This window comes from Gymnoscopelus braueri, assembly GCF_963280865.1.
Source record: "Gymnoscopelus braueri genome assembly, chromosome: 1".
NCBI classification, from domain to species: domain Eukaryota; kingdom Metazoa; phylum Chordata; class Actinopteri; order Myctophiformes; family Myctophidae; genus Gymnoscopelus; species Gymnoscopelus braueri.
Genome location: NC_137603.1, coordinates 7,067,408 through 7,355,765, shown reverse-complemented (window position 1 = coordinate 7,355,765; position 288,358 = coordinate 7,067,408). Strand labels below are relative to the sequence as shown.

The 288,358-nt window shown below is 40.9% G+C and overlaps 5 protein-coding genes across 6 annotated transcripts in view; 2 read left to right on the top strand and 3 right to left on the bottom strand.

Moving 5' to 3' along the window:
- tspan4a (tetraspanin 4a) overlaps nucleotides 1–43,189 on the top strand; it is a gene marked incomplete at its 5' end in the record, with an annotated part of 303,305 nt that extends 260,116 nt beyond the window's left edge. Inside the window, 4 exons of the mRNA XM_080434691.1 lie at nucleotides 10,778–10,879; nucleotides 21,286–21,417; nucleotides 40,736–40,819; nucleotides 42,994–43,189. Of these exons, the coding sequence (XP_080290817.1) occupies nucleotides 10,778–10,879; nucleotides 21,286–21,417; nucleotides 40,736–40,819; nucleotides 42,994–43,062 (387 nt within the window). The 3' untranslated portion in view covers nucleotides 43,063–43,189. The remainder of the gene's footprint in view (nucleotides 1–10,777; nucleotides 10,880–21,285; nucleotides 21,418–40,735; nucleotides 40,820–42,993) is intronic.
- A 15,337-nt stretch (nucleotides 43,190–58,526) lies between these two features.
- LOC308082352 (myosin heavy chain, fast skeletal muscle-like) lies at nucleotides 58,527–81,998 on the bottom strand (the record flags this gene model as incomplete). The annotated part of the gene is made up of 40 exons (XM_080424073.1): nucleotides 81,970–81,998; nucleotides 81,625–81,843; nucleotides 81,381–81,524; nucleotides 80,675–80,831; nucleotides 80,556–80,583; nucleotides 80,346–80,466; nucleotides 80,135–80,227; nucleotides 79,983–80,046; nucleotides 79,740–79,838; nucleotides 79,545–79,648; nucleotides 78,754–78,892; nucleotides 78,540–78,658; nucleotides 77,431–77,580; nucleotides 76,847–77,017; nucleotides 75,510–75,822; nucleotides 73,856–73,908; nucleotides 73,469–73,556; nucleotides 72,577–72,694; nucleotides 72,371–72,494; nucleotides 72,133–72,269; nucleotides 71,788–72,043; nucleotides 71,096–71,338; nucleotides 70,308–70,484; nucleotides 70,072–70,217; nucleotides 69,845–69,935; nucleotides 69,157–69,546; nucleotides 68,906–69,032; nucleotides 68,630–68,748; nucleotides 68,340–68,536; nucleotides 67,977–68,160; nucleotides 67,716–67,881; nucleotides 67,233–67,357; nucleotides 66,816–67,124; nucleotides 66,506–66,709; nucleotides 66,296–66,421; nucleotides 65,915–66,085; nucleotides 65,590–65,694; nucleotides 65,408–65,503; nucleotides 63,962–64,090; nucleotides 58,527–58,559 (listed from the first exon to the last, which is right to left on the bottom strand). Exons 2-40 carry the CDS (start codon nucleotides 81,829–81,831, stop codon nucleotides 58,527–58,529), a joined length of 5,823 nt encoding a protein of 1,940 aa, XP_080280199.1. The 5' UTR covers nucleotides 81,832–81,843; nucleotides 81,970–81,998.
- Nucleotides 81,999–110,538: 28,540 nt separating this feature from the next.
- ddb1 (damage-specific DNA binding protein 1) lies at nucleotides 110,539–229,804 on the bottom strand. Of its 2 annotated transcripts, XR_013933526.1 has the most exons (28): nucleotides 229,619–229,804; nucleotides 226,810–226,958; nucleotides 225,042–225,158; nucleotides 219,427–219,648; nucleotides 216,436–216,550; nucleotides 215,413–215,510; nucleotides 206,943–207,101; nucleotides 200,193–200,276; nucleotides 195,264–195,380; nucleotides 187,330–187,432; nucleotides 181,812–181,887; nucleotides 181,608–181,716; nucleotides 172,233–172,411; nucleotides 170,060–170,223; nucleotides 164,749–164,856; nucleotides 161,849–162,056; nucleotides 158,944–159,039; nucleotides 154,921–155,032; nucleotides 152,144–152,267; nucleotides 146,504–146,668; nucleotides 145,413–145,507; nucleotides 142,658–142,828; nucleotides 133,917–134,026; nucleotides 128,426–128,595; nucleotides 118,440–118,542; nucleotides 115,719–115,842; nucleotides 111,744–112,042; nucleotides 110,539–111,691 (listed from the first exon to the last, which is right to left on the bottom strand). XR_013933526.1 is itself a non-coding variant. In XM_080434512.1 (27 exons), exons 1-27 carry the CDS (start codon nucleotides 229,677–229,679, stop codon nucleotides 111,959–111,961), a joined length of 3,423 nt encoding a protein of 1,140 aa, XP_080290638.1. In that variant the 5' UTR covers nucleotides 229,680–229,804; the 3' UTR covers nucleotides 110,539–111,958. The 2 variants fall into 2 exon arrangements, 1 of the variants encoding a protein (XP_080290638.1); XM_080434512.1 differs by having other exon boundaries at nucleotides 110,539–112,042.
- Nucleotides 229,805–234,242: 4,438 nt separating this feature from the next.
- On the bottom strand, nucleotides 234,243–239,718 carry LOC308082342 (transmembrane protein 138-like; the record flags this gene model as incomplete). The annotated part of the gene is made up of 4 exons (XM_080424062.1): nucleotides 234,243–234,367; nucleotides 238,007–238,082; nucleotides 238,658–238,829; nucleotides 239,519–239,718. Coding segments are annotated over 4 exons (573 nt in total), but the record flags the coding sequence as incomplete, so codon positions are not given.
- An 8,567-nt stretch (nucleotides 239,719–248,285) lies between these two features.
- Nucleotides 248,286–283,791, top strand: LOC308089792 (CD151 antigen-like). The gene is made up of 8 exons (XM_080434717.1): nucleotides 248,286–248,468; nucleotides 262,454–262,544; nucleotides 268,727–268,918; nucleotides 275,733–275,807; nucleotides 279,985–280,089; nucleotides 281,120–281,278; nucleotides 281,855–281,941; nucleotides 283,538–283,791. The coding sequence occupies exons 2-8, from the start codon at nucleotides 262,461–262,463 to the stop codon at nucleotides 283,595–283,597; spliced, it is 762 nt and encodes a 253-aa protein (XP_080290843.1). The 5' UTR covers nucleotides 248,286–248,468; nucleotides 262,454–262,460; the 3' UTR covers nucleotides 283,598–283,791.
- Nucleotides 283,792–288,358: the final 4,567 nt, after the last annotated feature.

The following is a 288,358-nucleotide window of genomic DNA, read 5'->3' as shown; positions in this document are numbered from 1 at the left end:
CTTCCTGATCTGAATGCGCACAAGTTATGACGAACCTCCCCGACAGATTCCAACGCAGCGCAGAATCTGTTCTTGAGAGATTATATCGTACTAGCCTGAAAGAGCGAGCCCTATCGATGGTCTTGAAGGGCGGATCCAAACCCAGGCGGTTGGATTCCAGCGCCGCTTCCTATTGCTTCACCAATCTATATCCCCGCCTCTCCTCTCCTCCCCTCCGCCCCCCCCCCCCCCCCCCGGCCTGTGTACGGAACACGCTGACGTCACCAAATTTAGAGTGACGCCCCTCTGCACTCTGATTGGTTAGGAGATAACAAGGTTTAGAAACCACTGTTCCTGCATGGTTCTCCCAGGCTTTTTTCTTTTGAAACAAAAAAAAAAGGCATGGGTTTCCGAGGCTATATCGTACTGACTCACCTGCCAGTGAGGAGCCCCCACCAGGAGGACGTAGAGCCTTCGTCCTACTCCTCCCGCCCAACACTCCCCGCTGACAGATGCCGCCCAGCCTGTAGGAGTACATGCAATTACCAATATCACCCTCCTCCCCGCCCAGCTTCCCTCCCCCCGAACACGGCCCAATTGTGTTCGTTGTAGACGCCGACAAAGTTGGATGCATCACGATGGATTCGAACCCACAACCTCCGTGGTGGTGGGCAGTGACTTTACCACTGCGCCGCCCGAGCGCGAGATAAGAGGTTTCTGCCTGACAACAACAAAATAGTAAAGTAGTAAAGGAAGTTCTTTTGAACGCCTACTTAGTAGGACAGGTGCGTATAGAGGTGATATCTGATAACTGATGAAGGTCAGGTTGAACCAAAAATGTTGTTCTCTTCAGTAAACTCTGCTGTATAAGTGAAGGCAGTGTGCAGGATTTATCTTCTCTTCCAGAATAATGCTGCTGTGTTTTGTGAAGTAATGAGGACACAGGACTGCATACAGGACACTTGAATTATACTCCTGAGAGAGAGAGAGAGTTGTTTTGGAGTTTGTAAACGCAGATTTGATATAGATTTGCTGTTCTCTAATCTTGGGACCCGACCCTTGTTTTCTTTAATTCATCAAGTATTCTCTTGGTTTTTGAATTGTTCATTCAGCGTAGGAAGGAACGCCACGCATACAAACATTCTCCGAGAACTCACAGACAAGGTGACTAACCGATAAGAAATAAAGTAATTTTAGGGCGTGAGCAATTCCTTTTAAATCTTGCTTTTAGTTGCATGTGCAGTGTCACGCACCGTAAATAGCCGATCTACAAGCTCATAATGCTTCACAGCATGACGTTGTGTGAGCTTGTAGATCGGATATTTTCGGTGCGCGACACCCCAGCCGCGGAATGAAGTCTAAACTTGGACTGTATGGTGTGATTGATTGATTGATTGATTGATTGATTGATTGATTGGATACTTTATTAGCAGTTTGCAAAAAAAAGCACAGGAAAGTACAGTTCAATACCAGGTCAGCTAAGAGAATTTTAAACCCAAGAAAGCCTATCGCTTGTTTCCATTGGGGTCCTTTGTACTCAATTCATCGAAAGATTTAATGACAGAAAAATACACAATACTATGCAAAACATCATATAAACAATTAGAAATCAAAAAGAAACATGTACAGTAAACAGTTCGGGGGGTGGGTAGGCATTGACTTTTTACAGGGGCCAGTTTCGAATTGCAGCCAGCTGTAAGTGCTCTTTTAGAGCGGTTTTGGAGGAGAGTAGGGATTTACACTCCTTCACGAAAGTTGGTAGGGTGTTCCACATTTTTGTTGCATAGCATGATACATGTGATTGAACGGATCTGTGGAACGGAGCCGGATGTGAGGGTAGGCTGAAACCGGGGATGGTTTTCACAGTGCTTATTACAGCCAAACTAGAGGGTGCTATGTTTTACCATGTTGATATCAGTAATGTTACATAACATCAGCATCATTTCTACCTGGGTATTTGTTTTAAGACATCAAAGACATTGATGTGAGATGAGATTTTGTATTTTTTTTAGGTGTCGGAGTAACTTTTTATTTTGGTGTTGGTTTTGTAATAAAAGTGTGTAGGATATTAGACATTTAAAAACAAATCGCTTGTTAGGAAGAGGAAGTCAATAGCTTCATTTTGATGCCATGTGTCATTGGCTAGCTACAGCCATGTGACAGCTAGCATTGAAAGTTTGTCACATGGTCAGGTGGGGTTAGTTGTCTACATTTTTCTGGGGCTGGTTGTCACATCCTGATGTGACAACTAATTAAAACTAATAATGGTTTACAACTATAAAGGGCCTTGGGTATTGGGGATGGTGTTTCTAGTCATTTAAAAACGTATATTTGTGTGTCTCTAGATTAAAAAACTAAAAAGTTAAATCACATCCCCATTGATTAACTATAGGGACAAACAACCCTGTGCATTGTGACAAGCTGCCCCGGTATGGGGTTGGTTGTCACACCCAGTGAGCCATAGTCGTCTATTAGACCTCCGCCTAAAACTGGGTTATAATTGGTCTAAAAGTGAAAGTTTTTTCAACGTCTATTCTTAGCCTAGACGTTGATTAGCTGTTTTTTAAGCGTCTATATTTAGACCGTTTATATTATAGACGTCATTTCAACGGCTATGATATAGACGGTCTATATATAGACGCTTAAAAAGCCCTTAGATGTATTTTAGACGTCTAATAGCCCCAAAAATGCTCAGTGGTCAATGTGTCAAAGTGACTTTGATGGCTAATAACTTCCTGATTCTTCCTGATTCTGAAGTTATGCGGAAAAAGGTTATACCCATTTCAAGCCAAGACCTTAAGCTTCCTTCTAACGTAGGAGTGATTATCATCAGATGTGTTGTTGATGAGCAATTCAAGTCAGAGTAAAAAGGTGTGACAACCATACCCCGGTCTACCCTATGAACTGGATGGATGTAATGTGTGGAACGGACCCGGGCTGTGAGGGTGTATATATGATCAGGATGGATGGATATCCACCTTTTTAACAATTGGAAAATAAATCAGGGAGATGAAGACTTGGCTTTGAGCCTCCGGTGGAAATGTCTCCCCGCTCCACATCAGATTGGATCACTTTTTATTACCGTCGCTGTCAGGCACAAACCTTGTATCTCCATTTTCCCCCCCAAAAAATGTAAGGTTCCACTTGAACCCCAGCGTCCATATTCTAGGGGGAACATTAGACAAAAATAGCCGATCTGCAAGCTCACAGTGCGTCGCTTTGCAACGCATTGTGAGCTTGTAGATCTGCTGCTTAAGTGACTAAATAATGTCTACACAGGATCCAATCGGAGCACAGCTAGGTTCGTTTTTTTCCATTTCCTGAAAAATAATGTTTTTTTGGACATAAGAGGTTTCCTCCCGGCAGAGACTATTAATGGTTTTCAGCGCTGAAGCCATCTTCCTCTTTCATTGGTGACAGAGTGGATAATGTAGTGTAAAGTGCAATGAGGGGGCGGCCACGCTTTCTGTCATCTCCTTCTGCAATCTCTTCCCTGTGTTCCTTGGAAATACAACCTCTCACTATCCAGCTTTTACAAATGCACTGATGGAAGACGTAGTAAATTGTTTTACTTATTTACTTTTAAGTAAAAGTATCAATACCCTATTGTAGAAATAGTCGGGTACAAGTTCGGGTATTAAAGATGTACTTGAGTAAAAGTACAAAAGTACTGGCATCAAAATGTACTTAAAAGTATCAACAATAAAAGTACTCAATATGCAGAATGTCCCATACAAGTTTTCAAAATGTATTTTTTTTTTCTTTTTGAAAATAGCAGATCTACAAGCTCACAACGTGTCGCAAAGCGAAGCGTTGAGAGCTTGTAGATCTGAAGTTGTTAATGCATGTTTTATACTAATAATCTGAGTCTACAAAGTAACTAGTCACTAAAAGTTTCAAATAACTGTAGTGGAGTAGTACAATATTTTATATTTGCGTCTGAGATAATAGTGGAAAGTATTGAAAATACTCCAGTTAAGAAAAACATCTTCAGATTTTTACTTAAGTACAGTACTTGAGTAAATGTACTTAGTTAACTTTCCACCACTGTCTCTTTGTGCAATTTCTTCTCCGAGTTCCTTGGAAATACAACCCCTCTCTCCAGCTTTTACAAATGCATGCTATAGTTTTCTGAGGTGATGTACAATAGTTCATGGTTATGTACTTACATAGAGCCATGTGTAAGACCATTGATTTCCATAGAACATTTAATGTTGAACAAAGTGTGGTACAAGTGAAGGCAATTCAAAACCCAAGTAGCAAAACACTTAAGCCTCTAAATACTTTGTCGAGCAATGAATAGGGAAAATAGCAGATACAAGCTTACAAAGTATCTCAAGGTGACGCATTGTGAGCCTGTAGATCTGTTATTTACGAAGATTTAGAATATTGGAAATGTATAAAAAAAATCGACAAGTGGTTAAAAACAAATTGCATAAAATAAATATTTAAAGTAAAAACACAACACATTAAAACACAATAAGTGTTTGGGGGGAAAAAAACATCTTAAGATAGGATTTAAAAAGTGCCAATAGAAGTCGGCAGTATATGGGCCAACTTCAACTTTAATTGGAAGCTTGGCCTGTAGAGAGACATTATAAACCACATTTAGCATGCCCTTCATTTGTTTTTGAATATTCTCCCGGATCTCTTGTTATGCTGTTTACTTACATTCCCCGTGACGTTCTCCACTTTATCTCTCCGTGCGATCGATACTTCTCTCTCTCTCTCTCTCTCTCTCTCTCTCTCTCTCTCTCTCTCTCTCTCTCTCTCTCTCTCTCTCTCTCTCCATTTAGTCTTTCCTCTCTCTCTCTCCATTTAGTCTTTCCTCCATCCATTCATCGTCTGGTGTCTGTCTCCTCTCTTCTTCTTCTCTTGTATCCCTCCATATAAATAATTGATAGCCCCGTCTCTGACCGGGCCGGGTGTAGTTAAAGGGTGACTTAAGTCCCGGGGATAACATCAATACAAGGCTAAAAGTATAGCCGTCAGCCTTACTGCCTTCACACCATTCTCTCCCTTATTATTAATGAGCACACTTAGTTTGGAATGACTTTCTGTTTCTCTATAGGACTGGAGGAGGAAACTTTACTCCATCTCTACATGTATAGAGTCTGCTCTAAACATTAGATTATTAACGGGAGACTTTTGCGTAGGGTCGCTGTCGGGGCGGGAAACTTTCAGTGGTGTAAAGTAACTAAGTACATTTACTTAACTACTGTACTTAAGTACAATTTTGAGGAATTTATACTTTAGTATTTCCAATTTCCAATACTTTTACTTCTACTCCACTACATCTCGGATCCAAATATTGTACTTTTACTCCACTACAATTATTTGAAAACTTTAGTTACTAGTTACTTTGTAGATTTCGATTATTATTACATTATTACTTCAGCCCTACATACATTTGTGTCGCATTGTGAGCTTGTAGATCTGCTATTTTCAAAATATTTGTATACATTTCATACATTTGAAAACTTCATAATGAGTACTTTCTACTTTTGGTACTTTAAGTACATTTTCATACCAATACTTTTGTACTTTTATTCAAGTATTTCTACATTGCCGTATGAATCGGTGTTCCAATGTAGTTATTATTTATTCAAAAGTTCTCATTAATACTTTTCATTGGTTCAATATTTATAAAACGCACAGACACACTTAACCACTTACGACCAGGTGTGTCCATATTTTATATTTATATTTTTTATAAATGAACTCTACGTTCAGTGGTTAATGCACGAACAAGGAATGTTTTACTGTTCTTAATCTTTACTTTACTTTATGTATTTATTTATTTCCTTGACAGTGCAATATTACTGAGCAGCAGTGACAACACACAAAATGTGTGTGAGGAGGAATTAATTGGTATAACGAAAAAATTAGGGAGGAAAAAAGGGGTAAAAAAAAAAGGATAAATGTTTGCAAATAGCAGATCTAAAACCTCACGACATGTGCCATTGCGATGCATCGTAAGCTTGTAGATCTGCTATTCTTGCTACTTTTGCACTGTGTAGACTGTCGTACAAACAAAGTATGAGGTGGAACATTCACTTATGAAAAAAATATGACATTTGGAGTCTGAGATACAAGGTTTCTGCCCAATATAGTGACAATAAATAATATCTTGCATAGCGGTAACAATCTCATTGCTTACAGCACCGTTTCAGGTCAAAATGAAAGCTCTGCTGAAACCTAACACTAGCTTTGGAAGAGTATTACAAGACTTTATCCTGCATTTGTGTGACTGTGAGTTATGTTGTTGTGTTTTGATTATGCCTCTTCAAATTACCCAAATGATTCACCACCGGCTGTTTTTGGCTCTTGAAACACAGACATAGAGTCCACACAGTGGCTGAGGCTGCCAGGGGTAATTTATTGAATTAACACCTAGGTGATGTTTTTTGAGCGTCCTATCGTCATCTGAAGGAACAGCCAGACGCACGAAAAACATCTTGTCGGTGTTAATACGTTAAATTACCCGTGGAGCATGATTCAGTGTGCCAGGCTCTTATATTCTATTTTAACCCATTAATACCCGGAACGCACCTTTGTTTCATTTTTAGATTTCCTTTGGATATTAAAAAATAGCAGATATACAAGCTCATAGCGTGGCACCGAGTGCGGCGCTATGAGCTTGTAGATCTGCTATTTATTGAAAAATCTTGAAAATGTGTGCAAATCTTTGAATATATGTATTTCTTAAAGCTTTTTTTTATACCTATGTTGCTATAATATCATACTGTATATAATATAACTATTTCATGTCATAGACAACCCAAAGTGATATGTATTTGGCCGCTGACCCCCCCCCCCACATCTCAAAAATTGTGTTCCAGGGACCCCCCAGAAGCAAAGATTTGAGTTAAAATGAATATATTCAAAGATTTGCACATATTTTCATGATTTAAAGAAAAATAATTAGCAGATCTACAAGCTCATAGCGAGGCACTCGGTGCCGCGCTATGAGCTTGTATATCTGAGATTAATAGTAGTAGATGAGATTGAATAGCCCAAAAGAAATCTTAAAGTGACACAGATGCGTTCCCGGTCTTAATGGGTTAAAATGTTCTTCTCTTCAGAATGTTCAGGTAGTTTATATCGCTTGTACGTGCCTTTTGTAAACTTTCTGAATGTTCCCGGCCGTTGAGTCATCGCTGAAAGCGCAATCATGTTTCATTAACAATAATGACAGTACAATGACGGGGGTCATGGAGAGAAATAATGGAACCATTATTTATAACACTGCGATATTCACTTCTCTACGTAATACCTCGCTTAGGGGCACGGTCACACCGCACTTTTGTTCTACCTTTGGGGTGGAATCTGCCAATGCTTTTTCAATGAGTCACGGTTTGACGCAGTGAATCAGTTCCAGAAGTTTCTTTAAACGTTTTTTTTTTTTAAAGGGCACATAATGTGAGCAATGGTGGAAAGTAACTAAGTACATTTACTCAAGTATTGCACTTAAGTACATATTTTAGGTATTTTTTACTTTACTGGAGTATTCTATTTTACTACATCTCAGAGGCAAATATTGTACTCTTAAGGCGGTTACACACCGGCGAATATGTGAATATACGCAAAATTCGGACTCGTTCCGAATAATTAAAAGACGCTTTTTTTGCTCCGCGAAACTGGTGTGGAAGCTTGCATTGACTTTATAAGGTTTTAAAAAAAAACGTATTATTCGCATGAAAAAAAATCGCCCCGGTGTGTAAGGACCTTTACTCCGCTATAATTATTTGAAACTTTAGATTATTACAAAACATACATTAACTACTTCAGTTCTTCAGCTATTCAAAAAAATAGACGGTTTTGGCCTCTAGGTACAGACTGAGAAGATGTTCTGAATTCAAGGTTGTGTTGAATAATGAACAGTCAGGTTCATTATAGTTCATAATTTGGACAGCAACCTGGATGGTAGAAATATGGCCATGAAAGATTTAACCTCTTCTCTTTTTGTCCTTCTTTTTTTTTTGGCTTTGTTGTTGTGCTCAACCTTGCTCTATGCAGCACGTTGAAACTTTGTTTGGAAAGGTGCTATACAAATAAAATTCATTATCATTAGATTTTTAGACGGGGCCACTATGGTACTTGTACAGTAGTTAACTGGTTGATTTTAAGCCAGTGGTTCTCACACTTTTTCATGTCAAGGACCCCCAAATTGACACTTATTATCCCCCCATTTGAAAAGATATGCCAGGGACCCCCATAAGAGAAGATTTGTATGGCTCTAGCAGTGATTCTCAACCATTTTAATTTCAAGGACCCCCAGTTTGACATGCATTAGGCTACGGAACCCCATTTAATGGCATTTCTATCTCTGGGACCCCAAACTATACTGTAAAATCAATCTTAATTTAACTCTGAGAGTGTACAAATGGAACCGAATGGACCCCGTTAGGGTCCATTCGGTTCCATTTGTACACTCTGAGAGTTACAGACCCATAAGGGTCCATTTGGTTCCTAACTATCCATCATTTAGCTGGGGACCCCCTGGAACTCCCTCAAGGTATAGTTACAAATAGGGGTTTCCCGCCCAAAATGGGTTAGATGTTTGCGTGCGCTACATGGTTTGAGAGTTTCACTAAACTCATCAAAGGTAGACTTCAAACAGCCCAGAACATACTGATCAGAGTAATCCTATAGGTTTGGGCCATCGATCAGACCCATATTGGATCATATTATTTGATAGCTCACCTGACCTCCAGTTGAATGGCCACTCAGGCTGATCACGGTGCATTTTTAAGGTATTTGTACAAACTCCTGAGCAGTGTTGATTTTGACAGCAAACTTTGATTTAGTTTTAGTCTTTTGAATAAAATTCCATTTAGTTTTAGTCATATTTTAGTCATCTGAAATGCTTTAGTTTTTGTCTAGTTTTAGTCGACTAAATCTACAGTTGATTTAGTCGACTAAAATGTAATTTGGCGGTGCCTTGATGGCGTCGTAATGCCTGATTTTACACTTGGTTCAATGCTGAAAATAGCCGATCTACAAGCTGCGACGCGTTGTGAGCTTGTAGATCTGCTATTTTCAGAGCGCGACACCCGAGCGCAACCAAACATAAAATTGTCTTTTAGTTCTACTGGATCTCTTCTCCACTATAGTCCTTCCATAACAAATTAGTCTAGTTTTTATTTGTTGACGAAATTGCCAATATATTTAGTCATAGTTTTAGTCATCATAGCTTAGTTTTTATTTGGTTTTTGTCAGTGAATAAAGGTAGTCGACCAACATTTTTCGTCATAGTTTTAGTCGACAAACTCAACACCTCCAGCTCATGCATGAGTCAAAAGTTCATACATTGTGGTTTCCCAGATTGTTGGGTTTGCCCCTGGGGGCACCACCTCCTTTTTTGTGTAGAAACAGGAACTTGGTTTGGCTCCTCCCCTTTCTTAGTCCACTTCCTCCCGGGTTTGATTGATTGATTGAATACTTTATTAACAGACACAAGCACGGTGAAGTACGGTTCAATACAAGGTCTGTTAAGAGGATTTTAAACCCAAGAAAGCACTATGGCTTGTTTCCATTGATTCTGTGTTTATTCCTACTAACAACAACACTACATGTTTAAGGCAGTGGTGCTGACAGATTCTGCTGTTAGCACGATCTGTCTTGAGAGATTAGTCTTGGACCAATCAGAGTCACTGGACATAATTGATTATGGCCTCTGTCGACTGGAAACCTCATGTTCAAAACTGTTACTTTTCAGAATTCAAATTCAACAACAGCAAAAGTAGCAGATCTACAAGCTCCAAACGTATCGCTTCACGCCGTGTTTCAAGCTTGTAGATCTGCTACTCTTGATGCTGTAGTGTAGTATGATCAAGTGTGCCATTAATTTATGAAGAAAAAAAACACAAAACGTTTGAATATGGAGACAAGAGGTTTCTGCCCGACAGCAACGATATAGGGATGAAGCGTCAGGTTAAGAATTCAGAATGTCAACAAAAGGCTCTGGAGTCTAAAAAACCGTATTGATAGTTGAGAAGCAGAGGAGAAAAAGGCTAAATAACCTGGGGCAGCTGTGGGGCAGGTTATCAAGGCCACTACTGTGGCCCCAGGGCAGATCATTTTTTTGAGGGGCAGGGGGCCAAAGCGAAGGGCCACGGTGGCCCTTCATGGCCTTCATGGCTTCCATGAAATTCCTGTCCTGTTATTGCCTCTCTTATCCGGGCTTATTCCTGTGACAGCCCAGACTTTTAGGGTCACAAAGTTCTGTACTTTACACATTCACTGCCAGGTGTTATTTAATCAATTCATCCAATGCTGCCAGCGTTTTTTTTGGAGAGCCGCAGAAGCCACGATGTGCATGCCAATGTAAACAAAGAGTGTCTGGGGGGGTGGGGGAGGGTCTCGTCCATCCACTGGAACAATTTATTTTTTACCACAATCGGCCATTTTGTTGCTATTGCCCGTTGAAAATGGCTCGTTTACACCTACAAAAAAATAATCAGAGCTAGAAGCAATTTTTGTGTTTTTCTACAAATCCTAATATAGGATTGGACGGAAGGGATGTTTTTTGGAATGCCGTCACATCCGTCCATTCCTTCTATCAGCGTCGAGGGATCATTCCTAAGTTGCGTTAGAGCACCCTCTTGTGGATTTAAAAAAAAAAAAATGTAAAGACAGAGATCTCCTTCTATGGCGGTGAACGGTTGGATTTGAAATGAGGGAGATCTTCGTCCATGACAGGGAATGTGTTAATATGGATGCTGCAGGTTCAAATCTATTATGTGTACCATCATGGAGGAACTCTATCATGATATAATGCGTGTGTTTTCCTCAGATTGACTACTACGCCCAGAGGGATCTGAAACAGGGTCTGCAGCTGTTTGGCACCGAGGGCAACGTGGGTCTGACCAACGCCTGGATGATCGTCCAAACCGACGTAAGATTCCTTCTGTTGAAGAACCATGAACTATAGAGCAGGGGTCTTCAACGTTTTCAGGCCAAGGACCCCCTAGTTGAGAGAGAGATGAAGCAGGGACCCCCTCTATATTGTATAAAATTGTGCTTCAGATAAACTTTTGCTGCTCTTTTTTCCCTCCACACCTATAACTCTTTGACAAAAATAGCCGATCTACAAGCTCTCAACGCCTCGCAGCGCGAGGCGTTGTGAGCTTGTAGATCTGCCATTTTTGGCTAAAGTTCTCCTCAGAAAAGGGATGCTAGGGTTCAAGTGGTTAATGTAAAAAGAAAAATCCTATCCCACAAAGATTTGCGGACCCCCTGTAGTAACTCTGAGGACCCCCTAGGGGTCCCGGACCCCCTGTTGAAGACCCCTGCTATAGAGGAACAGTGTTAATATACTAACTGTTTCATTCATCACATCCAGGTGTAGCATACTGTATACTGAAATGTTTAATTAACTTCAGGGTAGGGAACATCTGTTAGTGGTGGTGGGGTGGGGTGGGGGGGGGGACATCAAACCACAAATCAAGCCTCACTTGACTGCAGTTTTAGATAACCAAAGGTCTAATGGTTGGATTACGAAAACCTTCACTCAAATATACTAAACTGAGATTAAACAAATAATAAGAACCACCCCCTCCCCAATGACCCCTTTAAAAACGATTGCTTCCAACTCTTCTCTGAATGCCCCCTTGAGGGTGGTGGTACTGCCTCAGTTGAGAAACACTATTCTACGTATATGCATACAAATGAATCAGAAATGATGCTGAGCACACATCTTTCTTATGAAAAGGAGACGTGATGTACACTGTGCAGGTGGTGGCGGATGCAGATTTTCATTCAGTGTGGTTTTTTTTGCAACAGAGATCATGCAGGGACAGTTATAATAGGCTGTGCACTGACTGACTCCACTAACAATCCCATAGCACATTAGTTGTGTTTACTTTTAAATTGGTGTATTCTGCGGAAGATCAGAGAAGAATTCACTACTGTGGCATTCTAATAATGATGCATTTAGAATACTAGATCTGTGTCTGTCTGTCTGTCTGTCTGTCTGCCTGCCTGCCTGCCTGCCTGCCTGCCTGCCTGCCTGCCTGCCTGCCTGGCTGCCTGCCTGCCTGCCTGCCTGCCTGCCTGCCTGCCTGCCTGTCTGTCTGTCTGTCTGTCTGTCTGTCTGTCTGTCTGTCTGTCTGCCTGCCTGCCTGCCTGCCTGTCTGCCTGTCTGTCTGTCTGTCTGTTATGCCCATACTGCCATACAGTATGTATATGGAAATATCTATATATGTCCTTGTCCCTTTTATGCCGATATATGGAGATCCCTGATGTTATCGGTATATGGTCTTATATGGGTATGTCCATATATGGGCATATGGGGGCTGAGGGGGTGTTGGCAGTTCTGTAAAGTCCTTGTGGAATTTGACAGTTGCCATGGCAATCAATTGTCTCATTTGGGCCACGGCCAGAGCCTTTTTTGGCGGTTCTGGACAACCACCTGTCCGACCGACTCGACACCATGGCACTGCACTCCCTCGGGTCGTCTGTGACGTGTGTGGCGAATTTGAGGTCGGGCGGTTGAACGGTTCTCGAGATACGTGGATTACAGAGTTTCGGTGCATTTATTGTAAGATTGCTGAAACTCCCAAGATGGACTTAATGTTTGTGATCAGATTTTTACCCACCTTTCATGGTGTATGGCGGAATTTTATGCATAGATTTATGTGTAGACTAATGGAGTCGGAGACTGTTTTAATAATAGGCCTTAACAAGGATCGCACAGAGTGATACAAGGTATTCCTCCTGCTTCTGGAAACACTGGAGGCAATGTTTAAGTTTTTTACTGATCTGGGCTTAATTGGAATGAAAACAGTCTGGTACTTGAGGCTATCTCTGTGATGTTGTTTTTTTTTTTTTATATGTGTCCGGGTAGCTCAGTCGGTAGAGCTCTCGCCTTCAGACCACAAGGTCATGGGTTCGATCCTGGGCACCGCCAACTCAGCGCATGAGTAGCACGGCTTGGGTGCGGTAAGTCGTGCGGTAAGTACTGGGAGCTGAGGATAGGTGTGGCGCTCCACCTCAGCAATCCATCTCCCAGGGGTCTAGCGCATTGTAACGGGGACAGACTCCCGCGTGTTACTCGGCTGATACCGACAATAAGCCATCTCCCGACCTACTTACTTACTTACTTACTTATATGGACCTATTGTGTCTGAAATTACACGTTCTAATTCTAATTCTACTTTATTCCCCATTATATTTGCATGAAACGAGAACGTTATCTTTGGTTCAGTGCACCTTTTCCCTGCTGGTACAAACCCTTATGAATGAATGGACTCGACTGTTACATTTATCAAATAAAACCTCTGGGCATGGCTGACTCTTGATGATGATGTCATTGACAGATGTCTGGCCTGTAGAACTCGTCTATTCACTGGTCCAGTGGAGACAACACTGCTGTCTCCTCTCTCTCCTCCACTGGATCATGTGGATTACCTTGTGGCCACCAGTGGTGGAATAAAATACTTTTCTTTTTTTACTTAAGTAAAAGTATCAATACTGCAATGTAGAAATACTCTGTTGCAAGTAAAAGTCAGGAATTAAACATTTACTTGAGTAAAAGTACAAAGGTACTGGTATCAAAATGTACTTAAAGCACCAAAAGTAAAAGTACTCATTATAAAGAATGTACCCTTTCACGTTTTCAAATGTATACAAATGTTTTGAAAATAGCCGATCTACAAGCTCACAATGCGTCGCATCGTGACGCATTGTGAGCTTGTAGATCGGCTATTTTCAAACGGCCGAAATGTATATAGGGCTGAAGTGGTGAATGTGTGTTTTGTAATAATAATCAAATTCTACAACGTAACTAGTAACTCAAGTTTTCAAATAATTGTAGTGGAGTAAAAGTATAATATTTTCCTCTGAGATGTAGTGGAGTAGAAGTAAAAATACAGAAATTTTGAAATACTCCAGTAAAGTTAAAAATACCTCAAAATTGTACTTAAGTACAGTACTTGAGTAAATGTACTCAAGTAAATCTTTGAAGTTCAAACACATTTTCTTTTTAATTTCTCCCTCACTTGCGTATTTCTGTCTGCTTGTTAAAATCTTCCTTCACCTTCTGCACCTTTCTTTCTTCAACACCACTTTCAAACGTTCTGGTGTTTTAGCCTCAATTAAAGCTGCAGTCCTTAACCTTTTTTTTTTAACCCCAGTATCTCTATAGGGCTCATCTGGTGAGATTCCAGAAGTGAACGACCCATTAATTTTCTCCATAGAGAATCGTATTGTCAGCTATAATGTCATAACAATCCAATATAGATTTACCCCAAGGCAATCTTTATTTAAGGATTTTCTGAAACGTCTAAGGAGTAAATGAATGGGAAATTCTCTAAGCTCACAACGCATCGCACAGCAGCAGAAATTTGAGCGCTCATACGGTGGACCAGGGTTCGATTCCCAGGGTAGCTCCTGAAAGTTACAGATACTTTAACTGCACACCCTGAATAGCACTCACTGCCTCATATACACAGTGATGTAAATAAATTGTGAACCCATCTAGTTAATAACCAGCATGTTCATTATTTATATCCAACCTCGCAGACCTTGGGACTTCAAAGTAAATGAACCGTCTCATGCTTTTAATTAAGACACATAGGAAAGGGAAGCTCACAAAAACAGCCTGTTTACACAGGGCATTAAAATGCGTATTACTTGCGTCTTTAATGCTGAGCGTAAACAGTTGTCTTTCAAGGGGTTGCAAACAATTAATGTTTTTCAGTCCACTAAGCCTTTAACCGACCAAGCACGGCTTAAAACATCCCCATTAGTTGGAAAAACTACCTAAATTCCAGGTGTAATTAAAACGTCGGTCCATGTGCCATAAAGAACATGTCATAAAATGGCAGCAAATAGCACAGAGTACATTAAATAGGCACATGTGAAATAGGCACATGTGCCTATTTCCCAGTGGTGGAAAAAGTACTCAAAGTTGTACTTGAGTAAAAGTATCAATACTGCAATATGAAAATACTCTGTTACAAGCAAAAGTATTGGTATCAAAATGTACTTAAAGTACCACAAGTAGATAGTACTCATTATGTCCCTTTCACAAGTGTTCAAATGTATCAAATCTTTTGAAAATAGCAGATCTACAAGCTCACAGCTTGTAGACCGGCTATTTTCAAATGGCCGAAATCTATCTAAAGCTGAAGTGGTATAGGCTATAATCAGAATCTAAGTAACTAGTAACTAAAGTTTTCAAATAATTGTAGTGGAGTAAAAGTATAATATTTGCCTCTGAGATGTAGTGGAGTAGAAGTAAAATTACTGAAAATTGCTTATACTTAAGTAAAGTAAAAATACCTCAAAATTGTACTTAAGTACAGTACTTGAGTAAATGTTACTTTACACCACTGCTATTTCATCAGTATGTTAAAAAAATGTGACGGGTCATAATCCAGAGCTAGTCTTCTCGTGGTTGTGATTGTTCAGCAGAGGGGAAAATCCTCCGTTGATTTATTTATTTGTTCATCTAAAATGTGCTAAAGCCACGGCAGCAATCCGGTAATGCCAGGCTACAATTCACTTAAATGTCAGAGCTTAAGTCGGCGTGTAAATATGACACGAACGCATTAATGTGTAACTGAAATCGAACATCTGTCCCGGTCCGCCTGGAGTTGAACAAATGTGGCTAATACTAAGCTAATGTCATTGCACTTACTATCTGTTTGCAGTCAATCACGGAACTGTCCGTGCGCTACTTAGCGACGTGAGTCACGTTAATATTACTGTAATCTTCGTGTCAAGTACATCCCAAAGAAACAATTACTAACCCACGTTATCGTGTCATAATGACTGGATTTTTATAATTATCATTATTTGTCAAAACCTTTAAAAAATTTGTCGATAAGCTCTACTACAAGCTCACGAGGTTCAACTATCCACCCTCCCCCCTCCCTCAAATTGAACCCTGACAGCATAGGCTGTGTATCCCTTTATAGTAAGGACATGTTTGAAGTGCTATAAGCTATTTTTTAGAGCGTGACAGTCAGCTATTATTCCACATTGACCTTGTGGCGTCCCTGTTTTGGGCACATTTTCTATACATTTGTCAAAATGAATAAAAAAAATCTTCCCACCCAAACATATTTTAAAAATAGCAACAATAAGTAGACCAAGCTATTCACGATGTGTCGCATTTTGAGCTTGTAGATCTGCTATTTGTTGTTATTTTTTCCACAAATTGAACCCTGATAACACGGGCTGTGTACATGCCTGCAAATAAATATACAGTAAGGACATGTTTGAAGTGCTATAAACTATATTTGTGAGAGCGTGGCAGGCAGATTTCATAAGCTTACAGTAGTAAACGGCTGCAGACTCTGCTGCTGCACTGACAGGCCAGAGAGCTGAAATATTCCTGTGTGTTGTGGATTTGAGCTGAGAGGCAAAAACCCCAAAGTACACTTTTTGTCAGTAATGTGCAGTACTTTGTGTGAGAATACAAAAATGCCATAATCTGACATGATTCTAATAAGCTGCAGAAGCGTGGCTCTGTAACCCATTCAATCCGGGAAGGCATCATGTCGTGTCATTTTGTAGATTTCTTTGGCTATTCAAAAATAGCAGATCTACAAGCTCATGAGCTTGTAGATCTGCTATTTTAGAAAAGTCTTGATTTTTTTTGCAAATCTCTGAATGTATATCTATTTTTAAAGCGAACATTTGTACCTCAAATCTTTGCTTCTGGGGGGTTCCTGGAACAACATTTTTGAGATAGGGTTCCGCGGCCAAATTCTAAAAATATTTAGTATTTGGCCAAATTCTAAAAATGTTTAGTATTTGGCCAAATTCTAAAAATGTTTAGTATTTGGCCAAATTCTAAAAATGTTTAGTATTTGGCCAAATTCTAAAAATGTTTTCTAAATCCTGTTTTCTAAAAAAAACAGTATGTTGCTATCAGTGGTGCTCCAACTTTTCCATGTGAAGGACCCCCAAAATGATATGTATTTGGCCGCGGACCCCCATCTCAATAATATGTTGTACCAGGGACCACCAGAAGCACAGATCGGAGTTTAAAATGTTTTGCTTTAAAACATATTCAAAGATTTACACAAATTGTCCCATGATCAAAAAAAAAAAATCAGATCTACAAGCTGATAGAGCTCTATGAGCTTGTATATCTGCTATTTTTGAATAGCCAAATAAATCTTAAAATGACACAGATGTGTTCCCGGTCTTAATGGATTAAGTAGGGCTGCAGAACGCTGTGGACCAGAGATTAATGCAGGACCGTCCCTCAGTCCTTTAGGTCGGCTTCTCACCCGGCAGACATCAGTAACATGTTCTTCATTTTTAAAGTTGCAATCCAAAACGTATTTTATATAAATAAAATATCATTCTAACCCTATAGCGTCCGTCCCTATTCTGGGCCTGCCATAATCAGCAAACATAATATGGCAAAAATTAACGGGCAAACATTCGGCAAAAGAAAAGAAGATCTACAAGCTCCTAACGTGTCGAAACATCAGCTATTCATTAGAGATCTGGTGTAGTGGAGGGGGGAAAAAAGATAGATAGACCCCTGGTCATTAACCCATTCAATCCGGGAACACATCTGTGTAATTTTACATTTCTTTGGCTATTCAAAAATAGCAGATCTACAAGCTCATAGCGCGGAACGAGTGCCTTGCTATGAGCTTGTAGATCTGCTATTTTTGAAAAATCGTGAAAAATGGGGGAAATCTTTGAATAAATATATTATAAAGCTAACATTTGTAACTCAAATCTTTGCCTCTGGGGGTCCCTGGAATTAAATATTTTGAGATGAGGGTCCGCGGCCAAATACATATCATTTTGGGGGTCCTTGACATTGAACCACTGATATGACATTTGTAGAATATATATATTCAAAGATTTGCATGCTATGATCTTGTATATCTGCTATTTTTGAATAGCCAAATAAAAAATGGATTGAATGGGTTAAAGTATGTATAGCGTAGGTGGTCCCCCTTCTCTTCCATTGAGGCGTTTAGACCCTGGTGCCAGGTAGTAGTAGGACACCTACTGGTTGATTAGTAGTACTGCCTGAAGCTCTTAAGCCTAATATCTCCCCCTGCAGGCCAAGCGGCGACTTCCCTGTTGAATGTGCGGTGGCCAAGGACCCCCAAAATTGATATATATTTGGCCATCTGAAAAGGTTTTGTGTCAGAGACCCCCCAGAAGAGAAGAGTTGTGTTTTTAATTTTTCAAAATTAGCACATGTACAAGATTGTGATGCTTTTGCTGGGGACCCCCTGGAATCCCATCAAGGACCCCTTTGGGTCCCCGGAACCCACTTTGAGAACCACTGCCCCACGCAGTGTTATACAGTTCCAGTCCATTGGGAGAGGACATAAACGTTATGGAATGCAGCTTTAATTGGTTGATTCTATTTTAAAATCCACATCAAACACTGATGTGTCATGCTGTGAGAGACAGAGATGTGAGGAATTATTAACCACACACAGTGTCCCTTATATGGGCATGTTGTTGTGATATAGGTGAACATTCTGCTAAATTAGCAGATCTATAGAACAAGCTCCTTATTTCCCTCCCTCTCCTTTGTTCTCCGTCCGTCCGTCCGTCCGTCCGTCCGTCCGTCCGTCCGTCCGTCCGTCCGTCCGTCTGTCTGTCGCTGCATTCATGTGACTACAATCTGGGAACATATTCGGTAAAAAAAAAAAATCCACCTTTGTTTTTGCCTCTGGGGCCACCATGCACCTAGGTGTGGCTCCTCCTCTTTCTTAGTCCACTTCCTCCCGGGTGCTTCTGTGTTCATGTTTTAGGCAGTGGTGCTGCTGTTAGCTGAATCTGTCTTGAGAGATTAATGTGTCTATGATGTGTGGAAGACGTGTGGTAGTGTGTGTGTGTGTGTGTGTGTGTGTGTGTGTCTGTGTGTGTGTGTGTGTGTGTGTGTGTGTGTGTGTGTGTGTGTGTGTGTGTGTGTGTGTGTGTCGTGTGTGTGTGTGTGTGTGTGTGTGTGTGTGTGTGTGTGTGTGTGTGTGTGTGTGTCTGTCTGTCTGTGTGTGTGTGTGTGTGTGTGTGTGTGTGATTTTCTTTCTGTCACATAAGACTACATTCAAAACAGAACCATTCAGCTTTATACCATGCAAAAAGCACTTTATATGCGGCGGCGGCGGCGTGCGTGCGTGCGTGCGTGCGTGCGTGCGTGCGTGCGTGCGTGCGTGCGTGCGTGCGTGCGTGCGTGCGTGCGTGCGTGCATGACAACTTGCAAGCGTGGAGAAAGAGTTGGTTGTGTGCTTTAGGAGAATCTGTACGTTTCACTCTCTGAGATCATTTATGATTTGAGTGTGTGTACATGTAAGCGTAGGTATTTGCATATGATTTGCATATGTATGGTAACATGGATTCCCACAATTATTAGGTGCATTTCTGCACTGTCGACAGAAACCTTGTATCTCAATATTGTATCTCTTTTTATGTTGTTTTTTTCTCGCTATTTAATGCTGTACCTCATCGTGGTAGAGTGAAGCTTGGTGTGAGGATCAGCTCACACCAAGTTTGCAACGCGCCACATGGTGTGAGCGTATTATAGATCTGCTATTTTCGTGTATGACGAACTGAAAGTGAAAGTGGTCTGTGGACTTATTGTGATTGCTTGTGACTGAAATAATAACCACATTGATGTTTTACCATTTCCTTTAAAAGTAACAGTTTTGAACATACAAGTTTTCCACCTGACAGCGACTATAATATTTATGTATCGTTGTCGTCGGGCAGAAACCTCTCCATCTCCATATTCTAACTTGTCGTGTTTTTTTCCCTGTAAATTAACGCCCTACTTGATCACACTACAGCGTCACACAAAAGCATCAAAAGTAGCAGATCTGCAAGCTTGAAACGCGGCGCGTTTTGAGCTTGTAGATCTGCTACTTTTGCTGTTTTTGAATTTAAATCCTGAAAAGTAACAGTTTTGGAGATGTGAGGTTTCCACCCGACAGAGACGAAATATATAAATTGAAGGAAGGGCTCGGCATAAATCTACACCTGCTGGAGATCAAGAATGATAATAAATTGTCAGCTGTGATGCCTGCACTCGTACCGTAGGGTATTACCGTAGCATATTAGCGTGTAGGCTACACCTCTCTGCTCATGAATGCTAAGTCAGTGGAATCCATCTCACAGAGGATTCCCCCAAGCAAAGTTCCTATGAACTATTATTAATGGCCATTTATGAGAAAAGATGAAGAATGTGCATGAATAAATGATGGTGATGGAGACACATCGTCGTATACACTGTATGTCAGATGAGATCATAATGTTTTATTAATCATGCATGAGGAGCAGACAGACTGTGCGTGTGTCGCTAAAATGCTCAGTTTGTTCCTGACACACTGAAGGTGTATTGTTTGAGGCAGGGGTTCAACCTGTGGGCCGCGGCCCCACGCCCACGTGGGCCCTGAAATAATTTAGCGAAACACCAAGATTGTAATGACAATAGTATTATTATTATATTAAAAAATGACACAGTAGGCTTTTCCCCCCTCTTTAAAACAGTGACAAATGAGTTTTCATTGTAATACTGATAAATAGGAACTTAAAGTATAGGCCCTACTATTGTCACCTTCCTAAAATAATGGCATTAAAGTAAAAAAAAGAAAGAAAAAAAAAGACGTTTGCATAAATCAGCTCTTCATTCACCGCTGGTAAAATCATCTATATATCCTTATTGAAAAGATCATGCTGTTCCCACCCCAGTAGTATAATGGCCTTTTATGTTGCCTAAGTCAAAGACCATGTGGACATAGGGCAGTCTGGAGACACTGGATTCACTTATTACAGAAATAATTCAAAACATAATTCAAGTCAAAACACAAATTGACTGACAAAGTGATTCAATCCTCTTATGTTACATAACTGACAGACAGTATTGTAGCAAGGTGACGATATGTTAGTTCCATTGATCGAAGCCAGAACACAATCCAATGATTGATCATTAAATTAAACATGCTCACATTTGCAAACAAATTAAAAATCTTGGGCTTATTCAGTCCTGAACAAGGACATGGCACAAAAAACAGACTGGTTCATGTTGTGTTTGTTTATGTGTTGTAGTTCCGTTGCTGTGGGGTGACCAACCACACACACTGGTTTGATGTTGTGTTTGTTTATGTGTTGTAGTTCCGTTGCTGTGGGGTGACCAACCACGCAGACTGGTTTCATGTTGTGTTTGTTTATGTGTTGTAGTTCCGTTGCTGTGGGGTGACCAATCACACAGACTGGTTTCATGTTGTGTTTGTTTATGTGTTGTAGTTCCGTTGCTGCGGGGTGACCAACCACACAGACTGGTTTGATGTTGTGTTTGTTTATGTGTTGTAGTTCCGTTGCTGTGGGGTGACCAACCACACAGACTGGTTCGAGGTGTACAACGCCACACGTGTGCCAGACTCCTGCTGCCTGGAGTACAGTGACAACTGCGGTCTGGACAACCCAGGAACATGGTGGACAGCGGTAAGAAACACTCTTTGATACCCAGTAACTATCAGTAAATTATAATTCGCTCAAGTACTGTACTTGTGTACTTAAGTGCAAATATGAGCTACCTTTACTTTACTTGAGTTTCCATTTTTCAATACATTATACTTATACTTCACTACATCTCTTACTTTTTACCCCACTACAATTATTTGATTGATTGATTGATTCACTAATTGAATACTTTATTAGTCAGAAATGTAAACAGCATACGGTACAGTAAGACATTAAAACTAAAAGGTTAACACAAAAAGTCCTTTAACTTAAACTTTTGCTGCAAGTTACTACTTGCAGATTTAGATTACTATTACAAAACTTAGCAAAACTTGAAAATAGCTGATCTACAAGCTCACGGCGTGTCGAGATGCGATGCATTGTGTGCTTGTACATCGGTGATTTAAAAAAAAAGTTTGGCAAATTTTTAAAGATTTTTTAAGAATTTGTGAAATGGCCCATTCATTCATAAGGAGTACTTTTGTATTTTGATCCTAATTCATTTGTACTTTTAACTCCAAGTAACATTTGATTACAGGAGTTATAACTTTTAACCAAGTATTTCTTTACTTTTACTTAAGTAAAAAATCGGAGTAAATTGGTGTTGTTATGCAACGGTTTCTGTTGTGTCCAATCAGTGCATGTTATGCACAGTGACGCCCACCTCTCCATATATGGGCATGTTACATTTATTACACCGTCCACCAACCCACAAGGGAATATTTATAATAGAAGAGGAAAGGATTATGCCAGTGAAAGATTACATCAAAGATAACTTTTGTTTAATTAAAATAAAGTTACACAGTATGACTTGAACAGTTAACTTCAAAGTGTCAGTTCAATATGTTAGGTGATGGCAGTGAGAGTTCTGATAATTAGCTGTTGTAAGAAACTCACCACAGGTGATCTTTCTCAACTTTAGGTTCAAAGATAATCATGTCCAATTAAAGCACTTTATTCTTGCTCTGTAAAGCACTTTGAGCTGCATTTCATGTCATGAAAGGTGCTATGCAAGTACAGTTTATTATTATTATTAATTAATTAATTCACACACCTACATGGGAAAATACAACGAAAGCACTTCATCTTCTATTTCAACTTAATTGTCACATCAAGTTTACAGGTGTAAGAAAGAAATATTTCTATGGCGTGACTCTGTAGTAGTCTAGTCGTCTGTAAGAGGGTCCTCACATCTAGAGCTCACACCTGCGTCGCACCGCCGATCCGACTGTCAGTTCATGTTGGGTGATGGCAGTGAGAGTTCTGATAATTAGTTGTTATAAGAATCGCACCACAGGTGATTTGTTGGCAGCTTGTCCAATTAATGAATCCACACATACATGTAAAAATACAGCAGAAGCACTTCATCTTCAACTTCAACTTTATTGTCACATCACAAGTTTACAGGTGTAAGGAAGTGGGTGAAATTATTTTTATGGTGTGATTCTGCAGGAGTTTAATTTTCGGAGCTAATTTCACAAACATGATGTTAAAAAACTATAATTTAATAATGGAAACGAAAGAGGCCAAATTTGTGCTGAAACCTTGCCCAAATTTGGATCATATGTCATAGATATAATAAAACAATATTATTGTCGCTGTTGGGTGGAAACCTTGTATGTCCAAAACCATTATTTCTCTGAAAAGAAAAAAAAAACTTTGCTCCACGTTCCCTTTCCATTGCAAAAAGAGCCGCGACACGTTGTGAGCTTGTAGATCAGCTGTTTTTGCTATACCTTTATGCAAAACTGACAAATTAGGGCATTCATTCACGGAAAAAACATTTGAAACATGGAGATCCTGTACAAGGTTTCTGCCCGACAGCAACGATATGTCATAGAAGAGGACCGACATCACAGACATGAACCCTGAGATCCACATTGTTTGTACAAACCTCCCAGCATTCTGCAGTTTCAAGAACAGAGTTTTAAGGGCAAAGATTAGAGAAACAAAGAAAACAAACACTTTTCACTGGGCTGTTTTCTGGCCAATCTCTCCCTTGATGTCTATCCAACTGAAATCTAATGTGAAAGAGCACTTTGTGTTTCCAGAGCATGATGACTTGTTTATGTCTTTGCCATTCCCTAGACAATGGAATGAGATGCTGGTGATAAGTGGCAGCCAGGCATGTCACCCCACTCCAGTAGCCTCAAATTAAATGGATTGAAAGGACAAAACATAACAATGCAATTATGCTTCGCAACAATGGTCAAATAAAAAACTATTGGAGAAAGACAACACCACTCAAGGACCCTTTAATTAAATGAATTGAAAGGACAGAAACAATAACAATATTACTAGCAACAATGGTCATATAAAAACAAGTGGGAAAAGATCATTTATTTACCAGGTTTTCTGCAGAAATACAGTTATGCTCAGGTATGTTCCCTATTCTGGGCATTTCATAAAATGGGCAAACATTCAGCAAAGGATTCCGCGAAAATAGCTGATCTACAAGCTCGCAGCGTGTGAACTTGAGAGAGAAAGAGATTTAGTGTGAACGGAAAACAAATAAGGGACCAAGTACAGACCCCTGGGGTACCCTGGTCAACAATGTATATAGAGTATGAGTAAATCCTTTCAACAAAAAAACGTTTGTTTTAACCAACGAATATCACTTACCCTACCAAATTCAAAAGCATCAAAAGTAGCAGATCTACAAGCTCGAAACACGGCGCGATTGTAGATCTGCTACTCTTGATGCTTTTGTGTAACCCCGGAGTATGATCAAGTAGGGCGTTAATTTACAAAAAACACAAACAAATAGATAAGAAGTTTCTGCCCGACAGTAACAACATATTTATTTATTCATTTTTTTATTTTTTTATTGCGCGCAAAACAATAAGTCAGGTAGGTGTCTTAGAGATTGACGGTGGCCCTGTGATCTCCAGGCAAAATCCAGGCAAAATCAAGCCCCCAGAGCCGCGGTAGAACAGTGAAGCCGCCGTCGCCTGCTGGTCAAATCTGAGAATGCAACACTTCCGTATTTAAAACGCCACTGCACATGCTTCTACTGTTTGAAACCCTAGTGCGCCTGCTCGGTGCTCAAGACTTCCGCAAGTGTGGTGCCCAAATGCGGAAGTATAGAGGTACTTCCGGGTGCTTCAAACGCCAGTGAGCAACTTTCATTGAAATGAATAGCTGGGGGGCGGGGCAGTCCGCCCTCCAGATATATTATAACTCTATGGGCAAAACACAGTTAATGGGCCATAGGTTCATAGGTTCACATAGGTTCATAGGTTCACAGATTCGGGATTTGTAGTGCGCCCCCCATCCAGTTATTACATTGGCCCCGGGGGTCAGTCCGAAGAAAGAGACAAGAAAGAGAAAAACCCAAAGGACAAGACAAAGAAGACTAGACTAGGACAACAAGCATTCAGTCACACTATCACTCAGTCACAACAGGAGGGAGTAGAAAACTAAACACACAACCCACAAAACAACAAGTGAACCTAGGAGTGCTCTACAGTGAAAAGGTGGTACAGAGGCTTCTATTTTTGTACGCAAGATCAATGATTCAGATAGATCTTACAAATGTTAATTTCGCAGATGTTCACTTGCACATTCCAATCAAACGATTATGTCTGGTGTAACGGTAAGCCATAATTTATGCTCCGTTGCGCAACAGTGTTGCTTGCTTGACAAAAACAATAACAAATCTACAAGGTTCTCAACACGTTGCATTGCGACACAATGATACCTTGTAGATCTGTTATTTTTGGGAAGGTGATGCAGTCTATGGAGTGATGTTGCAGGACTCTGTTTTTTGTGTGTCTTCGGCAAATGATAATCCTGATTGATGTTGGTTTGCTTCAATTCAACCACTTAAGAGACTCTATGCATCCACATATAATAACAGTATACGAAGGTTGGCAAGGAATATCACTTCAAACACTAGCCATGTTTTGAATGTGGAATATAGGATTGCTGCCTTCAGGAATAGGAGATACGGCGTTCCAACATACAATAAGGTCAGACTAATACCACTGATAATACCAGGGACAAGTGACTTGACTTTTTTTCTTTGCTCTTCCTCATGGATGTACTCGCGGATTATACCAGTGTCAGTCTACCTTATGTGGATTATGCGGTCGACACGCACAACACGTCCAACGCACTGACTTGTCTTTTTATCGTGTTATTTTAGCACCATAACTACCGTCTATAAGTATATCATGCACAGTACACATCTGCTGCTATGCTCACGCACCTTTTATCTTATCTCAGGTAGCATGTGTAAATATGTAGATAACTTGTTTGATCTCCTTTCCCCCTTGCCCCCCCCCCCTCTTGTTTTCTATGGAAATAACGATACGAAGGGAACTATGCACCAAAACCAATTTCACCCACTTTTTTTTTACTTCTGTAAACTTGTGGTGTGACAAAAATTCTGATTCTGACTCTAAAGAAGTCCTTTGTCCATCAGTCCAATTTGAGGCTTACATTTAGAGTCTGGCCCGCGGTAGTAGGCAGAGCGGTGGACATTGCTCTTGTCTTCATGTTTTTATGTATGTAATTCATTTTGTTTTGTTTCTGTGGTGTTGTGAGACAAATGTGTGTGTTGTGTGTTTCATACATGGCTGCTGGGTCGCCCGAGACAGATTTCAGCGAGAGCTTATGATAAAGTAATATCATATCGTATCGTAATCTACCCCATGCAGTGCTTGTTGTAACTTGATTTAATACGCTGAGATGATCAGGCGAGCGCTTTGACCTGAATATGAAACAGTAAGCCTCTCTGCAGCGCAAATAGACTGATCCTCAGAGCGAGAGAGAGAGAGAGAGAGAGAGAGAGTACACCCCATAGACGTTCTACATTTCGACAGCCGTTAACGGTAACAGGTTTTGAAACATCCAAGGTTTCCACCCGAAAGCGATGATGTTCATATTCCTAGTTCTCCCTGGTGTTTCTCACACTGTTTCTCCTCTTTGACTTTGACTTTGTACCTGTCCCTGGCAGTGGTGTAAAGTAACTAAAGTACATTTACTCAAGTACTGACTTAGGCACACTTTTGAGGTACTTTTACTTTACTGGAGTATTTCCACATTTCTGTACTTTTGCTTCTACTCCACTACATCTCAGAGGCAAATATTGTACTTTTTACTCCACTACAATTATTTGAAAAATTTAATTTCTAGTTACTTTGTAGATTATTATTACAAAAAATACATTACCTACTTCAGACCTATATACATTTTGGCCATTTGAAAATAGCAAGCTCACAATGCGTCGTGATGCGACGCATTGTGAACTTGTAGATCTGCTATTTTCAAAAGATTTGTATACATTTGAAAACTTGTGAAATTACATTCTGCATAATGAGTACTTTCTACTTTTGGTACTATAAGTACATTTTGATAACAATACTTTTGAACTTTAGTCAATTGTGAATTCCTGACTTTTACTTGTAACAGAGTATCTCAACATTGCAGTATTGATACTTTTACTTAAGTAAGAAATGTGAGTACTTTTTCCACCACTGGCTCTCCTGGTGTTCCTCAGACTGTTTCTCCTCGCTCTGACTTTGACTTTGTCTCTGGATTTAGTGGGTTTAGTGGGTCACCTCCTGCTCCCTGTTGTTTGTCTATTTGACAAATTGCTGTACGGTATTATTATCTACTCTGTCAGACTGTCTGTCTGTCGACTGGCGTTTGGCTCCAATACACGCCTGAAGGACTCGTGAAACACTGTAGGCGTTTCCAAATCACTACAACACATAAACAAGAATCAGTAAAAATACTTAAAAGTTGGTCAAATGAGTGAAAATACTTAAAAGTATATAAATTGAGAAGAAATATTTAAAGTAAATACATTGAGTGAAAAATATTTTATATTTATTCTGTTGCTGCTCCAGATGCAACAGCAGTGTTGCTGTATTTGAGTAAAAGTACTTACAAGTAATCAAAGGGAGTAAAGAGCCTGCGAGCGGCATGCAGGCACACTTAAAATGTCTTAGACATTTATTTTCTAGTTATCGTTGTTGTCGTCGGGCAGAAACCTCTTATCTCCGTATTCTGACTTTTAGTGTTTTTTCGTAAACTAACGCCCTACTTGATCATACTACAGCGTCACACAAAAGCATCAAAAGTAGCAGATCTACAAGCTGGAAACGCGGCGCGAAGCGACGCGTTTTGAGCTTGTAGATCTGCTACTTTTGCCGCTTTTGAATTTGAATCCTGAAAAGTAACAGTTTTGGACATATGAGGTTTCCACCCGACAGAGACGAGGTGGATAGCGATCAGTAATTACACACACACACACACACACACACACACACACACACACACACACACACACACACACACACACACACACGTTCAAATGTAATCAAATAGCGGAGACCTGGATCTAAAAGAAAACATTTAACACTGTGTGAGTGGTGTTTAGAAAAGGTGCATTCTGTGCCTTTTGTGTCTGTAGATGGATATATTATTGTATGTGTGATAGTTCAGATTGTGTACCAACACGCACGCACGCACACACACACACACTCTTGTAGGATGAAGTACTAAATGCTTTAATGAAGCGTTAAATTAAGAAAAGAAAAAAAACATAATTAAAAGTACAATATGGAGATACAAGGTTTCTGCCGACAGTACAGAAATGCACCTAATAACTGTGGGAAAATGTTACCATACATATGCAAATCATATGCAAATACCTACGCTTACATGCACACACATTCAATCACAAATGATCTCAGAGAGTGAAACGTACAGATTCTCCTAAAGCACACGACTCTTTCTCCACGCACGCACGCACGCACGCACGCACGCACGCACGCACGCACGCACGCACGCACGCACGCACGCACGCACGCACGCACGCACGCACGCACGCACGCACGCACGCACGCACGCACGCACGCACGCACATATAAAGTGCTGTTTGCATGGTATAAAGTTCTACTTTGTATTTGAATGTAGTCTTTGGTGACAGAAAGAAAATCTCTCACACACACACACACACACACACACACACACACACACACACACACACACACACACACACACACACACACACACACACACATGTGTGTAATGTGTAAATATTCTAACAGTAAAAGTAGAAGCACACTCTGCTGTTATGTTTGATGCATCAACAACAGAACACACCGCCTGCATGCATTTTTCACACAAACTGGGTGATCTGAGGCAGTGGCTCTCAACCTTCTTTTGGATCAGGGCCCAGATGAACATCTTGAAAGCGTTCGCTTTTCGCTTTTTAATGATCAATCAAATCCATTGTGTTCCGGCTTGGATCAATGAAACTAATGTAATATACTAAGTTCCTACAGTACTTGTCGGTATTACAATGACAACACAATGTTCAAGCTTTTAATGAGTAAAACAAGTTACCTGTACTGCCAACCTGCACGGTAGACATGAATATTTATTTCAGCAACATTTCGGTCTCACACGACCTTCCTCTTGCCTGAGGAAGGTCTTTTAATCTAGTTGGGCCAATTTTTTTAATTTATATTAATGTTATATTATCATTAACCCATTCAATCCGGGAACGCATTTGTGTCATTTTAGATTTAAGCTATAACTATTATTTTATACTTTGGCTATTCAAAAATAGCAGATCTACAAGCTCATAGTGCGGCACCGAGTGCCGCGTTATGAGCTTGTAGATCTATTTTTGAAAAAACAGTTGTGCAAATCTTTTAATATATATATTATTTTTTAAAGTGAAAATGTTTAACTCAAATCTTTGCTTCTGGAGGTCCCTGGAACAAAATATTTTACAAATGTTCACTTTAAAAAATATAGAGATTTGCTAAAATGTTCCACGATATTTCAGTAATAGCAGAGCTATGAGCTTATAGATCTGCTATTTTTGAATAGCCAAGTAAATCAAAAATGACAGAGATGCTTTCCCGGATTGAATGGGTTAATCTAAGTGTGCCAAAGTTTCTTATCGTTTTTTTCTTAAAGTGTTTTCTTTTACATATTAATGTTTCAATGTATTATCATTAAAGTCTTAGTGTTTGGCCAATTATTTGGGGGCCCACGTGCAATATCCTCACGGCCCACCAGTAGGCCCCCGGGCCACAGGTTGGGAACATCTGGATAACAACATAACAACATCAGTAATTAAGATGTACCAACCCACTGAAGACGCCTGTTTACGTCTCACATGAGCACACATTCAAATTAAAACATCGTGAAGACCTGAATCTAAAACTAAACATTTAACACTGTGTGGTTTTGAGAAAAGGTACATCCTGTGCCTGTCTGTAAATATGTATTGTGTATGTGTGATATTCTGCAAATCTTTTGACAATGTTTAATTTGTTGGGGGGAAATGTTGGCTCAAAATAGGGAGGCCTGTTTGAAAGGAGTTTAGTCAGTGTGTGTGGGTTTTTATAAATATTGAGCTAATGGTAACACTTGCTCATAAGGTTCCCGTGATTAACACTTAAAGGGAAATACCACTAATTTTCAACATTGAACTATGTGTTTAATACGCCTTAGAACTGTTGTGTGTCTGTGTGGAGTTTGCATGTTCTCCCCGTGTCTCCTAGGGTAGTTAATACCCTCACAAAAACATGTAGTAATCCTGGTCGCTATACCGCCTCCCCCATGACAGCCGGGGCGCCTGATGGAGGGGAAGGGAACTGGTTGGAATAACGTGTTCCTTCCACGCGCTTACGTCCAACCAGGGAAACTCCCCCCTGTCAGGTGACAAGAAGGTCAGTTGGCTCTCATGAATTGAAGGAAGCATGAGCTCGGCCCTGGCCTCCCTACTGTGGGGGACTGGTGTAGTGCTGGTGTAGGGCTGGTGTAGCGCCCAGGATCACTTAGGAAATTGGCACCGGGTGAAAAAATTGGGTTACAAAAATCGCGGGATAAAAAAAAAAAAGAAAAGAAAAAAAGAACTGTTGTGTGGAAATAAGAAAAAAGCCCCACCCCCCCCCCCTTCTATGTTGCCTAGAACTGGATAATTGATTGAGGTCATGTGATCAGTGACATACGCAGGGTGTACTTTTGGCTCCGCCCCTTCAGCCAAAAGTACACCCTGATCACATGACCTCAATCAATTATCCAGTTCTAGGCATTATCTAATACATTATTTAAATGTTAATTAAGAGTTAATTAAGAGTTAATTAAGAGTTAATTAAGAATTAATTAAGCATTAATGTTCAAGGTCCCCACCCAACAGAGACTATGTCTGCCAATAGTGTCGGTTGACAGTGGTGGAAAGTGCATGTACTCAAGTACTGTACTTAAGTATACTTTATACTTACAGGTATTTGTACTTTACCTGAGTGTTTCCATTTTTTTAATACTTCTTATACTTCTACTCTACTACATCTCAGATCCAAATATTGTACTTTTACTTTTGGTACTTTAAGTACAGTACATATTGATGCCAATACTTTTGTACTTTTACTCAAGTAAATTTTTAACATCAAACTTTTACTCGTAGCAGAGCATTTTTACATTGTGGTATTGATACTTTTACTTAAGTAAAAGAAATTGAGTACTTCTTCCATCACTGTCGGTTGACAAAGAAAGTTTTCACGACGGAAAGTTTTCACTTCCATTCAGACACTGTCGCTCAACAGTGTATATAAATAAAACACTTTTAGAGAGTGCTCCTGGCAGAGTCTTGAACGGGTCCAATTTTGAGAACCCGCGCCCGCCCCGCCTGTCAATAATCAGATCCGTAGACCGACCCGTCCCCGTGATTATTTCAAAATACGAACCAGAACCGCCCCGCCCATCAAATAATGGACCCGTTGCCAATACTTTTGTACTTTTACTCAAGTACATTTTGAACAACGAACTTGTACTTGTAACAGACTATTTCTACAATATGGTATTGATACTTTTACTTAAATAAAAAGTGTGAGACCTTCTCCCATCACTGCTCCATGGGAAAGCAGCATTTTGCCAACTGTCCTCAAGACAAATGTCACAGCCGTCACTTCTGCCGTCCCTTCAATCCATTACTGTAACAACTGCCGCGTGTGGAATTGATTTACCTCTCACACGCTTGTCTCACAATCCCAGGAAAAAGAGACTGATATTGTCAAAGTGTTCATTTCTCTTAATAATAATCTTTTGGGTCTCTTTATCCATCTTAGGGACAGTTTGGAGGGGTTTTTAGATGAATATAACAGGAGACAAAGCTGTGTGAGCGAGCGTACATCATTGTTTGTCTCTTAAGAATACGTTCACACAGAGTCGGACATGAAAAATTCAACCCGCTCCCTTTGTCTGAAACGTATCTTCTGTGTGTGTGTGTGTGTGTGTGTGTGTGTGTGTGTGTGTGTGTGTGTGTGTGTGTGTGTGTGTGTGTGTGTGTGTGTGTGTGTGTGTGTGTGTGTGTGTGTGTGTGTGTGTGTGTGCGTGCGTGCGTGCGTGCGTGCGTGCGTGCGTGCGTGCGTGCGTGCGTGCGTGCGTGCGTGCGTGCGTGTGTTCAGCTCCATGCTTAGCCTGTAGAGCAACAAGGGCATTGGGGACATGAATTTAGAGCACGTCAAAGAAAGACGTTCTCAAACAAACAGTACACAGTAAGGTGCCCCGTTTGACCCAGTTTGATAAGAAAGTGTTTGAGAAACAAGATGCTCGGTTGGTACCAAGGGGCCCGAAGTGTGCCAAGAAAATAAATACCCCACACCCTACTGTACTGTATATACTGTATATGTTACAGTCAGTGTTGATTTTGACAGCAAATTTAGATTTGATTTTGTGTAGTCATAGTCTTTTTATAAAATTCCATTTAGTTTTAGTCATATTTTAGTCATCTGAAATGTTTTAGTTTTCGTCTACTTTTAGTCGACTAAATATCATAAGATTTTAGTCGACTAAATCTACAGTTGATTTAGTCGACTAAAATGTATTTTGGCGGTGCCTTGATGGCGTTGTAATGACTGATTTTACACCTGGTTGCATGCGGAAAATAGCCGATCTAAGCTCGTTGTGAGCTTCTAGATCTGCTATTTTCAGAGTGCAACACCCGAGCACAACCAAACATAAAACGACCCCTCCCCCCCGGCCCGCGCCGACTCGCGGCCAAACTCAAGCGCTCGTCGTTCCACTTTTCACAATGTACTAGTTTATGTACTGTATCATACAGTATATAAACTCTATGTGTGTGTGAGTGTGTACCAGAGACGTCCACGAGTCTCTGAGCTTGGGTCGAGTCTCGAGTCTTTGGCCTCGAGTCCGAGTCGAGTCTTGGGTCTCTGAGCTGGAGTCCAAGTCGAGTCTCGAGTCTTTAGCCACGAGTCCGAGTCAAGTCTCGAGTCTCTTAAAAAAAAGTGTTGTTTTTTTCCAGGTTTTTTTCTTCTTAGTTTATTTAATTATTTATTTAAACAATGTAGCCTAAGGCTGAAATACAGTTATGATGGTCCTCAAACCCAACCCGAAATCCAAAAAGCACAGAATGAATGTTTATCATAATATTATTAGGCTATATTCATTTAGGCTCCTTTGCGTCTTATAGTGCAGCTCAACTGCAGAAGGCACAGGCTCACACACAGCCTGACCAAGGCTACTGCTGCTAGTTAGTCTACATAATGTTTTATTAAGGAAGATTGACATATCAATGTGTTTGGGTATACATCTAGTGCGCACTGCTGTGCTGTCTCTTGTTGAGCGTAACGAGAACGCTCCAACAGCCACGGAGATCGCCCGACCGACCCCTGGGCGGTACACAGTCACATACAGTAGCATATGGCTTAATGGCTATTAAGTCATGCCATAAGTTAGCCAGTTTCAGGAAAAAGCACTCAAGTTGACTGTTAATGTTCCATTTCCACCATTCTAATGGATTCCAGGGGTGTATAAACATCTCTGAAGTAGCTCCATTTAGTTTCCTCTGAAGTGACACAGTTATATCCAAGTATTGTCCCTGTTAGCAAAGTGCAACTTTTTCATCATCCACCTTTGTGCAATAATCCCAAACAGATCGAGCTACAATATTGTGCCAATGCCAACTTAGGCTATAATCTAGTAGGCTACTGTAAGTTTACATAAATCATATAGCCTCTCAAACCCAGATACATTGCTACGGCACGTAATGTGTGTCCCCTACCCAAAAGAACAGACATACAAGCTATCAACGCACCGCGTCATGGCGTGTCGGCAGCTTACAGATCTGTTCTTTTGGGCACATAAACAATTCAACTCAAACAGAGTATATAATACTGAGCCTTTTGGAAACCAAATAAGCCTGTAAAGCCTGTAACATATCACATGGTCAACGTAGACATGTAACTTGCTTGTAGCTTACGTTGATGCAGTGAACATGAACGCAGTGTCTACCGGTGAAGTTGGATTCAGGTTGTATATTCACCCAGGGTTTAACGAGACAGCAGTTCAACATGAAAATCCGACATTTCAAAAACGTGCTATCACGGATGATCCGAACATCTTATAGCGTGCGTGTTCACCTCTATGTTTAGCCTGTAGAGCAACAAAGGGCATTGGGGACATGAATTTAGAACACGTTGTCAAAGAAAGACATTCTCAAACAAACAGTACACAGAAAGGTGCCCCGTTTGACCCAGTTTGATAAAGAAAGTGTTTGAGAAACAAGATGCTCAGTTTTTACGAAGGGGCCCAAAGTGTGCCAAGAAAATAAATACCCTCCACACCATACTGTATATATACTGTACATGTTACAGTTCATGTGGGAAAAGCGGAACGGGGGGCACCTCGCTTTTCTGGCACGGGAGACCGGGGCCGCGGACGAGTCTCTTTGAGGCTATAGACCGTCAGCATCCCGTTTGTCACCGTTATGTTTTTTTTTTCTTTTTAATTCACGGACCGCCCGTGCTTGACCGGCGCCCTGGTTTCGTCTCTTCCCGTTCGCCACGACGACCCCTCCCCCCGGCCCAAAAACGAGCGATCCTCGTTCCTCTTTTCAGAATGTACTGGTTTCCCACATGTACTGTATATAAATTCTATGAGTGTGTGTGTGTGTGTGTGTACCAGAGATGCCCACGAGTCTCTGAGGTCGAATCGAGTCTCGAGTCTTTGACCTCGAGTCCGAGTCGAGTCTCGAGTCTTTGAGGGTCGAGGCCGAGCTGAGTCTCGAGTCTTTGAGGGTTGAGTCCGAGTCGAGTCTCAAGTCTTTAGCCACGAGTCTGAGTCAAGTCTACGGGCTGAAATACAGTTATGATGGTCCACAAACCCAACCCGAAATGAAAAAAGCACAGAATGAATGTCTATCAGAATAGTATAAGGCTACGTTCATTTAGGCTCCTTTGCGTCTGGTGCGCACTGCTGTGCTGTCTCTTGTTGAGAGTAACGAGAATGATCCAACAGCTACGGAGATCCCCCGACCGACCCCCGGGCGGTACACAGTCACATACAGAAGCATATGGCTTAATGGCTATGAGTCACGCTATAAGTTAGCCAGTTTCAGGAAAAGCACGATGTACTCACGTTGGCTTTTAACGTTCCATTTCCACCATTCTAATGGATTCCAGGGGTGTGTAAACATCTCTGAAGTAGCTCCATTTAGTTTCCTCTGAAGTGACGCAGTTATGTCCAAGTATTGTCCCCGTTCGCAAAGTCCAACTTTTTAGTCTTCCACCTTTGTGCAATAATCCCGAACAAGTATTGTGACAAATGCCAATTTAGGCTATAATCTAGTAGGCTGCTGTAAGTTTACATCAATCATAGCCTCTTAAACCCAAAAACATTGCTAACCATTACATGGTCAACATAGACTTGTAACTTGCTTGTCCATCCATCCATCTTCAACCGCTTATCCGGAGTCGGGTCGCGGGGGCAACAGTTCCAGCAGAGAGCTCCAGACCTTCCTCTCCTGAGCAACATTAGCAACTTCCTCCTGGGGGATCCCGAGGCGTTCCCAGGCCAGTGTGGAGATGTAATCCGCCCATCTGGTCCTTGGTCTGCCCCGGGGTCTCCTCCCAGTGGGACGTGCAGCGAGGACCTCCCTAGGGAGACGCTCGGGAGGCATCCGTACTAGATGCCCGAACCACCTAAGCTGGCTCCTTTCCAAGCGAAGGAGCAGCGACTCTACTCCGAGTCTCTCCCGGGTGACCGAACTTCTCACCCTATCTCTAAGGGAGATGCCAGCCACCCGTCTGAGAAAACTCATTTCGGCCGCTTGTACCCGCGACCTTATTCTTTCGGTCATGACCCACACTTCATGACCATAGGTGAGAGTAGGAACGAAGATTGCTCGGAAGACCGAGAGCTTTGCCTTCTGGCTCAGCTCTCTTTTCGTCACCACAGTGCGGTACAGCGACTGCAATACCGCTCCTGCTGCTCCGATTCTCCGGCTGATCTCCTGCTCCGTCCTCCCCTCACTCGTGAACAAGACCCCGAGATACTTAAACTCCTTCACCTGGGGCAAAGCCTCATTCCCTACCCGGACTGCACAATCCACCGGTTTCCTGCTGAGAACCATGGCCTCAGATTTGGAGATGCTGATTTTCATCCCAGCCGACGCACACTCGACTGCGAACCGATCCAGTGAGAGCTGAAGGTCCCGGACCGATGGTGCCATCAGGACCACATCATCCGCAAAAAGCAGTGACGCAACCCTTAGCTCACCGAACCGTATACCCTCTCCGCCACGACTTCGCCTCGAGATCCTGTCCATGAAAATCACAAACAGGATAGGTGACAGACTTGCTTGTAGCTTACTTTAATGCAGTGAACATGAACGTACTAGCGTTTACCGTGGTGAATTTGGAAAGGACAACATTGATGTCGGGCATGTCATTTATTAATGCGTCAAATAAAACATAACATAAAGATTGATTGTTCACGAGTCTTTGAGCTCGCGTCCGAGTCGAGTCTCGAGTATTTGAGGTGCGAATCGGAGTCAAGTCTTGACTCGAGTGCGACTCGAGTGCCCATCTCTGGTGTGTAGGCTACTGATCAGAAGCGTGTACTTCAAACAATACTGTACATCACTATTAAGTGCTGTCTCTCCCCAGACATTCCTGTCACTTTCTAAAGTGATGTTGGAAGTCTTTAATCTTACATGTCTGAAGCTCTGCTGCCTATTCTGGATGGGTGGAATGTCATCACATTCATCTTTCTGTTGCGTCATTGTGATGGTTGGGGACATAAAGGCAGCACACAGGGTGAGACGGGGTTAGAGATACCACAGCAGGGTTAGTATATCTCTGCTGTCTGGGCAGAAACCAACTATGTCCAAAATATAAACTTTTCAGGAAATGAAAAAAAACAAAACAAGTAGTATTGTGTTTTTAGAACAAAGTTGGTATGGTGACTTAAATACATTGTCAGATACTTGAATGTGTCCTTTTATTATCATCACTTTACCCAAATACAGCTCAAGTGGAGTTTGGAGGTTTTTGACCATTAACACATTGCGTGCCAATCGCGTAGATCTACGCAAACCTAAATAATTGCGCAGCGTGCCAGTCGCGTAGTTCTACGCAAAGTGGTCTTTTTTGGTTTTTTATGTGTGTTTACACAACTAATACAATTAACTAAAATCATAGAGAAAATGTCCTTTAGTCTCGTTATGAGCTTGTAGATCTGCATTTTTTTGTGCAAATTTTCTGACCTGAATCTTGCCCCTGATTATTCATTAAAGGAGTAGTTCACCCAGAGAAAATCTTATGTTCTATCAATTACACACCATGAAGCATTGAATTCATGGAGATTGTTTAGTTTTTGTTGCATTCCAATAATTTGATTACCGGCGGAAAGATGCTAATGTATCCGGTAGGAGACTCAAAGGAATTTATTTGAGTCTCCTACCGGAAATACACCCGGTCATCAAATTATTGGCTTAGGAATGCGTCAAAAACAAAAGAATCCCCATGAATTCAATGCTTCATGGGGTGTGTATTTGATAAAAAAATAAGATTTTTTTTGGTGAACTACTCCTTTTATATATATATATATATTTTAAAAAAAGTCCTTTTGAAAAAATGTAAACTTAAAAACAAGTGAAAGTGAAATTGAAAACAAAAAGTCAAAATGAATACGTCGTAAACTCAAATAACCTTGTTGTTGGGAACACACAGGGTGAGATGGGGTCAGTGGTACGGATGGTTGTGAGATCTCAGGAATGGGTTTTCGCTGCCAAACCTTGTTGAATGGAGACGGCAGCGTGTGTGAAGGAGTGTTATCGCCGAACAGAAACCAATTCCCCACTGCAAACAGCCATGCTCTCTGTCTGCCTAACTTTATCTGTCAGTGGAACTGAGAGCTCTTTTATAAAAAGGCCCCGACTGACTGTTTGACCGCGGTGGAAAGTACCTAAGTACTTTTACTCAAGTAGAAGTACTTTCACTCAAGTAGGCTACCGCAGGTTTTAAGAGAAGAGGTGCAAGCCTTATTCACTACTGTGTTGATTTTGTCGACTAAAACTATGACACAAAATGTTGGTCGACTACCTTTTTTCACTGACGAAAACTAAATAAAAACTAAGCTATGATGACTAAAACTAAGACTAAATATATTGACAATTTCGTCAACAAATAAAAACTAGACAAAAATGTTATGGAGGGACGAGTGGAGACAGAGTGGAGAAGAGTGGAGAAGAGGGACTAGTGGAGAAGAGATCCAGTAAAAGACAAGTCATTTTATGTTTGGTTGCGCTCGGTTGTTGCGCCCTGAAAATAGCAGATCTACAAGTCTGCGACGCGTTGTGAGCTTGTAGATCGGCTATTTTCAGCATGCAACCAAGTGTAAAATCAAACATTAAGACACCATCAAGGCACCGACAAATTACATTTCAGTCGACTAAATCAACTGTAGATTTAGTCGACTAAAATCGTATTATATTTAGTCGACTAAAACTAGACAAAAACTAAAACATTTCAGATGACTAAAATATGATTAAAACTAAACTGAATTCTATTCAAAAGACTATAACTAAAACTAAATCAAAATTTGCTGTCAAAAATTAACACAGATTTGTATAGGTTGTTATAGGTCCAAAGGTCCAAAGGTGGTGGACAATTCCTTAGAATAATCACATCGGTCATCATGAGTCAGGACTTTCCACTTCATTCTAGGTGGGTCTGGGGGATTCATTCAACCCGTTTAACCCATTCAATCCCGGAAAGCATCTCTGTCATAACTTTGGCTATTCAAAAATAGCAGATATACAAGCTTGTAGATCTGCTATTTTTTGAAAAGTAATTAAATGTTCTGCAAATCTTTGAATAATATATTTTTAAAGCGATTTTTTTTAATCAAATCCTTGCTTCTGGGGGGTCCCTGGAACAAAAATATTTTTGAGATTGGGGTCCGTGGCCAAAGACATATCCACCCATTTTGGGTGGTCCTTGACTTGAAAAAGTTTGAGAACCTCTGATTATAGCAACATGTGTTTTTTCAACAACAAAAAAACCTGATTTAGAGGACATTTGTAAAATCCCCAGAAGCAAAGATTTGAGTTACAAATGTTCGCTTTAAAAAAGATATATATATATATTCAAAGATTTGCACACATTTTCCACGGTTTTTCAAAAAGAAATGCAGATCTACAAGCTCATAGCGAGGCACTCGGTGCCACCCTATGAGCTTGTACATCTGCTATTTTCTAATGGTTGTTTATATCTAACCTTTGATATTTAACATTCACTTACAGTCATACGTTATGATATGATATTCTGTAGCTCGTAGGAGCTAAGATGTCTCTGCTACAGGCCTGATGGCTGTTTTTTTGTGAAAGCTTGTCTTGTTATGTTTCAGCTTGTCCTTGTAGCAGCTCTACCCTGTAGGGCAGTGGTTTTCATCCTTTTTCATATCAAGGTCCATTATTTATTCAGCATTTGAGCCACATACCACCATTTGATGAGATTTAGACTCTCAGACCCAAGACATAAAATATTTTGTTTTCGTTGGAGGAAATTTTGTTCACAATTCCACGCTGTATTGATGTTGGTACCATAGGAGAGATAACAATAGGAGAAAAAACTCAAAATGACATAAATTTCTTACATACGGCTAGAGTAAGACATCAGCTGATTCCACTGCAACATAGTAATTCTTATGTCTCTGAACAAATAACACAACCGGCCAAAGAATGCAAATATTCATCATACTTACTGAAGTATGATATAGCCCTGAATGTAATTTATAGGACTTTTAACAAAAGCTGAAAATCAACATAAAATTCTCCCTAAAGTAAGTATTGATCAAAATAACAATTCTTTAATTAAGTAATGCAGATGTTTAACAATGATTTAACTCTTGAGAGCCTAAAATGAAACCAAATGGACCCGTAAGGGTCCATTTGGTTTCATTTTACGCCCCCAAGAGTTAAAGATCTACCTACTGTAACAAGGGTCCATTTGGTTACCAACCCTCCATCATTTAGCTGGGGACCACCTGGAACCCCGTCAAGGACCACTGGTTGAGAAGCACTGTTGTAGAGTATAACTATGGTCTGATCCCTGTGCTTGTTGGTAGAACTACACCATCATATTTGGCTGATGAAGACCTACAAGGTCAAAACGTTGCGCCATTAATATAATTGTGTGGGAGCTTTAAACCCGGTGTGCGGATGTTTGAACCTTTTTTCTCGTTGTCAGAACTACCGTATATCATCGATCTGTGTCTGTGTGTCTGAAATACTTCTCCCCATGATATCGACTACATGAAAGTATTACCATGACCACCTAGAATATTGTCTCCCACTCCTCTTGCCTCATCGATTTACTGATTGATCCGGAATTCCTCGACACATCCCTCCATCCAGTGTATGAGTTACCAGGCAGCGGTTCCGGTAGGAGACACAAAGGAGACTCTTTGTGTCTCCTATACCGGAACCTAATCGATAGAAACAACGTCATTTTGGGGGTGAACTGTGTGTGTGTGCGTGTGCGTGTGCGTGTGTGTGTGTGTGTGTGTGTGTGTGTGTGTGCGCGTGTGCGTGTGCGTGTGCGTGCGTGTGTGTGTGTGTGTACCAAAAGTAGAAAGTACTCATTATGCAGATTTTCAAATGTATAAAATCTTTTGAAAATAGCAGATCAAAAAAGATCATAAATGGCAGAAATGTATATAGGGCTGAAGTGGTTAATGTATGTTTTGTAATAATAATCAAAATCTACAAAGTAACTAGTAACTCAAATAATTGTAGTGGAGTAAAAAGTACAATATTTGCCTCTGAGATGTAGTGGGGTAGAAGTAAAAGTATTGAAAATTGGAAATACAGTAAAAGTGCCTCAAAATTGTACTTATGTACAGTACTTGAGTAAATGTACTTTCCACCACTGCATTTCCATAATTCAACGTGTTATGTTTTTTGTGTGTGTGTGTGTGCGTGTGCGTGTGTGTGTGTGTGTGTGTGTGTGTCTCTCTCTCTCCACAGCCCTGCTACGAGCGAGTGAAAGACTGGCTTAATGAGAACCTGGTGGCTCTTTGGATCTTCGCCCTGTGCACTGCGCTCACTCAGGTAATTAAAAAAAATGTGCACGGTTGTTTTTTTTTGCTAACTTTACCACTTAAATAAACCCTATACCTGGTGTACCAGAGTCCCTCAGGACTATATACTAGTGACTTTTCTGTTTTCGCTCGACACTACATTGTCTTCCGCTGAAAACAACCTACAAGCTCACAAACAATGCGTCGCGTATAGATCTGCTATTTTTGAATAGCCAACTTATAAATGGATGAAGTGGTTTAACCCTTAAGACCTGAAGCCGATTCTACTAATGTCTTCTAAATCCCAACAGCTTTCTGGAAAACGTATGTTTCTATATCAGTGGTGCTCAAACTTTTTCATGTCAAGGACCCCCAAAATGATATGAATTTGGCAGAAAAAAAGACTTGAGTTAAACATGTTGGCTTTGAAAATATATTCAAAGATTTGCACATATTTTCTCGACTTTTCAAAAATAGCAGAAATACAAGCTCATAGCGCGGCACTCGGTGCCACGCTATGAGCTTGTATATCTGCTATTTTTGAATAGCCAAAAGCATAAAATATGTATTTTTAGCTCAAATCTAAAAATGACACAGATTCCAGGTCTTAATGGGTTAAATGATTGCGATGTTATATTGCCTTAAGGACCCCTGGGGGTCCCCAGACCTCACTTTGGAGAACCACAGCCCCTAGACTGTGGAACAGCGGATCCCCTCACTATCAGATCCCCTTCTCCACTCAGTCCTTTAGGTCCTCGACACTCTGTTATGTTCTCACCGGCCATTAGAATCCCTCCAAGTGTTGCTGGTATTTATCATCGCTTTGATTTCATTGCTTTTAACGGTTTATTTATGTTCTTACTGTGTTTATTGCTGATTGCTTTTTCTGTGCCTTTGAGCTGCCCCTGTATGTCTTTGTTTACGTCGATGGTCGGTGTAATGTGTGATTTAGCTAAACCTCCTGCTCTGTGCAGCACTCTGGGTCAACAACGGTTGTTTTTTGGTCGGAGATCCGTCTCCGTCCCGATAAACAGCCCGCGGAAAAGGGGGCGTGCACTTCCTTTCATACCCCTACCCCGGAAAGGGGGCGTGGCTGTAGAAAAGGGGCGCGCCTGGAAAAATGGGTCAGAGGGTGCTATATTTTTGTAACGCCACTAGATAGAGGCATTATTCCATGAGTGAGTGGTGTTCCATATCACGTCACTCTATGAAACAATTTGTCAGAAATATTTTTCTTTCCTTTTCTTTTTGCTTAACCTTTTACCCCTTTTTTCTTCTCATTTTTGTCATTATGCCAATTAATTCCGCCCCCACACACATTTTCGTGTGTGTTGTCACTGTCTGCTGTTGTATCCCACTGGCTCACCTGCCAGTGAGGAGCCCCCGCCGGGAGGAGGGGCAGGACGGAGTCTCCGTCCTACTCCTCCCGCCCAACACTCCCTGCTGACAGGCTCCGCCCCCAGCCCGTAGGATTAGTTTGTAAACAACAACAGCAGTTTCAGTTAGTGACCGTTTTCAAGCCTCTGTAAAAAAGAAAAGTTCATTCTAGTATTCGTTATTTCGTCTTAGTTAACTATACTAACCTAAAAAACGCTATCAGAAGTTCTGAATGACGTCAAAATTTAGTTCTCTCACCTCCCTTTCCGAAAGAAATGTTCGGACGTCAGAAGCACCATGTATTGCATGCGTTTAAATGTTTTTTTTTACCGTTTTTGGGGGGAGGGGGTTTTTGACCTCAATTACACCAAAACAAAACTGAACTTTGAACATTCAGTGGATTTTCTGTGATCTGGGGTTTTCTGAATAATTGTAATAATTGTAATTGTGAAAGCATGCTCTAATTTGCCCGTGGACATTGATGTCATAGTCCATTAATCCGGCCCCCTCTCCTCCCCGCCCCTCCCCTTCCCTATCCTTCTCCTTTGGGAGGGCTGGGCAGAGGCGATGATCGACAGGCAAAATCCCTCAACAGCGACACCCGCAGGCTAATCGTTTTTTTTTTAAAGGCCTCAGAACACATAGAGAAGAAAATCCTGCCAAGGCTCACTGGAGTGGATTTTTCTGTTAAAACCTTTAATACACGTTTGAAGGACCATGATAAAGACTTTTAATGCTTTGTAAACCAGCTCGTTATGAAACCTTTAATTACTTGAATATTCTATTTGTCACATTTGTTTGTTTGTTTGTTTGTTTGTTTTTGTGCAGATCCTGGGCCTGGTGTTCTCCATGACCATGTTCTGTCAGTCAGTCAAAGTAGAGACGTTCTATGCCTAGCGGAACCTACACGGAACGGAAACCTCCCGTTTTTGTCCCTTCGACAACAGACTATGTAATGTTTGTTCATTATAGAGGGACAAGATGAAGGGTGACAAGACCTTCACAGACTCTTTGGTTCACCCCACGAGGAGGAGGAGGAGGAGGAGGAGGAGGAGGGGAGGGAGGAGGGAGGACGGAGGAGGAGGGAGGGAGGGGGACACTGCAGGGTCCTGGTCACCCAGCAGGGGGCAGACTGACTGACTGACTGACTGACTGACTGACCATCATGATGTAACCAGTTCACAGTATTACCTTAACTATCTACAGAGCACACAGTGTAATAACTATGTAATAACACCACCGCCACTTTCTATGGTTCTGCTCTTATATCATTGGCTGGTCTGGTCTGGTCTGGTCGGGGCAGAAACCTCGTATTTCCATACAATATATCTACAATTGTAGATATGCTATTTTTAACTAGTTTAAATGTATACAAAAATATATATATAATAAAAAAAGGAACGGTTTTGGACATACAAGGTTTCCACCCAACAGCTGACGATATACCACTGTTTCTCCACCAGGGGACCAAATAATGGACCCTTCCGGGTCTGTAAATGAATGAGAGTGTACAAATGGAACTCATTATTATTATTGATCTTTTTGGGATCCTAATCTACCTTGTAAACTTCTCGGTGTTACTGTAACTCTGAGAGTGTAAAGAATTGGGTCCATTTGATTCCATTTGTACACTCTCAGAGTTACAGACCCGGAGGGCTCCATTTGGAACCCCCCTTGGGTGTCCCTGGAGCTGGACCAGTGTTCTATACAGCAGTGGTTCTCAAACTGTGGGGTCGGGACCCCCAGGGGGGTCTCCAGATGACAAACCACCAACAGTAAACAAACCAACATACAGTATAAGTGTAAACAAGTGACAATTCAAGGACTTTTAAGCCCCCTTTAATACCTCTAAAATTAAAATAATAAACTAATAACAAGTATATTAACACATTGGGTGCCAGCATTTTATAATAACAGATTACGTTCGGTGCCGAAATCTCACCGCTGAGCTGCGCAGCGCTGTTTAAACTGTAGACTCCACGACGTGCATTCCATGTGAAAAAAAAGCATGCCTCCATTTTGCCCGATGGTCCTGGCTAACGCCTGGAACGATAACATCTCTCACGCGAGTGGCGGAGCGATCGTGCATGCAAAATGAGTCGTTTTCCCCAGCGTAAAAGGTTTCGGAGTTATAGGGGTTTTAGAGAAGGAGATAGAACGGAAGCGGATTGGAGCCATGTTTTTTGACACGGTGATCCATCTGTCCTCTCCTTCTCAGGATCACCACGGGTGATTCCAGAGCTGCTCCAGCCCCTCCCGTGTGGAAAAAAACTAAAAGACACCAAGCACGGTTCAGACCGTGTTCGGCACCAAAGCGCTACTCTGTGCAAACACGGTTCATACCGTGTTTGGCACCCGATGTGTTAACTATATTATTTTAAAAAAATGTTGGCCAAATTGTCAAATTTTACCCAAGAAAGAGGCAAACATTTTGAAAATATTTTCACAATTTTCACAATATTTATCTGTTGAACCGAGTCAAAGAAAATGTAATGCCTCTACTCCTACAATTCCAAGTTCACATGTGATTATTCTGGGGGGTCTGAAAGGGCCTTAAAAGGTTGAGAACCACTGCTATACAGTATATGACCAACTGTCATCTTTGTGATAATCATACAGTATTATAAGGTATAGGGCTGGGCCGTATGGACAAAATATCTAATGTCACAATGTGTGTGACTAAATACCTCCATTTCCATATAGGTTGTGATGATAAAATCCTATTGTGACAATAATATACATGTTTGAAAATGTAAAAAAAAAACTAGATATATACATAAGGCTTATAGGTAGGGTCTGATATTTTTCGGGGTTAAATTAAGTGTTAAATAGCTCTGTATTCAGTACTCATTGTTATAGAGTGTTTGTTCAGTAACAGGTGTCTCTCTGTCTCTCCAGCTCTTTAATAAATAGAAAATGCATTTTCAGGTCGGGATACCAATTTAATCCAATCAGGAGAGAGAACTCACACAGGATACAGATTAAACATGTGAAATTGGAAGTGATGACACAAAGAAATGAGCAGACACAATTGGAACAGTGAGTGACACTATACATTTAAAGCTGATAAATGAGGACTCTCTCTCTTGAGTTGGAGAGACAGAGAGACTCCTGTTACTGAACCAACACTCTGGCAAATGCTTCAGAATATAGTGCTTCAACCTTCTACCAATTTTTTGTTTTTTGTTTTAACCAAAGAATATCACGTACCCTACCTTTTAATTGATTAAATCCAGGAAAAGACAACACTTCATATCACGATATCGATATAATATCAATATATTGCCCAGCTCTATTATGAACATAATATGGGGGGGGGGGTGAAATCTTTTTTTTTTCTTAAAATAAAATACAGGATCATCTAAAAGATGATGAATTGTTTTTTTCCCCCTGTAACATAATTAAAAAAGTGAAACTGTCATATAGGCCTATTCTAGATTCATTGCACATAAAGTGAAATATTCCAAACCTTTTTTTCTTTCTTTTTTTTTATCTTGATGATTACAGTATATACTGTAGTTGATTACTGTATATGACGTTTTCCACAATATTCTATTTTTTTGTAGATGATCCTGTATGTTATAAGTTTTAAATTATTTGGAATCATTTGATGCTTATTTGTAAAGGAGTTTTTTCCAATGGGAGCTGTATGGAATGTGGTTGTTGGGCGAACTTGCAGGTGTTTTATTTGGTTCAGTGCATGGCTCTTGCAGTGGTGTGTGTATTAAATGTTTTTTGGCTCATGTAAACCAAACGTGTGTCATTCTTTGAATGAGGAAAGACAAAGACTTGATTTAATTCTTGAGGGTTATATTTAAAACATTATAAACAAATAGCCCACCCAGTTAAGCAGCCCTGTCCAATACTGACACAAAGTGGCTGTATTCCTGGGTATTAGTTACTCTCTGCTGTTGTTTACTGGTGGCAGCATAGAAATAAGTGGTACCACAAAAATAGGTGTTACCACAGGACTACCACGGCGGGGTACCACCCCAGGCACTATCAAGGTACCACAACTGTAATATGTGATCCAGTGGCATTTTTCATGTCAAGGACGCCAGCTTTGTAAGTGTGCTGCGTTTGTGTACCGGAAGTTGAGAGCTGGTTAAGTCCCGGGAAAGACGCACTGTGATTGGCCAGTAGTCACTTTGAGTGGCAGTTGGGGCAAACGCAGTCCCCACCAATATTATTTACGATTCTGTGCCTATCGGTACATAACTCGGACGGCGCTTAGTCGACTAGCAGACCATCGGCCGGTCGTCGCGGGCACTCGCGCCTGGAGGCGCTCGGGCGCGACACCTCGGCCTCAAGGTCTGCTGAGTCGGCGCGCCTCCGTCATGGTCCAAAACTATACTTTATCGGCGAAAAAAAGTAGTTGAGGATTGAAAAAGTTTAGACTCCCAGCAGTAGTGGATTGGGAGTATAATGATTAGCGAGGTGCACCACTGAGGCCGATGCTGAAATTAGGTATCTGGGCTGTATTAGAATGTGACGTCCTAACTCTTCTATTGTAGAAGAAAGAAGTCCCCGCCCGCGCCCCTGCCCAAAAGACCGTGCACTTACATATATCGCCTGGACACCCCAAATAAGCTCTATGCACAGCAGCCATATTGGAAAGAAATTGGGCCTCTTCCTTACTTCCTTCACAGGTGTTACCAATGGAAATATGTGCTCCTTTAAGTCCGTCTAACATGCAGTCAGCTGAGTGTGAATGAACACAAATGAAACATTGTGACAGACCTAACAGCTGTGACGGGTCATTATTGTGTGTGACATCACAGCGACATCACAGTGACATCATACGGTCACATCAAACCAGCCTTATCCCTTTATGAGAGTCTATCCTATCAGGTCACTGTAATAAGAGCCTTTTACACAGCTTGGCAGAAGGAGCGAGTGCATTCTCCGGCAGCGGCAACAGCCGCGGAACGTCCGCGGAACTTCCGGTGGAGGAGCGGCAGCTCCCGGCAGTGACTGCCGGCGGTGGAGCGTCAGCTGCCGGCGGAGCAGCGGAACTGCCGCGGAAACTGCCGGTGGAGGAGCGGCAGTCGCGGAACTGCCGGTGGAGGAGCGGCAGTCAACTTCTTTTTCCGCCGATAAAGTATAGTTTTGGACCATGACGGAGCCGCGCCGAATCAGCAGACCTTGAGGCCAAGGAGTCGCGCCCGAGCGCCTCCAGGCGCGAGTGCCCGCGACGACCGGCCGATGGTCTGCTATTCGACTAAGCGGCGTCCGAGTTATGTACCGATAGGCACAGAATCGTAAATAATATTAGTGGGGACTGCGTTACACAAACGCAGCACACTCCCAAAGCTGACGCCACCGGCAGCTCCAGCCGCCGCCGCCACCGGCAGCAGCCGCTGCCGGAAAATGCACTCGCTGTCCCTCCAGCTTGGAGCATGTCTGTCTGTCAGTGTTGCCAGATTTTGTGAGAGAAATAAGCAACCAGGTCTAGGAAAACAAGCCCAAAGGCACTTTAGACCAATATACTGTATACATCGGCTTCTTGAAAATAGCTGATCTACAAGCTCACAACACGTTACAATGCTACGTGTTGTGACCTTGTAGATCGGCTATTTAAAAAAATATATTGAAATAAAATGTGGATAATTTTTTTTTTACATTCTAACAACACAAATCTGGCACGTGGGTCCCTGGCAAAAAAACGTTTTCAGATGAGGGTTATACTAGGGACAAATACATGTTAATTTGGGGGTCCATGACATGAACATATTTGAGAACCGTTGGTTTAAATAATAAATTAAAAAGAATTGGAAGCAAGCACACATAAACGCAACCCGCAACTGCCAATATTTACAAGCAACTTTTCATAAAAAGAAGCCCAAAGTTGCTTATAATAAGCGTACATGGCAACACTGCTGTCTGTCTGTCTGTCTGTCTGTCTGCCTGTCTGTCTGCCTGTCTCTCTCCCCTGACTCTCTCTCTCTTCATCCTCCCTCTCTCTCCCCCATTCTCTCTCCCTCCCCTATCTGTCCCCCCCCCCCACAGTGTTTCACAGAGAGATTAATCTTACAGTCTTTGTTTGACGTTTCCCGTGACCTCTGTGTGAACCATGAGGTCACTCCCACTTCCTCCATTCTATCATTATTATTGTCTGTATACTGTACACTTGTGTACAGAGACAGAGTGTTATTATTGTCTATATACTGTACACAGAGACAGAGATAACATGAGGTGTTGCTATGGTTCCACAGAGACACACTGTAGCGTTCACTGTTTGCAGTGGTGGAAAAAGTACTCCCAATTTATACTTAAGTAAAAGTATCAATACTGCAATGCAGAAATACTCTGTTACATAAAGTCCGGAATTTAAAATTTGATTGAGAAAAGGTAGGCTAAAAAACGTATTGGTATCAAAATGTACTTAAGAGTACCAAACGTAGAAAGTACTCATTGTGCAGAATGTCCCATTTCTCAAGTTTTCAAATGTATAAAAAATCTTTTGAAAATAGCCGATCTACAAGCTCACAATGCGTCGCGATGCGACGCATTGTGAGCTTGTAGATCGGCTATTTTCAAATGGCCAAAATGTATGTACGGCTGAAGTGGTTAATGTATGTTTTGAAATTATAATCAACATCTATAAAGCAACTAGTAACTACAGTTTTCAAATAATTGTAGTGAAGTTTAAGTACAATATTTGCCTCTAAGATGTAGTGGAGTAGAAGTAAAAGTACAGAAAATTGGAAACTTTATAAAATACCTAAAAATTGTACAAAAAAATACAGTACAGAGTAAATGTACTAAGTTACTTTCCACCACTGCCTATAATGTACACAGAGACAGAGACATTTGGTGTTGCTATGGTTTCCACAGGGACACACTGTAGCGTTATCACTGTTTGTATTTCTCAACACATAACCTTGTGATCAGGTTGTTTGCTTGTTTTCTCGCAGAAAATCGGGGGCAAATACCAGCAGCGTGTGTTATTAGCCTGATATTGTCTATTGATTTGCCGTTGAATGTGTTGACTCTGTATTTCAGTCCCCACTGGACTCATTTACTGTAGATCGATATTTGCCAATACACATGGATGTGAATACAATTATCCCTTGAAAGCTCTGCACAATATGCTCCTCACAAGTACACGACCCTGAGGGTTCATTATTTTAACCACATTAACCAGTTAAACCGCTGTTAGTCTCAGAGAACTGGACTTGAGTTACAACCATGTGACGGGGCATCCGCTTTTTAAAATGAGGCCAATAAGGAAGAGCCGTTAACCCCTGCAGTTCTCGTTAATGGCCCAGCAGATGTCGCTATTCCCCCGCTCCATTCAAGTAAATGAGGTTTTGGCGCATTTTTTATGTGCAACACCATTGTAGTTTTTTTTTTTTTAAGGCTTCAGTGGTTCATCATCAAACTAATCGATTCAGTCAATCATAGCAAAGTTGATTCGAATATTATATATTTATAGAGTCAATATGTAAAAAACACACTTCTCAATTATTCAGTTATTAATTGATTATTCAATCAATTAGCTCAATCAATTCAATCTCGATCAATTATTATCAATCTATTATTGATTGAGTAATCTCTAAAAACATAATCGATAGTCAGATGCAGTCCTTAACTGGATAACACTGAAAGTGTCACAAATTTGCACCATTAAGGGTCAACACTCAGTGGCGTAACGGAGGGGTAGCAAGTGATGCGGTGCGGGGGGGCCACCAGCAGGGGGGGGGGGGGGGCCCACCTGCGCTGATACAAATATTTTTACAGCAAAGAAAAAGAAAGAAGTTTATTTATATTGGTCAAATAGAACCGAATTAGACCCGAATTAGACCGAATTAGACCCGAAAAATTTCGCGCAGGTTGTGCATGTACGTGAAAGGTAGTCGACACAATGTTTTGTCATCGTTTAAGTCGACAAAATGAACACTTCTCAGATAAACAGGCATTGTTCCTCCAAAACGCTCGTTTGGTACAACAGAGAGGTCTTTTTCTTTTATAGGAAAGCATTACAATGTCACCATTATTGTCTCTAAAGGTCAGATTGAATGTTAGAGTGAAAAATTAAATGGGAGTCAATTAAAGCCATGAAGATAAAACAAACTGTTGAGCTTAATGATGCAGTTATTAAAGAGCAGCTCAAAAGACTCATAATGCTGTGTTAGTGGAGGTGAGATTCACAATGAAACCTTTATTCAAAAGGTTGAGGGAAAAGGGGGTGGTGGGCAGTGGTGTAAAGTAACTAAGTACATTTATTCAAATTCTGTACTTAAGTACAATTTTGAGGTACTTTTACTTTACTGGAGATTTCCAATTGTCAGTACTTTTACTTCTACTCCACTACAGGCAAATATTGTACTTTTACTCCTCTACAATTATTTGAAAACATTAGATGCAAGTTACTTCGTAGATTTTGATTATTTTTACAAAACATTATCCATTGCATCGCGACGCATTGTGAGCTTGTAGATTGGCTATTTTCAAATGGCCGAAATGTATATAGGGCTGAAGTGGTTAATGTGTGTTTTGTAATAATAATCAAAATCTACAAAGTAACTAGTAACTAAAGTTTTCAAATAAATGTAGTGGAGTAAAAGTATCATATTTGCCTCTGAGATGTAGTGGAGTAGAAGTAAAAGTACTGAAAATTGGAAATACTTCAGTAAAGTAAAAAATACTTCAAAATTTTACTTAAGCACAGTACTTACGTAAATACTTAGTTACTTTCCACCACTGTCCAATAGCGTTCCATATGGTTCAGAATAATGAAAACTCACTTGCACAGACGTCCTTCCTTCTCACTTGTGACACAAAGTGTGTTGTCTGTTTGCTGTCTGCCTCCAACTGACTAACCAGCTGCTTGGAAGGTGCTGAGTTAAAGGAGTATAGTTCACCCAACAAAATGTGTTATTTTCTATCAATTACACACCCCATGAAGCAATGAATTCATGGAGATGTTTTGGTTTTTGTCCAATAATTTGATGACCGGCGGAAAGATGCTAATGTATCCGGTAGGAGAGACCGCCGGTCATCAAATTATTGGCTTATATGCGACAAAAACTAAAACAAATCTCCATGAATTCAATGCTTCATGGGGTGTGTAATTGAAAGAAAATAAGTAATTCTTGGGGTGAACTACTCCTTTAAGTGTACTCAACTGGCTGATCGTCGAATGGGTTGCAGGATGACCACAGGATGACCACATGATGACCACAGCCTAGCGGCAGCTAAATCTGGACAGGATAGTACACTCCTTCCATCACCTCCTCCAGTCTGAGCTTGACTGACATCTGAGGCTGAGCTTCCCCAATGGTTTGCCACAATGGACTGCTGCTCCAGTGTAAACAGCATCAGCATCAGCATGCACTGTTGATGGAAGAAGTACTCACATGTTTTACTTAAGTAAAAGTATCAATACTGCAATGTAGAAATACTGTGTGAAAAGTGAAAGTCCCGAATTCAAAAGTATTGGCATCAAAATATACTTAAAGGACCAAAAGTAAAAGTAGGCCTAGTCAATATGCAGAATGTCCCATTTTCACAAGTTTTCAAAACTTTTGAAAATGGCAGATCTACAAGCTCACGCCGCATCACGCCGTGAGGCGTTGTGAGCTTGTAGATCGTCTGTAGCTGAAGTGGTTAATGTATGTTTTGTAATAATAATCCAAATCTACAAATGAGCGTGTAGATCGGCTATATTTCGCTGAGTGTCACCGTCATAAATCTATGAAATATACATAAAGTATAAAATATGGAAAAAATATCACTTAACTGCGCCTTCAAATAGAGAAGTGCTGACAATGGTTACAGTAGGTTAAATAAGGACGTGCCGCGGTCATTTCAATGGGTTTTGAAATGCAACCGTTTTGAAGAGAGTCGTCTCATTTCTTTGACAGGCGTATAAAAAGAAAGAGCCCTCAGCCTCTGCATAAAGGTAGAATATCATGTCTATTCTTTCTGGTGTCAGCATTTCAACACACAATCCCACCAGTACATGTTCAGAGGAATGATGATGACACTATCCCCTATGATTGAACATCCTCCCTCACACTGTGGGAGCGCTGCACAGTCAAAAAAAATCTACATTCATTTACAGTCAAAAAATGGAAAGAAAAACAGATTTTGCTGCATGGGTGAGAATTGTCAGCCTTGTAATAAAAGGCCTTACATCATTTTTTCATTTCAAGGACCCCCTGGTTTCATATTCACTAATAGGCCAAGGGTTCCCAAACTTTTCAGGCCGTGAAACCCAAAAGTTGTCGTATTATTTGAACTGGGGACCCCTGGGGATGACAGATGACAGATGAATATTGTGAAACTAGCCGATCTACAAGCTCACAACCAACGCCTCGCGCTGCGTGATTGGCTATTTCACAATGTTTGCCTATTTCTTAGGTAATATTTGACAATATGGCCAATGTTTGACAATTTTTTATATTGTAGTTTGTTGGTTACGTTTGACGTAATGGCCTTATTGTTAGTAAATTCTTTACATTTTAGGAGGTATTAAAAAGGTCTTAAAAGTCATTAAATTGTAACTTTAGAAATGTGCAGATGCTGCCCACACAGTATGTTGGTTTGTTTACTGTTGACTGAGAGAAAGGACTGCACAGCAGAATGCCCGCAACACTCCAGATTAAATAAAAGTCTTTTAAGGTGCACAGCTCCATTATATCATAAAAGTGAGGGAATAGCCAGCACACAATGAATGTCCTTTTCACATGGTTTTATTTGCGGTTGCGGCCGTTGTTTCTGTCTGTGAGAGGCAAACAAAACCATGTGAAAAGGACATTCATTGTGTGCTGGCTATTTCCTCACTTTTACCGTTGAGTGAGAAAACAATGTTGCACATTAAGCTATTCACCTGGGGACCCCCCCCCCCCCAGCCCAAAATCATTTGGGGACCCCACAGTTTGGAAATCACTGCACTTAAGCCACACGGACCCCCATTTGATACCATTTTGTTTATCTCTGTGACCTTACGGGTCCATTTGGTTCCATTTGTACACTCTCAGAGATACGGACCCTTTAAGGGTCCACTTATTGGACCCCTGGTGGTCCCCGGACCCGACCTTCGATCAGAAACAGCGCGTTACATAATTATTATCAGCATGAAAATCTAAATTCCCCACAGAAAAATAATAACCCACGCTGTGTGGAGCGTCACCATAATGTAGCGCTGATCAAAGTCTGTCAGACACAAGTTCAGAATTAACTAGAAAAAGTGCTCCTCGGAGCACAGGGGCCTGTTCCTCAAAAGGTGAATTAGAGCTAAAGCCTGGCTTTTCCACCTATCCTGGCTTAATTTAGCCAGGATTAGAGCTGAGTCGGTTCCTCAAAAGGTGAATTATCTTGAAGATTAGTTTAGCCAGTTCACCCTGGCTAAGTTTAGCCTTATCCGATTCCTCAAAAGAGAATTGAAGCAAGCCTAGCTTAGTTACCATGGCAATTTAGCTGTGAAGTTAGCCTGGTCAGGAGCAGGCTAACAGCCAAGCTTACTTAATCTAGTGCCTTGTTCTTCAAGTTTTTCCACAGTTAATTCAAAACATGTGTTTGTATATGGACTCATTTTAATGACCCTGCATTCAAATAAAATGAAATAAATACAATAAGATATAATCAAATTAATTACTGAAATAGTGTGTGACCATGAATCATAATCATAATTGTTTCACAATGACTCATGTGATATGTAATTGTCACTCTGTTATAGTTAACACTATAGTTCATCTTGTTGTTAGATGTTTGATAATATATTACATTTTTTTTTTAATATTATAAAAAATGTCTGACACATACATACACACACATTTACCCGTAACTTATAATTTATATATATATATATATATATATATATATATATATATATATATATATATATATATATATATATATATATATATATATATATATATATATAAAGTATTAGTTAAGGGTTTAAAGGAGCCTCTTTGTAAGTCAATGAGGAGCATATTTTAAATTATCAATTTCTAGTCAATGGAGAAATTATTTTTTATTTCTTGTCCACCTTTGGAGTTAAATCATGATGGCAAGGTAACTACACAACCCAAACCTCTACCAAAGTGGTCTTGCAAATGTGGTGTTATTTATTGCGTGTCTCGTCCCATCCCGTCCCCCCCGCTCATCCCGTCACGGCCCCCTGTCGCGGTCAACCCCCCCCCGTCCCGTCCAGTCCCGTCCTGTCCCGTTGTGGCCCCCGTCGCAGTACACCCTACCCCCCCCGTCCCGTCCCGTTCCCGTTCCCGTTCGTCCCGTTCGTCACGTTGCCCGTCCGTCTCAACACACACACACACACACACACACACACACACACACACACTCACACACACACACACACACACACACACACACACACACACACACACACACACACACACACACACACACACACACACTGTGTGTGCTTTCAATACTTTGCCATGCTTTCTCCCTGGATCTATTTATTGCGGTCGCGTTTCCTTTCTTGCTTAAATACATTTTACTTCCTTGTATGATTTCATGAGCTGCTGCAGTGCTGCTATTCAGCCACAGAGAAGAACGCCGCTCTGGTTTTGGACTCCGTGATTGGTCAAGTTCAAGGAATCTGCGCTCGAGTTCATGGTCTTTTATAGAAATACGTCGCCGGCGAATCCCCGCCCATTCAGCCTGGCTTCATTATCCTGGCTGGACACAGCCTGTCTTGACAAGGTCTAGCTCGACAAAGTTGCTCCTTTTCAGCCTGGCTTGGCGTCTGAGGAACGGAACAAACGAGGCTTTTCGGACCCGACTTTGTCAAGCCTTGATTTGGCTTAAGGCCAGGCTTTGTTAATTCACCTTTTGAGGAACAGGCCCCTGGTCTCCGCCAGGTCAGGTAGGTTATCGTGGGGTAGCAATGTTCAGAATTTGCCAATCAGGATGGAATATAAAAAATCGGACGGAACCATCTTGATCACTTGACTATAGAGATAATGTGTACTGATTTGCATGATGTTTGGACAAAATGTGTAGGAGTAATATAAAAAATAAGAATCGGCCTCCTGGTGGCGCTATAATAGGGCAATGTGAAAAGGGTGGCGTTTGTTCTTCAACGTAGTGCGAATGTGCGTGCAAAGTTCCACCACAATCGGACGCTGCGTTCATGATTTGCGGCATTTTGTTCAAAACGGGCCACTCCTGCAAACTTTAGATGTCAATGTTAGCCAATCAGGATGGAATATGAAAAATAAAATAGACCCATCTTGATCACGTGTCTATAGAGATCATGTGTACCGATTTGCGTGAAATTTGGATAAAATATGAAAGCTTAATCTCAAAATATGTGTTTTACATAAGTCGGCCTCCTGGTGGCGCTATAAAAGGCTAATGTAAAAAATGCAGGGCAGATGTTTTTCCTTGGCCTCTAGGGAGTATGCGTGCAAAGTTTCACGCAGATCGGTGCAGTTACAGTTAAAAATGCAAATTGGCCTTTTATAGCGCCACCATGAGGCTGATTTGAAAACGTTCAAGTGGCATTTGTTCCTCGGCCTAGTGGGAATGTGCGTGTGAAATTTCACGGAAATCGCAAGCTGCGTTCATGATTTGAGGCATTTTGTTCAAAATGGACCAATCCTGCAAACTTTGGAAGCCCCAACCTTAGCCAATCAGGATGGAATGTGGAAAATCAGACAGATCCGTGTTGATCACATGACTATAGAGATACTGTGTACCGATTTGTGTGATGTTTGGATAAAATCTGTAGGAGTAATATTAAAAAATGGGTTTTGCACAAATCGGTCTCCTGGTGGCGCTATAACAGGCCCATGTGAAGAGGTTCTGAATTGGCATCCAGGGAGTGTGTGTGCACAGTTTCGCAGCGACCGGGCCAACGGTGCCTGAGATTAGCTGTTCACAGACAGATGGACGGACGGACACACGGACACACAAACGGACACACAAACGGATACACAAACGGACGGACAGGGGGTAAAACATACTCTCTCGCCATGCCTTTCGGCCTGGCGGAGACAATGACAGCTATTCTATTTGCGTTGTGTCTCCCTTCACACACTGCCATCAAAATAAAACATATTATCCCCCAAAATATCATCTTGAAAACATAATGTCAGACACTTCTTTTCACTTACACACTTCACTCCTCCTCGCCTTCTGCTGTAGTGTTACTACTGTATGTGTCCCGTTGTCATCTCATCATAACGTGGAAATTAATTAGCGCCTTAGTTGGTGCCAGTCATTTCAAAACTGGTAATTTATTCACATCAAGATCGACTCTTACTGTCGATTTATTTGGCTTGTGTATTTCTTTCATGTTCCTCTGTCTGCCATGTTGTTGCTGGCTGCCAAAAATGAGTTGGAAATATTTCAATTTAAACTCCATAAACAGCATTAATGACACCTGGACCTGGAGTGGATAGCAGCACTGGGTAACTTTTTTTATTGAATAAAATGTAATTTGGTCCAATCTGTATTTATAAATTATACAATTGGGGTGGTTGTATTGTTGTCTCCCTGCTCTTCTATTGAGACATTTAGATCGTGTCAAAGGTCATGTCTCACCTTGACTCATGATCTGACACGAATTTTGACCTGAAGGTTAAGATTACATTTATCCCCTGAGCAAGCAGGCAGGCTCTATTAGCTCAATGGTAAAACATGTCAGCAGTTGCGCAGGAAACCGGGTTCAAATCCAGGGTAGAAGAGGAAAGTCACATAGTGCAGGGGGTTATATAACAATATCAACCGTTTTAAAGGCACTTTAATTAATTAAGCCCTACTGTGTATATACTTTGTTGACCGGAGTCCCCCAAGGCTCCATCCATAGCCCACTCCCTTTGTCCCCCTCTATACCAAATATCTTTGCCAAAATAGCTGATGTACAATCTCTTGCGAACATTAAAGGACGACTTCACCCATTTTCATCCTATCTTTGTATAATTGGTCCTCACTGATGATTATGATGAAATGGTAAAAAAAAAAATCCTACTTGGTCTGTGCCTCAGAGGAGGGCTGTGGACAGTTCAGAAACCTGTCTACCAGTGACATCATCGATGGGGAAGCCAGGCTAATAGAAACTGCAGTCTTTCTATTAAAGTTAGTATGCTATAATGAAAGCCATTGTTATTGCGTTAATACACATCTAAATTTAAAACCTTGAAATCATGTTAAAAACTAAACCTGCTTAACGATGATGTCACTGGTAGGCGGGTTCCTGCAGTGTCCACAGCCCTCCGCTGAGACACAGACCAAGTAGGAAAGAAATTGTACCATTTTATTATGAGCAATAGAGAGGACCAATTATATGAAGATAGGTTGAAAATGGGTGAAGTCGTCCTTTAAGTCTCAGTGAGGAACTGACAACGATTTAAAAAGCAGAGGGCTGGCAGCATGGGTGGCCTTGTCATCTCCAGTTTTTTAATCTAGACATCACAACACCCAGGAGGTTCCTTCTCCTGGCTGGTGTGTCTAATAAGGGGATTAAAGATCTTAAGATTGCTAAAATCCAGACCCAAGTGGAGTCTTGTAAAATGATCACTTTTGAGGCTTGGTGGCGAGGCACACAAATCTAATTAAAAACACCACCAGTGTTGCCATGTCCACCTATTTTTATAAGCAACTTTGGGCTTGTTTTTCTGTAAAGTTGCTTGTAAATATTGGGAGTTGAGGGTTGCGTTTTTTGGGGCTTGTTTCTGCAGTGTAGTAGTAGTTGCTTATTTGGGCTTGCTTCCTAATGTTGTTTAAACCAGTGGTTCTCAAACATTTTCATGTCAAGGACCCCTAAAATGTATATGTATATGTATTTGTCCATGTATCCCTATCTGAAAACATGTTGTGCCAGGGGCCCCTGTACCAGATTTGTGTTAAAATGTTTAAAAAATATTTAAACATTTTCACTTTTCCCCCCAAGATTCTTTTGAAAATAGCAGATCTCCCTAGGGTAGGTACCCTCACAAAAACATGCAGTAATCCTGGTCTCTATACTTCCTCCCCCTGGTCAGCCGGGGCGCCTGATGGAGGGGAAAGGGCACTGGTTGGAATAACGTGTTCCTTTCACGCGCTACGTCCTACCGGGGAAACTCCCCCCTGTCGGGTGATAAGAAGGCTTGTTAGCTCTCACGCATTGAAAGAGGCATGAGCTCGGCTCTGGGCTCTCCCTAGGCTGGAAGAGGGAGTGTAGCGCCCAGGATTACTTAGACAATTGGCACTGGGTGAAAAAAATGGGGTTGCAAAATCGTGGGATAAAAAAATTCAAAAAAAAAATAGGAGATCTACAAGCTCTGCTATTTTTAAAAAGCCGATGCGTATAGGTTTAAAGTGGTCATGTGGCCAATATAATCTGGCAACACTGGACACCACAGATGCAGCAGCAGGCAGAAGCTGGAATAGGAGCAATCTCACAGGGTGTGAGGCTTGCTCCTGTCGAGAACCTGGCAGCACAAAACAGCAGAGTCTGACAGAGAATTATTCACCTCTCTAGCAGTGTCTGCACTTGTAATTACTGCAAAGTCTGGGCTTGTACTGGACAAGCCCCAGGTGTGAGTGTGTACAGATTTACTGTTGTCGCTGTCGGGCAGAAACCGGCCCAATATTTCATATTTCTCTGTTACATATATATAATAGTTTTGACACTTCTTCCTATGAGTGTCGTGCGAAAAATAGCAAAAATAGCTGATCTATGATGCGATGCATTGTGAGCTTGTAGATCGTCTATTGTATCTGTTTGATAATGTTTTAATCTTTGCATATCTAGGCCTATAATGACATGCCCAAAATAAGGAGGTCAGGTTGAAAGCACAGGTCAAGTGTGTCTGTGGGTGTTATGAATATTGAACCGATGAGATTGTGACTAAATAATGAACTACATTGGATCCATAGGAACAGGTTATTTTGTTCCCATTTCCTGAAAAGTAACAGATTCTGGACATACAAGATTTCCATCCGACAGCAACAGTATGTTTCCTTCCCAGGTTGTTTTGTTGTTGTTGTTAAAACACGTGTTAAATAGCTCTATATTGTGCTAGTAATCATTGCTATAGCGTGTTTGTTCAGTAACAGGAGTCTCCATGTCTCTCCAGCTCTTTATTAAACAGAAAATGCATTTTCAGGTCAGGATACCAATTTAATCCAACCAGGATAAAGACAGACAGGATACAGATTAAACAAGTGAAATTTGAAGTGATGACACAAAGTTTTGTTTTAACCCAAATATCAACTTTTGACTAAATAACATTGGATTGAGAAGTAACAGATTCTGGACATACAAGATTTCCATCCAACAGTGACAATATGCTTTCTTTCCAGACTTGTAATGTTAATAAGAGTAGATCTGATCAAATAAAATGTACACATACCAACACTTAGTGTCTGGCTTTGAGATCTGCTATGCGTATTTCTCCCTGATCAGTGGAGAAGTCTGCCTCTCCATTCAAAGCACTTTCACTACTGTATTTCTGGTAGTTCTGTTGGTGGCATGACACCCAGAGAATAAATTAAAGATCATAATCTCTACAATGAATAATTATAAGTGACTCCAGCTTTAGGCCTTAAGGTCAGTTACCCAGAGCTATTCATTTCACAGTGTTTAAATGGATCGCTTCAGAATTGGAGTGGGACAACTGAATTAACATCTCTCCTTTTCTCGCATCAAATTATGTACTCTACGTCGTGCATATAGACAACATGTAAATCTAGTGCTCTTTGCTGAGAAGGGTTTATGGAAATTTATATTTTCCGGCAGACTTTCAATTAAATTGCTGCGTTAATACCCTCTATGGAATGAATGAATGAAATGTAATTGTTGAGAGTAGAATCATTTTTAACCTTGGGGTTGGTGTCCCTATTCTGGGGGGAACAATCAGCGAAAAATTGCCGATCTACAAGCTCACAACGCACTGTGTCGTGAGCTTGTAGATTTTGTGTTGAGGGAAAGACTAGTGGGCCTAGTATAGAGCCCTGGGGGACTCCGGTTCAGCTAAGCATATACTGTAGGGGCTTCCCATTTAGGCTAGTGGATAAGACGTTTTGCTTTTTAGTCTACAGTACCTTGCCTCGCAGGAGAGCAAGGTTCGAATCCTGAGCGTCACATATACCGTATACTGTATGTATTTATACAGTATATTGTTGTTGTCAACACGTTTCAAGCTTGTAGATCTGCTACTTTTGAATTTCCACCTGTATTTGGCTGCGGACCCACCCCATAAACAAATATTTTGTGCCAGGGACCTTCAGAAGCAAAGATTTGAGTTTAAAAATGTTTATTTAATTTGAGTAAAAAATACAGTATATATTCAAAGATTTGCACAAATGTTCCCAATCTTAAAAAAATATCTACAATAGGCCACATGAGCACTTTAACCCTATCGGTGGCTATTTGAAAATAGCTGATGTACAAGCTCACAACGCGCCGCACGTTGTGAGCTTGCAGATCTGCTATTTTCGGAAAATCTTGAAAAGAAAAAGTCAAATGTTTGGAATATATTTGATTTTTTTTCCCCAGATGTGGTCGTCCATGACATGCAAATATTTGAGACTGGTTTAGACAATAAAAAAAAGATTGGAAGCAAGACCAAATAAATAAATAAAAATAAACCAAATTTAAAAACAAGTCCAAAAAAATCGCAACCCGCAAAAACCAAAATTTACAAGCAACTTTTCTGTAAAACAAACCAGCTTATAATAAGCAGACATGGCAACACTGTCCATGAGGAATGACATGAACAGTGATTCTCAACCTGTGGGTCGGGACCCCCAGGGGGGTCCCCACATTATTTGTATCTTTTTTTTGGGGGGGGGGTCCCCAGATGACAGTGAAGTAACAATTTAATGACTTTTAAGACCTTTTTAATACCTCAAAAGACCATTACTGCATCAAAAGTAACCAACAAACTACTAGACTATGCAAAATTGTCAAATAATATAAGTTCAGTCAGACAACTCTTTTTAGAGATTTTAGAATATATTTTTATTGAGCATAATTGAGCATAGATATATGAAGCATAGGTTGGCGTCAGGGCTCTGTATCTATTCATTCCCTGTAAGCATGACCATTTTAATTAATGTTACATGACAAATAGAATTACAGAGAATGAATTAAGACCCCCAAGGGGAATCTATAGAAACAGAGCTTACAGGATGCCGGGGAGGCGGTGGGATTGCAAACTTGATGGTCAGCAGCAGACAGCGAGGCAAGGCAACAGACAGCAGAGGAGACGGCAGAGAGGCAGCAACACCAGCACAGCCAGGAGAGAAGCCAGAATGACAGGTAGGCAGAGAAGATTAAATAGCCGCCCAGATCAGGAGAAGAGAGCATGTGACTGGTCACCTGATCAGGGGCCTATTTCACGAAAGCAGAATTAGGGGTTAAGCCTGGATTTAACAGCTATCGTGGCTTACTTTATCCAGGATTAGCCATGAATTGGTTTCATGAAAGCTGAATTATCTTGCCAGATTAGCTTAGCCAGTTCACCCTGGATAAGTTTATCCATGACTCGGTTTCACGAAAGAAAATTGAAGCAATCCTACCTTAGTTACCATGGAAATGTAGCTGTGAAGTTAGCCTGGTCCGGACCAGGCTAACTGCCAGGTTTAACTAATCCTATTGCCTTTACTGTTCATTAAAGGTATCATGACATTCATTTTCACTTTTTTTATTTTCAATGTTTTATTTGGGGTTTTATGACCTCAATTACACCCAAAAAACCTGAACTTAAAACATTCAGTGGATTTTCTGTGGTCTGGGGTTTTCTGAATAATTAGGCTGAAAAGTAATCTGAGCTTGGCCCTTCGACAGTGAGGTCACTGTCGAATAATCCCGCCCACTCTCCTCCTCGCCCCTCCCCTCCCCTATCCTTTCCTTTGGGGGGGGCGGAGCAGAGGCGATGATTGACAGGCAAAATCCCTCACCAGCGACACCCGCAGGCAAAGATTTATTTTTTCATTGCAGTTGAAAAGGCTTTAGAAATGTGAGAGAAAAACACCTGCCATTGATCACTGGAATGGAATTTTCACTTAAAACTTTTTGTACACTTTTGAAGGACCAGGACAAAGACTTTGAATGTGGTGTAAAAGTGAATGTCATTAAACCTTTAAGCAGTCAATGTGATCACAAACCAATGAGTTTTTCCACACTTATTCAATTCTTATGTGAAAATTGAAGATCTACAAGCCTGAAAAAAGATTGTCTTATGGCGGCCGGGGGTCCACGGGGGTCCACATGGCGGCCGGGGGTCCACGGGGGTCCACGGGGGTCCCCGTCAACACGGAGACCCCCGGCCCCCCGTGGACCCCCGTGGACCCCCGGACCCCTGTGTACCCCCAGACCCCCCGTGTACCCCCGGACCCCCGTTGACCCCCGTGGACCGGGGACCCCCGGCCGCCAAAAGGCAAGCTTTTCACTTGTAGATCTTCAATTTTAGAAATTAGAAATGAGAAAATTATTCTAAGTGTTTATAATTATAATTCCAATATTCACTTAAACTCCTCATGTTTAAGCCTAACTGAATTATATATTTATGGACTTGTATATCAATTAATTGTATATTTTTGGACGACTTGTGCATTTCATTTGTCGGCAATACTTTGCCACGCTTTCTCCCTGGATATATATTTATTGCGGCCGTGTTTCCTTTCTTACTCATTATACATTTTACTTCCTTGTATGATTCCATGAGCTGCTGCAGTGCTGCTGTTCAGCCACAGAGAAGAACGCCGCTCTGGTTTTGGGCTCCATGATTGGTCAAGTTATTTATTTATTTTGGTCAAGGATTCTGCTATCGACTTTCATGGTCTTTTACAGGAATACGTGAAGCCTGGCTTTACCATCCTGGCTCGACACAGTCTGGTTTGACAAAGTCTAGCTCGACAAAGTAGCTCCTTCTCAGCCTGGCTTGGCGTTCGTGGAACGGAATAAACCAGGCTGTACGGAGCAGACTTTGTCAAAACTGGATTTGGCTTAAATCCAGGCTTATTCTGCTTTCGTGAAATAGGCCCCAGGTTGGCATGCTGCCTTGAGTTGCCTGTCTGAACTAGCTCCGCAGGCTTCGCATCATCTGGGAGGGAATATGTGCAATCTTGAAAATGATGCCTTTCCAGAAGTTTGATTTTCTAATATGATATGATATGTTATTTAGCATACCCAATAGTAACAGAATCCATTGAAAATCTCTTCTAGCAATTATTTGGGGCTTCAACCATATACTGAAATATCTAATATTGGAATCATTGCAAACAGACCACTAGGGGGCGATCCCAACTTGCTTGCGATAGTTTTTGAAAACCTTATGCCCATACCTAACACCATGCCATAAATCAAAAACTTGTCACCAAGTGCACGATCTTGATGATTTTGGCCGAATTCCTAAAGCTCATTCAGTGCCCAGCTTATTTATGGAATTTTGGCTCTGAGTGCCAAAATTCATTGTTGTTGTTTTTTGACGTTTTAGACGTCCAGTGGCACTCAGGGCTTATATCAACGGACGTTTTAGACGTCCAGTGGCACTGAATGAGTTGTTAATTTCCAGCTATTTGGCCTGGCAGAGATAATGAAAACAACAAGTGACAAAATATGTATATTTATAATGCTTTATTGAAAATATAGGCTTTATACATCATATTTTATGACATTTTATAATGCTTTATTGAATATAGCCCTAATGCGTCATATTTTATGACGTTTTAGGGTGAATTCTTGGATTGAAGAAACTATTCAGCATCTTTTCCCTGTGAAAAGATGAATACATTAGACAAATATATTCAACACAAATCTTTAGTTTAATCTCAGTTAATGATAACCAACACAATTGGCCTTGTTCATATTGCATTACATATTTACCTTGGAGTCACGTGTTTTAGCTCTCATCTTGTTGACCTGGGATTCAGCAATGTCAGCACGCTCTTCAGCCTCCTCCAGCTCATTCTGAACCTTTCTGCACTTGGACAGGTGAGTGTTGGCTTGTTCCTCCTACAATATGATAGAGATGGTTCAAAGTCTCAATATTTGAAAAGAGCATCTTGCGATAACAGTTTAAAGAAGACAATATCAGGAAAATTGTAAAGTGTGGTTGCAGCTAATGCAGTGTTGCATGTTCATGAGTGTCTTGGGTCCAGCCCTGGCATGGTGTCATCATTCAGCATGATCAGCCAAGACAAAAAGAAAAGAAAAACAGACATGCCGGTTTACTTCCAGTATCTGCGTAAAGTAGGTGGCCGCCTTTTTAGGAGACCGAGTCTATTATTTCCAATGGAAGAGAAAACGTGAACACGATTCTTTAGCCCCATGGTTACTGAACTAAATATTGGACCCAATCGTCACAAGCCACACAATCTTCCCAAGATTTTCATCCTAAAATGGCTTTTTTCAGAGAGACAAATCAGGAGACAATCAACCTTTCTCCTTCCCAGCAACACACTCTCGCGGGATTTAGCACCAGTAAACATAGGATGTTCACGAGAGCTGCCATCAGCAGCACTTACAGTGGGAGACCATTTGTAGGATTTGTGTACCATTTCACCTCTACTGATTCCAATTGGGACGGTCTATCTTTCTAAATCAATCAACCATCTTTGTGATCATGGCGGCACAGCTTGCTCGGCATCCAGGCAGACATTTCTCAATGGCAGCTGGGTAATGTAGTTTTATCATGATGCCTGAAACACACTGCATGCGTGTGCATCGCATGGCGTTGTGGACTCATGGAAGCTCAGCATCCATACGTTAACAGGCCATAGCATCCATCCACACATAACCCGCATGTGCAGCGTGGCACTATGGTGTGGCTGCCGTGCCACGCCAATCTTTGAGATTTGTGTGGAGACTATTTCTATTGTGCTGCTCACAGAAAGCACCTAAATAGACAGTGAAGAACACGCTGTTGATGGTCATATTCACATCATACCAGCATTATACATAACTGACTCCTATGATTCCATAGTGTGAACTTGAACCCTAGCATCCCTTATCTGGGTATGTTATAATATGCAACCCTTCTGTGAAAACAGACTAATATTCTGCGTAAATGAAGCAGATCTACAAACTTACAATGCGTCATGATGAGCTTGTAGATGTTTTCAGCTGAGATATTTGGTTTAGAGGGAAAAAAGGAGTGAACCTATAGAGCCCTGGGACCCCAGTAGTAGTACTAGTAGTAGTAATATTCTGGTCATCATTGATTATGGCATCTATATTGCAACCACACTAATTAAGAAAACATGATTCATATGATTCCTTAGTGTGGTTGCACACACACGGAAATTATAAAAAACATCATATTTTTCTTACCGCTTCCTCAGCCTGTCTCTTGTAGCCCTTGACCTTCATCTGCAGTTTGTCTACCAGATCCTGAAGCCTGGCAAGATTTTTCTTGTCCTCTTCAGTCTGAAGTAACAGTTAATTTATGCATTAGTTGTATGTTCATGCAATCTATTGATTTTGTCACTGAAGTGAACATGGTATTACAGTACCTGGTATGTCAGCTCCTTCACTCTCCTCTCGTATTTGCGGACACCTTTAACAGCATCCGCTCCACGTCTCACTTCAGCTTCAGTCTCTCCCTCCAGTTCACGCACCTTCAGAATTGAATTATGCACTATGAAATTATTTCTTCTTATTTCATTGTCTATGACTATAACACCTTCAGAATTGAATTATGCACAATGAAGTTATTTCTTCTTATTTCATTGTCTATGACTATAACACCGTCAGAATTGAATTATGCAATATGAAGTTAATTCTTCTTATTTCATTGTCTATGACTATAACCTGTGTTGGTATTAAACCACATCTTACCCTAGACTCCAGTTTCTGGAGCTGCTTCTTGCCTCCTTTCATTGCCAGGTTCTCAGCCTCATCGAGGCGGTGCTGCAGGTCCTTGACTGTGACCTCCAGGTTCTTCTTCATCCTCTCCAGGTGAGAACTGGTGTCCTGCTCCTTCTTCAGCTCCTCGGCCATCATAGCCGCCTGGAATGTCATTGTTGCATTGTATTGTATGTTAATATGAAGCATGACATGAGGATATGTAACAGATGAGAGTAGGACATCCCAACTTACATCAGTGATGGCTATAAGGATATCTAATAGATGAGGGTAGGACAGGACATCCTAACTTACATCAGTGATGGCTATAAGAATATCTAATAGATGAGGGTAGGACAGGACATCCTAACTTACATCAGTGATGGCCTTCTTGGCCTTCTCCTCAGCATTCCTTGCTTCTTGAACACTATCATCCACTTCACCTTGGACCTGGGTCAGGTCAGCCTCCAGTTTCTTCTTGGTGTTCAAAAGGCTTGTGTTCTAAAATAAACAATGTTGAACAATGTAAGTATGCATGCCTTGTATGTTAAACATTTGGTGTTGAGAGTTTTTCATTGACTTGACCTGGGAGTGCAACAGTCCAGCACGTTCACTAGTATCCACTAGTTCTTGTTCAGCCACTTTGCGGCCTCTCTCTGTCTGTTCCAGAGCCGATCTCAGCTCCTCAATCTCTGCCATCATGAGGCCGTTCCTACGCTCCACCATGGCAGCTTGTTCCTTCACATCCTCTTGACCTCTGACAGCATCATCCAGGTGCAGTTGGGCATCCTAAGATAGATCAAATTTGAAGTGGTGAAGAGAAACAACAGACTGTGACTCATTGTTCAGAGCAGTTTCACTGTTTGGATATGTGTCTAACTATCTACGTTTGCACCTTAAGCATTGCCTGGACATTCCTCAGCTGCTTCTGGGACTCAGCAGCCTGGCGGTTGGCATGACTCAGCTGAACCTCCATCTCGTTCAGGTCTCCCTCCATCTTCTTCTTGATCCTCAGGGCATCGTTTCTGCTCCTGACCTCAGAGTCCAGAGTGCTCTGCATGGAGTCAATCACCCTCTGGCTGTTCCTCTTGATCTGCTCCATCTCTTCATCCTTCTCTGCCAGCTTCCTGTCCACCTCACCCTTGATCTGGTTGAGCTCCAGCTGGACACGAAGAATCTTGGACTCCTCGTGCTCCAGAGTACCCTAATATGTAACACAGGATCAAAAGGTAGAATGGACCTACGAATGTAATATGTATAACTCCGCACTTTTTGACAATTGCCTTCTTCATCTACAACCTAAAAGTCTTACCTCAGCTTCCTCTAGGGCTGTCTGGATCTCTAACTTCTCTGTCTCCACCTGTTTCTTGGTCTTCTCCAGCTCATGGATATTCTTTCCAGTCTCACCAATCTGTTCAGTTAGTTCTGAGATCTCCTCTGCATTGATTGAAAACCATCAATCAGAAATTAGAAATGCATTTGAATAAACTGGGTGTAGCCTCTAAATATATTGATTGATCCCACTTCTGACACCAATTGTAACATTTCGTTTCTAAACAAAGTACTCAATTGACAATTGAGAGAAATGTGTAGAATATTGACTTTAAAAACGTTTAATGGTATATTTATATTTACTTTGAATATTAAACACACATGAACCCAACTTTGAGATAAACTGATTAAAATGAGGACCCATTTTGACCCGTTAACAAACACCAGCCTTGGCTCAAAACAAGTTGGCAAAAAACATTGAAGCGAAACTGATATTGAAAGAAGTATGTAGAGAAAGTCTTACGTTGCAGGTTCTTGTTTTCACGCTTCATGGTCTCCAGTTGGTCCAGAGACTCCTCGTAGGAATTCTTCATCTTAAACACCTCAGTGCTGAGAGAACGAGACTCTTTCTGAGCTCCCTCCAGCTCTGCCTGCCCCTCTTCGTATTTCTGCTTCCATTCTGCTAGGACCTGCACACCATTTGTAATGACATGTGTCATTTACACCCACTTTATGGAGGCTAAAATCAATCCGTTTTAAAATAATCTACTGTATGTCAAAGCACCTTATCGAAGTTCCTCTGTTTCTTGTCAAGGTTGGCAGCCAAACCATTGGCCCTCTCCACATCAATCATGAGGTCTTCCACTTCACCCTGGAGTCTATGTTTGGTTTTATCCAGAGAGCTGCACTTGGAATTCACAGCCTCAATTTGCTCCTCAGCTTCCTGAAGACGCTGGGCTAGCTTCTTCCTGTTGGTCAGTTTAGAATGAAATCAAATCATTGTGAATAACATTTAGTATAAAGAGTGGTACCTGATAGTGTAAAAGACTGATCACTTACTTTGTATAGAGAGTGGTACCTGATAGTGTAAAGCATTGATCACTGTATAGAGAGTGGTACCTGATTGTGTGAAACACTAATCACTTACTTAGCTTCCTCCAGCTCCTCAGTGCGTTGGACAGCATCAGTCTCATACTTGCTCCTCCATTGAGCCACCTCAGTGTTGGCCTTGGACATTCCACGCTGCAGTTCAGCCTTGGCCTCCTGTTCCTCCTCAAACTGCTCCCTCAGAAGGTCACAGTCATGGCGAGCTGATTGCACACCATGGGCAAGGGCATTCTTTGCCTGACAAAAGAAAATTGCCAAAATAATGTCAACTGAATATAATAACACAAAAATATAATACAAGGCCTCTTTGTAAAAGAAAATGCTCCTCACCTTGACCTCCTCTTCAACGTGTCTCTTCAACTCCTCAATCTGCTGGGTGAAGGCCTGCTTGCCTCTGGTGAGCTGTGAGACAAGAGCGTCTTTCTCCTCAACTTGACGAGTAAACTCACCTAGTTAGAAATTGAAATATCCGTTTGAAAAGGTTGTATCATCTTTGTTGGATATATATTCGTAAAAGGCCTGGGAAACTGTTAATCATCATCTCTAAATATGGAATTTGGTGATATTGACAAACCATGTCAAATAGACTTTACAAAGAACATTTACCATTTTCCATCAATAGTCTTGCTCTCTGAGCTCCAATATCATTTAACTGGCGAACATTCTCATCACACTTGGACTTGAGTTCACTGAGTTGGTCCTCAAGGGTGCGGCACATCTTCTCAAGATTTCCCTGTTAATTAACATTACACATATTCAATTAATGACTGTGTGACCTACATGTATTAGCTTTTTTTCTTTTCAGTTCATTGAACAAGTATTATCTGAAGAATTATCCACAGACATTCCATTCTTACCTTTGCCTTAGCGACAGCCTCCATGTTGCTGGACAGGTCATCGATCTCCATCTTGTATTCGCTCTTCTCCTTCTCCAGTTTCTGCTTGACACGCTGGAGGTTGTCGATCTGTTCACCCAGCTCCGCAACACTGTCAGCCTGTTTCTTACGGAGGCCAGAGGCGGTGGCCTCGTGCTGCAGGGTGGCCTCTTCGAGGTCACGACGCAGCTTCTGGAACTCAGCCTCGCGCTTCTTGTTCATCTCGATCTGAGCGGCGGTGGCTCCACCAGCCTCCTCCAGCCTCTCACTGATCTCCTCAAGTTCCCTGGAGAGATCAGCTCTCTGCTTCTCAACCTTGGCACGAGCGGCACGTTCAGCCTCGATCTCTTCCTCCAGTTCTTCAATACGAGCCTTTTCAAATTAATGATATTAGAATAACATGTGAAAATCATGATTTACTCATAATTATTATAAAAAGATTGAACCACTTGAATGAACCCTTGCATCCCTAGTTTGGGCATGTCATAATAGGCAAACATTTACAAGCTCACTACGTGTTGTGATGCGACACGTCGTGAGCTTGTGGATCAGCAGTGAAGAAGAGATTTGGTGTAAAGGGGAAAAAAGGAGGGGGCCAAGTATAGACCCATGGGGGACCCTGGTCAACTAGGGTTTAGGCGGCTTTAGATTTGAAAGAAGTGTTAAATACCTGGAGCTCTTTGATCTTCTTCTGCAGCTGAGACCCCAAAGATTGTTCATCCTCAATCTTACTCAGAAGCTGGCTTGTTTCAAACTCCTTCCTGTGAAATACAGTACATCATATTGTCATTCTGCAGGTGTTTTTTCTCCATGACATTTCATTATTATTATTATAAATTAATTAGTAATTCTTAACTTGAATTATTATTATGATTATTAGTATGTGTTCCACATTACTTCTTTATCTTCTCGTCTGACTGCTGCTTGTCGTTCTCCAGGTCCATGACGGATTCCTGGGCCAGTTTCAGATCTCCCTCAAGCTTTCTCTTGGCTCTCTCCAGGTCCATGCGGAGCTTCTTCTCTTGCTCCAGAGAACCCTCCAACTGCACAATAATAAAAACAACAATGAATAATTCAGTAACAACAATAAACATAATGTGTTCAAAACATCTTGATTCACTTGATGAACTCACATCATCAACTTGCTGTTCCAGCTTGGTCTTGGCCTTGGTCAGAGTGTTGACTTTGTCTTCCTCTGCCTGCAGGTCATCCAGGGTCTGCTGATGGGCCTCTTGGAGGGCCTTCTTTTCCTTGGTCAGCTTAGCAAGACCTTCATCCTGAGAGGCCATCTCCTCGGTCAGGTTCTTCACCTGAATAAGCACAACAGAACTCATATTATAGATTGATAAGACAACTAATAGAGTGTATAACCATGAACCTTGTTCATAGTGTATAGAGTGTATGATCATAGAGTGTATGATCATAGAGTGTATGATCATAGAGTGTATGATCATAGAGTGTATAATCATAGAGTGTATGATCATAGAGTGTATGATCATAGAGTGTATGATCACAGAGTGTATGATCATAGAGTGTATAACCATGAACCTTGTTCATAGAGTATAGAGTGTATGATCATAGAGTGTATAATCATAGAGTGTATAATCATAGAGTGTATGATCATAGAGTGTATGATCATAGAGTGTATGATCATAGAGTGTATAATCATAGAGTGTATGATCATAGAGTGTATAATCATAGAGTGTATGATCATAGAGTGTATAATCATAGAGTGTATGATCATAGAGTGTATGATCACAGAGTGTATGATCATAGAGTGTATAACCATGAACCTTGTTCATAGAGTATAGAGTGTATGATCATAGAGTGTATAATCATAGAGTGTATAATCATAGAGTGTATGATCATAGAGTGTATGATCATAGAGTGTATGATGATCATAGAGTGTATAATCATGAACCTTGTTTTCAGTGGCGTGTTTCTCCTTCTCCACTTTGGCCAAGGTCAGCTCCAGGTCATCAATGTCCTTCTTGAGCTCAGAACATTCATCCTCCAGCTTCCGCTTCTTGGCGGTCAGCTCAGCGTTGATCTCCTCCTCGTCCTCCAGTCTCTCAGTTGTCTCTTTGAGTTTTGCCTCCAACTGGATCTTACTTTTAATAAGACCCTCACATCTCTCCTCAGCATCGTTCAGACTATCTTCTCCCTTGAGGTCAAAAATAAATAAAATAAGGAAACATGTCAGTGTAGTGACCCCGGACAAGACCAGGCCTCAACATATCTCTGCCAATCGAGCTTAGCTCCATTAAAATCTGGCGGCAGGATGTGGAGCGGGAGGTCCTCACGTGAGGGACATGTGGGACGTAGTGCGTTGTGAGGGGCGTGATGCGTGAAGTCTGAAGCGTGAGGACGCTCTCCAAAAAAAAATGAGGGGGTAGATGTAGTGATCCCGGAACAAGAATAGAGCTTAGCTCTATTCTTGTTCTGCGTCTGGTTGCCGAGTTGGGGAGCGCGGTTCGATCCCAGCTCGGTGCACAAACTCACTACATCAGCATTTGTTCAGGATGAACATATGAGTTAAGATAAGAGAAAAGATTCAAGCTAAGATTACAATACGATTTGAACTACAAAACGTCCTTGCAGAAATGGACTTACTGATGCGGCTGCCATTGCCAGGTTAGTCTTCTCCACTACCAGAGACACCATCTTCTCCTCCAGTTCTTTTTTCTTGGCCAGAGCAGTAGCCAGGTCAGTTTTCATTTTGTCATAGTTCTCCTTCATATTGGCCAGCTCCTTCTCAGTCTCAGCACTCTGCAGAAGAGGCTTGATCTTGAAGAACATCAACATCCATGGCCAGTGTTTCACGTTGCAGAATGCGCGCACGTTGAACTGGATACAGAGAATGGCATCTCTGTTGGGAAAACAGTTCCGGTAATTTAAAAAGTGTACCGTAAGAAATTGTAACTAAATACTACATTAAATTATGTTGTCAAAGTATACCTTCTTTCCACCATCTTAACAAACTCTATCCTCATGAGGAAACCTCTGCAGCGAGCCTGAATCATGCCGACCAGAATAGCCAGCTTCTCATCTCGCATCTCCTCCAGCGTACCCAGCAGACCAGCTTTGAAGAACACCTGCATAGGATATTACAAACTATATTATGTAAATAATCGACTGCAAAACCAACTTTTGGTCCTCTCTCAATAACGTTAAACAAAGTTCGCAGTGTGTTTACCTTGGTGTGTCCAAACTTGTACTCATCATGAGGTATATCAATGGACCCAAGCAGCTTCTCAGAAGCTTTCTTATTGTCCATGAACTGGCCATCGGGACATGCGCTGGCATTCAGTACTTTGTACCTGTTTTGCAAAAGTTCATGGTCATTTTGCATGCCTACCGTTAATAGTTATGGAAATAAAACCTGTACTAAAGGAATTATACCTCTGCTTGAAGTCAGGATAGGGGATTCTGCTGGGGTAGCCCTTCCTACAAATCCTGATGCCCTCCAGCACACCATTACACCTCAGCTGATGTATGACCAGGAAGTTCTCCATCAGGCCTGTAAAGATGTTGCTTCATTATTATTATTCTCATTCTCATTCTCATTACTATTATTATTATTGTCTACGCCAGGCCGAAAGGCATGGCGAGAGAGTATGTTTTACCCCCTGTCCGTCCGTGTGTGTGTCCGTCCGTCCATCTGTCTGTGAACAGCTAATCTCAGGCACCGTTGGCCCGGTCGCTGCGAAACTGTGCACACACACTCCCTGGATGCCAATTCAGAACCTCTGCCCCAAATTTTTCACATGGGCCTGTTATAGCGCCACCAGGAGGCCACAATAACCTACCTAACCTGGCGGAGACCTGTGCTCCGAGGAGCACTTTTTCTAGTTATCATTATTATTAGGACAAAATAAGGACACACTGGCCTAAGTTGCATTAAATGACCACCTCACAATCATTATTTGAATTAGTATTTCCTGTGTTTACCTGGAGTCTTGGACTCGTTGGTATTCATATATATATATATATATATATATATATATATATATATATATATATATATATATATATATATATATATACACATACATACATACATAATACATATAATTATATGTATAATAATAATACATATAATGATATATACTATCTGTTTTTACCTGGAGTCTTGGATTTGTTAGGAATCATATGTGTATGTATACACATATATATATATATATATATATATATATATATATATATATATATATATATATATATATATATACATATACATATATATATATATATACACACATAATTATATGTATAATAATAATTCGGTGTTTACCTGGAGTCTTGGACTCGTTAGGAATCAGGCAACGCACAAAGTGAGGATGAGTGCTCCTCAGGTTGGTCATCAGCTTCCCCAGGTTCTCCTGTTGAGACATAATAAAGAGCCAAGTAGGTTCATTATCAGTAAAAAATTATACAATATTGTCCTTTTCCTTCACTACAATTATTTGAAAACTTTAGTTACTAGTAACTTTGCAGATTTAGAATATTATTTAAAACATCTAGGCAAAACATACAACAAGCACTATTTTATTCTATAGCTATTCAAGAATAGCTGATCTATAAGCTCACAACATTGTTTATTAATATTTACAACATGAAAATATATTGTGCCTATTTGATGCATGACTAAATAATGTTGATAATGAATAAATATTCTTACCCTGAAAGCAGCTGACACAGTCATCATGGAACCACCCTTCTTCTTCTTGCCTCCTGCCGACGCTCCTTTGGTAGAATCATGAGCAGACAGTTTATTTTGACTTTAACAAATTATTCTTCATTTGTTAAGTCAACAGATATATTGTAGGCTCTATTAGCTCAATGGTAATCTCTCAAGAACAGATTCTGCTCTGCGTTTGAATCTGTCGGTAGCCGCGTTGACAACCCGTGCGCATTGGTTACAAGTGGGCGTGCTATCAGATCAGGAAGCAGGCCACGCTTTACCCAATCAAATGTAGTCGGCGGGATTTACGTGTGTGCCGTTTCCCACTAGAAACAAGCCGAAACTCATTTAACAATAGCGTCCTCGAAGCCGACAAAACCACGGAAAGTTAGTAACTTTTAACTTGCTCTTTCATCAAACAAGTGGGCTTATAACCAAAACGATCCATGTTCTTTGGGAGAAGTGGTGTTAGTGTTCCGTGGAGAAATATTGTTAGTGGGAATGAAAACATAGTCGCACCACCGGAAGTGAAGCGCTGAAGGCAGACCAAAACCCCGGTTTCCTTGCGCACGGGTGCTCCGTTGAGCTTGTCCCAGAGCCAAGTGAATAAGTAAAAAACAGCAGAGGGCGCTGTTTTTCCTTTTTATTTGGCGATGGGTTCCCAGATTGGCTCAATGGTAAAAGATCCAGCACTTGCACAGGAAACCGGGTTCAAATCCGGGGTAGAAGAGGAAAGTTACATAGTGCAGCTTTAATATCACAAGTTGAGGATTTTACTGTCAAATAATAATGTCATTATTTTATGAACTTGGTAATTGATTTGATTAGATATATTGATTTCCCTTCATTTTTAGGGGGAGGATAGAACAAAGTCAGCAGTTTAACTGTTATACCATTCAGGCTCAGGAGGAGGATATAACACATTATATTATATTATTATATTAATAAACATACCTTCAGGCTCAGGAGGAGGATAGAACACATTATATTATATTATTGTATTAATAACATACCTTCAGGCTCAGGAGGAGGATAGAACACATTATATTATATTATTATATTAATAAACATACCTTCAGGCTCAGGAGGAGGATAGAACACATTATATTATATTATTATATTAATAAACATACATTCAGGCTCAGGAGGAGGATAGAACACATTATATGATATTGTTATATTAATAAACATACCTTCAGGCTCAGGAGGAGGATAGAACACATTATATTATATTATTATATTAATAAACATACTTTCAGGCTCAGGAGGAGGATAGAACACATTATATGATATTGTTATATTAATAAACATACCTTCAGGCTCAGGAGGAGGATAGAACACATTATATTATATTATTATATTAATAAACATACCTTCAGGCTCAGGAGGAGGATAGAACACATTATATTATATTAATAAACATACCTTCAGGCTCAGGAGGAGGATAGAACACATTATATTATATTATTATATTAATAAACATACCTTCAGGCTCAGGAGGAGGATAGAACACATTATATTATATTATATTATTATATTAATCATTTTTTGGGGGAGGATAGAACAAAGTCAGCAGTTTAACTGTTATACCATTCAGGCTCAGGAGGAGGATATAACACATTATATTATATTATTATATTAATAAACATACCTTCAGGCTCAGGAGGAGGATAGAACACAGACAGCAGCTTCACTGAAGACTTCTGGTACAGTTGCACCACAGAGTCGTTGAGGGGATCCTTGTTTTTCTCTAGCCAGCCTGCGATGCTGTAGTCCACCGTACCGGCGTAGTGAATAAGGGCGAAGTGGGGCTGCATATGCTCAGGCTTGCCTTTGACAGGCTTGGGCTTCTCAAAGGCTTTACACTTTCCAAGATGCTGATCATAGAGCTTGGCCTTGAAGGTGGTGTCTGAGGCCTTTGGGAACATGCACTCCTCTTCAAGGATGGAGAAGATGCCCAAGGGCTTTGTGAAGGAGACAAAAGACAAATCACCAAAAGCAAAAACATAATGCATTAACATAAACAATATTAAAGACGTGGTGAAATAAAAAATACGGGTTTCGCACTTTTAGAGCATACCCACGGTCATAATGAGGACATATCTATCATTAGATGCCAGAATTTTGCGGGGAAAAAATATATTTGTTGTATTCTTATGTCAAAAGTCCATGAAAATCCAATTTTAATTGCTTCCTGAAAACGCGAACGTACTGCAGAATGACATAGATGGGCCCTTATGAATATATATGAATATTGATTGAATTCACCTGCTTGAGTCCCATATCTCACGTTCTTCCACTCGCTTCTGATTTCAATTAGGGAAACACTCTTGTACTGCTATGTTCTTTATCCAACTCAAGATGATGGCCATTACTTATTTTAAACTTAAACAGTACATTAAAATATGTATCTGAAAACTTTTGAGGTGAGAATTAAGCAATGCACTACATAAACGTGACTCAGTCAGAATCAGTCAGCAGCGCTCTCTCTGTCTGCCAAATGCACAATGAGACAACAAACAGCTACGCTGCTGTGAGACGAGACCTCCTCTCTCCCATTGCTCGAGACGCCAGTAAACTTCTGACTTTTGCAAGATTTTCCATCAGACGCCCACTTAGGAGACCATTTGTAGGATTTGTGTACCATTTTCCTCTAGTGGCTCCAATTGGGATGATTTATCTTCATAAATTAGCCATCTTTGACTAAGCTTAGCAGAAAAGTTAGCAATAAAGCCATTTCATGACGTGTTTAACATCACAAAATAATAGTATACCTTCTCAATGAGCTCAATGCAGACAGTCAAGTCCATATACCTACCTTCTCAATGAGCTCAATGCAGACTGTATATTACCTTCTCAATGAGCTCAATGCAGACAGTATATTACCTTCTCAATGAGCTCAATGCAGACAGTATATTACCTTCTCAATGAGCTCAATGCAGACAGTATATTACCTTCTCAATGAGCTCAATGCAGACAGTATATTACCTTCTCAATGAGCTCAATGCAGACGGCCAGGTCCATGCCGAAGTCAATGGTATCCCAGGGAATGCCCTCTTTCTTGTACTCTTCTTGTTCCAGTACAAACATGGTGTGATTGAAAAACTGTTGCAGTTTCTCATTGGTGAAGTTGATGCACAGCTGCTCCAGGGTGTTGAACTGTAGGTGGAAATATCATTACTTTTATCTTTTAACCCATTAAGACCTGAGGCCGATTCTACAAATGTCTTCTAAATCCTAACAAGTGTTCTGAAAAAAACCTATGTTGCTACAGTATATATATCACTGTTGTCGGGCAGAAACCTCTTATCTCCAGATTTGAACTTTTAGTTTTTTCGTAAATTAATGCCGTCATTGCACAAAAACGCCTTACTTACACAAAGGAGACTCTTTGTGTCTCTTACCGGAGAGACCGCCGGTTATCAAATGATTGGCTTAGGAATGCGATAAAAACAAAAACATCTCCATGAATTCAATGCTTCATGGGTTGTGTTATTGGGTGAACTACTCCTTTAAAGTAATTGTGACAAAAAGTCATTAGTCTACAACTTAAAAAACAAGTCCATGCTTACATCAAAGATTTCAAAACCAGCGATGTCCAGCACACCAATGTAGTAGCTTCTCGGGTTCTTGGTGTCCAGCATCTCGTTGATCCTGATGACCATCCACAAGAACATCTTCTCATAGATGGACTTAGCCAAGGCACCCACTGAGTTCATTACCTGAGGAAACAGGAAAGTTATTAGTAGGGGTGTGAATTATATTACATTTCTTCCAAAGAAGTATACATCCATGCATTTTCCACCCCCATTTAGTGTGGGTATAGCACTGTGGTATAGCACGGACTGATTAACTTGAAAGGCTGAAAGACTGTCACCCACTCTGTTGAAATGAGACATTATGTGAATTGTTAAGTGATTTGTTTTGAATACAATGACTTTTTGTATTACTTTAAAATGTTGAATGTTAAAATGTGTGTGTATTTAATTGTTTATAGTTTTACCGAACCACCTAAGATGGCTCCTTTCCAAGTGAAGGAGCAGTGGTTCTACTCAGTGTGGTCTCTCATTATTTATTTGGCAGTGTATCATACTGTACATATAATATACTAGAGGTTCGGGCTGTGTGTGTGTGTGTGTGTGTGTGTGTGTGTGTGTGTGTGTGTGTGTGTGTGTGTGTGTGTGTGTGTGTGAGGTAACGGCTGTCGTCTTATTTGTGTCCACGCATGCGCTCTGTAACTGGAAAAATGTGACGCATATCGCGTAGGAGAACTAATAAATATTGCGCAATAATGTAGTTTCATACAAATACAAAGTGTACGGTAAATGAAATGAAATGTGGTTTATTGGATTTCCCATGGCATGCATTATCATTTGTGCATAGTGTGGAAGCAATTGCACTGCTGGTGTGCTAGAAGAAGACACACGGATAAACAACGTTTGTGACGTCCACCCACCCACTACACAAGTTTAATATAGGATGGCTACACAATATGTCCGACTGCAATTAAGTCTGTACACAACTCAAAAATATATTACAGTTCTAATGGTATGTTTTGTCAAGAATATAAGGTGCGAATGAATTCAGAACAATAACATACATTACAGTTCTAATGGTATGTCACGTAGAGAATATAAGGTGCGTATGAATTCAGAACAATAAAATAAAGTAACTTTCTCACCTGTCCCACAGTTTGTCCCTTAGTGACATACTCGTTTCCAACCTTCACTCTGGGGTAGCAGTAAGCCTTCAGCATCTCTCCCGAGTTCAGACCCATCAGGTAGCCAATCTTGTCAGCCACTAAAATAAGTAATAACAATTTAGAATGTATTAAAATACAATACTTATGATAAACTATTGATTGTCTTCATTCCTTGGCTGAAGATAATGCTCACCCTCTTCGCCATCAGGCTCAGCCTGTTCCTCACGCTGTTTCTGTTTGAACTTCAAGACCCCATGATGCATCACTGCACCGGTGAACTTGTAGATGTACTGCTTCTGCTCATTGTCGAAGCCCAGGATGTCAATAGCGTCCTGTCAATCAAAAGATGGAGAATAAAACATTAACAAACATCACTTTGAAGGACGTCAATAGCATCCTGTGTTCAAAAGATTTACATTAACACATTACTTTAACAAACATCCATCCATCCATACATCCATCTTCAACCGATTATTCGGAATCGGGTCGCGGGGGCAACAGTTCCAGCAGAGAGCTCCAGACTTCCCTTTACCGAGCAACATTAGCAACTTCTTCCTGGGGGATCCTGAGGTGCTCCAAGGCCAGTGTGGAGATGTAATCTGGTCCTTGGTCTGCCAGGGGGTCTCCTCCCAGTGGGACGTGAAGTGAAGACCGCCCTAGTGAGACGCTCGGGAGGCATCCGTACTAGATGCCCGAACCACCTAAGCTGGCTCCTTTCCAAGTGAAGGAGCAGAGGTTCTACTGTACTCCGAGTCTCTCGCGGATGACCGAACTTCTCACTCTATCTCGAAGTGAGAGAGAGATGGCCACCCGTCTGAGAAAACTCATTTTGGCTGCTTGTATCAGCAATCTTATTCTTTCGGTCATGACCCACACTTCATGACCATAACAAACATCACTTTTGAAAATACAAGCATTGCACTTGCAGAGCAACTGACTGTACACTGAATATTAAAAACCTATTATAAAAATATGTTTACTGACATCAGTGGCGTCCAGCTCCTCTTTGTCATTAATGCTGGCCACAGCGATCTGACCCATGCTGCACAATGGGAAGTCATAGGGATTGGTGGTGATTAGACACATGTCTGAAAAGGGATTAAAAAGAAAAAGGGTGAAAATTAGTTTTGATTAATTAATTGATGTAATCACTACATCATTAGTCCATTTTCAATTTACCAATAATGTAAGCTTTGTGACCGGTCATCATCTGATAGAAGATATGATATCCTCTCTCAGCAGCGAGCTGGTAGGTCACTCTGGACTTCTCCAGCAGATCTATAATATATATATTATATATTATTATTAGTATCATTGTTATTGTTATCGTTATTATTATTATTAATGTACAAAGTCAAAATGTATTCCTCTAAAAATGAAGGCACATATAATTTAATTATCATATGTGAATTTCATACTTACATGTCTCAATATCAGCACTGGCCAGTTTACCGCTATTGTTGAACCAGATTCGGATGAATTTACCCTGTTTCATAAAGCACAATTTGTAACAAATCCCTCTGCATTATGAAATGATTGCAGGATTTCTCATTACATAATTATTTTACACTTACAAAGCGAGAGGAGTTGTCGTTCCTCACAGTCTTGGCATTACCATAGGCCTCCAGCAAGGGATTGGCTGCAATAATCTGATCCTCCAGTGACCCCTAGATCACCAAATGTAGAATTTGGTCAGAATTCTTTTAAATTGAATTGCTATTTTGCATATACATTCTTTATGTTCAAAATGTGTAATTTGTCCAAGTTTAAAACCTATACAAATACCTTGATTTTGCCAGCACCGATATTTGGTGCTTCCTTCTTGTCTCCAGTACCAGATGCTGCTGTTGCAAAGTACTGGATGACACGCTTGGTGTTCACAGTCTTTCCAGCACCGGATTCTCCACTGGTTATAAATGCATACATTCAGAGAAACGCAGTTAGTGAATTTGATTACATTGTTCTTTTCTTATGCTTAGTTGATGAGAAACTTACGTGATCAAGACAGACTGATTCTCTCTATCTGTAAAATGTAAAATGTACTTTTAGTCATGTATACAGCACAAAACCATTATAGCTGTATATTTGTTTACATTGTCTTGACCAGTACGTACCCATCATCATGAACTGATAGGCGTTGTCAGAGACAGAGAAGATGTGGGGTGGAGCCTCCACACGCTTCTTGCCTCTGTAGGCATTTACAACCTGCTGGTCGTACACTGGGAGCCACTTGTAGGGGTTCACAGTTGCACAGAACAAGCCAGAGTAGGTCTGAAGGGGACAAGAGAGAGAACATTATAACATACAACATAGCAGCGAGCACTACACATAATCTGGGACAACGGATCACTAGGGCTGGGGGCAATGTTGGAAAGCAAGTACTCAACTGTACTTCAGTACAATTCAGTACTTCAGTACAATTGTGAGGTATTTTTACTTTACCACCAAAGTATTTCCAATTTTCAATACTTTTACTTACTCCACTACATCGCAGAGGCAACTATTGTCCTTTTACTCCACTACAATTATTTTAAAACTTTTAGCTACTAGTTACTTTGTACATTTTGATATGGGAAACAGAGTATTTCTTCATTGCAGTATTGATCATTTTACTTAAGTAAAAAATGTGAGGACTTCTTCCATCACTGGCTGGGGGATTACAGCCACCAGTTCCAAGTGGCATGAGGGAACAGCCAAGCATTATTACATCTTGTTTTCAGGATGTTACTACTCTGTACTTTTTTTTATTTTATCTTCGCTATTGACAGCTCAGAGCAGAATGCTGTACTGTTCTCAGAGTCAGCAGGTATAACATCTTACATAGATCATCCACGCTGAATAACGCTCTTTGAGGTTATACAGGACAGTGGCTTCAGAGAGGTGGGTCATCATGGCCATGTCCTCAATCTTGTCATACTTGGGAGGGTTCATGGGGGTCACATCGTCCTCTTTCACAGTTCTTTCCTAGACAATAAAAACAAGAAAACACAAAACCTCAGAATGTGTTGTGATTACAGTTGTACTGTGCCACGATTTGATTTTAGATACACCTCTACCTACGTACCTCCTTGGTGTCGTTTATTTCCACGGTGACTTTGTTACCGTCCCTACTTATAACTTTACACTTGAGATACAGCTCCTTAACATCGGCCACATATGCTGCAGTTTTGGCATCAAAGGGCGCAGTTTGAGCCTCGAGTCTCTCCCTCTCTGGCTTACGGAGGAATGCGGCGGCCCCGCCATATTGCTCCATCTCCGCGTCGGTACTCATGGTGGCGGCTTTCTGTAGACAGAAATAAAGATGGCGTTGATGCCTTTGCTGACTTGAGATCTGAACAGAGAACGGTAGGACTTTTAAGGACTATATAGTCTTGTAGGTTAGTTTAATAGAAAAAGGACAAACACTCACTTTTCCCCTCTACAGCTGGAACCTTCAAGTGCAAACCCTAAGTGTGTGTGTGTGTGTGTGTGTGTGTGTGTGTGTGTGTGTGTGTGTGTGTGTGTGTGTGTGTTCACCATTTTGAAGAGGAAGAAGAAGAAGGTTTTATTTGTCAGTACTCAACGTGCAATTTTGCGCGCTACAGCGTACTGTGCTTAAACAACAATGACAATAGTAATAGTGAATTAAATCAATATATTAAAAAAACAAGATAATATAAGAATACAAATACAATTTAAATTTTGATTTAATTAAGTATGAAAAGTCTTCAGCATAGCACAATAAGGGCAGGGAGAATAAAGGGAAAAATATATAAATGCGCAATGAGGCACGAGGCATATAAATGTACAATGAGACATAATATGTAGCTTTAGAACAACATGTGTATGCTATAACAGATACACTGATACTAAGGCAGCAAAAGTAACAGTAACTAATATTTATACTAAAATGGCTAGTAGTCACAATAGAAGCCACATACCTTGTATCTATATATTGTATACATAGTATATGTGTCACGGGGCAGCCCGTGCCTTATAGAGACATGACAGGAACAATGCACACTCACTCATCAAACGTCACAACTGCTTCTACATTTTAGCTTGGAAGTGACTGTTTGGGCGTGTTGTGTGTTTCATATTTGTATACCGGTATACAAATATATGAAACACACAACACTCCCAAACAGTCACTTCCAAGCTGGCCAGCGATGTTACATTTAGAAGCAGGCGTGTAGTTTGATGAGTGAGTGTGCATTGTCCCTGTCAAGTCTCTAGGGCAAGGGCTGCTCTGTGACAATATGTAGCCTACATTGTGAAATGTTGGGTTGATCACAGTATACGAAAAGACTACCGATTCTATGTGTTCAATATTACATTACACCACTTGATTAGAGATAAAAAGCTCAGTTTGTCAATAGTTCCACAGTTTGATCCATTTTAGCACACGTGTTAGTTATATTCATGCCATCAAATTAAATTATATTTGCTCAAATATAATTTGTGTTTAGTTTCTTATTTCTGTTATATTCTAATCTATTCTAATATCATTGTATGAATTAAGGTTACATTATTTGTTTGTCAAAGACAACTGAACAAATTGTCAGGCAGTTAGTTAGCATCTTACATTTATTTCACTATAAATGACAGCTAAACAAGTCTCACTCACCTCCCAAATGAAACTCTGAAATCGTCCTGTGCTCAAACCATCTCACAACCGCCTCTTTTATATTGAGGGTTTATTGCTTGCAACGCAGAAACTAGTAGGGACATGTCTTTAAAAGGATTTTAATCCGCGTCTGTCGACGTGCATTGTTTGTTCATGATTTTATTAGTCATTAACATCTAAATCCTATTAATATAACCGTGGTATGATATTGTAACAATACCTTCAACCTTGCCCACCAGAGTTGGTACCACTCGTATGACATTTCTGACATTGACTTCATACCAGTTGCTTGTAATAAAAATAATCAAGGTTTATTGGCAGGGTGCTGCTGGGTTTCTTGAGTTGAATTAAATGCTAAATGTGATCTTACTATTCAGAATATGTTTTATGACCCAAACGGACGCAAGCAATGAAGCAGAGGAACAAGCAGGGGCGTCAATTGGGGATTGCCACCCCTCGTGTCCTCATTTTCTTCTTTGGGTCAGTTCAGGGCAACCAATGGTTTCTAACGCTTTTGTTGAAGAGTTAGAAACCAAGTATGTTTTTGATGGTCTTTTACATCATTGGAAAGCCTTTTCATGGCCATGTTGAGATCATATAGTTTAAAATATATTGAGATTGTGTCTCTAGAACTTGAACTGAATTGTCATCCTTTGAAATGTTTTTTTAAGTGAAAAGAGTTAGAAAATACTTAAAACTTACAAGTTTGTAAGTATTTTCTGTCTTCTGATTCATTGTGTTTTTTATTATTGTTGTATATGAATGAGTATTGTGTTCTGTATTGTTACCTCAGCTACATTGAAAATGAGGGCCTGGCCCTCAACTGTTCTCCGAGTTTAAATAAAGTTTATGATGATGATGATGATGATGATGATGAACCTCAAATTCACTTCTTCTATGTATATTTGCTCCACTTCGGAATCTGACACATGAAACATGTCTGCATACATTCATTAGCCACTCTCAATGTGGTGTCAATATCCCCCGCTTAAATAGCAGATCTAAAATCTTACAACACGAAACGTTGTGACTTGTGAGCTTGTAGATCGGCTATTTTTTCCAATTTTTAAATTGGGCTTAACTGGTCACTTCTTTGTTACCCTGTCCTTTTTTTCTGAAATGTCAGCTCTGGGGACAAGGGGGAGAAGATGCAACCGTACTAATGTTCCAATCAGACCAGGAACAAACAATAATGAATATTTCTGGACTACGCCTAAGCAAAGACCCTACTAACACTATTAACTCATTTAAAGGTGGACTCATTCTAATTATTTTGTTCTTTGCATTTGAAATATCTATCTATTTCGTCTAAGTAAGTAAGTTGGAGAGGCTTATTGTCGGTATCAGCCGAGAATGCGGGAGTCTGTCCCCGTTACAATACGCTAGACCCCTGGGAGATGGAATGCTGAGGTGAAGCGCCACAACTACCATCAGCTCCCAGTACTTGCCGCACAACTTACCGCACCCGAGTCATGCTACTCATATACAGTACGCTGAGTTGACGGTGCCTGGGATCGAACCCATGTGGCCCAAAGGCAAGAGCCCAACCGATTGAGCTATAGGGACATCTAACTAAAAATGTAATAATGGTGATGTGGTGATCGGGAACTTAAAGGTAATTGTGACGATTACATGTGCCTCACCATTATCTATGGTAGTACCATAGAAACCAGTCTTCCTGCATGCATGGGGCCCACATAACAACACATGAAAACACACTGTTTGGTCAGGTTCATGTGGTTAATAATAGCTCAGTTTGTGCTCTAGGTCTCTATACTGCAGGTAACGTGATCTGTGTCTGAGTTTCCATGCTAGATCACTGTGATGCAATCACAGGTCATACAGTATGGGTAAATGGTAGCTATAATAATAATATCTCAAATATATATATAGTACCCAAAGACGCTTTACATGGGGGGAGGAGAAAACAACAAAAGAAAATCAACTTTATTAGAAAAAAAAACAGTAAACAACTAGAAAAAGTGCTCCTTGGAGCACAGGTCTCCGCCAGGTCAGGTAGGTTATTGTGGGCCAACAATGTTCGGAATTTGCCAATCAGGATGGAATATGGAAAATTGGACAGAACCATCTTGATCACTTGACTATAGAGATAATGGGTACCGATTTGCATGATGATTGGACAACATTTGTAGGAGTAATACAACAAAGAAAAGTTTTGAAAAAATCGGCCTCCTGGTGGCGCTATAATAGGGCAATGTTAAAGGGTGGCATTTGTTCTTCAACTTAGTGCGAATGTGCTTGTAAAGTGTCACCTCAATCGGATGCTGCGTTCATGATTTGTGGCATTTTGTTCAAAACGGGCCACTTCTGCAAACTTTAGATGTCATTGTTAGCCAATCAGGATGAAATATGAAAAATCAAACAGTTCCATCTTGATCACATGACTATAGAGATCATGTGTACCGATTTGTGTGAAATTTGGATAAAATGTGAAGGCTTAATATCCAAAAATGTGTTTTACATAAGTCGGCCTCCTGGTGGCGCTATAAAAGGCAAATGTGGAAAATGCAGGGCGGATGTTTTTCCTTGGCCTCTAGGGAGTGTGCGTGCAAAGTTTCACGCAGATCGGTGCAGTTATGGTTAAAAACACAAATCAGCCTTTTATAGCGCCACCATGAGGCTGATGTGAAAAATGTCAAGTAGCATTTCTTCCTCGGCCTAGTGGGAATGTGTTTGTGAAATTTCACGGAAATCACAAGCTGCGTTCATGATTTGAGGCATTTTGTTCAAAACGGACCAATCCTGCAAATTTTGGAAGGCAACCTTAGCCAATGAGAAATCGGACAGATCCGTGTTAATCACATGACTATAGAGATACTGTGTACCGATTTGCATGACGTTTGGATACAATCTGTAGGAGTAATATAAAAAAATTGGTTTTGCACAAATCGGCCTCCAGGTGGCGCTATAACAGGCCCATGTGAAAAATTTTAGTCAGAGGTTCTGAATTGGCATCCAGGGAGTGTGTGTGCACAGTTTCGCAGCGACCGGGCCAACGGTGCCGGAGATTAGCTGGTAACACACAGACAGGACGGACGGACGGACGGACGGACGGACGGACGGACGGACGGACGGACAGGGGCGAAAACATACTCTCTCGCCATGCCTTTCGGCCTGGCGGAGACAATAAAAACAGTGGAATGGTTAGACAGGGGAGAGTGCAGTTAGCTGGGCAAAGCCATATTGAAGAGGTCAGTTTTTAGAGCGGTTTTGAAGGTTTGGATATACATCCATCAGGGTAAAAATATAATGGAACATACTGTACACATAGGCCCATAGATGTGGGATTTATTTACACAATCAAGCAGAGGTGGAAGAAGTACTTAAAAGTTAATGTAGCAATACCACAATGTAGAAATACTGTTACAAGTAAAAGCCCTATATTAAAAATGTTACTAGGGTAACAGGACAAAAGTATTAAAATACAGTATACTTACAATACTTACAATACCAAATGAAAAGTACTTATTATACAGAATGTCCCATTTTGCATGTTTTTTAAATAGCGTTTTGCATGTTCTTTAAATAGCGGACTATAAGCTCTTAGTTTCAGCAACCCTTCAATTTAAATAAGGAACCGTCCCTTACTGTAAACTCTGGTCATTCAACTCATCCAGAACAGTTCTACACAAGTATAACTGTGTTTCATACACATGTGCCTCTTGACAGAGTGTGTGGACATGTCACTGAGCTGATCCTCTTCTGTAGTAGGCTAGTTATGCTGGAAATACTTGGAATTAAAGCACAAGCCTCCTCAAATGACCACTGATCATTTTGCAGCCAATGCTGTAAAAACAACAGACAAAAAGGGGCCTCAAAACGAATCAATACCTCCTCCTATCATTCTGAACAACCAGGCAGTATATGAGAGGGTGACCTGAAAAGTTCAGTTTATGCTGAAGAAGGCCCAGCCAGGGTTCAAGTGTGGCCAAACGAGCAAGCCTCCTCCTCAGACGTGTTGATGACCCAGATATACCTGACCTTCATCAGACCAGTCCTAATATGCTTCACCAGTTTGGGCAGGACTCCCAACACACTTGATCCCCGATCTGCGAAGTCAGTCAGAGACAATGGGACCACATCATTGGGATACCAACAGATTCCTTCCCTTGTCTGGAGGCGAGGAGAGAGGAGGCCACTCTAATAGAATACAGTCGACTAGACTGAGAGAAGACCAAGTCCTATGATCCAGAACCTGTCGCACAAAAACCTACCAGATGTCCTTCCTCCCAAGAGCATACAAGCTTTATCAGAAGTATTATGTTTTACTGTTTGATGTAATCTTAGAGCAGTCCTCTTTAATCTGTAGGAAACAACATCATACTACTTGAAACTTGAAATAATGTTATGTTATGTTTTTTTGTTGGACATGGACGTCACAATCACATTCAAGTGTATATAGCACGAGTGCTAATTTTCAACACCTGTCCACACAATGTGAAAATATGATGATAGTCTTTATCACACATATATACCAACAGTTGTAGATGGCCTAAGAGGTTTCTCCAAAATAAAATAAAGAATAAAGAAACATAAATTGACTGACTGTCCCTTTGACTGTCTTTAATACCAATCCCATTGATAGTTGTTTAACCCTGTCCCCGGGCCACCCCAAAGTGTGTTGGAATGGAAGAGTCCGAGAGGGTTGGATCATTTAAATAGTTGGGAGTTATATATATCATATTGTAGTGAGTGCCTAAGGCATGGGCCATTATTCACCATGGGCTCTTTGAGAGAGTGGGCCTGGGGGGGGGTTGAATAGAGACAATAAGGAACAGGTGTGTGTGTGTGTGTGTGTGTGTGTGTGTGTGTGTGTGTGTGTGTGTGTGTGTGTGTGTGTGTGTGTGTGTGTGTGTGTGTGTGTGTGCGTGCGCGCGCGCGTGCGCGCGTGCGTGTGTGTGTGTGTGTGTGCGCACGTGTTGTGTTGTCAGTATGAGTGCAGTGTGTGTAATCAATGGGACACGTCGTTCTGCGTGCCCAAAGTGAGAGGTTGCAATAAGTTCATTCTACAATATCACATCATATTTGATTCTATTGACATGGGTAGAACTTATTAAGAGAATAGAAGACAAATGTAAAAAAGTGATACATGTGATGAGGTGTTTGTCAGGTAGTTGCTCTGCACTGGTCAGGATTAGATTACGAAAGTGTGACATGTAGCAAAGACACTGAGAAAATGTAACGCTTATAGGGCGCCTTTAAAAATACAAAAATAACAAGTGCTGTAAAGGGCGCAATAAAAGATTTTTCTTCAAACAGAGCCCATCGGTGCATGCGCAAGCATTACATTGTCTTAGTTTACTGTTATTTTTTGCTCAGCACCTGCCCGACACTGTGTGTATGTGCACGTCTTTCTATTATTCCATTCTTATTCTATTTCTATCAGCAGCAGCAAAGACAGACTTAAAGAGTTCAGGCTCAAGCGTTACGTATGTAGGGAGCATTTAAAACATCTGCCCTACAGGTGGAGATGGCAGAAATGCCTATGGATTTAAGAAGGAAACAACTGATGGCCAAATACTGGGTATATCTGAAGGGACATAATGAGTATGTACAGGTGTATACAGATGGTGCTAAGACGTTTTAGGGGTAGCAGTACCAGGAAGAGAGATAGGAACTAGAAAAAGTGCTCCTCGGCGCACAGGTCTCCGCCAGGTCAGGTAGGTTATTGTGGCCTCCTGGTGGCGCTATAATAGGCCAATGTGAAAAGGGTGCCATTTCTTCTTAGGCCTTTCAATCGGACACTGCATTTCTGATTTGAGGCATTTTGTTCCAAAAATTTGTTTTGCTAAATTAGACCTGCTGTTGGCGCTATAACAGGCCAATGTGAAAAGGGTGGCATTTCTTTCTCGGCCTAGTGAGAATGTGCATGTGAAATTTCACCAACGGTGCCGGAGATTAGCTGCTAACGGACGGACAGGACACACGGACGGATGGACACACGGACACACGGACGGACGGACAGGGTGCAAAACATACTCTCTCACCATGCCTTTCGGCCTGGCGGAGACAATTAAGACGCACATACAATGATCTAGGAGTTTACACGGTGGAGATAGTGTTGGTAACACTAAGATTAGTGGAAAGAGCAAAGTTAGAGAAAGTGGTAATATGTTCAGATTCAGCATCAGTTTGAGCAAGTTGATTGATTGATTGAATATTTTATTAGACAAAAATGCGAAACAGCACGTGTACAGTCAAACACTTGGTCTAAAAGGATAACACCCAGAAAGTCCTTGCGGTCTTGTTTCCATTGGAGTCCTATGTATTCAATTCATCAACATATAAAAATAACACCAAAATGCAATATCATCACAAAACACTATATCTACAGAGTAGGGGGGAAAAGGGGGGGGGGGTATTTGCCTGTCTAAGGGAGAAGTGATAATTACCTCCCCCTTTGGCCGCCTGAAAGGTGAATTTTTCAGGGCTGTTTTAAAGGAAGCCAGTAAACCACATTTTTACATTTATGTTACTGAGGGAATGTTTGGACCCAAAAAGAATGGATTCTGTTTTGCCAAAGTGTAGTGACAGTTTCATCCAGTTTAATGATGTGCTATCAAAACCAATCGCCCTCAGCTTATTCAGTAGAATTAAATTATTTACAGTGTCGAATGCCCTTTGTAGGTCCATGACCATGACCATGCCGCAGAATTTTTCGAGTCTACCTCGCGTTTGATGTAGTCAGTCAAATACAGTAGGCATGTGTCAGTGGAGTGGGATGTTCTGAAGCCAGATTGGAATTCAAACAGCAGTTTACGCACACGCGTTCGGTAGCTGTTGATTTGTTTGTGAATTAATCTCTCTATAACCTTTTGAAACAGGCCTGTAGTTGCCAGGTTCTAATTTGCTTCCTTCTATGTACAGAGGGATTACTCTCGCCATCTTGAATTATTGTGGGACGTGACACTGACTGATGAATACATTTGTAATGTGGGCTACTATGGGAACAATAGAGACAGCTGTGTCTCTGAGGAACCTGGTGTTGATGTTGTCAAGGCCGGTGGCCTTGTTTGACTGGAGGGTGATGAGTTTATGAGTTTCAGGTCATTTCATTCAAACAGCCACCAAGATAGTCTGTATGAAGTTCTTGAGTCAGTCACCAGAATAGCAGAACAGGGAGTTCAGGTAAAATTCGTATGGGTTAGTTAGGCTACCAGCACATGTAGAGGTGGAAGGGGATGAGAAGGTGGATGAATTGACAAAGGTGGAGAAAGGAACAGTAGAAATGGAATGAAGTATTATTAAGTCAGAGATCAAGAGTGTAATATGTGTTAAATTAAATCAATTGTGGCAGGAAAGGTGAGACAGAGAAGGCAAACGGAGACATTTGCATAAAATTCAAAAGAATATAAAAGGTAATAGAGTTGGTAGTGGGCAGAGGAGAGAGGAAATGGTGATGACAGGATATTAAGGCTGGCACACTGTGGCCTAAATAAAACACTGAGGATGGTTGATACAGTAACATGATACAGGACTATGTGAGTGTGAGGAAGAGGAGTCGGTGGAACATAATTGATGAGGTGTAGAAGATATGAGACCTGTCAGTCACCTTATGTGAACTATGCGGTCGACACACTGCCGTTTTGCACCTTAATCCCATGTACCGTCTCGCACCGTGACTACATCCATAGCATATCATGTACAGTATATCTGGTGCTATGCTCACGCACCGTTACGTCTTACCTCTCAGGTATACTTACCGTACCTTATGTCTTAGCTCAGGTATATCGCCTCCAAAATCATCGGACTTCCCATACCCACACTTGCTGATATGAACAATAAGGCCATCACACGCTTAGCACTTTCAATAACAAATGACACTGATCATCCCCTGTATCGCTACTTTGACCTCATGCCATCTGGTCGAAGATACAGAACCTTAAAGTGGAAAAAGGTTATTTTTAGCAGGAGTTTTGTCCCCTCAGCCATCGCGGCATTAAACCAACTGCCCCGTCCATAGGAGGGTTTTCTGTGTACAGTGGGGACCTCATGTCTTTGTGATATGTTGTTTTTGTTGTTATGTTGTTTTGTTGTTTTTGTTGTAACGAACAGACCTTGTGAAGACAATTTTCCCCTTGGGGACAATAAACATTATTAATTATACTTACCATACCTTATGTCTAACCTCAGGTATACTTACCGTACCTATGTCTTATCTCAGGTATACTTACCGTACCTATGTCTTATCTCAGGTATACTTACCGCACCTTATGTCTAACCTCAGGTACTTACCGTACCTTATGTCTTACCTCAGGTATACTTAACGTACCTTATGTCTTACCCCAGGTATACTTAACGTACCTTATGTCTTATCCCAGGTACTTACCGTACCTTATGTCTAACCTCAGGTACTTACCGTACCTTATGTCTAACCTCAGGTATACTTACCGTACCTTATGTCTAACCTCAGGTATACTTACCGTACCATATGTCTAACCTCAGGTACTTACCGTACCTTATGTCTAACCTCAGGTATACTTACCGTACCTTATGTCTAACCTCAGGTATACTTACCATACCTTATGTCTAACCTCAGGTATACTTACCGTACCTTATGTCTAACCTCAGGTATACTTACCATACCTTATGTCTAACCTCAGGTATACTTACCGTACCTATGTCTTATCTCAGGTATACTTACCGCACCTTATGTCTAACCTCAGGTACTTACCGTACCTTATGTCTTACCTCAGGTATACTTAACGTACCTTATGTCTTACCTCAGGTATACTTAACGTACCTTATGTCTTACCTCAGGTACTTACCGTACCTTATGTCTAACCTCAGGTACTTACCGTACCTTATGTCTAACCTCAGGTATACTTACCGTACCTTATGTCTAACCTCAGGTATACTTACCGTACCATATGTCTAACCTCAGGTACTTACCGTACCTTATGTCTAACCTCAGGTATACTTACCGTACCTTATGTCTTACCTCAGGTATACTTACCGTACCTTATGTCTTACCTCAGGTACTTAACATACCTTATGTCTAACCTCAGGTATACTTACCGTACCTTATGTCTAACCTCAGGTATACTTACCGTACCTTATGTCTAACCTCAGGTATACTTACCGTACCTTATGTCTAACATGGTACCGTATAGTTATACGGTGTGTAAATATGTAGATGTGTTTGGTTTTATTGATCTCTCCATCTCTTCCCCTTGCCCCCCCCCTCTTTCTTCTTCTTCCCTTTCTCTAATGGAAATAATAAAAACCATGGTGCCTCTCACCCACTGTTACACCTGTAAACCTGTGATGTGACAATAGAGTTGATTCTGATTCTGATTTTGATTCAGGTGATGAAGGATAGTTTAACCCTGTAAGACCCGGATATATTTGTACTTTTTTTAAAAAACCTTTCAGATGGTCTTGTAGGAGTATTTTGAAGAGGAAAATATAATGTTTTTTTTTATTTTGGTTTGGTAAGTTTTTAGGCAAATGTTGACATATAGCAACGTTGGGTCTATCAGATAGCAAAATTTCCTATAGGCCATTTTTATGGATAACATGGCAAATGTGTAATTACTTCACTAAAACAACTTAATGATTCATTTATATAGTTTATTATTTGGCCTCAGATCAATTATGAATAATATTTGGCCTCAGAACACAGTATACATTATGAATAATAACACCAATAAGCCATATTTTTAAATCAATTTTATTAAAAGAACAACAATATAAGAATCAGTACAATATATGTAGTAAAGAAACCTAATAACCTGAACCATTGTCAGTGATCACACAATACTGTCTGGCCAACTCACTGATTTGCATTGATAAAAGGATTCAAACTGATCTCCACCCAATATGACCCTGCACATTCCTGACAATTCACACATGCTCTGCAAAATGAGACAGGCACCCCCAATCACTTTCTTTTCAGTTGTGATAGTCCCAGAAACAGTTTTTCTCTCCTGCAAAGCACAGGCGGACATCACACTTGTTGCAGCTCACAATGGTGTAACCTGAACAACCAGTATTCCTGCAGCGCCCTTTCTGTGTCTTCATTGGGAAGTGTCCAACTTGGTCTTTGCAAACATCTGATGGCTGATGCGGTCGTGCCACTGTCCTTGTAGTATTGAAAGAAAATTAAACATACTGAGAAATAACAAGGGAATATATTGGTTAAACTATGGTTGAATATGTATTGTTTAGGGGGAAAGAGAAACTTTGGGTGGACATTTTCTGAGGCTTACATCTCAATATATCATTATATATATATATATATATATATATATATATAGTAATGCAAAGTGGGGGAAATACACATATAACTGTTTAAATCTATTGTGAAAACTATATATAAGGCTGAACAGTAGCAGGTGAACATTAGGCCTACCCTTGTATTTTTTGCAACCAAGAGGGCCCAACGTTGACCAAAAGCAACAAGTATGAATCATGCTCTAATTTAAATTTGGGACATATATTTCACAATAATAACATATGTACATGTTCTAGACATTGTAATGTTCACCAAAACAAATATTACAGGCATATTACTTACGTTTTTGTGAGGAATATCTTCCAGAGAAAAAAGAGATTTGTTCCAACAGAGATTTTTCAAGTTGTGATGATTCCTGGCTCTGTGGGGGGTATTTATATGCAAATATCCTGGCCAATGGCATTGTAAGACTAAACAATAGGACCCAATTTATTTTATTTTATTTAACCTTTATTTAACCAGTAAAATCACATTGAGACCATTGTCTCTTTTACGAGTGTGCACTGGCCAAGAGAAGAGGCAAATAAATGTTACACAGCTCTGCCAGTAACAACGATACAGGACATAACAATGACAAACATGACATCCGCAATACCAAAAACCTACCACCAATAGCACCAAATACAGACTATTAAAAGGCTAATAACAACAATACATCATAAAACTAATAAACTAATATAAAACTAAGATCACAGCATTTGCTACTCGTCAAAGCAGGAGCAATGGCTGGAGAGTGTGCCCATGGCAATCCTCTTAAAAGACACTAGGGGGATCAGAGAAGCCAATTTTAATCTGGTCTGTAGATCGTTCCACGACCGGGGTCCAAAAAACGCAAGTTTTTTTTTCCCTGCCTCAGATTTAATATTGGGTACGATGTAGCGCATCCAGGCATTTGATCTGAGGTTAAGCGAATTTTGGACAAGTTCAAATTTTGAACAAATGTACGAAGGGGAATTTCCAAGAATGGCTTTGTATATAAAAGTGTACCAATGTAGCAACCTGCGAGATGCTAAGGAGGACCACCCTACTAAGGAGTACAAAATACAATGATGTGTCCTGTAGGTGGAGCTGGTAATGAACCTCAATGCAGCATGATAAAGGGGATCAAGTCTGCCCAATATTGAGGAACAGGCGAATCGGTACACAGTGTCGCCGTAGTCGAGTTGCGACATAAACAGGCCAGTGACCAGCCTTTTCCGTGAGGCGAAAGAAAAACAGGACTTCATTCTATAAAAGAAGCTCACTGTGAATTTTTACTTCTTAGCCAATGCTTCAATGTGATGATTGAAGTTTAGCTTATTATCCAACCAAATTCCCAGATATTTATAAAGCACCACCCATTCGATGGTTACTCCATCCAAAGTGGTGATGTTTGGGGGGATAATGTCAGTTCTATTTGGAGTAAATAACATGGCCTTGGTTTTTTTGGCCGTTTAGTAGCAATTTGCTATTTACCAGTTCATGCTGTTCCAATGAGGATTTAGAGGTGAAAAAATAACAGAAAAACAAATTATTTAAACTCCTTTCTTTATAAAATATAATTGTTGCTCTAAAGCATTGCTGGGTCTTACAGGGTTGGGACATAGAGGGGTACAGGAGGTTATTCTAGAAGGAGGAAAGGGCACAGTTTAGGGTTTTTCTAGGTTTCTTAAGCGAAACTGGATTATTTGATAGGATTTAGTGGCTTAATTAGGGTGTTGGTGAGTGTGTGAATGTGTGAGGATCTATTTAGTGTAAAGACTAAAGCAGGGGTCTTCAGTAGGGTCCTGGACCCTCAGAAATAATGTAGGGGGGCCACCAAATCAGATGGGTCCCTGCTTCATCTCTCTCTCAGTCTCAACTACTGGGTCCTTGGCGCATGATTATGAATCCCACCAACGTTATAGGATACACCCCCCTTACCTGTGTCTGATTGGCTCCCTGACAAGCATAGTTTTACTGAGGTTAGGGTTAAGGTTAGGTTTAGGCATAGTTTTACTGAGGTTAGGGTTAGGGTTAAGGTTAGGTTTAGGCATAGTTTTACTGAGGTTAGGGTTAAGGTTAGGTTTAGGCATAGTTTTACTGAGGTTAGGGTTAGGGTTAAGGTTAGGTTTAGGCATAGTTTTACTGAGGTTAGGGTTAGGGTTAAGGTTAGGTTTAGGCATAGTTTTACTGAGGTTAGGGTTAGGGTTAAGGTTAGGTTTAGGCATAGTTTTACTGAGGTTAGGGTTAGGGTTAAGGTTAGGTTTAGGCATAGTTTTACTGAGGTTAGGGTTAAGGTTAGGTTTAGGCGAGAACGAGAACTGTAAATCACAGCGACTACTGGCCAATAACAGAGGGTTTTGCCTAGAACTGCGGTGGGATCCATAATAAAGCGTCCCTGGCCTGAAAAAACCTTGAAGACCTCTGGACTAAAGAGTTCTGTCTGATCCACATGCTGGAACAGGTGGTGGTAATGCACCAATGACATGGTTGCCAACTGCCATAAAACAATAAGAAGAGAAGCCTGGACGCCAGGGGGTGTAACCTTGCGGTCTGGGAGGTTAATTCAAGCTTCCTGAAAGTTAGAAGAACTACACGAAACAGTGCATTTCAATAAACAATCACTTAGGAAGTCAGAATAAATAGTGAACATATTAGATTAGACATACACATAGAGCTCTTCACATGTTCAAAATGACGGACCCAAACCCTAATGGACCCCTGAAATTGGTTCCAAGATCTGAGTGGAGCCGACATGAAAAAAGAAAGACGCACTGGACGGCACCCATTATTTAATGGACCTGACAAACCTAAAATACAGTACTGTTCTAACACATAGGTGAGATGCCAGCTATAGCCTATTCTAAATTAAATCTAGCCCTCTGTAGCTAATAAGTGCCATTAAATTAAATTGCATGTTTTCCAGTAACAGAACCAGAACGGTCATCGCGGCGAGAGGCAAGCATGCAGCCAATACACAACGAGCGCAACACAATCGGAGCGGTGGGGTGTTAGACCAGCGCCGGTCGGGAAAAATAAATAAATAAATAGAAGTCGATCGCAACAGTGTCCCTCCAAAAGCGGGGGGAAATTCAGGCCCTTTTGACCCCCCCATCCATATGACGTTATTTTTTCATTTATTATAAGTTTCGGCCTGCTGGCCTTCATCAGAAGAATGAACAGAAATCACATCACAAAATCCAGCATAAATTTACATTCCCATGAATGCATAAACCACTTACTTGTAGCCGGATAGTTACTGTTCGCAGCACTCACCTGTTTATTCATTTTCTGTTTGCTTTCTTCTCTTGGCGGTCCTTTTTTTTTTTTAATCTGGCAGTTGATTTGTTTTTCAATTTGAGAATCTCTTTAACGATGAAGGAGAGAGAGAGAGGGTTAGATTGCCTCCGCAAACATTCTCTGAGGGGACTGAAGACGATTCTATTTGAAGCTGCTTCTTCTCTCTGCTGTCACCCTGCCAATCCGTTGGCCTCAAAGACTTGGTGATATGATCCATTTCACAGAGCTATTGTTGTTCACTCCACGTCACGGGGGAAAACTACCGTTAATGAGCTACTGTACAACGGGGGTTCCAAAAACTTTTTAGAATCGAGACCCAAAAAGCAAATTTGGCGTCTTCCTGAGACCCAAACTTACAAAAATGAGTGATGAATGAATTAGCCGCTTTAAGCCCTCTTTGTCAACTAATACCAAGTAAGTAGAGCTTATCGTTGCTGTCGGGGAGAAAACGCTTATATCTCCATAATACTTTTTGTTTTTTCGTACATTAACGCCCTACTTGAAACTACAGCGTCACGCAAAAGTATCAGATCTTCAAGCTCGAAACGCTGGCAGAAAGCCGTGGAACAAAAAAAAAATGTGGAACAAAAAACAAAAAGTAAAGATTTGAAAAATATTCTCGTTTCTTGTTGTAAAGGAGAAACAATTGATAAAAAAAAAAAAAGAGGTTCAATGGCCCAAAATAGGGTAGCGGGCCTCTGTTTGGGAAACCCGGCTGTAGAAAATGCACTGATCATTTACACAAGTAAAAGTCCGGAATTCAGAATTTACTTGAGTAAAAGTGCAAAAGTATCGGTGTCAAAATGTACTTAAAGTACCAAAAGTAGAAGTACTAAAATGTTTGAAAATAGCCGATCTACAAGCTCACAACACGTCGCATCTCGGCGCGTTGTGAGCTTGTAGATCTGCCATTTTCAAATAGCCTAGGTATAAAACAGGGCTAAACTGGTTAATGTATGTTTTATAATATAATAATTGATAATTCCAAAGTAACTAAAGTTTTCAAATAATTGTAGTGGAGTAAAAGTACAATATTTTTCCTCTGAGATGTAGTGGAGTAGAAGGAAAAGTACTGAAAATTGGAAACACTCCAGTAAAGTAAAAATACCTCATAATTGTACTTAAGTACTACGGTATTTGAGTAAATGTACTTTGTTACTTTACACCACTGCACACACACACACACACACACACACACACACTTATATCTGTTGTTCAGTATGCCTGGCAGGTGCGAACTGCAACGACCCAGCACTATATAGCTTTAGCCTGGTAACCCCCCCCCCCCCCTCCCCCATCCGGAAATCTCATTTGAGATATCCGGAGGGAGGGGTTTATACCAGGCTACTATAGCTTCCCATGTCAGTCTGTTAAGTCAGTGGTTCTCAACCTATCCCCCCCCCCCCCCCGCCCCAAGGACCCCCGCTTGATACTGTATGCATTAAGACCACAGAACCCCATTTTAGACCGTTTTTTAAAAAAAACCTCTGGGAACCAAATCTACACAATAAAATCCTCAGTGTTCATTTAACCCAGGGTTAGGTGTGAGGCTGATTCTAAAAAAAAAAATCTAAATCCTAACAGTTTTTTTTAAAATAATGTAAAAAAAAAAAAAGATATACAAGCTCATAGCGCGACACTCGGTGCCGCGCTATGAGCTATCTGCTATCTGCTATCTGCTATTTTTGAATAGCTTAAGAATTCTAAAATGACACAGATGGGTTAAGTCTGAGAGTGTACAAACGTACCCGTTTGACACGACACTTTGTGAACTTTTGCACAGCACTCTTCTACGACTAGGACGTTTATACTTTATTCATGTTGGCTCCGATGATGTTTTGAACAGACTTTTCGGTTAACCCATTCAATCCAGGAACGCATCTGTGTTATTTTTAGATTTGAGCTATATAACCATTATTTTATTCTTTGGCTATTTTTAAAAAATCGTGAAAATGTGTGCAAATTTTGAATACCGTATTTTCCGCACTATCAGGCACACCGTCAGTGCGCCTTATAGTGCGGATGCGCCTTATAATCCGATGCGCCTTATATATGTATCAATATTGGTTCCCTTGGTTTCCGCACTATAAGCCGCACCGCCAGTGCGCCTTATAGTGCGGATGCCTTATAATGCGGTGCGCCCTATATATGAAAATAATACATTTATTGAAGGTGCGCCTTATACTCAGATGCGCCTTATAGTGCGGAAAATACGGTACATATATTTTTTTTAAACACCACTTTTAACTCAAATCTTTGCTTCTTGAGGTCCCTGAAACAACATATTTGACAATTGTTCCCTTAGAAAATATACATTAAAAGATTTGCACACATTTTCACGATTTTTCAAAAATAGCTAATCTACAAGCTCATAGCTATGAGCTTGTATATCTGCTATTTTTTAATAGCCAAAGACATCTAAAAATGACACAGATGCGCTCCCGGTCTAAATGGATTAAAACTCAGGGAAGATTCTCGAATCACTTGCCATCACTGTTCAGAGCCTGGGCAAAACATGTGCGTTTTCTGGCCCCTATCCCAGGCCCCCTCAAAGAGCCCTGAACATTTTTTAGTAGACTTTTGAGCCAGCATGAATGGCAAAAGGAAAGCCTTCTCTATGGCCTTGTAACAAAGGTGCTTTATAAACAAAATGTACTAAAGTTTCTGTCTGTAGCCTCCGACTACAATTTTGCCCTGTACAGGGGTCATCGCCATAGGCTTGTGGTGGACATTTTTGCCATGGACTTACAAAATGAGTGGACAATATTACCCGAAACACATGAAGAGCTAGCCCAGAAGGACCATAGCATAACTCTGACAGACATGTATACTGTGTGTGTGCGTGCGTGTGTGCGTGCGTGCGTGCGTGCGTGCGTGCGTGCGTGCGTGCGTGCGTGCGTGTGTGCGTGCGTGCGTGCGTGCGTGCGTGCGTGTGTGATTTATTTTTTCAGGAGGGTGTGTGGTTCTGGAGTGATGGGTCTATTTTTTCAGCACTGGTCCCACGGAGAACCAAACAATGGCCGCGGACAGCACTGTTTGGCGATGAACCACGGAGGTAAATGACAGCACACAATATCTTGCAGGAAACCTCTCTCTGTGTGTGTGTGTGTGTGTGGGCGTGTGTGTGCGTGTGCTTGTGTGCGCTTGCGTGCGTGTGCGTGTGCGCGTGCGCGTGTGTGTTTGTGTGTGTGTGTGTGTGTCGTGGATAACTTGACCACCGTCCGCTTCTGTCTCTGTGCTCAACAGGGGGGCTGCGCTGGGACGACGGTTGGTGCCACTACCGCTATCCCTCCATCTGCGGATCTGAGCCCGTGTGACATCACAGTGACAGCCCGTGTGACATCATCACAGTCACAGCCTGTCAAACCAATGACATCAGTGGTGGTGATGATGTCGTTGGTTGCGAAAATCAAAGATGTTGAGATATAGACAATGAGACAACATTGTTTTGAAAAAAGAAAGGGCTCCACTAGATAACTTGTTTGACGACTAATAATCATAGGGATTTGTCAACTAATCGATGAGTTGATTTAATAAAACAAAGCTGTACAATAGTGTTTGCCAGATGCCTGTACAAGCATGTAGAGCAGCTTCAGGTCGGTGAGGTCGAGAACTGAACATTCTAAGGTTTATTTCACAATGGCCACTGGCTATTGGCCTGTAGACGGGTAGAATCAAGGACTCTATCTAGTCACGAGATGTGCTAATCTAAAATATATATGTATAAATTCAGCTAGAAAAAAACTAAACATGAATACAATTAATTAAAACTTGACAAAAAAAACTGTGATGTGAAAAATGTAAACTGATTCTGATTAATCATATGTAAAAAAATATATATATAAATAAAAAGACAATGAAATGATAATGTAAAATGTCTGATTGTTTTCATTCATGGTCCAATACAATCCCTGTCAAATTCATTGTGATGTCATCATTTGGTATAACCAGCTGCATTCCTGTAGCCTGCACCCATTTTACCTAAAAAATGATAATACTAATATTGATAATACCTACCAAAAGGTATTTCTGAGAAAAAAAAATATAATATAAATATTGAATTTAACTTTTCCAACAACTGTTAGGAATGATGTAGCATAATTGATGCAGTGCATTGCACATTAAAGCTACATGTAAACATTATTGTGTGTGGCTCTGGTGTGAATATATATGTTTTAATGCATCGTATAAAATAAAACACAGTTCAACTCTTGTCGCAGGCGGACATGTGCGTGAAACACTCCGCCTGTCAGACTGCTGGAGCTTCCCTACCTAACCGCTCGCCTCTCACTGAAAATGTATCATTAATGGCATCTGTCGCATCCGGTGCGAAAAAGCCCTTTTGTTGTGTTGGAAATATTTTAGTTGTGTGCTGGTCTTTTGAATTTTTCAAAGTTCCAATTATTATTATTTTTTAATTATTATTACTTTATTTTATTATTTATTTCCCCCTTAATAATTCAACTTCACAGAAAAATAAGCCCAAAGTCGCTTATAATAAGCAAACATGGCAACACTGGTTTCTTTCTCAGCAGTATCACTTACTTTGCGCTCTTTAGATAGCTCAATAAACATATACAGTGTACACATCGAAAAGCAACACAGCAGATAACAATGTTTGATATGTCTTCTTTTATTTTCCTGGGCCGAGTATTTCACAAAGGTTGCAGTCAGACAAAGGTTGCAGTCAGTCAGAAATAGTGTTTGTTCTAAGCTGTGTTTTGTTCCACGGCTGCAGAACAAAAAAAATGACGTAGCTGTCTGTACCTTCTTTTTATATACCTTGAGTTTCCCTCCTTTTCTGCCACCATTTTGTTCACATAATGTGACCTCCAGTCTAGTGTCATGTGATCCACCTGTGTTGATTGTGGATTGTGTTCAGCTGTGTCCTGTTGGCTCTTGTGTGTATAAAAGGCCTGTCCTCTGTCAGTCAGTTGTCTGTCTGTTGATGTCAGCCTGGCTGCTGTTTGCTGCTGTAAGTAACCTGCTCATTTATATGTTTGTATCCTGACTGTATCTGTGTCTGTGGTTTTACTCTAACTTGTAACTGGAGACGTAAAGCTTGGTTTGATAAAAGTAGTAGGTAGTATCTCTTATCTCTATCTCTTAACCCATTCAATCCGGGAAGGTGTCATTTTATATGTCTTTGGCAATAAAAAAATAGCAGATATACAAGTAGATCTGATTTTTTTTTGGGAAAATGTGTACAAATCTTTGAATATATTTATCTACAAATGTCTTCTACATCTTAACAGTTTTTATTTATTTTTTAACGTATGTTAAAATGTGGCCAGGTAGGGAGTAGTGATCCCCATATCAATGAGTTTCCTGTTTACCAGTGTTGCCATGTCTGCTTATAATAAGCAATTTAGGCCTTTTTTTTAAGTGTAGTTGCTTAATTGGGCTGTTTTTTAAACCAGTGGTTCCCATATTTTTTCATGCCAAGGATTAATGTATTTGTCCAGAGTCGCAGACCCCCATCTGAAAATATGTGGTGCCAGGGACCCCCATACAAGATTTGTGTTTCAAAAACATTCAAAATATTTTACCCCCTTTTTTTTTAAATAGCAGCTCTACAAGCTCACAACGTGTCGTGATGTGACACATTGTGAGCTGGTTGATCTGCTACAGTATTTTAAAATAGCGGATGTAAAGTGGTAAAACTGAGCCTAGTTGCTTTTTTGGGCTTATTGCGAACACAGCGGAAGGAGGCGCGCCGAGCAAGTGGAGCTTACTATGAAACCGTGCTCGGGTTGTGTCTCTGTGTCTCTGTGTGTGTCTCTGTGTGCACTGCCTGCGTGCAGCTCCTCTGAGATAAGTAAATGTCCAATTTAGACGTACCATACATAAAATGAAAGGTCTTTGAAACCTGAACACACCTGTCAAGGTTGCGTTTAAGCCCGCCCCTTCCCCCGGAAGCCACGCCCCGGAGAAGGCTCCTAAAAACTCCCCATTGAAACCCCATGTTAAATGAAGTGCCCGAATCGCTCCGAAACTTTTTCTACCCCCCCTAAGTGGGGGTCTACGAACAAATACTTCGGGCTCGGATTTTGGCTCCGCCCCCCGGAAGTGGGTGAAACAGGCACTTCAAACACTTTGTTGAATTGTTCAAAAACATTCAGTTTTTTTTTTGTGAATTTGTATTTTTCTAAGATGATCCTTTTTTTTTATTGGTTACTTTTTTTTTAAATATTTTCTTTTCATATATATTTTTTATTTTTTGCGTTTGCTTCCCGCGTTCGCACGTCTTACTTGTTTCTCTAGTATAAGAAGAGTTTGTACTTACATTTCTCCACATCATTTCAACCAGAACTGACTGTGGACTCCAGACAGAAGATGAACCCTGATGACCCCACCAGGGACAATCCTGATGAACAGGAGGAACCCAGAGAAGACCAAGACCTCAGTAAGTTACATGTTCTCCCTCCTCTCTCTGTTCCTGTTCTATCATATTTTACTGCTGTACTTTATACGTTGAAAATCGTCACCTTCCTAAACTAATGGTTAACTAAGTAATTTTTTAAGGAAACATTTATTTTTGCCTAAGACAGCTCCTCATGACACTGGCCACCTGTGGTCAAATCGCCTATCTCCTAATTGAAAAGGATCATGCTGTTCCCTTCCCTTTAGTATAATGGCCATCTCCCTATAGTGTGACTTAGGCCAAAATAGGCAATTTTTTTTGGTAAATCATTTGGCCTAAAGTCAGGTTTAATCCTATTTAAATCAATTATGCTACATAACTGACAGTGCTATTTTTATGTTAATAGTCATAATTTGTTATAAACGTTTTGGGTGAAACGATTGAGAAATATCATATAGTTTTGTTTTGGATCAGTTTTTATTTTTTTCTGAAAAACGTTATTCTCAATCCTACACTGTTAAGATCTATTTGACCAGTAGCTTAGTTGTAGGTTACATTTAGATGATCTCTGTTGTCTCTTTTAACCACTAAACCCTACATACCTCATGTCATGAGGAATAGTGAAAATAGTAGATCTACAAGCTCGCAACACATTTGCGATGAAGATCTCCTATTTTTCCTCCCTTTGAAAATAAATGTTTATTGTTTCTATATATCTTTGAATATGTTCACCTACCATGCTCAGAATAGATTTGTCAGGTTATAAGTGGTTAATGTCTCACATTTTGTTCATGCTTTATTAAAGAATCAAAGTGTCAAGTAGTATGTATTAATTCAATATGATACATGGATATAGTATGTCAGATGGATTGTCATGGTTATTTAGCAAGGTTTACTTTTTGCCAAAGAACGACTCAAAAAATGACCCCTGGACTAACTGGACTATCCCAACTACCTTCTTGTTTGTTTTTGTTTTCAATCCAGTGTTGCATCTTCCGTCTGGCTCTTCTGTCCTACCAGCAGTAAAAGAACAAAAAAGCTTGTCAAAACAAAAACGCCACTGCTGTGATCAGTGTGGAAAACACTTCACTAAAATATCCCACCTTAAAGTACACCAGAGAATTCACACTGGAGAGAAACCCTACAAATGTGATGAGTGTGGGAACAGTTTCACTCATTCATCTACCTTAATTAGCCACCAGAGAAGTCACACTGGAGAAAAACCATATCACTGTGATCAGTGTGGGAAGAGCTTCGCTCGATATTCCAGCCTGAAAACACACCAGAGAAGTCACTCTGGAGAGAAGCCCTACAAATGTGATGAGTGTGGGAACAGTTTCACTCGACCATCAAGCTTAATAAGTCACCAGAGAATTCACACTGGAGAAAGACCACATCACTGTGACAAGTGTGGGAAAAGCTTCGCTCGATCATACAGCCTGACATTACACCAGATAACGCACACAGGACATAAACCTTTCCATTGTGATCAGTGCGGGAAAAGCTTCAGTTCATCATCTGACTTAACAAAACACCAGAGAATTCATACTGAAGAGAAACCCTACAAATGTGATCAGTGTGGGCACAGGTTCACTCTATCATCCACCCTGATAACACACCAGAGCATTCACACAGGACATAAACCTTTCACTTGTGGTCAATGTGAGAGAAGCTTCACTCAGTCAAGCGGCCTACGTAGGCATGAACGCACACACATGAAAGAGAAACTATGAACGATTCTTCATAAGGAAGAATCAACTAGAACATCAGAACACCCACATTACTACTTTATGTTCTAATTAGTACAATGATCCTCCATACATTGTTTTTTCTTTTTTGTTCAAACAACTGATATAATGTCAACACATTATATGTATACATGTTAATTATCTATGTATATAGGTATGTTAAATTCTAGATGTCTGGACAATAGTTCAGGATAAGTTGATGAATATAAGTCTATCTGATTTTGTTTAATGAAAAACTGTCTTATAAAGTTCTTTGTTGTAAGTTGCCCTCAATTTCCTGTTCCTTTATACTATCAGTCCAAAACATAAAGGCACCGGCTAGTAGATGTTGTTGATCAGGATCTTGAACGGATGGATCCAAACTGATTCACATGCTAAAGCATGATTACACAACATGTAGTTCACATTGACAAAGCAGGATTTTAATGAAATAACCATTCAATTATTATTACAAAACATACAGTAACCACTTCAGCCCTACATCGGCCATTTGAAAATAGCCGATCTACAAGCTCACCATTCAAACCACATTCTACCGTTGGTGGGTTATTATTTATATATCAAATAGGGCTTAAGACATTCATCGATTAGGTGATTTACTGAAATTATTTTTCATTAATGGATTGGTAATATTATTTTCTGATAAAATGCTATTTACAGTACAACTTCACCAAAATGTGAACGTTTGTCTTTGTTCCATGTTATGAAATTAAGAATTGTTGTGTTTCTGACTGCCGGGCAAACATAAGCAATTTCACTATGCCTATTTGAGTCAGGTGACGTTTTATGAGCATTTACCATGATTCAATTTAATTTGACTGTCATTTTATGGTCTAAATCAGTGGTCTTCAACAGGGGGTCCGGGACCCTTGGGAGGTCCTCAGAGTTACTACAGGGGGACCGCCAAATGTTTGTGTGATAGGAACTTTATTCTTTTGTTTTTACATTAACCACTTACACCATAGAATCCCTATTCTGCGGGGAACATTAGCCAAAAATAGCCGATCTACATGCGCTGCGAGGCGTTGTGAGCTTGTAGATCGGCTATTTTCGGCAAAGAGGTTTGGTGTAGAAGGAAAAAAAGAGCAGATCAAGTACAGAGCCAATGGTCAAGATTACTAAGTATTGAGGGTTTAAGTGAAATGGAAAAAAAAGCATTAGTTCACACAACACTGATGAAAAGGTTTAATCTGCAACACAATTTTATACAATATGTAGTGGGGGGTCCCTGCTTCATCTCTCTCTCAACTAGGGGGTCCTTGGCCTGAAAAAGTTGAAGACCACTCTGGTCTAAATGAATAACAAAAAAAAAGAGTGAAGTCTTACCAGTAATATCCATCCTGCCCATAATCAGTGGTGGGAAAAGTACTCAAATTGTTTACTTAAGTAAAAGTACCAATGCTGCAATATAGAAATACTCTGTTAGGGCACGCTCCCACCAAAACATGGTCGGCTAGCGTTAAACGCAGGTTGTGCGCAGCCACAGTTTTTTGCAGCCAGCGGATTCTAAAAAACGGGAGTGATGCGCCTGTCACTCACTTTCAGGACACTCCCCGTCTGCTGCCTTCAGCACCATGGTGCTGCCTTCAGCACCATGGTGCTGCCTTCAGCACCATGGTGCTTCCTGAGTCTTGAGACGGTCCGCCTTCAACTCACCCGATTGGACAGAGGGGGAAAATCAGCTCCTGCCTCCAGCAGTTTTCTGCTTCAAATGGACAAGTCGTGTAGAGCAGATAAACGCAAGGTCTGCGCGACAGGCGGAAAGATCCGCTCTTGCGTGAATCCACGCATTTACATTGACAAAGCATTGGCAGATTCTGCCCCAGAGGTAAAATAAAAGTGCGGTGGGAGCACGGCCTTACAAGTAAAAGTCCAGAATTAAAAATGTACTTGAGTAAAAGTACAAAAGTATTGGCATAAAAATGTACTGAAAGTACCAAAAGTAAAAGTACAAAAATGTTTGAAAATAGCAGATCTACAAGTTCACAACGCGTCGCATCGCAACGCGTTGTGAGCTTGTAGATCGGCTATTTTCAAATCGCCTAGGCATAAAATAGGGCTAAAGTGTTTAATGTATGTTTCATAATATCGTAACTTATATCTGAAAAGTAACTAACTTAAGTTTTCAAATAATTGTACTGGAGCAAAAGTACAATATTTGCCTCTGAGATGTAGTGGAGTAGAAGTAAAAGTATTGGAAATACTCAAGTAAAGTACAAATACCTCAACATTGTACTTAAGTAAATGCACTTAGTTACTTACTTTCCACCACTGGGGTTGAGTATAACATTGTGCTTCTCATGGAAAGTAGAATGTTGTACACAATGTTGTAGCATTCCCACTAGCTTTGTGTTGGGAGAGACAGACTAAATGGTACCCAGGGGCGGCTGGTATCAATGGGCTAGTGGGGCTAAGCCCCCCCTATAATATTGAAAAAAAAAAAAAAAAAAAAAAGTTTTAATTTTTTTTAATTAAATTTTTTAATTTTTTATTTTAATTGTCTTTATTATTAAAATGTTATTAAATGTTATTACATGTTATATATTTTTTTTAGAATAGATTATTTTACATGCTGGTGGAACCTAGAGCAGCAACAGCATCAAATAGTTACAAGGAAAACACTAAATATGTCAAAATGGGCTGATTTCTTTTAGCCCAAATCAGCTTCCATTGGCTTTCATTGAGTTGAGTGATTGACAGCTGACATGACACGCCTGCTTGATTTACTCACCATTGGGGCTAACTTTTCTTAGCCCCCAAGCTCCGCCCTCACTGGCTTTTGACCAATGAAGGTGTACCTGCGTTTTCTGTGCTTTGTTCTGGGAACAACACAGTGTGTGTGTGTGTGTGTGTGTGTGTGTGTGTGTGTGAGAGAGAGAAAGAGAGAGAGAGAGAAAGAGAATTCAACTGCCCCTAGCGATCTAACGGTAAGGCTGGCGGACATGACAGTGGATGTGTTGGATGCAGCTCAAAGTGAACTTTACTCAGGTATCTAGTTTGTTGCCGTACGACCTTCCTAGACCGAGTTATTAAAGAAAAACGGGCGACAATGGCCAAAACTCAATCGAAAATCCGCGATCGAAAATCGGCAAAAGTGGCCGTTTTCAAGATGTTTTGGCCATTATCTCTGGAACGGAAGGTCCAATCTGCTCAGTTCAAAGCTTGTTTAATGCGTGACTTTGAGGATATTAAGCTCCTAGCGACACCTTTACGGGGTTTTGGGGTTTTTGGGCCTAAAAGTATGGTAATTGTTCGGACCGGCCCAGTAGGGCCCAGTTAGGGCCAGGCCTTAAAGGGATATTTCACTTTCAAAAAAACTTTTGGTCATTTTATCGTCTACTCAGGCTTGTGTGAGCCCCCAGACCGTTTTTAAGTTTCTTGATTCAGTATTTAGATATTTGATATTCATTTTATCAGACACGCCCCCTTCCTATACAAACCCATTATAACTTCAAACTCCATTTTTAACATGTTAGATTCATCAAAAATACCCATCCTTGGTTCTGCTGACTCTCCCTGCCTTCCTAATACGCGAGGGGGCCATGTTTTTTGGATAACTTTTTTCATTTATTTTTAATATTTTTTGGGGAAAATGACAAATTAAATAAAATAAAAAAATTAAATAAAATAAATGAAAAAAGTAATCGAAAAAACACGGCCCCCTCACGTATTAGGAGGGCAGGGTGAGTCAGCAGAACCAAGGACGGGTGTTTTTGATGAATCTAACAGGTTAGAAATGGAGTTTGAAGTTATGATGGGTTTGTATAGGAAGGGGGCGTGTCTGATAAAATGATTATCAAATATCTAAATACTAAATCAAGCAACTTAAAAACGGTCTGGGGGGCTCACAAAAGCCTGAGTAGACGATAAAATGACCCTGAAGTTTTTTTGAAAGTGAAATATCCCTTTAATTTTCAGGCCCGTGGAGAACTCTTAGAGAGACAGACAGACAGACAGACAGACAGACAGTGTGTCTGTCTGTCTGTCTGTCTGTCTGACTGACTGACTGACTGACTGACTTACTTCCACAGTATGATTTTATATCAATGCTGAAATGCATGATATCATGCTCAAATGCTCTCAGGCAGGATGCCATATGTGCCATCACTATGTGTGACTGACTGATTTGTATACTTTTGTCTATACTTTTGTCAAATGAAAGTATATTTTCCTAAATCTGGATGTGTAAACTATACAGATTATTACTGTGCACATGTACTATATAAGATAGCATGTTTGAGCATAAATATGCATTTTGAGAACCCAAAAAAAATCTGAAGCGCGCATGCTTAGCCCTCCCACCCAAAGTTCCCACCAGCCGCCACTGCTGACAGTGTACAACTGGAACCAAATGGACCCTCACAGGTTCAAGAGGTACCATTTGTACAGTCTCAGAGTTAAAGGAGAAATCCGGACATTTTAAGTGTTATCTTTGATGTGTCGCTTATCACTCACCATCCTTGAAAGGGACATTGAGTTATTTCAGAGAGTCCCGTGTCGTCATTTTTTCGACCCACTCCGTTGGCATAATGGGAGCGCGTGCCTAAGTGAAATTCGTCTATTATAACCGATGCAAAGTAATTTTTTTCTCTACTACTACTCATTGTAGAGTCTCATGATACTCAAACATGCACTTAAAGTTCCTGAGAGGCTAATGCTAATGCCGAACGAGCTAACGCTGGTTGCTTGTTTCTCTCCCAGAACCTGGCAACTCGGTGTTGCCAGGGAGAGAAATAAGCAAACAGCGTTAGCAAAGATAACACTTAAAATGTCCGGATTTCTCCTTTAAGGCGGTCCTTGCAAATAAAACATTTGAGATCCACGACTATAGTTGGAGTCCTATTTTGCCATACTGTCGTAGTAAATCAGTGTCATACATATTCTGAAGAAAACCTGGAGACCACATCACCCGCCAAGGTATTAAACATCGTTTGTTATCCCCTTGCCAGCGGAATTACCTTAATCCGATGATATTTGAAACGCTGTGGAAGCGACATTGCTTACAAAAACAAACAAAAAAATTGGCCCAGTGGGTAGGCGGCGGGATCTGTGTATTCAGAGGAACAACAACATTCCAACCGCGATCCGCCATTTTGGGGCTGAAAACCCGCTGAAAGCGTTTTGTCAACAGGGGGGGGGGGGGAGGGGGGGGGGGGGGGGGGGGGGCTTCACTGTTTCAGCCCAGCACCTGGGCTGCACATGAACTCTGCAGCCGCACTGAGGCCCCTGCTGGAAGGCATCCCAGCCCAAACATTAACGTAACTAATTGGGCCGCGCAACCCGGAAATGACCGTAATAATCCTAAAATGGGAGCGACAATATTTTTCAAAAAAAAACTAGACTGATTAGATTTTTTTATTTATTTTTTTGGGTGGCCCAGCGGCCCACCGGGCATTTGCCCGGTACGCCAAATGGCCAGTCCGCCCCTGCTTCTCTGAGTGACGATGGATCATCCCAAAGCTGTGTTACGGTGCCTAAAACAGCGTGCCTAATTTTTTTAATAGAACGACTTTATGCGTCCATGGCGGGTATTGTGTTAAGTAATTGGGTCTTATGATCAAAATAAGATTATAATGGTGTGTAAAAAATAAAAATAAAAAATGTGCCAAGGACAAGACCAAGTCTTTGCCACGGACATATTGATGACCCCTGGCCCGTATCATAAGAACGGCTTTACTTTAGTGGGAGAGCGAGGTTGAGTGAGAGTCAGTCACCCCAATGAAGAGAGAGAGAGAGAGAGGTGGATGGTACTAAAGCAACCTTTATTAAAAGAAAACATGGAGAGAGAACATCACAGAGACAAAATAGCTACAAATCTATTTCTTCTTTTTTCCTCATTTTGTTTCTCAAGTATATCCTGTTCACTCCAGACTTCAATAACAGCCGTTAAGCCCATTTTATACTCCGACACAGCGTAACAATCTAGGAGTTCTGTTCACCACGGGACCAATTTAATGGGATATACTTCAACCACTTGAACCCTAGACACTTAGTTTCATACCTGTACACTTTAGTATTTTAGCCGAATGTTCGCCACCCAGAATAGGGGACGCTAGCTAAGGGTTCAAGTGGTTAAAAGTGTGTCCTGGGGACAAATCCCAAAGACAAAACAACTCGCATCCATGGAGCACAGCAGTGGCGGCCATTTTGTTTACTGTGGCTCCATAGATAGAAAGTCCCTCCATTCAGCCCCATAGAGATTTCCGAAAATATATATATAACTTATTTTAGAGCCTGGAACCAAGCCATCCAGGCTACTGGTGAATCATGAACATAAAACATTATGATCAAAAAATGTCAAATTTAGTTTTTTTTTTAAACCGCAAAAAAAAGAAGTTGTAACTTTAAACCACCCCACAGGCCTGGATGGCTCGGTTCCAGGCTTAAAATAGTGAATATTCATATTTTCAATGAATGGGCTTTCTATCTGTGGAACCAGGTAAACAAAATGGCCGCCACTGCTCCTATGCTCCTATTGGAGACTGAGATTGTAGATCCTGTAAGAGTGTAGTTCAGAACGTAGGAACATTATTTTATAAACCTGGTGAGTCCTACAAAAAGCCAGTACAGTGCCTATTGGTATTTATATTTATAGCCACAACACTCCCTCCCTGGCAAGAAGCCACACAATCCCTGCCCTGTGGTGAAGGGGTTAAATTCTCATGATGTAAGTCACACACTGTAAACCATGCATGCTCACACACACACACACACACACACAGCCTCGCTCTGCCACACAAGCAAAACGCACACACACACACAGACACACACACACACACACACTCGCACGCACACCGCGACCAAAGTCTTTGGTCTAATTTGTTGTCAATTTTAAGCCCGATTTATGCTTCGTTGCGCCACACCGCCACAGACCAAAAATAGTCAATCTACAAGCTCACAGCGCTCACGGCCTGAGCTTGTAGATCGACTGTTTTTGTCACACGACGCCGGCGAGCAACGAAGCGTGCGTTAGGCTCCAGGTGGGGGGTGGGAGGGGGAGGGGCTGAAGAAGAGGGACAGATGTTTGAAGTCTGAAGGACGAACATGACGTCATGCACACAGCGGGTTTATTTATATTTATTTACAAAGCTGTCCCTGTCCCGTGTGTGTCTTCTGACGGGTGGGTCTTCTAGAGAAGCACAGGAGCACAGGGTTTCTAGGCTAGTGGATCCGGGTCAGCTCCTCCACGATCTTGATGACCTCGTCCACCGTGGCCTCGCGCTTCATCCCGCTGCCGTCGTCAATCTGGGGGAGAAAAAAAACCACGTACGACACGACGCACATGGAACAGTTAATCTCAATAGGGCTTGTTTTTCCTTTGACCACAATGTTAAAGTAATACTAGGTAACGTTTTCAACAAAACTAAAGTTAAATTGTATATCTTTTGCGAGTGGCAAAAGTTTCACAACACCCACTCCGTGAATTTCACCCCCGGAAGCCTTTTATTTATATATTTTCTATTGAACGTGTACGGGGGGGACTTTCCCGGGAAAATGACGTTCCTGGCCAACGTCATGACGTCGTGGCCGACGTCCTCAGGAACTACCGCAACGGTTTCCTGTTTGGCCAGGAACTACCGCGGTAATAGCAAAAAGGAACCTCACGCTGATGTTAAGAGAATGTAGGATTGGAAGATCGAAAAAGAACAGAAAAAGAAAGCACAGCTCATGGTAACTAATGCTCCACTGGCTAAGAGAAACGATCCGTAGATAGTATAAAACAATTAAAAGATCGCTTTTTGAAACGCTTCCGGCTTCCGGTGAAAACGAATGGAATTCTGGGTAATCGAGGATTACAGAAATTGTATGCAGTGACGGTAGTGACCAGCAGAGGTTGCTAAAAATCGTTATTTGGGATTCTGCATTGTACAACTTTAATATTTAGACAGCAGGTTATTTAGACAAAAGCTGGGTTCATTGTTTACCTGGTTTCAATGTACAGATTATTATTTTGATAGTATGATGCATTGGTTCTCAAAGTGGGGTCCCCAGCTAAATAAGTTAATATAGCGTCACAATCATTTTAACCACTTTAACCATTATTGTATACTTTGGCTATTCAAAAATAGCAGATCTACAAGCTCATCACGGCACCGAGTGCCAAGCTTGTAGATCTCAGATTTTTTTTAAATCATGGACATTTACGCAAATCTTTGAATATATATATTTTTTTAAAGACAACATTTGTAACTCAAATCTCTGCTTCCTGGGGGTCTCTGGAACAAAATATTTTGAGATGGGGGTCCACGGCCAAACACGTATAATTTTGGGGGTCCTTGACAAGTTTGAGAACCACTGGTATAATGTATAACCTGATGCTATAGGTTCTTGGTTTACCTGTCATCATAGCTTACTGAGGCACTACACCGTCTCTCTGCATTTGATGTATGCGTTTACCTTGCTAAATGCCTACTTTGTAATCGATTTAATAGATTATAAAAAGATGCCAATCTACAAGGTCAGAACCTTGGCGGTGGGTGACCTTGCAGATCGGCCATTTTCTTTATTTTTTGCACTACACCGTTGTATGTGGTTAATCAGACCGTATGTGTTGCTCATCTGTTTCTATTCTAACGAGTCTTTATAATTTGGTCTCATTTGGTATGCTCTGCTCTGCTGTGCTTGTATTGTCTTCTTTTTTTGCTGACATACTGTAAGTTTCCCTAGACAATATGAATAAACGCATACGCTTGCACAAAATATTTTGAGTAGTACAAGCACAATTAATTTGAATTTGTCTGCCAATTGGACGCTACTGAAAAGGCATTTATAGTTTGATGCACTGCAGAGTTCCTTGGCTTTCTATAAATAATGATATCATTTTTTTTGTACTTTAAAGTTTAAAGCGATATTTCACTTTCTAACATGTTTGGTGTCATTTTAACGTCTACTCAGTTTTTAAGTTACTTGATTGATTCAGTATTTAGATATTTGATATTAATTTTATCAGACACTAGTTAGACTCCCTAGTTCCTATCTAAACCCACTGTACGTTTTAAGTTACAATGGGTTTATATAGGAAGGGGAAGTGTCTGATGAATAACACATATCTAAATACTGAATAAATCAACTTAAAAACTGTTCGAGGTGAAACACAAGCCAGAGTAGATGTTAAAATGACCCCGAACATGTTTGAAAGTGAAAGAAAATGTATTTTTTAATACAGGTTCTTTTTTTCACCATTTCCTTTTGGACATACAAGGTGTCCACCCGACTGCAAAGAAGCTCCAGAACTATTCAGTGTTTTCTGCTGGCATGTTCTCTTTCATTTACAAAGTTCAAAACTAGATTACTCCTGATTCATAAAATCATAATGCACGAAAACCAAGGTTTGGTATTCTATGTAAGAGGCTAAAACCTAAGAAAACCAAGGTTTGGTATTCTATATAAAGAGGCACAAAAACTTCGAAAACCAAGGATTTGTATTCTATATAAAGAGGCACAAAACCTTCTAAAACCAAGGATTTGAATTCTATGTAAAAGATAGCTAAAAACCTTGACGTCTGCAAATGATCCATTGTGCCGTTTGTGTGGACATTTGTACAGCGCACACATCACATGTTCACAGTGAGATAAATAAGTATAGAAAATATAACTACTGAAAAACGTTTTTACTGAATGACTGGAGAACAGGAAAATATGTAAGTAATTACTTATGTAAGTACTGTAGGGAGTAGGGTTAGGATCCTTTAGAATTTCCTTAACGTTTCTATACATCTTTTAAAAAGACATTTCGACCTTCAATATAATTTTTGATGAACAGAAATTACATCATACACCTCCTGCATCTTGGCAGGAGCCAGATCTAAGAAGCTCTCTATAACAAGGGGTCTTTCAACAGGGGGTCCGGGACCCCTAGGGGGTCCTCAGAGTTACTACAATTAAAAAATATTTGTGAGATAGGATTATTATTATTTTTTCATTAACCACTTGAACCCTAGAATTCCTTTTCTGAAGGGAACATTAGCCGGAAATAGCAGATCTACAAGCTAGATCGGCTATTTTCGGCAAAGTGGTTTGGTGTAGGGGGGTTTAACTCTCTGAGTGCCAAAAAATAGTTATCCCGAGTTTTTTTCTGAATGCCCTCAGTGCCAAGAACGAGTTATCCAGAGTAAAAAAAAAATCATTCACTTCTTGTTTAACTTATTACTGAAAAAGGCTCCTGAGCAAAAAGGCTCCTCTCGGCTCCTGAGCACTTTTTTTTTTTACTTTAAAAAAAATTGCTGGCACAGTATGAACATATTTTTTTATTTCATTGGCACTGAGAGAGTTAAGTGGTTAAATGTTTGAAATGAACAAAAAAACATTAATTTACACAACACTGATGATAGTCAATGAAGCCATCTATGAAATGTATGAAAAAGTTTAACCCATTGAGACCTGAAGCCGATTCTACATGTCTCCTAAATCCCAACAGTTTTCTGAAAAACGTATGTTTCTATATCAGTGGTGCTCAATATTTTTCATGTCAAGGACCCCCAAAATGATATGTGTTTGGCCGTGGACCCCCATCAAAATATGTTGTTCCAGGGACCCCAAGAAGCAAAGATTTTAGTTAAAAATGTTCGCTTTGAAAATATATATATTCAAAGATTTGCACACATTTTCACGAATTTTCAAAAATAGCAGATCTACAAGCTCGTAGCGCGGCACTCGGTGCCGCGCTATGAGCTTGTATATCTGCTATTTTTGAATAGCCCAAAGTGTAAAATAATGCTTTTTAGCTCAAATCTAAAAATGACACAGTTCCAGGTCTTAATGGGTTAAACTGCAATGCTACACAAGTAAACAGTGTGTTGGGGGGTCCCTGCTTCATCTCTCTCTCAGCTAAAGGGGTCCTTGGCCTGAAAAACGTTGAAGAACCCTTGCTCTATAACATGGATGCACTGTATAGTTGGTGCATGTGTGTTCTGTACTGTACCTGTAGAGTGCTGACCACCTCCTGCATCTTGGCCCGGCCCAGATCTAAGAAGCTCTCTATGAGGTCTCCGTCGATGAAGCCCGTGGCCTGCTCCGTCTTACGCTCTGTGTGGAACGACCTCCAGGTGACAACGAGAGTCAAGGAACATCCATGTGTACGGTACATACCTTTTTGTGTCATTTCATTATGAAATAACATTATGAAATAATGTTATTTATTTCATAAGGTCATTAAAATATTCATTTTTTTCTCCCCCAGATGCAATATCCTGACGGCCCAGGTTGGAATCAGGGTTTAAGGGGTAATTTGGGTGAAAACAACGTTTTTTTTGTTTTGTTAAAAGCTTAAAGCTCTATATTCCGATAGTAATCATTGCTATAGGGTGTTTGTTCAGTAACAGGAGTCTCTCCAGCTCTTTAGTAAACAGAAAATACATTTTCAGGTGGGTTACACATTTTCAGCCAATCAGGGGAGAGTACCCATTTATCAGCTTACATTTTATACTGTTCCAGTTCCAATTTTGTTCTGCTCATTTCTTTGTGTCATCACTTCCAATTTCCCTTGTTTATCCTGTACCTTGTGTGAGTTCTCTCACCTGAAACTGCATTTTCTGCTTACCAAAGAGCTGGAGAGACATGGAGACTCCTGTTACTGAACACACACTCTACAGCAATGAGTACTATCAGAATATAGAGCTATTTAACACATATTTTAACCAAAGAAAACGTACACTTACCCTACCTGTTAGTGGAATGTAAAATATAGTGTGGAGGAAGAATAAAAGGACTAATATATCCACAACACAGGGTTGGGCAGAGGGCCTAATGTAGTCGGTCATGGCACATTCAAAAAATATGAACTAATCTCAAAAACAAATGGTGATGGCTGGCAGCCCAAACAACCTGCTGGTACACACAGATGTGCATTAATAACCTTGACTTATCTGGGCTGTAAGCGCAGTAATCCTTTTATCTGAACTAGCGTTGGTATTGTTGAAAATAGCGGAAAAGTTTTGCGAATTAATTCAGCCAGTTTGTTTGACCTGATAACGTTGTGGTCGGGTGTAAAACCTCGTATGTCACAAAACCCCTTACTTTTCAGGAAATGTGGAAAAATAACCTGGAACCAAAGTCACAAGCTGTTAATACTTTTCATAACCACTTTCACAATCCTAATATAAAAATTGGGTGGGCCGGTCGGCGGACCTCTGCCCCGTCACTATACCTCAGATATAACCATAAACAGAGTTCACTATGACTCAGACATAACCATAAACAGAGTTCACTATGACTCAGACATAACCATACACAGAGTTCACTATGACTCAGACATAACCATAAACAGAGTTCACTATGACTCAGACATAACCATATATAGAGTTCCCACTGCAGCTACACCCAAATATGTCATGCGTTATGCTGACTGTGATAGCATGACATTAGAAAAAGAAGGAAAAAAAAATCGTCTCTAAGAGTCGGATCGACAGTGTGTGTTGTGAGCTTAAATATCATCTATTTTGGCTACTTTTGCATAACACTCTTGAACACCAAAGTAGGGCATTAATTCGCAAAAACTAAAAACATAAAAAAAAAGGTTGAAACATGGACATACAAGGTTTCTGGCCGACAGTGACGATAACGTAGTTATCGGGGCAGAAACCTCTTCATCTCGATATTTTAACTTTTAGTTTTTTTTTCGTAAATTAACGCCCTACTTGATCATACTACAGCGTGACACAAAAGTGTCAAAAGCAGCAGATCCACAAGCTCGAAACGCGGCGCGAAGCGACGCGTTTCGAGCTTGTGGATCTGCTGCTTTCGTCGTTTTTGAATTTCAATCCTGAAAAGTAACAGTCTTGGACATACAGTATGAGGTTTCCACCCGACAAGAGTCTATATGATCATGCACGTGCACACATAGACATGAAAGGGGGCTTGAGCCCCTGCCCTTTACCCGTCGCTAAAAAAAGTGCCCTCTCCAGACTGGAGAAAAAGAAAAAAAATTCAACTGCCCCTAGCGGCCTAACGGTAAGGCCGACGTAAATGCCAGTGGATGTGTTGGATGCAGCTCAAAGTGAACTTTTCGCAGGTATCTAGTTTGTCTCCGTACGACCTTCTTTGCCCGTGTTATTAAAGAAAAACGGGCGAGAATGGCCAAAAATCGGCGATCGAAAATCGGCGAAAGTGGCCGTTTTCAAGATGTTTTGGCCATTATCTCTGGAACGGAATGTCCAATCTGCTCAGTTCAAAGCTTGTTGGGTGCGTGACGTTGAGTCCATTAAGCAGGCAGTGATACATTTTCGGGTTTTTGGGCCTAAAAGTATGGTAATTGTCCGTGAAACAAAATCCAAAAAGTGCCCTTTTGAAATTCCAGCCCCTGCCTCTCCAAATCCTTCTGCACGTCCCTGTATATGATCATTATTCCGCAGCCAGGAAACCATAAAGCCCTGGTTCTGACTGGAAAAATTACGACATATCATCATGGGCGCTGCTACGCTACGGCGTGGGTCGTCCCGTCACAAAGCAACAGCCCATTTCACGCATGAGATCATGGTGAAACACGGGGGGGGCCTGGTGGCGGTGTGTCACACACGGTCGAGGTTTATATTAACAACCGTCATCATTGTTCCGGGTGTGAAGTTTTCACTGCCGCCGTTGACAGGCCTATAACGTGACAGACGGGTAACCATGCATGATGCAGACGAGAGAGAAAAAAGGATATAAGCTGTGCTCGATCTTGCCCACGCTCTTGATGACCTTGTTCAGACGGTTCTGCAGATCCAGGAGGAGGCTGTACCAGCCCTCAGACAGGGACGTCACCAGACCTACACGCGCACGCACACGCACACACACACACACACACACACACACACACACACAGAGACGTCAGTCAACAATGCAACACAACAATAAACATACTAAAACATTATTACACGGCTTGGTTGAATGCTTGATTCTGATTGGTCAATCACTGAATTAACCCATTAAGACAGGGAACACATCTGTCATTTTTAGATTTCTTTAGGCTATTCAAAAATATTTTTGAAAAATCGCGAAAATGTGTGCAAATTAATTCTTTCAGTGCCATGCTTATTTATGGAATTTGGGTTCTGAGTGCCACAACCAAAATTAATTGTAAAAGAAAAAGTGCTTAGGAGCCGAGATACAGCCTTTTTCAGTAAAAAGTTAAACAAGAAGTGAATGGAGCAGCAAATCTTCAAATCATCATATCTTGGGTTCTGAACATGTTTTTCAAAAAAAAAAAAAAAGGTTAATATATTTATATTATTTTAAAGCGAATTTTTTTAACTCAAATCCTTGCTTCATGGGGGTCCCTGGAACAAAATATTTTGAGATGGGGGGCAAAATACATTTAATTTTGGGGGTCCTTGACATGAAAAGGTTTGAGCACCACTGATATAGAAACATATGTTTTTCAGAATACTGTTGGGATGTAGAAGACATTTGTAGAATCGGCTTCAGGTCTTAAAGGGTTAAGCGGTGTGTTATTTCTTAATGACCGATGACAAGACTCTATAACAGACCGCTTTCTAATCAAAGACTCAGAGCACAGGTCTGCTCATATCAACCTGCACGGCTTGTAAACAAACACTCTCATTTACAGCTAAACATTGCTCTCAAGAACGTTTTTGCCGTAAGCAAGGAAATACTTTGTTTTGTTGTTACTTTTGGGTAAATGTATTGGTTTATTTATTAAGTAGTCGTGTAATTAGGCACCTCCGCTACCGTGTGGGTGCCCAATTCATTTATCAATAATGACTGGCAACACGTCGATTAGCCCTTTGCATAAAACATAATATCGTCACTGTTGGGAGGAAAACGACCTGCTTTTCAGGAAATGGAAGAAAAAAAAAGACCTGTGTTCCAATGTAGTTATCATTTAGTCACCAACTCTGAAATACTTTTTCATTGGTCCAATATTTATAACACCCACAGAGAGACACTTCACCACTTTCACATTATATCTTAAGTACTGAAAATTCGATCTACAAGCTCAGTGGGCTTGTAAATCAGCTATCGTCTCTACTTTTGTACGGCACAAGTACAAGTAGGGCATTCATTCACCAAAAAAAAAAAACATTACAGGTTGCAATATGGAGATACAAGGTTCCTGCCTGTCGGCAGCCATATTTCACACACGTGTAACTTCACTTCACACGTTTGTTTTTCACACATCGCCAAAAGATATGGAAACAGAGGGTGGAGGGGGAAAAAAAGAACATCATCAACACCACCACATGAAGGAACAGGAACATAATTACAGTGGCAGCTGTAACAGGTGGCTGGTGGCTACAGACACTACGGTGCTTTCTGTTATCCTTCCTTTCTTTCTTAGGTTCTATAAATCAAGGCATTCCTTGGAAAAAGTTACAAAGAAAGCTAAAATGAAAAACTAAACAAAAAAGTGTCTACTTTATGCACACATAAACCTAGCTAAAACTAATCAAACATCAAACGGAATGAAATTAATATTTCATTTTTCTCAGAGTAACTACAGGGGCTCCGCCAAATATTTGTGTGATGGGGGACATTAGCCGAAAATAGCAGATCCACAAGCTCACGACGCCTCGCGCTGCGAGGCGTCGTGAGCTTGTAGATCTGCTATTTTCAGAGTTGGTGTAGAGGGAAAAAGAGCAAACCAAGTACAGAGCCAACAGAGGTGAAGTTGAATAAATAATGAGGGTTTAGAAGGTTAACTGTCTGAAAATGCACATTAACATGAATCCAACATATTAATACAAAACAATGTGTGTCAAACAAGTCTATGATTATGAAGCTATCTATGACATCTATGAAAAAGTTTAATCTGCAACACAATTGTAAACAATGTAGTTGGGGGGTCCCTGCTTCATCTCTCTCTCTGCTAAGGGGTCCTTGGGCTGAAAACGTTGAAGACCCCTGAGCCCATTAAGCCCCACAATGGGCTTGACATGACTCAGCTTAACGGTACTGTTATGTGTCAGCTTCATAACACGTAAGTGTTTCACAGAAGGAACAGGATGTAGGACTGGGCAATATAATGATATTATAGTGATATCATGACATGGCATAAGTGCTGTATTTTCAGTTTTTTTAATCACTTAAGCATGACTTAAGTCCTGCCCGTGGGCAAATCGTGGCACGAGGCCAGACTTAATATGGCCCACAGCTTCCTTCCTAAAATGCATTATTCATGGCCCGTCAGTATAGTCATGTGAAATTTCTTCACTTTCTTAACTGCTTGTTCCTTGTGTTGTTGCGTTTTGAGCTTGCAGATCAGCTATTTTTGAATAGCCAATGTACAAATGTGGCAGATTTTGATGCTATATTTACTCATTTAGGGAGACCTTCTGGAACCCCCTCAAGGACCCCTGTTCCTTGTGTTGTTGTGGTGTTACGGTACCGCCCTTGTTCCACTAAAGGTCGGTGCAGCGCGATTCAAATTATTAATAATTGAGGTGCAATTATGGTGGACATAATGACCTCACATGACAAGCGTCATTGAAGCTTTCTAACCAGGGCCTTAATACCTCCCTGCATTAAAGACCCATCTCAGTAATCTTTATTCATGCAGAAATACGTTGAACCAAGGAAGTAAAAATTGTCCTGAATCGTTGATTAGGAATGATAAAACATAACAATGGTCCAACTTTTCACAGGCAGGTTAATGTTTTGGATAACTCCAGAACACAATGGATGGATGTCTAATGATAGAAGTCATTAATTTGGTCTGATGGGCTGATGACTCTGTAGGAATGTGACGTGAACCCTAGCGTCCCTATTCTGGGCAGGTCATGTCAGGCAAACATTCAGCCAAAAATACCTCAGTTGTGAGCTTGTAGATCTGCTATTTCTGCAAAGATATTTGGTGCATGAGGGGACAAATGAGGGGAGCAAGGACTCCGGTCAACAAATTACATAGGGTTTAAGAGGTTAATATTCTATATATATGTGAACGATTTTGATTTTTTTCCCCATTTCACACGAAAGCAGAAAGTCATATTAAAAAGAATGAGTGAAGAGTTTTGAAACTACAGCTTATAGAACTGAAGTCAAGTTAAAAACCGTAAGCAGAGAAATCACCATTTGAATGTCTCACATTCAAAGATAGTACTCTGCTCTCTTACTAAGCTATCTGTCCCATCATGCTTTGCAGGATTTGCATTTCTTTTGTCTGCTGGGCTGCTCTTAGTTTCCTGTATGGTCATTGAGAACAAACGTTCGCCTCTGCCCCCTGCTGGAACCGGCTGGAACCGGTAGTACAGGAACATACAAATAGCAATGATATTTTGTTAAAACCGTCGTGTAAATGTAGCTAATACATCTTTCTTTGAGATTTACATTAGACAAGCCAACAGACTAGTGATAACTTTCAAAACGTTCAGGTATAAATCGTGGATTTTACAGTGAACTTGCAACATTATGGACGAAACTGAGGTAATTGTTCGATGGCCAGCTCTAACCTTATATCTTACCCACATGTTTATGTATTTATTTCATATTTACATGTCGATTTAAGCTCTGACATTTATGTCAGACATACTCTAGTATGTGAAGAGTGTTGCTGTACTATTAACTCATTTTGAACACATTTGTTTAAAATGTTCTGCTTTTCTGAACAATGGCTTTTAGCGAGAAAACTGTCTCTCCTTCAAAAACGGTCACATATATCCCCAATCACTACATTTCTTCTTAATTGATCTCATACAGTATTTAGCCAGGTAAGTTTAATGTTGTGCTGTGCTATGTGATGTTTGCTACAGTAGTTCTTATATTTGTGTGTGTGTGTGTGTGTGTGTGTGTGTGTGTGTGTGTGTGTGTGTGTGTGTGTGTGTGTGTGTGTGTGTGTGTGTGAGAGTGTGAGAGTGTGAGTGTGTTTTGTGTGTGTTGTGTGTGTTGTGTGTGTGTGTGTGTGTGTGTGTGTGTGTGTGTGTGTGTGTGTGTGTGTTGAGATGAGTAATTCTTTTAATTATTTGTTTAGGAGAGTACCCGGAATAATCCTTTAGGCTTCCCTTCCCTTCCTACACCAACCACTGTCTTTTTTATTCAATGCACTGGTATCCTCTTTATTGTGCAATAAACTAAACTAATTTGACTGGGTCATTATTTACAATAATGACCTGGATGCTAAATAGTGTGTCCATCCTTTCTCTCTTTAAACAAAACAAAAAAATCCTTTTAGGACGATCCAATTTCCCAGGACCGGTGCAAGCTTCCAAAGAGGACAAAAGATGCTCTGAAGACCCACACACACACACACACACACACACACACACACACACACACACACACAAAGCCAAGCACCAAAAACCCTGGGCATAAAAATGTGTATAAAACTGTGTGAACGAATGCACAAAAACAGAAATATGCAGATACATTCTTTTTTTTGGTGTCAGATTTATGTGCGAGTTTCCACGTGAGCCGACTACAAACGCACACGCCTCGTTTGTGCATGAGTCTGTTTACACATTAACCCATTAAGACCTGAGGCGATTCTTAAAAATGTTTTCTAAATCCTAACAGTTTAAAAAAAAGAAAGAAAGATTTTTCAAAAATAGCAGATCTACAAGCTCATAGCGCGGCAACGAGTGCCGCGCTATGAGCTTGTATATCTGCTATTTCTGAATAGCCAAAGAAATCTAAAGTGACACAGATGCGTTCCAGGTCTTAATGGGTTAAGAGTTTTAAATAAATGATCAACGTTTCAGCCTAAAATGCGTGTTTTGGAAGTGCTGGGAGCCACGACACGACTGGGATACAGAACACTTGACAGTTTATACTGTCAAGTGTTGTGTGAGAGTTTATAAACAGATTTCTTTTTAAAATAGTTTTGCTGTTGTTAATCTCGCCATAATTTCAATTCATCAGCTATTCTCTCAGTTTTTGGATTCTTCATTCACTGTGTGCAGGCACGCGAGAGAAAAAAGAACATTCTCCATGAATTAAAGGCATCACAGAGTGAGTAATTGATAGACCAAAAAGTTATTTTGAAGGGGAAGTATTCCTTGAGCTCGAGCGGCGCAGCGCTTGAGTAGCTGCCCACCTCCGCAGAGTCTAGGGGTTGGAATCCACAGTGGTTTTCGAACCCCGGCTTTGTTCGTCAATACCAGTGGTTCTCAACCAGCGGTCCTTGAGGGGGTTTCCAGGTGGTCCCCAGCTAAATGATGGAGAGTTGGTAACCAAATGGACCCTTATAGATCTTTAACTCTTGAGAGTGTAAAATGAAACCAAATGGATCAACACTGGCCTGTTATCTCTCCTATGGTACCAACATAAATACAGCATGATGGAATTGTGGACAAAATCTTATACAACGACAACAAAATATCTTGGGTTTTGGGTCTGAGAGTCTAAAATCTAAGCGCCAAGTTTATGAATTAAGTTTCATTATACTTATTTTTGTCCCGGGGTAGTCTTCACTGTAGCATCCCATTGCTGTGTGTGGGTTTGCCACGCACGAATGAACTGATTTGGGGCGTATTTAACTGATACTAAGCACTTGATTTCCCTAGTGCATAACTGTATTTGGTAAAAGATCGAAGTTGAATATTGTGTATTTTGGGAATACATTTTCAATTATTAAAATAATCCGTGGCTAATAAGGCAAATATGCCTTAACCCATTAAGACCTGAGGCCGCTTCTAAAGATTTTCAAAATCCTAAAAAAAAAATCGGAAAAAAATATTTTAAAAATAATTTTCACGATTTTTCAAAAATAGCAGATCTACAAGCTCGTAGCGCGGCACTCGGTGCCGCGCTATGAGCTTGTATATCTGCTATTTTTGAATATCCTAAAGAAATCTAAAAGTGACACAGATGCGTCCCAGGTATTAATGGGTTAATACATTATAATTGCCCTCTAACAAAAAATGTAAACAATACAATATTGTATTTATTTTAGAAATAGTTAATCTTTTACTGGAGGGGGACAACACCCGTCGCAGGTTGATGATGTCATTTGTCCATGTGTGGTGCAGCCACATGTGTTTTTATTATTATATTTTAGTTCTATGCCTTAATGCATTAATTATAATGCATTAAGGCATATTTGGCTTATTAGCCAGGGATCATTTTAATCCAGTGCAATATTTACGTGTAGCCCTTGGTTAACTGTTTGCCATACAAGGCATGCGTAGGGCTCATTTGTCTGTGTTGGGGGTGTGGTGATAGCCTGGTATCCAGCCTGCTTCGCTACGTTCGGCGGACTTTTTTTTCTCTCTTCGCTTCTCAGTCTGGAAAGCCTCCCATTGGGAGGTTTTGCAGAACTACACTGGAACTACATATGTTACGTTGGGCAACGTCGTTGCTGATTGGATGTTGTTCAAACGAATGACGAATCACAACGATCACACTGTTTTTTTGGTCCCGCCCCGCACCACAGACCAATCAGAAGCCCCAGGTTCGATTCGAACCTTTTGGCATGTCCCGCCTCCCTTGGAGATAGGAGGCTTTCCAGACTGAGAAGCGAAGAGAGAAAATAAAGTCCGCCGAACGTAGCGAAGCAGGCTGGATACCAGGCTAGTGTGGTGATGGAATGATATAACACTCTTTTGTTGCTTCAAAATGAAGATTCACGTGGCAGCGACAGGGCTCCGTAGATATGCCCATGAACAGCACGAACAAGCAGACACACAGGTTACTCTGGTAATGACATTTGATTGGTAGTCTAGACAGGACATTGTTCCGCAGAGAGAGGTGGAGACATTTCTACAATAAGCTTGTCTCCAGGGCCAGAGTAAATCAGCTAACATCGTCCTAACTGTCCATGGACCTGCTTTTTTGCACTTCTCCGTAATAAACTATGTCATATATTTGAGTCTGAAGTCTTTTCCTAAAAGAGTTCTTTCTGCAAGGGGTGAGAGAGAATAGTTTTGTCTCCAGCAGTTCTCCAATGCTGGGATATTGCATTGGAACCAAAGGGAAGCTTCACAACTGTGTCGCCTCCGAGACAACCATGGGAGTTTGTAAGTCGTCTATTTTCGCGGCGCGACGCGGCCGTACGCCCGAAGTATGAATCGGGTTTAACCAATTTAGACCGGGAACGCATCCGTGTACTTTTAGATTTATTTGGGCTATTAAAAAAATAGCAGCTATACAAGCTCCACGCTATGAGCTTGTAGATCTGCTATATTTTTTTTTAATCATGAAAATTTGCACAAATCTTTACACGTCTTCTAAAATCCTAACAATTTTTCGAAAAAAAGTTATGTTGTTAAATCAGTTGTTCTCAAACCTTTTCATGTCAAGGACCCCCTAAATTATGTTTTTGGCTGCTGAACGCCATCCAAATATGTTGTTCCAGGGACCCCCAGAAGCAAAGATTTGAGTAAAACATTTTGTTTCAACAAATATATGAATTCAAAGACTTGTAGATATGCTTTTTTTTCAAAAAAAGCATATCTACAAGCTCATAGCGCGGCACTCGGTGCCGCGCTATGAGCTTGTAGATCTGCTATTTTTGAATATTTTTTAGTATAAATGAATGGTTATAGCTCAAATCTAAAATGACACAGATGCGTTCCTGGATTGAATGGGTTATAAGTGTAGAGAGAGACTGGGGTGTGCAAATAATAGTTGTGGAGTGTTTTCCCTGGTGACAGGCGTACAGTAGCAACAGCGTTTCCCCCCTTTGGGTTTGGTTATGGAAGCTTGTTAGTGTTGTAGAGAAACGTAAAGTGGAGCGGCTGTCTCGGGGGCACGTCCGTGGTCTCGGTGGGGTAGGGCTTTGCTGTGGGAAAAAACATGCTCAATAGCAGTGGTGTAAAGTACATTTACTCAAGTACTGTACTTAAGTACAATTCTGAGGTTCTACTTTGGTGGAGTATTTCAAATGTTCAGTACTTTTACTTCTACTCCACTACATCTCAGAGGCAAATATTGTGCTTTTACTCCACTACAATTATTTGACAGCTTTAGTTACTATTTTCAAAAGATTTGTATACATTTGAAAACTTGTGAAATGGGACTCATTCTGCATGACGAGTACTTTCTACTTTTGGTAATTTAAGTACATTTTTGATACCAATACTTTTGTACTTTCACTCAAGTAAATTTTGAATTCCAGACTTTTACTTGTAACAGAGTATTTCTACATTGCAGTATTGATACTTTTACTTATAAGTAAAACATGTGAATACTTTTCCCACCACTGCTCAACAGAAAACACACCACTGAGATTCCCCACTGAGAACAGTAGGGAAGCGCTTAGAGGTAAAATTAAGGCCATGTCCACAATGATCTGTGATCTCCACTCAACTCATTTATTTCATCTTTACTTTGCTCGTCTGAGCGCCACTAATTTGCTTTTTGAGTAACGAGGGGTAAAATTATTCTTTTCCTGCCTTTACCTTTTTTTTCCCAGTGAGAGAAAGGAGTCAAGAGGGTTAGGATGTTTTTAGAAAGCCGTTAAATCCGACAGGGAATGGAAAATAAATCACCAAAGGCATGGACTTAAAAGGCCAGACTCAGTGAACTTACCCCCTCCATCTCCCCTGGCAGATTACACTGTATATATCGTTGCTGTCGGAGCAGAAAGCTCTTATCTCCACATTCTAACTTTAGCTTTTATTGTAAATTAACGCCCCTACTTGACCATACTACAGCGTCACACAAAAGCATTGAAAGTAGTAGATCTACAAGCTCGAAACGTGGCGTAAAGCGCCGCGTTTCGAGCTTGTAGATCTGCTACTTTTGCTATTTTCTTTTATTTGAATCCTGAAAACTAAAAGTAACAGTTTTGAACACATGAACTTTTCACCCGACACAGACGGTATCGTTGCCGTCGGGCAGAAACCTCATATGTCCATATTTCAACGTATGTCTTTTCATAAACGAATGCCCTGCTTCGTCCTGCAACAGTGTCATGCGAAAATAGCACGATCTACAAGTGGCGCGTTGTTGTGAGCTTGTAGATCTGCCATTTTTGCTTTCTATTTTAATAGCTTGTGTCCAAATAACTTCACAGGATCAACTGGAACACAGTATGTTGTTCCAGGGACCCCCAGAAGCAAAGATTTGAGTTACAAATGTTCGCTTTAAAAATATATAAGATTTGCTCAAAGATTTGCACACATTTTCACAATAAAAAAATAAATAGCAGATCTACAAGCTCATAGGGGCGGCCATAGCTGAGTGGTTAGTGAGCCCGCCTAGAGAGCCAGAGGCCCTGGTTGCCCCAGGTACGATTCCAGGCCAGGCCAGCAAATGTGTCGATGAAATGAAATATGTCCCTGAGCAAGACTCTTAACCCCTAATTGCTCACAGGCCCTCATTGGAAACAAGACCGCAAGGACTTTCATGAACGTCCTGTTAAAAGGAATTATCCTTATAGTAGCGCATAATAGCGCTGCACTCTGTGCGCTATGAGCTTGTATATCTGCTATTTTTGAATAGCGAAATAAATCTTAAAATGACATATGATGCGTTCCCGGATTGAGCGGGTTAATTTGTTGAAAAGTAACCGTTTTGGGATGAGATTTACAGTATATCTACCTATCTATCTATCTATCTAGAGCGATAGAGCGATATATATATATATATATATATATATATATATATATATATATATATATATAGACACTTGACATGCAGCCAACGTGGCTGTCAGTCCAAAGGCTGTCAGTGGGACCTAATTGTCTCTGTGCCAGATGGACAAGGTGGGCTCAGTGAGGTGACCCCCAGCGTGCTGCGCCGTGTGTGTGCTCTTACCGATCATGCCGTTGACGGTGCCGAACAGCACGGAGCCCTGGGTGGGGGTGGAGCTCTCGCCCAGGTTCTGCAGCACCAGCGAGCCATGGGAGAAGACGTTGACGAACTCCCCCAGGTGGAAGACCCCCACCTCCTGCAGGTGCTGTCTCTCCTCGTCTGTGGTGGCCGCGCTGCGTGGTGGGGAGAGAAGAGAAGATCAGTGTTATTTTCATTGGACTAAAAACTATGACTAAAAATGTTTGTCGACTACCTTTATTCTAACCTCGCATCACCAGACTTTTCCACCGCGGAGGAAAGCCTGGTATTTGTTCTAAACCGAGCCCTGTGATCCGGTTTAGAAAAAAATAAAACGGTGGTTCCGGTGGCTGGTTCAGGTTGGCGTTGCATTGTTTTTGTTCCGCACATAATGCGAATTAGAAACTAAACGAGTATACCAAACTAAACACATTTTAAACTAGGGGAATCATTTTGGAGGTGTATGGCAACCAGTGGTTCCGATTGGTGGTTCCGGCTGCCTGATGACGTAAAGTTATTTCCGCTCCGACCGGATCAGAAACCCGAAAAAGGGTATTGATCCCAGGCTACCTTTTTTTCACTGACGAAAACTACATTAAAACTAAGCAATGATGACTACAACTATGACTAAATATATTTACAATTTCGTCAAATAAAAACTATGTGAGAATGTTAGGGAGGAACTGGTGGAGCAGAGATCCAGTAGAACTAAGACGAGTCATTTTATGCTTGGCTGTACACAGGTGTCAGGCACCGAAAATAGCCGCCGCACACAGCCAAGTTTAAATCATGCATTACGACGCCATCAAGGCCCGCCAACATTAGCTTCTGTAGACTAAAAACAACTCTAGATTTAGTTGACTAAAATCTCTCTTTTTTTCTTAAAACTTTGTTTTTCCACAGAAGCATTCAACATCAAAAGTTGGTACTTATACAGATACGTAAAAGCTTCCTCCAGTGCAATCCATCAAATACTAAAATAGCTGTAAACAGGTTGAATTATCACCCCAAAAACTCACAGGAAATACAGGTTAAAAAAACAAAACAAAACAGATAAACACAGAACAAGACAGAGCAAAACAACATCAGTCAAACAGTACATATCCATGACACATCTAAAGTCCGCACAACACCCCCGCCACAGCAAGCCCACCACATCAGGTTCCACCAGACCTCAGGTATCCCGACTAAAACAACTAAAAGATTTCAGATGACTAAAATGTGACTAAAACGAAATAAAAAAGCACACCCAGTGTGAAGAGAGTGGTGCCTTTGATGAGTTAATTACTAGTGTAACTGGTTGCATCTTTGTGTTGCAATCAGCTGCAGTGTTGCTCATACGGACGGACGGACAGACACACACACAAAGTCAGTCCTTGGAGTGGCTAGCACCACTCAAAAATTAACATTCGAGAGAAACATTTTTTTCCAGAAAAAAACTGAAATAAGAATATGGGGGTGGGCTGAAAGAAAATTAACCCAGTCAACCAAGTATAAAAAAAACTATATTTAGTTGACCAGGGTCCCCCAGGGCACCACACTTCCCCTCGACATCAAGTCTCTTTGCGATAAACACACAATGTTTGGCCCCAGAATAGGGATTCTAGAACAAGGATGTTTGTGGGGAAAAAAAGAAGCAGAAAGAGGAGAGTAATTACAATTCAGACAGACAGACAGAGAGAGTGAGAGCGAGGGGAGAGGTCAAAGACAAGGAGATCAGGGGAGAAATGGATGTAAAAACAAAAGGAAAGCGGAGCCGACGAGTGTCAGAGATTAGAGCCACAGGAGCACAGGGGAGGCAGAGAGGTTGCAGATGTTTTGAAAAGGTCAGAGCGATAGAGACATACAGAATGAGGAGGAGGTGATAAAGGCCACAGACCATGAAGCAGTGGAGAGATGCCACCGCTATAAAAACTAAAACAAAAAGGTTAAGTGTCTCCAGCCATGAGACCAGACACAGTAGATAGCCATTATCAAACTATTGACCGACTCGCTGCATCCTCTACTTCCTTCTTGTCATTTTTTATGGGAAATTGATCACAATTAATGGGGGGGGGAAGGGCACGCTGGGAGTGTCTAAACTCGTCACCCGTATTTAGGCTAAATCCTGAAGCCATAGACAATGTATGAAACCCCTGTGACAGCTTTTACTTGTCTGGGACGGTGGTTCTCAAAGTGGGGTCCCCTTGAGGGGGTTCCAGGGGGTCCCCAGCTAAATTAGTTATAAAACATAAAAATCTATTTAACCACTTTTAACCTACTGTAAGCTTGACATGGAGGAGTTTGAGGACCAAGGTCTGGGATATGGGTACAATGATCTGATTCAGAGCTGTAAGCCCTACCACAGTCACCATGGGGACTATAATGGTCCAATACTGGCACTGAGTAACTGCACTGAACAAATCAATGGTTGGATGTGCCAACATTTTCTTTAATTAAACAACGACGAAAAAACTGAAGTTACTTTTCGGAGCCAAGGAAGAACAATTAAAAGTGCTATGCTTCAATTGGAAATGTTCAAAAACCACAAACCAAGCCAGAAGTCTTGGGGGTGTAGTCATTGACTCGGACCTGAATTTTAACAGCCACATTTAAGACAATTACAAAGTCAGCCTCGTGTCACTTTGAGAAAATAATCAAGGATTAACGGATTTGTTCTCAGCAGGATTTGGAAATGCATTCATCTTCAGTCAGACGTCTTTATACTGTGTGGGTCTCCCTGAAAAATAGATCAGACGAGACGACTGCATTTGGATTCAGAATGCTGCTGCTCGGCTTCCCTAATAAAAGTATTTTATTATTACATAACAGGGACTTATTTCTGATTAAACTTCCTTCTAGTTTGTTTTCTTTTCTCATCTTTCTGGAGGCCAAAAGAGGAGCTAGTACTAGTTTCCCGGTAGACAGACGACCCCCCACCCCTTTTTTGTATATATATATTTTTTCATGCTTCTTTTTTTTTTGTACAAAGTGTTATTTTTTATCTGTATATTTTTATGTTATTGAACTGTTTGGTTGCTACTATATATGTCTACGAAATGAATACCAAGGACCTCAACGGAAACAAGTCTGCAAGGACTTTTTTGGACGGACCTTTTAGACAAAAGTATTATAAATGTAACTGATGTTTTACATTCTTTTTGCCTAATAAAATTTTCAATCAATCAATTCTTCAACCGTCGAATACCAGTGGTGTAAAGTAACTAAGTACATGTACTCCACTACAATTATATGAAAACTTTAGATACTAGTTACTTTGTAGATTTTGATTATCATTACAAATCACACTAACCACTTCAGCCTTGCGTTGCATTGCGACGCATTGTGAGTTTGTAGATCGGCTATTTTCAAATGATTTTTTTTTACATTTTGAACTTCTGCACAATGAGTACTTTTACTTTTGGTACTTTGATTATATTTTGATGCCAATACATTTGTACTCAAGTACTTTTTTGAATATGGGACTTCTACGTACTTGTAACACGAGTATATCTACACTGTGGTATTGTTACTTTGAGTATATCTACACTGTGGTATTGTTACTTTGAGTATATCTACACTGTGGTATTGTTACTTTGAGTATATCTACACTGTGGTATTGTTACTTTGAGTATATCTACACTGTGGTATTGTTACTTTGAGTATATCTACACTGTGGTATTGTTACTTTGAGTATATCTACACTGTGGTATTGCTATCGGAGCACTTCTTCCACCCCGTTAACCAAATATAAGTAAAGTTTGTTGACATGGCTGCCAACCTCCTCTGTGTGGGAGTGGGTGGCTGCACAGCACCATGACGCCCAGGCAACACAGGAATGAACGGGGAAACTAGATCTCACAGGGAATGCGTTTCATGGAATCCTGCATAATATAGCTGCTGTCGGGGCAGAAACCTCTTATCTCCATATTCTAACTTTGTGTGTTTTATCGTAAATTAACACCCCTACTTGATCATACTAAGGCGTAACACAAAAGCATCAAAAGTAGCAGATCTACAAGCTCGAAACGCGGCGCGAAGCGACGCGTTTCGAGCTTGTAGATCTGCTACTTTTGATACTTTTGAATGTGAATCCTGAAAAGTAAACCGTTTTGGACAGAGACGATATCCCGTATGATGCGTTAACCTGAGTGCCAGAATTATTTCTGGCTATGTGGTCCCAGAGATTTTTCAATTTATCTTAGATTTTCAAGTATGGTAGTCACACAATTTTTTATCTCTAATTCTTTTTACCACCTGGTGTGGTTTCACAAATGTCAACGAGGTCATCGCGACCTAGTTGACATTAATTGTCTACTTTTGAAAATAGCATGTCTGGGCCAAAAATACATAGTAAAAAAAGAATCTTCAAAACATGATATCTTGGGTTCTGAAGGTTTTTTTTTTTTTTTTGATTTTTTTTTCTCAAAAACACGTGAAACATGTCATTGGCATGTTGCGCCATTGCGGTAAAACACGGGAAACATCATTGGCACTCAATGAGTTAATAATGCTTGATGTGTTACAGGACAGTGTGTGGTTGTGTTGGTTGGTATTAGCTGACAGCTACTGTAGGCTGCTGGGTGCATCCAGAGAGAGAGAGACCACTGGAAGATCTACCGCCTACCGATGGGTCTGGTGATGACATCTACATTCAAAGTATGGGCTTAGATAGAACAGCAGAGAAAAGCCCTCCACTAACAACACGCCTACACACCCTCCATAGAGCTATATAACACCTAGAGGACGCGCCGGACATCTCCCGCCCATTCATGTCAATGAAGTTTCTCAGCCAGCGAGTACACCCTCTGTCCAGGTAATCATTAGGTCTGTCATTGTGCACATAATAATCGCATATGCATCGGTGTTCTTTATGCGTCTGACGTCAGTGGTTATCAAACCTTTGTATGCATGTGGCTGCCAACCCCCCCCGTCTGAAAATATTTTGTGCCAGGGAACCCTTTACAAGATTTGTGTTGTTAAAATGTTTCAAAAATATTCAAAAGTAAAAAATAAATAAAAATCGCCTTGTCATGGATATTTTTTAGTTGTTGTGGTTTGTGGTCTCCCTTCTGGCTCCCTAACTGTGGAACAAACTCCCCATTGCAGTTAGAACTGCAGATTCACTCCCGATTTTCCGCCGTAATCTGAAGACTCACCTCTCCAGACTCCTACCGTAGCCCGTAGCACTTGACCTAGCTTTGACGACTATGCAGTCTTATGCAAAGGGTTAAAATGTTGTTTAAACAGATGCCAGGTTCATTTTGTTTACCTGGCATCCTATAGTTACTATAGTTTCAATGTAAAGATTATTTATTTTTTGATATAGTGTTTAGACTGATGCTATAGGTTCTTGGTTTACCCATCATCCTAGATTACTGAGGCACTACACTGTATCTCTGCATTTTATGTATGCATTTACCTTGCTTACTGTAAGTCGCTCTGGATAAAGAGTGTCTGCTAAATGCCTAAATGTCTAAATTGGATGCGTCCTCACCTGTCCTTCTGGCAGACAAACAGGTTGAAGGCGTTCTCTGCACCCAGGAAGTTGTCGTCGTCCAGGATTTCCACGGCGCTCATCCAGTTGGGGTTGAAGTCACGTGCAATCTGAGAAAAACACATACATAAATAAAAGAGTTAATAACACATGAGTGATACAGCTGGTGGTTAGCCCACACTGGATTTCTTGTCCCCTTGTTAATACTCCATCAAGACCACACGGTGCAGTTTACAATCCAGGGTCCTAAACTGACTTCATAAATCACGTTTATAGAAAATAAGATTTCCAAGATTCATGTAAAAGAAGGTACTACATTTGTATTAACTGTTGCACTAATGACAAAACTACTTCACCGGCACAATATAGAGTTTGATAAATATACAAGCTAAACTTTCTGGTGGTGTGGGAACCTGCCCTTATAACATGACCTTGAAAGCACTTTGTTGTGTGTAGAGCCCTTCGTATGTGGCACAGGCGTGCGCGCACACACACGCATGCACACACTATACTTGTGAGGACATGAATATTTTAGGATTTCTTTTTTACATTATGCCTATTTTTTTGTTTTTGTTTAATAATCAAAATCTACAAAGTAACTAGTAACTAAAGTTTTCAAATAATTGTAGTGGAGTAAAAGCACAATATTTGTCTCTGAGATGTAGTGGAGTAGAAGTAAAAGTAAAGAAAATTGGACATACTCCAGTAGAGTAAAAGTACTTCAAAATGATACTTAAGTACAGCACTTGAGTAAACATACTTAGTTACTTTGCACCACTGACACACACACACACACACACACACACAGTTAGAACCGTCTCATTTCCAGGCAGTCGGACAGCCTGAGCAATTGAAAACCTAACTTTCTCTAGCGGAACACATCTTGGTGGGGTTACTCCACTGGTTACAGTCTTGTCTGTTTAGTGGCCTAACAATTGAATTGGAATTGGAATTCTTCAAGGAGTGCTTAATAAGAAGTCTAATCATTCAATGGCACACAGCCCCAAAAAAAAGAAGAGAGAGAAGGTCGTCGAAACGTGACATTTTCATGAATAAAAAAGAAAGGATTAATGTTTTTGCTGTGGGATGCTGTCAAGGTGCTGAACTAGCCCTTCAGCCAGCGTGAGCCCTCATACTAAGCATAGATAATTCACTAGAAATATAAAACATTGATCTACGGTTAAAGGAGTACTTCACCCAAAACATTACACATTTTCTATCGATTACACACCCCACGAAGCCTTGGATTCATGGAGATCTTTTTGTTTTTGTCACACTCCTGAGCCAATGATTTGATGACCGGCGGAGTCTACTACTGAGCAGCCACACTGGCAACATTTTTCAAAAGAATTTCATAAATAGAAAAAAAATTTTTTTAAATCGTTGTTGTTCGGCAGGAACTCCATTTTTCCGCTTTTGCATTTTTTGAACACCCTTTATGTCTGTGTGTTGGTAAAAAAAATATTTAACCAATGAAAAGTATTAAAAAGCGCTTCTGACAAAACCAGCTAACTCCATTGGATAGGATAAGGATAATTCCTTTTAACAGGACGTTCATGAAAGTCCTTGCGGGCTTGTTTCCAATGAGGGCCTGTGAGCAATTAGGGGTTAAGAGTCTTGCTCAGGGACAAATTTCATTTCATCGACACATAGGCTGGCGTGGCCTGGAATCGTACCTGGGGAAACCAGGGCCTCTGGCTCCCTAGGCGGGCTCACTAACCACTCAGCTATGGCCGCCCTCAATCCTCGATCCTCAAACTTTCTGCTAAACCAGCTAGCTCCAGCAAAGGGGGGTGGAGTTAGCTGGTTTTGCTGACTCCAGGCTCCACCCCCTGTTGACCTCCAACCTCATTGTGAGCTTGGAGGTCCATTCAGCTGTTCTTATCAATGATGAACAAAGCCTCCTAACTCCATTTTTTTGTTTTTTTTTTCAGTTTCGTTTTTTTCATTTCCTGAAAAATGAACATTTTGGAGTTGGCTGGTTCCTGCCGGACAGCAGATAAATCAAAGATATTCCATAAATTAGAAAACAAATGTTTAAGTAGTAGTGAAAATAGCAGATCTACAAGCTCACAATGTGTTGCATTGCGACGTGTTGTGGGTTTGGGTCCTGGGGAGTTTGGGTCCTGGGGAGATATAATTTTTTTGTTTGTTCCAGAGCTAAAAAGTTTTGGAAACATTGCTTTAACTGATGTGGTTCATAAAACACATCATAAGAGCTTGTGTGTTCTCTCTCTCTCTCTCTCTGAAGTGTCGTGTCCATAGCCCTCATCAGAGACACAAGTAGGGACCATAAGTGGTACCATCTTATACTAAGCATTAGTGAGGGCCAATTATACGGAGATGGGCAGAAAATTGGTGAAGTTGTTCATTAACATTTCCATTTCTGAGTTTAGAGACCATCACGCCAAAGAAAGAATTCCCCATCTCCATCCATTATCTTCAGCACAGTCGTTATGTTTCATTCAATCACTGGAGAGCGTTCCTGGGCTGACTGAACGTAGCTCAGAGACTCTCAGGGAAATTGCTCTCATCATAAGAGCCTGTGCCCTTATCAGCCAGGTACTCAAATGGAAAACACTTTCATCATGCCAGCCTGCCTCCGCTACTCCTCTCACAAAGACGCCGCCGACGCCAGGGACCGATGCACACAGGGCACACAGGACACATTGAAATACCCACTTCCCATTTTCTCAAATCAAAGCTTGTGCACTAAAAAGGGTTTGGCACAGAAATTAGCCTCTCAAACATAAAAAAAAAGCATCAATGCTGAATGAAGTCAGTCCTATAGCACATGACAAGGGACATCATTTTGTCCTGTAGTACACAACAATGGACAGCACATGTCTTGATGTGAGCTCCTTAACTCTTCCAGTGCCATGCTTATTTATGGAATTTTGGGTGCCACAACCAAAATTAATTGTAAAAAAAAAGTGCTTAGGAGCCGAGATACAGCCTTTTTCAGTAAGAAGTTAAACAAAGAGTGAATGGAGCAGCAAATCTTCAAATCATCATATCTTGGGTTCTGAACATGTTTTTTTTTTTTTTATGACGTATTTTCATGACGTCTTGGCGCTCAAGGCGTCAGGCCTCGTGACGTCTTAGACGTCATGTGGCACTGAATGAGTTAATTAACTAATAACGGTTATGAAAAAAACATTCAAAATGGTCTTTCTGTACAACCAGCTAACCATCCAATAATATTCTTCTTTTTTTCTTTCTTTTTGTTTTACATTGGAATATGGAATGTGTTCCAAGGGCCACATGAAAACTCCCCAGGGGCTGAATTTGGCCCGCGGGCCACCAGTTGATATGGAGATACGAGGTTTGTAGGTGGGTAGGTCTGTCGGGCAGACCTACTGAATTTGAATCCAGAAAAGTAACAGTTTTGGACAGTTTTTGACAGGTTTCCACCGGACAGAGACGATATTCATCTTTATAATGTTCTTTCATAAACAAATGCCCTATTTAACCCTTTAAGACCTGGAGAAGCAACCGTGTCATTTTTAGATTTGAGCTAAAAAGCCTTATTTTACACTTTGGCTATTCAAAAATAGCAGATATACAAGCCCATAGCGCGGCACCGAGTGCCGCGCTATGAGCTTGTAGATCTGCTATTTTTGAAAAATCGTGAAAATGTGTGCAAATCTTTGAATATATATTGTTTTAAATCGAACATTTTTAACTCAAATCTTTGCTTCTGGGGGGTCCCTGGAACAAAATGTTTTGAGATGGGGGTCGGCGGCCAAATTCATTACATTTTGGGGGTCCTTGACATGAAAAAGATTGAGCACCACTGATATAGAAAACAATCGGCTTCAGGTTTTAATGGGTTAATACTTGTGTCGTGAACAAGTATGAAAATAGCCAATATACAGGCTCACAATGCATGGTGACGGGCTGTGAGCTTGTACATATATATGCTACTTGCGGGGAAACACTACAGTAAATGTGAACATGTTCCTATTAGGACATGCCCAAAATAACGAGGGCCAGGTTGAAAGTCTGTCTGTGGGTTTGTAGCCTAAAGCGTGTCAAGAATAAAACACAGTAACTTGGTTATACAAGTGTAGCCTCGAGCCATTTCAAAAATAAAAGGCTGTAACAAGTAGAGATGGCAGCATTCCATCGCATTCACGGCTGCTTGACAAAGCCACTAGGCCGTGTGCAAAGAATACATTTACAGAGCGTCTGATTCTTCCTATTCTGCTTCTTCTTCTTATCACAAAAATAGAAAAGAGAAAGACAGAAAAAACAACAACACTTATCCCCTTCAATCCGGGAACTTATTTGTGTCATTTTAGATTTTAGCTATAACCATTATTTTTATACTTTGGCTATTCAAAAATAGCAGATCTACAAGATCATAGGGCGGCACCGAGTGCCACGCTATGAGCTTGTAGATCTGCAATAAAAAAAAAATTTGTGCACATCTTTGAATATATATATATTTTTTATTTTAATATACATATATATATTTTTTAAAGCGAACATTTGTAACTCAAACCTTTGCTTCTGGTGGGGGTCTCTGGAACAATATATTTTGAGATGGGGGTCCACGACCAAATACCAAATGTAATTTTGGGGGGTCCTTGACATGAAAACGTTTTAGAATCAACCAACCAAATATTTTGTTCCAGGGACCCCCAGAAGCAAAGATTTGAGTTACAAATGTTCGCTTTAAAAAATCATATATATTCAAAGATTTGCTAAAATGTTCACGATTTTTGACACAGATGCGTTCCCGGTCTTATTGGGTTAACTCATCGAGGGCAGAAAGTGATTCTATGATTCTATAAACCTGTACAGGCTGTCATCACAAAGTCTTTCAAATCTACAGGAAAAACTGAAAAAAAGGTCAGGAGTGCTGCTCGGAAGTCTAAAAATGTGAGATGAAAGGTTCTCTTTGTTCGGTAACCACTAAGTTCATCACAAGGACAACAACATCCGAGGCACTTTTCTGGTTTAAAGTTAGAAAGCCTGTATTTTTTGAGGGCCATTTCATTGTACAAATATTAACAATGCATATTGTAAAACAGGGGGTACAACCCACGCGTACAGTAACAACTGTCGTTCTTCATGTTTCTTTAATGATTTATACAATGGAATAGTTATCTAAACAAAAAAAGGGTGAGGTCCCCACTTTTGAGGACCTCACATACTTGCATTTGGCTTCTTGTACCCGTAAGAGTAGTGACAAAATAAACCTCCTTCTTGAGAGGCTTTTTAACTTTCTTGCCAGATGAGTGACTCGGATTGTTTTGTTTATCTTAACCACTTCAAAACCCTACACTCCCCAGGGTTCTACTGTATAAATACACTAAATAACTGAGTACACTAAATGCACTGCACTCAATATCTCTCTCTACGCACTACCCTAAATATCTTCACTGACAATAGCTGATCTACAAACGCTTGTAGATCTGCTATTTTCACTGAATGCTCACCCCCAGAATAGGGACTGATTAAAAATCTACATTTCCATTAAAAAAAAAACTGTTATATAACGCAGTCTAAATTAGGGGTGGGACGATATGGGTACCTCACGATACGATATATATCACGATATTAGGCCCACAATAACAATATATATCACGATATTCAACGATGTTCGATATATTGCGATATCACGATATTCAATATATATTGCAAGAAATTTCACCAACGATATATCACGATATCTGAAAATATCGATATATTGCGATATCACGATATATTGCATGAAAATTCAAAAACAACATATCACAAAAAAAAAATAATATCGATATTTTTCGGCAGCATATCGATTATTTATCGCGGGAGAAAGTATCGCGATATATCGATATATCGATATATCGTCCCACCCCTAGTCTAAATACATCTGCAACTAGTTTTTGGGGGGTGATTTGTGTCTCTCAACTAGTGCATATGGCATAATGACGCATAATGTTTCTGTGAAACTCCCCCTCTCTGCCTTTCCAGTTCCAACACATATGATTATGAATATTATGCAGAAGCTCCAAGGACTTGTGGGCGAGTGATGAGAACAATGCAGTACACACACATAACAACCAAAACACAGGCTCAATGCCAGGATGTGCTGCTGCTGCTACACAATGGACTTATGGAGGCTGAAGCAGAACTTTAATATTCATCTGCTGCTATGTTGGCAAGCTGGGCCTAAATGACTGATGTTTTATGATATATTATGAACGCTAGATGGGCGTGGGATTAAGTCAATAACTCAAAATATTCTCAAATAGTCTGCCAGTGACATCTGGCTGAACTTAACAAAAATGTTACAGACTCCTATAAAAAAAAAGAAAGAAAAAGTTTAGAAACTTTATTTTGATCCAATTATTTCTCCCTTTCAATAATACCAATTGGTATTGTATTTTATATCCTGGAACGCTTGACTAGTCACCTTTACCACAAGGTACAAATTGTAAGGATTGTGCATTCGTGGAATGAGCAACACAGCTAACCGTGTGCCCCCCACAACAACGAAAAATCCCAAATCCCCCAGTTGCTCTATTGCACAGGCCTTATCCTGAAGGGACAAACGTGGCATGTTGATGCTTGGAGCACACACACACACACAAACTCAACAAAGTTGCACACACCTGTGACTGGCACACCTCTGCCAGCACTTGGGGCTCAAAAGAACGAGAGTGAGTACCAAAACAGAAGAATATTGCAGGAGATTTTGGCATTTTTTTTGATACATTTTGCCAAATTGATCCAGTGGTTAATGCCAAGAAACACAATTCAATTATTCATCGCAATTATTTGTATGACAAATGGTCAACTATCATTTTATTTTGGTGCCAGCATAGCCTGGCATTGCCAGACTGATTATGTGGGATCAGTTGATCTAGAGTACATAGGTTAAGATACAATGGCAGTGTTTTAAATATGAGCCTCAGGTGATATTTGGAGACAGATAGACAAACTACCAGATCCGAGTGCATTACGCCTAGTGTTGCCCATCCAACATGGACTCTGCCAACACACTCACCGCCAAAGGGGAGAATTCTCCCCTTTTAATTATTTTCTTTTTTTCTGTTTTTGAATTCCTAAAAGGTTTCTCTAATTTTTGAGTATAAATTTATAACCCTAACCCCTAACGAATTAATTAAAAAAATCCATTCACTTCAATGTTAAAAAATAAACGGACAAATAATTCACATTGTTTCTATAAAAAAAATGATAAAAACCCTGGCAGTGGGTGATTTTATTATGAAAAAACTTTGGCGGTGAATGCTATGGAAGAGGGTGGGTATTTCCACCATATTGGACCTGTATACCGAGGGTGTTTTAACCTCATTTCAGCAGCTAGTAGACACGTTTGGGTAACCCAGTAGCCATTTTTTCCAGAATGTACAGATTAGGGACTATGTTTTGAAAAATGTACCTTTATACAGTATGTCACTGATACAGTCCACTATTAGGGACATTATCAAGCCATCTCCCTTTTCCCCCCCGATTCTTATTTCAAAGCTTCATATGAATATATGAGAGGGTAAGGTATACGAATAAGGTGGAAAGGGAATTGGGAATACAGATATCTAAAGAGCAATGGAGGAACTGTACTCTTTTACAGATTCATTAGATGCTCTATCAATGCAACTTAAGATTGTTCACAGGTCTCAAATGACTCAAATGTCAAGCTGCATAGAATATTCCCCTCTGTGTCACCAACGTGTGAGAAAAGTGAGTCCGGTGAGGCTACTCTGGAGCATTGTTATAGGCTATGTCCTACAATTTCAGAATTATTGGATCAATGTTTTTTATACCATCTCTACAATACCCCCACTGCAAATTACCCCAGACCCCCAAACCATAATCGTTAATAATTCTGGGACCATGACTGGTCTACCCATGGCTCACAGATGCTTTCTCAAATTGTTTTGCCTTATGCCCTTGATGTGGAAGGGGAAAGAAGTACCCAGCGTCAAAATGTGGCTTTGCTGACCTTGTAAATACACTCGAGGTAGCGAGGATTCAATATCTGAAATTAGATCAGACAGATAAGTTTGATCTATTATGGCAACCTTTTATTCGCCAACAACAACAAACACTGGCCCAGGTGTCACCTGATGAAGGCCAACTGTGGCCCAAATGTTGCACCATGTAATCTGTTCTGTGTTTTAAAGTAAACTAAACTTGTCTGCACAAAGCTGTTGTGCAGACTTTTATTATTTTGAACCGTCACTCTGTGTCCAGCACAGTGGTGGAAAGTAACAAAGTACATTTACTTAAGTACTGTACTTGGGTACATTTTTTTGGTATTTGTAGTATACTTGAGTATTTCCAATTTGCAGTACTTTTACTCCGCTACATCTCGGATCCAAATATTGTACTTTTACACCACTACATTTATTTGAAAACTTTAGTTACTAGTTACTTTGTAGATTTTGATTATTATTGCAAAACATACATTAACCACTTCAGCTCTATATACATTTCGGCCATTTGAAAATAGCAGATCTACAAGCTCACAATGCGTCGCATCGCAATGCATTGTGAGCTTGTAGATCTGCTATTTTCAAAAGATGTTTATACACGTGAAATGGGACATTCTGCATAATGAGTACTTTTACTTTCGGTACTTTAAGTACATTTAGATGCCAATACTTTTGTACTTTTACTCAAGTACATTTTGAATTCCGGACTTTTACTTGTAATTTATTTACTGGATGTGCGCAAACCCACTGTTCTGAATGCACAGGCTAGAGCCAGGCCTGCGGAGGTCAGCTCACCTCTTCAAAGTTGCCCTCCATGGGTTTGTAAGCCAGCAGCAGCACAGACCGCATCAGGTCTCCCACCAGGATGAAGTCTCCTTTGGTCTTCAGGTACAGAGCCATGATGTTGTTGTAGTGGTTACACTCCGTCCTCAGCTCCTTCTCTGCCGTCCACTCGTACAGACGCACCTGGAACACACACACACACGTTATTATACCGAAGCTGCATTACGTACCTTTCCTCTTCTACCCCTAAAACAAAAAAAAAGATTCACAAAATAAAAACAAACTAGCAAACCCTCTTTAACTGATTCACTGCCAATCACGTAGATCTACGCGAACCTATTTAAAGCCGCCACGTGCCAATCGCGTAGATCTACGTGAACAACATTTTCCAATTTGACCCAAAGACCAAGGAGATATGATTTTTCGAAGATCTAGACTCCCATCCACTTCCTTGTTAACTTAAAACTTAAAAATTCTGTATCTCGGCTCGAGTACTCATTTTCAATGAAAAACTATGAAAATACCTCTGGCAGTTAATGGGTTAAAAACGAACTAAAACTAACTGAATTTGATAACCATGAAGTCAAAACGAAATAAAAACTAAAAACATTTTAAACTATAATAAGCTAAAAGTAAGTAAGCCTTTCCTTAGCATGAGGCATCTTTATGTACAAGTACACCCTCTGGATATGAGGCTAGTAGTATGTCACAGGGACTTACCCCCCAAGCCCTTAATGCAGAGTGCCAAGCAGGGAGGCATTGGGTCCCATTTATGAAGTCTTTGGTTTGTTTGTTTGTTTGTTTGTTTATTTTCACTTAAAAGAGAATAAAAAAAATGATGTAAAAACGTGAAGGAGAATGCCTAAAAACCCTCCAGGGGCTTGAGAAGTGGCATTCTCCGGGAATATGTGTACATTCATAGGATACGATTACATCAATGTGGAATATACACATCTATTACAAATAAAACATGAATAGACATGTCATACAGATGAAGAAACAAAACAGGTAATCTAATAAGTATAATAAGCTTGCAACACACAGAAACATTTGTCACGGCTTGATGTTAGTTGATGAATTGACAGTCAAAAACATGCATAGACTTCATGTCAATCTTATAATGATCAAGGAGCTGCGGTTTGAGAGGAAAACAAAAGGCCACATGACTTCAGAATCACTGCACTGTACCAGACGTACCCAACCCCTGTCTCTGTGATGTATTGTGTTAGTAATGCAACAGCAGCTGGCCACAAAGTACAAGAGTCTGTGTGTGTGTGTGTGTGTGTGTGTGTGTGTGTGTGTGTGTGTGTGTGTGTGTGTGTGTGTGTGTGTGTGTGTACTCTGTAGTGTGGTGTAGTGTATTAGAAATTTAACAGCAGATGTCCGGAACCTGTGTCTGTGGTGTGTGTGTGGCGTAGCGTATCAGTAATGCAACAGCAGCTGTCCAGATGCACTTGAACAAGGCACTAAACCACCAGCTGCCCTCATACGGTCCAGAAGCAGCAGACAGGAGGAGCCGTGGTAGGAGAGGTAAGGCTCACTCACTGAATGAGTGCAATGGAGTGTGACTCTCTCTGCATTACGGAGCTACTGAGTCACTGTGCTCACACATCCTTTACAAAGTCATAGACCAGATTCATCCAAAAAACACAAAGTACAGTATATACGGTGTTTGTCTTGGGTAAGAGAAGTGATGGAAAGGCTTGAGATGATAACTATGTTTTTTTTTCACGATTTTGTAACCCTTTTTTTCACCCAGTGCCAATTGTCTAAGTAATCCTGGGCGCTGCATCTCATGCATCCTTCAATGCATGAGAGCTAGCAAACCGCTGCTTATCACCTGACAGGGGGGAGTTTCACCTGGTTGGACGTAGCGCGTGGAAGGAACACGTTATTCCAACCAGTTCCTTTCCCCTCCATCAGGCGCCCCGGCTGACCAGGGGGAGGCAGTATAGAGACCCGGATTACTGTATGTTTTTGTGAGGGTCTACCGCGCTACAGCGCTACCGACTGCGCCACCGACTGCGCCACCGTTCCCCCTCGATAACTATGTTTTATGGTTGCAAATATCAATTATCTTCTTAGCAATTATTCTATGGATTACTTTTCAATTAACACATTGGGTGCCAAAACGAGACCTCTGTGTGTAATGAGGGGATCACCGTGAGGACGGTGATCACTGAAAATATTTTGTGACTACTTGAAAAAGGTTCAAAAATTGTTTAAAATCCTGGCACTCAACGTATAATATAAACCTCTGGCACCCAATGTGTTAATCGAGCAATCGAGAAACATATTTTTTTGTTTATAATAACTAATCAACTCATAACAATTATATGACATATCAATTAGTCTGATTAACTACTTAAGCTCTATTCTATAGTGTGTCGATTAAAGCGACTAGTTGTACTCCTAGTGGGGGAAAGCAGTGACCTACGACGGTTTGTAATGACGAGGGAGGATGGCCCTGTTCTCAGCCAGCTCCCTCCCCACACCGTTGGCAAATGCAGATCGTTCACTGGTGCAGTTCCTCATTGAGTCATTTTTGTGTGTTGATGTCAAAGTGTTGATGAAATGCCATTTTCTGGTTGTAAACATGGCTATAGGGTAATGTGATGTCAAATTATGGCCCGGCATTAGTCGTTGTCCTTGATGTATACAACCTTGGCCGCTGGGCGAGAAATGCCTGGGTGATAATATACTGTATATACAGTACACATACAAACTGTACATGAAATATAGGTCAGAGGTCAGGGATGCTACTCACTGTGCTGTTGATGCTGGCCAGCAGCTTGCCGTTGAACTCTACCATGGAGTACACGGCTCCTTTCACTTCTTTCTCTGCCACCGTTTGCAGCTTTCCTGAAAGCACAGAGAGAGAGAGAGAGAGAGAGAGAGAGAGAGAGAGAGAGAGAGAGAGAGAGAGAGAGAGAGAGAGAGAGAGAGAGAGAGAGCACAGGTCATTCACACCTGCTACTGACGTCAATACGAGGTGGTTGTGCAATGAAACATGACTTATTGTTTTGACAGTGTGGGAGGGTGACAGGAGGAAGAGATGAAACATGACTTATTGTTTTGACAGTGTGGGAGGGTGACAGGAGGGATGGAGATGGAGAGAGACACAGAGAGACACAGAGAGACACAGGGAGAAGAGAGAGAGTCAAAGAGAAGAGAGAGACAGAGAGAGACAGAAGAGAGAGAGAGAGAGAAGAGAGGACAGACAGAGAGAAGAGAGAGAGCGACAGAAGATAAAAGAGAGACAGACAGAAGAAAGAGACAGAGAGAAGAGAGACAAACAGACAGAGAGACAGGGAGAAGAGAGAGAGAGACAAAGAGAAGAGAGACAGACAGAGAGAGACAGAAGAGAGAGCGACAGAAGAGAAAAGAGAGACAGACAGAAGAAAGAGACAGAGAGAAGAGAGAGACAAACAGACAGAGACAGACATACAGAGATAGAGACAACGCTAGAGAGATATAGACGAAGAGAGACAGAGAGACAGAGAGACAGAGAGACAGAGACAGAAATAGAGACAGAGATAGAGAGACAGAGAGACAGGGAGAAAGAGAAAGACAGAGATAGAGATGGACAGAGATAGAGAGACAGACAGACAGAGATAGAGACAGAGATAGAGACAGAGATAGACAGAGAGACAGAGAGACAGAGAAAAAAACAGACAGACAGATAGGAGGTGTAGCCTCCCCTCATTCTGTGTGTGTGTGTGTGTGTGTGTGTGTGTGCGTGCGCGCGTGCGTGCGTGTGTATGAGTGCGTGTGTATGCATGCATGCATGCATGCGTGTGCACACACACAACAGAGAGACATATTGAGATGAAAAGGCGTCATTGTGGGTCGCTGTACCGTCGGTGTAGTGGAAGACGATGATGCGTCCCTGCTTGGGCTCGGCCTCCTCAGGGTAGACCATGGCCGTTCCCACGATGAAGTAGACGGCCGGGTCCCGGCCCAGGCGGCACGACACCATGCTCAGGGCGTACTCGCTGGGGAGGAACTGATGGGCGTGGAGAACTGGCAGTAAAAAAAACACACACACAACACATCAAGCAAATTGAGTGTGACAGTCACAGGAGAGCTAAGGTTAAGCGGTTATCACGGGAGAGGGGAGCGCTGATATACTGGATAACGGGCACAACCTTGAGTGTGATATTGCTTTTAACCCCTTCAATGCTGCCGCGCTACGAGCTTGTAGATGTGCCATTTTTGAAAAATCGTGAAAATCTTTGAATATATATATTATATATATATTTTTAAAGCAAACATTTGTCAAATATTTTGTTCCAGGGACCCCCCAGAAGCAAAGATTTGAGTTAATATTTGAGTAAGAAAAAAAAATATATATATTCAAAGATTTGCACAAATGTTCACGATTTTTCTAAAATAGCAGATCTACAAGCTCATAGCGTGGCACAAAGTGAAGCACTATGAGCTTGTATATCTGCTATTTTTGAATGGCCAAAGTATAAAACACCACTTTGAGAACCAATGTGAGTTACAAATATTCGCTTTAAAAATATATATATTGAAAGATTCACACTCATATATATATTGAAAGATTTGCACTAATTTTCTAGAAAAAAGAAAAAAAAGCAGATCTACAAGCTCATAGCGCGGCACTCGGTGCCGCGCTATGAGCTTGTATATCTGCTATTTTTGAATAGCCAAAGACATCTAAAATTGACACAGACGCGTTCACGGTCTGAATGGGTTAATACAACACAGCTCGACTCGTATAAGATATTTATCAGGTTATTGGAGGAGACATCGCTTTATGGTTCGGGGGGGGGGGCGATGACTGTCGCTTATTCGCCTGCGGCAACAAAATAGAGCTTCTTTCAAGACCCCCACACGCACGCAGTCAACAAAAACGTTGCTAAGCGACATATAAACCTTTTCAGCCCGTGTGCTGTGAGTGGATAGATAACAGCTGCTGTAGCTATAGCTAGTGGTGATGCATTGTGATACTGTGTAATATTACAGTAAATGGTTTCCGGCGCTGCTGTATTGTATATCGTTCTCTGTCGGGTGGAAACCTCATAAAAGCACAGCTGAATAAGACTTATTTCTTCACTCTTGCTTTTAGTCGATTTTTTAAAATTTGTTTTCTAAATCGCTGTGCTGTTATTCATGTCTTCACGGTTTTGCTTGATTCACTGCATTTTAGTTTTGGCCATTATTTTAATACCATTATTTGAACACATTGACTGCCAATCGCGTAGATCTACACAAAGTGGTCTTTTTGTGGTTTAATAAACGATCGCGCTGTTCTCTGTACCATCCTTGATCATTTTCTCTTCCCATTTGCTTTCGACGGATCCTATGCAAAAATATCCGTAAACAGTTTCCTGTTTCCGGTTTTATCTTGAGTTAACTGGTTTTGCCCTGGTTTTGGCTACACGTGGTAGTTTTCACATGGTATAAAAACGAAAGGGAAAGCTCCGGTTATATTTTCTTTTCTCTGGACGACGAAGAGTTATCCTCTTTGTGTTTACCAACGGTCTGACACGCGGTCATAATATATATAAATGTTCTGTGGCCAGCGGGGGGGGGGGGGGGGACGTGCATTCTTGCCGGATATGGTGCCTGCAGCCTGTTTGCGCTGGCGAAAACTAACTCAAGACAGCTCGCCTCAGAAAACGTAATCCTTTGGGGGCTGGTACATGGAACGTGTGCGTTTATAAACACGGTAAGATGATGGATCAAAATGGATATAACAATTCTGTGACCGGTTGAAAAGGTTATAAAACACAAATCGCTGGCACTGGGTGAGTATATTATGAATAAACTCTGGCAGTGAATGTGTTAATGCCATTATTTTAAATGGTTTTAATATTGTTTTTGCTCTTCTTTATTATAGTTTTTTGCTTGTAGATCTGCTACTTTAGATTATTTTGTGTGACGCTGAAGTGTGATTTAATTAAATGTTAAAAGTAAGTAAATGGTTCCGGCGCTGCTGTATTGTATATCAGCACTACAGTTTTCTACCAGAACTAACTGTTGTACAATTCCCTTCATCTTATCGCTGCTGTCGGGCAGAAACCTTGCAAAAATCGTGAAAATCTTTGAATATATATATTTTTAGAGCGAACATTTGTTAAATATTTTGTTCCAGGGACTCCCCATAAGCAAAGATTTGTGTTAATATTTGAGTTAAAAAAATATATATATATATTCAAAGATCTGCAAAAATGTTCTAAAATAGCAAATCTACAAGCTCATAGAGCGGCACAAAGTGAAGCACTATGAGCTTGTATATCTTCTATTTTTGAGTAGCCAAAGTATGAAACCCAACTTTGAGAACCAATGCGAGTTACAAATGTTCGCTTTAAAAAAATATATATTGAAAGATTTGCAAAAATGTTCACGATTTTTAAGAAAATAGCAGATCTACAAGCTCATAGCGCGGCACTCGGTGCCGCGCTATGAGCTTGTAGATCTGCTATTTTTGAATAGCCAAAGAAATCTAAAAATGACACAGATGCGTTCACGGTCTGAATGGGTTAATACAACACAGCTCGACTCGTATAAGATATTTATCAGGTTATTGGAGGAGACATCGCTTTATGGTTCGGGGGGGCGATGTGACTGTCGCTTATTCGCCTGCGGCAACAAAATAGACCTCTTTCAAGACCCCCGCACGCACGCAGTCAACAAAAACGTTGCTAAGCGACATATAAACCTTTTCAGACCCTGCACTGTGAGTGGATAGATAACAGCTGCTGTAGCTATAGCTAGTGGTGATGCATTGCATTGTGATACTGTGTATATTACAGTAAATGGTTTCCGGCGCTGCTGTATTGTATATCGTTCTCTGTCGGGTGGAAACCTCATAAAAGCACAGCTGAATAAGACTTATTTCTTTACTCTTGCTTTTAGTAGATTTTTTGTATTTGTTTTCTAAATCGCTGTGTTGTTATTCATGTCTTCACTGTTTTGCTTGATTCACTGCATTTTAGTTTTGGCCATTATTTTAATACCATTAGTTTTTGCCATTATTTTAACACATTGACTGCCAATCGCGTAGATCTACACGAAGTGTTTTTTTGTGGTTTAATAAACGATCGCGCTTGTTCTCTGTACCATCCTTGATCATTTTCTCTTCCCATTCGCTTTCGACGCATCCTATGCAAAAATATCCGTAAACAGTTTCCTGTTTCCGGTTTTATCTTGAGTTAACTGGTTCTGCCCTGGTTTTGGCTAGACATGGTAGTTTTCACATGGTATAAAAACGAAAGGGAAAGCTCCGGTTATATTTTCTTTTCTCTGGACGACGAACAGTTATCCCCTTTGTGTTTACCAACGGTCTGACACGCGGTCATAATACATCTAAATGTTCTGTGGCCAGCGGGGGGAGGGGGGCGGGGGGGCACACGTGCATTCTTGCCGGATATGGTGCCTGCAGCTTGTTTGCGCTGGCGAAAACTAACTCAAGACAGCTCGCCTCAGAAACCCTAATCCTTTGGGGGCTGGTACATCGATCGTGTGCGTTTATAAACACGGTAAGATGATGGATCAAAATGGATATAACAATTCTGTGACCGGTTGAAAAGATTATAAAACACAAATCGCTGGCACTGGGTGAGTATATTATGAATAAACTCTGGCAGTGAATGTGTTAATGCCATTATATTAAATGGTTTTAATATTGTTTTTGCTCTTCTTTATTATTGTTTTTTGCTCTGTAAAAAACTTTGAGCTGCATTCAGGTCATGACAGGTGCTATATAAATAAAGCTTATCATTATTATTATTATTATATGTCCAAAACTGTTGCTTTTCTGTTGCTTTACAAAAATAGCAGATCTGCAAGTTCAAAAAGCTTGTAGATCTGCTACTTTAGATTATTTTGTGTGACGCTGAAGTGTGATTTATTTATGATTTTATTAAATGTTAACTCATTGAGTCCCTGAATTATTTCTGTCTATTTCTGGCCAGTGTGATTATTTAAAAAAAAAGTAGAGATACAGCCTTTTTCAGTTATAAGTTAAACAAGGAGTGGATGGAGCTGCACATCTTCAGATAATGATATCTTGGGTTCTGAACAATTATTATTTATTTTTTTACATTTATTTTCAAAAACACGTGAAACACGTGATTTGCACGTTGCACCATAGCGGTAAAACACGTGAAACACGTGATTTGCACGTTGCACCATAGTGGTAAAACACGTGAAACACGTGAATGGCACTCAATGAGTTAAATGTAAGTAAATGGTTCCGGCGCTGCTGTATTGTATATCAGCAGCACTACAGTTCTCTACCAGAACTACCTGTTGTACATATTACAGTAAATGGTTCCAGTGCTAATGTATTGTATATCAGCACTACAGTTTTCTACCAGAACTAACTATTGTACAAATGCTTTTATCTTGTCGGGCAGAAACCTTGCATCTCTGTATGTTTTTTTAAATAAATTGTGTCATGCAAAAGTGTCGCACAAAAAAATTGTGTTGAAAGCTTGTTGTAATGCTATTTTAGAAAAAAAAATTACAACTGAACAGCAAACGTTTTCACCCAACAGCGATGATAATAATATGTTGCTGTGATTGAAGCGGTTGGAGAGACAGCAGGACTGGGTGCTTTAAAAGAAGATGGAGTACCTCTGCACCTCATCAGTGTGGGAACAGTGATCAAGAGCGCTGGTTAAGTTTGTAGGCACACATACATAATTCATGGACACATTAACTGACATTAAAGAGCCCGACACACTGGGGAGTTAGCTGTGTTTTTTTTTCTTCTTTCCCGGCACACGCTTCTGAAGAAATATCATTTTGATGATGTTTACTAAGTAGATCTCATGTCTGGGGCTGTTCCAGGGGCAAGGTACGAGCATCACCTTATGTTCAACTCAATGAATTTACCATCAGAGGCTCGAGTCTAGATGACACCAAAAGGCTAGAGTGGGACAGGGTGGGACAGGGCAACCATGTCTTTATGATCAACCGGGTCGATCCCAAGGGTCTTTTTGGTCACAGAGCAATTTGTTGCTAATTTGAAAAACCCAGACAAAAACGTCCATTCTGCTGCATGCTGTCCATTCATGCCGGTTTTAACTCATTCACTGCCAAGGACGTAAAAAAAACGTAATTTTAGTTTTTTGTTGTTTTATAAAAAGATCGCAAGGATTGAGAGGAAGAGGAGTGACCACTTTCACTTTCAGCTGCACTCGTTTGATAGCATTGTTTCATCTCTGGGACCCTACCTAGCTACCCCACTACCAGTGGTCTAAAAAGAAAACTGGGCTGTCTGTTCTTTCTCTGAAACACACTCTCTTTGCTACTCCTCCTCCCAAAGAGTTTGTCCCAAAACTCACACAAATAGCCAGAAAAACAATCAAAAGATAAACCGATTGTGGGAAAGAGTTAGAGTCGTGCAGCTCAAGTACACAGCTACATCTGGTGTTAGTTTCCCCCCTAAAGGCTCCATTTGTACTCTCTCTCTCTCTCTCTGTCTGTTAGATCAACATGTGGGCTGAACCGTGTCCTCACCTTCGAACGTGTGCTGGTCCACCACTAACAGACTGTGAACTTCCACCTCCTCGCCAAAGGAGGTCTCGTGGGGGGAGGTGCTGCTGGGGAACAGCTTACTGGAGCTCACACTGCTGGACAGAGCCTGGAGAGAGAGAGGAGCAACAGGAGGAGAGGAGAGACACAGAGGGGAGGAGAAACGAGGAGGAGGAGAGGAGAGGAGAAACGAGGAGGAGAGCGATAGAGAAGATAGAGGAGGAGAGAGGACAATGGTTGTTAGTGCAGTGATTCTCAACATTTTCCATTTCAACCCCCAGTTTGACGCCCACTTGTAACATCCAAATTATAATGCTGCATTTGACAGAACACAACATTTGGGGAGCTATTTTGTGATTTTTATTTATTAAAAAAAAAAAATCTGTTCAGTTTATAAGAAGAAATGCTGCCCCTCAAGGACCCCTAGGGGTCCCCGGAACCCAATTTGAGAACCACTGGTCCACTACTAGAGGGTTTAAGTGGTCAAAAATTAACTGAGGACAACAGGAAGACTAGAGGCTCATTCATGTGTCTCTAATGGGGATCCTTTAATAAACATAAACAGGACACAAAAACACCCTAAGGCACTTTCTTTCTCTCATGGCAGTTGAGAGCTCACTGACCATCAATACACTAGACTTTGGTTTTACTAGATTTTCAGCCCTTCTAATCTAGTCTTATATTGCAGTGGTTCTCAACCTGTGGGTCGGGGTCCCCACATGATGAAGACAAAAAAAGTCCAATACTGCTAGCCTGGGACCAGACGAATCTGCGAGTGCAAATTATTTTTGCACTCTGCGATTTGGGTCTGGTACCGCTCCATAGAGAATCCATTTCCTGCTCCAGAAGACGTGGGTGACCAATCAGGGCCCAGGATTCAAATATGGGAGACTGTAATTGGTAGTTGGTTGTAGGTCTAGCCAATTGCGTCGAGGGCCATTCTTTTGATCCCGCCCCTTGGGAAAAAAAACGTCCTCAAAGAAGCACCAGACTCATATCCACGCAGTGATATAGTCTGGCTACGCGAGGCTACATTACTGCATCAAAAGTAATGAACACACTACAGCTACACTATAAAAACTGGTCAAACATTGGCCAAATTGTCAAATAATATAAGAACGTTTGAAAATGAAAAGAAATTTGAAAATAGCCGATCTACAAGCTCACAACGCTGCGAGGCGTTGTGAGCTTGTAGATCGGCTATTTTCACAATATTTATCTGTGGAACCGAGTTTAACTCAAATGTAATGCCAAACTCATACAATTCCATGTGCTTGTCAGGGTGGGGGGGTCCCCAGTTCAAACATGATTATTTTGGGGGGTCCCCAGTTGAAATATGATATGTGATTATTTTGGGGGGTCCCCAGTTCAAATATGATTTTTTCTTGGGGGGTTGTGGCCTGAAAAAGGTTGAGAACCACTGCTACATAGCGCTGATGGGAGCAGTGGTCACAGAATTATTTCTGGATGTTATGTTTGTGACGTTCGCCCACAAGGCCATTTTAATATAGGGTTGTGGATGATTTCACAGGAAGCACAGCCTGGAAATAATGCATTGCCCACCTGCCCACCTGCCCACCTGCCCTGCCAGAGAAGGTGGGTCTTTTACGTGTCCATGCCCACAGGGGCCCACAGTGTTTCATAATCAGCTTATGCATACAGTGCTGGCCAGAAGTTGGAGTGGTTGTTTAATTATGAAGTATTTAACCCATTCAATCCGGAAACGCATCTGTGTCATTTTTTGATTTCTTTGGATATTCAAAAATAGCAGATATACAAGCTTATAGCGCGGCACTCTATAAGCTTGTAGATCTGCTATTTTTTGGAAAAATCTAGAACATTTGTACAAATCTTTGTTTTTTAAAGCGAACATTTTTAACTCAAATCTTTGGTTATGGGGGTCACTTCCTGGAACAAAATATTTGGAGATGGGGGTCCACGGCCCATGTTTTCTAAATCCTAACAGTATGTTGCTATACTTCAGTATGTGCTCCAACTTCTTCATGTGAAGGACCCCCAAAATAATATGTATTTGGCCGCAGGCCGGTTATTTTATATTTGCACACATTTTTCAAAATTTTTCAAAACAATAGCAGATCTACAAGCTCATATCACGGCACTCATGCCGCACTATGAGCTTGTATATCCGCTATTTTTGAATATCCAAAGAAATCTTAAAATTACACAGATGCATTCCTGGTCTCAATGGATTAATATAGGGTTGGGGATGATTTCACAGGAAGCACAGCCAGGATATAATGCATTTGCATTCTGCAGGTGAATCATAAGTGCTTTTGGCTAGAAGTCTGTTTACCTGTCCTGCCAGGGATGGGGGGGTCTTTTGCATGTCCGTGCCCACAGGGGGCCCGGTGTTTCAGAATCAGCTTATGCATAATACATACATACAGTGGTTCTCAACATGGGGTCTGGAGACCGCCCGGGGGTCCTTCAAGGGTTTCCAGGGGGTCCCCATACAAATTAGTTTAACCACTTTAAACCTATACTAAATTAGCTATTTGAAAATGGCAGATTTGCAAACTCAAAACACATCACAATGTGACGTGTTTTGAGCTTGCAGATCAGCATTTTCTTTTAGATCTGCTTGTAGATCTGCTATTTTTAATAGCTTGAACATAAATGGACAATATTTTGAATTTTTTTTTAAATATTTTTAACAACACATCTTAATATCATAACCTTTTCAGATGGGGGTCTGCAGCCAAATCCATATTATTGTTGGGGGTCCTTGGGACAGGTCTTACCTGAGTACTAGCACTGGGCCGGACGGCGGAGGTGGTTCCACTGACGTCCTGCATCTCCACCCTGCTGGACAGAACCCCGAAGCACTGAGACACCTCCTGGTAGCAGATCCTCCTGCAGGGAGGAACAGAGAGGACACAGAGAGGGTTAGGGAGGGAGGAGACTCAACCACAAGAAACGGATAGCTTTGTATTTTCCTCTGTAACTTTGTTAATCACAGCGTTATTACAGCTTCATTTATAATGCAGACACATTCTCATTTATTAAAATAATTAAGTTATATTATACTGTATATCACTGCTCCTCGTATCTCCATAATTTCAACTTTTTATGTTTTTTTAGTAAATGAATGCCATAGTTCATCATAAGAGTGTCGCACAAAAGTAGTGAAAAGAGACGATCTACAAGCATTTAAAAAATGATGTTTTTAAATAATAAAAGGAGCGGTTTTGGACATACAAGGTTTCCGCCCGACAGCGACGATATATGAAAAGAAAATACAGACATTGTTCCATGAAGTCAGTCTGTGTTTGAGAGAAGAGAGACGGCGAGAGGAGAGACGCATTAGGGCCATTTTGATTTAGTTTTAGTTTTAGTCATAGTCTTTTGAGTAAATTCCATTTAGTTTTTTTGTCATATTTTAGTCATCTGAAATGTTTCAGTTTTTGTGCAGTTTTAGTCGACTTTTAAATATCATAAGATTAAAGTCGACTAAATCTACAGTTGATTTAGTCGACTAAAATGTATTTTGGCCTTGATGGCGTCGTAATGCCTGATTTTACACTTGGATGCATGCTGAAAATAGCAGATCTACAAGCCCACAAAATGTCGCGCTGCGACGCGTTGTGAGCTTGTAGATCGGCTATTTTCAGAGCGAGAACACCCGAGCGCAACCAAACATAAAATGACTTGTCTTTTAGTTCTAGTGGATCTCTTCTCTACTCGTCCCTCACTAACATTTTCATCTAGTTTTTTTTGTTGACGAAATTGTCAATATATTTAGTCTTAGTTTTAGTCATCATAGCTTAGTTTTTATTTAGTTTTCGTCAGTGATAAAAGGTAGTCGACCAACATTTTTCGTCAATAGTTTTAGTCGACGAAATCAACACTGGTCCACACACCAAGCATTTCTTTGAGCAATGGAGTGCTACAATGAGACAAAACGATGCTTAAATCATGGTGTCTCTCCAGCCCTCTCCATCATAATTTCTTCTGATCATCATCCTCCTCCTCTTTGCCGTCTCTTTTTCCAGCTGCTAGAAGCAGCAGCAGGTCTCACATTTGTGCAGAGACACTGTGTGCCCGACCACCAGGGGGTCCAAACCAAGACCCTTATGATGGCTCTGTAAAGAGTTTTAAAAAGGGTGGAAAAATACTCACTCAACAAAAAAAAGTGTTACGGAAAACTCCTTAGACATATATTCCTCTATTTTCCCATGTTCAATGTGCAGCAAAACATTTGGGTCATGGTCACATGACCCAAATTGTGAGACTACCGCACCTGCAACCAACCAAGGACAAAGAAGGGGGCTAACAGTTTACCCTGGACTCTTTGTACACTCTCCAGAGTGTACAAGGGTCCATTTGGTTCCATTTGTACACACTCTGAGTTACTCACTGAGGATTTTACAGTCTATATTGCCAGATTCTGTGAGAGAAACAAGCAACCAGGTCTAGGAAAACCAGCCCAAAAGAAGCGACTATGGGGCCACAAGTGCACTTTAACATATACATCAGCTATTTGAAAATAGCAGATCTACTGTACAAGCTCGCGATGTGACACGTTGTGAGCTTGTATATCGGCTATTTTCAAATAAAATATTGCGGTGGAAATTATAATAAGCAGATCTGGCAACCCTGAGTACAAGGGTCCATTTGGGTTCCATTTGTAAACTCTCGGGAGTTACTCACTGAGGATTTCACAGTGTAGATTTGGGGGTCCCAGAGATACTAAGAAACTATATCAAACTGGGGGGGGGTCCCCCAAAAAGGTCCAGAATCACTGTGTGCGAGGCGGTGTCCAGGAACACCTTCGGTCACATGATCTTCCCCAGTGCAGGGGGCAGCATCCTTCCAGTCATGGCGGCGGCGGCGGCGGCGTTGGGACCGAACAGGATGTCCGTCCGCTGCCGGAGCTGCAGCCGCTCCACCTGCAGCCTCTCCGTCTCCAGCATGACGGGCAGCACCAGGATCATGAAGCAGGTGACGGCCAGCCACAGCCCCGCGCGGGACAGCCCGTACGCGCCCTTGGCCAGGGAGGCGGAGGCCTGGGCGACGCCGCGCACCCTGTCTGGGAACATCTCCGTCAGAGCCCACAGCCTCTCCCCTAAAGTCTCATCATCATCATCATCAGCATCATCTTGGATCTGGTCTTCAGGAGGCTGGACGGCGACGGGGTCCTCACCTCCGGACATGGCGCTCAGATCTACTCGCCCGTCCCTGACCACTTGTAGCGTGGCCACGTTGTGAGCTTGTAGATCGACCATTCTCGGCAGAGACATTTGGTGCAGAGGGAAAAATGGAGCGGACATTTGTATAGAGAGCTGGGGGACCCAGGGTCAAATTACGTACGCAGGGTTTAAGTGAATAACGGTGAGATCAAATCAGCAACGCAAACAGTGTCTGTCTTGATTTGGGCGGGACGGGGAGGGTTTTTTTATGTTGTGGTAGGGGAGATGAAGTTATAGAACTGTAACTTGTATGACGTGCACTGAACATATACTAGAAGGGGTGTAAGGGCAGATGGTTTAATGTTAATCGTTCACCATCTAATCTAATATTGTCACATCACACACCTGTGACATCAGAAGTCTATGACCTATAACTCCAAATTTGGGCACGGTTATGGCAGATGTTATCGTCCTTTGTGTGACGTTTCTGATGACATCGGTATCGGCAATTATGCAGCCGATGTCTCCCAATGTCTTTACCTTTTAATGTTCTCAAATAGAAACTTTGATCAAATCTAAGTTCTTCAAATTGATTTCAAGATTTGGCACTTTTCATTTACAAATGAGAAAAAAAACCTCAAAAACATCGGTAATCGGTCGTCAAGGACTCTCCAAAACCAGGATATCGGGGAAATCGGGCTCCAGCACTAAACCAATTCCGACATCTCCACCATCCATACCCACGTAGACACAGGCACCGTAGCCAATCTCATGGCTATGGAAGCGGAAGTTCCAATCGAGCTGAAATCACTCAAAGCGGATCAAAAACTAAAATTTGACAATCTTGACATGTTTTCACACAGTGGCTGGAGGTTAGGGTTAGTTAATCCTGACAAATGGTTCACCCCTGGAACGGCTCCATCGTACATACACGCCAACATCAGGGCGGGCGGGCCAACCAGAACCGAACAGTCCTCGTTCACTTTGAAACGTTTCCAGGAGAAAGAGTTTTGTCTCTCAACAGCTCTCCCCAGAAATTGTTCTGATCCGACGGGGGGATTAAATCCGGTTATTTGTTGACATTAGCTCCGTCCGTGGATTCCAACACGACCCCTGCAAGCTGTGAGTGCTTTCACAAGGGCAGAATTAATCTTTTCTCAACGCCACGGGAAGCTCAGAATTGAGCGTCGCAGCTTCCCGTGCTGAACATTAATGAGGTGGAATTATTACAGACTCTCTGTAGCATTTGAGGACTGTGGAAGAGTTGTCTGGCTTTGATTGATCGATTGAACACTTAACCAGATTGTTAAGTGTGTGTGTGTGTGTGTAGACTAGTTCCACTCCATAGCCTCGCAGACATACCGTATAATATCCCGAAGTCTGGAAGGACATTAGATGTGCCGTTATGCATTCACAAAAATATTAAAGCCGTCATTGATGAATTGAAAATATCTGGGGAGTGACTTCCCTTGGCCTAATCGCAGAATGGACCAGAAAGTTTGGCACCGATTGGTCTAGTGGTTTTGTGAGATTAGGACACACACACACACACACACACACACACACACACACGGGTAAAAACCTATGTTTTGTCCCGGTCTTCCACCTTGCAGAGTACTAAAACAGTGTTCTGACCTTGGGGACTCGTAGAGGGGAACCGTGCGGATGTGCAGTTTCTGGATCTCGTCGATGGTGCCGATGGTCAGAGTGCTGTTGTTGGCCAGGGCCAGACTGGGGACGAAACAACAACACACATCAATAAAACAAACACAAACAAACTGTGGCATCAATTAACACATTGAATGCCAGTCGCGTAGATCTACGCGAACCTATTTAAAGCCGCAGCGTGCCAGTCGCGTAGATCTACGCGAACCGCCGATTCCCATTGAAATTGCCCCAGGTGCACTTTCCGAATTTTTTTGATCCATTTCCGTTTCCGGTTTCCGGTCGGAAACAGAATTATTCGGGTTCCGTTTTTTTCGATCGTATCCACTTCCTGTCTGGGATCCTGTTTAAAACTCGATTTTCTCGGTTGTTGTTTTTCTCCTCGCTGATCACTGTTTAGCGTTGATCGGCTGTATCTTCAAGATGGCGGCTCGCATTTGGAAACTGTTTTCGCTGGCCGTTTCTCACGGATCCGCTGTGTGTTTAGAACCAAATGAACGCGCACTTTTAACTTATTTAGCGAGGTCTGTGGTGACATGAAAAAAACAAAAAAACAACAATAAAACGCTGGCACTGGTGAGTACATTATGAGATTAAACTCTGGCATGGAATGTGTTAAAGGAACATAGGGTCAGAGAGAATAATAATGGGATTTGGGAAATGTAATGCAGCACAGTAACTGTATTCAAGTATAAAGAGCACGAGCGAATGTCACGCAATGATTATGTAAGATGTCTACAATATGTTGGCACCAAGTTAGGAAATAGCAAATGGCACAAAACATGCATAAAGAGATTTAAGATGGGGCCCAGAGGTAGATCGATAGATAAGCACACATCTGGGATTAAGGATAAGGGTAGACAAAGTGGCATGCCAAACCAAAAGGAGCGGAGGTCATAGTGTGCCAAGCAACAGTAAGATGATAGGAACCAGTGGACCAAATATCACGTACAGCCGGTCACCATGGATTATGATGGATGATTGTGCCATGACAAAATCTATTGTTTAACCCATTCAGACCGGGAATGCATCTGTGTCATTTTTTTATTTGAGCTAAAAAGCATTATTTTACACTTTGGCTATTCAAAAATAGCAGATATACAAGCCGAGCTTGTAGATCTGCTATTTTTGAAAAATCGTGAAAATGTGTGCAAATTTTGAATATATATATTATTTTTAAGCGAACATTTTTAACTCAAATCTTTGCTTCTGGGGGTCCCTGGAACAACATATTTTGAGATGGGGGTCGGCGGCCAAATAAATAATTTTGGCGGCCAAATAAAACGTTTTGGGGGTCCTTGACACGAAAAAGTTTGAGCGCCACTGATATAGAAACATACGTTTTTCAGAATACTGTTGGGATTTAGAAGACATTTGTAGAATCGGCTTCAGGTCTTAATGGGTTAAGAATTGACATGAGTAATGACTGCATTGAAAGATGACGGAGAGGAGGTCTAATAATGACAGTATAAAAACTAAGGTCAGGGAGAGTTTGGGGGAACCTACACTGATGCTTCTGTATAGTATAATAAAGCCACGCTTGATCAATGTCAAATCAATATCTACCGTCTCACGTCTTTGATTATTTCTCTGAAACCGAAGACCCAGACCACAGAAATATACTACAGACTCATTATAATGTGCAAGTAATACAAGGAAAACTTAAAAGTAATCAATCTTGGATATTTATATATATTCTTGTAATCAACAGAGAGTTTAATATCTGCTGCCAACCAATCTGGGAACCCATCGTCAAATAAAAAGGAAAAACAGCGCCCTCTGCTGTTTTTTACTTATTCATTTGGCTCTGGGCGGAGCTGAACGGACGACCCGTGCTCAGGGAAACCAGGGTTTTGGTCTGCCCTCTACTTCCGGTGGTGCGACTATGTTTTCATTCCCACTAACAATATTTCTCCACGGAACGCTAACACAATTTCTTCCAAAAAACATCGTTTTGGTTATAAGCCCACTTGTTTCTATGATGAAAGAGCAAGTTAAAATGTTACTAACTTTCCGTGGTTTTGTCTGCTTCGAGGACGCTATAGTTAAGAGTTTCGGTTTGTTTCCAGTGGGAATTGAGCAGCACACACATGTAAATCCCGCCCACTACATTTGATTGGGTAAAGCGTGGCCTGCTTCCTGATCTGAAGGCACGCCCACGCCACGCCAATGTACACGGTTTGTCAACACGGCTACCGACAGATCCAAGCGCAGCGCTAACACTGTTTTTTATGACGTTTAGGTATTATCATTCCAAACCAATGTTACTGCTGTTCTACATACATCCAACCAGTTAAAGAAATCACAGATTGAAGCTTTAACCTTTTGCTTTTTTTATGAAATATCTGAGACCGCATTCATGTCTTATGGAAGAAGCTTCTGAACATGAATTCTATTGGTAGTTTGACCACTTAAAAATACTCCTTTAATCCTAAAATGACCACGCACCGAAAACAGCAGATCTACAGGCTCGTAGCCACAAGCTTGTAGATCTGCCGTTTTTGATGCGCGACATACTTCCATTAGAAGGAATGCTGGCTTCTATGGAAACCAAATGAGTGAAAGCAAGCGGGTGGCGACTGAGAATTCTACATGTCTCCTAAATCCCAACAGTATTCTGAAAAAAACGTATGTTTCTATATCAGTGGTGCTCCATCTTTTTCATGTCAAGGTCCCCCAAAATTTATGTATTTGGCCGCGAACCCCCATCTCAAAATAATTTGTTCCAGGGGGTCCCAGAAGCAAAGATTTGAGTTAAAAACGTTTGCTTTAAAACAATATATATTCAAAGATTTGCACACATTTTCACGATTTTTCAAAAACAGCAGATTTACAAGCTCGTAGCGCGGGGTGGGGGGGGGGGGGGGTTCCTGACCTGTCGGGGTAGCCCTCCGAGTTGAGGGGACACATGTAGTTGACCTCTTTGAGGTTGACGTTGGAGAACACCAGCTTGTGGTTGGAGGAGTAGATGACGGTGGGCCGGTCGGAGCAGGCGAACACGTTGGAGGTGGACAGGGAGCGGAAGGTCCTCAGCACCGTGGGCTGGGTGCCCAGGGTCACCTTCTTACGCTCACTCAGGACACCTAGAGGGCAAATACAAATAAAATAACATGGTTGATCTACAAAATGTTGGAAAAAAACAGGGCTTAAGCACTGTACTTCACCGACCGGTGTCCCCCAGGGGTCTATAATCGGCCGCCTCCTTTTCCCTTCTACAAGAGCCGCTCTACAAGCTCACAATGCAATGCGTCGTGAGCCGATAGGTCTGCTACTTTAGCTGAATGTATAACTATTATGATATGCCCAGAATAGGGACACTAAGGTTCATGTGAATAAGTGGTTGAAATTGATGCAAACACGCCCTTTTTGACAATATTTTCCCCTCACACATTAATAGTGATAAATAATGTGTATCAAACTAAGTCGGGAGTCAAGCCAATTACATTAATAGCAACACAATTTCCACTTGAAAGTCGCCCATAACCTTCATTATACCGAGAGCCAAGCAACGCTCTACCCCGTGCTGTTGTTTTGACATGTTTGTCAAGCGGTTTGTACTGCTTGACAAACATGCTAATGTGCAATGTTCTATAATGTTCACAGAACATCGCTTATTCAATGTCAAACAAACTTCAGTGGTGCTGTAAACGGAGGGCTTTGGTATGCTGCTGCTCGCTGAATAAAAGGTCTCTTCAGACGGGGCGAGACGGGACGAGCGACTGACACGTCTGGTAATTAATGTTCAACCAAGAGGCGAGCGGCAGCCAGGTAGGGAGATGTGGGCACATCTTGACAGGTGGAGCGATTGTGGTGGTGCTTCTATCTCACACACACGCCCGCCTGTGCCCGTCGCAATCCTCTGAAGTATCAGCCTTTTGTGTGCAGCTCCATTTCTACGCCATCTCATCTCACGCCGGAGTCGCTTGACTTAACACATTGAGTGCCAATCGCGTAGATCTACGTGAACCTATTTAAAGCCGCCACGTGCCAATCGCGTAGATCTACGCGAACCGGTGCTTTTTCCTTTTGAAAAAAATGACTTTTTTCTATTTTTGGTACGGCACATTTCCTTGTAGCACCACCGGAAACGGAATTATTTGGGATCCGGTTTTGCCGATCCCGTCCGCCCCCATTCTAATGACGAAACTGAAACTCCATTTTCTCCTTGTAGTTTTTTCTCCTCGCATATCACTGTTTAACGTAAACCGTTCTAACTACAACATGGATGCCCCGTTTGACACGTGGTCTTCACTGGTATAAGCCGGGAGATGTCCGCGATGTTTACAAACAGTGCACAGCTCAATCTTAAGGATTTTAACAAGGTCTATGGCGACGTGAAAAAAACAAAAAAACAACAACAACACGCTGGCACTGGTGAGTACATTATGAGATTAACGTCTGGCATGGAATGTGTTAAAAGAACATATCTACAGGCTAACGTTAGCTTGAAGATCTGTTCTCGTCGCCGCACGACAACCTTCTTGTGACAGTATAAACTAAGAAAAATGTGCCCCTCGGAGCACAGGTCTCCACCAGGGCAGGTATAGCTTATTGTGGGGCCATCAATGTTTCACGGCAATCGGACGCTGCCTTCGTGATTTGAGGCATTTTGTTCAAAACGGGCCACGCCTGCAAACTTCAGAATCAGGATGGAATATAAAAAAAATCTGACAGATCCATCTTGATCACATAGACTATAGAGATAATGTGTACCGATTGCTGTGATGTTTGGACAACATCATTTTGGTTAATGGTAAGTTCAAATCCTCCAGATCTGTAGAGGGCACTGTGGAGTAAATAAAATGTTTTTCCGTCTCGCTGACATATTTTATTTTCTGCCCAAAAAGTGTATTTTACAGAGTAGGTGGGGTGCTGAGAGGCTTGCGGGTTCCGAGAATAGACTTTCAACAACACAAAACAGCCTTTGCTTCGGTGAGTAGCGAAATGGTTTTGTTTATTTTCACTACTCTTGAGCACTCGCAGGGCAGTGGAATTCCTTGTACAAGCGCAAAGCGAGGGTTCTTCCAGGGCGTTAGAGGGAACTCACTAACGCTCTGAACCAGGGCTAGGAGAAACCAAGACTCCCAAACTTTGATTGATTTCCTGTATGTGTGTCAGATGGGTATTAACTCATTACCTGCCTAGAACGACTAAAACGACTTCTGTCCCTTAAGCCCTGTCTGCCAAGAACGACTAAAACGACTTTAAATTTTTTCAAATTTTTCAATTTTTTTTTTATTATTTGACCCAAAGGCCAAGGAGATATGATTTTTCGAAGATCTAGACTCCCATCCACTTCCTTGTTAACTTAAAACTTAAAAAATGTGTATCTCAGCTCCTGAGTACTTTTTTTTTCAATGAAAAATCTCTGGCAGTGGGCAAACGCAAAAAAAAAAAGTTCTGGCAGTGAATGAGTTAACATAGGAGACCAGCAGACTCAGGACATGAGTCTTAGTTCCAATGACCATGAACACAGATTAGGAAGATTCCTTTGCCTCATAGTCACTGAAGTAAATACTGGACCCATTCTTTACAAGCCACTCACGTTCTGAACATTCTGACATCAAAATAACGGCCTATTTTCAGACGGACAAATCAGGAGAAAACGTTCTTTGCTCGAGACCCGTCTGTGTGTCAGCGACCAACCGCGCCCGCTTTTCGGAGAACCATTTCGTGTACCAGTGGCGAGGGGGGGTTGGGACCGGCCCATCTTTGGTCATAATATGACTTTAATAGATGTTTGATGGTCGTGCTGCTGGGGTGGGTGACCTATACCTGTCTGCAGGTCCAGACCGAAATAGAAGAGAGCACCATCTCCAAGGGCACACAGCAAGTAGTAGCTCCCCTCGAAGGTGGTCATTAGGATGGAGCGAGGAATGATCTCTGGGGGGAGAGACACACACACACACACACACACACGTGAATGATTTATTATCCCTCTTTAAGACAATGTACAGACACAGACAGTCACGTAATATTTCATTTTTGTATATCGTTGCAGAAACCTCTTATCTCCATATTTAAACTTGTTGTGGTTTTTTTGGGGGAAATTAACAACCTACTTGATCATACTACATTGTCAAAAGTGGCAGATCCGCAAGCTTGAAACGCGTTTTGAGCTTGTAGATCTGCTATTTTTTATTTATTTTTTCAGTTTTTGAAAAAGTTGAAAAGTAACAGTTTTGGACATAATGGAAATATATATGGAAACCATATTATGGTTTCCACCCGACAGAGACTGTTGCGAACGTTCAGGGCGTACTTGCCAGCATTAGCCATATATGGATATCCCCGTATATGGAGACAACCGACCTGCCCAAGTCTGACATCAGGGACTCTCTCCTAGACTTCTCTATATATGGAGATAACTAACATATACCTAGCTCTGACATCAGAGAACCTCTCCTGGAGGCCCACATATGGAGCTAACCGAAACATACAAGACTGACATCATAGACCCTCCCCTTGGGCATAACTGTCATCGCTTGCTCCATATACGGACATGACTGACATCACCATAATGTCACTAGCACCGCGGCCAAACGTATAAAGGAAAAGGGACCCCCATGTCCCTTTGGACCCCCAAACGAGAACTTTGAAGGCCGAAGTGGAGAAGGGTTCCATGTGAACAGCAGTTGTCGTCTTAACTCTCTCCAGAGTACCAGGACCATTAGCTGGCCTTACAAACCAGTTGATCACGGATCACATATACAAGGACGACTAGCTGGCCTTACAACCCAGTTAGGCCTCACAGTGGCTCTTGGGTCCGGTTTTAACCAACCAGCCGATTATCACCTTTTATAGAGACGATATACAGTCAGGGTTGCCAGATCTGCTTATTATAATTTGCCCGCAATATTTCATTTGAAAATAGCCGATCTACAAGCTCACAACGCGTCGCATCGCGACGCGTTGTGAGCTTGTAGATCTGCTATTTTCAAATAGCTGATGTATATGTTAAAGTGCTCATGTGGCCCATAGTCGCATCTTTTGGGCTGGTTTTCCTAGACCTGGTTGCTTGTTTCTCTCACAGAATCTGGCAACACTGTATACAGTACATGACGTAAAAGCAATGTGGGTTTTAGAAACTGAACACATGACAGAATAGCATACAATTGGAAAACACATTGGGGGCTGCGGGGGGAGGGGGGGTAAATAGCGGGTAAATATTTGCATAAATTGTCAAATAATTAAGAATTCCAACAGAAATCCAATTAAGCCGCCATCTGGATTGTGTTCAGGGAATTGGACTTTGATGGATGCTATAGGCACGTGTGAGCAAGATGCACACAAAACAACGCTTTTTCTTTACATTTGCCTTTCATGAAGTTTAGATTTGATTAGCAGGAGAAAATTAAAGCTTTATAAATAAATGCACATGGCACACGACAAGGCATTTTTTATCCAGTTCTGTTTTATAGCTGGATTAACCCATTAAGACTGGGAACGCATCTGTGTCATTTTAGATTTATTTGGCTACTCAAAAATAGCAGATCTACACGCTCATAGCTTGATAGATCTGCCATTTTTTAGAAACATCTTGAAAATATGTGCACATCTTTGAATATATATATATATTTAAAGCGAACATTTGTAACTAAAATCTTTGCTTCTGGGGGGTCCCTGGAACAAAACATTTTGTCCGCAGACAAATAAAAAATGTTTTCTAAATCCTAACAGTATGTTGCCATATCAGTGGTGCTCCAACTTTTCGATGTCAAGGACCCCCAAAATGATATGTATTTGGCCGTGGACCCCCATCTCAATATATGTTGTTCCAGGGACCACCAGAAGCACAAAATGTTCGCTTTATAACGTATATATTCAAAGATTTGCAAATTTTCCACAATAAAAAAAATAAATAGCACATCTACAAGCTCATAGCGCGGCACTTGTGCCATGCTATGAGCTTGTAGATCTGCTATTTTTGAATAGCCAAATAAATCTTAAAACGACACAGATGCGTCCCTGGTTTTAATGTGTTAAAGATGTCTGGGGGTGATATCCATGCACGCATTCATCAACTGGCTTATAGGGCGACGACTGTACGCATGCACACTTCACAACGAGAAAGATGTTCTAAATATCACATTGATGTTATAAGCCACATGCATCTTACAGCAAAAAAGGAAGAACACATTATGCAGTAAAATATTCAGCTAGACAGTCAAGGCAAAAAAAACAAAACATAGATTAGTAAAAAAAAAGTAGGCCAATATTAAATACATTATTTCTCCACAAATTCACAGAAAGTGTACTTCTTGGGACTTCACTGTTTAACCCCTTAAGACCTGGAATGCATCTGTGTAACGAGCTTGTAGATCTGCTATTTTTGAAAAATCGTGAAAATGTGTGCAAATCGTTGAATATATATATTTCTAAAGCAAACATTTTTAACTAAAATCTTTGCTTCTGGGGGTCCCTGGAACAAAATATTTTGAGATGGGGGGGTCTGCGGCCAAATACATATAATTTTGGGGGTCCTTGACATGAAACAGTACCACTGATATAGAAACATACGTTTTTCAGAATACTGTTGGATTTAGGAGACATGTTAGAATCGGCTTCAGGTCTTAATGGGTTAATGGGTTCTCAATGTAATAAGTGTAACATGACAGACTTAATAAAGGCCAGCATTTGTATGGCCTGCATTTTGTTCAAACAATAATAAATAATTCATCCATCAATTATGTTCTGCAGATTACTGGAAGATCAACTTGGAGGGAGCAATAAAAACTGCATTATTATATAAAAAGATGACAAAGTTTGTGACTTAAAAGATGATAAAATAATGATTAACAAATGTGATGGAAGTGGATGGATCGCTGCAATGAAATGGAGAAATTTTACATCGCTTTGTAATTATACACACACACACACACACACAGTAAACTTTCCCAGGGAGCTGAAAATGATTTAAAATCAACATTGCTGCCCTCTCTGAAACCCGCAACTAGAGGAGGAGAAAGGGAGTCCGGGACCCCCTAGGGGTCCTCAAGAGTTACTATAGATCTGTGTGTAATAGGAACTTTAAAACAAATAATTATAATGTATTAACCACTTGAACCCCAGCATCCCTACTCTGGGCAGACCATTTGCAGAAAAAACAGCAGATCTACAAGTTCACAACGCATTGCAGTGCGATGCGTCGTGAGCTTGTTGATCGGCTATTTTCGGCAAAGAGTTTTGCTGTAGAGGAGGGGGGGGCAGAAATAGCAGATCTACAAGCTAACACGTTTGTTCCTGACGTGTTGTTGTAAGCTTGTAGATCAGCTGAATAGAATTATTAAATATGTCAGTAATGTCTATGTACATTTAAGTTATTTGTCATATCTGCCCTGTGCAATTTTTGATCAGGAACAGAATAGTATTTGTATTCATACGTTCTAATGTTCAATGCAAAAAAAACAAAAACACAATTAAATCGTTAATCGCAATTATTTGAGAGACAATTCATCAACAACTTAGTTTTGTAATGGTAACAGCCCTATCTATGAAATCTATGAAAAAGTTGAATCTGCAACACAATTGCAACCAACATGTTGGCAGTGGTGGAAAAAGTACTGAACTGTTTTACTTAAGTAAAAGTATCAATACTGCAATGTAAAAGTACTCCGTTACAAGTAAAAGCCCGGAAGTAAAAAGTACTAAAATGTTTGAAAATAGCAGATCTACAAGCTCGCGATGCGACGCGTTGTGAGCTTGTAGATCTGCTATTTTCAAATAGCCTAGGTATAAAATATGGATAAAGTGGATAATGTATGTTCTATAAAACGTAATCATTTATATATGCAGAGTACGTGGTAACTAAAGTTTTCAAATAAATGTAGCGGAGTAAAAGTACAATATTTGCCTCTGAGATGTAGTGGAGTAAAAGTAAAAGTACTGATAATTGGAAATACTCCAGTAAAGTAAAAGTACCTCAATTTTACTTAAGTACAGTACTTGAGTAAATGTACTTAGTTACTTTACACCACTGGCTGCTTCCGTGGACAGAACAAAAGCCTTTTTTTCTCTCTTGGCAGAATTACATCAAGCTAAAAAGCCAGGCATAAATTACAGCTGAAAAACCCTCACTGCGTGGCTGTGTGCTTCTCTTCCATCTCTCCACGACCTCTAAGAGAAAACATTAGTTTCAGGAGAGCACCACGGCATCCCCCCCCACCCAGGTCACCACCTGGTTGACCTCTGCTGCCCTCAGGGAGGCGCTGCTTTAGGTCCATCAAAGCTAAAAACTAAAACAGTTAAAGACTAGAGGCTGTTATTGCACTACATTCTGCACAAACTTGATAACACACAGAACATTTATCACACCTGACTTTCTGCATTCTACAGATTTGACTGTGCAATATATTGTGTTGTTTAAAAAAAAGAAGAAGGAACAAATAAATAAAACGGCTCCCCAGAATACCACTACCATGACAACCCCTAGCAAATGTCCCCCGTTGCAACAGTAGCCTCGGTCCCAGCCTCACTCATCTGCGAAAAGAAGAGCCTGGTCACGACCTAAACCAGCGAGTGTCTCGGAAGTCCTGAGTGGACAGGATTTCCGTCGTATGCGTTTGCATTTTTTGACCAATCACAACACTCGTTTCATTCACTGAGAATGTAAACAGATTTGTAAAGCATCAACGTCGTTTCCTTGGGCGGTACTTCCGCCAAATTCAACCATTTCCGCCTAGACAACCAACATCCCAGGTCTTGCCCAGCGTGTTGCAACAGAGACTGTGCAATGGGGCTGCTTCGGACTGCGTTTCAAGCTTGCAGATCTGCTACATTTTGATGCTTTTGTGACGCTGTACTGTGTAGTATGATCAAGTAGGGCAGTGGTTCTCAACCAGTGGTCCTTGAGGGGGGTTCCAGGTGGTCCCCAGCTAAATGATGGAGAGTTGGTAACCAAACTTTAACTCTTGAGAGAGTAACATGAAACCAAATGGAGAGTTAAATTATTGTTAAACAAATAATGGATATATGAAAAGGGTTGAAAACCACTGAAACAAGACAAAGAAGTTACAATATGGAGATAAGAGGTTTTCTCTGCCCTGGGACACAGTCTATTAATAATGTGTAATAATTGTCCTCTCACCTCCTCCCAGCATCTCCTTGTGCAGGGCGGTGAAGCAGGGCAGCTTGAGCACGCGGGCTGAGATGTCGGTCCACAGGCCCACGGCGCAGAGCGGGGACTCGTTGCCCCCCTCGCCCAGAGGGGTGATGTCCAGACACGCCACCTCGTGCTCCATCTCTGTAGTGCTGAGGGAGGGAGGGTGGATGGATGTTCATTTTGACAGAATTTTTAATTTAGTTTCAGTCATAGTCTTTTGAATAGTGTTAGTCTAGTTTTAGTTGACTAAATATTAGGGATGGGTATTGGCAAGAACCTCACGATACGATACGCATCACAATACTTGGGTCACAATACGATTGTATCATGATATATTGCGATGCGATACATATTGCGATATATTGCGATACATTGCGATACATATCGCGATATTTTGCCATTTATATTGAGATGAATCACTGGAAGGTGAACTAGCTATATAGTACAGCGACATATAGAGGAGCAGAATGTCACGACCGGACTTCAACCATTGGTTTCTATGCATGGGAACAGATTATTTTTTCTCCAAAAGTATCGCGATACTATGGCCTGGAGTATCGATACAGTATTGGGAAATAAAATATTGCGATATATTGCGATATCGATAATATCGCCCATCTCGTTTTCACTAAATATCACACGATTTTAGTTAATTTAGTCGACTAAAATGTATCCTAGCAGGCCGTGATAGCGTCTTAATGCCTGAATTATACTTGGCTGCATGCCGAAAATAGCTGTAGGACAGCACTATCCATCCGCTGCTTATCTTCTGAATATTCAGTCGAGATGTGGCCTCCGTGTGTACTTAATGTTACCGACTCCTAAACCGCAACTCGTAACAAACGAGCCGCCACGCTCTTCAAACACTTCCTCCTCCTGTTCCCTGCGTGATGACGTTCTTTCATATAGCCGTGCCTCCAGTGGCTGGCCTCCCGCCGTTGTGACGTACAGAGACGGTGCCAAAACAATAAATGAAAATAAACAAAACGTGTGTGCAGGATATGGAAGGATATATGTATATATGTACTTGTTCAGGCCTATGTTGCCCAATGCATAATATATCCTAACGGTACACATGCATGTTGTTTTTTTGTACATCAGTGGTTGTTTAACCCTTTAAGACCTGAGGCGATTCTTTAAAAGAAATCTAAATCCTAACAGTTTTTGGAAAAAAATCTAAACATTTTTCACGATTTTTCAAAAATAGCAGATCTACAAGTTCATAGCGCGGCACTCGGTGCCGCGCTATGAGCTTGTATATCTGCTATTTTTGAATAGCCAAAGACATCTAAAGTGACACAGATGCGTTCCAGGTATTAATGGGTTAAACTTTTAACATCTCAAGGACCCCCACTTTGGTATCCATTAGGCCAGTGGTTCCAGTGGTACATTGTGTCTACTAAAACTATGACGATTTTTTTTCCCGCTTTTATTCACTGGCTAAAAACTAAGCTATGATGACTATAACTATGACAAAAATATATTGACAATTTCTTCAAATAAAAACTAGACTAGAAATGTGTTAGGGAGGGACTAGTGGAGCAGAGATCCCTGTAGAACTAAGACAAGTCCTTTTATGCTTGGTTGCGTGCGGGGTGTCGCGCTCCAAAAATAGCTGATCTACAAGGCGATCACAACAGCGATGTGTGCTAGGAGCTTGTAGATCGGCTATTTATTTATTTTTTGGGGCTTTTCATGCCTTTATTTAGAGAGGGATAGGGAAAGTAGGCTGACAGGAAATGGAGAGAAAGAGATGGGGGGGGGGTGACACGCAGGAAAGGTCGTCGGGAACGGGAGTCGAACCCGCGACACACTGTCGGGCTGGCATTGCAGCCTATAGGGTGCCTGGACCGTCACGCTACGCTACGGCCCAGGCCTAGATCGGCTATTTTTTTTAATCTATGTTTTTTTTTGTACTTTTACTTTGGTACTGAAAGTATACTTTCATGCCATTACTTTTGTACTTTTCCTAAAAGTAAAAGTTGAGTACAGGCCTTTTACTTGTTAAATATTGGAGTACTTCTTCTTCCTCCACTGAGGACACAGAGCCAGGAGCCATATGGCTCATTACTCACACAGTATAAATCAGGCTCTAAGTCTCGGCGGTGCTGTGCCACTTAAAGTGACCTCGTCCTGTCTGTCTGTCTGTCCGTCTTACCTGATCTGTTTGAGCTCTCCGGCCAGGATCTGGAGGTAGTAGAGAGCCCGCCCTACAGCCAGGACCACCTGGGTGTGGTTGCAGGCCGCCACACTGATGTTCCTGGACTGAGGTTCCTTCCACTCGCTCACCAGAGCCTTGCTCTCCTGCAGGACCAGCCGCACCGAGCCCGACGTGATCTGCACAAAGTACACGAGAGTGGTTCTCAAACTGTTTTCATGTCAAGGAGCAAAGATATCAGTTAATTATGTTGGCTTATTTTTTTCAAATCTTCACGATTTTTCAAAAAAATAGAAGATCCACAAGCTCATACGAAGTGACGCCCTATGAGCTCGTATATCTGCTATTTTTGAATAGCCAAGTTATAAAATATGATTAGTGGTTAAAATGATTGTGACGTTATATACTCCTGGTACCCCCCCCAGGATCCCCTGAAGAGAACCCCACACTTTGAGAACCAATGGTTTACAATGCAGGTTTTTATCAGACGCTCTTCATCCAGAGCGAGATCGGAATAAGCAGAGTAAAGACTCTGGTCGGTAATCAACAAGGTAAACAGTCACATTAATAGAGTGTATAGAGAATGATGTGGTGCCTCGAAGAAACTAGGATACCAGATAAACAATGAAGCCAGCATCACATCTGAAAAGGACATTAAAACGCTGCCTTCAATGCTGCCTCTTTATGTTCTACACAGCATTTACACTCCCCAAGAGTGGAAGGGAAAGTGTGTGTGAGAGTGAGTGAGTGAGTGAGTGAGTGAGTGAGTGAGTGAGTGAGTGAGTGAGTGAGTGAGTGAGTGTGTGTGTGTGTGTGTGTGTGTGTGTATTACCAATACTGTGGGTGCCTCGGGGCTGAAGCACCCAGGGGAAATGACGAGCACTCATCACAAACTCATCACAAAAAAGAAAAAAACTCTGACATCTTCACACTTCATGGAGTACAATATTTGTACCAAATTAACCAAATTAACCGCATTAAAGTAACAACAAAAAGTAACAAACCCGGAAAATAACCGCAAATTAATCGCATGCACGCGCGCGTGCGTTGCTCACCCAAAAGCGCGGACATAAATCGGCACCCCTGTGTATTACTATAATTGTGAGGACCAAATGTCCCTTCAAACATAGTAGAATCAGAGAAAAATCTAATGGTTGTTTTTAGGTGACTTTTTTTAACCTTTTTAAAGATTCAGGTTGGGTTTAGGTTATGATATGAGGTATTTAGAGTTTAGGTTTTCCCTATTTTATACTTAATTTTGCGGCGATGTCTCACACCGACTAATTGCCGATCTACAACCTCACAACGGGTTGCGAGCTTGTAGATCTGCTATTTTTCGGCTATTGTTCAGCTATTCTCTAGCTATTTTTCGGCATTTTTCTCAAGTATAGTAGTATAGTGCGTGCGTACGTACGTGTGTGCGCTCGCGGTAACTCTTTAGGGGAGCAGTACGTTGCTAAGCATGTGAACAAATCCTCCTCTGTGGCTACTAGCTACTAGCTGCTAGCTACCCTCCGGCTGACAAGAGTTGATCCTCCGTTATGTATTCTATATTTGGAAGGAGACATAAATCGGCGCCCCTGTGTATTACTATAATTGTGAGGACCAAATGTCTCTTCAAACATCTGATCATCAAATCAGAGAAATAGTCATTGTGAAGACCGTTTTCCTGGTCCTAAAAAAATCTAATGGTTGTTTTAAGGTTAAAAAATGTTGTTTTAAGATTTAGGTTGGGTTTAGGGTTATGATATGAGGTATTTAGAGGTTAGGTTTTCCCTATTTTATCCTTCATTTTGCGGCGATGTCTCACACCGACTAATTGCCGATCTACAAGCTCACAACGGGTTGCGAGCTTGTAGATCTGCTATTTTTCGGCTATTGTTCAGCTATTCTCAAGCTATTTTTCGGCATTTTTCTTAAGTATAGTAATACAAACCTGTGTGTGCGCGCGTGCGTGCGTGCGTACGTACGTGTGTGCGCACGCGGTAACTCTTTAGGGGAGCAGTACGTTGCTAAGCATGTGAACAAATCCTCCTCTGTGGCTACTAGCTACTAGCTGCTAGCTACCCTCCGGCTGACAAGAGTTGATCCTCTGTTATGTATTCTATATTTGGAAGGAGGCCAACAATGGCACAGACAAAAAAAAAAGATGAAAGGGCTTTTGAAGTCACAAAGGTAAAGAAGGAAAACGAACACGGCGAGATATATTCCATTAGAGCAAAACTATAGCAACAGATCCGGGAGGAGTTTCACATATTTTATGAGAACAAAAGAAACGCAATGTAAAAGACAGAACAAAATGTTCAAACACACCATGAACAAGCCATAACAGGAGAGGTTGTTGGGGTGCAACAGCATGTAATAGAGATAATGGCCATAATTAGACATACAGCTAGAAGGGTCCAGTTTGAGGCTCTTTCGTGGCCTGGATTAAAGGAGTTCTTTCTTGATGGAATCATTTCACCATCTCATTTGCTTGCAGTATTCATATTCTTTTTATTTTCTTAATAAGACTGGGGCTGTCTGGTACATGATTGAACGTGGCAGTGGTGTGTATGACGGAAGCATAATTGTTTTTAAATGTGGGTAGCCTATATTTGTCTCGATAGATGTCAGTGTTTCCCCTTGCCAGATGCTAAAAGTTGGGTTCTAAAAATGCATATTTATGCTCAAACACGAAGTCTTATATCTTATATAGTACAGTGCACAGTAATAAACTGTATAGTTTACATATGAATTGTCTCCAGATTTAGGAAAATATACTTTTAACAATGATAATGCTGGACACAGCACCTATAAAAAAACAATGATAATGCTGGACACAGCACCTATAAAAACCAATGATAATGCTGGACACAGCACCTATAAAAACCAAAGACATTAAGTGAGTAATTGCCTCTCATCAAGAGGCTCAGAGTGGGTGTCAGAGGCGGAGATCTTTAGGGAAGGGCCGGTCAATGAATAAATGAGTTTGACCATATTAAAATGCGAGGCACACAGGGAGGCTTGCTTCAAAAGGAAAGGTAAATCTGGGGTCATCTGTCCGCTGTTGGCGAGAATGAACCCTGAGGCCGATTCTACAAAATAATGCCTTCTAAATCAGCAGTTCTCAAACTTTTTTCATGCCAACTTCTGCCAAGGACCCCCACAATGATATGAATTTGGCCGCAGACCCCCATCTGAAAATGTTTTGTGTCAGGGACCCCCAGAAGAGAATCTTTTTGGATTTTCAAAAATTTCGAACACCGTTTCAAAATTCAAAGAAGTTCAAAAATAGCAGATGTACAAGCTTGCAGCACTCACAGTATATATCTACTATTTTTGAGAACCACTGTTCTAAACCAACGTTCTAAATCCTAAGAGTTTACTGAAAAACGTATGTTGCTATATATAGCTAACATCTAAAATGACCAGGTTTTAAAGTTTAAAGGAGAGGATAGGGATGCAGAAGGCGTGCAGCTGGGTATAACACATCATGTTTACAAGCTCCATGTAGCAGAATGCTACATGAAGGCATCCCTATTTTGGGCACGTCATTATTATTTTAGCTACAGTGACGTTACCCCATGCTAAAGTAGTGTGAAAAGGGGAAGGGAATCCAAGTCACTTGAATGTGTTGTGTGAGCAAACAAAAGGTACTTCTTGAGTGGATCTGGATCCGTTCCGTGGCTCGGAAGCTTCGGACGTCATCCGCCTTCATTTTTCATAAGATGGTGGTTGTTGCACTCGAATACGTAACCATTGTTTTTCACCGGGACAGAGAATATCTCGCCGTGTACGATCTGTCTCACAAACTGTCTTTGTAGGTTTACATTTTTGTACTAATTTAGTGAATTTCTTTATGTATTTATGTAGGCTTTTTAGCTTTTCTTATGTTGCTTAAGTTGTATCACTTTTGGAGATATTTTTGTTATTTGCTGTGTATCATGGATGTGCTATTCTTCTTTGTTTTGTAGTTTATGTTTAGCAAACACGTGTAATTTTATTCTGCCTCTTGGACAATTCACACTTGAAAAAGAGACTGTCTTAATGTGTTTTTACTGGTTAAATTTAAAAAAAGCATATTTGGGGGCATTGTGTGTCTCCAAAAATATACAAAGATTTTCAATTATGTAAAAAGATAGAAACGAAAACGAGCACACTCAGTCCATTCAAATAGAGTTGACCGGGTGCACGGCTTAAGAAGACTCACAATGGAAAAAGAACAGCCTGCACTCCAAAGTACTTCAGGTACTTTTTAAATAATAATAAGGCACGGACATACACGTGTACTGTATGTCTTATTATTAATGAGAAAGTACCAAAAAGGACTTCAGAGGGAGTGCTGGCTGTTCTTTTAACATCGTTAAAAAAAGAGAGAAGAAAAAAGCCTACCTACAAGCTCACAACGCATCACGATACGACACGTTGTGAGCTTGTAGATCGGCTATTTTCACACCTCACACCATCGTACAACTAAGAATAAAATAGGCTTTAAATGGTTAATATCATAATGGGTCAGACAAGGACTCAAGCAACACAAATGCTTGTCCTAGTGCAGCTCGGAAACATTGGCAGCACCTAAGACCATGAGTCACATTTTTAATTATGGTCTAACAGCTATGTAGCCTGACACTCAGCCTGAATTTTCATTTCGTTCCACACCATTATTCAGTCTGAAAGCCCTCTCAATGCAGCCGATTTCTGAGATGGGGGCGTGGCCAAAGTGGGACTCTTTGGCAATTGGTTCATACTGGATTATCCCGATCCCGATTCGTCGTACAGATTTTCAACCGAGAAACACCCGCCTTCGACAGAGTCACCAGACCCTGAATGCGAGGCAAACGAGCCAGGCTAACAGCTATGGCCTTTTTGGTTTAAGGTCCAATGCTGAGAATTCCTGACTGATGGATTCCATTCTTTAGCTAGAAAAAGGTCAGGTATGTCATTGTGGGCCAGCAGTGTTCCGAATTAGCCAATCAGGATGGAATATGAAAAATGACGGCTCCGTCTTGATCAATGGACTATAGACATAGTGTGTACTGATTTGTGTGATGTTTGGACAACATTTGTAGGAGTAATATGAAAAAAATGGTTAAGCAAAAATCTGACTTGGAAAATTTGAGGCATTTTCTTCAAAACGGAGCACTCCTGCTAACTTTGGGAGCCAATCTCAGCCAATCAGGATGGAATATGAAAAATCGGAAAGAACCAAATGTTTCGTTTAATGACTATAGAGATAATGTGTACCGTGATGTTTGGACAAAATCTGTAGGAGTACAGTCAACAAATGTATTTTTGCAAAAATCAGCCTCCTGGTGGCGCTATAACAGGCCCATGTGAAAGATTTGGGGCAGAGGTTCTGCTCTGGCATCCAGTGAGTGTGTGTGCACAGTTTCGCTGCGATTAAGCCAACAGTGCTGGAGATTAGCTGCTTGCAGACGGACGGACGGACGGACAGACAGACAGGGTGCAAAACATAGTCTCGGCCATGCTTTCGGCCTGACAAAAAGGAGACAAAGTATGATTTTTTTCTGAAAAAAATTATATCAATGCTCAAATGCACTGATATAAGGCTCAAATGCTCTCAGGCAGGATGCCATCTGTGCCATCACTAGTTGTTGATGTGTGACTGACTGATTTGTATACTTTTGTCTATACTTTTGTCTAATAAAAGTATATTTTCCTAAATCTGGAGACAATTCAAATGTAAACTATACAGATTATTACTGTGCACTGTACTATATAAGATATAAGACTTTTAACATCTGGCTAAGGGAAACACTGACATCTATCGAGACAAATATAGGCTACCCACATTTAAAAACAATTATGCTTCCGTCATACACACCACTGCCACGTTCAATCATGTACCAGACAGCCCCAGTCTTATTAAGAAAAGAAAATGAATAATGAATACTGCAAGCAAATGGAATCTTTAATTGGGGCAGCAGTAGCTCAGGTCCCCAGCAGGAAGGTTCCCAGTTCGATCCCGGGCTGGGGGGCTCCACCAGAGTTCGTGCCAAAGTGTCCTTGAGCATGACGCCGGACCCCTAATTGCTCCCGATGAGCATGGTTTGTGCACAATCATTGTAAAGCGCTGATTTATTCTCCACTGTTGGCATTACATGAAAACATCAAACCTGGTTTCCTTTTCCAGGTAAAGGCAGTGGTGTGTTCTATGTTTTTTCTGAGGGTATTCGATAATTATTCCCTGCACGACATGCAGCGCGTTTTCAATGGATGAAAAGGTCATTAGACTGTATACGCTTTTTCCCCAAAGAATCTGCACTGTATACGGCACGGTAGAACACACCACTGGGTAAAGGGATCAACCACTTTAAACCTGCTGTCACAAGTAAGACGCGCAAACGCTGGAAGCGAACGCAGCTCGGAAATATTGTGTATTTACGGACTTGTAATCCGTGTTATGTCACCGTGATGGGGAGAGAAGTGTGTGTGTGTGTGTGTGTGTGTGTGTGTGTGTGTGTGTGTGTGTGTGTGTGCTGTTGTGCATTTTCATTCCTGCACTCTGCCGCCCTCTGGGGGCCAGAGTGCACAGTGCATGCACACAGAGACGCAGAGACGCAGACACACAACCCGAGCACGTTTACATAGTAAGCTCCACTTGGTCGGAGCCTCCTTCCGCATTCGCAACTATTCTGGGCATGTCATTATAGGTGAGCATGCACACATGTGAGCTTGTGGATCGTCTACTTTCTCTGTGTGTCGTACAGCGAAGTATATCAGGCTTAGAAGCATGAACCCAAGCATCCCTATTCTGGGCAAATAATACAAACATCCTGGGAAAGTAGCAGATTGTAAGCCAAGCGATTAGGTGTAGAGGGAAAAAAGGATGGCACCATAGACTAGGGATGACGGTCAACTTAACAAAAAAACAAAAAAAACAAAAAAATAAGTGCAGCTCCATCCACTCCTTGTTTAACTTATAGCTGAAAAAGGCTTTATCTCCCTTCCTAAGCACTTTTTTTTTTACTTTGAAAAAAATAATAATAATAATCGTACTGGCCAGAAATAGCCAGAAATAATTCGGGCACTCAATGAGTTAAGTATAGAGTGTTTAATAAGTGGTTAAAAGTTAAGATAAAGCCACCAACATAGGTACAGCGGACTTCTGCTGGAGAAACCACTCGGTCATGTACCTTGAATCGTTAGTGTTTTTAAGAAAATAAAAACATTCCCAACGATGATGTCACTGGTAGGCAGGTTTATGACGTGTCCACAGCCCTTCTATGAGAGACGATTGTTTTTATCAGTGAGGACCTATTATATGAAGATATTTAACCTTTTCAAAACAACTTTCTCCCACCAGTTATTTCTTCACACACATTCACAGGTGCGGCAGAACCAGAGAGAAATACAGATGCGGTACATGTCCTTATAGGCTAGGCTCAGGTCAAATGAACTCGATAAAGCATCTCCTATTGGCAAGAATCACCGTAGCCGCTTTTCCCCTAAGCATAATGAAGTTATGCAGAAATAAAAGTTTATCTAGATAGGCAGGCAGCGCTCTCACTAGACGAGACAGTTCACTACATATGCGCCCGCTTCTGAAATGCCAGCAGGCAGATCAATTATGACTTAATGGATTCAAACACACATCGAGCTCTCGCTAGACTGTTGGAAAATGAGGAATTCCTACCAAAAAGAAACACGGGTCTTTGGGTTCGTTGGGTTACAAGCTAAGCTGTGACTAATCTGCGATTACTACGCTGCATTTCATTTTAATTGCTGATGGTTATCAAAGTGTACATAGAAATAATATTTACGACACAATCTATATAGACTTTCTCCCGTCTGTCACTTTCCATGTGTTTAAATCACGTTTGAAAACTCACTTGTACTCCTTGGCCTTCGAAAATTCAGACAGAGTTGCTGTTTCCACTATGGCATTGTGTCTACATGTTGTCCTGTTTATTGCGTATTGTTTTGCTCTTGTATATTTTTGGTTTTTGGTTCAACGCTGTTGTTTTAAATGTGCTCTATAAATGAAGTGGATTGGATTCCTACAAAATACATTAGGTCAACCTCCAAGGTCAACCTAATGGTCTAAATTAGGGGTCTTCAATGTCTTCCAGGCCAAGGACCCCTTAGCTTTGAGCTTCAGATCAAGCAGAGACCCCTATCGTAATATAACCCTGTACTCTAATGCCAATGAACTGTATTGTTCTACTATAGATACATAGTATCTTGTGTGTGTATTTGTCTATGTATAGGAATGTGATCATGTTGCTACATTGTTCTGTGTTTTCTTTTTTCTGTATGATGGTTCTGTCTGTTGGCTACGATGACCATAGTCTCTGTGTGGACTGAAACATTTGCCTTGCCTTATTCTGTCCTACTCTGGATCTTCTAATAAGGATTGACCGTTTTATTCATATTCTGTACAGCTCCGGATCTTTTAACACATTGACTGCCAATCACGTAGATCTACGCGAACCTATTTAAAGCCGCCACGTGCCAATCGCGTAGATCTACGCGAAGTGGTGTTTAAAAAAAAAAAAAAAACCTTTTCGAATGTTTGTATTTATTTTCGGTTCCGGTAGCACCACCGGAAACGGAATTATTCGGGATCCGGTTTTGCCGATCGCGTCGGCCTCCGTTCTAATGACGAAACTGAAACGCCATTTTCTCTTTGTAGTTTTTCTCCTCGCTGATCACATGGAGGCACCGTTTCACATGTGGTTTTCACTGGTCGAAGCAGTCACATCTCCGCGATGTTTACAAACAGTTTAGAGCTCAATCTTAAGGATTTTAACGAGGTCTATGGCGACGTGAAAAAAACAAAAAAACAACAATAAAACGTTGGCACTGGTGAGTACATTATGAGATTAACCTCTGGCATGGAATGTGTTAAGGAAGGTTTTTATCTCGGATCAGCGGTGATCACGCCGCGATCATTGTTGTTTTTTCCTCCTGCGCGGTGCGGTGAAAAGAAAATCTCACCACAATCCAGCTCTTGCCGCCCGCGTGCGCGTGCACAAACGAGCATGCGCGTGAGAATTTCACGGGCCCGCGCCCGGCCGCCCGCCTGCCTCACCGCCCCTCAACTTCTCCGCGCGTCCCAAATAATCGCCCGCCTCTCATTGAAAATGAATTACATAGGCACGTTGGCCGCTTGCCGTGTGAAAGGACCTTTAGTCTCTTTCTGTGTGCGAGTCCTTCTCTGCTCGTATGTGACTATTTGCCTTGACTGACTCACCAGTGAGTAAGACAAATAAAGGACCGTTTCCAAAGGCGCAGCTCAATCTTTGTTCACTGTAGCATTTTTATCAAAATATTGCATTTGACATCCTCAAATGGACACTAATACAAGAGTGTGTGTGTGTGTGTGTGTGTGTGTGTGGGGGTGTGTGTGTGTGTGTGTGTGTGTACCTGGATAAGCTGCTGGTGGGCCACGTTGCCACAGTAGAAGGTCTGCTGGTTGTCCACAAAGCCTGGTAGCTCTGTCTCCTCCACCTCCTCACCGCTCAGCATCAGCACTCTGGGATAGAAAACAGTGTTTAAAACCAGGGTGCCAGCCAGCAGGCCGCAGCACCACACACACCCAGAGAGAGAGAAAGTAGTGACCATCTTCACCTGGTTTGTCCAACGAACGACAGCACCAGCATGTCGTCTGTGTCTCTGCCGGCCTCCGAGCGCAGTGGCCACAAACCTGAACACAAGATGAAGGGATTACAGCCTAACCGATTATTGGGTCCAATGCTGATCCACACGTTGTAGTCCTAGACTTGTGAAAAAATTCAAAACGTTGAAATCATTGTGAAAACCTTAGATGTTATTAGTTGAACTTGATTTAAACTTAAGTATACATATACATGTACGGAACCTGTGTGTGTGTGTGTGTGTGTGTGTGTGTGTGTGTGTGTGTGTGTGTGTGTGTGTGTGTGTGTGTGTGTTTCTGTCTGTCTGTCTGCCTGCCTGCCTTACACATAACTCAGGCATCAACAATTTACACCAACTATCTGTTCAAACCGCTGCCGCATCCACGGCCAGGAAAACGATACGGGAGCAACACCACCAGACTCTCTGAACAGTTTTTATCTAGCAGCAATTAGACTGCTGAACAAGAGCCAAGTCTGGTGACACTGCACAGACTGAACTGAAATGTGTTGGACTCCATTTGGACTCCATTTCTATACGTACATTCATGACTCTTATTTATTATGCACTTTAGTTACATTAATTGTATTATGCAGATTAGCCATATACTATGCACTTTATGCCTCTCCTCTCTCATTTAATTATCTATCTTTTAACTGCAATGATGAGCCTGCACAACTAAGACTTTCACCCACCTTACTTGTAATGTGATGTGACAATAAAGATTGATTCTGGTTATGCATTGCAGAGGACCCCAAGGCTCTGTTGTGCTGAGTGGGGATTGGGTCAGATCGGCGGCTGTCCAGAACCAAAAATTCCAGATCTATCTGTTATCTGCGTCTCTTTTAATGCTATATATGGAGATCTCTGCATCTTTTTGTCTGTGTACCTTGTATGCCCGTATATGGAGATCGACATCATGACATCATAGACTGGACTCCAAGTACCGGTACTAAACTAAGTGCTCTGACAACAAGTCAAAGGGCACAACGGGTATTGCTATTGCATTCCCAAAAGGCATCGCCCTAGTACAGTAGTTCTCAAACTTTTTCAAGTCAAGGACCCACAAATTGACATATATTTGGCCGCGGACCCCCATCTTAAAATGTGTTGTGCCAAGGACACCCAGAAGAGAAGATTTGTGTTAAAAAAATGTTTACTGTTCAAACGAAGTGATGCGCTGTGAGCTTGTATATCTGCTATTTTTAAGTTTAGCTGGGGACCCCCTGGAACCCCTCCAAGGACCCCTGGGGGTTCCCGCACCCCACTTGGAGAAACCACTGCCCTAGTATATTAAACTTTAATTTTATACAATGAACAAGCAAAACCGAAAAGTAAATATAAAATGCATGTAAACGGAACTTCATTTTATTTAACCAGTTAAATGGAAAGAGCATCGACCGGAACCCGAATTATTTTTATTGCCAGATACAGTATGCTTGCTCATACAGTAAGAGGAATTTGTCTCAGTAAGGTTGGAGCAAAGTATAGAGTCATTAAAATGATTTACAACTATGCTCAAAATACAAACATAAGCAACACAAAGCTAGAATCTACTGTACGTGTGATATGCAATATAAAATGCACACTATAGAGGCTGGTAAAGTCAACGTGGACAGATAAATCAATAAATATGAATTATTGCACAAACTATACACAGAGGGTAGTTAGTTGGCATAATAATATTACACATACTATACAACGTCCAAGGTTTGAATCTAGCTGGAGACCGGTGATTGCGTGTTCTTTCCGCTCTCTAAATATCCTATCTAAAATAAAAGCAACCAGGAATACTTGCATTATGGTTTTATGTCTCTACCGACCAGTTGCCGATTGATCACGTCCATGTCTGTCAAGACTCATACAGTTTGTTGTTGTCGGGCAGAAACCTTGTATCTCCGTTATTTAAAACGTTGTATTTTTTTCCCGTAAATTAATGTCCTACTTCCTTCTACAAGAGTCTCGCAAAAAAGTAGTGAAAATAGCCCATCTACAACGCATCGAATCACGATGCGTTCCTGAGCACGTTTTTTGGAAGATACAAGGCTTCCACCCGACAGCAACGATATGTAGTGAATGAAGACTACTAATGTGTTCGGGGGAAGGAGGCCTGGTGGGGAGAGCGATATTCCTCACTGCACGTAATCCTAACGGGCTGGGTGGGGGCGGCACTTGTCGTCAGGGAGTGTTGGGGGGGGGGACTACTCTCCCTCTGCCAGTCTGGGGAGAGCCCAGAACTGAGCTCATGCCTCAATGCATGAGGAGTGAGCAGGCCGCTTCTTATCACCCAATCTGGGAACCCATCGTCAAATAAAAAGGAAAAACAGCGCCCTCTGCGGTTTTTCACTTGTTCATTTGGCTCTGGGCGGAGCTGTACGGAGGACCCGAGCTCAGGGAAACCAGGGTTTTGGTCTGCCCTCAGCCTTTCACTTCCGGTGGTGCGACTATGTTTTCATTCCCACTAACAGTATTTCTCCACGGAACACTAACACAATTTCTCCCAAAGAACATGGATCGTTTTGGTTATAAGCCCACTTGTTTCTATGATGAAAGAGCAAGTTAAAATGTTACTAACTTTCCGTGGTTTTGTCTGCTCCAAAGACGCTATTGTTAAATGAGTTTTGGTTTGTTTCCAGTGGGAATTGAGCCGCACACATGTAAATCCCGCCCACTACATTTGATTGGGTAAAGCGCGGCCTGCATCCTGATCTGAAGGCACGCCCACGCCATGCCAATGTGCAAGGGTTGTCAACACGGCTACCGACAGATCCAAGCGCAGCGATGGATCCGTTCTTGAGAGATTACTTATCACCTGACAGGGGAGAGTTTCCCCAGTAGGACGTAGAGTGTGGAAGGAACACGTTATTCCAACCAGTTCCTTTCCCCTCCATCAGGTGCCCCGGCTGACCAGGGGGAGGCAGTATAGAGACCAGGATTACTGCATGTTTTTTGTGAGGGTACCTACCCTACACGGGGACACGGGGAGAACATGCAAACTCCACACAGAAAGGCCCTTTCGCCAACCCCACCTAGGGTATGGGCGCTGATGACGCTGAGGAGAGGACACTGAGTGCCCACAGCGTCCCCGGCGGGAATCAAACCCAGGACTTTCTAGCTGTGATGCGACAGCGCTACCGACTGCACCACCGTGCCCCCTGGAAATTAGCGTTCTTGCTATAAACCCACATAAACGTATAAATAAAATAAAAAAATAACGAATGTGAAGATAAAGGGGTAAAAAGAGGTTAAAACGACATGGATTCCACAAGCGGCACTTCCACAGTTCCAACTGTGGTGGATGTGTCAAACTTTGGAAGGTGTTCTGAAGGTGTTTAGTTTTGTAATGAGGACGGTAAGCGCTTCATCGATCAGTTAGCAGAGTAATTGCCTCTCATCAGGAGGTGCAGGAGGGGGTGACAAGAGGGTCAGATTTTTAAGGCAGGACTACTCGATAAATAAACGAGTTTAACAAAAGCCAGCAGACCTCGGCCAGACCTCTGTCTCCTCCAAACATCACACAGACATCAGTCTCGGAAGGGAGAATCCAATTTTCTGTTGATTAACCCAGTCGATCCGGGAACTTATTTGTGTCATTTTAGATTTGAGCTCCAACCATTATTTTATACTTTGGCTATTCAAAAATAGCAGATCTACAAGCTCATAGCGCGGCACCGAGTGCCGCGCTATGAGCTTGTAGATCTGCTATTTTTGAAAAATCTTGAACATTTGTGCAAATCTTTAATCTTTAATTTTTAACTCAAATCTTTTTAACTTCTGGAGGTCCCTGGAACAAAATATTTTACAAATGTTTGCTTTAAAAAATAAATATTCAAAGATTTGCACACATTTTCACGATTTTTCCAAAAAATAGCAGATCTACAAGCTCATAGCGCGGCACCGATGAGCTTGTTCTGCTTCGAAGACGCTATTGTTAAATGAGTTTTGGTTTGTTTCCAGTGGGAATTGAGCCGCACACATGTAAATCCCGCCCACTACATTTGATTGGGTAAAGCGCGGCCTGCATCCTGATCTGAAGGCACGCCCACGCCATGCCAATGTGCATGGGTTGTCAACACGGCTACCGACAGATCCAAGCGCAGCGATGGATCTGTTCTTGAGAGATTACTTATCACCTGACAGGGGGGAGTTTCCCCCGGTAGGACGTAGCGCGTGGTAGGAACACGTTATTCCAACCAGTTCCCTTCCCCTCCATCAGGCGCCCCGGCTGTCATGGGGGAGGCAGTATAGAGACCAGGATTACTGCATGTTTTTGTGAGGGTATTAACTACCCCAGGAGACACGGGGAGAACATTCAAACTCCACACAGAGTAGGCCCTTTCGCCAACCCCACCTAGGGTATGGGCGCTGATGATGCGGAGGAGAAGACACGCCCCCCAGCGCCCCCGGCGGGAATCGAACCCAGGACCTTGAAGTGTGTTTTTGATACATTTTTTGTGTAAGAAAAAAATTGTAACATCTAAACCCCCCCGCCCCCCCAAATCAATAATATCATTAAAATCTATAATTGCATGTATTATAATCATTTAATTAAATCAATAACTTTGATTAACTGTTACAGCCCTAGCTGTTATATGGGGAGGGGGGGGGTGGCTGAAATGGAATGTTTCCACACTGCAAACCGTTTGCTAATTGAAAATAAACGTTCCCCAAGTCTCCCGTGACAATTTGTCCGGCTGATTCCAAATAATTCCCCAGCCAAACGTTTTTTTTTATGTTTTATTCTTTCGTCGTGCGGGGGAACAGTGACAACTAAGCCATCTGGGCTCACTATAATATAATGAGGAGCGGGATTGGCAACGAGCCCTCGTGTTGTTGGCTCGGACACACACACACACAGATGTTAACCCTTTAAGACCGGGAACGTGTCCGTGTCATTGTAAGATTTCTTTGTCTATTCAAAAATAGCTATTAAAAAAATATAGCAGATCTACTATGAGTTTGTATATTTGCTATTTTTTTTGCTAAATCGTGGAAAATTTGTGCAAATCTTTGAATATATATCTTCTTTTTTTTTAAAGTGCAACTCAAATCTCTGCTTCTCTGCTTTATTTTGATATGGGGGTCCGCGGCCAAATACATATCATTTTGGGGGTCCTTGACGTGAAAAAGTTTGAGAACCACTGGTTATGGCAACATTCGTTAAAAAAAAATATATATATATATATATATATATGTATATTCAAAGAAATTTCCAAAAATGTTCAATTTAAAAAAAAATATATAGCAGGTATACACATGTAGATCTGCTATTTTTGAATAGCCAAAGAAATCTAAAAATGACACTGGTCTTAATGGGTTATGGTTGGAGTGGATCTGATCGTGGAGTCAGCACTGGAACCAAGGCCAGTACATGAGAGAGAGAGAGAGAGAGAGGAGAGACAGCGATAGCGGGGGGGGGGGGGGGGGACTGTGTCAGAGGACATCACAGAAGAAAGTCCAAAGAGAGACGCCTCTCGTTCGGCAACAAACAAACCTTTGATTCCTGGAAGGTCGATGCTGGCGTGCTCGTGAATCCCAATGCCGTTGCGGATGATTCTGAGCGAGCCTTCTTTGAACGCGCCCGAGCACGTCACCAGCTGCAGGAACGAAAAAACAAGAGACAGAGAGAGAGAAAATTAAGTGACAAGACGAGACGAAGGAAAACAACAGCAGTTCCACATAAGAGAAAAATAACGGCGCTGTCGGGGCAGAAACCTCTTATCTCCATTTTTTAAAGGGACTACACCATGAATTTTTACTTTCTCTTCTTTTTTTGTGTGTTTTTGGTCTCCCCTACCTCTCTTCTATCCTCAAAAATACCCCAGTTTGAACACTCAGGCTTTCACAGCAAATCTGGGGTTTTCTGTAAATTGGTCTCAAAACAGGCCAAACTGATTTGGAACAATTCCTCCCGTTTTTCAGTTCAAAATTTTTTTATGCATACAAACTGGCTCAATAGCGCCCCGTGCCAAACAGGACAACGTGGTATTGCAGGTAAAAGTGCTTTATAAGCCAGAGAGAAGTTAGTTGGAATGAGTATATCTGAGGCTTGATTTAGGCTCAAACCTTTTGAAAAACGTTTCAGGGACATAAACAATATGATATTAAATATATATATTTTTTTAATTCATGGTGTAGTCCCTTTAACCTTTTCGTGTTTTTTTCCCCCCGTAAATTAACGACCTACTTGATCATACTACAGCGTCACACAAAAAGTATCAAAAGTACAGTGGTGGAAGAAGTACTCAGATATATTACTTACAATACAATATCACATGTAGAAATACTCTGTTACAAGTAAAAAGCCTGTGTTCAAAAGGATACTTGAGTAAATGTATGAAATAATTGGCGTCAAAATATACTTAAAGTACCAAAAGTGCTAAAATGTTTGAAAATAGCCGATCTACAAGCTCACAACGCGTCTTGTAGATCTGCTATTTTCAAATAGCCTATGAATGAAATAGGGCAAAAGTGGTTAATGTATGATTTATGATATATTAATCTATATATGCAAAGTAACTAAAGTTTTCAAATAATTGTAGTGGAGTAAAAGTACAACATTTGCCTCTTAAGATGTAGTGGAGTAGAGGTAAAAGTATTATAAAAAAATATACTCCAGTAAAGTAGAAAATACCTCAATATTGTACTTAAGTAAAGTGCTTGAGTAAATGTTAGTTACTTTACACCATTGCAAAAAGCAGCAGATCCGCAAAAGAGAAGCTTGTCGAACATTCCGCTACTTTTTTTAAATTGAATCCTGAAAAGTTTTGTACATGCGAGGTTTCCATCCGACAGAGACGATAACTTAACAACGCGCTCTTAAGTCTAGACACAGGTGTGTGTGTGTTGCAGTGGGTGAATCACCATCCATTTGTAATACGGGCAGCAGCAGCATCAGCAGCAGCATCAACATCTCTACCGAGATGAAAACCAGCGATAAAACGGCTGGATGGAGCTTGACAACTCAGTGCTCCCTAAAGATGAATATCAGCGGCGGTTTGCCATAACGTCTGACTGACTGAATGAATGAACGGAGGATATAATGGTTGTTATTGGCAGAGTGAATAAAAGGCGCATGACAGAACCGTGGCCTGAGTTTATAATCCATTCAATCCGGGAACGCATCGGTGTCATTTTTAGATTCATTTGGCTATTCAAAAAAATAGCAGATATACAAGCTCATCTTAAAACGTCTTAAAAAAATAAAAAAAATTGCTGCTCCATTCACTTCAATGTTAAAAAATAAACGGAGAAAAAAATAATCAAAATTTTCCTATGTTTTACCATGTATTTTTGAGTGAAACATGCTATTTTCAAACATCAAACGACACACGTCAACGAGGTCACAATGACCTCGTTGACATTTTGTGAAACCACACCTGAAAACATACTGGAGAAAAATATTCTGTGACTACTTGAAAAAGGTACAAAATCGTTAAAATGCGGCAGAGGCTGCAGCCTGTTTCAGAAAACCCCTGGCAGTGAATGTGTTAAGAGCGAACTATGGGTTACTTGCGTAACCCCGGTTTTGTAAATTGCGAACGAGTTGTTAACTCCGATCTGCGCATCTGGGGGTCACTGGAACAACATTTTGAGATGGGGGTCCGCGGCCAAATACATATCATTTGGGGGGTCCTTGACATGGACCATCAATGATATAGCAACATACTGTAATGATTTATAAAACATTTTTAGATATGTATTTGGCCTCGGACCCCCCCCCCCCCCCCCCCCCAACTCAAAATGTTTTGTTCCAGGGACCTGCAGAAGCAAAGATTTGAGTTACATATGTTTGTAACAAAGATTTTTCAAAAATAGCAGATCTACAAGCTCATATGAGCGTGTAGATCTGCTATTTTTGAATAGCCAAAGAAATCTAAAAATGACACAGATGCGCTCCCGGGATTGAATGGGTTACAGACAGCCTCAAAAGAAGTGAAGCGTGGTTGAAGTGTGGCTGAATGCACTCAGCAAAGGTGTATTGGTGCGTGTGTGTGTGTGTGTGTGTGTGTGCTATGAAGTTCACATTGAAAACATTCATAATGGACTCAATAATTAGTCTGACTAACTAACTACTTAAGCCCCTACGTTATCCTTCGTCATACAATATAGTGTGGTGCAAAAAAATTGGCTATTTGAGCCATTTCAGGAAAATCTATGATTTTATTTAAACGGAGAAGGCGTGAAAAGAAGTGAAGCGAGCGTGTGTCTGAATGCCCTCAATAGCTGAATAATGTGTGAAGACGCAGTTGCGACCTTCTGCCTTTTTGGAACTGCATCAAGTCTCCTCTCTGGAGCTTTGTCTGAAAAAACCCTGACACGACGTCTCACGGACATCAATAATCAATAAACGAGGGCTGAATAAAAGATAGGGCTTGTGTCTCACATCATAGATATGTTATAACCTCAGCGCTGATGATGACTGAAGCCGTGTTAACAAGAGGTTCCAGACAAGGAGCCGTCTTGACCCGTGACTCCATGAAACTGACATTCAGTACAGCTAATCAACACTATCCTATTGACTGGAGAAAAAGAAAAGGTCTGGAGTGCTCGTTAAGTCGAGAAAAAGAAGAAGTGGGGGGGGGGGGGGGGGGGGACACGAAGCACTCTTCTGGTGAAAAAGTTAACTCACTGAGTGCCAGAATTATTTCTGGCTATGTTGTCCCAGTGCCAGAGATTTTGTAAAAAATAAAAGTAAAAAAAAAAGTGCTTAGGAAGCGAGATACAGCCCTTTTCAGTTATAAGTTAAACAAGGAGTGGATGGAGCTGCAAATCTTCAGATAATGATATCTTGGGTTCTGAATAGGGATGCACGATATTGGTTTTTTGAAACCGATACCGATATCGATAACTTCCTGCTTCTCAAGACCGATACCGATAACCGATAATACAAATATATGTACATATATTAAAAAATCTAAAAAAAATGTTTTCAAATGTATATGAATCTGTAGTATTAGCACACCTTATGGTAAGACTAGTACTACTTTGCCCTAGTAGTGGGCAAAGGTGGATTTAACATAGCTTTGAACAATAGAATACATTTAATCATAGAACATTTTAATCATTATTATTATTTTATTTTGTATTATTTATGAATGTAGAATTTCTTTTTACTATTTATTGTGTAGCAATAAAAGACTGGAAACACTGGCTTACAGTTGAATTATTGGCAACTAAAGAAATAGGAATTCAAGAAATAATGAAGACAAATATGCAATAATAATATGCTTGTCATTGAGAAAGGAAAATAAAGTTGTCTTTTTGAGGAGAAGTAACCTTAGAAGTCACTTTAAGTTTAGCATAAGGGAGAGGGAATTACTTGATATCTCTAGGGCTTTGGTTCTCAAAGTGGGGTCTGGGGACCCCCAGGGGTCCTTGAGGGAGTTCCAGGGGGTCCCCAGCTAAATGATAGATTAGGCACCAAATGGACCCTTATGGGTCTGTAACTCTGACGGGTCCATTTGGTTCCACTTGTACACTCTCAGAGTTAAATTAACATAGATTTTACGATAGAAATTGGGGTCCAAGTGATAGAAATGCCATTAAATGGGGGTCTGTAGCCCTAATGCATGTCAAACTGGGGGTCCTCTAAATTAAAATGGTTGAGAATCACTGCTAGAGCTGTAAAAAATCTTCTCTTATGGGGGTCCCTGGCATATATTTTCAAATGGGGGTCCGCAGGCTAATAAGTGTCAATTTGGGGGTCCTTGACATGAAAAAGTTTGAGAACCACTGCTCTAGGGTACAGAAAACATTCAATTGGCTATTAAACATACACAAGACACAGACGACAGACAACCGGTTACTTACAGCTGCCATTAATTAGTGCTTTTGTGTGGTCAAATCAGGGTCAAATGCACAGCCTCAACGAGCCATCGTTAACCTGCTAATGTTACACAGCTGATTCATGATTGGCAACATGCCTTAAACGCATCCACCACACCACTCTGATCTCCAAGCAAGTTGGAGAACACTTAGTCTAAAATGTTACTTTAGCTGGTCAATTTAAGATGACAACAGCATCAAAGGTTAGTAGTAGACCTGTATGTATGATGATCAGTTATTATTCCAGACAGTGGTCTATCCAAGACGTAACACGTTTGAGACCAGGTCTCAACCAGCTCTCCTCTCTCTCTCTCTGTGTGTTTAGCGTCGCTGTGTGTGTGTGGGGAGGGGAGGGGCTGTGCTGCTGCTGTGTGAGAGAGTCTCCACACAACGGTGTCTAACCGAGTTATACTTCTCCAGTACAACGGTGTCTAACCGAGAGAGTTATACTTCTCCACACAACGGTGTCTAACCAAAAGTCCATGCAGATCACAGCTGACAAATATTATATATTATCGGGGTAAATTATCGGGATAAATAATTTTATCGGGTCTATCGGGATGACGTCATAATTCCTGATATCGGACCGATAAATATCGGGCCGATACTTATCGTGCACCACTAGTTCTGAACATTTTTTTTCCCCCCCCCAAAAAAAGAAAAGAAATCGTGGAGACACACACACACACACACACACACACACACACACACACACACACACACACACACACACACACACACACACACACACACACACACACACACACACACACACACACACACACACACACACGATACTTTCTCCCGCGATAAATAATCGATATACTGCCGAAAAAAAACACAAAAAACGTGATACGTTGTTTTTCCTACTCTGTATTTGTGTAATGATGATTTTGAACTGTTTGGTGCTATTTTATGTGTTTATGAATTGAATACAAGGACTATCGTGATATATCGTTGGTGAAATTTCATGCAATATATCGTGATATCGCAATATATCGATATTTTCAGATATCGTGATATATCGTTGGTGAAATTTCTTGCAATATATATCGAATATCGTGATATCGCAATATATTGAATATCGTCGAATATCGTGATATATATTGTTATCGTGGGCCTAATATCGTGATATATATGGTATCGTGAGGTACCCATATCGTCCCACCCCTAACACACACACACACACATACACCCTATTCATACCCCGCATCAATTAAAAGAAGAAGTTTGAAATCTTGTTGTTTATAAAATTACCAAACCTGCCCATCAATGATGTCACTGGTAGGCAGGTTTCTGAGCTTTGTCCACAGCACTCCTCTGAGACAGTGAGTAGACATCTTATGATGGGCATCAGTGAGGAGAGACCAATTATAATGAGAAAGTGGAATAAAACGGGTGAAGTGATCCGTAGTATATGAGAAACTGTCCTAATGAAGACTTTGAAATAAAAGCAGAAGAGATGACAAAGCAGTTTGAAGTAAAGAGGCTATAATTCCCAAACAATCCTGTGATGGAACTAAAAACAAATCAATACGCCACAAAGAGTCCCGTTTTGTAACCTAATATAACCACTGCTCTAATGACATTAAAGGGATATTTCACTTTCCAAAAAATGTTGGGTCATTTTATCATCTACTCAGGTTTTAGTGAGCCCCCCAGACAGTTTTTAAGTTGCTTGATTCAGTATTTAGATATTTGATATTCATTTTAACAGACACGCCCCCTTCCTATACAAACTATTATAACTTCAAACAACATTTTTAACATGTTAGATTCATCAAAAACACCCGTCCTTGGTTCTGGTAACTCTGCTCTCCTAATACGTGAGGGGGCCGTGTTTTTTCGATTACTTTTTTCATTTATTTAAATCTTTTTTTTATTGCATTTAATTTTCCCCAAAAAATATAAAAAATAAATGAAAAAAGTAATAGAAAAAACACGGTCTCTTCACGTATTAGAAGGACAATATCAGTCACCAGAACCAAGGACGGGTGTTTCCGATTAATCTATCATGGTTAAAATGGAGTTTGAAGTTACAATGGGTTTTTTATAGGAAGGGGGTGTGTCTGATAAAATGAATATCAAATATCTACATACTGAATCAAGCAACTTAAAAACTGTCCGGGGTGCTCCAAAAAGCCAGAGTAGATGATAAAATGACCCAAATTTGTTTTGAAAGTGAAATATCCCTTTAAGAAGATAGATGATAATATTACAAACGCTGGGATATTGTATTGTAAAAGAACACTCGCACACACACCCTGCCCATTTTCTTGTTTCCCAGAGCCTGTACAGTACCATTATAGACAGGTCTGTAAAGGCTTGATTTATACTCGAAAACACCTGATCTAAAAAGGTGCTAGATTGGCTATTTTCGGCGGCGCGACACCCCGTGCAGATGGGTACAAATCAGGCCAGACAACTGCCGGGCTATCCATCACCGGCTGCGGTGTCTGTTTACGCCTGTTGTGTAACAAACACTGGGAAACATGAATCACTCACACGTCCCAGAATTCCTATCAGGCAGTATATAATCACTGTAAATCCTCCCACATTGTCTATATGCTAACCTTCCCATGTGGGATATGGATGTGGGATGTAGGCCAGACAATGCAGGCTGAATGATACGGATAGCAGGGACACAGCACGGCTATTAGAACAGGCGACGCAGACTATGTCACTATGAATAGGGCTGTGAATCTTTTGCTATCTCACGATTCGATTCCCGATTCTTGGGGTTCACGATTCCGATTTTTTCAAAACAAACAATTCTCCATTCAAAAACGTTTTTTTCCGATACAAAGCGATTCTCCATTCGAAACGATTCTCGATTCGAAACGATTCTCGATTCAATTCATAGGATTTCAGGATCTACTCCAGTCTGCTGGCATGAGAGCAGAGTACATTTACGTAGCTTTTTTATTTATTTTTTATTTCTTTGGGCTATTAAAAAATAGCAGATCTACAAGCTCACAGCGCTTCACTTCGTGCCGCGCAGGGAGCTTGTAGATCTATTTTAGAAAAATCTTGAAAATGTGTGCAAATCTTTGAACATATATTTCTTAAAGCGAACATTTATAACTCAAATCTTTGCTTATGGGGATTCTACAAATGTCTTATAAACAACAGATAATATCAGTGGTCCTCAAACTTTTTTCATGTCAAGGACCACCCAAAATGACATGTATTTGGCAACGGACCCCCATCTCAAAACATGTTGTTCCAGGGACCCCCCAGAAGCAAAGATTTGAGTTACAAATGTTCGCTTTAAAATTATATATATATATTCAAAAATTTGCACAAATGTTCATGATTTTTCAAAAATAGCAGATCTACAAGCTCAGAGCGCGGCACTCGGTGCCGCGCTCTGAGCTTGTAGAGCTGCTATTTTTGAATAGCCAAAGTATAAAATAATGGATGTTTTAGTGGTTACACAAATGTGTTCCCGGTCATAATGGGTTAAAAAATAATGTAAGCCAGGGGGACAGTGGCTTCTAGCGGCAGTGATATCAGACTTCGGTGCTCTATTGTCGGTTTCACGTACCTGGCCTTGGCCCTGTTTGGTTATATATGTGTAACTGTATTGTGTTTACATACCTGGCCTTGGCCCTGTCTCTCCAGGTCCACCACACACATGTCCACGATGGGCCCCAGGTTGGTGAAGGTCTCCATAACGGCCACGTAGGAGCCCTGGTCGTTACTGTCCACGTTGAGCTACAATAAATAACAACAACAACGTGCAGTTATCATTACAAGGTCACCTCACAGAGAAATGTGTCACACAATACAATGTTCACCCAAGAATAATAAATACATCCAATCTATATAGCACTTTTCTAGGTTATCAAAGTCACTTTACAAAACAAAACAACTTGATTAAGAAATAACTAGTAAAAAGGCTAAAAACAAACAAGGCAAAAGGGGATTAGAATTAGGTGGGGAATGCAAGTCTGAAAAGGTGGGTTTTGAACAGGGCAAGGGTGGGGGGGCTTTGATGTGGGCTGGGAGTGAGTTCCAAAGGGAGGGGACTGTGTGGTGGATAAAATTCATATAAGAGTCATTGTGGTATTGATTAATTGAATGTATTAGTAAGAGGCAACAATCATCACCTGTTCTTCCCTGTCAAACTCCTCTCCCTGACAAAGTCTTTTAGAAACAGGCAACTCATGCAAACCTATTGCAAACATACCGACTCTGTGTGAGTCAGTTATAAAATAAAGCCCATGTAAGGAGTGACCATCTGCTGTTACCTCATGTGTACTTCTCCTGACTGTATAAATGTCTGTAAGTTGGGGGGTGATGGGGGAAGCTCTGGAGGGAGACACTAGTCTCTCTCTGCTATGATGAGATCTACAATAAAGTATGGAGTTTGATTCCTGACACTGCAGTCCTGCATCTTCCTGATTTGTTTAACTTACTTAAAGTAACATCTAAAAACTTCCATTACAACTGCAAACTGAGAAAGCCCCGTTGCCCCAGGTTTGTTTTTGTGTCTACCAGAGAGGTAAGGGGGAGCTTGGTTGTTGACGGCCTTGGGATAATAACCTGACTATTACGGTCTATGTCTGGAGATCAGATTGAGAGATAGGAGACGTAAGTGTAACAAAGTGTCAAAAGTTGCTCCTGCACCCACCACACAGCCTACAGCTGACTATCAGTTCACATGTCTGCACCTCTGAGAGAAAATAAATATTCATAATGGGTGAATACATGAAGGAATAACTATACCCTTCACAACACACCTCTGCAGTGGGCAGGGTTTGCTGTTATCATTTGCCATTTGTGAGTTCAGCGATGCCATAAACTAACTATCTGTCAAGTGCCAGTATATTTCTCTCTCTCACTCTCTCCTTCTCTCTGTGCAAATGTCAGTGAAAAGTCATGGTTTGACCCAGATACGTATATGGGCACAGAACCTGCTACCGGAGATATATCAAGCAACCATCACAATTACAAGAATGTCTGTCATCTTATCGATTGCCAGAGGTGACTGCGTCTGTCTGTCTCTCTCACACACACACACACACACACGCACGCACGCACACAGGCACACACACACACACGCTCTCTGCCTTGCTCTAACTTTCTATCTCGGTGTGTGCTGTCCAAATTACTTTTACGGTTCACACAGGGTAAATGCACCAGAGAGAGAGAGAGAGAGAGAGAGAGCTCTGCCCCCTTCAGTCTTTGCAACGCATTCCACCGTGCAGATAATTCCACAAACAAATGGGGTGACAACTCACACAGACACCTCACTACCTCTGATGGTGCAGTACTTTTTTTCTCCCGTAAATGAACGCCCTACTTGATCATACTAAAGCGTCACACAAAAGCATCAAAAATAGCAGATCTACAAGCTCGAAACGTGGCACGAAGCGACGCGTTTTGAGCTTGTGGATCTGCTACTTTCGCTATGTTTTTTTATTTGAATCCTGAAAAGTTTTCCAAAAAATGTCCACTCGACAGAGACTATATACTTTATATCACAACACAAAGCATTGCGAGCTTGTAGATCTGCCATTTTTGTAGAATGTTCGCCCCAGGGTAGGGACGCTTCGCTAGAAAGCTCCAGTGTACACTTATGTAACTTCCATGTCGTAACCTTGCTCAGGGGAGATACAGAATTGTTGGCTTTAGGTAGGTAGTACCACTTGTCAACCAGTAGTGGTCCTAACTAGACCCCTGAATAGAATCTAATCTAATCTAAATGTCTTCAAATACAACCGCCACAGTCGTGTTAGTTAAATGTCAAGGACCCCCAAAAATTGATATGTATTTGGCCACGGACCCCATCTGAAAATATTTTGTGCCAGGGACCATAGAAGTGTACATAATCATCATCATCATCCAATAATTGTATATAATCATCATCCAATAACTAAACAAAGCTCTGTGCGTGCTGCGTGCGTCCCCAAAATCTCTTCTGCCCGATTCTCCTCAGAGGCTGGAGCTATTGATCTGCATTTGCACACAGCCATTGCCCATTACCATGTGCACGGAACACAGACGCCCGTTGTTCACTTTCCCCAAATGTCAGCTGTTTATTAGCGTTTTTATGTAAAATAATGTCGCCATGGTTACGCCCCCCCCCGTGCTATGGGATGGCCCCCCGATCTATGGGTCTGTGCACAGTGCATAACCCAAACTGCACATACTTAACCCATAACTGCACACTACTATGGTCTAGTGTATAATAAATGTAAAGCCAGCTCATGGCATTAGAAGGGCACCACCACACTGTTGGGCTTTATTTAGCAACAATTAGAACTTCAGTCTTCAGTGCATATTATCTCTTTTATTACAAAGCTACTTTACGAATGAGGTCAACAATTATAACAGTCTCTCTGCATATTTAATTGTCGCTTTCATTAAACAGCTACTTTATGAATGATGTCAACGATTGTAACTGTCTCGCTGCATATTTAATTATCTCTTTTTATTACACAGCTACTTTGTGAAAGATGTCAACAACTATAACGGTCTCGCTGCGTATTTTTTGTCATCCCTTTTTATTACGCTGCTACTTTATGAATGATGTCAACGATTCGACACACGTGGGGAAAAAAAAAAAGTGATTTTAGAATCAGCTTACAAGCTTAGGGAACTGTTAAAAACAAATAGTCTATGAGATTGTGTGATTAGAGGAGCGACACTATAAACACAGCGATGTGTTGCTCAGAAAGAACACACCATACACAACGCCTTAACCCATTAAGACCGGGAACGCATCTGTATCATTTTTTGATTTCTTTGGCTATTAAAAAATAGCAGATATTGAGCTTGTAGATCTGCCATTTAAAAAATATATATTCAAAAATGTTCACGATAAAAAAAAATAGCAGATCTACAAGCTCATAGCGTGGCACTCTGTGCCGCGCTATGAGCTTGTATATCTGCTATTTTTGAATAGCCCAAAGAAATCAAAAAAATGACACGGATGCGTTCCCGCTCTTGATGGGTTAAAGCAGCATTTAACATGCTGTGACTAATGTTTCTCTTGGGGATGAATGCAACATCTGTTTATGGCTTCGTCTATGGCTTTCACTTTAGAGAAACTAACTAAACCCTGAAGGAATGAATTATTAATCAACATCTGACGGAGTGTTTGTGTCTAATAAGATACCGTATGTATACAAATGCTACTAAAAGGAAGGGCGACACATTCTTTTTTTTTACTGTAACTTTAACACATTGCCTACCAAAAACGTTTTTAAAATATTTTTTTATTTTTGGGGTTTTTCCGTTCTTTACAAAGAACCAGGAGATAATGCGATCCAAAGATTTGCTGCTCCATTCACTTCAATGTTAGAAAATAAACGGAGAAAAATAAACGGAGAAAAAATATCACATTTTTCCTATGTTTTACTATGTATTTTTGAGTGAAATTAAAATGTTCAAACATCGAACAACAAATGTCAACGAGGTCGCGATGACCTCTTGACATTTTTTAAACCACACCTGAAAACCCTCAGTGATTAGCACCCAACAGGGGATCAATCATACTGGAGATACATATTCTGTGACTACTTGAAAAAGGTATGAACTCGTTAAAAATGCTGGCAGAGGCTGCAAACTGTTTTAGAAAACCCCTGGCAGTGAATTTAACTAATGTGGAAAAAACTGTACATACAGCATGTTATAATTTGGCATTCTCATATGAATAATAAATATATTGTCTCTGTCGTCCAAATCTGTTACTTTTCAGGATAAAAATTCAAAAATAGCAAAAGCAGCAGATCTACAAGATCTAGGGCGTTGATTTACGAAAAATAACAAAAAGTTAAAATATGGAGATAAGCGGTTTCTGCCCGACAGCAACGATATATATATATATATATATATATATATTTTGGAAATGGTGTTTGAACAGTTAAATCTGCCAAGCCCAGCATTTACCATAATCAATAATAATATAATATTAGCATAATCAATGCTGTAACATCAGCAGTGGAAGTAGTTTTACCTTGTGGCTGCTTGACCGCACAACTTGTCAAAAACATCAATATACTGTATATTTAATTAAATATTTTTAACCCTTTCAATCCGGGAACGCATCTCTGTCATTTTAGATTTCTTTGGCTATTCAAAAATAGTAATAATAAATCTTTGAAAAATCATGTTTGTTTTTTTAAGCGAACATTTATTTTTTAAAGCAAACATAAAATGTTTGCTTTAAAAAAGAAGACATTTGTTGAAGACATTTGTTGAGACATTTGACAGTTACAAATTTTGTAACTGTCAAATGTCTCAACAAATGTCTTCATTGTTCTGAAAAACTATTGTTGCTATATCAGTCTATGTGCTATATCACTTTTTCTTGTCTAAAATACCCAAAATTATGTTTTTGGCCGCCGATCCCCATCAAAATATGTTGTTCCAGTCTGAATTATTGGCTGAATTATAGGCGACCGATCTGCTATTTTTGAATTCTTTTTTTATAAATCTTGAAAGAACTCCTGGTTTAGAAGGCATTTGTAGAATGGGCCTCAGGTCTTGTTGTCTGGGTGGAAGTGTGTTTTTTTTTACCTTGACCAACTGGGAGTCTCCCAGTCTGGAGCCCACAAACACCACTCCATTGTCCAGGTAGGTCAGGCACTCTGCGATGGACGTCTGGCAGAGGAGAGAGAGAGAGAGACAAATTAGTGCTACCCGGGCCATTCAGAGGAAAGAGAGAAGTTAGTGCTGCCTAGGCTGTTCCGAGACACAAAGAGTCTCCTTTGTATCTCCTACCGGAACGGCTGCCTACCGGTCCGCTGGTCATCAAATTATCACCCATTAAACGCAGGTGCCCGTCGGATATCCGTGGGTACCCGGCCCGTTGCAGGACTCTGCCGCTTAGACATTAGAAAATCACGTCACTGTCTAGTTGTCATTCACCACACTGGATGGTAACGTGATGTCAACCTGAACAGCCAACGGCTGCTGGCATTTTAACCACTTTCAACCTGGTGGCCTGATTTATGGCAGGTCTTAAAAATGGTGCAATTAATTGCCCAAAATGTTCAAAAATGGCACATCTACAAGCTACAAGCATCTTCTACTTTGAACCATTTTTACCCAAAATAGCAGTGCCAGGCTGAAGTGGTTAAGTGTGTCTGTGGGTATTATAAATATTTCTTTGGACATACAGGGTTTTACATCCGACAGAGATGACTTGCTTGTGGAGTTTCAGTCGAGTTCAGCCTGGTCTGTGTCTGTGTGTTGTTGACTGACAGCTTCATCATTTAGTCCTAAAGCATTCTGCTGCATCATAATGTCTCCTCACGTCCACACTTCTTCAGAGGAGCAGGGAAATGGGCTCCTCTCTCTTCTTCAGAGGAGCAGGGAAATGGGCTCCTCTCTGTGGGGCTGTTTACAAGTTCTCACCTCTTCCATTACACGTTGATTTAGCCCATTCAATCCGGGAACGCATAGCTGTGTCATTTTAGATGTTTTGCTGTAAACATTATTTTAAGCTTTGTGCTATAAAGAAATAGCAGTGCTGCGCTACGAGCTTGAAGATCAGCTACGTTTTTTTTTTTGTGAAAATGTGCAAATCTTTGAATATATGTTTTTTAAAAGCGAACATTTTTGACCAAAATCTATGCTTCTGAGGATTGTACTTATGTCTTCTTTTACTTATGTTGCTATAATATCAGTGGTTCTCAAACCTTTTTCATGTCATGGACCAGAATATTTTGTTCCAGGGACGCCCAGAAGCAAAGATTTGAGTTAAAAATGTATATATACATATTCAAAGATTTGCACACATTTTCACGATTTGTTGAAATTGAAAAATAGCAGAACTACAAGCTCATACTCTGTGCCGCGCTATGAGCTTGTAGATCTGCTATTTTTTAACAGCCTAAGAAATCTTAATATGACACAGATGCCTTCCCGGATTGAGCGGGTTAGAAAGCAGCACAATAAGAATATACAACAACGCCTGGAACTGAAAGCAGACAGACAGTGGCTGGCAGGTGGCTGCTAATGACTTATTGAGGCGTTAGCTAGCAGAGAGCTCCATGCTACACTATATACTGAATGACTGTGGGGCTGGTTATTTATCAGGCTGTGTGTAGGAGTGCTGCATGGGCTCCAAAAACACATTCATTACAAAACATGCTTTCAGAGTCCATCTGCTCGTCAGGGAGGTGGTGCACTCTCTGACAGGGGCTGCTGGAATGGATTTTTTCATCCAGTATTTCATCCATATCAGTGAAAACTGATGATGATATTACGCTGTGAATGTTACTTTGGTCTCTTTGGGCGCTAGGCAACGTATTGATATTTATTTGTTTTATGGGTCTCATCGTTCTAATCGAATCACGGGATAGTTGTAGTCCGTTAGTGATGCTTTTAATTTTGTCCTCGTATCTAGCGGTCAATAACTGTGCCTAACTTTTGAAACTAGGGTGACAGTTTGGTCCAAATAAAATCCATACTTTTATTAGGATTTCCTCAGTCAAGAAGACTGTGTGGACACTGGACAGCAGTGGTGTAAAGTAACTAAGTACATTTATTCAAGTACTTTACTTAAGTAAAACTTTTAGCCTTTTTTCACTTTCTTCAGTATTTCCATTTTTCAATACTTTTACTTCTACTCCACTACATCTCAGAGGCAAATATTGTACTTTTTACTCCACTAGAATTATTTGACAGCTTTAGTTACTAGTTACTTTGCAGATTTCGGCCATTTGAAAATAACAGCTCTTCAAGCTCACAATTCAAGCCCACGATTTTGTAACCCTTTTTCACCCGGTGCCAATTTTCTAAGTGATCCTGGGCGCTACACTCCCCCCACAGCCTAAGCCTAAGCCCAAGCTCATGCCTCCTTCAATGCATGAGAGCCAACTGACCTTCTTAACACCTGACAGGGGGGAGTTTCCCCGGTAGGACGTAGTGCGTGGAAGGAACACGTTATTCCAACAAGTTCCTTTCCCCTCCAGCGACCAGGATTACTACATGTTTTTGTGAGGGTATTAACTACCCTAGGAGACACGGGGAGAACATGCAAACTCCACACAGAGTAGGCCCTTTCGCCAACCCCACCTAGGGTATGGGCGCTGATGACGCGGAGGAGAAGGCGACATCGCTGAAGACTGCGCCACCGTGCCCCCGTACTTTTACTCAAGTATATTTTGAACCCTGGACTTCTGCTTGTAACAGAGTATATCTACATTGCAGTATTTATTTGTTGTTGTGATCAATTGTTTTTATTTATCATATCAGCAGATTATGCTACATCGCAGTATTAATACTTTTACTTAAGTAAAACATGCGAGTACTTCTGTGAGTGTTGGGAAAGTGCAGCAGAAGGTGCACAGGGCTTCCATACATAAGTAATAAGGGTGCTGCTCAGGTGGGCAGAACACAGCAGAACTGGTACTCCGTCTGTACTGTGAGTAACGACCCAATCCAAGCACGTCTGGAACTTAATGTTGTTCATGAATAGTGTTTCCACACACAGCCTGAATGAAAGAAACGTTTCACCAGCCTCTGCTCAAACCAGGGGACAAAAAGCACAGCCCGACGGGCAACCAGGCAGTCCATGTTGAGAGCATCAAATGACAATTAATGTCTAATAATAACATGCGTCTTCCCCTGAGACTTGAGAAACAGTGCCACCTGCTGCTCATCTCATGAACCATCTCCTTAAAGTAGTAGTTCACCCAAAAAAAATCTTATTTTCAATTAATTAAACACCTCATGAAGCATTGAATTCATGGAGATTTTTTTGTTTTTATCGCATTCCTGAGCCAATAATTTGAGAACTGGCGGTCTCTCAGGTAGGAGACACAAGGAGTCTCCTTTGTGTCTCCTACCGGATACATTAGCATCTTTATTATAGAGCACAGAAGTCCTGACGTCACTCGTTCATCCCCTGGTTTGTAAAGTAATTTCTCTATGGAGAATAACATTGGGTCATCTTAGAATCGTCTCAAATAAGAATTGTGGTCCAAAAATAAACAAACTCTCTCAGCGATATAGTCAGGGAGGAGGCTCTGTCTCGTTTATGATAGTCAGTCACTTATATTTGATACAGTCTGTTTCTGGCGATAATTTAACTAATTCGGCGGAAGTAACATTAGCGTTTTCTCACCGTCAGTTGATGCTTCATATCCATAAGAGTAAAACCGCCGGGATCATTTGTTTATTTTTGTAACACAGTTCTTATTTGACACGATATTAATAAGTCTATGGGGATTCAGAATGGGGGTGGAAAACCGCGAACCAGGTAGACAAACCTAGGATGTGTAAATTACGTCAGACTTCGGTGCTCTATTATCATCAAATTATTGACTCAGGAATGTGACCAAAACAAAAAAATCTCCAATAATTAAATGCTTCAAGGTATGTGTAATTGATAGAAAATAAGTCATTTTTTGGGTGAACTACTTCTTTAACATTCGCATAATATTCACATTTTCTTTTTGCTGGTTTTCTGACAATTCCGTTAATATTTTGTGATGCACTGTGATGGAAAACAAAATGATGAGACGATATCAATACGCTGCCCATCCCTGAGAAACATATCAACATCTATGGGCTGTTATGCCCAATAATATACTGGATGAGAATCCATTTCAGCAGCCCCTGTCAGAGAGTGCACCACCTTCCCTGACGAGCATATCGACTCTGAAAGCATGTTTTGTAATGAATGTGTTTTTGGAGCCCATGCAGCACTCCTACACAGTCAGCCTGATAAATAACCAGCCCCACAGCCATTCAGTATAGTGTAGCATGGAGCTCTCTGCTAGCTAACGCCTCAATAAGTCATTAGCAGCCACCTGCCAGGCACTGACTGTCTGCTTTGCAACACGGTACTCGGTTCCGGGCGTTGTTGTATATTCTTATTGTACTGCTGCTTCTAAAGCAACGTATAATGGAAGAGGTGAGAACTTGTAAACAGCCCCACAGAGAGAGGAGACAATTTCCCTGCTCCTCTGAAGGAGCGTGTGGACGCGAGGAGACGAGCGATTAGATGCAGGCAGCGGAATGCTTTGGGACTAAATGATGAGATGTCAGTCAACACACACAGAAACAGACCAAGCTGTAAAACCTTGTATGTCCAAAAAACCCTCCTTTTGGCAGAGTGAGTTATTTTCGCTCTTAAGGACACTGACAGGACACTGAAGTATAAAACATAAAAATGTATGAGAACATAAATGAAATATGGATACATATTATATGGATATATATGTATATATGGATACAAGGTTTCTGCCTGACAGCCACAAAAGCCACAAGGCAAAAAGAGAGCAGGTGAACAAGCAAATGAAAGACGGAGAAGGCGAGCATGATGGATGGACAGAGACAGTGAGACAGACGGAGAGAGAGAGAAAGAGGGAGAGAGGGGTAGGAGGAGGGACGATTGACACGCCTACTAATTCATCTTCAATGAGAGGTGGACGACAACGTTGGGAAGTGCGAACAAATTGAAGGGCGAGGCGGCAGGCTGTGTGCGATCCCGTGAAACCGACGCGCCCGTGCTCGTGCCACGCTAGTGGTGGAAAAAGTACTTAAATGTTTTACTTAAGTAAAAGTATCAATACAGCAATATAGAAGTACTCCGTTACAAGTAAAAGTCCGGAATTCTAAATTTACTTGAGTAAAAGTACAAAAGTATTGGTAACAAAATGTACTTAAAGTACCAAAAGTAAAACCAAAAGTAAAAGTACTAAAATATTTGAAAATAGCCGATCTACAAGCTCACAACGCGTCGCGATGCGACACGTTGTGAGCTTGTAGATCTGCTATTTTCAAATAGCCTATATATAACATAGGGCTAAAGTGGTTAATGAATGTTTTATAATATCATCATTTATATCTGAAAAGTAACTAGTAACTAAAGTTTTAAAATAATTGTAGTGGAGTAAAAGTACAATATTTGCCTCTGATATGTAGTGGAGTAGAAGTTAAATGTATTGGAAATTGGAAATACTCAAGTAAAGTACAAATACCTCAAAATTGTACTTAAGTACAGTACTTAAGTAAATGTAATTAGTTACTTTACACCACTGTGCCACGCACACGTTCGCCCGTGAAAAGAGCTGGATTGTGGGGTTAGCTTTCAGGCTGAACGCCTGGCGTTTACTCGCAGAGCTGTTTTCTGTCCGTGTTCGCCGCGACCAGCGTTCTTCCAACGTCACACAGTAGCCTCGCCCTACTGGGCGGGGCTTCTTTCGCTCTACATTAGAAGAGTTGGGAACGGTGACGACACTACTTTTTCCCAACAACCACCGACTACTTTTTTTCGCCGATAAAAGTATAGTTTTGGACCACGACTGAGGGGCGCAGTCACAAGCCAACTTGAGCCACGAGAAGCACCACCGAGCGAGCGCTAAAGCGTACGAGTTGCCGTGCTGAACGTTGCGAGGTTCGCCTGAGCCTACTCAGCCCCGTCCCGAGTTATGTACCGATAGGCACAGAATCGTAAATTATCACCCCCCCCCCCCGAGAGACAGCGAGGGAGACAGAAACGGAAGAAAGCGATAGAAAGACAGCTGGAGAGACGGAGAGTGGTCCCCTCCTCTCCCAGAGACTGACAGATGGAGAGACAGAGACAGACAGATGGAGAGACAGACAGGTCCCCTCCTCTCCCAGAGACTGACAGATGGAGAGACAGAGACAGACATAGACAGAGACATGTACCCACCTCTCCCAGAGACTGACAGATGGAGAGACATAGACAGAGACGTGTACCCACCTCTCCCAGCAGCTCTACATGCAGGTCCTTCAGAGACAGACAGATGGAGAGACAGAGACATAGACAGGTCCCCACCTCTCCCAGAGACTAATCTCTCAAGAACCAATTCTGCTCTGCGTTTGAATCTGTCGGTAGCCGTGTTGACAACCCGTGCGCATTGGTTACAAGTGGGCGTGCTGTCAGATCAGGAAGCAGGCCGCGCTTTACCCAATCAAATGTAGTGGGCGGGATTTACGTGTGTGCCGTTCCTTCCCCACTAGAAACAAACCGAAACTCATTTAACAATAGCGTCCTCGAAGCCGACAAGACCACGGAAAGTTAGTAACATTTTAACTTGCTCTTTCATCATAGAAACAAGTGGGCTTATAACCAAAACGATCCATGTTCTTTGGGAGAATTGGTGTTAGTGCTCCGTGGAGAAATATTGTTAGTGGGAATGAAAACATAGTCGCACCACCGGAAGTGAAAGGCTGAAGGCAGACCAAAGTGAATAAGTAAAAAACAGCAGAGGGCGCTGTTTTTCCTTTTTATTTGGTTCCCAGATCGCCCAGAGACAGACAGCTGTAGAGACAGAGACATGTACCCACCTCTCCCAGCAGCTCCACATGGAGGTCCTTCAGCACCACGGCTCCGTCCATCAGCTCCTCCTTCTCCAGCAGCAGCATGAACAGACGTCCCTCCATGTCCCCCAGCAGGTAGCGGGACCCGTTGGGATCCACCCGGTTGTGGCACACTATGGTGCTTTGCTGCAACACACACACAATGTTGTGACAGTCAATAACTCTCAAGGAACAGCAATGCCAAGCTTTTCACTTCATTGTGGTTATATATCAGGTCCACAATTTGGTTTGTTTGTTTCTATTTATTTTATTTACTGTGTATTGATTCCATTAAGACCGGGAACGCATCTGTGTCATTGTAACAGTTCTTTGGCAATTCAAAAATAACAGATCTACAAGCTCAGAGCTATGATGCTTTTTTTTTTAAAATGTGTGCAAATCTTTTTACTTAGTTTTCTGAAAAACTGGTTCTCAAACTTTTTCATGTCAAGGACCCCCAAAATTACATATATTTGGCCGCCGACCCCAACAAAATGTGTTGTTCCATGGACCTCCCCAGAAGCAAAGATTTTAGTTACAAATGTTGTTTAAAAAGACTTGCACACACTTTCATTTTTTTTTCTAAAATGGCAGATCTACAAGCTCATAGCGCGGCACTCGGTGCCGCGCTATGAGCTTGTATATCTGCTATTTCTGTATAGCCCAAAGAAATCTAAAATGACACAGATGTGTTCCCGGATTGAATGGGTTAACCAGTCCCATTGACAATTGTTCTCTCTTTTACCGAACAAGAAAGCGAAACACATAAAAAAAAAAATTAAATCAGGGGTTCTCAAAGTGGGGTCCAGGGACCTTCAGGGTTCCAAAATGTGCCCTTACAGGTCAGTTACTCTGAGAGTGTACAAATGGAACCAAATTGACTCTTACGGGCCCAAATTCTGGTTCCATTTGTACACTCTCAAAGTTATAGAGGTCCTTTAAATCAAGTTTACAGTTTCAAAAGTTTGAGAACCGCTTAACTGCATTAAATACAGTCACACAAACTCAAGTAACACGGCTACAGACCTCATTTTAGTGTGAAGTAAACTTCTTAAAAATCACCCAAAGGGGATTAAGTGCTCCAGTTTAGCGTCTTTATATGGAACTGATTCCAGGACCATGGAGCATAAAAAGTGTCAAACAATATTAGCCACTTTAAACCTGGTGTGTGTGAACCTATTTTGGGCACGTCTGTATACTGTAGTCGGAAATCTTCAAAAGAAAAAAGCATATCTACAAGCTCACACCAATGCCAGGGTGTTCCATAAGCGCCAGCTGCCAGCCCGGATAGCCATACATTAAAACATCTCCAGCACGCTATTTTCTTTAACTAACTTTTTATACTTCTCATTTATTTTTTAAATCTTTTTTCTCCCCAATTTAGTCGTGATTATGCTAATTAATTCCTCCCCCCTACACATTTCTCTGGCAGAGAGCGGGTCTACCACCAGTGGAAGAGGAGATTAAGAGAAGAAGGTGGAGATGGATTGGCCACACACTCCGGAAGCCCAATACCAGCATCACGAGACAAGCCCTTGCTTAGATGTAACCCGCCAGGCACAAGAAAGAGGGGAAGGCCAAAGAACACCTGGCGCAGGGACCTGGAGACTGACATGGAAACAGCTGGAAAAAGAAGGCCCAGGATAGAGGACTCTGGCCGACTGTAGTCAACGGCCTACGCTCCATGAAAAGGAGCGATAGGCATAAGTAAGTAAGTAGACATTTCTGTGTTGTCACGATTACAAATTTAAGTTGACGATTAATTGTCACTCAATTAATTGTGACTGACGATTTAATTGTGTTTTTGTCGTTGAGCATTATGAATACAATTTTGATTTCAGTTTGGTTTTTAGGCTTAATTTAAAATCACAAATTGTACAATGCAGATATGACAAATAACGTATACAAAGAAATTACTGACACATAATCATTTTATACTTAAAAAATGTAAAAAATAGAAATAGCAGATCTACAAGCTTACAACGTGTCACTTTGTGACGAGTTGTAAGCTTGTAGATCTGCTATTTCTGCTATTCTTTTGAAAATGATTGAAAATGTATGAACATTTTTCAACATGGAAACGATGATGACGATTATGCAAAAATAATTGCGATTATCACAAATAATTGTGATGAGGCGATTATGTAATACTTGTGACAGGCCTAGCCCCTCAGGCATTTCTGTGTTGTCACTGCTGTTGTATCCTACTGAATCACCCGCCAGTGAGGAGCCCCCACCGGAAGCACAGTGAAAAGGTAAGAAAATCGAAAAACCTCTGGCAGTCTGGGCCTTATTTAGTTGTATATACTCTGGCAGTTAAAGAGTTAACCACTTGAACCCTAGCATCCCTTTTCTGAGGAGAACTCGCAGCGCGAGGCGGTTGTGAGCTTGCAGATCTGCTATTTTTGGCAAAGAGGTATATAGGTGTAGAGGGGAAAAAGAGCAGACCAAGTGAAGAAAAAAAAAGTTGGCCTGAAAAACGTTGAAGACCCCTGGTGTAAGGAGCTCTGCATCTAACTGGCATCTGAGCACTTGTTACGAAATCAAACCTTGGCTAAATGAGCAGTTCTCTATGAGGCCCTTATTTGAGCTTGGTGTGAAAGGGTAGGCAGAGACGGAGTGCAATGTGGTAACAAGATCAGAATTTCATCAGGCTTAATGGGTGATACGGATCAATCTACTTATTAAAACAGAATAATGGATAAATGAGATCATGCGTGTCAAATATAACAATGGTCTCAATAAAACATCCCATTGATCGACAGCTACACCCCTCTCATAGTGTATGAATGTGATATTATTGAACACTTTTATTTTATCATATTACAGAGTATGTTAAATAAAAAATGTGAAAACCTCATCTAAAGTAATGGGTGCTTTCATCTGGAGAAAGCTGCTCAAGCATGGAAAATAGAGCCATAAAAACATCCACAATCACACGCACGTGTGTGCACAACGCCTTGCATCTACTTATTTTTTGGGCCCAGCTCGCTGGACATTGTACACGCTTCAGGGCTGGGCAAGTTTGATGATGGAGAGGGCCACTATATTTCCACACTCACTCCAGAGGGCCACATTGCATATACTGTCGGGCAATTCTATGTCACACAAAAGTAGCAAAAATAGCTGATCTACAAGCTCAAAACGTGTCGCAGTGCGACTGTGCGACACGTTTTGAGCTTGTAGATCTGCTATTTGTGCTACTTTTGAAGAATCCTGTCTTTTGTTTTGCTATTTTTTAATTGGAATCCTGATTTGTTTGTGTTATTTTTTATTTATTTTTAATTGGAATCCTGAAAAGTAACATTTGAATTTAATTAAAAATGCACTTAGTTATCCTTATGTTAAATTTATGGACTTAAATACAAATACATTGGACATAAAAAAGACATTAAGCTACTAATATAGACTGAAGTAATTAAAGCGGGTCATGTTTGGAATTGTAACAGCTGAAATCAATAATATATCAGTATTCCGATATTAACATGCGGGCCGCATTAAGTGAAGGTGGGGGGGCCGAAAGTGGCCCCCGGACCGCCAGTTCTCCATGTATGCGCTAGTGGAACACCCTGTGAATGCATGTACATGTTCATGCGTGCGTCTTGTTAAATATTCACAAGAACGTTCACCAGGAGCTGATTCACACACACAAAGATGTACTGTAAGTGCCACTGTGTGATTGTGACGATGAAAGAGAAACGGCTTCGTTTCAGAGTGGAATAGACTTGGTTTCAGAGTGGAATACTAACGAATGGAAGACCACACAGTCAGGCACTCAAAGTTAAAGAAGATTATGATTTCACCTTCATAACATATTGGTTTTCAATAGTCGCATAGCAACAGCAACGAGCTGCTTAACCCATTCAAACCCGGAACGCATCTGTGTCACTTTTAGATTTCTTTTGGGCTATTCAAAAATAGCAGATATACAAGCTCATAGCGCGGCACCGAGTGCCGCGCTATGAGCTTGTAGATCGGCTATTTTTTGAAAATGTGTACAAATCTTTGCTTCTAGGGATCCCTGGAACAAAATATTTTGAGATGAGGGGGGTTCGCGAACAATACATGTCATTTTGGGGGTCCTTGACATGAAAAAAGTTTGAGAACCACTGATATTATAGCAGCATAAGTAAAAAATAAATAAAATGATTTAGAAGACATTTGTAGAATCAGCCAGAAGCAAAGATTTGAGTTAAAAATGTTCGCTTTAACACATTGACTGCCAGAGTTTATTCATAATGTACTCAAACCCCTTGCCAGCGATTTGCGTGTTTATTTTTTTTGTTATTTTGTTATAAATTAATTTAAGTTTCTCTGGCTGCGGCTATAAACACATACAAGGATCGACCAGCAGAGAGCAGCAAATTGACACCTCGATGACTCGCTGACTCACTCACCCCCTCCAAACAGGCTCAAACAGTCAAATACGTCATAACCGGATGTGACGTTTTCGACAATCGCCGATCGCCGACTAGACCGTTGTGATACACGACGACGATGACTGTTAGTCACCCAGACCAAAGAAAATAGAAGTGGAGTTCTCTGTTCGTTTTTTATACCGTGTGAAAAAACTTGTTTTTCCCTATTCTGGCCGAAAATGACCAGGGAAAAAAAATGTGACCCGGAAACAGAATCTTGTTATGCATCCGGCTCCGGGTGAGTGTGACGTAAGTGGAAAACGCAACCGATGATGAAAAATAAACAGAACAGCGCGATCACAGATTAAACAATGAAAATTCCAAAGAACCGAGTTAACTCGTTCTTCAGAATTGCGGCACGCAAGCGATGGATTTGAAAAGCGAATTAACTCGATCTAGGCAATCAATGTTAAAAAACGTAATATATTCAAAGATTTGCACAGCTTTTCACGATTTTTCAAAAACAATTGCTGACCTACAAGCTCGTAGATCGGTTATTTTTGAATAGCCAAAAGTATAAAATAATGGTTATAGCTTAAAAAATAATCTAAAATGACACAGCAGTATTCGTTCCCGGATTGAATGTGTTAACACTCCATTCATGTATGAGAACACTTGGCTCATAATGTCTGCCAGGCAGGCCTGGATCTAAGGTGTGAGCTTGACCGTGGTGCATACAGTTTTGGAGACAGTACAGAAAACACTTCAACAAGCAGAATTTGTTTTACTGTACGTGCTGCTGCTGCTGAGGCCAAATGAGGAACATTAAACAGCTTTTGGAACATTTCCAGATGCTTTAGTCAAGTGTGTTGTCTTGCCTTGTAAGCAAGAACTGGGCTTTAGGAGGGGGAAAAAGGCAGACTTCAGCCCTTAAGATGTTTGCTCCTCGATTAATGTTTACTGTTTGGGGTGAAAATCTGTTTTGTTGCAAGTAACACTGGTTTAGCAGAGGAAAACAGCCCAGTTACAATCGTTAATTAAAGCTGGTTTTGCTGCTGCTAATTGACTTGTTCCGAGTTATCAGCATATTTCTAAAATCCTCAACAGTTGAAGACGGCGTACTACTGTAGAATGTAGATATTACCGTGGGAAAACGAAGCTAGAGGAATTGACGGAACACAAACAGACAAATTAACTTAATTAATTTAGCAGACGGCTGTTTATGATGAACAAAGAGCTCAACAGTTAATTGAACCAATTGATTTAATCCATTTTAATAAAAATTAATAGACTTCAGAAAATAGCCACTCTACAGGCTCACAACGCGTTGACAGCTTGTGGATCACTATTTTGGCATGGACACCGTAGTTATATATTAGGGTTACCTGGGTTAGAGTTAGGACTAATCGGACTAATTGATTTAGCTGATTTTAAAACAAAATCTGTGTGGATTCGTTGATAAAGTCCCCTCAAAGAGTGCCGCGCTATGAGCTTGTAGATCTGCAATTTATGTTTTTTAAATGGTTAAGATTTGTGCAAATCTTTCATTATATATATTCTTTTAAAGCGAACATTTGTAACTCCAATCTTTGCTTCTGGAATAATTGGTCTGCGGTCAAATCCTCCTATAATTCTACAAAGCTCTGTGAGTGAGCACGTCCCCCAAAATCTCTTCTGCCCGGTTCTCCTCAATGGCTGGAGCAATTGATCTGCATTTACGCACAGCCATTGACCATTATTACCATGTGCCATGAAACAAGAGGACCATGACGCACTTTGGGTGCTCATATCCCCCGACGGGTCTGTTCTAGTACATATAATTGTTGTCGTTTGTTGCTATATAAGTGGTGCTCAAACTTTTTCCATGTCAAGGATCCCCAAAATTACATGTATTTGGGCCGCAGACCACCATCTCAAAATATTTTGTTCCAGGGACCCCCAGAAGCAAATTTTTTTGTTAAAAATGTTCGCTTTAAAAAAAAATATTGGATTGGATCGGTACTCTGTACCAACCGATACACATGCAAGCTATGGGTATCGGAATCATTATCAGGAAGGATAAAAGTGGTACCGGTGCATCTCTGGTGCTGAAGTGTACGATCAAGCACAAACAAAAGTGAAACCTTCCATCTAGAAGTGAGCCCAGCGGTGCAGTGAGAGTGAGAGAACACTCCTAATTATAGACACGAGACAGTCTTTGAGCTTCAGCACATAGTTAGAGACCCACGTCTTCATCTTCAACACGTTGAACAACACTCAACTCTGAGAACAAAGTGATGCCGTACATCTGAGACACACTGGCTTTAAATAATAATAATATGCGTGTTAAAGAGATGTCAATATTTGGGGCATTTTGACTGTTTTAAAAAACACCCAAAACTTTTCAGTGCTATGGAGACTGCACACGAAACACCCCCAAAAAGAATCCATCATGAATTAACCACTTAACCGCAGATTCTAAAAACGCCTTCTAAATCCTGACCTAAGTTTTCTGAAAAACTGAAAAAAATGACAAAAACATTATGTTGCTATATGCTGTACGTAGCAACAGGAAACCCAAAAAGGGTTCCCGTCTTGAAAGGTATAGTTACAAACAGGGGTTCCCGCCCAAAATGGGTTAAGCGCTAATTTTAAATAGCCGGTCTAACAAGCTCACAACGTGTTGTTATCGCATGGGGAGCTTTTAGATCTGCTATTTTCACTATTGAAATTCATTTTTATTTATTTTTTATTCATGGGTTTTATTTACTTTTGTATTTCTTTTATTTTTTATTTCAGATTTTCAAAACTCTTTTTGAATCTGTTTTTGGAGAGGAGGCTGCTCATTGGCTCATGGCTGTGTGAGACAGCCCTCTGGTCATTGAGGACCCCGGCGTACAAGCATGCGAGTGCTATGGACATGATTGATAACCAAAAGCGGGCCCTCAGCCTATACAAAAGGATGTCTGTGGGACCCGGACGCTAAATCGACTTCTCGATCTGTCAATCCTTTCCGTCCTGTATAACTTTGTAGCGGTGTCCGTTGTGCCGTTGTGTGTGTGTGTCTGTATCCCCGAAGTCAAGTTGGGCTACTGATCTCATAGCCCGCCGGGGACCGTAACCGTGACAACAGAGCCCATAGCCACGTGGCCAAGCCTGAATTCACAAAAACGCTAATAAAAAGATATAGGGTTAAGCTTGAAAAACCCCAGGGTGCGCAAGTTAATGAATGACCGGACAGACACGCAGGGCCGGCGAATTTTTTCCCCCACTCCGGGCCTAAATAGTTTTTTACGTGCACAGTCTCATTGAAACATTGACCACATGTCCTGCTGTGTCCAGGTTTGGCGAGAAAAGTCACACACAAACCTCCACGCACAATGAAGAGCGTGAGCAACACTTCTTTTGGTGGGATTCAAGCGTTAGGGTTAATAATTTAGGAAATGCAAAACAAAAATGGGGTATTTACTCAAAAGTATGGGTCTGTGACCCAAAAAAATGGGCCCGGACCCATTGATTGGGAAACACTGTTTTTAATTTATATACTTATAATATACTGTGAAAAAAAGGCATTTATTTATTATGGTTGCACTCTTAGACAGGTCAACCAGTTGATGCACACCAGCCACACAACACCATTGTCCTGGGTTTAATTCTGACTCACGATTCTGACTCATCTCTCATCTGAAGGAGACTACATAGAGAGGAACATAATCAAACAAAATCTCTGTCTTGCTGCGTGTGTGTGTGTGTGTGTGTTGACGTACTGTCCATATTGTATCGACATGTTTTTTCCACCTACACCATCCACGATAATCTGGCTATCTAGTAGTGCGTACACAACTGAATCATTATGTTGGACACAAAAGTGTCGAACTTATAAAATAAATATCTCCCAGTAGCTTTTCCCTAACAGTATCTTCCACATACAAAAAAGAAATCATCTGAAATCAACCAGGCTGCAGTGCTTTTCATTGAAAAGTAAAACACCACAAAAAGACATAAAAGCTAAAGTAACATCCAATATGTAAAGTGCTATTGTGCAGAGACAGACAGACAAAAAATTCCAAATGCACTGAAAAAGCGTCCTTGTATAATAATAATAATAATAATAAACTCACCTTGATAGTAGGCGGTGCGATGGCCAAGTATTTGTCTCCATTGTGGTACGTGATGGATTCCTGTCCAATGATTATAGCACCCCCAAATGGCTCCGGCACTGAAAGACAGGCCGTAAATGGACCATCATTCACTCTCCAAACACAATTTCACACGCTGACAATCTGTTATAATTCTTCTCAAGTGAAACACTTTGGGTGAGTGAGGAGACAGCGCCGTTTATCAAAGACAGCCCTGTGCGTGACCCAGGGGACTTATTTGTGTCAAATCCTGCATAAATTGTCTTCGCTGCATATTCATCTCTCTAATATTGACACTCGAGTGTGTGCAGCTAGTCTAATGTAGTTGTAGTGTTTTAAAGCTTTAATGTGAGAACTGATGGTTCTTTTGTCTGCAGTTCCACATTAAAGAGGCACTCGGTAACTTGGTTTAACCCATTAAGACCTGAGGCCGATTCTGCAAAATGTCTTCTAAATCCTAACAGTATTCTGAAAAAAACGTATGTTTCTATATCAGTGGTGCTCAAACTTTTTCATGTCAAGGACCCCCAAAATGTATTTGGCCGCAGACCCCCCCATCTCAAAATATTTTGTTCCAGGGACCCCCCAGAAGCAAAGATTTGAGTTAAAAATGTTTAATGTTGCTTTGAAACAATATGTATTCAAAGATTTGCACACATTTTCACGATTTTTCAAAAACAGCAGATCTACAAGCTCATAGCGCGGCACGCGCTATGAGCTTGTATATCTGCTATTTTTGAATAGCCAAAGTGTAAAATAATGCTTTTCAGCTCAAATCAAAAAATGACACAGATGCGTGACCCCCTGATCAAGCAGGCAGACTCTATTAGATAAATGGAAAAAATGTCAGCACTTGCGCAGGAAACCGGGTTCAAATCCGGGGGTAGAAGAGGAAAGTTTGTAATTTACATTAAAAAAACACAAAACGTATGGAGATTTCTGCCCCGACAGCAACGATATGTATAAGTTGGCAAATTAGCAACGCGGCAAACCATCTCTACTCACCAGGGATGACCATGGACGCCTCAGCCTCCACATTCTCCTGTTTCCAGGGACCCTTGTTGAACTCCTTCTCTCTCAGGGACACCTCGTAGGTCTTCACATGGCGGCCTTGGGGGTCCTAAAGAGAGACACACGACACACAGGGGTTAAGACCTTCACAAATACAGTGTTCCCATCTGGCCTCTCCAACAGCCACTCTACCCCTGAGCCACTGCCGCCCCTTATATCTAACTTTTACTTAACCCATTAAGACCTGGAACTGTGTCATTTTTAGATTTGAGCTAAAAAGCATTATTTCACACTTTGGGCTATTCAAAAATAGCAGATATACAAGTTCATAGCGCGGCACTCGGTGCCGCGCTATGAACTTGTAGATCTGCTATTTTTGAAAAATCTTGAAAATGTGTGCAAATCTTTGAAATATATATATATTTAAAGCGAACATTCAAATCTTTGCTTCTGGGGGTCCCTGGAACAACATATTTTGATGGGGGTCCGCGGCCAAATACATATCATTTTGGGGTCCTTGACATGAAAAAGATTGAGCACCACTGATATAGAAACATACGTTTTTTCAGAATACTGTTGAGATTTAGGAGACATGTAGAATCGGCTTCAGGTCTTAACACATTGACCGCCGGGCCCGTAGTTCTACGGGCCGTTAAATCCAACGGTTAAGCGCCGATCCCGTAGCCTACGGGCTGTGGTGCTTTTTCGTTTTTTTCGTTTTTTTTTTTTTTCAATTTTCCAGGGGGACCATTTTCAGTGTAACACCACCCGAAATCGACCGGAAGTGCGATCACGTTTTTTGTTTCCCGTCTGCCTCCATTATAAGTCGTACACAAAAAGCCCTGTAAAACCTGTACAGGACATGTAGTTTTTCATCCTCGCATTTCCCATGTTAACATAAACGATCAGAACTCAAACATGGCGGCTCCGTTTGACACGCGGTCTCGACGAGTAGACACCAGGACATGTGCCCGTTGTTTACAAACAGTGGATCGGGCAATCTAAAGGATTTTAACGGGGCCTATGGCGACCTGAAAAAAACAAAAAACAACAATAAAACCTTGGCACTGGTGAGTACATTATGAGATTAGCCCTTGGTGGTGGATGTGTTAATGGGTAAAACATGAGTCTTCCACCACTGGTTAAAATAGCATCCCCACCAGTTACAAAATCGCCACTAAAACACTGACCACGGGGGGTTTTGTTCACAAGTGAGAGGAAGACGGAGTGGGAGATGGGCCACAGAATGGGCACGGCAGGAGCAGTACCGTGTTCGCTGCACCGCACCGTTGTTGTTGAGCCGAGCCACTGCTCTACCGATCAATCTCCCTTCCTGCCCTCACCTATGCCGGTCATGAAATGTGGGTCATGATGACCGAAAGAACAAGATGGCAGTTACAAGCGGGCCGAGATGGGTTTTCTCAGGAGGGAGGCTGGCACCTCCCCCACGGATAGCAGGGTAAGAAGCTCAGTCACTCAGGAGAGACCGAGTGGAGCCGTTGGCAGCTTGCACAGTAAGGAGGCCAGCAGAGGCGGTTTGGTTTGGGCATCTAGTACCGATGCCTCCTGGGTAGTATACCTCCCTAGGGGAGGATTTTCCAAGGCACAACAAGCTGGGAGGAGGCCACGGGGCAGACCAAGGACCAGATGGGGGGGGATTATATCTCCCACGTTGGCCTTGGAACGCTTCGGAATGAATGCCAAAGTCAGAGCTGGGCAACGTGGCCAGGCCAGGGAAAGAGGAAGCCTGGGGATATTCTCTGCTGGAACTGCTACCTCTGCAACCCAGCTCTGGATAAAGCAGATGAAGATTCCACCACAGTACAGTTCCCTTGATTAAAAATACTGTATGAGATGTGAAAACGACAGGTGGTTTTTAAATGCATGTAAACAGCCAGAACTTGTATTTCCTAGGTTAATTGCCCAACTGTGGACATTCAACAGAAACCGTTTCCATTTCCCCTGCACACACACACACACACACTTTAAAAATGTATTCATGTCCACGTAAAAGGAGAGCATACAAGGACACAAATATTAAAAAGGTACAGTTAAGGTTACATTCACAAAATCATGGCCCATGTCTTCATGATACAATAAGCATATCACTCAGTACTCTATGGGTATAGAGGTTATGGGCGTGACATCATCGTACTCGGAAGTTATGCAGGAACACCTACTGAGTGGCAAAAAACTACTTTCTGTCCTTGACAGCCCATACATCCAAACAGAAAAGTCCTACATGTATCTGATTGTATTAAACGACGTTAAACTCACCAACATGGCAGCTGTACGGAAAGCTTGAATCATCCTCTTTCTATCTGTGTGTTTCGTAAAAATCCACCGTAGACATGTTATGAGCTACTTTGTCAATGAATTCCGTGCAAGTGATTGTTTTCCTAAGTGTCAGAGTTTGGAAGCGCTCGTTTTCAATAACACAACGTCCTGCTGCCTCCTGTATTATGTACAATTTAGAAACAGGTGGTACGCAGGACCGTTGGGTGATTTCCAACGAGCGCTTCCAAACTCCAATGCTCCATGCGGCTTAACTCATTCACTGCCAGAACTTTTTTTTTTTGCGTTTGCCCACTGCCAGAGATTTTTAATTAAAAAAAAAAAGTACTCAGGAGCCGAGATACAAAATGTTTAAGTTAACAAGGAAGTGGATGGGAGTCTAGATCTTCAACAAATCATATCTCCTTGGTCTTTTTTTTTTTAAATTAAAAGTCGTTTTAGTCGTTCTTGGCAGAGGGGGCTTAAAGGACAAAAGTCGTTTTAGTCGTTCTAGGCAGGGAATGAGTTAATGTTTTGCCACTCAGTCTAGATGAGGGGGGGGGGGCGTGTATATGTGGCTACCAATTATGGCAGAGACAGCACAGTACCTACCTTTTTGCCTCCTTTTTTGGGCATCCAAAGGTGTTGAAACCCTCTTAACAACCAGCCTGTGGGTATAATGTCCTAGGCTGCCTCTTTCAGCCTACTAACCTGGTAGATGAAGCAGACGGTCGGCGCCTGGCAGCCGTACAGGAAGTGCACGTCGATGACCTGCAGCTCCTCCAGGCGGATGTTGAAGGCCTTGAGCTCGCGGTTCTCTCTGTCCAGCGGGATGACCTTGAACAGGCCGTCGTACAGCCGCAGGCCGATCATGCGGCACTCTGGGTCCACGATGCCAATGATGCCCGTCTCCGACGGGCGGCCGATGCGATCCTGACAACGTTGACAAGAGATAAGAGACCGTTTAAGTCTAGATCAGTGTTTCTAAACCTTCTTAATGTCATGGACAACCCCCCATTTTTTTGTATTCCTTACACCAGTGGGTCGCAGACCAATTTGTACGGGTTTGCGACTAAATGTCAATTTTTTTTTCTTGTTTCTTACATTTAAAAATATATATATATTATTTCAAAAGATTTTTAAAAGTTTAAACAAAACAATCTCAACTTTATCAGTTAAAAACAACAAAAGCATTTCATAACTGAAATCAAATAATTTCCATGAATAACTAATTTAAAAGTTTAAGAACTAGTGAAAATAGCAGATCTACAAGCTTGTGGGCTTGTAGATCTGCTATTTTCACTTTTTAGCTTAAGACCACTTTTGGGTCTTCAGACTGTAAAATCCTAAAATGTTGATTCAACTTCTGGGTGGGTTAATGCAGAAGGATGCCAAGGACAGGACAGTTGAGTGCGCCACGCAAGGCTTTGTAAAACACCAGAGCTTCACTAATCCAGTCTCTCTTGACAGATTAAGAATTAGTGAACTATATAAGACATGATGTTTGAACAACAGCTGCATAAAAACATGAAGCTGGACTCAAATGAAAGGATCGTAGCAACCAATTATATTTGTTCAGTTAATTAAGCCTTCTTCTGTCTTGTTTTTTCATTACACTTATATCACTTTAGCGATTTAAGCTATATCTACTACAGCAGCAGCAGACAACTCTCCATGGATATCAAGTAATAAACCATACCAGTAAATAGATATTTGAGTGGGCCATCGAGAACTGTCACAGGCTAGATGCCATGAAATCTAGTTTTAAATTAGAATCAGGACCGTATGTGACTAATTGGCATCATCATCAGCGCAACTGTCATCCAAAAACCCACTCTGACTGATGTATACCTTGTCAGCTGTGGTCACACGAGCCAATTTCTTTCATGTCTTCCCCTAATTAAATTAATCACAGAGTACAAATTTCCCTCGTCCGTGACATACTTTGTTGATACAGGCTTTGAGATATAACAGAAAAGGCAATCAGTTGTATAACTAAACAAAGGTGATAATGAGTCTTGACAACATGTCACTGTCTTTCTGCTTTCTGCAAAACAACAGCCAGAAACACAGTATGCAGTGTGAAAGGCTGCTGGTGCAAAGAGTTGTAGGCACATCATCTCCAAGTGTGTGGAAACGCGTCGTCTGGTGGATTCGATGCGTTTAGTATGATAATAAGAAAGCCTGTTTTGTGATATTAACCCTTTAGCCAATTAAGGCCTGAGGCTCCGATTCTACGAAATGTCTTCTAAATCTTGACAGTTTATTTGAAAAAAAACGTATGTTGCTATGTCAGTGGCTCTCAAACTTTTTCATGTCAAGGACCCCCCAAAATGTATTTGGCCGCGGACCCCCATCTCAAAATAAACTGCTCAAAAAAAGTTCGGAAATTTAACTTTGGTCAATTATATCTCCACTTTAATAATACTCTCACTCACCTGTGACTACTGGCACACACCTCTCAGCAGGTGTGTGCTGGCAGGTTGCTCAAAACAAGAGCGATTACCAACAGAAGCATATTGGGTGATTTTGGCAATTTTTTTGGAGGCGCTACCCACACGTTTAGCTGTGTTGCTCCTTCCACGAATGCCCGATCCTTACAAGCTGTACCTCGTTGCAAAGGTGACTAATCAACGATAAAAATTATATAAAACACAATACCAATGGTATTATTAAAGGGGAGATATAATTGACTGAAGTTAAATTTCCAAACTTTTTTTGAGACGTTTATATATATTTTTAAGCTAACATTTTTAACTCTGTTTATACAACTTCTGGGGGTCCCCGGAACAAAATATTTTGAGATGGGGGTCCACGGCCAAATACATAAAATACCATTTTTGAGAACCACTGATATTATAGCAACATACGTTTTTTCAAAAAACTGTTAGGATTCAGAAGACATTTGTGGAATCCCCAGAAGCAAAGATTTGAGTTACAAATGTTCGCTTAAAACATTTTTTTTAATATATATTCAAAGACCCACGATTTTCCATGATTTAAAAAAAAAAAAATAGCCCAAAGAAATCTAAAAATGACAGAGATGCGTTCCCGGTTTGAATGGGTTAAAAACTAAAAGGATGAAAACAGAATAGGTGGGTGAATGTGAATGGTGAACGCATATGCAGCGTTTCCCCTATATGCATTAAGCAGTGGCGGGCTAGCCTGGTAAACCCTCCCTCCGGAAATCTCATTTCCATTTGATTCCAGGAGTGAGTCTGGCCTGATTGCCCATTGTGGGGGTTTCTAGTGGAATTACCAACTAACCGAGCCTATCAGCGTCGTCGCACATCGTTCTGTGATTGACAGCGACAGTTGGCCAATCAGGTGGCGAGTTCGAGTGAGCCCGAATGGCACCGAGTGCAGCCTGAATGCAGCTGACAAAACACGAACGGCAGCCATCTTTTCTGTCCACTATTTTCTCCGCTATTTTTTTACTTCAAAAAGCTCTCAAACTTCTATTTTGAGGCACGGAATTTACTTATAAGATATCGTTTGGATAGAATTTAGTTGTTTAACTTCATATATGTGGTCAATTAATCATGACAGAGCCTATTTAAAAATAAAAATGTAGAGAACCGGTAGGGGCGGGCAGTGACACCCATGTATCCGAATAAGGCAACCCATTTTGGGCATGGCCGTCTCAAAAGTCCCGTTGCGTCACATTAGACTGGTGAACTGCTGATTGGCTGAAGGGGAAAAACGATCATTGGCTGAAGGGGTTGTCAGTCAACGATATTACTCCCGCCCAACTCCAGCCCACAGCCAATATTGCAGAATGGGCGATCAGGCCAGACTCACTCCTGGAATCAAATGGAAATGAGATTTCCGGAGGGAGGGTTTACCAGGCTAGTGGCGGGCCGCCACCCCTTAAATCTGGCCACCACAGTATGATTTTTTTTTATTTATTTTTTTAATCATGGACATATCCGTGATTGGCAGGTAATGTGTTAAGTAAGAAGTGTGAGTACTTCCTCCACCACTGTCTTTTTTGTTATGTATGACAGTTTGTCTATACTACTTTGTATATTTTCCTAAATCTGGAGACAATTCATATATAAACTATACAAATATTTTCCTGCTCATTACTGTGCACATGTACTATATAAGTCTTCGTGTTTGAGCACAAATATGCATTTTGAGAACCCACGCATCCTCCCCCACACCTTCAGCTTCTGGCTAGGGGAAACACTGATATGCCAAGCCAACCATATGGTTGCAACATCTGTAGTTGGATTCCAGCCGGAGCCATGTGTTGCGGGTTGTAACCCTCAACTTCCTGGTGTCTCTCTACACTCCATAGCCTTCATGAAGCAATAATTACCTACAACAATCTTAAAAAAAAAAAAAGGAATATAAGATACTGGTGGGCAGACGGTCTTCCCTCAGTGCTTTTTAAATTGATCTAGTTTATCAAGTATTGGACTAAAAAGACAGCCTTTGGCAAGAATCCCATGTTTGCTTGAGAAAATAAATGCAGTAATTCAATGACTGTGGCCAAACCGGGAGAGCATCCGTCTTCATTTTTGATTTGTGCGTTGGCTATTCAAAAATAAAATCCTGAAAAGTGTGACAGGAATATCTTTTGTCATTTAAAAAGAAATTACTAGAAATGACGGTAGCATAAAAGGAGCAGGAAGTCCAGTAGGGTCGCAAGTATGTTCTTCTACAAGCTCAACAGATCCACAAACTGACCGGCAATTCTTCTGGCTTTTGTCATTAAAGGTATCATGACATTCATTTTCACTTTTTTTATTTTCAATGTTTTATTTGGGGTTTTATGACCTCAATTACACCCAAAAAACCTGAACTTAGAACATTCAGTGGATTTTCTGTGGTCTGGGGTTTTCTGAATAATTAGGCTGAAAAGTAATCTGAGCTTGGCCCTTCGACAGTGAGGTCACTGTCGATTAATCCCGCCCACTCTCCTCCTCGCCCCTCCCCTCCCCTATCCTTTCCTTTGGGGGGGGCGGAGCAGAGGCGATGATTGACAGGCAAAATCCCTCACCAGCGACACCCGCAGGCAAAGATTTCTTTTTTCATTGCAGTTGAAAAGGCTTTAGAAATGTGAGAGAAAAACACCTGCCATTGATCACTGGAATGGAATTTTCACTTAAAACTTTTTGTACACTTTTGAAGGACCAGGACAAAGACTTTGAATGTGGTGTAAAAGTGAATGTCATTAAACCTTTAAGGAATCCGCCCAAAACTGGCAATTACCGGCCTAACGCAATCACTGTTCTGTATACTGTGTATCTTCTCTTTCCTTGCGTTTAACAGGAGAAAGGAAACAAAATAGATAAACTCCGGCCCGGGCCACTGGTCTGGCGGTCTGGGCACCTAGGCTGCAATGCAGCCTGACAGCGTGTCGCGAGTTTGAATCCCGATCCCGACGACCTTTGCTGCGAGTCACTCCCCACCTCTCTCCTCATTTCCTGTCAGTCTACTGTCCTATGAATAAAAGGCATAAAAGCCCCCCAAAAAATCTTTAAAAATAAATAAATAGATAAACTCCCTAAAAACGTTTCAGTGTGCCTGGTGACTCAGCCAGTTATTAGACCATGAGGATCCGGGTTCAAATCCGACCGCCGCCATATCTTGCAGCTCTCTCCTCTCTCTCTGCCCTTAGTTTCACATCTCTCTACACTGACCTATGTGAAATGAAGCATATAAAAAAACGCATTTCAAGGTATTGTGTGTTGATTGAGCAACAATGAATGTCCGGGAGATAATCTATATCGTTGCTGTCGGGCAGAAACCTCTTTTCTCCATATTCTAAATGTCTGTGTTTTTTTCGTAAATTAATTCCCTACATGATCATACTATAGCCAGCGTCACACAAAAGTATCAACAATTGCAGATCTACAAGCTTTGAGCTTGTAGATCTGCTACTTTTGATAGGTTTGAATTTGAACCATGAAAGGTAACAGTTTTGGACATGAGGTTTCCACCTGACAGAGACCATATTCATATAATACAAAGTTCTTAAAGAGCTGTTTAGGTTAAGACAACATGAATACAATGTAGCATTTCAGATTTGTTTTGGTTAAATGAAAAGGGTGGGAAAACATGATAAAAATCGGATATTGTAGTAAAGTAAGGTATGGACAAATGTATGGATATCAAAAGATTTCAAACGATACACAACCATAGTTACAAAGTACAAAAGGAATAGAACTCATGTTTAATAACTAGGATTCATGAGGACTTTCAAAGTTGTGTCACCTCTACCTTCCACATTTATACCACGACTGGAATTCTCTTTGACATTTTCCTGTTAAAACCACAACAAAACAAAGTGAATGACAGTGTTACTTTGCACCCACCTGCACGTTGCCGTGTGCGCGTGTGATGATGTCGATGCTCTCTCCGGTCTGTTTGTACTCCAAGATGCAGGCGTTGTACTTTGATGTTAGGATGAACAGCAGATCCTTGCTCTCACCCTGCAACATGGGAGGCAAAAAGACGTTGACATAAATGGTTTGCAAGCACTGTTGATTTTGACAGCAAATAGTCTTTTGAAGAAAATTCCATTTAGTTTTAGTCATATTTTAGTCATCTGAAATGTTTTAGTTTTTGTCTAGTTTTAGTCGACTAAATATCATAAGATTATCGTCGACTAAATCTACAGTTGATTTAGTCGACTAAAATGTAATTTTGGCGGTGCCTTGATGGCGTCGTCTATGGCTGATTTTACACTTGGTTGCATGCTGAAAATAGCCGATCTACAAGCTCACAACGCGTCGCAGCGTGACGCGTTGTGAGCTTGTAGATCGGCTATTTTCAGAGTGAAACACCCGAGCGCAACCAAACATAAAATAACTTGTCTTTTAGTTCCACTGGATCTCTACTCCACTAGTCCCTACTTAACATTTTAGTCTAGTTTTTATTTGTTGACGAAATTGTCAGTATATTTAGTCTTAGCTTAGTTTTTATTTAGTTTTCGTCAGTGAAAAAAGGTAGTCGATGAAATCAGCACTGTTTTGCAGAAGCACAGGGATGATGACAAACTGAAGTGTCTTTTTTTCTTTAGATCATTTCAATATTTGAACAACAAATTTAACATTCGGTGCACGTCTGCTGAGCTACAAACTGAAGTTGAGGTACTAGATTTAGCTAGAATGTCAGTGTGTCAATAGAATCGCAATAATTGGCAATCAATATAGTCTGTGACAAAAATAATCACAATCTTATAGAGCTGAGCCATATATATATTGTTATATGAGACTAGATGTCATCTGGGATTTGGATATTGCATACAGATATGTGTTGTCTTAGCCTGGTTTTAATCACTTAAAGCAGCACTATGTAACTTTCTTCTTCTACCCCGGATTTGAACCCATTTTCCTGCGCAAGTGCTAACATTTTTACCATTGATCTAATAAGAGACTATTGCTCGGGGGATAAATTGAATCCTGACCATCAGGTCAAGTCGTGTCAGATCCTGTGTCTAGGTGAGACTTGACCTTTGACACAATCTAAATGTCTCAATAGAAGAGCAGGGAGACTAAATACAACCACCAAAAGGTTAAAGCACTATATTGTGATAGTAATCATTGTTATAGAGTGTTTATTCAAAAACATGAGTCTCCCTGTCTCTCCAGCTCTTTGATAAACAGAAAATACATTTTCAGGTAGGTGGCAAAATGTCAGCCAATCAGAGAGTACCCATATATCAGCTTAATTGTGTTCCAGTTCCAATTTTGCCTGCTCCTTTCTTTGTGTCATCACTTCCAATTTCACTTGTTTAATCTGTATCCTGACTGAGTTCTCTATCCTCCTGATTGGATAAAATTGGTATTCCGAAAATGCATTTTCTGTTTAATAAAGAGCTGGAGAGACGGGGAGACTCATGTTACTGAACAAACACTCTATAGCAATGAGTACTATCAGAATACAGAGCTATTTAACACTTGTTTTAACCAAATACCTTTAATAAAAAGTTACATAGTGCCACTTTAAGCCCCATTCTACGTTCCTGCCAATCTACAAGCTCACAACATGTCTTGATATGACACCAATGCCCTAAGATCTTCAATAAATGTTTTCCCCACCCCTACTCTCTCACGCACAGATACAAACTAAACGACTTGCCTTGGGTCTGAAGAGTTCCATGACGGCGATCTTGCCATACATGCCCACCTCCTTGACGGGCCTCAGGCCCTCTGCTGTGACCACATAGATCTCCAGTCTGGTGTTCTTGGCTATGAGCAGATTCAAGTCCTCCGCAGAGGTGAAGTGGCCTGTGGATTAGAGGGTTTATATCACTGTAGCGAGGAAGATAATAACATTCAAAAACCTTTAGGCAGCAGAGAAACTTAATTATAACATTGATTAAAAAGGAGCTGTGGCAAAGGCCTGTTTTTACACATATTTTTTGGAATAAATCATTGTCTTAATGTTTTGCTTATGGCATCTAGGGAGCTTCAATTTAAAACGTAATACTAATAGTAATATTAACATAGTTAATTGCAGTGTCGTAGTCAAGCTGTGGGACAAGGCTGCAGTTCTATGATTATTAATAAAACTATTTTATAAATAATATTATGCTACTACTAAGCCGAATGGTTTTCAAAGTGGGGATGGGGTTCCAGAGCAAACCCAGTTTTTGTATGTATTTATTTTTATTTAACCTTTATTTAACCAGAGAAAGCAATTAACGAACACATTCGTTGAAACAATACAAACAACACAATGTAAAACAACACTACCATAAAAAACTGTTTATAAAATGCACACAACTTAAAAACTGAATGCATTACTGCAGAGCCAAACAGACAACAAATAAACAGGGCCAACAGTCTGAGAGACAGCAGCACTTATCCTTGAGAATGTCCACAATAGACTTTAAAAGCCAACTTAGAGGAGTATTTTAATTTCACTGTATCTCACTTGAAATTATTACAATACCACAAATGGTATGGGTAACCTATTTATATATCTAAATGCATGTATACAGTTATTATGACATTTGTCTACGGGTGACTGCTATACACTTGGTTTCAATCATGTTACCATTATGAATCTATTTCTAATAATATGGGCGACTAGTCTAAGGTTCAAATATCACCACCTCTATTCATCCATTTCTAAATATGCAATTATGATGACATTCATTACACAAAATAGAACAGATCTTAATGAATTGAATATACAGGACCACAATGGAAACAAGCCCTTTTTGATTGATTGATTGAATGAATACTTTATTAGAGGTTTGCTGAAAAAAAGCACATGAAAGTACAGTTCAATACAAGGTCAGCTAATAGGGGGGGGGAAGAAGAAGTTAGCCATTGGCTTGTTTCCATTGGGGTCCTTTGTACTCAATTCATAGTGACATTAAATGACAGACATACTGTAGATATACACTGCTATGCAGAACATCATATAAACCGTTTAAAATAAAATAAAAACACTGGGGGGGCTAGGTTATGACTTTTAAAGGGGCCAGTTTCGAATTGCAGCCTTCTGTAGGTATTTTTTTGGACAGTTTTGAAGGAGAGTAGGGTTTTACACTCCTTCAATACTTTTGGAAGGGCATTCCACATTGTTGTGGCATAGCAGGAGAACAAATTCAACCCCTTGTTTGTGCCAAATCTGGGTTGGACATGATCAGTGGAGCTACTTCGAGGTAGATCTGGTGTTGTGATTGTGGACTTCGTTTACGTTTTTGAAGTGCTTTGACAGGTGCATGGGTATCTTAACGTTGTGGTGCCTTAAGGGCTTTTTGTGTTATCCTTTTAACATTATTGTATAACTGTACCATTTGCAAACTGTTAATAAAGTATTCAATCAATCAATCTACAAAGTAATGGTTTTGATTGCCTTGCCCTGTTGCCTGTAAGATGACACTTGGGACAATTACAGGACAATTACAGTATTTGTGTGGCTTGCCCCAAAAAGAACAGATCTACAAGCTTAACAGCTATGACACTTACAGCCTTGGATCAAGACTATCTTAGATGTATTTGATGAGAGTCTGATTTTCACTCGATAAAATTCAGTCTCTTCTTGATCCAAGGCTATGACAAGTATGACATGTGTCACCACCCCAAAAAGAACATCATGTAAATACAAGCTTGCAGCAGATCTGAAAGATCTTGTTTTGGGGGCAAAGAAGAGAAGAAGCGACACCCTGGCACCACGCATGGAGCGCAAAGAACTTCAACAACTCATAGCTCCATGTATGTAGCTCAGTGGTGGAAAGTAACTAAGTACATTTACTTAAGTACTGTACTTAAGTAAAAAATGTAGGTATTTGTACTTTACTTGAGTATTTCCAATTTCCAATACTTTTACTTCTACTACATCTCAGAGGCAAATATTGTACTTTTACTCCACTACAATTATTTGAAAGCTTTAGTTACTAGTTACTTTGTAGTTATAAATTATGATATTATGAAACATACATTAACCACTTCAGCCCTATTTTATACCTAGGCTATTTGAAAATAGCCGATCTACAAGCTCAATAGATCTGCTATTTTCAAATATTTAGTACTTTTACTTTTGATACTTTAAGTACATTTTGATGCCAATACTTTTGTACTTTTACTCAAGTAGATTTTGAAATCTGGACTTTTACTTGTAACGGAGTATTTCTATATTGCAGGATTGGTACTTTTACTTGAGTAAAGAATTTGAGTACTTTTTCCACCACTGATGTAGCTGTCCTGTATGTACGAACACAGTGACCAATGAATTGACCATACATATTGACCATACATATTGTAATGATAAAGCATTAGCATGCAGCTAGCGGCCTGCAGGGTGCTGTGTGTCTGCAGAGCGGGATGTAGCATCATAGCTGGATGCTAGCATTAGCATGCAGCTTAGCTTAGCTCTCTGTGTAGCAATGTGCGTAACAACACAATAAAAGGCTGATTAAACCTCTCATATTTACCCGTGACGCACGCATTGACGGCCGTGGGCTTCTGGGCGGTGACCACGTAGTTGTACGACATGTTTTTAGTTTGGGTAAAAAAAAAGAAGCAACACCAGCGGCGCAGTGTTTTAGCTGCTTTATTATTATCCTGTTAGGTTTTTTTTTTTTTTGCACACAACTGTTGTAACACCATTGGTGGCCGTGATAAAGATGGTGCCGGAAACAGACACTGTGGTGTGCCGGAAACAGACACAACTGTTGTAACACCGTACGTAGAGCATTTTTTTTACTTTACATAATGTATTATATATTAAAAAGGTAAACACATTCAATTAAATTAGGATAATTTGAATTAAATTAAATGTCCACACTGTAGGCTACTTGAACATGTAGATTCACACACGTAATTAACCCTTAATTAATGATGAATTAATGCTGAACTCATACATTAATTAAACATGAATTTATCATGAACGCATCATTAATTCCTGGTCCTCACCAATGGTGAACTTGACCAAGTGGATGGATGTCATTCCACAGTTACACTATATGCCCACTGCCCAGAGGGTACAGGAACTACATACCCTCCTATGAGCACTCATCCTGGGCAATGGGCATAGAACTGTCCTGAAAGATGATATTACACTCGGTTAATAGTGAGGACCAGGAATGAATGATCGATGAGTTCATGATGAATTCATTAAATAAGAATAATAATACCTGGAATTTATATATAGCACTTTTCTAAGTACTCAAAAGGTGCTTTACATGATGTGTGTGTGGGGGCCTGGGGAGAGGAGAAAAAAGAGAACAACTTTATAGGAAAACACTCAGATCAGCAAATACGATATGAATTCAAAGCAATAAAACACTAAATGGTAAATGGGGCATTTGTATAGCGCTTTTATCCAAAGCGCTTTACATAGATTGTGCATTACATTCACCCATTCATACACCGATGGCGGAGGAAACCATGCAGGGCACCAACGTGCTCATCGGGAGCAATTAGGGGTTCAGCGTCTTGCTCAAGGACACTTTCACACTAACTCTGTTGCCCCAGGTTCAGAGCCTGGTCTTGGGGACCTCCAGCTCCAGGAGCCTGGTCTTGGGGACCTCCAGGAGCCTGGTCATGGGGATCTCCAGGACCAGGAGGCCGGCATCAGGTGGTGTGTGTGTGTGTGTGGGGGGGGGGGGAGGGGAGGGGGGGGGGAGGGGAGGGGGGGGGATAGCTAGCTCCAGTGGAGGTGGTGGAGGACTGGTGTGATGTGGTCTCTGGAGCGGGTACTGGTGAGCAGGCAGGCAGCTTTCGAAACATATTCATCGTGAATTCATGTCCGAGTTCATAATGAATTCACCATTAATTAAGTGTTAATGAATTTGCATGCTAAAGTAAAGTGAAATTTAATTAAATATTCACAATTCCAAATGCTTCTAATGCCACCTCAAACATTAAACTTTTTTATTTGTGATAACATGACATTACATGACATATTATTTCTCTATACGGCACTGAACCAAACACTATGAATGACCTATGTAACTATGAATTGCTTCCAATTAAATAAACTGACTGTGGATTCATCAAACATGTACCATATTATTGTTTGGAACTTTGGATGCTTGTTGTTGTGTGGTCTGACAATTTGAAAATGAAAATGTCCGGACATTTTCATTTGAAAATAGCGACACCTACTGATGTACGAGTAACATTACACAAGCAAATACCCCCACCACCTTGGCTAAAAAAAAAGTTCAGCAGTGCAGATGTGAGTAATCTTAATGTTCTGGGCAAAATATCTTTCAGTACATGGCAGAGACATGGTACAGTAGAGTGGAATAGACATCCAGTAGAGATTAAAATTAAGTTCTGTCTCTGGTTTAAAACTGTACTGCATGTGGGAAATTTGACCAAAATGAGAGAATATTAAGCAAGTAAGGACTGTGTCATTTGGTGTCCGTGTCCTAGTAAGTGGTCTCTGACAGTGACAGGATTTACAACAAGTGTCAACTGATGTGTAAACAATGTGAAATAACACACAACCATCACTTTATAATAACACATCATCATGCATTATTTTATTGTACAAAAAAAACAACAACAAATGTAAACATAAAAACATTCAAATAACACTGTTCTCATATGGCAGTCCATCAGACAACCCCCAACCCCAACCCATATCAGACACATCTACTACCAACAACATAAAAACAAAAAACAGAATTGAGATTCAGGTTTTAATACATTATTAATGGTATACCTCAGATAAAAGCCAGGCACCCCGCTCCATTACAAAATAGCATTTACTTTGCATTTCAATAGCAGTGTTTTACGCCATGAGAATCCGCATCAAACATCCATGGATTGAAAGACTGTGATAGATGTTTTCACCATGGCAATACAGACCATAATAATACAGACAGGACTGATCTAGACCCAATGCAGCTTGTAGCCAACCTCAGTCACTAGTACTACATGTGTGAATGTCTATTAAACTGGATCCAATCTCTAAACCTTCATTTTCATGACTAAAAGTGCTATATCTTTAAAACAGCAGTGTAAAAGAGAACATGCAGAGATTATACAGAGACATCCTTTTGATCTAGGTTTCTTCGGTGTGATTTGAATACAGCAAGCCATACTGTAGGTTAGACATGACTTGGCTCATATCTCAAATGATTAATCAAATAACTGCATCCCATAAGCTCAGTCAACTTCAATGTCAAATAGAATAACCGTTGTAGCGGCTGTTGCTTATCTCAACTTTTGCATGTTTTCTGACACCCAGAAAAAGTTTGTGTTATGAACACAGACAGAATGCTTCATGAAAATTCATTAAAAACAAAACAACAACTGAAGTAGTTTTCAGTCAGATTCTGGGCCTTACTGGAATGTTACAGAGAGCTCAGCTATGAACCACATCACAGATGACACGCATCTTAACAATGCTTAAGATTCTCTGTGCTGCCAAGCAATGTGAGCCACAGAGCAGTTAAATATCCTCGCTGTCGAGCAGAAACCGTCTTATCTCCGTATTCTAACTTTTTGTGTTTTTTTGTAAATTAACGCCCTACTAAAAGTAACAGATTCGCGCCGCGTTTCGAGGTTGTAGTTTTGCTACTTATTCTATTTTGTCATTTGAATCCTGAAAAGAAACAGTTTTGGACATATGAGGTTTCCACCGGACAGAGACGATAATTATACTGCCTAGCACAGACACATAACAACAGGGTGCTACCATACCATAAACCATACCATATAAACAATAAATCAATTTCAATGTTTTGAATGCACATTATTTACAATACAAAAGCAAACCAAGACAAGTCGAAGTTTCACCCACCATCTGGGGTTTATCATTTCATTATAATTAAACATTTTATTATGGGGATTTGCAAGCTCACAATTGCATCGCGATGCAAGGCGATGTGAGCTTGCAGATCAGCTATTTCCCTCCGTGCGATTACATCGTACAACAAAACAGGTCTTTCAGTGGTTAGCCACCCTTAACGTCACAAACTACTTCAAGTGAACACCTGGCCTCGTGGCAAACCACGGCCAAGGAGGTTCTTGCATCGTCTCTCACCAGATGTTGGCAGAGTCCTCCTCAATAACCAGTTGAGCAGTTCTTCACCAATGCTCTGGTCTCTGTGCTGTAGAGCTTTGAGAGCACTCATAGGTTCAGTTATTACGCTGGCCGCAGTCCGCAGAAAGAGACAAGAAAGAAACAAGAGAAAAACAAAGAAGACTAGACTAGGACAACAAAAACTCAGACACACTGTCAGTCAGTCACAACAGGAGGGAGTAGAACACACACACACCCATACATACACACACACACACACACACACACACACACACGCACAACCCACAAAAACAACACGTGAACCTAGGAGTCCTCTACAGCAGTGGTTTTCAACCCTTTTCATATCAAGGTCCATTATTTATTCGGCATTTGAGCCACGGAACCACCGTTTGATGAGATTTAGACTCTCAGTCCCAAACCAAATAATTTTTTTATAGTTGGATAAGATTTTCTCCACAATTCCATCATGCTGTATTGATGTTGGTACCATAGAGATAACAGGCAAACGTTGATCAAAATAACAATTCTTCTAAATTCTCTAATTGTGTAGACTTCTTGTCGTGCAGATGTTTAACAATAATTTAACTCTTGACCCGTAAGGGTCCATTTGGTTTCATTTTACACTCAAGAGTTAAAGATCTATAAGGGTCCATTTGGTTTCATTTTACACTCAAGAGTTAAAGATCTATAAGGGTCCATTTGGTGACCAACTGTCCATCATTTAGCTGGGGACCACCTGGAACCCCCTCAAGGACCACTGGTGGTCCCCGGACCACTGGTTGAGAACCACTGCTCTACAGTGAAAAGGTGTCTTTAGCATGGTATTAAAAGTGTGGGCAGCTTTGATCCTCAAAGGGAGTTTGTTCCACAACTTGGGTGCCAACACAGCAAAGGCACGGTCGCCCGTCCTTACTGTGCAAGACCGTGGAATCATGGAGGTCACTCAATAGCGTCTCAGCGTAAAGCTTAATTTAAATACTCCATTGTGCAACGGTGTTGTTGGCTTGTAGATGTGTTCTTGTTTTGGCGAAAGACACTGTCGCACTACAGATAATATCTCAGCCAGTAGTTCCCCGTCTTCTGCTGGCGAAGACTTCTCGCAGCCACGGCGTGTCTTCGTAGAGACGCGGGTCGCCCAGACACTCGGCCGTACGCTTGTAGAAGTAGTAGTACAACACAGACACTGTTAAAAGAAGCACATAGTTTGACTTTAGAGCAAGTTTGAAAACACCAAGAAACAAAATGGAACACACCAAACAAGCACCTCCTCAGTAAAGTAAACACAAACAACAACTAAAGGAACATTTTAGCTCAAGGCAGAAGGAAAACTTTTGCTGGCTGTGATTTCAGGTCATGTGTCAAAGTAAATAATATAAAGCTGGAGTTAAGGGGCACTGGGCACTGGGCTGGTGGCTTTTCAAAATGAACCAAACCTTGTTAGGAGCAGATCCAATATTGATTTTATCCTTAATTCTCTCACAACAACACCACCAACCTACTACCTGAAGACACGGCCTGGGGTGTTTGACTGCGGTATTTCTCTCACAATATAGCATTCTCTCTGCATGAAGAACACTGTCTGGGTGTTACAATTTGTCTCACAATAATATTCTAGTCTCTACATCGGCGGTTCCCAAACTGGGGTTTTGGGGGTCCCCAGATGATTAGCTTTAATGTGCAACACTCAACAGTAAACAAACCAACATATAGTATAAGTGTATACGGGGTATCTATCTGCACATTTCTAAAGTTTCAATTTAATGACTTTTAAGACCTTCTTATTACCAAACTGTCAAATATTACATAAGAAAGAGGCAAACATTGTGAAAATAGCCGATCTACAAGCTCACAACGCCTCGCAGTTGTGAGCTTGTAGATCGGCTATTTTCACAATATTTATCTGTGGGACCGAGTCAAACTAAATGTAACGCCTAAACTCCTACAATTCCAATTGCTTGTCAGGGTGGGGGGTCCCCAGTTCAAATGTGATTTTTTTTTTTGGGGGGGGGGGGTCTCGAACGCTTGCTTTACATAAAGAAAGCTGTCTCGGTGTTACAAACATTCTCTCTAAATCAGGGGTCTTCAACGTTTCTCAGGCCAAGGACCCCTTAGCTGAGAGAGAGATGAAGCAGCTAGGGACCCCCCCACTACATATTGGATTCATGTTAAATGTGTATTTTCAGACATTTAACCACTTAAAACACTCAATACTTTGTAAACATGACCTTTGGCGTGGTACTTGGTCTGCTCTTTTTTCCCCCTCTACACCCAACCTAAAATAGCTGACAACGCGTCTGCTTGTAGAACTGCAATTTCCCCCCCAGAATAGGGATGCGAGGGTTCAAGTGGTTAATGTAAAAAAAATAAAAAATAGAAAATCAAGTCCCTATCACACACAGATGTAGTATCTCTGAGGACCCCCTAGGGGTCCCGGACCCCTGTTGAAGACCCATGCTCTACAAGAAGAAAACTCTCTCTCCCTGTGTGTCTCTCTCTCTGTGTCTCTGTGTGCGTCTCTCTCTCTACAAGAAGAAAACTCTCTCTCCCTGTGTGTCTCTCTCTCTGTGTCTCTGTGTGCGTCTCTCTCTCTACATGAAGAAAACTCTCTCTCCCTGTGTGTCTCTCTCTCTGTGTGTCTCTGTGTGCGTCTCTCTCTACAATACATGAAGAAAACTCTCTCCCTGTGTGTCTCTCTCTCTGTGTGTCTCTGTGTGCGTCTCTCTCTACAATACATGAAGAAAACTCTCTCCCTGTGTGTCTCTCTCTGTGTGTCTCTGTGTGCGTCTCTCTCTACAATACATGAAGAAAACTCTCTCCCTGTGTGTCTCTCTCTGTGTGCGTCTCTCTCTCTACATGAAGAAAACTCTCTCTCCCTGTGTGTCTCTCTCTCTCTCTCTGTGTGCGTCTCTATGTCACACACACACACACACACACACACACACACACACACACACACACACACACACACACACACACACACACACACACACACACACACACACACACACACACACACACACACACACACACACACACACACACACACACACACACACACACACACACACACACACACACACACACACACACACACACACACACAGCAGTTCTCTCTCCACATTAAACACTGTCTGGGTGTTTTATTCTATCATCTCACAACAACAACAACATTGTCTCGATGATGAAGAAGCTATCAGAGTGCGTTTCAGTACTAGTGTTTCAGTAGTACAGAAAGTGCATGCAGACTGGCGCTATAAATTACCAGGTATCAACGGCAGCGAACTACTACAAACGGACAATAAATCCTTTGATCCACTTATGAGCTCAGGGGAATGTGAATAAATAAACAACACCCATATGGTTGTCTGCCATTATTGCCCACCGCCAATTCAGTGAAACAGTCTATTGTCTATTGTACTTCTCTAGGGAACAAAACCACAAGATAGCTGGAAGGAGCAGGGCTGTAATTGCCCCTTTAAAGTGAATATAAATTGTGTTTACTTTGTTTGTGCGCTTGAATAGCAGCCTGGACCTATTTCTTTAATGCAATTTGCTCCTTTCAGACATATAACTCTGTGAATCTAAAATGAGACTTTAACAGTTATTATCTCATACTTCTCATAATAGACATACCATTTGACTCTCTTTTCTAAAGTCACAATATTGGTCTAGTGCAGTGGTGGAAAAAGTACTCAATTTTTTTACGTACATTAAGTAAAAGTATCAATACTGCAATTTAGAAATACTAAGTAAAAGTCCGGAACTCAAAATGTACAAAAGTATTGGCATCAAAATGTACTTAAAGTACCAAAAGTAAAAGTACTCATTATGCAGAATGTCCCATTTCACATTTTCAAAGTACAATATTTGTATCCAAGATGTAGTGGAGTAGAAGTAAAAGTATTGGAAATTGGTAATACTCAAGTAAAGTACAAATACCTCAACATTTTACTTAAGTACAGTACTTAAGTAAATGTACTTAGGTACTTTCCACCTCTGGTCTAGTGTGAACTCTCATGCTTAACTTATCCTCTGTTGTTGTACACAGGTGTTGCGCACCAAAAACAGCAAATCTAGAAGCTCAATGATGACGATCAACGATGACGAGAGACTGAAGCTTGGAGGTGACCATGCCTAGCCTGGACGGCTGGCGTAGCGTAGCGGTCCAGGCACCTATAGGCTCAATGTTGCCTGACAGCGCGTTGCGGGTTCGAGTCCCGAGCCCAAAGGCCTTTGCTGAATGTCACTCCCCATCTCTCTCCCCATTGTCAGCCTACTGTCCTATCAATAAAGCCATAAAAGCCTAAAAACACATCTTTAAAAAAGAGAAAGAAAAAAAAAGAGGTGACTGTGCCTTTGCTGTCGCAGTGCCTAAACTTTGGAACAGCATTCCCTTCGCTGTTAGGTCTGTTAGGTCTACCCCCTCCGTTGAGTCTTTTAAATCTAGGCTCAAAACTCTTCTATATTCACAAGCCTTTAAATCCCCCCTGATGACTGAATTTTCACTATCCTATTACGTTAGGAAGGGTTTGCTTTGCTGCTTTTAAGGGTTTTCTACTGTTTGACTACTTTGACTGCGTGTTGTTTTTATTGATTGTTCTGTTTTGCCGTTTATTTTGACTTGTAAAGCACTTTGGTACAATGTGAGTTGTTTTTAAATGTGCTACATGAATACATTTGATTCGATTTTCTCTGTCTCCTGAATATGCAGTCATAATGAATGTCTCAAACATATAACTTATGTTTCAGGGTATTTATTATATAAACAATATGTATTTGGTTGGCACTCAGGACAGAAACAGGTTTGAACGTAAAGTCTTACCCATTCGTTGGAAGGCAAACATTGACTGAAGACCATCTGTCCAAATAAACTTGTTATAGCTCATCCAACGTAGATTCTGCAAAAATCACAAAAAAATACATTCAAATTAAGCATACCTGAAAAAAATGAAACACAAAGTACACTCTACACATTACAGTAACATCAGCATTTTGAAACTGACTAAGCATACATTCTCACTACATAATCACACACACACACACACACACACACACACACACACACACACACACACACACACACACACACACACACACACACACACACACACACACACACACACACACACACACACACACACACACACACACACACACACACACACACACACACACACACACACACACACCTTGACTGCAAGGGGAGGCAAATAAGGCACAATAATTTGTCCCGACCCTCAGTTTGGGAACCGCTGTCTAAGGGAATACATTCTCATACCATTTGACAGCATAAAACACTGTGAATGGATCATTATTTGCTTGTGTATTTTGGTAGGTATGATGACATACAGTGATCCAGGTGTGTAGGATGATGCTCAGGGTGAGGTAGAGGACGTTGAGGAACAACTTACTGTGATCCAGGTGTGTAGGATGATGCTCAGGGTGAGGTAGAGGGTGTTGAGGAACAACTTACTGTGATCCAGGTGTGTAGGATGATGCTCAGGGTGAGGTAGAGGACGTTGAGGAACAGAGGAACTCTGAAGCGTTCCAGCAGCACGGCCACCAGGCCCACCTGGAACACGTAGGTGTTGAACAGCATCAACAGGATGATGATCAGGTTGAACAGGACGGAGATGTCCTGGATACTGAGAGAGAGAGAGACAGGCAGACAGACAGACAAGAGAGATTCAGAAAGAGAGACAGAGAGAGAGAGAAGAATGGAAGCGTTATTGGCTGAATTTAGACAGTCAGACTCGATATACATAGATAAATACTGTAGATAAATACTGTTGACAGAGAGACAGACAGACAGGATCGATTCAGAAAGAGACATACAGAGAAGAATTGAAGAGTTATTGGCATAACACAGACACAATAGATACATAGATACTGTAGACAGACAGACAGACAGACAGACAGACGCAATTAACCCCATTCTGGGGGGAACATTCGGTAAAAGAATTGCAGATCTACAAGCTCACAACAAGTCGTCGCAGTGTGACATGTTGTGAGCTTGTACAGTAGATAGGAGTACGTTTTTATACGGAAGTGGACGTGCTGTTTTTTAGCGATTACGTGGTTTTGCTGCTTCTGTGCTGCTGAGGGGCTCAGATGGTGATTGCGGGTTGGCGAACAGCGCCATCTAGTGGAAAACCACTGAAAACACCAAAACCCGTCAAACCCCTCAATGGCAGGGAATGAGTTAAAAAATCGTGAAACAATCGCATCGTGAACCTAGTATCATAATCGTTACACGCCTACTGCTAACGTTTACGCACCACATATATAGATACAGTAGATACATAAAGGATAAAGCCTCTCTTGTCATCCTTACATGAAAAGCACCAGCTGGGCAGCAGGCTCCTCCCTCAGCAGCTCGCTGAAGGCGTTGACAAACAGGTCGAAGGAGAGCAAGGTCAGCTGGATCAGCAGGACCAGGGTGTAGTTGCTGGCCTGCAACGATTCTGGCCCGAAGGCCGGGCGGCCGACAGGAGCACTGCTCCACGCCGGATCCAAGGCTGCACTGCACTCACACACACATCACACTGGAAAAACCTTCTGCTGCACTACGACGGTCCTGAGTCTTAGGAAGGTATAGCGATGCTGGTGGTCCAGACACCAGAGTCTTAGGAAGGTAGAGATGCTGGTGGTCCAGACTCCTGAGTCTTAGGAAGGTATAGCGATGCTGGTGGTCCAGACTCCTGAGTCTTAGGAAGGTAGAGATGCTGGTGGTCCAGACTCCTGAGTCTTAGGAAGGTATAGCGATGCTGGTGGTCCAGACACCAGAGTCTTAGGAAGGTAGAGATGCTGGTGGTCCAGACTCCTGAGTCTTAGGAAGGTAGAGATGCTGGTGGTCCAGACTCCTGAGTCTTAGGAAGGTAGAGATGCTGGTGGTCCAGACTCCTGAGTCTTAGGAAGGTAGAGATGCTGGTGGTCCAGACTCCAGAGTCTTAGGAAGGTAGAGATGCTGGTGGTCCAGACTCCAGAGTCTTAGGAAGGTAGAGATGCTGGTGGTCCAGACTCCTAGGAAGGTAGAGATGCTGGTGGTCCAGACTCCTGAGTCTTAGGAAGGTAGAGATGCTGGTGGTCCAGACTCCAGAGTCTTAGGAAGGTAGAGATGCTGGTGGTCCCGACTGCAGAGTCTTAGGAAGGTAGAGATGCTGGTGGTCCAGACTCCAGAGTCTTAGGAAGGTAGAGATGCTGGTGGTCCCGACTGCAGAGTCTTAGGAAGGTAGAGATGCTGGTGGTCCCGACTCCAGAGTCTTAGGAAGGTAGAGATGCTGGTGGTCCCGACTCCAGAGTTTTAGGAAGATATAGTGATGCTGGCGATTCAGACTCCAGAGTCTTAGGAAGGTAGAGATGCTGGTGGTCCAGACTCCACAGTCTTAGGAAGGTAGGTAAAGGTCCATGAAGTCCACTTTGACTGGCTAAAGGTCAGTGCGTCCTCAAGGCCAGTGGAGTTAAACCACTGTCTCAAGGTTCCTTTTTGTCTCAAGCAAAGAAGTCCAAGTCATCCACAAGCACTTAAGTCCATTTAGTGAGACTCTTTGGGGCTGAGGTGTAGGATGAGCTGCCAGGAGATCTTTCACTGGAAGCAATCTGACATTTATAAACATTCAACAAGTCCAACTTCCGAAAGCCACAACGTATTATTGAGAGCTCAGTAACAAAAGTTGCAGTCTCATAAGGCATGGTGAGTACTGTGATCATTGCTGTATGACGTCTTCCTGAAGCATGGTGGTGTTGTGGTCATCACAGGTCAACCTGACAGAGAGAGTAGAAGACATTATGAGACACACACAGAGCAGAAGGTTTTGACTTCTAAAAGGGCCCTGAAGTAGTCTCGCGTGGCCAGACTGTTGCATCCCACAATTTTCAAATGTTTCTGGTCATACAGTCGGAGATAGTGGAATAGTTGTCTGGCTACGCGAGACTAGCCCTGAAGTGTCTCGAGGCCAAGTGTCACCCTTATAGACACCTTAGGCACCAGGCAGATTATAGTCTGACTCTGAATTGCAGTGGTGGTAAAAGTACTCGCATGTTTTACTTAAGTAAAAGTATCAATACTGCAATGTAGAAATACTTAAGTAAAAGTCCGGAATTCAAAATGTAGTAAAAGTACAAAAGTATTGGTATCAAATTGTACTTAAAGTTCAAAATGTATAAATAATCTTTTGAAAGCTCACATCTACAAGCTCACAATGTGTCGCAAAGTGACACATTGTGAGCTTGTAGATCGGCTATTTTCAAATTGCCAAAATATATATAGGGCTGAAGTGGCTAATGTATGTTTTGTAATAATAATCAAAATCTACAAAGTAACTAGTAACTAAAGTTTTCAATTAATTATAGTGGAGTAAAAGTACAATATTTGCCTCTGAGATGTAGTGGAGTAGAAGTACTTAAAATTGGAAATACGTAAAGTAAAAAATACCTCAAAATTGTACTTGCTGAATTGTTATGCCATCATGCACAGTTGCATTTGTAGCGCACCCTAGTGGTTGATTTGAATGTTTCAGGTAATCGTGTAGCCATATCCTGCAGATTTTGTTATGATTGCTGGTCAAACAGTGTTTGGGTTAGGGGTTTGGGTTAGGTTAAACAGTGTTTGGGTTAGGGGTTTGGGTTAGGTTAAACAGTGCCGTGCCCTTTTGAAATTAATGGGACAATATCTTCAAAACTAAATAAGATATCAAGCTGTGTGTGAAAAAAATATATTTCAAAAAGTCTAGTCAGATGGACTTTAGTAGCCTAGTTCTTGGGGCAAATTTGTAGAGTGAGGACAGATGGATGGATGAAGCAATTTTCATGCAAATTGGACTCACAGCATAGGAGTTATTATATATTCCTGACTTGACCTTTAATTACAGAACCCCATCAAGTCCACTGGGATCCTATTTGTTGTGCAAGTTAAGCACACAACTCCCAATCACCGTTGAAAATGTCATATCTACCATTTACCATCTCGTGGGAATTGGTAAAACCGCAGAAGGAGAGAAATCAGCACAAAAACAATAGGGGTTTGTTTGCCCTTCGGGCCTGAATGCCTAATGAACCATAACTGCCTCAAATATACCGCATATAGGACTTTTTCCAGCCTAGTTAGAAGTTGCATTCCACTAGCAAATTTCCTTATTTCCCCCCTTTGTTAACTTCTGATTAAGCTTGTAGATTCTTCTGCCAAGAAATAAGCTGTTTAGTTTACAAGACTTACAACTCCTTAAATTGCCTTCTGCACTGAAGTAAATTATATTCATGCAAAGAACTCCAAGGACATTTGAGTGTGAAAATTGGGAAACGTTTTCACAAAAGTGCCTCTCTCTGCCAAATCCGAAATCCAGTCTGTTCTCTGAGAGAACAGACTGGATTTTGGAGATATGAACTCCTCCCAAGAGTACCACCTGATCACAGCCTATGTACCTGTGATAGCTGGCGGGTTGAAGCTACATTGTTGATGTAGGAAATAGGTTCATTGCAGCGTTCCCTCCCTTATAACTTCCAACACAGCTTTGTCCCAGAGGTACTACTGACTGAGGCACACACTCACACCTCCGTGTCCCAGGGCACAGAGGCTCAGGCCAGGCGACTAGGGTTGGGAGGGATCCTTTCTCACATTTTCTCATTTCAAGGACCCCCATAACTCTGTGAGTGTATTCAAATGGAATGGACCGGACAGTAAGGTTCCCTTTGTACACCAGCATCAAATCAACATAATGCTGCCTTTTAGAATTTCAGATTGGGGGTCATTTTAACTTTGCAGGCCGGATTGAGATGGTCAACAGGCCCTTGTTGCCTCTGTGTGATCTAAAACATTGGTTCTCAAAGTGGGGTTCGGGGACCCCCAGGGGTCCTTGGGTGCAGTACCAGGGGGTTCCCCGCAAAATTAGTTAAAGGTAGGGTAAGTGATATTTTTTGGTAATTTATTTTGTTTTGTTATTCATTGCAACAGAGCGTTTGTTTGGTCACAGGGGTCTCTCCAGCTCTTTAGTAAACAGAATATAGTACATTTTCAGGTAGGTGACAACATTTAAGCCAATCCTAGGCTATTATGAATATAGCTGATCTACAAGCACACAACGCGTCGCTTTGAGCTTGTAGATCTGCTATTTTCAAACAAAATCTTGCAAAAATTTTAACATTTGGAATATTTTTGGAAAACTTTTAACACAAATCTTGTATGGCACTAAATATTTTCAGATGGGGGTCCGTGATCAAATGCATATCAATTTGGGGGTCCCTGTCATGAAAAAGTTAGAGAACCACTGCTCTAAACAACAGAAGACAGTTCACTATCGCTGTGCCAACATGCAGAGTGGTACATTATTAAGCAGGTCTTCTTAGGCCTCCCTGTGAGCCAGGCTTACTATCTAGGTACTTACTATCCAGGATCCACATGGTGGGTGACCCCCAGGTGGATCCTATTATGACCCCAGGCCACCCATGCAGACACAGTATTTATAGCGTGGCAGGTGTGACTTTAGAGATTAAGACCAGTTACAACACTGACCAATGCCGACTCTCTGCTGAACCCTCCCTCCCTCACACAGGCAGCACAATGGCGCTGGGCTATATATATAACCTTTTAGCCTACTGACCCATAATAGAGGGTATGGGTTATGAGCATGTATAAAGTTAAAGGCATATAGTATGCATCTTTGCCCTGTGTTTACAAAACAAAACATACCATCATTTCCTTCTATAGCAGCAGTCGTCATGCCATTAGAGTAGTGTGGTGGTGTTTACCTGCAGAGACACACTGTCCTCTCACTGTTATTTTGGTGTTTTCACTGTTTGTTTTGGTAGATGGGGACGTTTTTGGAGTGTCTACCAGTTAAAACACAGTTAAAACACCAAAATACAGAGAGAGGACAATGTGTTTCTGCAGGTAAACACCACCATAGTACTGCAGTGGCTGATCATGGAAATGACAGGTAAAAAGGTGTATTTATTGTATTGTTATGTAAACACAAGACAAAGTTACATACATTGCCTTTAACAAATCATTTCAGGATGAAGCCCCCCAAGACCCAACCCCCCTCTTCTTCTACTTTTTCACTTACACTCAATCACACATTATGTGATTTCCTCACCATTAACCACCTGGACCCCAGCATTCATATTCTAGGGCCGGCCTAGAAAATAGCATATCTACAAGCCTCACGCTAGGCATTGTGAGCTTATAGATCGGCTATTTTTAGGAAGAGATTTGGTGTAGAGGAGAAAAAACTGTCCCAAGTACAGAGACAACAACCCAGATCCAGTTTTACTAAAGTCGAGGGTTTAAGTGGTTTAAGTTTAATGCAAAATCTATGTGTATTTATTTGTCAAATATTAAATGAACAATTTAAACACAAATGACTAAATAAATATAATGTGTAGTATGTCCAGGTTGGTATAGTGCCACAGTGTGGTAATTAAGGCCAACTTAATCCTATTAAGCCATGTAATGCTGGAACAAAACAACAACACTATAGCCTAACTAAAGACTAAACACAACATAATGAGTACCTGGACCTGGCAAAGAGATGAAGAACAACAACACAGTCTTGAAGTGAAGTCTATACATGAGTTGCACAAATCCAGAACTGTAATAAAGCACAGAAATGAGCGAGCCTTGGTCTGATCAAGATGTCCAACCACCTGCTGTGAGCTGGGACAGACTTTGTCCCGTAAAGTCTCTAATAAACGGGCACATCACTTTTCTCTCTCCCTTCCCTTTTGTGCTATTTGCAGTGGTATAAAGTAACTGAGTACATTTGCTCAAGTAATTCTGTACTTAAGTACAATTTTGAGGTATTTTTTACTTTACTGGAGTCAAGTACTTTTTTTATTATTATTTTTTTACCAATTTTCAATACATTTACTTCTACTCCACTATCTCAGAGGTAAATTATCATGCTTTTACTTTAGTTAGTAGTTACTTTGTAGATTCTGATTATTATTACAAAACATACATTAACCACTTCAGTCCTAGTATACTTACTTACAACCTGTAAGGGTCCATTTGGTTCCTAACTATCAATATTTTTTTCTGGGGACCCCATGGAACCCCGTCAATGACACCTGGGGGTCCCCGCACTCACCTTTGAGAACCACTGCCTTAATGAATGCATCAATGGTCTAATGAAAAGTGAATGAACGATGATCCAGACCCACCATGATGCACTAAAGATGTGTGCACTGCTGAATATGTGAGCAGGGGCTTTCAGGCTTTAGAGGACCACAGTGATGGATGCTGGTCAAATGGTTTTGCCCTTAGGCCTTCAGACAAAACCAAACCTGGGCTTTACTTGGAAGATTACGGTAATGCGTCTAGCAAGGATGTCTGGAACCAAAGCGACATCTAGTGGTTGAAACATATCACTGCCATAAACAAACCACTCCAGGCAATGATAAATTCCCATTTTAAATGTATTAACAAAACAAACAAAAAAACTCTGCTTGATAAAAAAACCCACATGTTATAAATATGTTACAAACATAATGTTCAGTTCCTGCTGGATCTTCAGGTAAACTTCACAGCCTTCTTCTCTGCCCAGCTGAACAGAGCATTGTCCTCTAAAACATACATGTGTGAGTGTGTGCCAAGTGCCAGCAGTGACCTTTCTCTACACATGAGGCTATAAGCATCTGTAATCATTCTGGAAATGTAATTATAACACCATTACAAGCAGTGCTGGGAGAAGTACTCAGATTAATTTACTTAGCACTTGCCGTAGCACTTAGGCTACCCTAGCCTTGATGACCTTGTAATCTTATGCAAAGGTTACAATGTAATTTAAATCAGTGCTTCTCAAACTTTTTCATGTCAAGGACCACCCATATTGACACTTAGTAGCCCGCGGACCCCCATTTGAAAAGATATGCCAGAGACCCCCATAAGAGAAGATGTTTTATGGCTCTAATAGTGATTCTCAACCATTTTCATTTCAAGGACCCCCAGTTTGACATGCATTAGGCTACGGTGTACGGACCCCCATGGCATTTCTATCTTTGGGACCCCAATTTATATTGTAAAATCAATGTTAATTTAACTCTGAGAGTGTACAAATGGAACCAAATGGACCCGTTAGGGTCCATTTGGTTCCATTTGTACACTCTCTGAGTTACAGATCCTTAAGGGTCCATTTGGTTCCTAACTAACATTTAGCTGGGGACCCCCTGGAACTCCCTAAAGGACCCCTGGGGGTCCCCGGACCCCACTTTGAGAACCAATGATTTAGATATCATGTTACTGTATACAGATGCCAGTTTCATTTGTTGACTTGGTATCCTATAGTATGTATAGTTTCAAGGTAGAGATTATTGTTTTCAGTCTTTTCAGACTGATGATATGTTCTTGGCTTACCTAGGCTCCTAGATTGCTATCTCTATGCATTTGATGTATTACATTGGGTTGTCCTTGCTTACTGTAAGTCACTCTCGATTAAGCATCTGCTAAATGCCTAAATTGTAAATTGTAATTGTATAAGTAAAACCAATACCACATTGTAAAAACTCTGTATTCAACATACATACCTACAGTACCAAATCAAAAGTATCCATTATTCATAATGATATACATTGTAAAAAGTAATGCATTATGTATTCATGACTTTAATGCAGCTGGTATTAAAGTGGGGCTGATTTTAATGATTTTATATGCATGTTTGGGTAGATTGACCTAATAATACATAAGGTAGCCTAACCTAAATCTGCAAAGCAACTAGTAACTAACAAAAGTACAACATTTGTGACAAATATTGTACTTTTTAGTAGCCACCACAAAGACACATGATTTGTCTCTGAGATGTAATGGAGAAGAGAAGTATCAAGAAATGCAGATACTCACTTCAAAATTGTAAGTGCAGTTCTTGAGCAAATGTAGCCTAGGGCTACTTTCAATCACTGCTTGCTTTTAAGCAGTGGTGGAAAAGGTACTCAAATTCTTTACTTAAGTAAAAGTACCAATACTGCAATATAAAAATACTCTGTTACATGTAAAAGTCCAGAATTAAAAATGTACTTGAGTAAAAGTATTGGCATCAAAATATACCTAAAGTACCAAAAGTCAAAGTACTCAAATATTTGAGAATAGCAGATCTACAAGCTCACAACGCCTTGCGAAGCGACGCGTTGTGAGCTTGTAGATCTGCTATTTTCAAATAGCCTATAAAATAGGGCATAATGTAATCATTTATATTTGAAAAGTAACTAGTAACTAAAGTTTTCAAATAATTGTAGTGGAGTAAAACAATATTTGCCTCTGAGATGTAGTGGAATAGAAGTAAAAGTACAGAAAATGGGAAATACTCCAGTAAAGTAAAAATTCCTCAAGAGTGTACTTAAGTACAGTACTTGAGTAAATGTACTTAGTTACTTTACACCACTGCTACTTAGTTACTTTTAATCACTGCTTGCTTTTAAGTGAAAGTGCTTCTTCCACTGATCCAGCATTGATTTTCTTATTGTGCTGCTGTAAGGCCAATGTTTGAATGAGCAGCATGGATTCACAAACCAGTGGTGGGCTTGGTGGCCAGTAACAAAGTACATTTACTCAAGTACTGTACATACTTAAGTACAATTTTGAGGTATTTTTACTTTACAATTTTCATTACTTTGACATCTACTCCACTACATCTCAGAGGCAAATATTGCACTTTTACTCCACTACAATTATTTGACCATTTTAGTTACTAGTTACTTTGTAGATTTTTGATTATTATTACAAATTATTATTATTACAGTCATGCATTAACCACTAGCGGATCTACTGTGAGCTTGTAGATCTGCTATTTTCAAAAGATTTGTATATGTTTTGAAAACTTGTGAAATTGTACATTCTGCTTATTGATGAATACTTTCACTTTTGTTACTTTAAGCAGGCTATATTGTATTCCAATGCTATTGTACTTTTACAAAAGTAAATTTTGAATACAGGACCTTTACTTGTTGTGACAGAGTATTTCTACATTGTGGAATTGATACTTTTACTTAAGTAAAGAATGTGAGTAGCAGTGATTTAGTGTTGCTTTAAGGCCTGTAATGTGTGAATGAGCAGCATGGATTCACAAAGCATCGCCCCGGGACAGAGAAAGGTGGTTGTTCTCATGGGGTGGAGTCTCATGGACACAGAGACCACGTAGCCTCTCTCTCTCTCTCTCTCTGTTCTAACGCGCTTTGCTTTGCGGACACTTTTCTTTCATTCCATCCAATGAATCTGGAATGAAAAGCATCGTTTAAGTTGATCCTCAGACACACCATTCGTCCATTGGATCCACCAGATCACCGGATCACCAGATCAGGTAGGTTCCAGTAGGAAGTGATTGAAACTCGATACTTTGTAGCTGCTATTGTGTGTCGGGCCGACCAACACACAGAGGACATTGTCGTTTCTGTTTGTTTAGGTAACATTTGTAACAATGTTATTACAATGTAACAACGTTATTATAACGTTATTACAGTGTAACAATAACAACTGGTCTTCGCAACGCGCTGTAGTTGAACCTGCTTTACTATCGTACTAGGGTTTCCTTATAGAGGAATCAATCATCCATTTCACTGAACGTACAGCAGCAGTAAAACAGTAAAGGCTGATTCTATACAGACGGTATGTTCTCTCCCCGCAGCCAGCGGCCGGGTGGTTAACAGATAAGAAATGTCCTATAGCCTTGGATCAAGTCAAGACTGTATTTTGAATGTATTTGATCGAGTCTGACTTTTACAGTAGGCTATCTTAGATCTATGCAAATGTCAAAAGCCATAAAATACACCTATGATAGTCTTGATCCAAGGATAGACATGTCCTGGAGTTATCCTGGAGTTTGACGTTGTTTTGGTTATGTCTACTTAGTGTCTTGAGGGTTTGTGTTTTGTTTCGTGTTTATAGGGGATGGTGGTGGAACCATCTCCTATCTGGTCTGGCACCGGTGGTCTGGCGTTAGAAAGAGAACTCCTTCTAACGCCATGGACCAGATCTAACCTACTGTAGCTCTGTCTGTCTGTCTGTCTGTCTGTCTGTCTGTCTGCCTGCCCATGGCAGAATGTTGTTCCCAGGGTCCTCCACCCCAAAGCCTCAGTTATTATAGCCTATTAGTTGCTTGCCGGTGTCGTGCTCAGTAAATAGCAGATCTGCAAGCTCACAAGCGTCTGCGTCACGACTGTGACACGTTGTGAGCTTGTAGATCTGCTATTTAGGCTAGGGCATGCAACACCATGGCAAGTATAGGCCTTTAAATCAGTCTTAACCCTATACAGACCTAACCTAACTCTCACCAATCATTCGCAAACATTTTTAAGGACCAGCAGTTTATGGAGTCTATAACTGTGAGAGTGTAGGGCAGGCTACAACATGGAACCCAACAGGTCCATTTGGATCCATTTCTACATCATTCTTCTCCTAGTTACTACAGTAGATAGCCTACTGGCAAGGTTCCATTTGGTTCCTACTACAGTAACGATAACAATCATTTAGCCCTGGGGACCCCATGCAACCCCCTCAAGACCCCTGGGGGTCCCCGGACCCCACTTAGAAGAAGAACCACTGCAATAAATGTAGGACCTGTTAGGACATGTATTATTGTGTTCATTTGTTATGCTAAGTTGGACCACAATAGAAACAAGTCCCCAGGGCTTTTTTGTATGTCTTACATTTATGACTAATTGATTGATTGATTGAATACTTTATTAGTCATAAATGTAAACAGCATGTGGTACAGTCAGACATTAAGGCTAAAAGGATAACACAAAAAAAGTCCTGGGGACTTGTTTATCCAATCAATCAATCAATCAAACCCTGGTGATAGGAACAACCCCAGTATCACAAGTTAAGCATGATTGTTGAGAGTTAAAAACTAAATCACCCATGTTTAGTTTGAATGAGGGATATGTAGCCCATGACAACTCATGGATCACAGTTTGTTTGTGTATAAACTGTATGTATGTACAGTATATACATCCAAAAAGGAATGAGAACAAGCAGTGGTGTAAAGTAACTAAGTACATTTACTTAAAGGCACTTTTACTTTACTGGAGTGTTTCCAATTGTCAATACTTTTACTTCTACTCCACTACAGCTCAGAGGCAAATATTGTATTTTTACAATTTCTTTTTTTGGGGGAAAACTTTAGTTACTAGTTACTTTGTAAAATATACATTAACCACTTAAGCCCTATACTTTGGCTATTTGAAAATAGCAGATCTACATGCTCACAAAGTGTCCCTTATCGACGTGTTGTGAGCTTGTAGATCTGCTATTTCAAAGGATTTTTATACATTTTATACATGTGAAAACGTGTGATATGCATGGGACCTTCTGCATAATGAGTACTTTTAATACTAAGAACCTAGCATCAGTCTAAACAATATAATAATACAAAAAATAAATAATCTGTACATTGAAACTATAGAAACTATAGGATGTCTACAAATGAACCTGGCATCTGTCTAAAGAACGTGCTAAATGCATATAAATTACATTTTAACCTTTGCATAAGACTAAGAATATAACTTCACTTTATATTACGACCTTTATAAACTTCCTTTATGAAACCGGTAAAGCATACGTGTCATTTTAGATGTTTGCGCTGGCTATTCATAAATAGCAGATATACAAGCTCACAGTCTGTGCAATAGTCAATGAAGGAAACCATCCATGTCCAAAAAGAGCTCCATCTTAGCTCTGTAAATGTTATTAATAATTTAAACCTAATTAACCTACATTTCAGTGTGATTGTCCCGGTGTCCCCATTGAGCAGTAATGAGAGGTTGAGCCAAGTTATAAAGCATTGTGTCATAATTACATCATCATAACACAAAGTAGTGCTTTGTACTGAGCCCCCCCCCCCCCCCCCCCCACACACACACAGCTTCCAATAATACAGTGACACATCATCATAATAGTCATAATAGTAATAATGTTTATTTATAGAGCACTGAACTGTGCAGGTGCATATCTTCCATTTGGGAGCGGATGGATCATGGGAATAACTTTCATATTGTCACTGTCTGTCAGGTGGAAACCATAACTGTTACTTTAGAGGAAATGAAAAAAGAAATGTTACAATGGATTGTAGACAGTATTTTAGGCACAAGCTCTTGTAAATACTTTTCATTGGTTTAATATTTATAAAACCCACAGTCACACTTAAATGGCTTTCAACCTGGCCTCCATATTTTGGGCATTTCAGTACAGTATTATGCAAAAATCATCACCAGAACAAAACATAAATATATACAGTAGATACACATCAGAACCCAACATACTGTAGCACTTTTGAATGACATGACATGCAGTAAATGAGAGAAATAACAATATAATACATTTAACACAAACATTAAAAGAAAGGAACCCAGGGGATTCTGGCAAGAAGGCTATTCATGAGGCAAAGTTAACAAGTTCTTGTTGCAAATTAAATTCAGTTGTATTAAATGGCAAGATTTTTAACCACATGTACCCTAGTGTCCCTATTATGGGCATATCATAACAGGCCCAATATTCAGCGAAAATAGTGATCTACAAGCTCAAGCTTGTAGATCTGCTATTTCCTGAGGAGAGATTTGGCATAGAGGGGGAAAAAAGGAGGGGACCAATTATAGACCCCTGGGGAACTCCGGTCAACAAAGTACGTAGGCTTTAAGTGGTCAGTGTGATACAGTCAGTGATGTTCTGCACAGTGTGGCGTGACTTGACCACCAGTTCAAATGTTTGTAGTTAAGTATTATTTATAGTACTATTTATAGGACTTTCAAATAAGACAGATGAGACCCTTCTCCTTTTGCTGATGGCTGCAATAATTATGATGTGTGTGACATTGTTGACGCCAGCGTGGAAAAAGTACTCACACGGTTCAATACTGCAATATAGAAATACTCTGTTACAAGTAAAAGTCCGGAATTCAAAATATACTTGAGTAGAAGTACAAAAGTATTGGCATAAAAATTTACTTAAAGTACCAAAAGTAGAAAGTACTCATTATGCAGAATGTCCCAATTCAAGTTTTCAAACGCATATAAATCTTTTGAAAATAGCGGCTATTTTCAAATGGCCAAAATGTATAAAGGGCTGAAGTGGTTAATGTATGTTTTGTAATAATAATTTAAATCTACAAAGTAGTAACTAAAGTTGTAGTGGCGTAAAAGTACAATATTTGCCTCTGAGATGTAGTGGAGTAGAAGTAAATGTACTGAAAATTGGAAATACTCAAGTAAAGTAAAAACAATACCTCAAAATTGTACTTAAGTACAGCACTTGAGTAAATGTACTTAGTTACTTTACACCTCTGGTTGACGCATGCTGAAACAAATTCACACAACCACTACAAATTCATGTGAAAGTGTAGGCAGTGTGTGAACATGTGCCAACCTCATGCAGGTTCAGCTGGGTTGGGGGGGAGGTTGGGGGGAGGTGGGGGGTGACTCTACACTGGCATCTGTCAGGCAGGTGGTCTAGTAGTCTGAGCAGTCTTGTTTAAAAAAAAAAAGAAATAACCTTGAGTGCAGAATGAATGAGACGTTCCCAAAACAACTAGATAGGGAGCCTGTTAATTGTGTCAGTGGGTCAAAACAGGGAGGCCATGACCTTAATCATTTCATACTTTCAAACATTTTCCGAAATAGCGAAAATACAATCACGTACAATTACTACCAGGTGACTATAATAACGGTGACAGACAGGCCTAAGGGTGTGGTCACACCAAACTTTATTTCTGCCTATGCGGCGGATTCTGCCAATGCTTTTCAATGGGAACGGAACGTTTTTTTTTGGCGGAAATCCGCGAATGGCAACAAACCACTCCGTTCCCATTGGCAGAATCCGCCGCATAGGCAGAATTAAAGTTGGGTGTGACCGCACCCTAAAAGACTGTCAATTGTGTCTGTGGTTTTCATTTAACTTGTGTCAACCGGTTATCTCCAAAACCTCAGTCTTGGTGTTTCCTGGTGGGAAATGTTCTTTTTGTTTTAATTAGCGTGTTGCTTGTCTTCTTAACTCAGCTGTGCTTTGTCAAGCCCCTAAACAGTCATGTCAATAAAGGCTTGTTTGAATTGAATTGACAGGCCTACACTAAAAGCACCCTTACAGCAGATGGTCAGCAGACACAGAGCACACACACACGCACGCACGCACGCACGCACGCACGCACGCACGCACGCACGCACGCACGCACGCACGCACGCACGCACGCACGCACGCACGCACGCACGCACGCACACACACACACACACACACACACACACACACACACACACACACACACACACACACACACACGCACGCACGCACGCACGCACGCACGCACACTCACACGCACGTACGCACGCACGCACGCACGCACGCACGCACGCACGCACGCACGCACGCACGCACGCACGCACATGCACACGCACACCCACACTCTTGCCCGCACACAACACATTTTAATTAAATGAATGTAATTAACCTTTAATTTATTAACCATAGATCATTCATTCATGTATTTCCCCCAGCAGCACTACCTTTTATAAAGGCCCTCAACCCACCAGAAGCCAAGCTCACAGATATGCTTCGCTTTCACTCCTGTGTTAATCTATTAAGACCATGAACGCATCTGGGTCATTTTTAGATTTCTTTGGCTCTTAAAAAATAGCAGATATACAAGCTCATAGAGTGCCGTGCTATGAGCTTGTAGATCTGCAATTTTTAGGAAAACTTGTGAAGATTTGTCAAAATCTTTGAATATATATATTTTTTAAAGCGAACATTTGTAACTCAAATCTTTGCTTCTGGGGGTCCCTGAAACTAATTATTTTGAGATGGGGGTCTGCGGCCAAATAAATATCATTTTGGGGGTCCTTGACTTAAAAATGTTTGAGAACCAATGATTATAGCAACATCAACAACATCAGAAACCTGTTGGGATTTAGAAGACATATATAGATGCGTTCCTGGTAGGGATGTTAACAATTAATCTATAATCGATTAACTACCGTTAAGAATTTAGTCGATTAAATGTATTGATTTTCAATTAATGAATGAATGAATGAATGAATTAATTTTTTGTCTAGTGAAAGTTACAGGTATGGTGTGTGGTATCAAATGTGAGCTTACCATAATCACAGTAATCCTTAATCATATTCAAGGGCTTTTGGAGAGAAATGAGACAAACTCCATAGAGCAGAGAGGAGGTGTGTGTGTCTGTGTCCAGCTGATGCTCGTTGACGCTGGTTAATATTATACACAATTATGTTTCTGCGCTCATTTTCAGTTTCAGACAAGAATTTTCCTTTTAGTCCTAAAAAAAATGCCGCTTATCAATTAATCGGTTAATTGATCGCTAAGGTTATCAACTATCAATTAATGAATTAATCAATAATTTGCATCCCTAGTTCCTGGATTGAATGGGTTAATGATGCAGCGGTCATCACTGCGCCGCCCTGCTGGTGGACACGTGAATCGAATGCTTCCACTCTGGGTGGAAAAATCTGGGCGTTCACCCAAGCATATTCTCTCATAGAATTACATTATATACAGTATCGTTGCTGTCGGGATAGAAACCTCTTATCTCCATATTTTAACTGTGTGTGTTTTCTTTGTAAATTAACGGCCTATACTTGATCATACTACAGCGTCACACAAAAGTATCTAAAGTAGCAGATCTACAAGCTCGAAAGGTGGCGCGAAGCGACTGCGTTTTGAGCTTGTAGATCTGCTACTTTTGCTATTTATTTATTTGAATAGTTTTGGACATATGAGGTTTCCACCCGACAGAGACGACATAAACCTCGACACAACATTGTGGGATGAATCCAGTTAAATCAAGTTATACATTTAGCATATGACCAGTTTTCACATTTTTATACTCCTTTATCTCAAACAAATATGTCCAATGAATGAAGTTAAAGATAGGGTAAGTGATTTTCATTGTACTCATTGCTATAGAGTGTTTGTTCAGTAAAAGGAGTCTCCCATGTCTCTCCAGCTCTTTATTAAACAGAAAATGCATTTTCAGCGCTCTCTCCTGATTGGCTTAAAATTGGTCACCTACCTGAAAATGTACTATATTCTGTTTACTAAAGAGCTGGAGAGACCCCTGTGACCGAACAAACGCTCTGTAGCAATGATTACTATCAGAACATTAACCTTTTCAACAAAAACATATATATTACCAAAACATATCACTTACCCTACCTTTAATGTTCAGTTAATTACAACTATATGCTTACTTCTGTTTTTATTATGCTTAAATCTCTGTATTGATTTAAGGTATTACTACCAGACTACTACTAGACAGACTACTACCGAGGAGCTGAAGGAGTCTGTCAAGCAGCACATTAATCTCCATTGATATCAAGGGCACAAATCCATACCAATAAGTAGACATTCCTACATAGACCTATTGATTCCTGATTCTTCTGGACATTGAGTGGGCCATCTAGAGCTATCACTGCACTAGATGGCCATCAAATCTCGTTTATATTGCAGTGGTGGAAAAAGTACTCAAATGTTTTACTTGAGTAAAAGTATCAATACTGCAATGTAGAAATCTGTTACAAGTAAATGGAACCGGAATAAAAAATTGTCTTGAGTAAAAGTACAAAAGTATTGGTATCAAAATGTACTTAAAGTACCAAAAGTAGAAAGTACTCATTGTGCAGAATGTCCCAAATGTATAAATGTATAAAAAAATGTATAAAAAACCTTTGAAAATAGCAGATCTGAGCATTGTGAGCTTGCTATTTTATTGTGAGCTTGCTATTTTCAAATGGTCGAAATGTATGCAGAGCTGAAGTGGTGATGTATTGTAATAATCATCAAAATCTACAAAGTAACTAGTAACTAAAGTTGTAAAATACTTTTAGTGGAGTAAAAGTATAATATTTTCCCCTGAGATGTAGTGGAGTAGAAGTAAAAGTACTGAACATTGGAAATACTCCAGTAAAGTAAAAGTAGGCCTACCTACAAATTGTGCTTAAGTACAGTACTTGAGTAAATGTACTTTAAATGTTACTTTACACCACTGTTATATTAGAACCAGGACCTTATGTAACTACAGTCGTTCATATTAATGGTGGCACACTGTGATCCAAAACTCATTCTGATTACCTTATCAGCTGCGGTTCGCATCATGAGCCAATTTCTTTCATTCTTTGCCTAATGAAATTAATCTGATTTACGATTCATTTAGACGAGCGCTGATTTAATGAAACAGTTTTATGTCCATGTTTACTCCCACACGGCAGACTCTTTCTGACATGCACAAACAAACCATAATAGAATGATGAACTCATCAAAACACCTCACCCAATATTCCGAAGGTATATAATACTTTCCTTTTGCAACGAGCTGCAGAAATGAAATGATAGCCCCTGCCGAACCATGATGGAATGGAATTATTCTTGGCTTCTGGTAATAGAAGCACCACAGTCATGTACCACACAGCGGTTGTTATTCCCAAACGGTGTGCCAAGGCACACCACTGTGCCAACTGCCAAGGAACACCGGTGTGCCATGATGAGTTCAGGTGTGCCTTTGGGATTTTGTGACAAGCACATTATTATTTATATTTATATTAATATAGTGGTCTTGTGTTTAGAGTGTCTGCCCTGTTATTGGGAGGTCAGGGGTTCACTCCCCCGTCCAAGTCTTACCAAAGACTATAGACGTGGTACCAATGCCTCCCTGCTTGGCACTTAGCATCAAGGGTTGGTTATAGATTGGGGGGGTGTTAGATTTAGTTTTCCCTAGTAAATACCAGTCCATATTTATCCCTCAGTATATTAATTAATTACATCAATAAACGGAAGAAACGTCTTATTATAATAATATTTGGGTTTATTCCAGAGAAGAGATCTTATAAGTGTTGGAAAAGCATGGTTCCAGATAAATTCTTCTGAAGTTTAAACAGAGATAGAGAGTCTTATACACATAGGGTGGGTTAACGCCTTCCGTCATCACGTCAGCGTCAGCTGTGGTTCCCTCGCGCTTCGTTTCCCTGGCAACCCAAGTTCATCGTGACATCAAAACTGTAAACAACCCGAGGTTAACCTGCTATCTAATATTGTTGACACGTACCAGGAGGCCAGATAGACAAAAACAGAAGTTGCAGGCACTGCCTGAGGGACCCAGGAAGTTCTACACAAGAGGCAAGCTGGCTAGAATATGAACAAGCACATACACATTAAATATATCTTTATCAGATTGATAAATATATATTTGATCTATCAGGGGGAATAGTCCCTGTGACATCCATGGGTTGTATTTGTACATCATGCCCCCCCCCCCCCCCCACACTACAGAAACAAGAGATTAGCTCCTGTCCTGACCTATGGGCCACGCGGCTCGGGAACCATAGGTTCCGACGTCTTTCACTTTCATGTTTTACCCCGGATTCAAACCCAGGTCTCCTGCACAAGTGCTGACATTTTTACCACTTAGCTAATAGAGCCTGCCTGCTTGCTCGCTCAGGAGAGAAATTGAAATGCGACCTTCTGGCAGTAGCACTTGTCCACCAGTCATGTCAAACCAAACCAAACACAGGATGTAAATGTCTCAATAGAAGAGCTGGGAGACCAAATACAACCACCCCTACTGTATAAATGTCTCAATAGAAGAGCAGGGAGACCACAATATAACCACAAGTTATATTGTATTAACATAAAAAGTTACATTGTACATTGAAATAAAAATAGGCAAATTCTATAACCTAAAAATATATATATTTTAAAAATCTTTCAACCTTGGCCTCCTTATTTTGGTGAACATAGGTGAACATTTTAAATGCATTTATTGATTACATTTTCAATCATTTTCCACACATTTTCAAAAATAACAAAAAACTGCAGATCTACAAAATCACAGTGCGTCACAGTGCAACACATTGTGAGGTTGCAGATGTGAATACAAGTGTGCTTTGAGATTTGGACTTGCCCTGGCCACACAATGCTAGAAAACCACTGACACAGACAGACAGACAGCAGACAGACAGACAGACAGACAGACAGACAGACAGACAGACAGACAGACAGACAGACAGACAGACAGACAGACAGACAGACAGACAGACAGACAGACAGACAGACAGGTGACGCAGTGATACCTGGTGTGACCTACCTGTCTGTGTATGTGGGAAGGAAGGAACAGAGGGTACAAAGGTTAGAATTTGATATGGTAAGAGACAGACCTGAACTGGGCGAGTCTGAACATGATGGACAGGGCAGGATAGACATGGTAGAGAGGAGAGAGGAGAGAGGAGAGAGGAGAGAGGAGAGAGGAGAGAGGAGGGGGGGGGGGGCAGGGGGGCTTTAACCTGTATGTTCTGAGAGCCCAGTAGAGTCTGCTGTACACAGTAAATCCTCAGTCTTCATTTAACTCAGAGAGTAAAAATGTGTTAGTCATTGTTTGTTCTGAAATCTGACACCTACAGTAGACCTCCCCCCTCTCTCTCTCTCTCTCTCTCTCTCTCTCTCTCTCTCTCTCTCTCTCTCTCTCTCTCTCTCTCTCTCTCTCTCTCTCTCTCTCCCTCTCTCTCTCTCTCTCTCTCTCTCTCTCTCTCCCTTTCTCTCTCATGTCTTAACTGACCGCATTCCCCAAGGGGGGGTCTATCTCTTCGCAGATCTACAAGCTCACAACGTGTTACGCTGCCACACGTTGTGAGCAATGTTGATCAGCTATTTCCGCCCCAATCTTCACTCCAGAATAATATGGATGCTATAGGGCTCACGTGGTTAAATACATCATAACATACACAATACATTCATTTGAGTTAGACTTGATAGATGTGCCTAATACATAAATGATATAATAATGAGATTGTAATATACCTAAATACACATAATATAATAGTACATAATACACCTGTATGTGATACGGCCACAAACACCCCTTAGAGAGAGTAATGTGTTACTTCATCATCAGTCTGAAGCCCAATGTAAACTCCTGCCAACAAGGACAGATTAGAGATTGAGTTTAAAGATTGACGTTCTAAAGGCCTTTGGCTAGCATAAGCTTACACATTCACCCCCCCCCCTCCTTGAGCTTGTATATCTGCTATTTTTGAATAGCCAAAGACATCTAAAGTGACACAGATGCGTTCCAGGTATCAATGGGTTAACCTTTGGTGGTGTTTTTTTTTCATAAATTAACGCCCTACGTGATCATACTATCGTCACACAAAAGCATCAAATGTAGCAGATCTGAGCTTGTAGATCTGCTACTTTTGCTGTTTTTCAATTCGAATCCTGAAAAGTAACAGTTTTGACGTATGACTTATTTAGGCAAGGTTACTTCCATCAGAGCCCCATTGACTTCAATTATACAAGTCATTGCAGAAAGTAAGAAAGAAGTTCTTTTAAATTAATTTGGTGCTGATGGGTTCAGTGAGGTTTGTGAGATCAGCTCCATACACACACACACACACACACACACACACACACACACACACACACACACACACACACACACACACACACACACACACACACACACACACACACACACACACACACACACACACACACACACACACACACACACACACACAGAGCTAATAGACTCCTGCAGAGCCCTTGGGCAGGCCCAGTCAACCACTGACAGTGTATACTAGGGTTTAAAGTGGTTTAACTATCATTCTTTAGTGTTTAATCCATATAGACCGGGAACGCATCTGTGTCATTAAAAAAATATATATATCTACAAGCTCATAGCGCGGCACCCATGGCTTGTAGATCTGCTATTTCTTCAAAAATGTTAGATTTTTTTTGCAAATCTTTGAATATATATTTTTTAAAGTGAACAAACTTTTAACTGAAATCTGTGCTTTTAAGATGGGGGTCCGTGGCCAAATACATTTTGGGGGTCCTTGACATGGAGTTGGAGCACCACTGACATAGCAACATACTGTTAGGATTTAGAAAAGGATTTAGATATGTATTTGGCCACGGACCCCCCAACCCATCTCAAAATGTTTTGTTCCAGGGACCCCCCAGAAGCAAAGATTTGAGTTACAAATGTTCGCTTTAAAAATATATATATTTGAAGATTTGCACACGTTTTCAAGATTCTTAAAAAATAGCAGATCTACAAGCTCACAGTGCGGCACTCGGTGCCGCGCTGTGAGCTTGTAGATCTGCTATTTTTGAATAGCCCAAAGAAATCTAAAAATGACAAAGATGTGTTCCCGGATTGAATGGGTTAAGAAACATTATATATTGTATGAAATATTCCCTCAGTCATGTGTGTGTGTGTGTGTGTGGGTTGGATGTGTGTCTGCCAGACATTAAGTAAAGCCGGTGCTTAACATTCCAAACCCGTTGGCAAACTGATACTTATGCTAAGTCATGTATTCCTCTGAATAAACCATGTACAGTAATATACATAATATAGCTCATGGCCCTTTGACTCACAGTGATCTCATTTTCTTTTTTACACCCAGAGGGCGTTTGTTTATTTCCCTGAAAATAGACGATCTTTCTAGACAGAGCTGTCTGAGGCATCGTCCTTATGCCAGACGGTGAACCTGAGTCATAAGGCTAGGGTTACGGCTGGTGACATGTTTCAACAGCTTCATATTAAACATGATCCACATGGTTTGGTGATGTGATGTTCGGACAAATTCTCACTGATTTATGACCATATTTGTGCCCAGCCAGCCAGGCCCATGTACATGTTAGGAACTGATGGCGCTCCCTGTTGGCCCTTTTCAAAAAATAATCACACACACAATGGTACAACACAGTGTTACAAAACATACAGTGGTGTAAAGTAACTAAGTACATTTACTCAAGTACTGTACTTAAGTAAAATCTGTAGGTATTTTTACTTTACTGGAGAATGTTCAGTTTTCAGTACTTTTACTTCTACTCCACTACATCTCAGAAGCAAAATATTGTACTTTATACTCCACTACAATTATTTGAAAACTTTAGTTACTAGTTACTTTTTAGACGTTGATTATTATCGCAAAACACACTAACCACTTCACCCCTATACATTTCGGCCATTTGAAAATAGCCAATCTACAAGCTCACAACGCGTCGCGATGAGACGCATTGTGAGCTTGTAGATCGGCTATTTTCAAAATATTTTTTAAAACATTTTGAACTTGAAATTATACATTATGCACAATGAGTGTTTTTACTTTTGTACTAAGTATATTTTGATACCAGTACTTTTATTCAAGCACATTTTTAAGTCTGTATATGGACTTTCACTTGTAACAGAATATTTCTACATTGCAGTATTGATGCTTTTAGTAAAACATGCGAGTACTTTTTCCACCACAGAAAACATATCCTATGAGTTTTGCAATGACAATGTTTAATTCGTAACCTGTGTGACACCATCGTATGACGAAGTTTAAGTCAGGCTTTGTGTAAATGGTTAACGGACGACTTTGTTTGCAGAGAGGCCATGATTGTTATTAGCATCCACAAGTCAAGTCAATGAAGTCACATTTACTTATATAGCACATTTCATAAGACAAGAGCAGACTTTGTGCTTCAAAGAAAGAAAGCAAGCAAGAAAATGCAAAGGTCAACAATGACACAAAATGCACAAAATTGCATATAATTAACACATAAGAATGAATTAGAAAAAACACTCTCCAAACCTAGCTAAAAGCTTATAAAATGGAAAGGTTTTTGGTTTGCTTTTAAAATAAGACACTGTTGTAACAGACCTTAGATCAGCTGGTCCAAAGAGTGGGACCATATAGTGACTGAAAGTACCATAACCTGATTTAGAGTTTATCTTGGGCTTAATAAGGAGACCGATACTGTACATCACATCCATCAGTGTATTCATGCTTTTATAACTTGATTACCAGTGATTTGACGACAAGATTCACCCCCTATTTTAACCAAAAACCTTAAGGTTACCAATCAAAACATATTATGTGTGGCATAGCAGTGGATTATCGTGATTATATGGAGAACTTCAATATGTTACTGTTGGAATTTTACTGTGCATTACCTCTTTTGCTACAATCTACAATCTCACAAGATTGTAAATCAGCTATTTTCAATATGTTTGAAATTATGTTTAATTGTTCGGAAATGTTTTGAAAGTTTTCACTTATAATGACATGACCCGCTTGTAGATCTGCTACTTTCAAGGGATTTTCATACTAAAACTAAATAACGAGTACTTTTACTTTTGGTACATTAAGTATATTTTGATGCCAATACTTTTGTACTTTTACTCAGGTCAATTTTGAATACCGGACTTTTACTTGTAACAGAGTATTTCTACATGATATGGAGTAGGCTACTTTTTCCACAGTAAAGTGATGATGTGAAATGCTTGTTTGTTTCATAGCAGCATCATGGGGGCGTACGACGAGAAGAAAGAGACATGTGGAACCATCTGCCTGAAATACCTCCTGTTCACCTTCAACTTCCTGTTCTGGGTAAGTCTTACACTCAGCACAACACACCACAGAACAGTGGTGGAAAGTAACTAAGTACATTTACTCAAGTGCTGTTCTTAAAGGGATAGTTCACCCCCAAAACGACTTTTTTCCCCCTATCGATTAGTCACTCCATGGAGACTTGAATTCATGGATATTTTTTTGTTTTTCTCACATTCCTAAGCCAATAATTTGATGACCGGCAGCAGTTTCGTATGGAGACACAAAGAGTCTCCTTTGTGTCTCCTACCGGAACCGCTGCCTACTGGTCCGCTGGTAATCAAATTATTGCCTTAGGAATGTGACAAAAACAAAAACATATCCATGAATTGAAGTCTTTTTTCGGTGAACTATCCCTTTAAGTACAATGTTGAGGTACTTTTACTTAACTTGAGTATGTTCGCTTTTCCTTTTCACTCCACTACAATTATTTGAAAACTTTAGTTACAAGTTACCTATATACAACATACATAAGTACCAAATAAGCCCTTTTTTATACTTTGTCTATTTGAAAATAGCCGATGTACAAGCTCACAACGTGAGTATTGAGTAAGTACATTTTGATGCCAGTACTTTTGTACCTTTACTGAAGTAAAATTTTGAATGCAGGACTTTTACTTGTAACAGGATATTTCTTTTGTGGTATTGCTACTTAAAAAAAGCTATATTGGAGTACTTTTTCAACCCATCTGTTTCTCTGCTGCTTTCCCACAAAAGTGATAATTATAAAATGCCTGGCAGAGCGTTTAATATAGTCTCAAATAAATTGGCTGACAAACAATCCCGAGCTCTTATTCTCTGAGGCGGTTTCCAGATGCACGACCGTATGAATGTTTTACAACCCTAAACCCAAGCCTTCAACCCTCGTCTGGCACTTTATTTCCCTCGGGATATGTTGGTGAGAAAGGCCATTTGTTTTGTTTTCTTTTTTTTTAAAGACAAGACTTGTTTTTTATGCTTTATCTGCTTTATCAGGAGAGTGTAGAGAGACAGGAAAACAAAGGCAGGAGAGTCATGTGAGGTGAGACAGGGGTCAGATTCAAACTCAAGTCCTTTCGGGTAGCAACCTTGTATATCCATATTTAATCATTTAAATGTTTTTTTCTTAAATGAAATGCAATGGCATATTTGATACTTTATTTTGCAAAGGTACCGAAAATAGGCGACATACAAGCTCACAGCGTGTCGCGATGCGACCGTGTTATGTGACCTTGTAGACATGCTATCTTTGCTATTTTTTAAACACAAACAAATATTTGAAAGATTTGGAAATCTCTCGCTTATAATGATATGCCCAAAATAGGGATGCCAGGTTTGTCTGTTTCTGTTTTATAAACATTGAACCTATGAAAAGTATTAACACGAGCAAGAGCTTCTGACTAAATAACTACATTGGATCCACTGGAACACATTTCCTGAAAGTAGTTAGTAAGTCAAGTTTTGGATATATAACCTTTCTGTCCAATGGAATTAAACCTCCAAAACTGTTACTTTTCGGTATTCAAATTAAAAAGTAGCAAAAGTAGCAGATCTACAAGCTCAAAGCGCGCCGCTTTGCGCAGAGTTTCGAGCTTGTGGATCTGCTATTTTTGATACATTAGTGTTACACTGTAGTGTGATCAAGTAAGGACTTAATTTACATTAAAAAACACAAAAAGTTAGAATATGGAGATAAGAGGTTTTTCTGCCCGGACAGTAACAATATGGACTGTGCAGTACGTGGCTCAGCCACCAGGGGCCCCCAGGCCATTTGTTTTCAGACCCACATGAATCTAAAACCTCCTGGTGGCAAAATTACAAAACATAAGGCTCCTTATGGAGTACTAAACCTGTCAGGGTGGAAATAGTATTCCAGTGAAAAGTGGTGAGGAGGACTGACTCTACAGGTTCAGGTGGTGTGTGCCGCAAAGGAAAGGATAGTTCATTAAGATAAATACATAAATGTCACAATGTGCATCCCATTGAAACTGCACTTTATACACTTACACTAAAATACAGAAAGTTCTTTGGGATGAAGTCCAGCGGCATTACAAATAAACAAGCCTGTAATCCGTGTTTAATCCATTCAATCCGGAAACGCATACTGTGTCATTTTTTTCTAGCTATAACCATTATTTTATACTTTCGGCTGTTCAAAAATAGCAGATCTACAAGCTCGTAGCACGGCACCGAGTGCCGCGCTACGAGCTTGTAGATCTGCTATTTTTTATCGTGAAAATGTGTGCACACTTTTGAATATATATGTTTTTTTAAAGAGAACATTTTTAACGCAAATCATTTTTTTCTGGGGATTCTACAAATGTCTTCTGTAATATCAGTGGTTCTCAAACTTTCTTCATGTCAAGGACCACCCAAAAGGATATGTACTTGTCCGCGAACCCCACCATCTCAAAATACGTTGTTCCAGGGACCCCCACCCGAAGCAAAGATTCGAGTTAAAAATGTATATACATTCAAAGATTTGCACACATTTTCATGTTTTTTTTTCTTTCAAAAATAGCAGATCTGGGGGGGTTCACCACAGTAAAGTGACTCAATCAGCTTAATAACCCTATTTTATACTTCAAAAACACTCGTTGTGAACTTGTGAGTATATAATTAGAGGAACAGTTCGAAGTGATGTTTTGTTTCTTTTTTCCTGAAAACCTTAAAAATATGATTTAGGCAAAATATGCTACAAGGCTAACGAGTTGTGACTTAAGTCCAGTTCTCTACAACTAAGTTTAAGTGGTTAATGTTTGTTGTACGCAGTGGTGTAAAGTAACTAAGTACTGTACTTAAGTACAATTTTGACTTTACTGGAGTATTTCCCATTTTCAGTACTTTAACTTCTATTCCATTACATCTCAGAGCTAAATACTCCACAACAATTATTTGAAAACTTTAGTTACTAGTTACTTTGTAGATTTTGATTTCTATTACAACACATACATTTACCACTTCAGCCTTATATACATTTCAGCCATTTGAAAATAGCCGATCTACAAGCTCAGATGCGTCGCGATGTGACGCATTGTGAGATTGTAGATCTGCTATTTTCAAAAGATTTTTACACATTTTAAAACTTATGAAATGGGACCTTCTGCATAACGAGTACTTTCTACTTTTGGTACTTTTAGTACATTTTGATACCAATACTTTTGTACTTTACTCAAGTCAATTTTGAATTCAGGACTTTTACTTGTAACAAGTATTTCTACATTGCGGTAATGATACTTGTACTTAAGTAAAACATTTGAGTACTTTTTCCACCGCTGGTGTTATGGTGTATGCGTGTGCAGCCTGTGGTTCCCTGCCTCCTCTCCAGTCTCTCATACATCTAAGGGCACGTTTCTCCATTCTGTAATTGAACAGATTGATTAGTTTGGCAGGCTGACAACTTAGTGCTGCAGTGCTGCAATCATTACAGCAGCATGACGACGCTGACCGAGCCGTGATGTAAACATTCTGCATATTCTGTTCAAGACCCAGAGATGGAGTCCAAAAGGACACAATTAATATATCGCTGCTGTCAGGGAAGAAACCTTGTATCTCCATGTTTTAACTTTATTTTTATTTCGTAAATTAACGCCCTACTTGATCATACTACAGCATCACACAAAAGCATCAAAAGTAGCAGATCTACAAGCGACGCGTTTCAAGCTTGTGCTTTTGAATTTGAATGCTGAAAAGTAACAGTTTTTGACATATGAGGTTTCCACCCGACAGAGACGATATAAGCTATGATATGAATAGTAGTCATATGCTGAATTCAAGCTATGTACTACAGTACTGTATGCTCATTTTCGTACTGTAGTTTGTTATTGTAACTATGAAAGGCAGTTTTAAGATGTAACAAAAAATCGTTTCATCTTGTTCTTCTGTAGGTGTGAATTTGATATGTTAAAATTTATAGACTAAAGATATCATCTAGGAGTTTGGATATCGTAATTTTGTGATATGCCATAGCCTTATAAGTATACTTTAAAATGTTAGAAAAATATATAGTGTTATGTCACTGTTATATAGTGTTGTGTCACTATTTTTTTAAATATTTGAAAACATTAAAAAGAAAATGCATACCATTGTCTCAATACGATTATTATTATCGTCACAATATCAATATGGATGTACATTATTTGGTCAAACAATAAAGTTATACTTGATTTTTTTCCCATAGCAGCACCCAAAAAAAAAAAAGATGGTCCGACCTTGTCTAATAATCTTAACCCATTAAGACCGCGAACGCATCTGTGTTATTTAAAGATTTCTTTGGTTATTTAAAAAATAGCAGATATACGGTGCCGCGCTATGAGCTTGTAGATCTGCTTATTTTATTTATTTTAAAATTGCAAATCTTTGAATATATTTTAAAGCGAACATTTGTAACTCAAATCTTTGCTTCTTCTGAAACATTTTAAATATATTTTTTCACAATTTTTCAAAAATAGCAGATATACAAGCTCATAGCGTGGCATGGTGCCACGCTATGAGCTTGTATATCTGCTATTTTTGAATAATCATGAAAAAATATATTTAATTTTTTTTTCAAAAAACTGTTTGAATTGGCCTCAGGCCTTAATGGGTTAATAGCCAAAGAAATCTTAAAATGACACAGATGCGTTCCCGGCCTTTATGGGTTAAGTAAAAATGTTAGCGCTCTGTTTCAAAGTAATAAAGATTTGCACTCACTGGCCAAACCCACATCTTGGATCATCTACCGGCACTAAAATGTTATGGGACTATTGATCCAAGAGACTTGGAAGATTTGCAGTGTACATTATCTTCTGTATTAGGGGGACGTGCTTATTTTTTTTGGTGTGAGCTCCCCTTTCATCCTTTGACTTCTGCTGATTTATATGACCTGCCTTTGAAACAGACCTGGGTCTTAAATAATGAAGGGAAAACTCTTAAATCAAGGTCCGGCATTTCTTTCGAAGCCCTTAAATTAAATCCTTAAATTATGGATGGCTGAAGTTTGTTCCTATTCCGCGTCTGGAGTTCCAGGACTTCTATTAGCGAAAACAGTGAGAACAAGTCTCTATGAAGTGCAGAATCATGAGAAACGTCCTGGGAAAAAAACTCGCACACACATGTACTCCAGCAGGGAGTGTCTGAAATGAATATTAGGTTGTATATTGTCTATATATATCAGCATAGGAAAGAAACTTTAATCAGAATTGAAGTTTGAATCAGTGAATATTTCCAACCCAAACGATGATAAAAAAATCACACCCAGTGTGAAGTGGGCGGTGTGGTCACAGTGGTCATCACAGTGATGGAAGAAGTGATGGAAGAAGTGATGGAAGAAACCATAACTTTAAAAAAAACACATTTATGTTTTTTTTAAAGTTATGGTCCTATTTATAGGGCTATGCACATGTGTCATGTTTCCCTAGCCAATCACAGTCCTGAATAGACTGTGATTGGCCAATCACGGTGCAGGGTTAGGGGGGTACATTTGTGGCCAATCACAGCGCAGGATTTGGTGTGCAAATATCCAAACCTCACATATAGGGGCGGTTTCACCGCCCAAAAACTGCTGAATGAATGGATAGAATGTCTCTCTCCCAAACACCTTGGGGAGAAAGTGGCACTGATGAGGCTCCTCTCCCCTTAGGCACTAGAAACGTCATCAACACACACACACACACACACACACACACACACACACACACACACACACACACACACACACACACACACACACACACACGCGCTCCAATGTAATTTCACCTGTACTTTCACACATACAGTATAGCCGTTAGGGTGGAATTGGATATTATACCAGGACATAACTCAAGGGAGCTGGCAGCGTAAAGTCCATGATTGCATGTCTGGTCTATACTGAGTCTGTCATTTGCGTTCACACATTCAGCCCCTCTCCGGTTAACGTCTAGACAACTTCCAGGTTACAGGGCGACATGTGAGTGAGTTTATTCTCGAAGGACATCGAGGTTGCCCTCAATTGCGGTGTCGTCGAGATACATCACAGTAAAGTTTCATTTTCACATCAATATTCATAATTAACGATAAAATAAAACAAAACAAAACAAAAAAGAAACTTTTTCCTATCGTGTGATACAACGCAAATTTAAAAGCAGTTGCAGACACTTGTGGCTATAGGTCTGCGATCAAAGATTTTAATTGACCATTATGTTATGGGGGAACAGTATGTTAATAATGGTCACGTGATTGGTCAGTTGGCAGGGGGCGTGGTGATGGCCGTGGGCGTGTGGACGCTGGTGGAGAAGAGCGACTACATCTCCCTGCTCTCCTCCAAGACCTACGCCGCCTCCGCCTACATCCTCATCCTGGCCGGGGCCATCGTCATGGTAACGGGCGTGCTGGGATGCTGCGCCACCTTCAAGGAGCAGAGGAGGCTGCTGAGAGTGGTGAGTAGTGATGTCATCAATCAATAATAATACTACTAATAATCAGTGGTGTAAAGTAACTAAGTACATTTACTCAAGTACTGTATACTTAAGTGCAATTTTTAATACTTTTACTTCTACACCACTACATCTCAGAGGCAACTATTGTACTTTTACTCCACTACAATTATTTGACAACATTTGGTTACTAGTTATACTTTTTAGATTTTAATTATTATTATAACATGCAGTAACCACTTCAGCCCTATATACATTTCGGCCATTTGAAAATAGCCGATCTACAAGCTCACAATGCGTCGCAATGCGACGCATTGTAAGCTTGTAGAACTGCTATATTTGTAAATTTGTAAATTTGAAAACTTGTGAAATTCTGCATAATGAGTACTTTCTGCTTTTGGTACTTTAAGTACATTTTGCTACCAATACTTTTGTACTTTTACTCAGGTACATTTTTAATTCCGGACTTTTACTTGTAACAGAGTACTTCTACATAGCAGCATTGATACTTTTACTTAAGTAAAAAAAGTGTGAGTACTGTTTCCACCGCTGATAATGATAATATATTATGGAATGGGATTATAATTAGTGTCATTCCATCATAGCACAGTGCTTGAGGGGGTCCCAGGGGGGGTCCCCCACGCAGCTAATTATTGATAGTTAGGTACCGATTGGGCACTTATACAGGTCTGTACCATGTTGAGCCACATCCATCCAAGATCAAGCTTTCGTCCTGTGTGGCATACTTAAGCATTTAAATTAAATTAAAATATAATTAGATCTTCCATGGGGGCCTAAAGCACGCCTGTGACTGACTCAGCACAATGTGTACTGCACATGCACACGCACACACGCACGCACGCACGCACGCACGCACGCACGCACGCACGCACGCACGCACGCACGCACGCACGCACGCACGCACGCACGCACGCACGCACGCACGCACGCACGCACGCACGCACGCACGCACACACACACACACACACACACACACACACACACACACACACACACACACACACACACACACACACACACACACACACACACACACACACACACACACACACACACACACATACAGCTCTGTCAGCAGTAACACCTGTAACACAGACACAGATGCACACACGCACGCACACACGCACGCACGCACACCAATCAAAATCTACTAAAAGTACCAAAGGTAAAAGTACTCATTATGCAGATGTTTTCAAATGTATAAAATGTATAACAATCATTTGAAAATAGCCGATCTACAAGCTCACAATGTGTCGTATAAAACGACGCGTTGTGAGCTTGTAGATCGGCTATTTTCAAATTGCCAAAGTATAAATATAGGTCTGAAGTGGTTTTGTAATACTAATCAAAATCTACAAAGTAACTAGTAACTAAAGTTTTCAAATAATTATAGTGGAGTAAAAGTACCATATTTGCCTTTCAGATGTAGTGCAGTAGAAGTAAAATTATTGAAAATTGGAAATACTCCAGTAAAATAAATGTTTTCACTTAAAGGGGAAGACCACCCATTTTCAATATTTAACTATGTCATTAATATAGCATAAAGGAGTTGTGTGGAAATAAGAAAATTTTTAAATGTTAAAAATTTTAAATGTTAAACCCAAATTGATTTTGGGTTTAACATTGCAAATTACACCATGATGAGTCATCACGGTGTAATTTGCAATGTTAAACCCAAAATCAATTTGGGTTTAACATTTAAAATTTTTAACATTTAAAAATTTTCTTATTTCCACACAACTCCTTTATGCTATATTAATGACATAGTTAAATATTGAAAATGGGTGGTCTTCCCCTTTAAGTACAGTACTTGAGTAAATGTACTTAGTTACTTTCCACCCCTGCATTTAATAGCTCAGTCAAAAGGACCTCTGCCAGGCTGTAGTCAAAGAACAGACATCTGTTTGGTCTCATCGTCTAGAACACTTCCATCTGGTCAGCTGGCAGTAAAGTCAGATTTATAGGCGTTATGGTACGATGTTTGTTCAGCACATTGTTACCAGTTACCTGTTGAATGTGTTGCTGACGCAGACACACTGAGGAGGACTATGACCTTGGGAACCTGATAGAGAGCTTCAATCTACTGTAAGATTATAGTATTTTTTTAATGATTTAATTGGGCCTACACGTCCCAATCAGTGCCCCATTGACTTCCATTAGAACATTTAAGTTAAAGTTAAAAAGAAATGTAATGAATACATTTTAATTCTGTCCAATCTGTATGGTAGAGTACTAGACCTCCTGCAGAGCACAGCTTAAATAATACTGCTACAATGTGTTAATACAGTAACGGGTTAGTTAGATTGAGGAAAGCTTAGCTAAGGCCTTAGCTAAGCTTTCCTCAATCTAACTAACCCGACAGCCTTTATTAACAGAATTGGTCTCTTTTTATAACTCAATTTATAACTCAAAAATGATCCGTGAGGCACTGAGGGTCAGTTCAGCTCTGATGGCTTCGGTCCACTCCAAGCCATTCCCCCTGTTTCACAGAGACAGTCTTTGTCACTGAGGAGGAAAGGAGAGGAAAAATGTTTCTCCTTCCAAAACCACAGAGGCAATTGGAATGCAGGGCAGGCTGAGCAGCCTGGAACCAGAGCTGGAGAAACTGACCTCATATATGTACACTGTGACTGACCGGCAGCCTCACAACACCTCCATCCAACACCTTCTCCATCAGGCTGCCTGGAAGCTCACCATAGAGTTATAATATCTAGAGGGTGGATTGCCCCGTCCCCAGCTATTCGTTTCAATGAAAGTTGATATCGATGTAGTTATTATTACAGAGAATCTGTCATTCCGCCCCGTAAAAGTTTAGAACAGGAAGCTGTCATCTGTTGATGTGAAAACATATTTCGAAACATCTTTAAATTATACTTTTGCATTTCCATTTCGACTAAGCAGCTAGCTAGCTAGCTAGCTAGGCGGCTTCAGCTAATTAGTTTTTTTTATTTACATGACTGTAAAGGCAAAACGGAAGTGGCGGGGGATTATCTTCCATTAGTTTACAGTGCTTTACAGTGTACGGATTGTTAGGCAGCCAACAGCCTGTCTGGAGTTACTAATGGCTAAATAAACATTGAGGCTTTCACTGTGTAGTGAGGTGGTAGTGTGTGTGTGTGTGTGTGTGTGTGTGTGTGTGTGTGTGTGTGTGTGTGTGTGTGTGTGTGTGTGTGTGTGTGTGTGTGTGTGTGTGTGTGTGTGTGTGTGTGTGTGCGTGCGTGCGCATGTGACTAAGGCCACAACAGTCAAAGTCACTGGAGTCAACCTTGAACTAATTTAAATGTCCTTGTTTTGTCCAACAGCCACATACATTATCTGACTCACCATGTCACAATGACAAAGCAGGTGTGTGCATGCGTGCGTGTGTGTGTGTGTGTGTGTGCGTGCGTGCGTGCGTGCGTGCGTGCGTGCGTGCGTGCGTGCGTGCGTGCGTGCATGTGAAAGTGTGACAGAGAGTGTGTCTGTGGGTGTATAAGGGCAAATTATGTAAATGTATTTATGCTTGCTTGTACTACCGTTTGACCGGACGTTGCATGCACGTGTGTGTGTGTGTGTGTGTGTGCGTACGTACGTACATACATGCATGCGTACGTGCATGTGTGTGTGCGTGTGCATGCATGCATGCGCGCGCGCGCGCGCGCGTGTGTGTGTGTGTGTGTGTGTGTGTATGTGTGTGTTTGTCTTTCTCACCACTTTCCTTGGTGCTGCATCAAAATGCATTTATCTGTGTGTGTGTGTGTGTGTGTGTGTGTGTGTGTGTGTGTGTGTGTGTGTGTGTGTGTGTGTGTGTGTGTGTGTGTGTGTGTGTGTGTGTGTGTGTGTGTGTGTGTGTGTGTGTGCACGTGCACATGTGCGTGTGCGTGTGTGTGCTGAGCATTCAGACCTTCAGAGATGTAATCAGCTCCAGCTCTCAAATCAAAGACCATGTCCACTTAACACCCTCTGATCTCCTCTCCCTGATAGCGGCGGGACAGAGGAATCAGGTCAGGCTTTTCTGCTGATCATATCAGTGTTTGTCCTTAACTTTAGAGGAACTAAAGGAATGAAGAGCAGAACAACCCTGTGTGGGCTATAATACACATACACTATATGTTCACCAGTCACATGTTATTACTGATAAACTCTGGACAAAGCTTCGCTTAAAGCCCCCCCCGAAATTGATATGAATTTGGCCACGCGCTCACTGTGTTGTATTCTTCCATGGCTGCCAGTTCCCTCCTGATGTTGCGTCGGAGTTCCGACCGTAGTTTCAGACCGTACTGAATAACTGCCAGCTTGGATAACGTGTTCAAACTAGGACTCAAGTGTAAGATGTACAGGTCATAGGAGAGTCCTCTAGAGAGAACGATGCGATCTCCCACCACGCAACCGCAAACGTGAGACGTTATCCAACGTGGACCTTTCCCCTTGGGCTCAACCTTCTCCCAGGAGAGGGTCTCTGGATTGACTTTCCACAGATCACTGAAGGTGTGGCTCGGATAAAGGTTGTCACCGCCAAATATGTACATCTCTCCATTGTAGGTAAAGGCTGAATATAGACGCTGAAGCTGTGCAGAAGGCATGCTGAGCCACACGTCAGTATCTGTGTCAAACACTCTGATGTCGTTGTAGTGGCACTTGTCCGCTCTGCCCCCAAATACAAACATCTTTGTCCCGATGATGGAGGCAGAGTGATGCCATGAATGAACACCTGCGGTGTTAATTAAAGACCAGACCATTGTGGTGGTGTCCAACTTGTACAGGTCATTAGAGTATCCAGTCATCTGGGTGTATCCTCCATAGACATACATGTCCTTCCCCAAGGCACAGGCTGAGTGGAAGGACCTCCCGTTTGGAACAGTCCTAGAAAGCTTGGGCTCGAACCATCTGTGGGTGTCCACGTCAAATGCATAAAGCACGTAATCGTTGCAGTGCTTCCATATGCTGCACAGCGCGCCTCCCCAGATGTAGATGACATGTCCTATCAGCACAGCTGTGTGGCCGTCGCGCCTGGAAGGAACCTCAAGGTAACGTTGTCCTCTTCCAGTTGTCACTGGGGGCAACTTAACACAGCGTGACGACACTGTGTTGAAGACATGGACCCTAATCTGATTCATGTGGCCAGGAGGGTGACTTCCGAAGGAATACATCCTCTGTCCTACGGCTACAGTAGCATGATGGGCTGTCTCTGCTCCTCCCCCCAGATGGGCTGTCTCTGCTCCTCCCCTCAGATGCGTTGTCCAGCGTAGCATGTCTCACAGAAACACCACTATGGACAGTATACTACTCAACGGGACTGGTTGTCCGAGTCTTGGGCCCGAGTCTAAGAACCTGAAGGTTGAATGCAAATATAGTTTGGGAAGTTATGTCTTGGAGATAAGCTAGGAGTGGAGTGAATACTGCTTGGATCTGAACTCACGGCGTGATGGCCACCCTTTATATAGTGCTTGGCTTGATGCTTAAGTTAGCTATATCTAAATATGTCCTACCCAGAGCCATATAAGGAGAGTTGCGTCACTTCGGTTCACTTCATCGGGCCAGTCTTCTACAGGGTCTTCTATTGGCGAATAGTGACAAAGCCCTGAACCGGACGTTTACGGAATGCACTGGATTATGAGCGTTTTGAGTTTAAATGAACCACGTGACCGCCGCTGTTTTCTGCCCCCGAGGTGTCGCAACTCTCTAATACAAGCTCTGGTCCTATAGTAAGACATGTCGGATAGCTCCATATATGGAGTACCAATATTCAGTGGGTAACTATGGCAATCTATCTAATACCCATATGACGTGAAGTGAGTGAAAGTCTTCGTTACAACCACCAAGTAGATTGGTAGAGTCCTGCCATGTAAAACAAGAGTTCTATTGTACGTTTGGCACAAGGTCTTGTCTAATCCGCAAAGCCGTTGGGTTGGGTTGGGTTTGCCAATCAAGAGAATCTGGTTCATTGTGAAGACATTGTTGTGATGACATCATTGTGATGTCATTGTGAGATGATGTCATGATGTAGAGTGCACAATGACGTTACTCAAACTGGCTCCCATCTTGAATATGTAGGTGAATATGTAATGTTGTTATGTTTGTTAGATGTCTGAGGGGCTGAGAGTATCGGGCCGTGACAGTAGAGGGGAAATAGGAGGAGGGCCTAGTATAGATCCACGAGACACTCTGGGCAATAGGCCTGTCCCCGAGTCCCCGACTAAGGATTTGTATAGTCGAATCTGATTGGCGACTAATTGCCAATAGTCGACTGGCAGTCGACTAAGGACACCCCCCCCCCCAAAAAAATATTATTTTTTTATAATTTTTTTGTTTGTTGCATGATTCGACTGAGATTGGCAGTCAACTCCCAATCTCTCAGTCAAATCATGCAAAAAATATGTTATGCAATAGAGGAACATTCCATTTGGCTGTAGGGGTGCTTAGTGTCTGATTTAACATAATACTATTGGTTTCTCCCAATAAATCATGATGTATATCCTATTTTTGGCAAACTATTAGTTAATTAATATAAAACACTAGGCCAATCTCTCAGTCGAATAAAAAAAAAAAAAATCGAGGTCAGGCCTACTGGGCAATGAAGTATATATAGGGTTTGAAGTGGTTAATTGAATAGACAGACAGTCCATATTCTATTCCTTTCTCAAAAGGTGCTGTATTTGGGACATTAAAAGAGGACTTATTCGAACTCCTTAACAAGCAATGATGCATGCAAGATTTAACCTGTTTCCTTTGCACCACATTGCTGTCAAACTATAACTATGCTCTCTCTCTCTCTCTCTCTCTCTCTCTCTCTCTCTCTCTCTCTCTCTCTCTCCAGTATTTCGTGCTGTTGCTGTGTATTTTCCTGCTGGAGATCCTGGCTGGTGTCCTGGCATATATCTACTACCAGCAGGTAAACCTCAAACACTACACCAACCATATCTACTACCAGCATGTCATCTCATAGCTGGTTAGAGCAGTGTTTCCTAAACAGTGGGGGAAGAAAACAACTATAAAATGTATACATATTATTTCAAAATATTTTAAAAATATCACAACCTTTTAATCAATTAAAAACAGTTCCAACATTTTCCTAAAGTATTTATCATAAATAAAATGAAAAGGGGATCTCTGATAATGAAATCAAAGAAAAGGGTACTGCACACTGTCTGTAACTTGCACAAATGTTGCTCTTTATTAAATCAACTTCATCAGGACAGACAATCATTTATCAGAGATCACCTTTTGAACATTTGCACCTTTGTCCTACGCACCTGTCACCAACCTTTGAGGTGTGCATCGGCATTCTTCTATAAATGAAACAAAAAAAAATTGAATAATATCCATTAATACATTTGAAAAAAACGTTATTTTCTATTTAGTCTGGGTCCCGGGCAAATGTCTAATTTCTCCTTTGGGTCTCGGGCTAAAAAAGTTTGGGAACCACTGCTTTGGACTATTTCAGATACTGGAAATCCAGAAAATAAGAGAATAATCAGTTCTGTCCTTGCCCATGATTTGTATTCAACGTACCAGACAGCTATCGAATGACTCCAACTCTAAAACCCACAATTTGCAGTTTAGCGAAAGCGCGAATGTAACAGTTTCAGGAAGTGAATGAGTTTGTTCACGTTCACCGCAAGGAACCAGTTCTTTTGAACGAATCGATCATGAAGAACGACCGATCACTACCCAGTAGAATGGGAGGACGTACGGCCATCTTCTGAGAAGGAGCTGATAAGAGTGTCCAGCACTTCTAGGAACAAGTCCCCAAGTGGACCTGGGGGGACGAGAGAGCACAATGACGGAAAGAGCAACAGGTTGTCTGATTGAGACAAATTGTGGAAAGTAAAAGATGAGAAAGAAGATTAGAAATACAGAAAATTCCGCTTGGGAGATAGTAAGTAAACCGGTGCCACCATCTCGGCCCGAAAACCTTGAAGATTGACTGAAGTTGTAGCCCCCCCCCCCTCTCTTTTTCTGAGCAGACTATACTGAAAACAACATTTTTCTTTTATCTTTCAAGGACAGTTTCCTCTTTTCCCCAAACATTCTTCTCCTTTTCGAGTTCCCTCTCTTTCACGTCATGTAACACGTTTCGTGTTGTACAATCTGTGCTTCACCCTCAACCTGAATGACATTTACATGTGTTCACCTGCTTGTGATGCTGTGTTTAAATAAACAAATTACATTCAGACACAACTAAATACATTTCCCCTAGTCTAAAACCCACTGCTCTTCCCTTCTATCCTTACTAAAACCCTGCTCCAGTCCATACTATGGAACCTTGTCCAATAACCAAAGCCCCTCGGGGATTAATAAAGTATTTCGATTCTATTATTCTATTCTACCTGTCAACATAGCACGCTCACTCTCTGGTTCTGTTCTTCCTTCCCTCCTTCCTTGCTTCCTTTCCTTTCCTTTCCTTCTCATCACTCCTCTTCACACAGAAAAAATAAAGGTGCCAACTGGAACCAAGACTAGCTTATGCCATATTCGTAGAAGAACCATTTTTGGTTCCAGAAAGAACCTTTCAGACCATTTAATTTGAATGCTTCTATAAAGAAACGTAAAAACTTCATCAACCGACTGAAACGTGTTTGTCGAAAATAGCTGATCTACAAGCTCACGACGCGTCGCACCGCGACGCGTTGTGAGCTTGTAGATCTGCTATTTTCGATGAACGTCTGCCTATTAAGACAGAGTGCAAAGGTTCCTCAAAGAACTTTGACCGAAGACGAGGAACATGAAGAACCATTCACTATAGATCAAATGGTTCTTTAGTAGTTGATGGTTCTTTGTGGAACCATAATAGCCTTTTAAATAATTATTTTTCTGTGTGCAGTGTTCCAGTAAGTTCTCTCTCCCTCTCAGCCGTTCTCTTGATCTCTTCCCTTGATTTGCAGTGGCTTCCCAGCTGGCGTGTTGCCATAGAAACTGAGCCCCCCAGACCTCCGTTTCCCAGGGAGACGTTTGCCCCGCCCAGCCTCTGGTGTAGAGAACAAAAGAAAAACACACTTCCTCTCCCTTATAAAAAAAAAACCACCTTCTCCTCATCTAACCCTCACCGTTTATATTTATACTACTGGACTCATTACCACTTAACCCATTAACGCCTGACGCCCCGATTCTACAGATGTCTTCTAAATCAGGAGTTCTCACACTTTCAAGATTGTTCAAAAAATGTTCAAAAATAGCAGATGTACAAGCTATAGCACGCAGTGAACTTGTATATATGCTATTTTTGAATAACAAATGCTAAAATCTAAAATGACAATGCTTTCCCGGTTTTAATGGGTTAAAACCTTCTATACTTAGTAAACGTGACCGGGTTCGGCTCTTGTACTTGGTCCGCTCTTTTCTTCCCCTCTACACCAAATCTACTTTTCTGAAAAAATGGTCTATCTACAAGCTCTCAACGCACTGCGGTGTGACCAAAATGTTCACCTCAGACACCTCTAGACAGCAGCTGTAATCTATTTCTTAGTATTGTGTTCTTCCCGTTGGAGAAATCCGATTTGTCATCTTGTCATTTATGCCAGTGGCTCCCAAACTGGGGGTTGTGTCCCCAAATTATTTTTGGGGGTCCTCAGATGATTAGCTTAATGTGCAACATTGTTTTTTCACTCAACAGTAAACAAACCAGCATACAGCATAAGTGGTTTCAGGGTATCTATCTATCTGCACAAGTTACCATTTAAGGACTTTTAAGAACTTTGTTAATACCAAATCGTCCAAATTGCCAAATATTAGGTAAGAAAGAGGCATTTTGAAATATTTTGAAAACAGCCGAACTACAAGCTCACAACGCCTCGCAGCGCGAGGCGTTGTGAGCTTGTAGATCGGCTGTTTTCAAAATATTTATCTGTGGAACCGAGTCAAACTAAATCGTTATGCCTACAATTCCAAGTGCTTGTCAGGGTGGGGGTCCCCAGTTCAAATATGATTATATTGGGGGGGCCCCAGTTCAAATATGATTATATTGGGGGGTCCTCAGTTCAAATATGATTATATTGGGGGGGCCCCAGTTCAAATATGATTATATTGGGGGGTCCTCAGTTCAAATATGATTATATTGGGGGGGCCCCAGTTCAAATATGATTATATTGGGGGGGTCCTCAGTTCAAATATGATTATATTGGGGGGGCCCCAGTTCAAATATGATTATATTGGGGGGGCCCCAGTTCAAATATGATTATATTGGGGGGTCCTCAGTTCAAATATGATTATATTGGGGGGGCCCCAGTTCAAATATGATTATATTGGGGGGTCCTCAGTTCAAATATGATTATATTGGGGGGTCCTCAGTTCAAATATGATTATATTGGGGGGGCCCCAGTTCAAATATGATTATATTGGGGGGGTCCTCAGTTCAAATATGATTATATTGGGGGGGCCCCAGTTCAAATATGATTATATTGGGGGGGCCCCAGTTCAAATATGATTATATTGGGGGGTCCTCAGTTCAAATATGATTATATTGGGGGGGCCCCAGTTCAAATATGATTATATTGGGGGGCCCCAGTTCAAATATGATTATATTGGGGGGTCCTCAGTTCAAATATGATTATATTGGGGGGCCCCAGTTCAAATATGATTATATTGGGGGGGCCCCAGTTCAAATATGATTATATTGGGGGGGCCCCAGTTCAAATATGATTATATTGGGGGGGCCCCAGTTCAAATATGATTATATTGGGGGGCCCCAGTTCAAATATGATTATATTGGGGGGTCCTCAGTTCAAATATGATTATATTGGGGGGTCCTCAGTTCAAATATGATTATATTGGGGGGGCCCCAGTTCAAATATGATTATATTGGGGGGCCGCGGCCTGAAAGGTTTGGGAACACTTGACGTACAGTACGCTGCTAGAGCAGCACTATAATAATATCTGTCTCTTCCCTAGTCTATGAAACGTTTCACCCAACTGTCTGTCCCTTAATGCACTCGCATAAAACGCTCCGTCTTTCAGGAGTTCATTTTCCACTCTTCTTTATTGTGTGTGTGCGTGTGCGTGCGTGCGTGCGTGTGCGTGTGTGTGTGTGTGTGTGTGTGTGTGCGTGCGCGCGCGTGTGTGTGTGTGTACAGCTGAACGAGGAGCTGAAGCAGACTTTGAGAGAAACTCTGGTGGAGAAGTACCGACAGAAGGACCAGGATCACGTCACCAGAGCTGTGGACAAACTGCAGCAGGAGGTGAGGAGGAGATGCCACCGTACATTAACCCTTAACTGGTTCTCAAACTTTATTCATTTCAAGTCATTAAGTGAGTCATATGGCCCATAGGGCAGCTTGATGTACAAGTATAGGCTACAGCCTCTGGACATGATGCTAGTATGTCACAGGGTCTTACACCCCAAACCCAACCCTTTGATGCTGAGTGCCAAGCAGGGAGGCATCGGGTCCCATGTTTGGTCTTTGGTATGACCCAGCCGGGGGAATCGAACCCCGACCTCCCAATCTCAGGGACGATACTCTAACCACAAGACCACTGAGCTTAAAGGGATAGTTCAACCAAAAAAAAACTTTTTTTTCTCCGATCAATTAGTCTACAAAAAAAATCCATATGACTTATTTTTAATTATTATTATTACAATAAAGAATTTAGGCATTTAGCAGACGCTCTTACCCAAAGTAACTTACAAGTGCGAAATAAGAGGTAAATAATCGAGGAAACTGGCCTAGCCTACCAGGTAAACAATGAACCTAGAGTTTGTCTGAATTACATGCTATCTAGATCACATTCTTAACATTTGTAGCCTCGATCTCCAGGCTTTTATTTTCCTTCGCGTTTTGCTAAAAAATAAGAGCCTGGACCAGCCTGTTGACGTTCCTGGCATAGGAAGTGTTTCATTTCCCCAACCAACCAGAGTGCAGTGGGCGTCGCTCCAAATGTTGTGACGTCAGGGCTCTCAATGCTGCACATTGGGGGGAGGAGGAGGGGCGCGCGGGTGCGGGAGCACAGATCGGTGAACCAATGGGAGCCCGCGGATTCTCTCTCCGGAGATTTTGAGCCCGCCCCTCTAAACCAGATATCAGACGCTCTAGGGCAGCCTACTATAACATTCGTGGTCGAGAAAAATAAATCTAAGAAACAAAAACAAGCAGTATGATTGGCTTAAAATCGACAGTGGTGTAAACAACCTACAGGATGTTGAAATGCGTCTCCATAGCGACAGCAGGATGTTGACATCGCTCTCCATGGTCTTCTCTCCCGTCGTTTCAGTTCAAGTGCTGTGGCAGCAACAGCTCGTCAGACTGGGCCGAGAGCGCATGGGTCCGCTCCATTGAGGCCAAGGGTCGGCTGGTCCCTGACAGCTGCTGTAAGACCCTCACCGAGGGCTGTGGACACAGAGACCACCCCTCAAACATCTACAAGGTGGAGGTGAGAACAGGGGCCAATGTCTCGGCAGTATACAGGGTTATGATTCATTGATAAATTGACTTAACCCATTAAGACCGGGAACGCATCTGTGTCATTTTTAGATTTCTTTAGCTATTTGAAAATAGTGAAAATGTGTGCAAATCTTTGAATATGTATTTTTTCAAGCTAACATTTGTGAAATATGTTGTTCCAGAAGCAAAAATCCACCGCCAGAAGCAAACATTTGAGTTAAAAATATATGTATTCAAAGATTTGCACAAAATGTTCAAGCTCATAGCTTGTAGATCTGCTATTTTTGAATAGCCAAAGTATAAAATATGGATAAAGTGGTTACACTGATGCATTCCCGATTTGAATGGGTTAATACCCAATTACTTAGTCGTATACGACAATTAGGAGATCTATAAGTTCACAACGTTGTGAACTTGAAGATCTGCTATTTTCGGCCATTTCAGAATAGTTTATTGCTTTTGGTTACACTTTCTGACAATAATATAATGACACGGCCAAAATTTGGGGCGCCAGGTTGGACAGTGTTTAATCCATTTTTATATGCTGTATTTCTTTTGTCATCAGGGAGGCTGTATAACTAAACTGGAGCTCTTCATCCTGGACCATCTGAAGATCATTGGAGCTGTGGGGATTGGCATCGCCTGCGTGCAAGTAAGTGTCAATGTTACTGTCACCTACTGGAGCCAGTCACGCCATTAAAAAACACTGTTTCATAGTTCCTCCTCTTATTAACCCATTAAGACCGGAAACGCATCTGTGTTTTGTAGATCTGCATATATTTTTTTTAATCGTGAACATTTGTGCAAATCTTTGAGTAGGCTATATATATTTTAACGCGAACATTTGTAACTCAAATCTTTGCTTTTGGGGATTCAACAAATGACTTCGAAAAAACATATGTTGCTATAATATAAGTGGTTCTCAAACTTTTCAAGGGCCCCCAAAATGATATGTATTTGGCCGCGGACCCCCATCTCAAAATATTTTGTTCCAGGGACCCCAGAAGCAAAGATTTGAGTTAAAATGTTATATATATATATATATTCAAAGATTTGCACACATTTTCACGTTTTTTTCCCAAAAAATAGCCAAAGAAATCTAAAAATGACAATGACACAGATGCGTTCCCGGTCTTAATGGGTTAAAATGGATGATTGCAGTCCTCAATTGTGATTGACTGAGTCCAGGGCTTCATTCATTTTGAGAGAGAGAGAGAGAGAGAGAGAGAGAGAGAGAGAGAGAGAGAGAGAGAGAGAGAGAGAAAAAAAAATAAAACACCATGAGAGTGAATTGACAAATGATCAGGTAAACTTGTGTTCTCTCTCTCCTTTCCAAGTTTGATGTCAGTAAATAAACAGTAACGTTACACAGAAGCGCATCTGACTTTTAGTCGGATTCGTGAGATCCGGCACCTCATAATTTACAAATTAAGCACTGGCTGAGACCTGTTGTAAAATACTGGATAAACACACAGCTGGAGGGCAGTACCACTGCACCAAAATCTTGTTTATAATATTCTCGGTAATATTCCATGGAGGCACAGCAGGCAATTTCTTGAAATTATTCTTGTAGTGATGTCTATGATTTTCATGTTGCCTTATGTGTTAACTATTTCATATGGCTTTTCTAAAATCCATTGGCTTATTGCTTTATTAACCATGCATACGACAAATGGCATCAGGATGAGACACGTTGGGAGATTGTATATCAAGCTATCTCCGCTTCGTAACACTGGTGTATGGTGTCTATAAATAGGCTCGCTCTAGGCTATTTTTTAGATTATATAACAACATGCCCAAAATAGGGACACCAGAGTTAAAGGACGATTTTCAACCTATCTTCATATAATTGGTCCTCACTAATGCTCATTATAATATGGTATTTTGTGTCGACTCGCTGTGGACAGTTCAAACACCTGCCTACCAGTGACATCATCGATGGGGAATCCAAGCTAATTGAAACCGCAGGCTTTCTATTCCTGAAAAGTTAGCATGCTATAATGGAAGCTATTGTTCTCAAGTTAATAAAAAAATAACCTTTTTTTTTGTACCATATTATCATGAGCATTAAAGAGGACCAATTATATGAAGATAGGTTGAAAATGGGTGAAGTCGTCCTTTAAACCCGTTCAGCAATTTTAGCTGTCATGGACGATAGCTTGCAAACAGAGACGTACAAATGTACCTGAAATGTGAGCATTGGTCAAACAAGTGTTGATGAGTTCTATCATTGTGGTGTCTCCTCCAGATCATAGGGATGGTGTTTACATGCTGCCTGTACAGAAGTCTAAAAGCAGAGCCTTACTGAGGAGAAGAAGAAGAAGAAGAAGAAGAAGAAGAAGAAGAAGAAGAAAAAGACGATGACGAAGTAGAAGAAGAAGAAAAAGAAGAAGAAGAAGAAGAAGAAGAAGGGTTTGTGGATGAGGGAGGTAACGCCTCAATACCTCCACCACACGTCAGACTCTATTTAGTCCTTAGTTTTATGTCTGTGCCATGCTAATACAGGGGTGGGGGGGGGGGGATTGATTAGCTTGGGAGAAATATGGCCCCGCGAGGGACCCGAGACTTCCTGAAGTAATTAGAAAGCCAAGCTGGGCCGATGGCTCCCAGACAGATCCTTAACCCAATTAGACCGGGAAAGAATCTGTGTAATTTTTTAGATTTCTTTGGGCTATTCAAAAATAGCAGATATACAAGCTTGTAGATCTGCTATTTTTGAAAAATCTCAAAGATTTGTGCAAATCTTTGAATATATACATTTTTAAAGCAACCATTTGTAACTCAAATCTTTGCTTCTGGGGACTCCACAAATGTCTTCCAAATCCTAACCGTTTTTTTTTTTTTTTTTTAAACTTATGTTGCTATAATATCAGTGGTTCTCAAACTTTTTTTCATGTCAAGGACCCCCCAAAATGATGTGTATTTGGCCACGGACCCCCATCTCAAGCTATTTTGTTCGATTTTTAAAAATATATTCAAAGATTTGCACAAACTTTCACGTTTTTTTTCCCTTCAAAAATAGCAGATCTACAAGCTCATAGCGCGGCACTCGGTGCCGCACTATGAGCTTGTAGATCTGCTATTTTTGAATAGCCCAAAGAAATCTTAAAAATGACACACCGATGCGATCCCGGTCTTAATGGGTTAACATTGCGTGCGTAGCTCTGACTGAGAAAAGCTTTTTAAGAGAGAGTGAACGTTCCACATCGACTCACTGTCTGTGGAGAGACAGCTTTATTTTCTCTTCTCATTTCATTCATTAAGCGTTATTTATCCAGAGAGGACCGTTGTAGAGCAAAAGCTCTCTTTTTTTCCCAAGGATGCCCTGATTACAGCAAATATAGGACTGTATGTTGTTTAGGTTATTGTTATTATAGGACTGTATTGCAGTGGTGGAAAGTAACTAAGTACTTTTACTCAAGTACTGTACTTAAGCACTATTTTGAGGTATTTTGACTTTGCTGGAGTATTTCCAATTTTCAGTACTTTTACTTCTACTCCATTACGTCTCAGAGGCAAATATTGTACTTTTACTCCACTACAATTATTTGAAAACTTTAGTTACTAGTTACTTTGCAGATATAAATGATTAATTATTATAAAACATATATTAAACACTTTAGCGCTATTTTATACCTCTGGTATATACCTTATACCAGACTTTTACTTTTAACAGAGTACTTCTACATTGCAGTATTGATACTTTTACTTAAGTAAAACATTTGAGTACTTTTTCCACCACTGCTGTATTGTTAATAATTGTAGTTTCCTTCCACTCTTAAACCACTTAAACCCTATATGGTTGACCGGAGTGCCTCGGGACTCCATACTCATGTCTTTTCCGTTTTCTGTTATTGTGGGGAAAGCTTTCGCTGAAAATAGCAGAAAGCTTTCCCCACAATACGGGATGCTGGGGTTTAAGTGGTTAAAAACCTCTATACTTAGTAAACTTGACCGTGGTCGGCTATGTACTTTTTCCCCCCTCTCTACACCAAATCTCTTGCCGAAAATAGCTGATCTACATGTTTTCAGCTAATGTCCCCCCCCCCCCCCCAGAAAAGGGACGCTAGGGTTGGAGTGGTTAATTAACTTCTCTGGTTGTATAGAAACAGCTGCTAAACAGGCCAGTTTCAAAGTCTCACAGTGGTATAAAGATCAGCCCTCTATAAAAAAACACTAATCCTGGTACGGTAGCTTCATTGTCCCGGTGAGTCCCTGGTGTCGTTTTTAACGAGCTACACGACCACCATCTGGGGTCAATTAACACTGTTATTGCATCACTTCATTTCCATGTTCCATGTTAGACATCGATACTGTCGGGGTGGAAACCTCGAATGTCCAAAAACCTGTTCCTTTTGTTATTATTTAAAAAGTGAAAATATCAGATCTACGAGCTCACAACGCATGGCATCGCGATGTGTTGTGAGCTTGTTGATCTGCTATTTTCACAAATTTTGAAGTAGGGCGGCAATTCCCGAAAAAAACTAAAAAGTAGAAAATACGGAGATACAAGGTTTCTGCCCGACAGTGACGATATACAGTATGTTTTGACTGATGATCTAAAATGTTTTTTTTTTTTGCTTTCATTGCTGACTTGGAGTATTCATGGCACATCCCGTCAGACATTCTACTATGTTAGGAACACTGTTATAACATATCTATATATATATATATATATATTTGAAAACTGTTTTATCACTGCTGTACAACTAATAATACGACACGTAAGCTTATAAGGGAACTGTAGTAGCAAACCACAGTAAGGCCTTTATACATTTATACGTATAGTTGCGCGCCCGTTTGTCGTGCATGGTCAAATAGCAGATTTACACACGGCAGTGCGATGCGTCGTGAGCTCGTTGTTGTAGGGGTGCGAATGTAACAGAACGGTTCACAACCTCAGCCTGATGGCCTGAAAGTCTAGTATCTCCCCCGAGCCATAGGGAATTCCCTTTGGCTCAGTGGTTAAGGTGTTGGCTTTCCACACGGGAGACCCGGGTTCGAATCCCGAGTGTTACACCGAGGTCACCCACGACTTGTTGCATGTGATGATGTCACTCAACCTGTTTAGTTGCTTATTTTCGAGGCACGACGCAACAACGCACAACCGAGTATAAATCAGTCGTTGAGGTCATTGCACTCCAAGGCCATCCTGCTGTATTGTGTTATTATTATTATTATTACTCATGGATTCATCACTATGGTACTATGTTAACAATAGACAACAAGGTGATTTTATTATTAATGTTGCTGATTAGAATGGGTCTTGGTTTGAATTCAAAAGCAATTTGTGCACTGATACCAAAGTCCGGGGGTCACTGTAAAGGTCAGTACGTGCACACAGGGGGGGCGTTAATGTCGCGCGATTAATTCACATTAATTTAACCCATTCAATCCGGGAAAGCGTCATTTTAGACTTTAGCTATACATATATATACAACATACGTTTTTCAGAAAACTTAGGATTTAGAAGGCGTTTTTAGAATCAACCTCAGGTCTAAATGGGTTAAATGGGTTAGAAACGATGCCGATCTTTGCAGCGTGAATAATAACGTCGACCTGTATGAATGGTATAGCCATCGACAAAATAAAAGTTTGATAATCGCGACACATTTTCGTATAGTTTTATTCGCGCCACTCCTGGTGTGTAACGACCGACCTTAAGAGTCTACTGTAATCTACTTCTGCCAGCCATAATGCATCTGGTTGCCTTTTAAGATTTATTATTATTATTATAAAACTTTTGTTTACTTTTATATGGACCATAAAATGTTATTTTATTGTATTTAACAGACCAATGAGAGGAGGCGAGTATGTACTTTTTTCCATGTGTGCCTCAAAGATATACCACTAAATTGATCTTACGAACCTGCTGTATTTTCTGTCTCTGATAATCCAGAAAAAAAACTTTTAGTTTGAATAAACATTCAATACAAGATGCCTTGCTTACACTGTATTCTGTCTGTAGTTGCCTCCTGTCCGTCCGTCCTTGAGTGTGTCCGTCCGTCTGTCTTTGACCAGCTAATCTCCGGCACCGTTAGACCGATCGGCGTGAAACTGTGCACAGAAACTGTGCACAGAAACTCTGCACCAAACTTTTCACATCGGCCTGTTATAGCGCCACCAGGGGGCAGATTTTTCCAAAACAAAGTAATGATATTACTCCTGCAGATTTTGTCATCAAGACGGGTCTGTCCAATTTTTCATATTTCATCCTGATTGGCTAAGATTGGCTTCCAAAATTTGCAGGACTTTTTGTACAAAATGCCCCAAATCATGAACGCAGTGTCCGATTGCCGTGAAACTTTGCACGTACATTCCCACTAGGCCAAGGAAGAAATGCCACCCCCATTTTTCTAATCGGCCTCATGGTGGCGCTGTAACGGGACGATTCACGTTTTGGTCTATATCTCTTGAACTGTAGGTCATACAATCAATCGAAACTATTTCCCACTTGGATTCCTTGGATTATTGCGCAACTCTCCAAATAAGACACGCTGGCCCACAATAAGTTACCTGGCCTGGTGGAGACCTGTGCTCCAAGGAGCACATTTTTATTGTTATATATCATGGCTGTCGGGCAAAACCTCGATCCAATCATCTGTTTAAAGTCTGCATTCCAGGCACCACTGGGTTGGACTGGATCCTCGCCATGGCTTTGTTCCACCGGGAACGGTCCATGGCCACCTCATGGTCCATGGCCACCTCATGGTCAATGCCGAGTGCTTTCATGTCAGCCAACACGGTCCTCTGCCAGGTCTTAGGCCGGCCAGTGGGTCTTGTCCCCTCTAAGTTAATCGACAGTTACTTTCTTCACTCAATCATTCTCTTCCTTACGTACTGCCTGTCCGTACCGTCGCAGTCTGCCTGTGGGAGTTTAGATTACATAATACATATTCATGTGGGAATTTGAACTGACTAAGCAAAAAAATATGTTGGCCAATGACAGAACAAAAGCAGCGTCCTTCGTTTGACAGGAAGATCACGGCGCTACACGCACAATTAATTGAGCGAAACCTCGTCCTGCTATTATGCTTGTTACATTCAAAAGTAAAAAACTATGACTTAA

Coding starts and splice junctions, on each gene's coding strand:
- ddb1 (XM_080434512.1), bottom strand. CDS start 229,679: ATGTCGTACAACTACGTGGTCACCGCCCAGAAGCCCACGGCCGTCAAT. Junction 200,277..206,942: donor ATGTGGAGCTGCTGGGAGAG/GTGGGTACATGT, acceptor CTCCTCTGCCAG/ACGTCCATCGCAGAGTGCCT. Junction 152,268..154,920: donor GGCCCAGTGCTAGTACTCAG/GTAAGACCTGTC, acceptor CTCTCTCTCCAG/GCTCTGTCCAGCAGTGTGAG.
- LOC308089792 (XM_080434717.1), top strand. CDS start 262,461: ATGGGGGCGTACGACGAGAAGAAAGAGACATGTGGAACCATCTGCCTG. Junction 280,090..281,119: donor TGGACAAACTGCAGCAGGAG/GTGAGGAGGAGA, acceptor CCGTCGTTTCAG/TTCAAGTGCTGTGGCAGCAA. Junction 281,279..281,854: donor CAAACATCTACAAGGTGGAG/GTGAGAACAGGG, acceptor TTTTGTCATCAG/GGAGGCTGTATAACTAAACT.